The 288358-nt window shown below is 42.8% G+C and overlaps 1 protein-coding gene and 1 long non-coding RNA gene across 2 annotated transcripts; one reads left to right on the top strand and one right to left on the bottom strand.

The window, feature by feature from the left end:
- Positions 1-81672: 81672 nt before the first annotated feature.
- PCBD2 (pterin-4 alpha-carbinolamine dehydratase 2) lies at positions 81673-282003 on the bottom strand. The gene is made up of 4 exons (XM_077266092.1): positions 281678-282003; positions 275710-275841; positions 102444-102524; positions 81673-81869 (listed from the first exon to the last, which is right to left on the bottom strand). The coding sequence occupies exons 1-4, from the start codon at positions 281789-281791 to the stop codon at positions 81777-81779; spliced, it is 420 nt and encodes a 139-aa protein (XP_077122207.1). The 5' UTR covers positions 281792-282003; the 3' UTR covers positions 81673-81776.
- On the top strand, positions 101691-102397 carry LOC143773879 (uncharacterized). Its single transcript, XR_013215422.1, has 3 exons — positions 101691-101782; positions 101904-101988; positions 102077-102397. It is a non-coding gene; the product is annotated as an uncharacterized LOC143773879 (long non-coding RNA).
- Positions 282004-288358: the final 6355 nt, after the last annotated feature.

The raw sequence follows: 288358 nt of genomic DNA, 5'->3' as shown, positions 1-288358 counted from the left end.
TTCCTGAAATTCCTAAACTTAAATCGGTCTCCAGAGAACAGTTCAGGAATAGTTATTTTAGGTTCAGACATTGGACTACTGGTGGTAACAAAATCTTGTATGCCCTGCACACGAGCAGCAAGCTGATCCACACTTGTAATCAAAGTCTGGACATTCATGTCTGCAGCAAGCACAAGCCACTCAGAGGTAAAGGGGAGGAAAAAAGAGAGGAAAGAAAAAAAAAAAAAACTCAGACTTTCCTTTCTTGTAATCCCACTTCTGCAATGCATTAAACATTCAACCTTGGCCTGGCATACTGTTATGACCCCAATGGCAGAGGGTCTCAAAAGTACATACCAAGTCTGCAAACACAAAAAACCAGCTCATAGGGCAGTGGTAACTGGGCTGACCATATATCTAATCCTAGCACCACAAATAGCAGCAGCCGGGGAACGTGCCTACGTTGGTTCTAGACGTCTCGCGTCAGCCGGAGAACTAACTAACCCTAGAAGGGAAAAGATAGACCTTTCTTGCCTCCAGAGAAAAGACCCCAAAAGTTGGATACAAGCCCCCAACAAATAATAACGGTGAGGTAAGGAGAAAAGACAAACGTAAGAATGAACTAGATATTTAGCAAAGAGAGGCCCACTGACTAATAGCAGAATATAGTAAGATGACTTATATGGTCAGCAAAAACCCTATCAAAATTTCCACGCTGGATATTCAAGAACCCACGAACCGTCTAACGGCCCGGGGGGAGAACACCAGCCCCCTAGAGCTTCCAGCAAAATCAGGAATCACATTTAGTACAAGCTGGACAAAAAATAAGAGCAAAGCAAATAACCAAAAAACAAGGAAGCAGGACTTAGCTTAATTTTGCAAGATCCAAGACCAGCAGACAGGAGCAAACAGAAAGGAACTGATTACAACGATGCCAGGCACTGGACTGAGAAACCAGAAAGTTTATATAGCAACACCCCTGGACTAACGACCCAGGTGGGTGCCAAACTGAGGAAAGACAATCCCAGAGTCATATCACTAGTGACCACAAGAGGGAGCCAAAAAAGTCTAATTCACAACACTGGAGTACAAGGAAAACAGTAGAGACGTAGTAAGGGACCTATGGACTTAGAAACAGTGAAGTGCTGGAATTGTGGAGGAAATGGACACACAGACCAATCGTCCACCTCTTTCACCTTCAGAGTAGGAAACTAACAACCCAGTGACAAATGTGTGCCCTGTTCTTGTCCCCTCCGGACCTGGTGCTGCCTTGATGACCACCACACCAATGCCGGGAGGGAAGAAGACAGAAATTCTTGATTGACACTGGGGCAGCCGGGACTGTGGTACACAAAGACTTGATAATGCCAGACATGATTACTGACGAGACTGTGGAATGTGGGAGTGTAGAGGGACAAGCAACAGTTTTGGCACTCCGGTCGCAGCTGCGACCCTTGCGACCGCAGTTGTTATGCCCCTGCTCGGAGGTCACCCGAGCGTGTTCAGGAAAACCCAAGCAACGAGTACACTCGCTCATCACTAATTACCACTCATTTACCCCTGTCTTGCTACTCCTGCTCATAATGATACAGACACTATTTTTCATGCGCCATTTTGCTGGAAATACCTTTTTTGCATTTTTTCATGCACAGAGCCCTATTTGGACAGTGTGATTAGTTGCAATTGGGCATGTTTGCCCTTGTATAAATACTCTATGTCTCAGGGACTGTTTGGTTTCATGACGCAGGCTTACCTAGTATAATAACTATCTTTCAACCTATGTATTGATCCAACTGTGTCATTTAGATTATCTGGGTACACCTTTCTAGGTATAAGTGAACTTTAAAGTCCTCCATGACAGTCTCTGGGCTCTTATAGTGGGCTGTACTAGTATTGTCACATTCTTAAGAGAACATTGGACCTAGCTTAACTCTGTTTTCTTGGCATACATCTTTATACCTTTTTTCTGCCATGTTACGTTTAATAAGCTGACTAGTTATTAAAATTTATCCACACATGTTTTTGTACATTATTTGAAGTTCAGTTGCATTTATGCTGCGAGCTGTGCCTTGTCTCTATATTCATGTGTTATTTATGGAGCTATGATCTCTCGCTAGTCGGATTATTTTTATCTGTGTTCATGACAGTTATACTATTGTTGCCTATGCACTATTATATTTGTCCATCTATTTGCATATTGCTTTCCATCACTTCTATGTCCAGGGGGGTAGTTCCGCATGTGGAACCTATGATCCCATTTGGTTTTTAAGTTATTTTAATAGTGTGGTGTTTGTTCTTTGGGTGACAAATAAAAATAATTTGTATTATTGTGTAAATACTCTAGTGGTGGTCCCCCTTATATAGCCTGACGCTTCCTTTTTTGTACTTTGCTACTCCTGCTCATACCACACACCCAGATGCTTAATTGACCAAATGCATTAGCCAGCAAGTACACGGGGTCCAACCATTCTGTCAAATCAGCACCCAGCACTTTATTTTAGAGCTATCTGCTATCTGCATGCACCAGTGAGTATATTGCTTCCTTAATCAGTTGATAGTTCAATTACATTTCGATTTTTTTTTTATTATTATTTTATTTTATTTTTTTAAATACATTTATTTATTTATGCTTTTTTTCACCACTATTTTCATCAGCCTTACTACCCAAGCGAATGAACAATTACATTCATTACATTTCTCTGAGCACGCTCCATACAGACTCGTCTATTGTGTGAGTATACACAATTCAATTTATCTCAGTTATTGCGCGGTGATCCGTTATTATTTATTACTATTGGGTTCTCTAAAAGCAAAACAAAAGGATCGGATGCCTGACCCTTTTATACCCTCTTCCAACATCAACTGTCAGGGCGAGTAGGAAGGTCTCAATACACACGAGTCAGTGGGTTTGGCTGACATTGATGTATTGTGGATGAGGCATTAACATCCTTCCAATTGTTTATGTTGACTATTGTATTATGTAGATAATTTTTCCTACCTGCTAGTCAGTTCAGCGCTGTTAAATATAGCTAATTGGTGGGGATGCTGGGCATCATACCAAAGCCAATCCAATATTGACCACTCACACATACATGCTATCAATATCATCAGAGCACTCCTTTAAACGCTTAGCACTATACGATGGATGCAGTGACTTGCAAAAGGGTTCACCCTTTTTGCATTTTAGCTATTTTGTTACATTGCAACCTATGTTTAAATAATTTTGGAAATCGATTTGTGTGTGATGCATCAGTACTAAATAGTCTAAGTTGGTGAAGTGAAGTGAGAAAAATTAGGCAGAAATTAAATTTATGGGATCAAATAAATAAAAATTAGCATGTGCATATGTATTTAACACCAAGTCCATACAAATTTCTGGTACAAGCAATTACCTTTATAAGTCACATGCTTAGTGAAAGGATGCCACTTGCATGCAATCTAAGTGTCACATGGTCTGTCAGTATATATCGCACTGAAGAATAAAGTCGCGTAATCACTTGTATTACGCGACAAATGGCATGAAAAGAAAATAAACCCAATTTTTCATCTGCGTTTGATTTTTTCATTCTGCCTCCCAAAGATCACAGTAAGGCTCAGCTCACATTTATCCTGCACTCTACACTGAGCGCTTACACCAGGTTTTCTGTGTAAATCTTTGAAAATCCGTGATTCAGATGGAACCCCCGGCGGACGATTCCCTATAAAGAGGCTTATGATGGCACTGCAGGCGCAGTCAGACTTATGATCCAGTAGTGTCCATCCATTTAAGCATGCATAAAAATGCAGTTGACCACAGTTTTGTTCACTTTTGAAAAGAAGGACACCGCTGAGCAGAGGTCAGACAGACTACAGAGTAACTCTGTTGCCTTGTTACAGTGAGTGGATCCCTCAGGGGTTTCATGTGAATCACGTCACTCAGAGATTTGGATATGCAAATTGTCTCTTCAGAGAGTAAAGGTACCTTCACACTAAACGATATCGCTAGCGATCCGTGACGTTGCAGCGTCCTGGCTAGCGATATCGTTTAGTTTGACACGCAGCAGCGATCAGGATCCTGCTGTGATATCGCTGGTCATTGAACAAAGTTCAGAACTTTATTTGGTCGTCAGACCGGCGTGTATCGTCGTGTTTGACACCAAAAGCAACGATACCAGCGATGTTTTACACTGGTAACCAGGGTAAACATCGGGTTACTAATCGCAGGGCCGCGCTTAGTAACCCGATGTTTACCCTGGTTACCAGTGTAAATGTAAAAAAAAAAAAACAGTACATACTCACCTTCGCATCCCCCGGCGTCCGCTTCCCACACTGACTGAGCGCCGTAAAGTGAAAGTAAAAGCACAGCACAGCGGTGACGTCACCACTCTGCTGTTAGGGCCGGCGCTCAGTCAGTGCAGGAAGCGGATGCCGGGGGACGCGAATGTAAGTATGTACTGTTTTTTTTTTTTTACATTTTACGCTGGTAACCAGGGTAAACATCGGGTTACTAAGCGCGGCCCTGCGCTTAGCAACCCGATGTTTACCCTGGTTACCCGGGGACCTCGGCATCGTTGGTCGCTGGAGAGCAGTCTGTGTGACAGCTCTCCAGCGATCAAACAGCGACGCTGCAGCGATCGGCATCATTGTCGCTATCGCTGCAGCGTCGCTTAATGTGAAGGTACCTTAAGAGGACTAGTACTTTAGTGCCACCTTTTAGACGTAGCAATCCTAAAAGTCAATGTCGACCCTTTAACGAGCCTTTGAAATTATACTTCTTGGATCCCAGTCAGACTCCTCTCACACAGCCAAACCAGAACTCACACTTTGCACTGACGAGGGGCAGTACTCTGACACACAGTGTCTGAAAATTGAGAGTCTGGTTTGGCTTTTATCCTGAGTCATGTGACACGGCTCGTTAAAGGGTCAACATTGACTTTTAGGATTGCTACTTCCAATAGGTGGCAATAGAGTTCTAGCCCTCTTCCTTTCTGAAGAGACAATTTGCATATTTCCCAGAGGAGCATTGCAACTTTAAGTCTCCTCATCTTGGCATGCTTAACATGTCACTCTCCACAAGGAGAAATTATACTTCTTTGATCCCAGAGATTTGGATAGAAACCCCAAAGTAGAGAAAAGAGTTTGTTTTCAGCTTAACACGCTTGTAAGATTAGAGTCCATTGGAGGCAAAACCGGAAGGTGCCATGTTTCCAGCTGGGGAGGCACAGCAAAAACAGAAGGAAAAAAGAAGGGAGAGCGGCACTTCCAGTGGCTCAATAAAACAAGGATTTTATTTAACAAGCCATAAAAAATACATGCAGGGTTTAAAAACTAATGTGTTTCTGTCATCCTTAACTGTCTTCATCTTTATTCAGTACCCCTATTCTGGATTTTTGCTGATGAAACATGCCATTGTTTCCTTCCTGTCCCTCACCTTCCTCCTGCTCCATTATCACATCTTCAACTGGGCACTCTGAAGGACCATATTGAGATACAAGCAATCCTGTGCAACGATTATGGATTTACTATTATTGTGTGTTATTATAGTATGATGTTACGTCTCATGATTTGCTTCTGTAATCTCAGTTGCATATATTTTTCATGCTTGTTGTCTTTCCCCTGTCATTGGTCCTTCATACTTACTTATATGTTTACCAGTTGCTGCTCATACTCCTTCCCTCCAGCAAAATGTCCACCGCATTGCACGCATGCTTTGCATCACCGCGCTCCGCTCATGTCTCTGAAGACATCCATTTGGTCCAGTGTGGGTCACTGACATAACGGGAAGCTTTCCCTTTGACCTCCACTGGTTTCCTGGATTGCCGGAAGTGAAAATATCACGGCTGTGGATCTGCCTCATATGCGCTCTCTGGATTGCGGCATTTATTTGACACACCTGGAGAGGGGACATGTAATACATCAATCTACTGAATAGTCCACAAAGCCCCCTATGTTAAATGCGCATCGGGGCTATTACAATAATGCTCATCATTCCACATGAGTAAGCACTTTATGATCGCACTATCCACGGCACTTTATGCACAGCATGAGTATTTAGTCTAGATCACAGGCAGAGCTGTGCTGGAGGACTATTGTCTAATGAACTTTTCCCCTATACCTCGTAGGGGGACATCATAGTATGACACAGTGCTGCATTACTTATGTCCCCTCACAGCTCCTTAATACCTGGCCATTGAGCCTGTGGCTGAAATGTTATACAGGATTCAGGCTTATTCTTTATATGTGCTATCTATGATGTAGTGTTTTGTTGCCTTGTCTTCATAATTTAAATCCATCTTTTATTGTGATTGTATTTGTTTTTTTATATAAAAAGTTTCACTCTGTCATGCTAAAGCATGTAGACATGGAATATATGAAATATAAATAGCAATACTGCTCTGGATAATAAGAAAAAATTGAGACACTTAGCACATAATTTGGCCAATTCATGCATGCCCAGCAACCAATGACATGGTAGTTTCAAGCTGCTGCGACCCTACGTTTCTAGTGTGAATACCTCTCTTAGGTTGAAGTTTGAATTCCTGGGTAAATGTGAATACCTCTCTCTATATGATCTCTGTAGGATCCTGCTGTAATTAAAACCACCACATGTTGAAGGGCAGAGTGCGCGGTCAGAGAGCTTACATACAATTATAAGACTGACTGTGCTTAGCACATAATTTGGCCAATTCATTCATGCCCAGCAACCAACAACAAGGTGATCTCAAGCTGCTGGGACCCTACGTGTCTAGTGTGAATACCTCTCTTAGGCTGATCTCTGAATTCCTGGGTAAATGTGGATACATCTCTAAAAAGAGAACTGCGATGAACTCTCTGAGTTCAGCGCTGCACTGTGAGACTTTCTCACTGTGCTAGCAAGGATTTGACCGAGGGAGATCATTGCAGTTCAGGTGGCCTGGCTGAGATTGCAGTCTCAATGTCCAACAGTAACCTCAATGATGTCACCTCTTCTCATTAACGCTGCACTCGCAGCAGCTCATTCATCAGTGGTTTTCAGCCTGGACAGTCACAACTGGGCACCGTCCAAGTTGAAAACTATTTATCCCCAGACATGGATTACGGTGTGGGACAGAATGACGAACAGGTGGGGGATTTGGTTGTTTTTTATTTTGGTTTTATTAAAGGAGACAATGACACCTTTCTATGTTCTGGTGACATAAAGCCCACGGATTAGTAATGGAGAGGTGTCATTTGACAGCGTGAGATCGTGGCTGTCTGACCGTCGGTAATGATTTTACAGCCAACCAGAAGCAGTGTTTGCCATTCTGTCATACACATGACATGTGAAAAACACCCGGTGTTCAGGGGGCGAACAGCAAAATGGACTTCATGGTGAAGTCTGTGTTCGGTGTCCGTGCCAGATCCGATCCAAATATTGATATATTCGCTCATCTCTACTCTACAAATGCAACAGATTCCAGATATTTTTGCAATCAAGTAGAGTCCAACCAGGTGCCCAACCTTTAGCTTTCTTCCACATACAAAGTATCGGCATACTCAGGAGAAATTGCACAACAAATTTTGTGATCCATTTCTTCCTGTTACCCTTTTTAAATTAAAAAATTTGAGGCTAAAAAAACATTTTTGTGGGAAAAATTAGATTTTTTAAATTTTCACAGCTCTAAGTTCCTTGAGAGGTGTAGTTTCCTAAACAGGATCACTTGTGGTGGGTTCCCACTGTTTAGGCACTTCAAGGGCTCTTCAAACCTAAGGCTAGGTTCACATTGCATTAGGGCAATCCGTTTAGCTCTAGCGGATTGCGCTAACGCAATGTATTTGTAGGGGCCGCGTTTAGGGGTCGCGCTAACGTCCCCGCTCTCACAGATCCCCGATCTGCGAGAGCGGGGAACGGACCTCGGGCGCGCCATGGGCGCTGCAAGCAGCATGCGAGGCGCGCTACAAAAGAACGGCACATCGCTAGCGCGACCCTAAAAAGGCACGCGCTAGCGATGCGCTACAGGCGAAATTTACATTGCGATCAATGGACCCATTGCACGGCATTCATTGCGACATTTTCGCCGTGCAACGCTGTCCGTTAGCGACCACCCACTAACCGAATGTGAACCTAGCCTAACAGGGCATCCTCTAATGATTCCAGCCAATTATACCCTCCAAAAGTCAATTGGTGCTCCTTCTATTCTGAGCCCTGTCATCTGCCCAAACAGTAGTTTTTATCCACATAACGGGTGATGGCATACTCAGGAGAAATTGCACAAAAAATTGTATTATGCAATGTCTCCCGTTACCATTGTGAAAATAAAAAATTGGGGGGAAAAGAACATCTTTATTGGAATGTATTTTTTTTATTTTCACGGCTCTATGTTATAAATTTCTGTGAAGCACCTGGGAGTTAAAGGTGCTCACCTCACATCACAATACATACAAGATTTGTGAAAAAAAGTAAAATGTTCATTTTTTCCTTCCACATTGCATAAATTCAAGTGAAGCATTTGAAGGGTTTTTGACTATCCTGATCTGGCTGGACATCACTACAATGACACTCTTAGAAGCACCCTAGACCAAGTAGCTCCCCTCACCCTCAGAACCTCCAAACACAGAGTGAAACAGCCCTGGCTCACATCGCAAACCCGATTTCTCCAGCGATGCTCTAGGAGTGCTGAACGCTTATGGAGGAAAACTCGCACCCCAGAAGACTTCATACACTTCAAATTTATGTTGAGGACCTATAACTCTGCCCTTCACCTCGCCAAACAGTCCTACTACACCACCCTGATCTCCTCACTATCCAACAACCCCAAGAAACTTTTTAACACCTTTCACTCCCTCCTCAAGCCAAAAGCACAAGACCCTATCACAGACATTTGTGCTGATGACCTGGCCTCCCACTTTATAGAGAAAATAGACAATATCCGTCAGGAAATCCGCTCCCAGACACCAAGTGCAATGACTCCCATTCCTCCCTGCATCTCCCCTGGCTCACTCTCTGCATTCGATCCCATCACAGAAGAAGAAGTCTCCAAGCTCCTCTCCTCTTCTTGTCCGACTACATGCACCACCGACCCCATTCGCTCACACCTCCTCCAGTCTCTCTCTCCAGTCGTCACAACTCACCTAACTACAATTTTTAATCTCTCCCTTTCCTCTGGCATTTTTCCCTCCTCCTTCAAACACTCTATCATTACTCCATTACTATAAAAAACCCACCCTTGACCCATCATGCACAAACAACTACAGACCGGTCTCCAATCTCCCCTTCATCTCAAAACTCCTGGAGCGCCTAGTATACTCCCGCCTTACCCGTTACCTCTACACTCATTCCCTCCTAGACCCTTCACAGTCCGGGTTCCGCCCCCTACATTCAACAGAAACTGCACTCATCAAGGTGACCAATGACCTTCTGACAGCAAAATGTAATGATGACCACTCTCTGCTCATTCTCCTCGATCTTTCTGCAGCTTTTGACACGGTTGACCACCCTCTCCTACTCTCTAGGCTCCAGTCACAAGGCATTAAGGACACTGCTCTCTCCTGGTTCTCTTCCTATCTTTCTGAACGCTCCTTCAGTGTTCTGTTCTCCGGCTCCACTTCATCTCTTCTTCCTCTCACTGTCGGGGTACCTCAGGGCTCAGTCCTTGGCCCCTTCTCTTCTCCCTCTACATGGCCCCAATTGGACAGACCATCAGCAGATATGGCTTTCAGTACCATCTTTATGCCAACGACAAACAACTATACACGTCATCCCCTGACCTTACCCCTGCTGTACTACAGAATGCCACTGACTGTCTGTCCGCAGTCTCTGACATCATGTCCGCTCTCTATCTGAAACTCAACCTCTCCAAAACTGAACTTCTTCTGTTCCCGCCATCTACTAACCTCCCTAAATCTGACATTACCCTCTCCGTGGGTGGCACCATAATAACACCCCAGCAGCAGGTGCGCTGTCTGGGTGTTACCTTTGACTCTGATCTCTCCTTCACCTCCCACATACAATCTCTTGCCCGCTCGTGCCGCTTACACCTAAAGAACATCTCCATAATCCGCCCTTTTCTCACCATGGAGACAACAAAAACTCTCACTGTCGCCCTAATCCACTCCCGTCTGGACTACTGTAACGCTCTATTAATTGGCCTCCCCCTCACGCGACTTTCCCCTCTCCAGTCTATCCTTAATGCGGCAGCCAGGGTTGTCCATCTGGCTAATCGTTACTTGGACGTGTCCGCTCTTCGCCAGTCATTACACTGGCTGCCTATTCATTACAGGATACAATTCAAAGTACTTGTTCTCACCCACAAAGCTCTCCACGGTGCGGCACCCCCTTATATCTCCTCCCTCATTTCTGTCTATCGGCCTAGCCGACCACTGCGCTCTGCAAATGACTTTCGACTAACCTCTGCACTAATCCGTACCTCCCACTCCCAACTCCAAGACTTCTCCCGTGCTGTGCCAATCCTCTGGAATGCTCTACCCCAAGATATTAGAACCATCCACAACTTGCATAGTTTTAGGCGCTCGCTCAAAACTCATTTGTTCAGAGCGGCCTATCACATTCCCTAATCAAAGTCATTTTATGTTTGTGTGTGTGTGTAGCCCATTCACACACACACTATCTCCACCTACCCCCCACTCCCTGAAGATGGCTGGACCATCATTGTAAATACATCATTGTAAATACACACCTGTACTTTGTATCTCCCCACCTCATTGTAGATTGTAAGCTCTCACGAGCAGGGTCGTCTTATTTCGTCTTATTTTATCTTATTTTGCTTTATTACTGTATTGTTAACATTGTTAACCATGACTGTTGTGTTTGAAACTGTTAAACTGTAAAGCGCTGCGGAATATGTTGGCGCTATATAAATAAAGATTATTATTATTATTATTATTATTATTATTATTATTAAGGGTTCATAAACTTCTTGAATGTTTTTGAGGACTTTGAATAATGGTTTTTAAAATGGTGTCAGTTTTCAGTACCCTCTATCATATAGCGCCACCAAAGTCACTTCATATATGTTGTGGTCCCTTTTTAAAATGTAACCTTTTTTAACCAATGACACTTCCAAAAAAATAAAACTAGCTTTAACCCCTTAACCCCCAAGGGTGGTTTGCATGTTAATGACCGTGCCAATTTTTACAATTTTGACCACTGTACCTTTATGAGGTTATAACTCTGGAACACTTCCATATATCCCAGTGATTCTGACAATGTTTTCTTGTAACATATTTTACTTCACGCTAGTGGTAAACTTTCTTTGATATGACTTGCTTTTATTTGTGAAAAAAACGGAAAATTTTGAAAATTTCGCAATTTTCCAACTTTGAATTTTCATGCCCTTAAATCACAGAGATATGTCACACAAAATACTTAATAAGTAACATTTCCCACACGCCTAAAAAAAAATTTGTTAGGAAGTTATAAGGGTTAAAAGTTGACCAGCGATTTCTCATTTTTACAACCCCATTTTTTTTTTTAGGGACCACATCACATTTGAAGTCACTTTGAGGGGTCTATATGATAGAAAATTCCAAAAAGTGACACCATTCTAAAAACTGCACCCCTCAAGGTGCCCAAAACCACATTCAAGAAGTTTATTAACTCTTCAGGTGCTTCACAGGAATTTTTGGAATGTTTAAAAAAATGAACTTTTAACTTTTTTCACAAAAAATTTACTTCAGATCCAATTTGTTTTATTTTACCAAGGGTAACAGGAGAACTTGGACCCCAAACGTTGTTGTACAATTTGTCCTGAGTACGCCGATACCCCATTTGTGGGGATAAACCATTATTTGGGTGCATGGCAGAGCTCGGAAGGGAAGGAGCGCCGTTTGACTTTTCAATGCAAAATTGGCTGGAATTGAGATCGGACACCATGTCAAGTTTGGAGACCCCCTGATGTGCTTAAACAGTGGAATCTCCACAAGTGACATCATTTTGGAAAGTAGATCCCCTATGGAACTTTTCTAGATGTGTGGTGAGCACTTTGAACCCCCAAGTGCTGCACAGAAGTTTATAATGTAGAGCCGTAAAAATAAAAAATCATAATGTTTTCACAAAAATTATATTTTCTCCCCCAATTTTGTATTTTACCAAGGGTAACAGGAGAAATTGGACCCCACAGGTTGTTGTGAAATTTGTCCTGAGCATGCTGATACCCCAATTGTGAGGGGAACCACCATTTGGGTGCATGGCAGAGCTCGGAAGAGTGCCGTTTTGGAATGCAGACTTTGATGGAATGGTCTGTGGGCGTCACGTTGCGTTTGCAGAGCCCCTGATGTACCTAAACAGTAGAAACCCCTCAAAAGTGACCCCATAATGGAAACAAGACCCCCCAAGGAAGTAATCTAGATGTGTTGTGAGAATTTTGAACCCCAAGTGTTTCACTAAAGTTTATAACGCAGAGCCACAAAAATGATTTTTTAGCCCCAAAATTTTTATTTTTTAATTTCCCTAGGGTAACAGGAGAAATTGGACTGCAATCATTGTCCAATTTGTGCTGAGTATGCTGATACCCCATATGTGGGGGTAAACCACTGTTTGGGTGCACAGCAGAGCTCGGAAGAGAAGGAGCACCATTTTACTTTTTCAAAACAGAATTGGCTGGAATTGAGATCGGACGTGATGTCACGTTTGAAGAGCCCCTGATGTGCCTAAACAGTGGAAATCCTCCAATTCTAACTCCAAACCTAACCTGAACACACCCCTAACCCTAATCCACACCCCTAACCCCAACACACCTCTAACCTCAAAACACCCCTCACCCTAATTCCAACCCTAACCACACCCCTAACCCTGACACACCCCTAACCCTAATCCCAACCCTAACCCCAACCGTAAACATAATCAAAACGCTAACCCCAACTCTAGCCCCAACCCTAATCCTAACTTTAGCCTCAACCCTAACCCTAACTTTAGCACCAGCCCTAGCCCTAACCCTAATGGGAAAATGGAAATAAATACATTTTTTTACTTTATTATTTTTTGGTAACTAGGGGGGTGGTAAAGGGGGGTTTGATTTAATATTTATAGCGGGTTTTTATTTTGGAAGCTGTCACACACTAAAAGACGCTTTTTATTGCAAAAAACAGTTACCACATTTTGAGAGCTATAATTTTTCCATATTTTGGCCCACAGAGTCATGTCAAGTCTTGTTTTTTGCGGGACGAGTTGACGTTTTTATTGGTACCATTTTTAGCACATTACTTTTTTATCGCTTTTTATTGCGATTTTTCGGAGGCAGAATGAACAAAAAACAGCAATTCATGAAAATTCTTTTGGGTGGGGCATTGATAAAATTAATTGTAAAATTGATACAGCACACGCTTCTTCGGATTAGTACGATTACAGCGATACCTCATTTATATTTTTTTTTATTTTTGGGCGCTTTTATACAATAAAAACTATTTTATATAAAAAAAATATTATCTTTCCATCGCTTTATTCTGAGGCCTATAACTTTTTTATTTTTTCACTGATGATAGTGTATGGCGGCTTGTCTTTTTGAGGCCAAGATGATGTTTTCAGCGGTACCATGTTTATTTATATCCATCTTTTTGAACGCGTTATTCCACTTTTTTTGTTCAGCAGTATGATGATAAAGCATTGTTTTTTGCATTTTTTATGGTGTTCACTGAAGGGGTTAACTAGTGGGACGGTTTTATAGGTCGGGTCATTACGGATGCGGCAATACTAAATATGTGTACTTTTATTGTTTGTTTTTTATTTACATAAACATTTATTGGAACAATATTTTTTTTCTTTATTTAGGAATTTAAAAAAAAATATTTTTACACAGTATAATTTTTTAATTTTTTTTTTTACATTGTCCCAGGGTGGAACATCACTGTATAAAGTCAGATCGCTGATCTGACACTTTGCACAGCACTGTGTCAGATCAGCGATCTGACAGGCAGTGAAAGAGGCTTCAAAGGTCCTGCTCTTGGCAGACACTGACAGGCCACCTCCCTGCAGGACCTGGAAGGACCCCGCAGCCATCTTGGATCTGGGGGTCTGCAGGCAGCGAGAACCTCAGAACAACACGATCACATTGCGTTGTACGGAGAATCTCAGGAAAGCATGCAGGAGCCCCCTCCCTGTGCGATGCTTCTCTATGCCACCAGAACGCTGCTATCTTGTTTGATCGCAGTGTTCCGGGGGTTAAAGTGCCAGAAGCAATCTGTGACCACTCCTGGCACTTAGTCCCGGGTGTCAGCTGTGATAATCAGCTGACATCCAGCTGCGATCGGCCGCGCTCCCCCTCGTAAGTGCGGCTGATCGCATATGACATACTATACCATCCATGGGAATTAAGTCCCAGGTCTCATGGACAGGATAGTACGTCCGATAACAGAAAGGGGTTAAAAAAGATACAGATGTAAAGTAGACATATTGTAAATGTTTTTTATTAGTTATTTTGTGTGACATACAGTACAGACAAAACGTTTGGACACACCTTCTCATTTACAGATTTTTCTGCATTTTCATGACTATGAAAATTGTGTATTCACACTGAAGGCATCAAAACTATTAATTAACACATATGGAATTATATACTTAACAAAAAAGTGTGAAACTACTGAAATTATGTCTTATACTCTAGGTTCTTCAAAGTAGCTACCTTTTGCTTTGATGACTGCTTTGCACACTCTTTGCATTCTCTTGATGAGCTTCAAGAGGTAGTCACCGGGAATGGTCTTCCAACAATCTTGAAGGAGTTCCCAGAGATGCTTAGCACTTGTTGCCTTCACTCTGCAGTCCAGCTCACCCCAAACCATCTCGATTGGGTTCAGGTCTGGTGACTGTGGAGGCCAGGTCCGCTTGCGTAGCACCCCATCACTTTCCTTCTTGGTCAAATAGCCCTTACACAGCCTGAAGGTGTGTTTGGGGTCATTGTCCTGTTGAAAAATAAATGATGGTCCAACTAAATGCAAACCGGATGGAATAGCATGCCGCTGCAAGATGCTGGTTCAATATGCCTTCAATGTTGAATAAATCCCCAACAGTGTCACCAGCAAAGCACCCCCACACCTCCTCCTCCATGCTTCACGGTGGAAACCAGGCATGTAGAGTCCATCTGTTCGCCTTTTCTGCATCACACAAAGACACGGTGGTTGGAACCACATATCTCAAATTTGGACTCATCAGACCAAAGCACAGATTTCCACTGGTCTAATGTCCATTCCTTGTGTTCTTTAGCACAAACAAGTCTCTTCTGCTTGTTGCCTATCCTTAGCAGTGGTTTCCTAGCAGCTATTTTACCATGAAGGCCTGCTGCACAAAGTCTCCTCTTAACAGTTGTTGTAGAGATGTGTCTGCTGCTAGAACTCTGTGTGGCTTTGACCTGGTCTCTAAACTGAGCTGGTGTTAACCTGCAATTTCTGAGGCTGGTGATAAACTTATCCTCAGAAGCAGAGGTGACTCTTTGCCTTACTTTCCTGGGGCAGTCCTCATGTGAATCAGTTTCTTTGTAGCCCTTGATGGTTTTTGCAACTGCACTTGGGGACACTTTCAAAGTTTTCCCAATTTTTCCCAATTTTTCAGACTGACTGACCTTCATTTCTTAAAGTAATGAAGGTCACTCGTTTTTCTTTACTTAGAATTTGTATTATGGCAAGAAAAAAGCAGCTAACAGTCTATTCAGTAGGACTATCAGCTGTGTATTCCCCAGATTTCTGCACAACACAACTGATGGTCCCAAACCCATTTATAAGGCAAGAAATCCCAAGACACACCTGTGAAGTGAAAACCATTCCTGGTGACTACCTCTTGAAGATCATCAAGAGAATGTCAAGAGTGTGCAAAGCAGTCATCAAAGCAAAAGGTTGCTACTTTGAAGAACCTAGAATATAAGACATAATTTCAGTTGTTTCACACTTTTTTGTTAAGTATATAATTCCATATGTGTTAATTCATAGTTTTGATGCCTTCAGTGTGAATGTACAATTTCCAGTCATGAAAATACAGAAAAATCTTCAAATGAGCAGGTGTGTCCAAACGTTTGGTCTGTACTGTAAGTCTCTAGTTTAAGGGCATGAGAATTACAAGTTTGAAAATTTGACATTTTCCAAATTTTCACCAATATATTTTCACAAATAAACGCAAATCATATTGAGAAAAAACAGCAAAAAGGCAGAGATGCTTACCTGCCTAGGCCTCCAAACAAATGCACTATCAGGATGCAGTGAACCCATGTGGTTAAGATGGCGGCAACAAAAGTGCAGAATTACCGATGAGGGAACCACTTGCAACCTACCAAACTAATGGAGTGGGTGGCTGCTTGGCATATTACTGCACATAAAAGACTGGTATGTGGCACTGAAAGACTTGTATGTGGTGCTGTTCGCACAATGGAGAAGCACAGCATCCAGGTTAACAGCCTAGTAGTGACACCCTTCTATTAGATAAGTCGGGCTGCCCAGAGCTATCCAAATGCAAGTGTGAAAGATTCCTTAATGAGCGTTGAATTTAATAAAAAAAATAAAAACGGAAAAAAACATCGTGGGCTCCCGCGCAATTTTCTGCGCCAAAGGGGGAAAGCCGACGGCCGGGGGCCAATATTTGTAGCCTGCTATGAATATCAGCCCGCAGCTGTCTGCGTAGCCTTTACTGGCTATTAAAATAGGGGGACCCCCCCATAAAAATGACGTGGGGTCCCCCTATATTTTATAGCCAGAAAGGCTACGCAGACAGCTGCGGGCTGATATTCATAGCCTAGAGAGGGGCCATGGATATTGCCCCCCCCCCCCCCGGCTACAAATACCAGTCTGCAGCCACCCCAGAAATGGCACATCTGTAAGATGTGCCAATTCTGGCACTTAGCCCCTCTCTTCCCACTCCCGTGTAGCGGTGGGATATGGGGTAATAAGGGGTTAATGTCACCTTGCTATTGTAAGGTGACATTAAGCTGGGTTAATAACAGAGAGGCGTCAATAAGACGCCTATCCATTACTAATTCAATAGTAATAAAGGGTTAATAAAACACACATACACATTAGGAAAAAAGTATTTTAAAGGGACACTGTCACCCCCTCCAGCCGTTAGAAACTAAAAGAGCCACCTTGTGCAGCAGTAATGCTGCATTCTGACAAGGTGGCTCTTTTAGTTATTGGTGCAGTTAAAGCTAAAATAAAGCGTTTTATAATTTCGCCAAAATACCTGTCTTTAGCCAAGGAGGCAGGTCTTAACCCCCCCCTGCTGGAAACGCCACACTGCCATCATTCAATTCTTCTTCGGCGCCGGGCGCCGCCCCCTCCGTGCTGTTTTCTAGTTAAATCCGGCGCCTGCGCTGTTTAGTACTGGCTTGGGCAGGCGCAGTGAGCTCTGGCCGTCTGACCTCCGATGCAGTCTTGCAGACTGCGCCTGTGCGGCCGCCCTGCTTGTGAATCCCAGCCCCGCAGTGTGTTATGCATTATGCAGAGTGCAGGGCTGGGATTCACAAGCAGGGCGGCCGCACAGGCGCAGTCTGCAAGACTGCATCGGAGGTCAGACGGCCAGAGCTCACTGCACCTGCCCCAGCCAGTACTAAACAGCGCAGGCGCCGGATTTCGGTGAAAAATAGCGCGGAGGGGGCGGCGCCCGGCGCCGAAGAAGATTTGAATGACGGCAGTGTGGCGTTTCCAGCAGGGGGGTTAAGACTTGCCTCCCTGGCTAAAGACAGGTATTTTGGCGAAATTATAAAATGCTTTATTTTGGCTTTAACTGCACCAATAACTAAAAGAGCCACCTTGTCAGAATGCAGCATTACTGCTGCACAAGGGGGCTCTTTTAGTTTCTAATGACTGGAGGGGGTGACAGTGTCTCTTTAATATTCTTCATTTAACCATACTTACCACACTTCAGCGCCTGCAAAAACGTAAAATAATAAACCGTATACTACCTGTCCGCCGTAGTCCAATTAATAACGAGTGTCCCATGACGATCTCCCCTATAGAACAGTGACATCGGGTGATGTCACTGCTCTACAGGACCCTCAGTGACACACTGACAGGAGACAATGGCTCCTGCAGTGCATCACTGAGAGGTTACCTTAGGACAAAGTCTCACTTTATTGCAATTGCTGCGTGGGAAAATTTCTCACACAGCAATGCATAAAGTGGGACTAGGGACTATTTTTTTCAGCGGCGAAGGAATACAGTGCGGAAGGATACCTTCCTCCCCATCATTGTGTTCCTGAAGCCCCTAGAGAGCGGTCACATCAGCTGATGCTGCCGTTCTCCACAGGAGATCGTCGTAGGACACTCGTGGATTTCTGCGGACAGGGAGTATATTGTTTGTTTGTTATTTTAATCTTTTTTACAGATGACACTGGCTTCGGGGAACAAAGTGACAAGTAGTGGTGAGTAAGTAATCTATGTTTAATGTACTGTATGTCTGTATGTAATGTATGAATGAACTGTATGTAGTATGTATGTAGTATGTATGGTTTTTTTTTTTACATTCAACACATTAGCCGGATGATAGGACTACTACTGTCCCATCATTGGCTAATGTGTCAATCACTGTCACTGTTGCAGGCATCGTCCGATGGGACTTGTAGTTCCATCGAACGATGCCTGCACACACGCATAGTGCCCCGGCACGCCACACAGTGCCCTGGCACGCCGCACAGAGCCCCGGCATGCCGCACAGAGCCGCGCACAGCCCTGACACACCACACAGAGCCCTGCACGCCGCACAGAGCCCTGGCATGCCACACAGAGCCCCGCACAGAGCTCCGGCACGCCGCACAGAGCCCCGCACAGAGCCGCGTCACGCCGCACAGAGCCCCGGCACACCGCACAGAGCCCCGGCATGCCGTACAGAGCCCCGCACAGAGCCCCGGCACGCAGCAGAGAGCCCCGGCACGCCACACAGAGCCCCGGCACGCCGCACAGAGCCCCGGCACGCCGCACAGAGCCCCGGCACGCCGCACAGAGCCCCGGCAGGCACGCACAGAGCCCCAGAAGGCATGTACAGACCCCCGGCAGCCCGTACAGATCCCCGGCAGCCCGTACAGATCCCCGGCAGCCCGTACAGATCCCCGGCAGGCCCGCACAGACCCCGCCCGCACACCCAGACATGCACAGTGTCCGCCCACGCACCGCCCACACTCTTCCCCCTTCATGAACAGGATGTAGAAGCACAGAAAGGGCTTATTTACATTCCGATATTTGTGTCCCATTGACGTGCATTGGTATCAGGTATCGGCGATATCCGATATTTTTTGGATATCGGCTGATCCAATCCGATACCGATACTTATGGATATTGGAAGGTATCGCTCAACACTACTCACAACTACTACTACTACCAAACTAATGGAGGGGGTGGCTGCTTGGCTTATTACTGCACATAAAAGACTTGTATGTGGCGTTGTTCACACAGTGGAGATGCACAACATCCAGGTTAACAGCCTAGTAGTGACACCCTTCTATTAGATCAAGCGGGCTGCCCAGCACTATCCAAATGCACCCCATGTGAACAGACACCACAGTTTACAAGACAAAATGGGCCCAACTGCACCCCAAAAAAGTGCAAAAAACATATATATAAAATATATATATATGTGAGTTATTAGTTTATATTTTGGCCATGGGTCCCCACGCATATGAGTCCTAATTCTAAACAACAATAGCACAAAAAGAGAATTCAGAGATCCTCCAAAAATTCAGAAAAACAGCAGTAAGGCAGAGATGCTAACCTGCCTAGGCCTCCAAACAAATGCACTCTCAGGATGTGGTGGACCCATGCGGTTAAGATGGCGGCAACACAGGTGCAAATCATATTGAACAAATTTTACCACTATCATGAAGCATAAAATGTCACATAGTCATGAAGGTGAAAAGAGGCTTGTGAGGTAAAGGGATTAATAGACTTTTTGGTTTTGCTCATTCCAAATATGATAGAAAACAATATAGCATGTCCTACAAAAGTAAACTCTCATAAATCTGACTACTGAAAAACTGAAACACAGTTATCTTTCTCTGTGTAATTTTGGAAACTCCAGAAAAAAATATTTTTTCATAATTTCTTTGTTGATAAAAGTTGTAAAATTTAAAGACATCTATAAAAATTGGGTATTGTCATGATTGTATTGACCTGCATAAGAAACTTAATATGTCAAGTAAATTGAATATTATATTGCAAAATATTCCTGAATTGCTGTTTCTTTTGTAAAGTCAACCTTCCAAAAGTGTAATAAATAGTGATCAACAAGTCTCATGTACCAAAAAATGGTACCAATGAAAAGTAAATCTGGTCATAAAAGAAATACAGCTCTATCGACAGAAAACTGTAAAGTTTATAGAGCTCAGAATATGGCATAAAAAAATACAGCCCTGGCAAAAATTAAGAGACCACTGCAAAATTTTCAGTTTGTGAAATTTTTCTCTTTATAGGTATATTTTTGAGTAAAATGTAAATTGTTATTTTATTCTATAAACTACTGACAACATGTCTCCGAAGTTCCAAGCAATAAATTTTGTATTTATTTTCTGAAAATGAGAAATGGTCAAAATAGCAAAAAATGCATTGATTGCGGACCTCAAATAATGCAAAGAAAAAACAAGTTCATAATCATTTAGAAACAACAATACTAATGTTTTAACTCCGGAAGAGTTCAAAAATCAATATTTTGTGGAATAACCATGATTTTTAATCACAGCTTTCATGCGTCTTGGCAATGCTTTCCACCAGTCTTTCACACTGCTTTTGGGTGACCTTAAGCCACGTCTGGTACAAAAAATTAAGCAGTTCTTCTTTGTTTGATGGCTTGTGACTATACATCTTCCTCTCGATTATATTCTAGAGGTTTTCAATGGGGTTCAGGTCTGGAGATTGGCTGGCCATGACAGGAATTTGATGTGGTGGTCCTTCATCCACACCTTGATTGACCTAGCTGTGTGGCATGGCGCATTGTCCTGCTGGAAAAAACAATCCTCAGAGTTGGGAAACATTGCCTGAGCAGAAGGAATCAACTGTTTTTCCAGGATAACCTTGTATGCGGCTTGATTCATACATTCTTCGCAAAAATTAACCCACCGAATTCCAGGCTTGCTGAAGCATCCCCAGATCATCACCAATCCTCCACCAAATTTCACAGTGGGTGCAAGACACTGTGGCTTTAATGCCTCTTCATGTCTCCGTCTAACCATTAGACGACCAGGTGTTGATCTGGGAATGCTTCAGCAAGGCTTTCCAAGGCCATTTTACAAGGCCAGGTGACTGGAAGGTCACAACCTACCTTCTTCAAACGTATCCATGGGGCTCAGGTAACTGGTGGGTCCAAATCCTGACTTCTCAAAACATATCCATGGGTTCAGTGATGGTCAATGAAGCAGATCTGTTTTCTTTCAGCCGGGGCCATGGTTCCTTAAACTAAAATCCTGTGGAATGCAAAGTATGTGCCCTTTGTGATGGAACCATGATGTTGATGATGATGGTATCTATGTTTTTGTAAAGAGTCTCTGGTTCTTTGGGTCTTTGGATCTTATGTCACAGAGGCATATCCCCCTTATATAGTTCACAATTGTTGTTCTTCAAGCCATCATCCAGAGGTCAAGAGGAAGGTGTGGTGAGATTAACTCACATTGTTTGAGTATTTAATTAATTTGCATACTTTTTAATCATCAGTTTTGCAAGTCAACAAGCAACAGGACCCACACAATGGTCAATCAACATATTAAGCAAACATGCATTGTTCAATGACCCGGCATCACTTTCTTACAAATATAGCAGACAATAAGCCATAGAAGCTAATATAAGAAGCAAAGATCAGCCATTCAAAAATGTCAACGTTTAATGGTCATATGACATTTTATGGTACTTGACTAAATGAATAACAAACGCAGAAATTCAAAAGTCAAAATATATCTGTGCCTACTGGATTACTGAATTTACATCTGGAAAATTAAGATTAAATGCTGTGTCGTTACAATATGTATCCAAAAAAATGTGCCAGTGACAAATACAACTCATCTTAATCTGCTCCAGGATATCCTTCAAGACCAGTGGCATATGGGCAAAGGAACACTTGAAGCTGGACATCTGGCTCATAGCCCAATGTCTTGCAAATTCCTTCTGGTGGTTTGTGTAGAAACTGTTAGTAGCTTTAGGCTTGTCATGTGATGTCCAATTTATTTTGCAGTACAGAATGGATCAATCATGCAACTAGTGATACAGCCATTTCCAAAGTGTCCCAGGAGCCATTTTTGAAACACGACAATGTAAGGTGGAATGTGGCTCCTGCTACTGCGCTATCATGGCCTGCAGCATCTCTGGACTTGACCTTAACCCCTTTCTGACATCTGACGTACTATCCCGTCGAGGTGGGGTGGGCCCGTATGACCACCGACGGGATAGTACATCATACGCGATCGGCCGCGCTCACGGGGGGAGCGCGGCCGATCGCGGCCGGGTGTCAGCTGCATATCGCAGCTGACATCCGGCACTATGTGCCAGGAGTGGTCACGGACCGCCCCCGGCACATTAACCCTCGGCACACCGTGATCAAACATGATCCCGGTGTGCCGGCAGTATAGGGAAGCATCGCGCAGGGAGGGGGCTCCCTGCGGGCTTCCCTGAGACCCCCGGAGCAACGTGATGTGATCGCATTGCTCCGAGGGTCTCCTACCTCCCTCCTCGCCGCAGGTCCCGGATCCAAGATGGCCGCGGCATCAGGGTCCTGCAGGGAGGGAGGTGGCTTACTGAGTGCCTGCTCAGAGCAGGCGCTGGTAAGCCTGCAGCCCTGCACAGCGGATCGCAGATCTGACAGAGTGCTGTGCACACTGTGAGATCACTGTTCTGTAATGTCCCCCCTGGGACAAAGTAAAAAAGTTTAAAAAAAATTTTTCCACATGTGTAAAAAAATAAATAAAAAATAAATTCCTAAATAAAGAAAAAAATATATATTATTCCCATAAATACATTTCTTTATCTAAATAAAAAAAAAAACAATAAAAGTACACATATTTAGTATCACCGCGTCCGTAACGACCCAACCTATAAAACTGCCCCACTAGTTAACCCCTTCAGTAAACACCGTGAGAAAAAAAAAACGAGGCAAAAAACAACGCTTTATTACCATACCGCCGAACAAAAAGTGGAATAACACGCGATCAAAAAGACGAATATAAATAACCATGGTACCGCTGAAAATGTCATCTTGTCCCGCAAAAAACGAGCCACCATACAGCATCATCAGCAAAAAAATAAAAAAGTTATAGTCCTGAGAATAAAGCGATACCAAAATAATTATTTATTCTATAAAATAGCTTTTATCGTATAAAAGCGCCAAAACATAAAAAAATGATATAAATGAGATATCGCTGTAATCGTACTGACCCGAAGAATAAAACTGCTTTATCAATTTTACCAAACGCGGAACGGTAAAAACGCCTCAAAAAGAAATTCATGAATAGCTGGTTTTTGATCATTCTGCCTCACAAAAATCGGAATAAAAAGCGATCAAAAAATGTCATGTGCCCGAAAATGTTACCAATAAAAACGTCAACTCGTCCCGCAAAAAACAAGACCTCACATGACTCTGTGGACTCAAATATGGAAAAATTATAGCTCTCAAAATGTGGTAACGCAAAAAATATTTTTTGCAATAAAAAGCGTCTTTCAGTGTGTGACGGCTGCCAATCATAAAAATCTGCTAAATAACCCGCTATAAAAGTAAATCAAACCCCCCTTCATCACCCCCTTAGTTAGGGAAAAATAAAAAAAATTAAAAAAATGTATTTATTTCCATTTTCCCATTAGGGCTAGGGATAGGGCTAGGGTTAGGGCTAGGGTTAGGGCTAGGGTTAGGGCTAGGGTTAGGGTTAGGGTTAGGGTTAGGGCTAGGGTTATTGCTAGGGTTAGGGTTAGGGCCAGGGTTAGGGCTAGGGTTATTGCTAGGGTTAGGGCTAGGGTTAGGGCTAGGGTTAGGGTTATTGCTAGGGTTAGGGCTAGGGTTAGGGTTAGGGCTAGGGTTGGGGCTAGGGTTAAGGCTACAGTTAGGGTTGGGGCTAAAGTTAGGGTTAGGGTTTGGATTACATTTACGGTTGGGAATAGGGTTGGGATTAGGGTTAGGGGTGTGTCAGGGTTAGGGGTGTGGTTAGGGTTACCGTTGGGATTAGGGTAAGGGGTGTGTTTGGATTAGGGTTTCAGTTATAATTGGGGGGTTTCCACTGTTTAGGCACATCAGGGGCTCTCCAAACGGGACATGGCATCCGATCTCAATTCCAGACAATTCTGCGTTGAAAAAGTAAAACAGTGCTCCTTCCCTTCAGAGCTCTCCCGTGTACCCAAACAGGGGTTTACCCCAACATATGGGGTATCGGCGTACTCAGGACAAATTGGTCAACATCTTTTGGGGTCCAATTTCTCCTGTTACCCTTGGGAAAATACAAAACTGGGGGCTAAAAAATAAGTTTTGTGGGAAAAAAAGGATTTTTTATTTTCACGGCTCTGCATTGTAAACTGTAGTGAAACACTTGGGGGTTCAAAGTTTTCACAACACATCTAGATAAGTTCCTTGGGGGTCTAATTTCCAATATGGGGTCACTTGTGGGGGGTTTCTACTGTTTAGGTACATCAGGGGCTCTGCAAATGCAACGTGACGCCTGCAGACCAATCCATCTAAGTCTGCATTCCAAACGGCGCTCCTTCCCTTCCGAGCTCTGCCATGTGCCCAAACAGTGGTTCCCCTCCACATATGGGGTATCAGCGTACTCAGGACAAATTGGACAACAACTTTTGGAGTCCAATTTATTATGTTACCTTTGTAAAAATACAAAGCTGGGGGCTAAAAAATCATTTCTGTGAAAAAAAGAGGAATTTTTATTTTCACGGCTCTGCGTTATAAACTGCAGTGAAACACTTAGGGGTTCAAAGTTCTCACAACACATCTAGATAAGTTCCTTGGGAGGTCTAGTTTCCAATTTGGGGTCACTTGTGGGGGGTTTCTACTGTTTGGGTACATCAGGGGCTCTGCAAATGCAACGTGACGCCTGCAGACCAATCCATTTAAGTCTGAATTCCAAATGGCGCTCCTTCCCTTCCGAGCTCTGTCATGCGCCCAAACAGTGGTTCCCCCCCACATATGTGGTATCAGCGTACTCAGAACAAATTGGACAACAACTTTTGGGGTCCAATTTATTATGTTACCCTTGTAAAAATACGAAGCTGGAGGCTAAAAATCATTTCTGTGAAAAAAAAGAGGAATTTTTATTTTCACGGCTCTGCGTTATAAACTGTAGTGAAACACTTGGGGGTTCAAAGCTCTCAAAACACATCTAGATAAGTTCCTTAGGGAGTCTACTTTCCAAAATGGGGTCACTTGTTGGGGGTTTTAATGTTTAGGCACATCAGGGGTTCTCCAAACGCAACATGGCTTCTTATCTTAATTCCAGTCAATTTTGCATTGAAAAGTAAAATAGCGCTCCTTCCCTTCCGAGCTCTGCTATGCACCCAAACAGTGGTTTACCCCCACATATGGGGTATCGTCGTACTCAGGACAAATTGCACAACAACTTTTGTGGTCTAATTTCTTTTCTTACCCTTGGGAAAATAAAAAAATTGGGGCGAAAAGATAATTTTTGTGAAAAAATATGATTTTTTATTTTTACGGCTCTGCATTATAAACTTCTGTGAAGCACTTGTTGGGTCAAAGTGCTCACCACACATCTAGATAAGTTCCTTAAGGGGTCTACTTTCCAAAATGGTGTCACTTGTGGGGGGTTTCAATGTTTAGGCACATCAGGGGCTCTCCAAACGCAACATGGCGTCCCATGTCAATTCCAGTCAATTTTGCATTGAAAAGTCAAATGGCGCTCCTTTCCTTCCGAGCTCTGCCATGCGCCCAAACAGTGGTTTACCCCCACATATGGGGTATCAGCATACTCAGGACAAATTGTACAACAACTTTTTTGGTCCATTTTCTCCTGTTACCCTTGGTAAAATAAAACAAATTGGAGCTGAAATAAATTTTGTGTGAAAAAAAGTTAAATGTTCATTTTTATTTAAACATTCCAAAAATTCCTGTGAAACACCTGAAGGGTTAATAAATTTCTTGAATGTGGTTTTGAGCACCTTGAGGGGTGCAGTTTTTAGAATGGTGTCACACTTGGGTATTTTCTGTCATATAGACCCCTCAAAATGACTTCAAATGAGATGTGGTCCCTAAAAAAAATGGTGTTGTAAAAATGAGAAATTTCTGGTCAACTTTTAACCCTTATAACTCCCTAACAAAAAAAAATTTGGTTCCAAAATTGTGCTGATGTAAAGTAGACATGTGGCAAATGTTACTTATTAAGTATTTTGCGTGACATATGTCTGTGATTTAAGGGCATAAAAATTCAAAGTTGGAAAATTGCGAAATTTTCAAAATTTTCGCCAAATATCCGTTTTTTTCACAAATAAACGCAAGTTATATCGAAGAAATTTTACAACTATCATGAAGTACAATATGTCACAAGAAAACAATGTCAGAATCGCCAAGATCCGTTGAAGCGTTATAACCTCATAAAGGGACAGTGGTCAGAATTGTAAAAATTGGCCTGGTCATTAACGTGCAAACCACCCTTGGGGGTGAAGGGGTTAATCAATCACTTCTGGGACATTATTGGTCAACAATGGTAAAGGGTACAGCCATCTTGATCTTCATGGCCAAGTAGAGTAAAGGTGTCAGAACTTGTTGCAGACAAGTAATAATAACTTCATTATCAAGCATGTAAGTGCATGTATTTCTGTACATAGTGCTCATTAGAGTTGAGCGACTTTTACCTTTTTGGGATCGAGTCGGGTTTCGCGAAACCCGACTTTGTGAAAAGTCGGGTCGGGTGAAATCGGCCGAAACACGAAACCCAATGCAAGTCAATGGGGAATCAAAGTCGGCAGTGAGTGGAGGACAGGAAAACACCTACAGTGCCCATTTTAATGCCAAAAACATCAATTCTTATTACTAAAGCTTGTCAATCTTAATTTACTTTATAATAATAGTTAGGCATTAAAATCTGAGGGTCATTTGGCTAAAGTTGCAGGGGGTAGGGCTGGCTCAAGATTTTCGTGGGCCCAGGAAACGCGGAATTTGTCACGGCTGTGGAGCAGGGAGAGGTAAGTATTTCAACTTTGCAAGTGCTGTGATCCTGAGCAAGCAGGGGGGACCCACTCGTTGGCATTGGCACTGGCACAGGGCCCCTCATAGTACGGCAGTGTGTTTGACGGTGGGTGGCGCCTCCCACCGGCAGAGACACTTTTGCGTACTATGAGGGGCCCTGTGCCAGTGACATCGCCAACGAGTATGCCCCTCCACCTGATGAAGGAACCTGCACTTTCATCTGCACCTTCCTCTTTGTCCCCGTGTAAGGTTGTATAGTATGCGGTAAGGGGAACCTGACTTTCAGCAGGGTCAGATTCTGGCACTGTAGAGTGCAAGGGGAATATAGTGGTCTGGGTCAATGTACCAACAGACTCATCTAGCAGTGGCTGGGCAATGGGCAGGATGAGGAGGAAACACAGATATAGGCCCAAATAATAAAGTGGGCTAAATGCAGTTCAAAATTGGTAACAGGACTAAACAGGCGGCATTGCTTTGTTTAGCGGAGGACTACTGTAAGGAGTGGCAGACACAGTTAGTAGGCCAAAATAATAAAGTAGCCTAAATGCAGTTCAAAATTGGTAACAGGACTAAACTGGCGGCATTGCTTTGTTCAGCGGAGGACAACTGTAAGTAGTGGCAGACACAGTTAGTAGGCCCAAATAATAAAGTGGGCTAAATGCAGTTCAAAATTGATAACAGGACTAAACTGCCGGCATTGCTATGTTCAGAGGAGGACAACTGTAATGAGTAGCAGACTAAGTTAGTAGGCCCAAATAATAAAGTGGGCTAAATGTCTGCCAAAAAATTGTTCATAAATAAACAGGTGGCATAGCTAGGTACAGGGGTGGGCTCCTCTGCTGAGTAGCAGACAGTGGTAGTAGGCGCAAAGTATTAATTGGTCTAAATGGAGGCCAGGGCCCCTGTATATTTTAACTATCATCTATCATTTCAACAAATTTGTATTGGCAGTGCCATTGATGGATTTAACAGCACAGACTACACAGTGGTGGAGCAGGGAGAGGTAAGTATTGCAAGTGGTAGAGCACTGTTTGAGCTGGGGGGAACACTCTCTCGTGGGTGGTGGTACTGGCACAGGGCCCCTCATATTACAACGGTGTGTCTGACGTTGGTTGTGCACCACCACCATCAGACACACTTCATTGTACTATGAGGAACCCTGTGCCAGTGCCATCGCCCAAGAGTGGGCACACCCACCTGTCCAGGCAAACGGCACTCGCACGGGTGCTTGCGCTAGGTGGTGACCATGGCCCTGTGGGGGGAGTCAGCCCATTTAGGGAGGTATAAAAATGGCCTATGGTGGACATTCAGCAGCTGCAAATGGAGGAATTGGAGAAATCTGCATGAGGATGCCAAAAGCAAGACATTTTTCAGGCAAGCTAAGTGTCAGCAGGGGAAGGTGGGGCCAAATAATTTGAAATCCATGATTGGTTCATTTTAATGAAGGTTAGATCATCAACATTTCTGGGAGCCAGACATGTCCTTTTTTTGGTCAGTATTGAACCAGCAGCACTGAAGACTCTTTCTGATAGCACACTAGCAGCAGGGCAAGCGAACTCCTGTAATGCACATTCGGCCAATTCAGACAGGTGTCTATTTTAGATGCCCAGTAATCAAAGGGGAATGACCTGTGAGGGAGAACATCAATAAGGGAGGAAAAGTAGTTCGTAACCATACTGGACAAATGCTGTCTCCTGACACTTTGAATCGATGCAGCAGTACCTGTTGTGTCAGCGGTCATTGCGAAATCACTCCACAACCTGGTCATAAAACCCCTCTGTCCAACGCCACTTCGGATTTGTGCACCCGGCTCATGTGAGAACCATCACCGCCGCTGTGTGCTGGGAATGCCTGAACCAAATGGTCTACAAGAGTTGCTTGTTTGGTAGCCACTATTTGCTCAAGGTTCTCATGTGGCATGATATTTTGTAATTTTCCTTTATATCGTGGATCCAGGAGGCAGGCCAACCAGTAATCGTCATCGGTCATCATTTTGATAATGCGGGGGTCCCTTTTTAGGATACGCAAGGCATACTCAGCCATGTGGGCCAATGTTCCACGTGTCAATTTACTGCTTGTGCTGGGTTGAGGAGCACTTTCTTGCAAATAAACATCACTTGTGTCCCGCAAAAACCTTGTACCTGACCTTGCAACGCCACCAGTTTCTATTGCCCCCAGAGAAGCATCCTCCTCCCATAAATATTCATCCCCATCATCCTCCTCTTCATCCGCCACCTCATCCAGGAGAGTTCCCTGAGCAGACAATGGCTGACTGTCATCAAGGCTTCCCTCCTCCTCGGCTGCAGACGCCTGCTCCTTAATGTGCGTCAAACTTTGCATCAGCAGACGCATTAGTGGGTTGCTCATACTTATGATGGCGTCGTCTGCACTTATCAGCCGTGTGCATTCCTCAAAACACTGAAGGACTTGACAGAGGTCTTGTAGCTTTGACCACTACACACCAGACAACTCCATGTCTGCCATCCAAGTGCCTGTCCGTGTATGTGTATCCTCCCACAAATTAATTACAGCACGCCTCTGTTCGCACAGCCTCTGAACCATGTGCAGTGTGAAGTTCCACCTTGTTGCAATGTCGATTATTAGGCGGTGCTGGGGAGGATTCAGTGATCGCTGATGGTTCAGCTTACAGCTGGAGTGTACGGGTGACCGGCGGATGTGAGAGCAAAGTCTTCGCACCTTCAGGAGCAGGGTTGGTAACTCCGGATAATTTTTGAGGAAGTACTGCACCACCAGGTTCAAGGTGTGAGCCAGGCAAGGTATGTGTTTCAGTTCTGAAAGGGCTATGGCAGCCATAAAATTCCTTCCGTTATCACTGACTACCTTGCCTGCCTCAAGATGCACACTGCCCAGCCATGACTGCATTTGTTGCTGCAAGTACTCGGCCAGTACTACAGCGGTGTGTCTGTTGTCGCCCAAACACTTCATTTGTAACACAGCCTGCTGACGCTTACCACTAGCTGTTCGATAATGGGACACCTCGTGTGCAACACTGGCAGCTGCGGATGGAGTGGTCGTGCTACTGCGCTCTCTGGACGAGCTTTCACTTCTGTAGGAGGAGGAGGAGGAGGAGGGGTGGCGAACGCCTACAGCCAAATGTTTCCTAGACCGTGGGCTTGGCAGAACAGTCCCACTATGGCTGTCCCCTGTGGACCCTGCATCCACCACATTAACCCAGTGCGCTGTGATGGACACATAACGTCCCTGGCTATGCCTACTGGTCCATGCATCTGTTGTAAGGTGCACCTTTCCACTGACTGATTGCCTCAGTGCATGGACAATGCAATCTTTGACATGCTGGTGGAGGGCTGGGATGGCTTTTCTCACAAAGAAGTGCTGACTGGGTAGGTCATAGCGTGGTACTGCGTAGGCCATCAGGTCTTTGAAAGCTTCGCTTTCAACCAGCTGGTAGGGCATCATCTCTAATGAGATAAGTCTAGCAATGTGGGAATTCAAACTCTGTGTACGCGGATGAGAGGATGAGTACTTTCTTTTCCTAATGAGAGTCTCTTGTAGGGTGAGCTGGACTGGAGAGCTGCATATGGTGGAACTAGTGGTGGGGGTTTTGGACATGGCGGATTGAGAGAGGGTTGGTGATGGTATTCTTGATGTTGGCCTACATACAGTGTTTCCTACCAAGAACCTTGTGATTCCCTGACTGCTTTGGCCTTGCGACGATACCTCCACATTTGCTGCTGGTGGTGTCCTAACCGGTGGGCTTACAGTGAGGGAAGCAATGTAGCATTGCTGACTACCTTCATTCTGAGCAGGTGCACCAATGGTATGGGACGTTTGGTAGTTAGTCCAGGCTTGCAAGTGCATGCTGGTTAAATGTCTAAACATGCACGTTGTATTTAAATTTTGAAGATTCTTCCCTCTGCTAAAGGTCTTTGAGCATTTCCTTACAGATAACTTTTGACTGATCATTCGGATCTTGGTTAAAAAAATTGCCACACTGCACTCTTCCTACTATGGAATAACTTTTCAGGCATTGCACGCTGTGCTACTTTCACCGGATGGCCACGCTGTCCTAAAACTGTTTTTGTTTTTGACAAACGTTTTTGGCCTGATATGGGCCTACCAGATGACAGCTGTTGCCATGTAGATGGCTGCTCCGGATCATCCTCCTCCGCTTCTGAGCTACTGGCAGCGGCACCCTCTTCCCCCAATGGCTACCAATCTGGGTAGACAACTGGGTCATCTATCACCTCCTCTTCAATGTCAGGTGCACCTTCCTCTGTGTCACCGTGTAAGTAAGGTGCTATAGCGTTTGGGACGAGGCACCATAGTCTCATCAGGGTCAGATTCAGGCTCAGTACACTGCAAGGGCAATGTAGTGATCTGAGTCAATGGAACAGCCTAATAATCTAGCTGTGGCTGTGCATCAGTGCACTCCATGTCCGATTCATCTTTTGATGGGCAGTTAATTTCCCTTTCTAACCCAGGTACGGTATGTGTAAAGAGCTCCATGGAGTAACCTGTAGTGTCGCCTGACGCATCCCTCACTTTAGGTTTGGGTGAAGGACACAAGGAAATGTCTTGTTCCTGACTGGGAGCATCCACTGACGAGTCGCTGCTTTTATATTTTGAACTTTCTGAAGAGTAGGCAAAAGAGCTAGAGTCAGCAAGGAAAGCCAAAACTTTTTCTTGCTGCTCTGGCTTTAAAAGATGTTTTCCTACTCCCAGATAAGGGAGCCTTCGAGGCCTTGTGTAGCCAGACAATGACGCTGGCTCAACACCTCCAGCCTTAGGTGCTATTGTGCTTTTCCCACTACCACCAGATGCACCACCACCACCATCAGTACCAGCTGGCAACCTACGCCCACGACCTCTTCCACCAGACTTCCTCATTTTTTGGAAAATCTACCCAAAATAACAACCGTTATATGGTACTGTAAAACAAGGTAGAAGGTGTATATAAACTTGTTGAGAATTTAAATCTCCCTTTTTTTGGGGGGGAGACAGAACCAAAACTCAGGCCCTGTGCATAAAACAACACAATGTAAGTGGCAGCAGGTGGCTGGCTGATATCGACAAACTAACAGGACAGAAGTATATCCACTTTGTGAGAATTTGAATCTCCCTTTTTTCGGGGGGAGACTGAACCAAAACTCAGGTCCAGTGTATAAAACAGCGCAATGTGAGTGGCAGCAGGTGGCTGGCTGATATACGACAAACTAACAGGACTAAAATATATCCACTTTGTGAGAATTTGAATCTCCCTTTTTTTGGGGGGAGACTGAACCAAAACTCAGGCCCAGTGTATAAAACAGCGCAATGTGAGTGGCAGCAGGTGGCTGGCTGATATACGACAAATAACCAAAATCAATTATTTACCAATCACAAATAAATATATAGCAGCAAGGTAAATATATAGCTCAACAGTTAAAATTTAACCTTTAATGAATCCTAATAAAATACCGTAGGGTATGTGAACCCAGTCAGTTTAGAAAGAGGACAAAAATGAAAAAATAATAACAACACACCAAAAGTGAATACCATTAAAAATCCAAACACAGTCCCTTCCTTTTAGAAATAGGAGGAGCAGGTAGATGCATATCACAATATCAAAAGATTGTACTCTATAAAGAAAGCCACAAGGCCCAATCACCTTGCAGCCCAGAGGTCACAAAAATACCTCAATTTCATAGATTTAAATAAGTAACAGAACGATCTCACCCAGCGTTGCTGTTTTCATAAAGCATTCGTAGGGCACCAAATATCCGTGGATCCCGGGGGAGGCTTATCACACATCTATACAATACCCCGTTTAAGACAGACTCGGACAATGATCAATTCATCCCCAAAGACGTAGCTCCCGACGCGTTTCCCTCGGCTCTGTTCATCACGGGAGACAAGCCTTTTTACAATACTACGGGGAATAGATGCGCGGTGTCCATTACTCCTCTGACATGAGGAAGTGGGCCTTACCGCGTGTGCTTACACTGGTCTCAAATAGGACGCCAGATGGAAAAAGTTGAGACGTCATATCCGGTGCTCTCCCTTGTGGAGCGCATAGTTGACACGCACACGTCACTACCGCTGCGTCCCCATATGGAACGCATCAGTGAAGCGCTGACCAAGCTTCCAGTATGCAGAAAGTCACATGATCGCTGTTCTGTCATCACCACCCGGTACATATAAAGTATAATGCCTCATGACCCGTAGAAATAATCCACGGTCAGGAAAACAAATACTATGGTGGAATTCCGGTATGGCTACAAGTTATTACAACGCATGCTTTGCATGCTGGTCAAATGATTATTTTTGGGCAGTATAACCACCATCTATCAGTTCTTAACCCCAGGGTGGCAGGACCGTTTTCACCTACCATTTATTAACCCATATATGGGGGAGGGGGAATAAAGAATTAGAGTCCTACTACTTACAATCATAAAGGAGGACATTACTCTAAGGGCATTGGTAGTCTCCTAATTCCAGACAGCAAAAAGACAAATTAGTACTGCGACTCACAGGTTGCTATAAAATCATAAATCGAGCATAGTATGTGTCACAAATATATACATCTGACAGAGGATTGGACAAAGGAGAGATGGTGGGGAGGAGAGATCTAGCCGATTTCTATTTACACCTATATTATTCTGTCAAGTCCCTACCTAAACAGTGGGGGTTGGCACCCTAGATAGAGATGAGAATGTTGCCCCCACTCCACGGCGACTAGCCCTAGGGGCCCTACATATCCCTATCCCATCATAGGCTGTCTAAGTGCAAGAAAAAAGACAGGGGTTATTGATGGAAAGAAGGAATAAACAGAGAGGTGGTTTCCGCGGACTAGGGGATATATAACAATGCATGTCCTAAATACTTGTTCTACTCAATGTCCTACCTAGCAATGGGGGTTGGCACCCTAAATGAAGTGTAGATGGCGCCCCCATTCCATGGAGGCTGACCCTTTCATATAAAACAATTAAAAGTGAGGGTCTCATTGAGGCCCAAAGGGTGTTGGGTTTTAAGACGAAAGATCCATTTCGTCTCGCATTGTAAGATCCTCCTGTCCCAGTTGTCACCCCTTTTCGGTGCCTCCATCTTGTCAATTCCCATAAAACGCAAACCAGAAGTCTCTCCATTGTGGTCACTAGCCATATGTCTTGCTAGAGGTGTGTCCCTCTTAAGGGCAATGTCTCTTAGGTGCTCACCTACACGTCTCCTGAGTTCCCGTGTTGTCTTGCCCACATATTCTAATCCACAAGGGCAAGTGGCTTTATAGATTATTCCTCTGGAGCAACAATTAATAAAATGGTGTACTTTATATTCTTTATTTGTCACATTGCTCCTAAAGGTTTGTCCTGTAGCCATTACGGGGCATCCCACACATCCGCTACATCTGTAGCACCCCTTGATATTACTGGTAAGCCATGTTTCTCTTTTTGGAGGTAAATAGTGGCTGTGCCCCACTCTGTCCCCTATAGACCTACCCTTTTGATAGGTGATCTGAGGACAGGATCCCACCAAATCTCCAACGTCCACATCCATCTGTAAAATGGGCCAATGTTTCAGTAAAATGGATCTAGCCTGGTGTGTACCAGAATTAAAAGTCGTAATGAAACGACTTATACCAGTTTCATCCTTTCGCTGAGTTGGATTTAGCATTTGAGTTCTACTAAAATTCTTTGTGTCTCTATAGGCCTTTCGCAAAATCCCATCAGGGTAACCCCTACTCAAAAATCATTTTCGCAAATCCGCTGCCTGCTCCTGAAAATCATCCTCAGATGAGCAGTTACGGCGTACTCTCATGTATTGTCCCTTTGGGATGCCCTTCTTTAGTGGGACTGGATGGTGACTGTCCCACCTAAGAAGGGCATTTGTAGCAGTGGGTTTTCTATGGATTCTTGTCCTGATGTCACCACTCATGGTTTTTGAAATGTTAATGTCCAGGAATGGTAACTCTTCACTAGTGTTGAGCATTCCGATACCGCAAGTATCGGGTATCGGCCGATACTTGCGGTATCGGAATTCCGATACCGAGTTCCGATACTTTTGTGGTATCGGAAATCGGAATCGGAAGTTCCCAGTGTATGGTTCCCAGGGTCTGGAGGAGAGGAGACTCTCCTTCAGGCCCTGGGATCCATATTCATGTAAAAAATAAAGAATTAAAATAAAAAATATGGATATACTCACCCGTCCGATGGCCCCTGGACCTTACCGATTGTAACCGGCAGCCTACGTTCCTAAGAATGAGCAGTTTAGGACCTTCGATGATGTCGCGGTTTGTGATTGGTCGCGTGCCGCTCATGTGACCGCTCACGCGACCAATCACAGGCCGCGACGTCATCGCAGGCCCTAAACTCCTCAATGAGCAGTTTAGGACCTGCAATGACGTCGCGGCTTGTGATTGGTCACGTGAGCGGTCACATGAGCGGCACGCGACCAATCACAAACCGCGACATCATCGAAGGTCCTAAACTGCTCATTCTTAGGAACGTAGGCTGCCGGTTACAATCGGTAAGGTCCAGGGGCCATCGGACGGGTGAGTATATCCATATTTTTTATTTTAATTCTTTATTTTTTACATGAATATGGATCCCAGGGCCTGAAGGAGAGTTTCCTCTCCTTCAGACCCTGGGAACAATCCAGGATACCTTCCGATACTTGAGTCCCATTGACTTGTATTGGTATCGGGTATCGGTATCGGCGATATCCGATATTTTTCGGGTATCGATACTATCCGATACCGATACTTTCAAGTATCGGAAGGTATCGCTCAACACAACTCTTCACTGTTGTACTGAAAAGTGAATGTCAAACCCAAAGGGTTAACATTTAGTTTGGCCACGACAAACTAACAGGACAGAAGTATATCCACTTTGTGAGAATTTGAATCTCCCTTTTTTGGGGGGGGGAGACTGAACCAAAACTCAGGCCCAGTGTATAAAACAACGCAATGTAAGTGGCTGAAAGTGGCTGGCTGATATACGACAAACTAACACGACTGAAATATATCCACTTTGTGAGAATTTGAATCTCCCTTTTTTGGGGGGGAGACTGAACCAAAACTCAGGCCCAGTGTATAAAACAACACAATGTGAGTGGCAGCAAGTGGCTGGAAGATATATGAAAATATACAAGGACTGTAGTACAATTTCTATCTCCCTACAATGATCTCAGGACAAGTATGGCAGCAATAAAAAGGACTGCTGCACACAAAAGTGTGGACAAAGAAACAAGATAACTGTGCAGAAAGGAGCAACAGGATTTTTGCTTTTAAAAAAGTAGTTGGTTTGCACAGCAGCGTGCAAACAGCAATGCAGCTATCAGGGAGCCTTATAAGGCAGCCTAATAAGCTACAGAGCTGATGCACAAAAATATAGCCTCCGCTGTCCCTGCAAAACAAAGGTGGTGTTGGACAGTGGAAATCGCTACAGCACAAGCGGTTTGGGGGTTTATCTTCCCTCCCTAACTATATCCCTTCTTCTGATGAAGCTGCAGCAACCTCTCCCTATGCTCAGATCTGCAGAAGTAAGATTTCGGCCGGCGTGCACGCCCCTTTATAGCCCCTGTGACGCCGCAGAAAGCAAGCCAATCACTGTGATGACCTTCTCTAAGATGGTGGGGACCGAGACCTATGTCATCACGCTGCCCACACTCTGCGTCCTCCTTCATTGGCTGAAAAATGGCGCTGAATGCGTCATACGAAACACGACTTTGGCGCGCTGATCGCCGACCGCATGGCCGATCCCACACTAGGATCGGGTCGGGTTTCATGAAACCCAACTTTGCCGAAAGTCGGTGATTTTTGAATTTGTCCGATCCGTTTCGCTCAACCCTACTGCTCATATTTAATACTGAATAAGTCGAGATGTTTACTTCTTGGTGTTGCACTTTCAATGTTGAGAGGTGTATAAGCAGTGTGTGTGTGTGTGTGTGTGTTTTGAATGCCCTGATTCTTATTCTTGAATACACCTTTCTCACAAGATATACAGCTCATGTAATGTGCACAATGCCTCTGACTGAGCAGAAGGTGTTAATCTTTAGGCTTCAATTCTTATACATTTAAGCTCAGTCATTTCATAGATTAACACTTGTAGTAAGTGAAGGCCAGCAGCTTTATTACAATCCCTTTCGACATTTCTATACACAAATTTCAAAAGCTACTTAGTTCAAATTTCATGTTAAATAGCTATAAAGAACCCTGCCATCCACATATATTCCTCCCAACTACGTTACAGATCCAAAACTGCTATATGACACCATTACAAGTAATCACACGCTAGGTAACTATGTATTTTTGACTATTTGGTATTTTTAATAGGGTTTATTGGTTATGAATTAGGGCTGAAACATGAGTTTAACCTGGGGAATAATTGTTCATTAATAAAAAACAAAACAGGCACATTGAAGACATGTAAGTACAAAGTATATGAGGTCTCTGGAAGTTTAGGGAAAGAATATAACAATATTCTGGAAGGCCTTTCTTTAAAATAAAATGAGTAGAAAACTTCATTGCGCCAAATAAATTAGCATGGTAGCAATCAGTTGCATTATGATCAGGTAGCACAAACTAATGTACTTACTACAAATTATTGCTCTATGGTGTTCTGCCATAAATATGTATTTTTTTATCTTGTGTAAATGAAGCTGCTCTCCTAAATCTGGCATTATTTTTATCTCCATCCTTTACCTCCCCTATTCATTGTATGCAGAAGCATACAGTGGGGAAAATAAGTATTTGATGCACTAACGATTTTGCTAGTTTTCCCACCTACAAAGAATGGAGAGGTCTGTATTTTTTATCGTAGGTACACTTCAACTGTGAGAGGCAGAGCCTAAATATAAGAACCAGAAAAGTCACATTGTATTATTTTTAAATAATGAAATTGCATTTTATTACATGAAATAAGAATTTAATGACCTACCAACCAGCAAGAATTCTGACTCGCACAGACCCATTAGTATTTATTTAAGAAGCCCTCCTACTCTGCACTCATTACATGTATTAATTGTACCTGTTTGAACTTGTTACCTGTATAAAACATAACTGTCCACACACTCAATCAATCACACTATAACCCTTCCATCAAAACCAAAGAGCTGTCTAAGGACACCAGGGACAAAATTGTAGACTTGCAAAGGCTGGGATGGGCTACAGGATAATAGGCAAGCAGCTTGGGAATAAGGCAACAACTGTTGGCGCAATAATTAGAAAATTTAAGAAATACAAGGTGACTGTCAATCTTCCTCAGTTTGGGGCTCCATGAAAGATCTCGCCTCTTGAGGGAAGGATGATTCTGAGAAATGTCAGGAACCAGCCCAGAACTACACGGGAGCACCTGATCAATGACCTGAAGGGGGACCACAATCTCAAACATTATCATTAGTAACAGACTACGTCATCATGGATTAAAATCCTGTAGGGCATGCCAGCACATGTCCAGGCTTTTTTGAAGTTCATCAATGACCATCTGGATGACCCAGAGGAGGCATGAGAGAAGATCATTTGGTCAGATGAGACCAAAATAGAACTTTTTGGTATCATCTCCAGTCTCCGTGTTTGGAGGAAGTAGAAGGATGAATACAACCCTAAGAACACCATCCCAACCGTGGAGTATGGTGGGGGAAACATCATACTTTTTGGGTGCTTTTCTGCAAAGGGGAGAGGATGACTGCTCCGTATTGAAGGAAGGATGGATGGGGTCATGTATTGTGAGATTTTGGCCAAAAACCTCCTTACCTCAGTAAAAGAATTGAAGATCGATTGTGGCTGGGTCTTACAGCCTGACAATGACCCAAAACACACAGCCAGGGCAACTAAGAAATGTGTCCATAATAAGCATTTCAAGGTCCTGGAGTGGCCTAGCCAGTCTCCAAACCTGAACCCAATAGAAAATCTTTGGAGGGAATTGAAACTCAATGCTGCCCAGTGACAGCCTGGAAACCTGAAAGATCTGGAGAAGATCTGTATGGAGGAGTAGGCCAAAATCCATGCGGCAGGGTGCGCAAATGTGGTCAAGAACTACATGAAACGTCTGACCTCTGTAATTGCAAGCAAAGGTTTCTATACCAAATATTAAATTCTGTTTTTTTTATTGTATCAAATACTTATTTCATGCAATAAAATGGAAATGCATTACTTAAAAATCATACAATGTGATTTTCTGTTTTTTTACTTTTAGATTCTGTCTCTCTCAGTTGAAGTGTACCTATGATAAAAATTACAAACAAACTTGTACAATCAGCAGTGTATGAAATACTTATTTTCCCCACTGTATGTAAGGGTTCAGCACAAGTGGGGGGTGTCTAAGCATCTGAGTTTGATCCTAACCACTTTCAGGGATAATATCACTAATGTTTCAACATATCCCAGTGATTCTGAGATTATGTAATGGGATGGGAACCACTGTGCCGTGATCTAAGGAGAGCCTGGAGGGGCATGACTAGGAGGCTCACCAAGTCCAACCTCAGCTAATTGGCAGTCGGGCATAGCTGATAGACAGGCAGATGGGCTGGCATGGCTGATAGGCATGCGGGCACAGCTGATTGGCAGTCATGCATAGTTGATAGGAAGACGCTGTACAGGGGGAATCTCGAGCCATGTCCACTGCGGTCTCCCATTCTTCTCCAGCCACAGTGGAGCCTGCTCAGCGGAGATGTCAGTCCCAGTGTCTGGCTCAATCTGATACTGTGTGCTTGGATACTGCTGCCTTTCCAGGCTCTGCTTTTGTAGCCAGTACTGATCAGCAGCGAGCAGGCGTTTCAGGGACTAAGTCCTGCTTTTCCCATACTGAGCATGCCCACAGGACGACCTCCCATTGGAGGTTGGGGGTCACACACTCAGGTCCTGTAGCAGCTCCTATTGGACCACTAGGAAGGTCCTTGAGTGCTTAAGCTATAAAAGGTTCGCATGGCTGTGCGCTAGTATAAACCTATTATCATGCGTGTGTGGATGTGTGCTTGTTCTGGTGATTGCTCCTTAAAGGGACTCTGTCACCTGAATTTGGAGGGAACAATTTTCAGTCATATGGGCGGGGTTTTCGGGTGTTTGATTCACCCTTTCCTTACCCGCTGGCTGCATGCTGGCTGCAATATTGGATTGAAGTTCATTCTCTGTCCTCCATAGTACACGCCTGCGTAAGGCAAGATTGCCTTGTGCAGGCATGTACTATGGAGGACAGAGAATGAACTTCAATCCAATATTGCAGCCAGCATGCAGCCAGCGGGTAAGGAAAGGGTGAATCAAACACCCGAAAACCCCGCCCATATGAATGAAAATTGTTCCCTCCAAATTCAGGTGACAGAGTCCCTTTAATCATTCCCATTCCTTGTGTTGTTGAATGTTCGCTAATGTTGGAGCTACTAGCGCCTGACAGTGCTATCCTACACCAGAGCACGATCTGTACTGTGTCCAACCAGCAGTGTCCACCTGCACGGCACTGCACTCACTCTATGCTGTAATCTTAACTTATCCTGACAACTGGTCAGTGTAGGGTAGGAATTCCTGCTTGATCTCTGCATCTGACTCTGGGCATCTTCAGGCATGGGCTCAAAATCCACCAAGGGTCAGAGCGAGATCAATCACCAGCTTAGTGGGGGTGAGTCTCAGGGATCCTGCTGGGTCTGCTGCATCCTGTGTTCTCTAAGGCTACGTTCACATTTGCATTGCGTCGGGCGCAGCCGCGGCGACGCATGCATCATGCGCCCCTATATTTAACATGGGGGGCACATGGACATGCGTTGTGTTGCGTTTTGTGACGCATGCGTTTTTTTGGCGCAAGCGTCAGGGCGCAGAGGACGCTGCTTGTTGCATTTTTTGCGCTATAAAAATGAACGCATGTGTCACAAAACGTTGCGTTTTGCTGCGTTGTGCATGCATTTTTGCGTACTTTGTGCGTTGCGTCGCCGACGCAGCACACAACAACGCAAATGTGAACGTAGCCTAACAGGGCACAGCGTTTCATTTGTTTCACTGCGACTGTGAAGTAACAGAGTTCCCTTTAGTTCTTACCAGGTGTCTGAACCAGAGTTTACTCCGGCGAAGTACCGCTATATAGTGCCGCCATTACTTAACTACAGGTTCCATCTCTGCACGGTGGACCCTGGGCTGCGAACGCACCTTTACCATCTTTAGTCTATTCGGTGTGTTCTGCCAGCCATAACATTATACTAGCGCCAGGGACTGGCTAGTAATGGCGGATGAACATCCAGCAGCTGGAGGGCAGGTTGGCGGCTCTTGAGTGTACAACCTCAGCTGTGGATGTTACCGCAGTAGCTGTTCAGGCTGCTAGCGTGGCTGCAGCAAGTTTGTTCACTGCCACCCCTGTTCCGACCTTATCCCGCCTTCCGCTGCCAGAAAAATACTCTGGTGATAGCAAGTCATGTAAGGGATTCGTGAGCCAGTGCACTATACACCTCGAGCTCCTGGCTGCACATTTTCCCACAGAGCAGGCAAAGGTGGGATTCATTATATCCCTCCTGTCGGACAGGGCATTGGAGTGGGCTACGCCGCTGTGGGAGCACGACGATCATGTGGTGTAGAGTGCTCCGTTGTTTCTGAGCACTCTGAAACAGGTCTTTTTAGGACCTCAAGTCACCCATGATATGGCGCTCCAACTGCTGGCATTGACCCAGGGCTCGTCTGTGGTCAGCCATTTTGCCGTCCACTTCCGGACTTTAGCATCTGAACTGAAGTGGTCGGATAAAGCCCTCATCCCTGTATTTTGGAGGGGGATGGCTGACCATGTGAAGGACGCTTTGGCCACCAGGGAGATTCCCGCCACACTGGAGGAACTAATAGCTGTATCAACTCGCATCGACCTTCGATTTAACGAGTGAAGGTTAGAGCGAGTCCAGTGTAGGCAGAGGTTTCGGTAGGCTCCCACCTTCGCCAAACCACTGGAATCTCTGGTCCAGGTGTCCAAGTCACATGAACCCATGGAGATGTCACGAGCGGGATCTAAGTCCCGGACTGCTCGTGCACTCAAAGTCTGTCATGTTTGCTGGCAGTCAGGACACCTTGCCTCCAGATGTTCCCAGTGATAGGGAAAATGTCCCCTCACGACACCTCACCAGCACCTGCTGGCGCTATCACAGCTCCTGCTGCAGTCACACACCACCAGCACCTCCGTGTGCTGATCACAAGCTGCAGCTGAACCTCTTGCTGCAACTGCAACTACTCTCCACAAGGCTCTGCACTGCAGACTTCATGGACCCACCGATGCACAGCAAGATGCTCGTCAGCTTCGTGGACCTGCCGATCCACCGCAAGATGCTTGTCAACATCGTGGCCCTGCCGAGCCACAGCAATTACGTCCACACGTGCTTTCTGAACCGTTGCCTGCATTTTCCACCAAATGTGGTGAAATGCTACCTGAGTGGGTGGGAGAACACTCGCTTGGCACAGTATTTAAGCACTCAGGCACGATTTCTCCACTAAACAGTCTTATTCGGTTTATTACACATCATAAACCACATGACAAACAGTCTATTTCATTATACACAGATCAACGTAACACATTTATTATCGACAGTCTGTTCCAATGGCAGATCCGTGTCTGCCCATAACCCCTTGTTACCTGGAGTTACCTTTCAGCTCTGCCTCCACACACTGACTCCTACCAGTGCTGGTTCACAGGGGAAAGCTGCCTCACTGGGAGCACCGTCCTTGGGACCAGGGCACCTCGGATAGTCCAGACCCACAGTAGGAACTGTAGCTTCCCCAACACAGAAACCGTCTCAGGCTCCGTAGATGCAGCCTCTCCATGCGTTTCCAGGAAGTCCAATCACAAGCACTTCCAACACACAGGCCATCAGTCCATGGTCTCACCAGCTGCTTGCAGGACTCTAGTCCATCCCAGGACAATCCAACACCCTGACCATTCCAGGACTCACAATCTCACCAGGTGCTGGCAGAACTCCAGTCCATCCCAGGACAATCCAACACCCTGAGCATTCAGGTCCACAGTCACTCTAGGTGCTTCCAGGACATCTCTACTCACAGGAGACTCCAACACTGACCGTCCAGGTCCACGGTCTCTCAGGTGCTTCCAGGAGCTTCCAACAGCAACCTTCCAGGACCTTGCACATGGACCAAACAGATCCATACACTCTGACCATGTGACCAGACCTGTCACATTATATGGTTGTAACCACTCCCCTAGATGGGAGTATGTGTGGTTAGCCAGTCCCGCCCAGCTCACGAGCTAACCCTATAAGCCCATTCTTAAAGTAAACACAACAAACTCTTGTGGAACTATAAGTCCCAGCATAACCATATCATTTTGGGCTTACAGCGCAGAGCACCTCTGCGACACATACAGGCAAATCACAATCCTGCTGAACTTTGTCTCATCACCATAATTATGCCTCCAAGCGCATCCTGAAGCACACACACAGCGCCCCCTGGCTTTAACATGGGTCACCGCACCACAGTACCTTGAAACAGACATACTTAGACAGATAGCCAGACCTTGTCCCCAGGACAAAATAGAGGTGGAACCAGACGTCTCGTCTGAGTGTCTTTTCATCTGTACAGAGGACCTCAATGTGGACTTGGTGTCCTACCTGATCCTACAAAAACCCCTGAAGAGGGATTCAGCAGCAGGAATATCAGAGCTAGTGGAGAAAGGTAATGGGATATTGGAGTGTTGACCATACACTACAAAAAAATGAAGATTTAGCAAAAGATTGACTCATGTGATTGTTCTATGAGAATTTGGCCAATGGAAGCAGTTTGGACCAGTCACTGTAGTGGGTATTGACAAAGTGCAGCAGGAAGTTGGTCAGGATATGATTGACCAGCTCTACCTGACCATTGGATTGAGAGTAGTAGGCCAAAGAGAAATCCAGAGAGACATTAAGTAGTTTGCAGGTGGCCATCCAGAAACGGGGAGTAAACTGGAGACTCTATTCAAGACTATATGGAGCGGAAGACCATGGAGGTGGAAAATATGTAGAATGAAATTCTCTACCAGCCCTGGAGCAGATGGGATACCAGAGAGTGAAATGAAATGAGCCATCTTGGAAAAGCGATCCACAACCACCAGATAAGGGTACAACCGGATGATAGTGGAAGAACGGTGATGAAGTCCATTGCAATATGCTGCCAGGGAGTCCAAACGGCATAACACGATACTCGTAGTGGCCATCACGGATATTAAAGGCCATTTTCCATTCATCATCCTGGCGAATTCGGATCAGGTTATGCACCCTCCCCCGAAGGTCAAGTTTAGTGAAGACTCTGGAACCTTTTAGGCGATCAAACAGCTCAGACATGAAAGGCAGAGGATATTTATTTCTTACGGTTATCAGATTTAGTACCCTATAATCAATATAGGGTTGAAGTGAACCTTTTCTTCTTTACAAAAAAGAATCCTGTTCCAGCCGGGAGGACAATTTCAGGATAAATCCCCTAGCAAGATTCTCTTCAATATATTCTGACGTGACTCTGGTTTCAGCCTGTGACAAAGGATAGATTCGACCCCGAGGAGGTCGATAGGGCAGTCATATGGCCTATGAGGTGGTAGTGTCTCAATTAAAGTACATCCAATAGGGTATGGGCAAGCCAGGTAAGTTAGATGGAGAAGGTGGGGATTGAGCAGTATGAATGGGGACGAGGTAGGCTTTGTGGCATTCCTGTCCCCAATGGAGTACTACTCCAGATCTCCAGTCCAAGATAGACTTGTGTATCCGTAGCCATGGCAGACCCAATAGCAGAGGGTGACAGGTCTGACAGTACATAGAGAGGAATCTTTTCTGAGTGTAGCATCCCTTCCCAAAGTTCCATGGGCTCGGTAAAGAACTGGGTGGTCTCGGAAAGAGACTTTAAATCCACCGATTAAACCACTAACAAATCCGGTAGTTGTTAGGGTGGGATTTTACACCACATGACAATGACCTGTCACATGAAATTGCCTGCAGAACCCGGAGTCCAGGTAAGCCGACTCAACAAAGCGAATGTCGCCATTGGAGACCAAAACTGTCAGAGTCAGAAATGGAGCGAAGTGATTCTTGCCCAAAGTAGCCTTTCCTACAGACCCTAGGCACTGGTGTTTCCCTGTTTCTCAGGGAGAGATCGGATAAAATAAACTTCAACTGGTCACTCTGCACAGACTCAAGGAGAGGTGCCGCAGCAGGCGCTTGTTGGGTGATCGGCCTTTGGAAGGTGAGCACTAAGTGCACAGGTCTTCTCTCGCAGATCACCTCTTTAGTATGCTCCTGGAACCTGGTGTCTATTAAGGTTGCCATAGACACCAGGTCATCCAGTGAGGTGGGTAGATCATGATCGGCCAATTCGTCCTTCATTCACCCCAGACAGGCCCTCCCAAAATGAGCCTAATTATTTCAGTTGAGTTCAGATGACAGAGTGCAGAAATGTACAGTGTACTGGCCCACTGTGAAGTCTCCCTGGCACAGTCAGAGGAGAGAAGATGCTGCAGAGGAAATTCAGCTGGGATCATCAAAAACCTTACAGAAGGCCTCTAGAAAGGACTGAAGGTTTGATACTCATGGATCCCCTTTCTCCCAAAGGGGATTTAACCATGCCAAAGACTCGCCAGTGAGATGAGACATGATGAAGGCCACCTTGGCCTGATCTGAAACAAAGTCATGAGCCAGGAGTTCAAAGTGTAGCGTACACCGATTAATGAACCCACTACATACAGCAGTGTCACCACCATAGTGTGGAGGAGCAGACAGAAAGGGTCCAATACCTGGTATGTAACTGGCAGACGGTTGGGGCACATCCAATGGTGTTACAGCTTGGGTAGTTGTGGATGCAGTTGGAGTTGTCAGCGTGTCAAGACGGACATTTACTCTCTGCAAGTGGGACAGGATCTTGCCCTGTTGGTCTTTCTGGTGGGAGACCTCCTGGTACAACCAGAGATGGAAGAAGCCTGCGTATTCCATGGCCTGTGCCTACTGTAATGAGTTGGGTGGCGGAATTACTGTGCCGTGATCAGAGGAGAACCTGGAGGGGCATGGCTAGGAGGCTCACAAAGTCCGACCTCAGGTGCACGGAGGCAGATGATACTGTGTTCTGAGGATGAATGAGGGAAGCGGGACCAGGCGCTACACCAGGACTGACCTTGGGTGGATGGCAACTGACCACCAAGGGACAGGAGACAGTAACAACCCAGAAAGGTAGACAGGCAAGTTGCTCAGCTGAATGTCAGGATAGTAGGCATGGGTGAATGGCAGGCAGGTGGGCATGGCTAATAGGCAGGCAGGTGGACATGGTTGATAGACAGGTATACAGGAATAAGAGCACTGGGACCTGAGAGCTAGCAAACATGTTAAAGACAGTATACAATGTTGCACCGGCACCTCCCTCCTAGTGGAGGTGCATTAAATAATAAGTGTCTTGTGGTTATTGGCTGGGGACACTTTAGGATGGTATGCACTGTCCCTTTAAGAAGACAAGACAGCATACCCTAAGAAAAGTGCCCGGGCATCTGCAAACAGTGTTTAAACCCTGGGCAGCCACAGGAGGATGAGGAAAAAGCATGAGACAGCGGCAGTGAGTGTGTCGGCGTCTCTGCTGGGGGAGGGAGGCAGAATGCAGAGATGCCAGCAGCACCATAGCAGGAGAAGGAAAGGGAGGAGCAGGACCACTACAATGAGAGTGTCAGTGTCTATGGCAGGGGCTGCTGGCATTCCAGATTATTTTTTCATGACAAATTGATCTATATGTCAGTTTTAAATGAGGTTAATATGTTTTGCATTTTTTTTATAAAAATTTACAAAAATGTTGAAAAATTAGCAATTTTTGAACTTTCTATGTTTACCCCCTTATTACTAGATAGTCATACGACACAATTTATTTAAGAAAAAGATGTTGTTTCAGCTTCCTTAAAATCCAAATATTTATTAGAAAATCTTTAAAACCATAGCAAAAAAAACAGGTTCACATGGTGAGAAATGCAGTTACATATTTCAAATGCTCAAGGCGTTCTTTCTCAAACTGTTTGAGAAAGGACGCCTTGAGTGTTTGAAAAGCATTACTGCATTCCTCACCATGTGAAACAATTTTTTTGCCATGCTTTTAAAAATTTTCTAATAAATATTTGGATTTTAAAGAAGCTGAAACAACACTTTCTTCATCATTATTGCACGTGTGACAACACAAGTTCCGCTCTTCACCCAGCCGCATGCCGCTGTAGGTGAGCTGGTATCTTTTCTAGTTTGCATACATCTACTTAATGTTAGAAAAATTTAAACTTGGCAGCAATATTTCATGTGTATACATAAATCCTGTTTTCTTTTTATCTTTTTTATAAATTCAGCTTTGAAGAGATTAAGGGCCCAATTTTGTTGGAAAAACTCAAAATGTGATACCATTTTAAAAACTGCACTCATCAAACTGTTCAAAACTGCTTTCAGAAAATTTTACCCTTCAGGTGCTTCACAGGAAGTGCAATGAAAAATTAAAAAAACAAATTAGTTTTCCACCACATATAGGGTATGACCAATGTCCGGACTCATGACAGGGAAAGAAAAGAGCGCTATTTGATTTTTGGAGCTCAAATTTGGATGTAATAGATTACAGACATCATGTTGCATTTGTAAGGTGACAAAAAAGCAAAACCCCTCCACAAGTGACTCCATTTTGTAAACTAAACTCCTCAAGGAATTCATCTAGGGGTGTAATGAACATTAATTTAACCAACAGATTCTTCACAGAATTTTATAAGCTGGAAATGAAAAAATACTTTTTTTCACTATAACATTACTTTAAAGGGACTCTGTCAACTGAATTTGTAAATGCCCTGTGTCCGGTCCGATGGGCGGTGTTTCCTCTTTTTCATTCACCCCTTCCTTTCCCGCTGGCCGCAATATTTTCTTGAATGTCAGTAGGCTTCCTCCGTAGTTCACGCGTGCGCAATGCAATCTTGCCTTGCGCACACGCAGTATGCTTTGCCCAACTGCGGGCAAAGGCGAAAAGCATTAGTGCGCATGCGCCGGCCCACTATGTCCCGGAATTATTTCGCTGTGTTCAGTGCAAAGTGGAGGTCTGGTTTGGCTGAGTGAGAGGCATCTGAACGGGATCCAGGAAGTATTGTTTCTCCTTGTGGAGAGTGACATGTTAAGCATGTCGAGGTGAGGAGACTTAAAGCTGCAATGCTCCTCTGGGAAATATGCAAATTTTGTCTCTTCAGAGAGGAAGAGGACTAGAACACTAGTGCCACCAATTGGAAGTAGCAATCCTAACAGTCAATGTCAATCCTTTAACGAGCCTTGTCACATGACCCAGAATTTTAAAAAAAGCTGGTGAGTTTCTGATGTGTCACTTGCCCTTAGTTATAGTTATACAGAACAGATTCATGGGAGACCTGTTTTAAACTTGTACAAACCAATCAAATGGAGGAAAAAATAATTAACTAATAAACAAACACCACCTAAATATAACCATTGAAAAATACACAAATATTTCAGCAAGACAGTGATACATGACTAGTAAAAATAGAAAGGATAATTCCAGAAATTCATGACATTAGAATGTTTTATATTTAAAGTTAGTATCCAAAAAGCCTCACGCAGAGTGAGATGCCTCTGCCAGCTACCTCCTCTCTTTGGTCATTTAACCATTTTGACACTACAAAAAAAATCAGGTTAGTAGTATTACAATTATGCACGTTCACAAAATATTTCTCTTCACTGGAATAGGACTTATTCCTGCTACCAATATTAGATAAATGTTGTGCAACGAGTCTTTTTTTTTACATTTTCTGGTATTACAATCAGTATACTGCACAGCACAGGCACAACATTCAATATAATAGCTGACATGGTGTGAATCGCAGTTGATAAAATCATTGAGACTGTGATCCACACCATGCGGCAAGGAAAAATAAAATTTTTCATTAGCAGCAAAAATGCAGACATTACATATCTAAAAAAAACCTTTTGTGAAAGCAAAGTGGCAGTGGCTGGTTGCTCCAGAAAATAACTGGGGAATATTATCCAAATCGACCCTTTTTGGCCACAGATCTACAACCTTTTTCCAGAACCCTTTTCAAAATATTGTCCTGATTGAACACTGGCAGATTAACCAAATCAAGTGTAGTATTCTGATTTAACTGCAGACTAAAAGATTTACTGAAAGTAATAGGGGACACTGATACATTACATTGATATGTAGTATTTCAGTTATACAGAGCCATATTTCTGGTTTTGGAATTGACTGTTTAAGGTTGATTTCACTACCCTTCCGAAAGAAGGCGCTGTCATCAGGAAAGACCCGTTTTGCACATAAGAATTTGCCATAAGGAATAGCCTTGTTGTATGTTGGGGATGACAGCTGGATTATTGCAGGATAGTGCTACCTGAAATGTTTTTCCTATAGACGGAAATGTAGACTAGTTATGGGATCCAGGAAAGAAACTTGTGAGTTAGGGGAACAAGAAGTAAAACTCAAATTTCAATTATTGGTATTTAAATAAGTAACAAAATCATGAACTGCTTCTACACTAATTGCCAGATAAGAAAAGATCATCCACATAGCAGCCGTACCGGAAAATGTCACCAAAAAATGGATTGGTTGTATTGAAAATGCAACTCTCTTCCCACCAGGAGTATCACTGTAATTGTAAAAAATCTATCAAAAATAGAAAAGTCATTGAAAAGGCATAGTAAAACTAAACCTTTATTAATTAATAAAATAACCTCAACATAAATATACTACAGAAGTGCACTTTTGTATTAGAAATTCTGGTAATATACTCAGGAAGAGGTTAACACAAAACAAAACCCAGACCCATAGTCTCTTTCAAAGGTAATCTACCTCCTAAATAAAGCAGTTATTGTCTCGACGCATTTTGTCATCCCTTTATTGAACAACTTATAAATGAGGTCATGACAATATGACAATATAGTGTATGTGCCCATTCAACAATATTAAACACAAGCAGAGCACTAAGATATTATTAAACACCTTCAGATATAGTACTTGCTCCCATTATTCAAGTTTTATATTTTGCCAGTCCTAATGACCATAAAGATGAGCAGGTAAATGCCTCCTACAGCAGTATATAAATTAGTGCATTGACACATACATATATCATATAGGTGTTCCCCTTTTCCAAACATTACTTCTATTTTAATTATCCAGATATCTGCATTAGATTTTCATTGATAACAGCTAACCTCCATTTCCCAAACTGCACCGCACCCATGCTCAATAATTATGCTGACCTAGAAACTACTGACGACATCCTCAATATTGCACTGAAGCCCGTATTGAACTGTAATATATTCCCACATTCATCATGTGAGAGTAATTGTTAGATACATGTATCTGCCATGTATGATGACTATGGCCCTCATATGCATAAGCAAGAGCAGGACACTAATAGTTCATCCTGCATGCACAGCACAGTATAATAGGTGGTTCTGCTGAGATGCTGATCATTTAGCAACTTGGCCACACCCACTAAATGTTGTCAGAGCCAGGTCCATATCCGATTGGCTAGTACAGAAGTTCCTGTACACTATGTGTGTAGATGAAGCACAGTTTTACTTTCACTTTGCAAGCTGACAGACAAGATGCTAAGATTCTCAGCTATAAGAAATGCCAGTTGGAAGATTTGTTGTCTTTGTTCCTGAATAAACATATATTCACTGTTGAATGGCTGGACAGTACAGAGATTAATTTCTAGAGAGCGGTTATCATAGATCATAGACAAAAAACTGAAGGTCAATCAAGGGATATACTGCAGAAAGACTTTGTATAGAATACCATTTGTTTCAGCCTATAATGACCGAAGCAATATGTGGCATGCATTATGTGACTGCATTTCTTTACCCTGGGTAGGAGCCTAAAGGGAGTATCTTACTTTAGAAATCCACCCCTATTCTCATACCGATGGTCATATTCATATGGCAGGTATTCTCAGAAAATAGTGAGCAGATCAATTGATGATGCCTAGGGAAAAGATTGAAATGGCAACACAATTCTGTCAGCATTTATCAAAATGTACTATATTATTTTGAATTAAAACAAAATATTTAAAAAGTTAAAATGTTTTAAAAACTCCACTGCATACCACACTTAGCGTCTATGATTTTCCAATTTCCACTGAGTAATAACTAAGTGTTTTATTGTTAAGTCTCCATCCTACAGAATGGCGAAGTCTGGTAATGACTGAATACATTTTGATTACCTTTACATCTGTAATGCTTTACAATCTTTTCTATGAAAAGGACACATATCCTCTCAATTTTACATTTCTATAGGTAATGTGTTTCTTTGGGACATATTAAAAATATCCTGCATGGTGTATTTATAATGTTCTGGATAAAAGCCAATGGGAAAATGTACAGCTGACTTTTTATTGTGTGTATTTTTTCCTATCGATTAGTATAGAACATTATTAACACAAAGTACTAATACAGTTCTACCAAATGTTAACAGATTAATTGAAATTAAGATTCTACTTTTGTACATTTTTACATTTCTTAAAATGCTGAATAATACTGGAAATACGTATGAAAAACTGATTTCCATCTCCCTACATATTCAATAATTCCTTGGCAATTCTTATCAGAATACAGGGCATTGTGAGTGCTCCAATGGTTAATGGAAACTAAATCCAGCAGGGAAAAATTAATGGACATTGGGCTGTATCTGTTATTTGCTTAAGGTGGAAAATCATTGACAGACAAGGGTGACACTATTTCTGGAAAAAGGAGCAAACGCTTTTCCTGATGACACTGTAAATTTCTATTTTTCCCTCCTCTCTGTACAGTCAATCTTTGCTGCTTGTAGAAAAATAATTTAGATTGTTAAAGTTTCCCAAAATGTTTCAAATTGTTAAACTTTCTATCTCCTGATCAAATTTTTTTTATAAAATTTTAGAACATTGCAGTTTTACAAAATATAGGCAAAACAGTAATACGCAAAATATAATGTGTATGGATAAATTGAAGAAAAATACAACAATGATAGGCCTCAGTCAAAAGTGTAAGACCCCCACACAAATTAGACAACTGGAAGCCAAATGATTGCTTGACCAACAGCCATCTCTCCCAATTCCCACATACAATGGGACACTCATCCCCTGTTCTCTAGAAAAGAGCCATTACCAAACTTATCTTCTCCAGGGATAACAAAAGAATTGGTTATTGGAAACCTAACCGGTTGGTTACTTCTCTCCCCTGACATCATCTGTCAGGGGAGAGTTGGGAAGCCTTCATACACATTCATGCACAATCCTACCGATACTGGTGGGTTAGGCTGACTTTAGCCTATTGTCATTAGGGACCATTACTGGCAGCTCATCTATTGGCTGATGTCATCTATCAGATCACTCCTAGAAGACAAGGTGCATGAACTTTTCTAAACTTCTATAACAATGACTGCAGTTGGTTTACATAGTGTAGTACAAAGACCTCATCAATGTTCAGTACTATGCATATATCCGTTACTTCCCATATCTAATTTGTGAAGGTTCCCATACACCTTAGATAAGATATTAAACAGTTTACTCTTGCAGATTTGCATACAGATACTCCCTTGTTCATGTGTTGTCAATATGGAGAAGGGAGTAAAGCAGCTTCCAGACACCTCGAGGGAGAACAGAAGGATAAGGTGCTTGAATTCAAATTGGCAAATCAACCACTGCCCCAACATCATATGTGAGGGGGGAGTCATGATCGCCCCACACACTATAGATGTTTGGTTGATCTGTCTTTCCCACTAAAATCTTCAAGTTCAGCTGACTTATAGTGAACTGGACAGCAGGATTTTGCTAAGTAAACTACAGACACTGTCAGGTTGATGCTGTTAGACTGATTAAAATGATACCTGGGTTGAAGAAATCCGCCTCATGGTTCTTGTGTAATCAGTGTTAGAAGCTTTCAGTTAATGATATGCTCGTACTCCTGGGTGGGACTGTAGGCTGAGTCTTATCTTCCTGCTCTAAGCCAGAGAAACCAAGGAGAGATGCAAAAACATGTTCCTCATCATAGAGACAGACTGTGCTTAGGGGCAGCCTGTGGGCAAGTTTGGTTTCTCTGACATAGAGCAGGAATTTAAGACTCTGCCTATAGTACCACCCCAGAGCACGAGCATATCATCAACAAAAAACTTCTAACACTGATTACACAAGAACCACTAGGTGGATTTCTTCACCCCAGGTATCATTTTAATCAGTATAACAGTGGCAACCTGACAGTGTCTGTATTTAACTTAGCAAAATCTTGCTGACAGGTTCACTTCAAATTTGTGCATGCTATCACCCCAATTCATGAGAAACAAGCAATAGTAATGCAAGAATTCACTGGGAGCCAACTCACTCTAACCCCACAAATTCTATGTCTATCTCCCATGACATATTAGTAGTTATGTGGCCAGGATCTTCGATTGCAGCAGGAGAGACAGCTGGCATATAATATTTATAGAAAAAAATTATGTATAATATTATATTGAAGTCAATGTTTGCTGTGCAATATAATGTAAGAAACTCTGAACCCTTGTGTCAAGAATCTTTATCTTAAGAATCAGCAGAATGATATGTGCAAACATTGTCTTATCACACAGTTTACATAAAAAAGCTTTATACGTATCTATATTTTCTCAATCATGGAAGCTTAACTTTATTATCCACCTAATCGAACAGATAACAACTATAAAGATAACATAACTAGGTGACAATTCTAAAAATACAACCAAATGATTTACATAGTGTGAAAAAGGCTACAGCTGGGTTTATATACACAGATTTATAACCCATCAGACATATCTTAAGGCAAGTTTGCTGACAGCAGCTGTTAAAAGACCAATCATCGGCTATTTACAAGACGATCAGTAGTTGTTTAATGCCCTGTATTGACAAGTATCCAGAATTCTATATGTCCCAGGTAATTGTTTACACAGGATGATGTGCTGCCAATAACTATGATTTTAACCTCTTCCTGTCTGGGCTATTTCCCGTTTTTTCGTCTTTTTTCCCCTTCTTTCAAGAGCTATAACTTTTTTACTTTTCTGTCTACCTAGTGGTACCAGGGCTTGTTTTTTTGCAAGCTGGAGTTGTACTTTTGAATGACACAATTCATTTTATCAAGTAATCAAGTAATTCCAAATGCGTTGAAATTGCAAAAAATAATAATAATTCCACAAATGCTTTGGGGCATTTTTTATTTACTTTGTTCACAATATGGCAAAATTGACCTATCAATATGATTTTCCAGGTCAGTATGATTACGTAGATATCGAACATGTAAAAAAAATGATGTTGTTTTTTAAGTGGTGAAAAAAAATCAAATTCTAAAAATATTTTGGTAGACCAGACTTTTACAAATGCAGCAATATCAATATTAAAGCATTTTATTATGGTTTTATTTTTAATGGGGGTAATTTGAACTTTTTTTACTTCAAATATTAGCCTCTTTAGCGGATTTGAACTGCAATCATCTAATTACTTGGAATACTATACTATCTAGTGAAAATCACAATCTCCTATTTGCACCAGATGCAGACTGGCTTTCCCAGGAATATCGTGATGACTTGCATAGGGGACTTCAGCCAACTGACTGGGATGATAGGGGAATTCAGCCAACCCCTAGCTATCACAGAAACTCATGAGTGCCCCCGCGATCACATCACAGGCACGCTGACGGGAGCATGAATTAATGCACCCTTTGCTGGAATGTGTGAAATGCTCGTCAGAGATTGAAAGTGGCATTTAACAGGTTAAGATCTGCACTCCACACATGGCTGTTAGAGGCAGAGGATGGCTGGGTAGTTCAGCCATCATCTGCCTGGAAAAACGGGGAGTTGACTTGCGGGGTCACATCATATTTAGGGATTCGGAACATGAAAAACTAGTGCGTCACATCATTGGTAAGGGTTTAAAGGGGTCGTCCACTTTCAGGAAAGCGGACCGAAACTGTGTAATATATACAAAATAACTTCATTTTGACACAACAAAAAATTGGAGTTCTGAACACGATAGTAGTATAAAAATGTGAAATACTTTATTGATAATAGCAAGAATTAAATACCATACAAAAATTAAATAAGAGAAGGACAACACACCTAGTATGAAAACGAAAAAGTCCTCGGCAAAAAAAGATAAGTATTATTGATCTCACACCCAAATATGGGTATATACTGCCATATAATGATTAAAGTGCCAAATGCATAACATAGTAACCAGTATGTGCTCAACAAGTATGGCAGTGATAAATAGCACTCTATTTTTCGTCTTTGTGAACAAGCTTACGCGAAACGTGCGTTAAGGGGGGTTGACTGAGTACCTCGGCAATCTACTTATCTCCACCATGGGTAAGACAGCCATTGACTAAAATGTATTATCACTGCCATGCTTGTTGAGCACATGCTGGTTACTATGTTATGCATTTGGCACTTTAATCATTATATGGCAGTATATACCCATATTTGGGTGTGAGATCAATAATACTTATCTTTTTTTGCCGAGGACTTTTTCGTTTTCATACTAGGTGTGTTGTCCTTCTCTTATTTAATTTTTGTATGGTATTTAATTCTTGCTATTATCAATAAAGTATTTCACGTTTTTATACTACTATCGTGTTCAGAACTCCAATTTTTTGTTGTGTCAAAATGTATTTTGGGAGTTTACACTCATTAGTCCTTTTGGGCATGTACATTTAGTCAATTTGATATTTGGTTCACATGGGACCCATGCCTTTTCCTGTGAGTTTTTTCATATTACAAAATAACTTCAGCAGGTACTCACCTTCCCTGGGTTCAGTGGAGGCCACCATCCACTGTTCAAGCCCAGTGTTTTATTTGACTACAGCCAATAATTGGCTATATACAAGCCAATAGGCAGACATTTAATGGCCTATATAGATAGGAGAGCAGAATTTTATGTGTACCGAGCAATTGCTTATATAGGATAATGTTTACACAGGACAATATGCTGCCATTAACTACTATTTTAAAGGGGTTGTCCACTTTTAGGAAAGCAGGCCCAAACTGTGTAAAATGAACATAATACCATAATAACCTCAGCAAGTACTTAGGCAACCTTCCACTGCTCCAGGCCAAAATTTTGACTACAGTAGTGACGTCACATCAATAGTGTACTTCACCACTTTAGCGAGTCATTGAGCTCAGGTCTCATATGTATTGATTGGGAAGGCAAGCAACCCTAAATTCAGTGCACCACTGAGCTCAATAATTGGGTACTCCACTGATATTCTGTTGACATGATGTCATCTCTTTAGCCAGCCAGTCACTGAGCTCAGGAGCACATTCCCTGAGCTTAGCAATGCGTACTGTCAACCTCAGTGCACCAGCGCTGAGTGACTGGCTAGAGCAGTGACATGTGCTGTTGAGGTAACATCACCGCTGTAGTCAAAATACTGGAACCAGAGCAGGGGCAGAAAGCCAGTGCTGGAGTCAGGAAGGGCGAGTAAAAAGCCAGAAAGTAAGAGCACTGGGGAAAAAATGATGCCGGGCCAGCAGGAAGTATAACAAGCATAATCGGCACAACCAGGTGTTACTACATGTATCATTGCAAGTAGAGCATGAGGATTATGTCATTAAAGCAGTGGTCCAAAGGTAAAGTAATTTTCATTCTAAATCCTTAACTATTTAATGTCATAATCATAATGCCATTATTTTCTAATGTACTTGCTATAAATATTCTCTATTGTTCCCTAACTAAACTATCTTACTGCAATTTTATTTTTTTCCCTACTTACTTTCTGAGGACGCTTCATTTGAGAAACCAAGGGAATGCCCTGCAAGAGACATCACTGTTCACTGCATGCCTGGTATGAGATCGCTCTGTTGCCGGCTTACTACTACTATGAACCGACAACAGAGTATGCAGAGGGACAGAGCAGGGACTAGTTCCTCCCCTGAAACAAAATTCACTGATGGTGCTTCATTTCAGGCAAAGGACAGGAGATACGGCAGTGACAGCAGCCTCTGCCCCTTTATGATTCTTTGTTTGAGCATCCCAGCATGCTATGGGATTCTGAAACAGCATAATCAAAAAGGAAGTAGGCAAAACAATACTATAGCAATTAGATGGTGTAGATAGGGAAGGATAAGGAATTTTTTATGCAAGTATATTAGAAAATAGTTTACATGACATTAAATAGAGAGGGATTTAGAATGAAAATTACTTTGTCTTCGGACCATCCCTTCAACTTATCTGAAATGCTAATGGCCTACCAGTTGGAGGCTTTGTCTAAAGGACTTGGTTTTGTTACGCCCTCACATATTGACCTGTATTCAACACTATTAAATGTTAACAAGAGTAAATGTCAACAAGAGTAAAGTTTCCTTAACTTGTTTACATAACATCACACCTGAACGGATCCATAGGATTCATGTGGACAATATTGCTCCATTCCACATTAATAATCCAGAAATATCCAGAATCTTGTTGAAAAAGATCCTAAAGATTTTACTGATAAAATTAGATAAGAGTTACATACCATAAGGCAGAGCTGGGCAAACTGTGGCCTGCAGGACACATCCGGCCCTCTGGCAGTTCCAAACTAGCCCACGGACTAAGATAGCTGAATGACTGAAACAGTCATCATGGGCATGCTCGTGCCCGTCCGATGCCGCCGCCCACTGTCACCGTTATCTGCATCCTCGGGATGCAGACTGCGGTGAATACATTGGTGGAGGACCAAGGCAGCTCCTTCTTCCATCAATCAGCGTATGGGACCAATCCAGCAGACACAAGGACATCACTTCACTGTGTCTGTTGTGCCGACAGTCAGTGCACCGGAGACCAGAGCAGAGAGACAGGGTAACCAGAGCAAGATGATTATATGCTGTGCTTTTTTTTTATATGTGTATGGGATGTTTGCATCTGTATACAAGGGGCTATGTAGTGAGCTGTAGGGGGCTATGTGAGGTGACATACTGCATATGGGAGGATATGTGGGGGCTCATATTGCCCATAGGAGGTTGTGTGAGGACTCTCATGCTGTATATAAGAGGCTTTGTGGGGGCTCTCATACCTTATGTAGAGGCATTTTGTATTCTCTCATATTGTATATAGGAGGCTGTGTGGGGCTCTCATACTGTATATAGAAGGCAATGTAGGGGCTCATATTGTATATAAAGAGGATATGTGAGTAAGTTTTTGCTCTCAGAATAAAACAATGCAAAAATTATTTTTTATTATTAGTTTTTATTATGTAAAAGCACCAAAACATACAAAATATAAATGTGATATCACTGTAATCGTACTGACCAGAGGAATAAAGCTGCCTTATCAATTTTACCAAATGCGGAATGGCATAAAAAAAGACAATTCCTGAATTGCTGATTTTTGCTCATTCTGCCTCCCAAAAATCGGAATTGAAAGCGATAAAAAAATTGTATTTGCTCAAAAGTGGTACCAATTAAAACAACTTGTTCTGCAAAAAACAATCCTTCACATGACTATGTCTGACAAAATGTGGAAAAATTATAGCTATCAAAATATGGACATGCAAAACTTGTTTTGCAATAAAAAGCATCTTTTAGTGTGTGACAGCGGCCAAACATAAAAAAACAACATAAATCTGATATTGCTGTAATCACACAGACTGAAAGAATAAAGTCGTCTAAACACTTATACTGCATGAGGAAAAGCATAAAAAATAATTAAAACTAATTCTTCATCTGCTGTTGATTTTTTCATTCTGCCTCCCAAAGATCGCAGTAAGGGATGGCTCACATTTATCCTGCGCTCTACACTGAGCACTTACACCGGGGTTTCCGTGTAAATCTCTGAAATACACGATTCAGACGGAACTCCAGGCAGATGCTTCCCTATAAATGAGGCAGATGGAGACACTGTGGACACAGTCTGACCTATGATTTGGCAGTGTGTCTTTTTAGGCGTACATAAAAACGCGGTTGGCCACAGTTTTGGGCACTTCTGAAAAGAAGGACACCACTGAACAAAAGCCAGACAGAGTCCAGAGTCCATAGTAACTCTGCTGCCTCATTATAGTGATTTGATCCTCCTAGATATAATTGGAATCACGTCATTTGGAGTGTAAGTGCTCAGCATAGGGTGTCAGATAAATGTGATCCCAAACATTATGTAAAATGTTCCCAAGAAAAGCATCACCTCAATCCACAAAAAAATCCCCCACTCAAGTCCATCATCTGTTAATGGAAATATAGGGGGCTTCCACATTACTGGTAGTACAAAAAGCCTCTGGAAAACTGAAATAGCTCCTCACCTCCCAAAAGAAATTCAGCAAATCTGCTCTACCAAATCCAAACGCCCCTACCCTTCTGGGCCCCAGTGTGCCTGAATCACACTTGGTGTCCACATGATTGGTATTTCTGAAGTCATGAAAGCCCGCCTAATTTACAAGTGCATGTCTCCAGAAGAATGAGTACATAATGTACTGGGCACTACAAGGTATTGGTGGCTACAACGTACTATACACAAATTGCCCTAGGCAAATAAAGATCCCTCATTAAAGACACTTATAAAACATAACTTTTATTTTTGCAATTAAACAGAAATCAAAGTCTGTAGTCTCATTCCCCTGATGACAACTTCAGGTAAAACATGTTGGGAGGCTAATGGCTGCATAGTTTTAAACAACAGGTGCTAAGTACGGTAATATTGATAGACAAGGCAGGAAAACCAGATATGTAGTTAGAGAAATTACATCATTATATTAGTAAGTCAGTCTGAATTGGGACCTACTAATTAAGAGGGCAGTGAATCCTATGGAAAGAGAGATTTCAGTCAAACTGTCGCAAAAATATCAAGGTCTAGGCTTGTTCCTGATATAAGTGAACATAATAGTGACAACCTGCTGAATTGTAGACAATGGGCAATAAATGAATAAGCACTTTATAGATATACAGTATGTGAGGAGTCAGCATTAGTCAGACTGCACTGAAATAGGAAGTTAGTGGAAGCTAGGAACTTGAACATACAAATGATATATAGAAATACCAGTGCCCATCATTCCTTTCATTCATATATAGTGAGCTGTTATTCCTGTTCTAAGCAAGCACAAGCATTTTACATACTTACCAACAGGAATCACTTGGTTAATAATACCCTTCTATAGCATTATGTGTTATTAAAGACTTTGGTTTCCGTTTATGAAAATATAATCTATGTTTTATTAGGGTCTTTAATGAGGGATCTTTATTTGCCTATGGCAATTTGTTTGTATAATATAAACCGAATGCTGATCTATAAAGGTAAGTTCACACTAGGTGTTTTTTCATCTTTTTTTCTGAAGCAAAACCTGATCTCATGGCAGTAAAGAAGCTGCAGAAAAAAATCATGTTTTCCTTGGTTTTTCTTGCGTTTTTTATGCATTTTTTTAGGAGGTTTTGGCATGCTACATTTGTCTGTTGCACATGCTGATAAAGTTTAGTGTTGAAAAAAAGGCCTATTCCATAGAAACAGGTTTTGGCACAAAAATGCAGTTTTTTGTGCGTTTTTTTGTTCAAATTATTTTTATTAATTTTATAGAGAAAGGTTACAATGCACACAGAAGGGAATTTACATAGAAATAGTATATGTCAAGTCAAAAATAAATGGTATAGATTCCCACTATACATATCCTGATCATGTTTTATTTTCAAAGACTCCTATTTACGAGAATATATCAAGTTCCATATGCACTATTTCAAGTCGTAACTTGAAAATGAGTCATTTCTGATTGCATATTTACATTCAAACATATTATTGTTCATAATTCTGTCTATAACGTCTGTAATCGAGGGAATACATGTTTGTTTCCATTTAGACTACAATAACAGCTTTGTTACCAAGAAAATTTGTATTATTATAGATCTTTAAGTGGAAAATCATCTATTCCCAGAAATAGGATGGCTAATTGAGGAGTAGGAGGAAAATATCTATATTGCAAATTTTTGGGGTGTGTGGTTTTTCACCACCTATTCCAGTTAATGAGTAAAAAACACTGAAAACACGCTGATAGAAGGGACCTCTAGAGCAGTGTTGTTTTGGGCCTGTCGCTGGGCAACACGGACTTTCAACTCCCTCCAAAGGTTTTCTATGGGGTTGAGATCTGAAGACTGGCTAGGCCACTCCAGGACCTTCATATGCTTCTTAAGAAGCCACTCCTTCGTTGCCCTGGCAGTTTGCTTGGGATCATTATCATGCTGAAAGACCCATCCACGTTTCATCTTCAATGCCGTTGCTGATGGAAGGAGGTTTGCACTCAAAATCTCACTACACATGGCCCATTCATTCTTTCATGTACACGGATCAGTCGTCCTGGTCCCTTTGCAGTGAAACAGCCCCAAAGCATGATGTTGCCACCCCCATGCTTCACAGTGTTCTTTGGATGCAACTCAGCATTCTGTCTACTCCAAACACGACAAATTTTGTTTCTACCAAACAGTTCTACTTTGGTTTCATCAGACCATATGACATTCTCACAATACTCTTCTGGATAATTCAAGTGCTCTCTAACAAACTTCAGATGGTCCCGGACATGTACTGGCTTAAGCAGGGGGACACGTCTGGCACTGCAGGATCTGAGTCCCTGGCATCGTAGTGTGTTACTGATGGTAGCCTTTGTTACAATGGTCCCAGCTCTATGCAGGTTATTCACTTGGTTCCCCCATGTGGTTATGATATTTTTGCTCACTGTTATTATGATCATTTTGACCCCATGGGGTGAGATCTTGCGTGGAGTCCCAAATCAAGGAAGATTATCAGTGGTCTTGTATGTCTTCCATTTTCTTATTATTGCTCCCACAGTTGATTTCATCACACCAAGCTGCTTGCCTATTGTAGATTCAGTCTTCCCAGCCTGGTGCAGGGCTACAATTTTGTTTCTGGTGTCAGCTCTTTGGTCTTCACCATAGTGGAGTTTGGAGTGTGACTGTTTGAGGTTGTGGACAGGTGTCTTTTATACTGATAACTAGTGTTGAGCGATACCTTCCGATATGCATTGGTATCGGTATCGGATAGTATCGGCCGATACCGGCAAAATATCGGATCTCGCCGATACCGATACCCATGCATTTCAATGGGACGCAAAGTATCGGAATGGTTCCCAGGGTCTGAAGGAGAGGAAACTCTCCTTCAGGCCCTGGGATCCATATTCATGTGTAAAATAAAGAATTAAAATAAAAAATATGGATATACTCACCTCTCCGACGGCCCCTGGACTTTACCGATGTAACCGGGAGCCTCCGTTCCTAAGAATGAGCGCGTGAAGGGCCTTCGATGACGTCGCGGCTTCTGATTGGTTGCGTGAGCGCTCATGTGACCGCTCACGCGACCAATCACAAGCCGCGACGTCATCGCAGGACCTTCACGCGCTCATTCTTAGGAACGGAGGCTACCGGTTATGGCGGTAAGGTCCAGGGGGCCGCCGGAGAGGTGAGTATATGGATATATATATATATATATATATGGATATACTCACTTCTCCGGCGGCCCCTGGACCTTACCGCCGTAACCGGGAGCCTCCGTTCCTAAGAATGAGCGCGTGAAGGACCTGCGATGACGTCGCGGCTTGTGATTGGTCGCGTGAGCGGTCACATGAGCGCTCACGTGACCAATCAGAAGCCGCGACGTCATCGAAGGCCCTTCACGCGCTCATTCTTAGGAACGGAGGCTGCCGGTTACAGCGGTAAAGTCCAGGGGCCGCCGGAGAGGTGAGTATATCCATATTTTTTATTTTAATTCTTTATTTTACACATGAATATGGTTCCGATACCGATTCCCGATATCACAAAAGTATCAGAACTCGGTATCGGAATTCCGATACCGCAAGTATCGGCCGATACCCAATACTTGCGGTATCGGAATGCTCAACACTACCGATAACAAGTTCAAACATGTGCCATTACTACAGGTAATGAGCGGAAGACAGAGGAGACTCTAAAAGAAGAAGTTACAGGAATGTGAGAACCAGAAATCTTGCATGTTTTTAGGTGACCAAACACTTATTTCCACCATAATTTGCAAAATAAATCTTGCTAAATCAGACAAGGTGATTTTCTGGATTTGCTTTCTCATTTTGACTCTAATAGTTGTGGTCTACCTATGATGTCAATTACAGGCCTCTCTCATCTTTTTAAGTGGGAGAACTTGCACAATTGGTGGCTGACTAAATACTTTTTTCACGCCACTGTATACTCCAATGTTTTGAGTCAATTCCAGAGAAGCCCACGTGGATTTTTGTCAGGGTGTAAAATGTGGTTATGGTAGGTGCTATTGCTAACAGATATTTATATTTATTGTTCAAGACAGGGCCTTCTCCCATTAACCCCTTACCAACGTCTTGTTTGGTGGGTACTTACCGACGTTAGACGTACTGAGTATGTCCAGGCGATTGCCTCCAGGAGTCAACTGATTCGGACAGCTGACACCCATCGCTCAGTGCACCTATCCTGGCTCTTTAAGCTCCTAAATACTGTGATTGCAGCATTTAGCTGGAGTGCAGAGGGAGCCTCCTCTGCATTCCGATCAGCTCCCCTGCGACAGGGGCCCAATCGTTGCCATAGTGACTTGATGTAGTAGTGATGACATCTGGGTAACCAGGCTATGGCAAGCCCCACAGGACATGCTCAGAGAATGGTATCAGGGGCTTGTGTCAAAGCAGCACTGACTGTTCTAATTTGTTACAATGCTCATGCATTGCAATGGATTATAACAATGATCAGGCTGGTGAAAGTGAAAGTCCCATAGTAGGACAAAGTAAAAAAGTTTAAAAAAAATCGTAAACTTTTTTCTTTTTAAAAAAAAGAGAAAAATATGTATATTTTGTACTGATTTTGTTGTGACTAAAGTTGCTGTAGTGTTATATGCTGCTATGTGTTGATGTTAATAATATATTTCTTATGGTACATCCATGGAACTTTTTTTTAATAATGGATAAATAAATTTTATTTTTTATATGAGTACCTATATCCCGCTGGATTTTCTCCACATGTGCATTTCTAACCAGTTGCTCGGCTTCCTTCCTTCCGTGCGGGATCAGATGAGTAGTAGCCTGGACAGGTGAGCTGACTTGTTTTTCATATTTGTATTACTTCTGGAGATTTTATTTACGGTAGTGTTCAAAATAATAGCAGTCCAATATGTTTAACCAGATTAATCACTGTTTTTGGTATAAATTATATTACCACGTCAAACAATTTACCAGTTGGTGCAGTAGATTCTAAGAAAACCAACATACTCCACATTCATGATCTGCATGTTTTTGAGCCTGCATATTAGAATAATTAATTGAAAGAGGGTGTGTTCAAAATAATAGCAGTGTGAAGTTCAAATAGTGAGATCAATCACTCTGTAAAGAAACAGAGGTGAATCAGGTGGCACTTATTTAATGGTGAAGCCAGAACATGTTGTACAGGCATTTCTCATTGAAAGCCTGAGAAATATGGGGGTCATTCAAGACATTGTTCAGAAGAACAGCATACTTTGATTAAAAAGTTCATTAGAGAGGGTAAAACTGATAAAGAAGTGAAGACAATGATGCGCTGTTCAGCTAAAATGATCTCCAGTGTTTTAAAATGGAAAGCCAAAACAGAGAGACATGGAAGAAAATGGAGGACTACCATTCAAATGGATGGAAGATTAGCCAAAATGGCAAAGGCTCAGCTAAGGATCAGCTCCAGCTCAAGTTACCGATGAGTACTGTGACAGTTGGAAGATGCCTGTGTGAAGCTAATCTCTCAGCAAAGTCCCACAGTTAAAAAAAAAAAAAAAAAAAAAAAAAAAGACATATATCGAAGCGGATACAATTTGCCACAGAACAAATCAACTGGCCTAAAGAGAAATGTAGAAACACTTTGTGGACTGATGAAAAAAACATTGTTCTTTTTGGGTCTAAGGGCCACAAAAAGTTCGTCAGATGACCCCCAAACTCTGTATTCAAGCCACAGTACACTTTGAAGACCGTGAAGCATGGTGGTGCAAGCGTCATGATATGGGCATGTTTCTCTTACTATGGTGCTGGACCTATCTGCCGCATACCAGGGATCATGGACCAGTTTGCATATATTAAAATACTTGAGGAGGTCATGTTGCCTAACGCTGAAGGATATGCCCTTGAAATGAGTGTTTCAACAAGACACTGACCCTAAACACACCAGTAAACAAGCAAAATCTTGGATCGAGTCCAACAAAATTGAGGTTATGGAGTGGCCAACCCAATTCCCAGACCTTAATTCGATAGAACACTTGTGAGGTTACATCAAAAATTCCATTACTGAGGCAAAGCCAAAAAATGGCAAAAAAATTGTGTGATGTAGTCAAAGGATCCTGGGCTGGAATAACAGTTGACAGGTGACAGAATTTGGTTGACTCTACGCAACATACAGGTCCTTCTCAAAAAATTAGCATATAGTGTTAAATTTCATTATTTACCATAATGTAATGATTACAATTAAACTTTCATATATTATAGATTCATTATCCACCAACTGAAATTTGTCAGGTCTTTTATTGTTTTAATACTGATGATTTTGGCATACAACTCCTGATAACCCAAAAAACCTGTCTCAATTAATTAGCATATCAAGAAAAGGTTCTCTAAACGACCTATTACCCTAATCTTCTGAATCAACTAATTAACTCTAAACACATGCAAAAGATACCTGAGGCTTTTAAAAACTCCCTGCCTGGTTCATTACTCAAAACCCCCATCATGGGTAAGACTAGCGACCTGACAGATGTCAAGAAGGCCATCATTGACACCCTCAAGCAAGAGGGTAAGACCCAGAAAGAAATTTCTCAACAAATAGGCTGTTCCCAGAGTTCTGTATCAAGGCACCTCAATGGTAAGTCTGTTGGAAGGAAACAATGTGGCAGAAAACGCTGTACAACGAGAAGAGGTGACCGGACCCTGAGGAAGATTGTGGAGAAGGACCGATTCCAGACCTTGGGGAACCTGAGGAAGCAGTGGACTGAGTCTGGTGTGGAAACATCCAGAGCCACCGTGCACAGGCATGTGCAGGAAATGGGCTACAGGTGCCGCATTCCCCAGGTAAAGCCACTTTTGAACCATAAACAGCGGCAGAAGCGCCTGACCTGGGCTACAGAGAAGCAGCACTGGACTGTTGCTAAGTGGTCCCAAGTACTTTTTTCTGATGAAAGCAAATTTTGCATGTCATTCGGAAATCAAGGTGCCAGAGTCTGGAGGAAGACTGGGGAGAAGGAAATGCCAAAATGCCTGAAGTCCAGTGTCAAGTACCCACAGTCAGTGATGGTGTGGGGTGCCATGTCAGCTGCTGGTGTTGGTCCACTGTGTTTCATCAAGGGCAGGGTCAATGCAGCTAGCTATCAGGAGATTTTGGAGCACTTCATGCTTCCATCGGCTGAAATGCTTTATGGAGATGAAGATTTCATTTTTCAGCACGACCTGGCACCTGCTCACAGTGCCAAAACCACTGGTAAATGGTTTACTGACCATGGTATTACTGTTCTCAATTGGCCTGCCAACTCTCCTGACCTGAACCCCATAGAGAATCTGTGGGATATTGTGAAGAGAAAGTTGAGAGACACAAGACCCAACACTCTGGATGAGCTTAAGGCCGCTATTGAAGCATCCTGGGCCTCCATAACATCTCAGCAGTGTCACAGGCTGATTGCCTCCATGCCACGCTGCATTGAAGCAGTCATTTCTGCCAAAGGATTCCCGACCAAGTATTGAGTGCATAACTGAACATTATTATTTGATGGTTTTTTTGTTTGTTATTAAAAAACACTTTTATTTGATTGGACGGGTGAAATATGCTAATTTATTGAGACAGGTTTTTTGGGTTATCAGGAGTTGTATGACAAAATCATCAGTATTAAAACAATAAAAGACCTGACAAATTTCAGTTGGTGGATAATGAATCTATAATATATGAAAGTTTAATTGTAATCATTACATTATGGTAAATAATGAAATTTAACACTATATGCTAATTTTTTGAGAAGGACCTGTAGATGTGAAGCAGTTCTAAAAACTGAGTATACAACTAAATATTAGGTTAGTGATTCACTAACTCATTCTCCCTAATGCTCTTAGTGTTGAGTGAAAAACTGAGAAGCAGGAAGAGAAGCTCGTTGTCACAGGACAATAAGTATGAAAGTCGCATATGAGTGAAGTGTCCATGTGATGATTACTGGAACTTGCAGAGCTGAATCCTGACATTGCAGGCTTCACAACTAATGCACTGCACACTTTTTGGATTTTCCCTTGCCGGTGGACAGTCATGTCAGCACAAGCATGCGATTTGTATACTTCTGAACGAGGCCAGGCACGTCTAGTCGGAATGTTGTCAGTTCATTTTCATTGACTGAGGCCACACATGTCTAGGCAACACGTGACCATATGTATGTAAATTGCCAGCACGAGAGAATCCTGACAGCGTGCAGTGCACTCTGTGAGAATTCAGAAGTCTGCAATCACAAAGAATGACTGCAGACTCAGTACAAACCTGGACGTCCTCTTTAATGCTCCTAACATAAATAAAAACATGAGAATTAATTAGAATCACAAATAACATTTACATCGAGGTGCCTTATAGATGACATCATCTCTGAAGTCTGCTCTTTTGTAGAAAATCTCCACATGATGCCCTTAAAGATAGCGGTGTCATTATAATGCTCATGAATAAATAATTGCCCCTCACTATATTGTCTGCACAAAATATGACCCCCATGTAGTCCTTATAGTACATGCTCTTTACACTGACCTCTCCTTTCCATACCGGCCCCCTCTTCAAACTATCCTCTCATACTGTGTCCCCCCTATAGGGCCCAGTATTTTTATTGTACTCTCTCATCACACTCCCCCTCCTTGGTATACTGCCCCCTCCAGGCTGTGCCTTTACACTGTCCCTCCATGAAACGCTCCCACTACTCAGTTTCTATTCTGTGGCCACTCACTTTTCTCCCCCATACTGTATCCTCACACTATTCCCCTCCCTCCTCATACTGTCTCCTCTCACATCCCCTCTGTTCATCATACTGTCTCATATATTTACCCCCTCACTTTCTATACTGCCTGCTCACCTTACTCCCCATACTGTTTCTGCACACATCTCATCACCCTCACTCCCCATACTCTGTCCACATACATTTATCACATCGCTGCTCATACTGTGTCTGCATACATTCACCCATTAGCTTCCCATACTGTCTGCACCCATCCCCCATACTGTTTCCTCATATATGCCCCCATTCCCCCATACTGTTTCCTCATACATGCCCCATTCCCCAGTATTGTTTCCAAATACATGCCCTCATTCCCCCATACTGTTTCCTCGTACATGCCCCCATTCCCCCATACATGCCCACCATTCCCCCGTACTGTTTCCTCATATATGCCCCCATTTCCCTGCACCGTTTTCCTCATACATGCCCCCATCTCCCTCTTTGCTCTTCATTGTGTCCTCAAATCTCCCCCACACATTAAATCCCCCCATCCCCCCTACAAATCTCCCCACACACAATAAATCCCCCATCACCACTCCAATTCTCCCCACACACAATAAATCCCCCATCCACTTCAAAGAACCTATAACTCTGCCCTTCACCTCGCCAAACAGACCTAATACACCACCCTGATCTCTTCACTGTCCAACAACCCCAAGAAACTTTTTGACACCTTTCACTCCCTCCTCAGGCCGAAAACACAAGCCCCTATCACAGATATTTGTGCTGATGACCTGGCTTCCCACTTTATAGAGAAAATAGATAACATCTGTCAGGAAATCCGCTCCCAGCTACCAAGTGCTGGGACTCCCACTCCTCCATGTATTTCTCCTGGCTCCTCTCTTCTTCTTGTCCGACTACATGCATAACCGACCTCATTCCCTCACATCTCCTCCAGTCTCTCTCTCCAGTCACAACTCACCTAACTACAATCTTTAATCTCTCCCTCTGCTCGGGCATCTTCCCATCCTCCTTCAAACACTCTATCATTACTCCATTATTAAAGACACCCTTCTCAACCCATCCTGCACAAATAACTACAGACCAGTCTCCAATCTCCCCTTCATCTCTAAAGTCTTGGAGCACCTGGTCTACTCCCGCCTTACCCGTTACCTCTCTACTCACTACCTCCTAGATCCTTCACAGTCCGGCTTCCGCCCCCTACATTCGACAGAAACTGCACTCATCAAAGTGATCAACGACCTTCTGACAGCAAAATGTAAGGGTGACCACTCTCTGCTCATTCTTCTCAACCTGATACTGGATACTGCCCTCTTCTGGTTCTCCTATCATATTGACAGCTCCTTCAGTGTTTTGTTCGCTGGTTCCACTTCATCTCCTCTTCCTCTCACTGTTGGGGTACCTCAGGGCTCAGTGCTTGGCTGTTATGATCCCTAGTGGCGGAGGATCACAAATAGATCAGCAAGTGATTAAACTAAGGACGAGCTCTAGGGAGATGGTAACTGGACTGATCGCAAATCTGAACCTATCCAAAACAACTAGAGGTAGCCGGTGAATGTGCCTAAAAAATTCTTAGACGTCTCGAGCCAGCCCGAGGAACTAGCTACCCCTAAAGAGAAAGAAAGACCTTGCTTGCCTCCAGAGAAATAATCCCCAAAGATATAGAAGCCCCCAACAAATATTAACGGTGAAGTAAGAAGAAGGCACATACATAGGGATGAAATCAGATTCAGCAAAAGAGGCCCACTAGTACTAGAAAGCAGAAAATAGAGCAGGGGTCTATGCGATCAATAAAAAACCCTTACAAAATATCCATCCTGAGATTTCAAGAACCCACACACCAACTAACGGTGTGTGGGGAGAAACTCAGCCCACTAGAGCAACCAGCAAGCGAGGGAATTACATTTTAGCAAGCTGGAACAGAAAACATGATTAACACTGCTGATCAAAAAATGAGCAAACAAAACTTAGCTTATCCTGGATGGACTGGGAGCAAGGTAGTCAGAAGGAATCTGAGTAGCACTGATTACATCGACAGCTGGCCACAAGTGGAAGTAAAACAGAGCTATATAGGAACTTCCCAGAGGATAACGAACCAGCTGATAGCCAGAGACCAGCAGGATAACAAACAAAGCCACCAGGGGGAGCCCAAAGCAAAAGTCACACCATACCACCAGTGACCACAAGAGGGAGCCCGAAAACAGAGTTCACAACAGTACCCCCCTTAAGGAGGGGTCACCGAACCCTCATGAAAACCCCCAGGGCGATCAGGATGAGCCACATGGAAGGCACGAACCAAATCGGCCGCATGAACATCAGAGGCGACAACCCAAGAATTATCCTCCTGACCATATACCTTCCACTTGACCAAATATTGGAGCCTCCGTCTAGAAACTCGAGAATCCAAGATCTTCTCCACCATGTATTCCAATTCTCCCTCAACCAGCACCGGGGCAGGAGGCTCAACCAGAGGAACCACAGGTACCACATACCTCCGCAACAACGAGCGATGGAACACATTATGAATAGCAAATTATGCCGGGAGGTCCAGACGGAATGACACAGGGCCAAGGACTTCCAGAATCTTATAAGGACCGATAAACCGAGGCTTGAACTTAGGAGAGGAGACCTTCATAGGAACGAAGCGAGAAGACAACCACACCAAGTCCCCAACGCGAAGTCGGGGACCCACACAGCGACGGCGGTTGACAAAGAGCTGAGCCTTCTCTTGTGACAACTTCAAATTGTCCACCACATGATTCCAAATCTGATGCAACCTATCCACCACAACATCCACTCCAGGACAGTCAGAAGGCTCCACCTGACCCAAGGAAAAACGAGGATGAAACCCCGAATTATAAAAAAAAGGAGAAACCAAAGTAGCAGAACTAGCCCGATTATTAAGGGCAAACTCAGCCAACGGTAAAAAAGTAACCCAGTCGTCCTGGTCAGCAGAAACAAAACATCTTAAATAAGTCTCCAAGGTCTGATTAGTTCGCTCGGTTTGGCCATTCGTCTGAGGATGGAAGGCCGACGAAAAAGACAATTCAATGCCCAACTTAGCACAAAAGGTCCGCCAAAATCTAGACACAAACTGGGATCCTCTGTCAGAAACAATGTTCTCAGGAATCCCGTGCAAACGAACCACATTTTGAAAAAACAGTGGAACCAACTCGGAGGAGGAAGGCAACTTAGGCAAGGGCACCACATGGACCATCTTAGAAAAACGATCACACACCACCCAGATGACAGACATTCTCTGAGAGACAGGGAGATCTGAAATAAAATCCATGGAAATGTGCGTCCAAGGCCTCTTCGGGACAGGCAAAGGTAACAGCAAACCACTGGCACGAGAACAGCAAGGCTTCGCCCGAGCACAAATTCCACAAGACTGCACAAAGGAACGCACATCCCGCGACAAGGAAGGCCACCAAAAAGACCTGGCCACCAAGTCTCTGGTACCAAATATTCCAGGATGGCCCGCCAACACCGAAGAATGAACCTCGGAGATGACTCTGTTGGTCCATCTATCCGGGACAATCAGTCTCTCCGGTGGACAGCGGTCAGGTCTATCCGCCTGAAACTCTTGCAGCACACGTCGCAAATCTGGGGAGATGGCAGACAAAATCACCCCTTCTCTAAGGATACCAGCCGGCTCTGAATCTCCAGGAGAGTCAGGCACAAAACTCCTAGAAAGAGCATCAGCTTTCACATTCTTCGAACCCGGCAGGTACGAGACCATGAAATCAAAACGAGAGAAAAACAACGACCAACGAGCCTGTCTGGGATTCAGCCGCTTGGCCGACTCGAGATAAATCAAATTCTTGTGGTCAGTCAAGACCACCACACGATGTTTAGCTCCCTCGAGCCAATGTCGCCACTCCTCAAATGCCCACTTCATAGCCAACAGCTCCCGATTACCGACATCATAATTCCGCTCGGCAGGCGAAAACTTTCTTGAAAAGAAAGCACATGGCTTCATCACAGAGCCATCGGGGCTTCTCTGCGACAAAACAGCCCCCGCTCCAATCTCGGAAGCATCAACCTCCACCTGGAAGGGAAGTGAGACATCTGGCTGACATAAGACCGGAGCCGAAGAAAACCGACGCTTCAGCTCCCGAAAGGCCTCCACAGCCGCAGAAGACCAATTAGTCACATCAGAACCCTTCTTGGTCAAATCCGTCAAAGGCTTAACAACGCCAGAAAAATTAGCTATGAAGCGACGGTAAAAATTAGCAAAACCCAAGAACTTCTGAAGACTCTTAACAGATGTAGGCTGCGTCCAGTCATGAATAGCCTGAACCTTGACTGGGTCCATCTCAATAGTAGAAGGAGAAAAAATGAAACCCAAAAAAGAAATCTTCTGGACTCCAAAAAGACATTTTGAGCCCTTCACAAATAAAGCATTGTCACGTAGGACCTGAAAGACCATCCTGACCTGCTTAACATGAGACTCCCAATCATCCGAAAAAAACAGAATATCATCAAGATACACAATCATAAACTTATCCAGATATTCACGGAAGATGTCATGCATAAAGGACTGAAAGACTGAAGGAGCATTAGAAAGTCCAAAAGGCATCACCAAGTACTCAAAATGGCCTTCAGGCGTATTAAATGCAGTTTTCCATTCATCACCCTGTTTTATACGCACAAGGTTATACGCACCACGAAGATCTATCTTGGTGAACCAACTAGACCCCCTAATGCAAGCAAACAAATCAGTTAACAATGGCAAAGGATACTGAAATTTGACCGTGATTTTATTCAAAAGGCGATAATCAATACAGGGTCTCAGGGAACCATCCTTTTTAGCCACAAAAAAGAATCCTGCACCAAGAGGGGATGAGGACGGGCGAATATGTCCCTTCTCTAAAGACTCCTTTATATAACTCCGCATGGCAGCATGCTCCAGCACAGATAAATTGAAAAGTCGTCCCTTAGGAAACTTACTACCAGGAATCAAATTTATAGCACAATCACAGTCCCTATGAGGAGGTAGAGAATTGAGTTTGGGCTCCTCAAATACATCCTGGTAGTCCGACAAAAACGTAGGGACTTCAGAAGGAGTGGACGAAGCAATTGACACCACAGGAGCGTCACCATGAATTCCCTGACAACCCCAACTTGACACCGACATAGCTTTCCAATCCAGGACTGGATTATGAGTCTGCAACCATGGTAGACCCAACACGACGACATCATGCAAATTATGCAGTACAAGAAAGCGAATCACCTCCCGATGAACAGGAGTCATGCACATGGTCACTTGTGTCCAGTACTGAGGTCTATTCGTAGCCAATGGTGTAGAATCAATTCCCCTTAGTGGAATAGGGAATTTTAAAGGCTCCAAATCAAAACCACAGAGCCTGGCAAATGACCAATCCATCAGACTCAGGGCGGCACCTGAATCTACAAAAGCATTAACCGGGTAAGATGACAGGGAACAAATCAGGGTAACAGACAAAATGAACTTAGGCTGTAAAGTACCAATGGTGACAGATTTATCAACCTTTTTTTTGCGCTTAGAGCATGCTGAGATAACATGAGCTGAGTCACCACAGTAAAAGCACAACCCATTATGCCATCTATAATTTTGCCGTTCACTTCTGGTCAGAATTCTGTCACATTGCATAGATTCAGGTGTCTGTTCAGAAGACACCGCCAAATGGTGCACAGGTTTGCGCTCCCGCAAACGCCGATCAATCTGAATGGCCAGAGTCATTGACTCATTCAGACCTGCAGGCGTAGGGAACCCCACCATGACATTCTTAATGGCTTCAGAAAGACCTTCTCTGAAATTTGCAGCCAGGGCACACTCATTCCACTGAGTAAGCACCGACCATTTCCGAAATTTCTGGCAGTACACCTCTGCTTCATCTTGCCCCTGCGAGAGGGCCAATAACATTTTTTCAGCCTGGTTCTCAAGATTAGGTTCCTCATAGAGCAATCCAAGGGCTAGAAAAAACGCATCTACACTAAGCAATGCAGGATCCCCTGGCGCCAATGCGAAGGCCCAATCTTGGGGGTCACCACGCAAAAAGGAAATGATAATCTTAACTTGCTGAACGGCATCACCAGAGGAACGAGGTTTCAAAGAAAGAAACAACTTACAATTGTTCCTAAAATTCAGGAACCTAGATCTATCTCCAGAAAACAACTCCGGAATAGGTATTCTAGGCTCTGACATAGGACTGTGAACAACAAAATCCTGAATACTTTGAACCCTAGCAGCAAGATGATCCAGACTGGAAGCCAAGCTCTGGGCATCCATGTCAGCAGCTGAACTCAGAGCCACACCAAGATTAAGAGGAGGAGAGAAGCTAGCCACAGCAGCTAGACACACGGCAACAAAAAGAAAAAAAAAAATTTCTCAAGGCTTCTTTTCTCCTGCTTCTGCCATGCAATTAACACTTTCAGGGCCGGCTGTACTGTTATGATCCCTAGTGGCGGAGGATCACAAATAGATCAGCAAGTGATTAAACTAAGGACGAGCTCTAGGGAGATGGTAACTGGACTGATCGCAAATCTGAACCTATCCAAAACAACTAGAGGTAGCCGGTGAACGTGCCTAAAAAATTCTTAGACGTCTCGAGCCAGCCTGAGGAACTAGCTACCCCTAAAGAGAAAGAAAGACCTCGCTTGCCTCCAGAGAAATAATCCCCAAAGATATAGAAGCCCCCAACAAATATTAACGGTGAAGTAAGAAGAAGGCACATACATAGGGATGAAATCAGATTCAGCAAAAGAGGCCCACTAGTACTAGAAAGCAGAAAATAGAGCAGGGGTCTATGCGATCAATAAAAAACCCTTACAAAATATCCATCCTGAGATTTCAAGAACCCACACACCAACTAACAGTGTGTGGGGAGAAACTCAGCCCACTAGAGCAACCAGCAAGCGAGGGAATTACATTTTAGCAAGCTGGAACAGAAAACATGATTAACACTGCTGATCAAAAAATGAGCAAACAAAACTTAGCTTATCCTGGATGGACTGGGAGCAAGGTAGTCAGAAGGAATCTGAGTAGCACTGATTACATCGACAGCCGGCCACAAGTGGAAGTAAAACAGAGCTACATAGGAACCTCCCAGAGGATAACGAACCAGCTGATAGCCAGAGACCAGCAGGATAACAAACAAAGCCACCAGGGGGAGCCCAAAGCAAAAGTCACACCATACCACCAGTGACCACAAGAGGGAGCCCGAAAACAGAGTTCACAACACTTGGCCCACTTCTCTTCTCTCTCTACACGGCCCCAATTGGACAGACCATCAGCAGATTTGGCTTTCAGTACTTCAGTATCTTTATATCGATGACACACAACTATACACGTCATCCCCTGAACTTACCCCGCTGTACTACAGAAAATCAATAGAAAAATACAGGGTCCAAGGGCCCAGTCAGCTCACCAACAGACCACAGGAGCACGTGAACCCGTCCTGACTCAGACGTAGCAACAGCTGAAGACATAAAAAATGTGAAGATTGTTCCAGCTCCTTTCCAATTAAAAGTCCTTTATTGATCCATATCCTTAAAAATCATCCCTGCACAGAAGGGAATGTGAACAGCGACAAAAACCTGCTAATAGCTACGCATTTCGATCTAAAAGATCTTCATCATGGCTCAGCCATGCAGGGATGATTTTTAAGGATATGGATCAATAAAGGACTTTTAATTGTAAAGGAGCTGGAACAATCTTCACATTTTTTATGTCTTCAGCTGTACTACAGAAAGACAGTAATTCTCTGTCTGCAGTCTCCAACATCATGTCCGCTCTATATCTGAAACTCAACCTCTCCAAAACTGAACTTCTTCTGCTCCCACCGTCTACTAACCTCCCTAAATCTGACATTTCCATCACTGTGGGTGGCACCATAATAACACCCCGGCAGCAGAAGTGCTCTCTGGGTGTTACGCTTGACACCAATCTCTCCTTCACATCCCATATACAATCTCTTGCCCGCTCGTGCTGCTTACACTTAAAGAACATCTCTATAATATGCCCTTTTCTCACCATGGAAACAACAAAAACTCTCACTGTCGCCTTGATCCGCTCCCATCTGGATTACTGCAACGCTCTATTAATTGGCCTCCCCTCACTCGACTTTCCCCTCTCCAGTCTATCCTTAATGCAGCAGCCAGGGTCATCCATCTAGCTAATCGGTATTCAGACGCATCCGCTCTTCGCCAGTCGTTACACTGGCTGCCCATTCATTATAGGATCCAATTCAAAGTATTTGTTCTCACCCACAAAGCTCTACACTGTGCGGCACCCCTTTACATCTCCTCTCTTATATCTATTGGCCTAACCGACTGCTGCGCTCTGCAAATGACTTTCGACTAACCTCTGCACTGAACTGTACCTCCCACTCCTGAATCCAAGACTTATCCCACGTGGCGCCAATCCTCTGGAATGCTCTACCCCAAGAAATTAGGACCATCCACAATTTGCATAGTTGTAGGCGCTCCTTCAAAACACATTTGTTCAGAGCGGCCTATTACATTCCCTAATCAAAGTCATCTTATGTGTAAGTGTGCATGTGTAGCCCATTCGCTATCTCCATCTATCCCCCACTCCCTCAAAATGACTGGACCATCATTGTAAATACATCATTGTAAATACACATCTGTACTTTGTATCAACCCCACCTCAATGTAGATTGTAAGCTCTCACGAGCAGGGTCGTTTTATTTAGCTTTAATTATTGTATTGTTAACGCTGTTACTTATGACTTGCATTTGAAACTGTTAAACTGTAAAGCGCTGTGGAATATGTTGGCACTATATAAAGATTAATATTATTATTATCCCCTCTCCAGTTCTCCCCACACACATTAAACACCCCATCCCCACTCCAATTCTTCCCACATCACTCTGGTCCACGGAGTACTGTTCTCTTGACTTTTAGACCCCTGACGCCCTGCAGTGGACTGCCTCATATGGTGATATGATCGCTATCTCAGCCTTCTTGTTTAACTCCTTGGTACATGCTTTCCTCCTCACTGCTCTATATGGCAGCTCCCTCTCTAACTTCATGCCTTAAGGTTGATTTTTTTCTTCTTACTTCAATGAAATGTATATGTTAGTTTCCACACAGCATTAAATAGGCTTATTGTGGCCTTTCAGAAGGGGTTTTTTCCATTATCTGGCTTTCTGGGGACACCCAGAACAGGGTTTTGTCTATTTCATGTGCAACTATTGTATGTATATGGGGAGTCGTTTTAGGTATGTTTCTGTCATTTGAATATGATATTGTATAAGCTATAGTGTTATGGGACTACAAGTGATGTGTTTTGTCTTTTAAATGTTTTTATTGTGGGTTTGTCTACCAATAAACTTTTTAATCAAAACTCGGTCTGACCTAACCAGACAGCCGAAACAAATGCTTTGGGCATTTGTGCATGTGATATAAATTATATACAATAAAGCTTTAATTGGACTTTTTTTCTCTGGATCGCTTTGTTTCGGCTGTCTGGTTAGGTCAGATCGAGTTTTGATTAATATGTATTGAGAAGTGCCAGTTATTATAGTTGGACATTTGGTGATTACCAATAAACTTTGCATATATTTTCCTTCAATATCTTGGGTGTGCGCCTAATATGCATGGTTCTTTCCTTTTTTGATGCACTCCAATTCTCCCCACACATAATAAATCCCCCCATCTTCACTCCAATTCTCCCCCCGTGCACTTAATCTTTGGTGTCTTCAGCTCCACTGGAGCACTTACCACCAGTGTTCACCTCTGCAGCTTGCGCGAGTGATGTCAGCAGTGTGATCACATGATGATCTGACCACACTGCTGGTGTTGTTCTGACCCAACAGTCAGAGCCTCAATTGTACCCGCTTCTGTAAGATGCGAATACAATTGATCCCTGAGAGCTGACGCGCTGCAGCTTCTCTGTGCCGGCTGTCAGCTTGATAGTCGGCACAGAACAGCCGACTCTAAGTCCAGGGGGCGGCAGAATGCAGCCGACGGGGGAGACACTGCGGACCACCGCATTATGCGGCCCGACTGCACCCCCATGCCGGCTGCGCCTGGGGCACATGCCCCGGCTGCCCCCTTCTAGATACGCCTCTGGGAAGAACACTGAGTCAGGTACTTTGAGTGATCTAATAGGAAGAGTGTTCCTCTCCTTTAGCAGAGTATTTTATAATGATTTGTTCATCTCTGGTTCAGTAAGTGCTAGAGATTCATCCTCATAAGTTGGAACCATATTGGGGATTCCTTTTTGTGATTTTACATAGATCCTCTTCTAATAGTGTAATGAAGATGTCAACACTAGCAATAATTTCACTGTTTAGGGGAATTTTTGTGTTTTTTCTTTAGCCCTGTAAAAGAACACTTGCTTCAATCCCTCTCATTCTCCCAAAAGAGTCCCAAGGGGCCTGATAGTCCTCAATGTCCTCATCCGAAAGTCCTAATTGATGACATTGCTCTCTGTTGTGTTGTTGAAAGCAATATTCTTCACTTCAGATTGTGTCCAAAGATCCTTGACCCAATTGAAACAATTAAATTAATTTGTGAGTACAAAACATAGTCCTTTAGTAATACTCTGTACTCTTCCCATGTTAATCTATGGGGGGATAGGTTTATAATCTGTCCTTGGTTCATTATGGCTATTCCTGAAATTGTTATCCATAGGTGCCCTGATGATTCGGTAGATGGGGACATGAACCATGCAATAGGGTCTGAAGTTAAGGTCTCTGTGTCCCCACCCTATTTGGAATGATTTCTTGTTGTCGGACATCTAGTTTTAAAGGGTGTAACCCTACAACAAAAGTTACCTTTTACCACTTTCTGTCCTTTCTGTGTCTATTGTGCCAATGTTGGATGATGATACAGTGGGTACGGAAAGTATTCATACTCCTTTAAATTTTTCACTCTTTGTTTTATTGCAGCCATCTTGACTGAAAAAAACAAATGTAGTAGTAATTTTTGCAAATTTATTAAAAAAGAAAAACTGAAATATCACATGGTCATAAGTATTCAGATCCTTTGCTCAGTATTGAGTAGAAGCACCCTTTTGAGCTAGAACAGCCATTAATCTTCTTGGGAATGATGCAACAAGTTTTTCACACCTGGATTTGGTGATTCTCTCCAGTTTCGGCAGGTTGGATGGTGAACATTGGTGGACAGGCATTTTCAGGTCTCTCCAGAGATGCTCAATTGGGCTTACAGTAGGTCAGGGCTTTGGGTGGGTCAGTCAAGAATGGTCACCGAATTGTTCTGAAGCCACTCCTTTGCTATTTTAGCTTTGCGCTTAGGGTCATTGTATTGTTGGAAGGTGAACCTTTGGCCTAGTCTGAGGTCCAGAGCACTTTGGAAGAAGTTTTCTTCCAGGATATATCTGTTCATTCAATGACAACCAGTCGTCCTGTCCCTGCAGCTGAAAAACACCCGCATAGCATGATGCTGCCACCACCTTGTTTCACTGTTGGGATTGTATTGGGTAGGTGATGAGCAGTCCCTGGTTTTCTCCACACATATCGCATAGCATTATCTACAAAAAGGTCTATCTTCATCTCATCAGACCAGAGAATCTTATTTCTCATAGTCTGGGAGTCCTTCATGTGCTTTTTAGCAAACTTTATGCAGGCTTTCATACAGTATGTCTTGCACTGAGGATAGGCTTCAGTCAGGCCACTCTGCCATAAAGGCCTGACTCGTGGAGGGCTGCAGTGATAGTTGAGTTTGTGGCACTTTCTTCCATCTCCCTACTTCATGCCTGGAGTTCAGCCACAGTGATCTTGGGGTTCCTCTTTACCTCTTTCACCAAGGCTCTTCTCAATTGCTCAGTTTGGCTGGACGGGAAGGTCTAGGAACACTTCTGGTAGTCCCAAACTTCTGCCATTTAAGGATTATGGAGGCCACTGTGCTTTTAGGAACTTGAGTACTGCAGAAATTCTGTTGTAACCTTGGCCAGATCTGTGCCTTACCTCAATTCTGTCTCTGAGATAATTGGCCAGTTCCTTTGACCTCATGATTCTCATTTGGTCTGACATGTACGGTGAGCTGAGGTCTTATATAGACAGGTGTGTGCCTTTCCAAATCAAGTCCTGTTGTTTAATTAAACACAGCTGGACTCCAATGAAGGAGTAGAAACATCTCAATATATACAGTTAGGACCATATATATTTGGACAGAGACAACATTTTTCTAATTTTGGTTGTAGACATTACCACAATGAATTTTAAACAAAACAATTCAGATGCAGTTGAAGTTCAGACTTTCAGCTTTCATTTGAGTGTATCCACATTAAAATTGGATGAAGGGTTTAGGAGTTTCAGCTCCTTAACATGTGCCACCCTGTTTTTAAAGGGACCAAAAGTAATTGGACAATTGACTCCAAGGCTATTTCATGGACAGGTGTGGGCAATCCCTTCGTCATGTCATTCTCAATTAAGCAGATAAAAGGCCTGGAGTTGATTTGAGGTGTGGTGCTTGCATTTGGAAGGTTTTGCTGTGAAGTAAACATGCGGTCAAAGGAGCTCTCCATGCAGGTGAAACAAGCCACCCTTAAGCTGCGAAAACAGAAAAAACCCATCCGAGAAATTGCTACAATATTAGGAGTGGCAAAATCTACAGTTTGGTGCATCCTGAGAAAGAAAGAAAGCACTGGTGAACTCATCAATGCAAAAAGACCTGGGCGCCCACGGAAGACGACAGTGGTGGGTGATCGCAGAATAATCTCCATGGTGAAGAGAAACCCCTTCACAACAGCCAACCAAGTGAACAACACTCTCCAGGAGGTCGGCGTATCAATATCCAAATCTACCATAAAGAGAAGACTGCCTGAAAGTAAATACAGAGGGTTCACTGCACGGTGCAAGCCACTCATAAGCATCAAGAATAAAAAGGCTAGACTGGACTTTGCTAAAAAACATCTAAAAAAGCCAGCACCGTTCTGGAAGAACATTCTTTGGACAGATGAAACCAAGATCAACCTCTACCAGAATGATGGAAGGAGAAAAGTATGGTGAAGGCGTGGTACAGCTCATGATCCAAAGCATAGCACCTCATCTGTAAAACACGGTGGAGGCAGTGTGATGGCTTGGGCATGCATGGCTGTCAATGGCACTGGGTCACTAGTGTTTATTGATGATGTGACACAGGACAGAAGCAGCCAAATGAATTCTGAGGTATTCAGAGACATACTGTGTGCTCAGATCCGGCCAAATGCAGCAAAACTGATTGGTCGTCTTTTCATACTACAGATGGACAATGACCCAAAACATAAAGCCAAAGCAACCCAGGAGTTTATTAAAGCAAAGAAGTGGAATATTCTTGAATGGCCAAGTCAGTCACCTGATCTCAACCCAATTGAGCATGCATTTCACTTGTTAAAGACTAAACTTCAGACAGAAAGGCCCACAAACAAACAACAACTGAAAACCACCGCAGTGAAGGCCTGGCAGAGCATCAAAAAGGACGAAACACAGTGTCTGGTGATGTCCATGAGTTCAAGACTTCAGGCAGTCATTGCCAACAAAGGGTTTTCAACCAAGTACTAACAATGAACATTTTTTTTTAAATTATTGAATCTGTCCAATTACTTTTGGTCCCTTTAAAAACAGATTGGCACATGTTAAGGAGCTGAAACTCCTAAACCCTTTATCCAATTTTAATGTGGATACCCTCAAATGAAAGCTGAAAGTCTGAACTTCAACTGTGTCTGAATTGTTTTGTTTAAAATTCATTGTGGTAATGTCTATAACTAAAACTAGAAAAATGTTGTCTCTGTCCAAATATATATGGACCTAACTATCTCATATCTCTTATATATATATAAATAAAGGCATAAATTATAGTAGTAAATAGTAGTAAATGGTTGCAAGAGGCAATGATTTTTATTTTGCACTTGGACCACTTAGATATTTATATAACAGAGAGAAAAGTACTGTATTACACAAAACAAAAAGCTTGATAATTTATCAGGAAGTAGCAGCTTTTTCAATGAACTGAGCAAGTTTCACATCTTTTCTGGTCAATTTCCCACAATCATGTGTTGTCAGAGTTATTTGAACCTGTAAGGACAAAGCACACAATGTCAAAATGATTACAAAAATGGAAGAAAACACATGTGCAAACACATTTGTATAATATATTTTATATATATTATATATATATACTATATATATATATATGTGTATGTATATATATATATATATATATATATATATATATATATATATATATATATATATATATATATATACTGTATATATACAGACAAAAGTTTGGACACACCTTCTCATTTAAAGATTTTTCTGTATTTTCATGACTATGAAAATTGTACATTCACACTGAAGGCATCAAAACTATGAATTAACACATGTGGAATTATATACTTAACAAAAAAGTGTGGAACAACTGAAAATATGTCTTATATTCTAGGTTCTTCAAAGTAGCCACCTTTTGCTTTGATGACTGCTTTGCACACTCTTGGCATTCTCTTGATGAGCTTCAAGAGGTATTCACCGGAAATGGTCTTCCAACAGTCTTGAAGGAGTTCCCAGAGATGGTATATATAATGAATACACCGGCGCTCCACACGGTGTTTGAACGTGGAGGTGAGGGGAGCTGCTGGTGCCTAGACAGCTACTGTGCCAAGCCTGTCATAAAAAAGGGAAAAACTTGGTATAATAAAATATATGTCACCGCGCTGCCTTACTCCGAGATAGAAGGTTAAATATAGTGCCCCCAAAAGGAATAGAATAAGAGACTTACTTAGTCGCTGTAAATGCCGATAATATGTCTGTGGGAGCGGTTCCTAGGTCGAGGTGGAGCTAGAAGAGAATGGCTGCTCCTCCGTGCATCTGGAGATGAGGATTCGATCAGCGGTGTGGGATAGCAGGGCTGCGGGGAGCGTCCTCTGTTATGACCCCAATGGCGAGGGTCTCAGAGGAACGTGGAAGTCTGCAGAATACAAAAATCCAGCTCATAGGGCAGTGGTAGCTGGGTTGACCATATATCTACTCCTAACGCCAACACTAGAAGTAGCCGGGGATCATTCCTACGTTGATTCTAGATGACACGCTCCAGCCGGAGAATCTAGCTACCCCTAGTAGAGGAAAACAAAAGACCTTTCTTGCCTCCAGAGAAGGGGACCCCAAAGCTGGATAGAAGCCCCCCACAAATAATAACGGTGAGGTAAGAGGAAATGACAAACACAGAAATGAACCAGGTTTAGCACAGAGAGGCCCGCTTACTGATAGCAGAATAAAGAAAGGTAACTTATATGGTCAACAAAAACCCTATCAAAATCCACACTGGAAATTCAAGAACCCCCGAACCGTCTAACGGTCCGGGGGGAGAACACCAGCCCCCTAGAGCTTCCAGCAAAGGTCAGGATATATATTTGGAACAAGCTGGACAAAAATACAAAACCAAAACAAAATAGCAAAAAGCAAAAAGCGGACTTAGCTGATATAACTGGAACCAGGATCAGTAGACAAGAGCACAGCAGACTAGCTCTGATAACTACGTTGCCAGGCATTGAACTGAAGGTCCAGGGAGCTTAAATAGCAACACCCTTAACTAACGACCCAGGTGCGGATAAAAGGAATGACAGAAAAACCAGAGTCAAAAAACTAGTAACCACTAGAGGGAGCAAAAAGTAAATTCACAACAGTACCCCCCCCTTAGTGAGGGGTCACCAAACCCTCACCACGACCACCAGGGCGATCAGGATGAGCGGCATGAAAGGCACGAACTAAATCGGCCGCATGAACATCAGAGGCGACCACCCAGGAATTATCCTCCTGACCATAGCCCTTCCACTTGACCAGGTACTGAAGCCTCCGCCTGGAGAGGCGAGAATCCAAGATCTTCTCCACCACGTACTCCAACTCGCCCTCAACCAACACCGGAGCAGGAGGCTCAGCAGAAGGAACTATAGGCACAATGTACCGCCGCAACAAGGACCTATGAAATACATTGTGAATAGCAAACGACACAGGAAGATCCAGACGAAAAGATACAGGATTAAGGATTTCCAATATCTTGTAAGGCCCAATAAAACGAGGATTAAATTTGGGAGAGGAGACCTTCATAGGAACAAAGCGGGAAGAAAGCCATACCAAATCCCCAACGCGTAGTCGGGGACCCACACCGCGGCGGCGGTTGGCAAAGCGCTGAGCCCTCTCCTGTGACAACTTCAAGTTGTCCACCACATGATTCCAGATCCGCTGCAACCTATCCACCACAGAATCCACCCCAGGACAGTCAGAAGGCTCCACATGACCCGAAGAAAAGCGAGGATGGAAACCAGAGTTGCAGAAAAAAGGCGAAACCAAGGTGGCGGAACTAGCCCGATTATTAAGGGCAAACTCAGCCAACGGCAAGAATGTCACCCAATCGTCCTGATCAGCAGAGACAAAACACCTCAAATAAGCCTCCAAAGTCTGATTGGTTCGCTCCGTCTGTCCATTAGTCTGAGGATGGAAAGCAGACGAAAACGACAAATCAATGCCCATCCTACTACAAAAGGATCGCCAGAATCTGGAAACGAACTGGGATCCTCTGTCTGACACAATATTCTCAGGGATGCCGTGCAAACGAACCACGTTCTGGAAAAACACAGGAACCAGATCGGAAGAGGAAGGCAGCTTAGGCAAAGGAACCAAATGGACCATCTTTGAGAAGCGATCACATATCACCCAGATAACGGACATGCCCTGGGATAGCGGAAGATCAGAAATGAAATCCATGGAGATATGTGTCCAAGGTCTCTTCGGGACAGGCAAGGGCAAGAGCAAACCGCTGGCACGAGAACAGCAAGGCTTAGCTCGAGCACAAGTCCCACAGGACTGCACAAATGACCGCACATCCCTTGACAAGGAAGGCCACCAAAAGGACCTGGCCACCAGATCTCTGGTGCCAAAAATTCCCGGGTGACCTGCCAACACCGAGGAATGAACCTCGGAAATGACTCTGCTGGTCCACTTATCCGGGACAAACAGTCTGTCAGGTGGACAAGACTCAGGCCTATCAGCCTGAAATCTCTGCAACACACGTCGCAGATCCGGAGAAATAGCTGACAAGATAACTCCATCTTTAAGAATACCAACAGGATCAGCGACTCCAGGAGCATCAGGCACAAAGCTCCTAGAAAGAGCATCGGCCTTCACATTCTTTGAACCTGGTAAAAACGAGACAACAAAATCAAAGCGGGAGAAAAACAATGACCAGCGGGCCTGTCTCGGATTAAGGCGTTTAGCAGACTCGAGATACATCAGATTTTTGTGATCAGTCAAGACCACCACACGATGCTTAGCACCCTCGAGCCAATGACGCCACTCCTCAAATGCCCATTTCATGGCCAACAACTCCCGATTGCCCACATCATAATTTCGCTCGGCAGGCGAAAACTTCCTAGAGAAAAAGGCACAAGGTTTCATAACAGAGCAACCAGGGCCTCTCTGCGACAAAACGGCCCCTGCTCCAATCTCTGAAGCATCCACCTCAACCTGAAAGGGAAGTGAGACATCGGGCTGGCACAAAACAGGCGCCGAAGTAAACTGGCGTTTCAACTCCTGGAAAGCCTCCACGGCAGCAGGAGCCCAGTTAGCTACATCGGAGCCCTTCTTGGTCATATCCGTCAAAGGTTTCACAATGCTAGAAAAATTAGCGATAAAACGACGGTAGAAGTTAGCGAAACCCAAGAACTTCTGTAGACTCTTAACTGACGAGGGCTGAGTCCAATCAAGAATAGCTCGGACCTTGACTGGGTCCATCTCCACAGCAGAAGGGGAAAAAATGAACCCCAAAAAGGGAACCTTCTGTACACCAAAGAGACACTTTGAGCCCTTGACAAACAAAGAATTTTCACGCAAAATTTTAAAGACCAACCTGACCTGCTCCACATGCGAATCCCAATTATCAGAAAAAACCAAAATATCATCCAGATAAACAATCAAAAATGTATCCAGATACTTCCGGAAAATGTCATGCATAAAGGACTGAAAAACTGAAGGCGCATTGGAGAGCCCAAAAGGCATCACCAAGTACTCAAAATGACCTTCGGGCGTATTGAATGCGGTTTTCCATTCATCACCTTGCTTAATGCGCACAAGGTTGTACGCACCACGAAGATCTATCTTGGTGAACCACTTGGCACCTTTAATCCGGGCAAACAAGTCAGACAACAGCGGTAAAGGATACTGAAATTTGACAGTGATCTTATTTAAAAGCCGATAATCAATACAAGGTCTCAAAGATCCGTCCTTTTTTGCCACAAAAAAGAATCCCGCACCAAGAGGGGAAGAAGACGGACGAATATGTCCTTTCTCTAGAGACTCCTTGATATATGAACGCATAGCGGTATGTTCAGGTACCGACAGATTAAACAGTCTTCCCTTAGGAAATTTACTACCTGGGATCAAATCTATAGCACAGTCACAGTCCCTATGAGGAGGCAGTGCACTGGACTCAGACTCACTGAAGACATCCTGATAATCAGACAAATACTCCGGAACTTCCGAAGGCGTAGAAGAAGCAATAGACACAGGCAGGGAATCCCCATGAATACCACGACAGCCCCAACTTGAGACTGACATAGCCTTCCAGTCCAGGACTGGATTATGGGTCTGTAACCATGGCAGCCCTAAAACAACCAAATCATGCATTTTATGTAAAACCAGGAAACGTATCACCTCGCGGTGTTCAGGAGTCATGCACATGGTAACCTGTGTCCAATACTGCGGTTTATTTGCTGCCAATGGCGTAGCATCAATACCCCTAAGAGGAATAGGATTTTCTAATGGTTCAAGAGTAAAACCACAGTGCTTAGCAAATGACAGATCCATAAGACTCAGGGCAGCACCTGAATCTACAAACGCCATGACAGGAAAAGACGACAGTGAGCAAATCAAAGTTACAGACAGAATAAATTTAGGTTGCAAATTACCAACGGTGACAGGACTAACAACCTTAGCTATACGTTTAGAGCATGCTGAGATAATATGTGTAGAATCACCACAGTAGTAGCACAAGCCATTCCGGCGTCTATGAATTTTCCGCTCATTTCTAGTCAGGATTCTATCACATTGCATTAAATCAGGTGTCTGTTCAGACAACACCATGAGGGAATTTGCGATTTTTCTATCACATTGCACCGAATTAGGTGTCTGTTCAGACAACACCATGAGGGAATTTGCGGTTTTGCGCTCCCGCAACCGCCGGTCAATTTGAATAGCCAGTGCCATAGTATCATTCAGACCTGTGGGAATGGGAAAACCCACCATAACATTCTTAATGGCTTCAGAAAGGCCATTTCTAAAATTAGCGGCCAGTGCACACTCGTTCCAATGTGTCAGCACGGACCATTTCCGAAATTTTTGGCAGTACACTTCAGCCTCGTCCTGCCCCTGAGACATAGCCAGCAAGGCCTTTTCTGCCTGAATCTCAAGATTGGGTTCCTCATAAAGTAAACCGAGCGCCAGAAAAAACGCATTAATATCAGCCAATGCCGGATCTCCTGGCGCCAGCGAAAAAGCCCAATCCTGAGGGTCGCCCCGTAAGAACGAAATAACAATTTTTACTTGCTGAGCAGAGTCTCCAGATGAACAGGGTCTCAGGGACAAAAACAATTTACAATTATTCACAAAATTCCTAAACTTAAACCTGTCTCCGGAAAACAGTTCAGGAATCGGTATTTTAGGTTCTGACCTAGGATTACTGATAACATAGTCTTGTATGCCCTGCACACGAGTAGCCAGCTGGTCCACACTTGTAATCAAGGTCTGGACATTCATGTCTGCAGCAAGCATAGCCACTCTGAGGTAAAGGGGAAGAAGAAAAAAAAAAAAAAAACTCAGAATCTTCTTTCTTATAATCCCTCTTCTGCAATGCATTAAACATTTAATACTGGCCTGGCAAACTGTTATGACCCCAATGGCGAGGGTCTCAGAGGAACGTGGAAGTCTGCAGAATACAAAAATCCAGCTCATAGGGCAGTGGTAGCTGGGTTGACCATATATCTACTCCTAACGCCAACACTAGAAGTAGCCGGGGATCATTCCTACGTTGATTCTAGATGACACGCTCCAGCCGGAGAATCTAGCTACCCCTAGTAGAGGAAAACAAAAGACCTTTCTTGCCTCCAGAGAAGGGGACCCCAAAGCTGGATAGAAGCCCCCCACAAATAATAACGGTGAGGTAAGAGGAAATGACAAACACAGAAATGAACCAGGTTTAGCACAGAGAGGCCCGCTTACTGATAGCAGAATAAAGAAAGGTAACTTATATGGTCAACAAAAACCCTATCAAAATCCACACTGGAAATTCAAGAACCCCCGAACCGTCTAACGGTCCGGGGGGAGAACACCAGCCCCCTAGAGCTTCCAGCAAAGGTCAGGATATATATTTGGAACAAGCTGGACAAAAATACAAAACCAAAACAAAATAGCAAAAAGCAAAAAGCGGACTTAGCTGATATAACTGGAACCAGGATCAGTAGACAAGAGCACAGCAGACTAGCTCTGATAACTACGTTGCCAGGCATTGAACTGAAGGTCCAGGGAGCTTAAATAGCAACACCCTTAACTAACGACCCAGGTGCGGATAAAAGGAATGACAGAAAAACCAGAGTCAAAAAACTAGTAACCACTAGAGGGAGCAAAAAGTAAATTCACAACAGTCCTCCCCTGTTGGCGCCTAGCCACCACGCGCACCAGAGAAGTAAACAGGCGGCGTCTAAGCCAGAGAACGCCGCTACTCTGCAGCGGGGGATGAGGGGGCGTGGTCTGGGTGACGTCACCCGGAGCTGCAGGGAATGAGCAGGAGACGGATGCCGAGCGGGGCCTCAATTGCCCACGTGTTTCGAAGGTCTCCGGACCTTCTTCGTCAGGGCTAGAGGTCCCGGCGGTCTCTTGCTCAGTATATAAGGAAAAAGCCCCGCCCACTGCTGGTTGAAAAAAAGAGGGGGAATGTGCATGTGTCTGAAAGTACTTCAATGTGAGTGTGTCTGAAAGCCAAGAAGGAGAACGGCTAGAGGATGGTTTAAGAACTAGTTCTAAATAACCCATGCAGGACAGTTGGAAAATGGATTGCCCGTGCTCCTTTGAATCAAATATGAGCGCAATTATCTAACATTGTGCTATTGATAAAAATGTACTTTTTATTAAATTACATTAAAAGGGGAGTAAGTATTAGAATCAATTTTAATCACACTAACTAAAAATGCAGGTATTACTGCATACATGTATGTACCTATATACACACATATACCAATAAAAATATCTAAAAAATATATACGCACTAGAAAACGAAGAAAAGAAGAGAAATGGTGACCCTATAGTCCAAATGGCCACCCAAGGACAAATATGGGAGGAAGGGAACACTGGGAAGGATTAAGCAAGGAAAGAAAGGTTGCTAAAATTAGATACATGAATAAATAATTATTTAAAAGCATAAAGCTCTAGTTCATGGTTCAGACCCCTAAGGGCCATACTATCCAGCAAAAAGATCCACCTGGATTCGGTACGTGACATTAGTTTGATATAGTCACCTCCCCTCCAGTTTTTATGTACTAACTGGATGCCACAGAATATTAACCCCTTTGTGGACCTACCGTGATGCTCCCTAAAGTGCCTTGAGAGGGGATGGCCGACAAAGCCTTTTTCTATATTATTAAAATGTTCTTTCAGTCGGTCCCTTAATTTGCGCTTAGTACGGCCTACATACATTTTACCGCAGGGGCATTTAATCAAATAGATGACTCCCGACGACCAGCATGATATATAGTCCTTAATTACAAATTCCTGAGTGTCATTGGAGTTAAAAAATTTTAATTGTTTTGTTTTTTTAAAACTTGTGCGCACACAGCAGGAACAGGTGCCACAGGGTACAAAACCTGGACTCTGTGAGGCTCTACTCTTAATAGGGCCCCTGTTGGTTGTTGGGGCTATAATATTACCTATTGTTTGTGATTTTCTAAAAACAAAACTTTGGATGTTTAGGTAGCAGTTCCCCTATCACTTTATCCGACTGCAGAATTGACCAATGCTTATAGATAATTTTTATAAAATATTTATACCCGTGATGGAATTGCGTAATAATAGGTAACTGATAAATTTGTCTAGGAATGTCCGTTGGACTAGATTTATCCCTCATTGTTTTTTGTATCAAAGTGTCTCTTGGTATTTCATATATCTCTTGGTTAGCCACATCTAACGCATCTTTGGAATACCCTTTTTCTAAAAACTGTCCAGTTAGGTACTCTGCTTCTGTCATATAGTCCTGAATTTTGGTGCAATTGCGTCTTTCCCGGGTGAATTGACTTTTGGGGATATTAGTCAACCAAATGGGTAGATGACAGCTATTTATATCGATAAATCCATTAGAGTCCACTGTCTTACGGTGACACTTACTTAATACCCGATTGTTTTCAATGAAAATATTCAAGTCCAAAAAGTTAATTTCGGTTTTGCTAGTGGTGGCCGTAAATTCCAGCCCGAAGTCGTTAAAGTTAAGGTTGGTAATAAATACATCTAGTTCGCTTTGAGGGCCATTCCAGATGAATAGCACGTCATCAATAAATCTTCTCCACATAATCAGACCGGTGTGAGGGCTTTTGGTGAGCGTAATGTGTAGCTCCTCCCATTTGGCTACGTAAATATTTGCGTAGCTGGGAGCAAAGCGAGTGCCCATGGCCGTACCCCATGTTTGAAGGTGGAACTGGCCGTCATGAATAAAATAATTATATTCCAAAATGAACAAAATACTCTCCACAATAAACTGAATCTGTGTTTCTTTATAGATGGCTAGTTTATTTAAGTAGTGTTCCGCCGCTTGGCACCCTTTTATTATCCAATGTCCCCAAAATAAAGCCACTTTTCCATTGTATTTTTTCCAATATTTGCAGTACCTGACTGGTGTCTTTGAGGTAGGCTGGGATGATGGGCATACACTTTTGAAGATGTGTGTCGACATACCGTGATAGGTTAGATGTCAAGCAGTTAATGCCCGAAATAATCGGTCGCCCGGGTGGGCGCCTTACATCTTTGTGGATTTTCGGAAGGTAATAAAACACTGCTACACTAGGGGTTTTGTTCGTGATGAATAGGAATTCTTTTTTGTTTAAAATACCTAAAGCTTTGCCTCGTGACGCTAAAACGTTTAGGTTTTTTACATAACGTTCAGTGGGGTCATTGTTAAGTTTCCTATAGGTGATTTCGTCGTTTAGGAGTCTACCACATTCCTCCTGATATGCAGTCTGGTTGAGGATAACGATCCCACCCCCTTTGTCTGCTGGACGTATGATAATGTCGATATTTTCTTGGAGATCAAGCAGCGCCTTTCGTTCAAAATTATTTAGATTTTGAGAGATGTATTTTGGGTTTTTTTTTCTTCATTTTCCTAATATCTTGTGTGACTGCAGTTTCAAATGACCGAAAAGCACTTGAATATTCTTGTACGGGGTGAAATGCAGATGGGTTGGATAATGAGGTCTGTATATAGTCATGAGAAACAGAGTTAGGAATTTGTGGTCCTTTTTTGAGAAAATATTTCTTAATGGCCAAATTACGTAAGAACTGCTTCATACTAATGTATAGATTGAAGGGTTTTGCTAATGTGGTTGGTGCAAATTTGAGTCCCTTTTGTAAAAGGGATGTTTCACTATCTGAAAGTTCGTAAGAACTCAAATTGAATATCTTTTGGGTGGAGGGGTTTTTTTTTACTTTCTTTTTGGAGAGTTTCCCCCCCCCCCCCTCCTACCCCTTTTGGTTTTAAGGTATTTACCCGAAAAAAATCCCAAGTGATTTTTGTCTGTGATTTCAATCCTCTCCCCCTGTTCTGTGTGAGGCTGGAAGTTTTTCTGCTATTATTTTTATTATTATTATTAGTACCCACTCCTGTTCCTTTGGGGGGTGGTTTCTGTTTTTGAGTGATGGAAGTGTTTTTACCATACTTTATTTCCATCACTCTTCTGTTTTTGTCTGCGTAGTCATTGTTGATTACTGTGTTATGCACCGTGTTTATACTATGACTCGGTCCAGGTAATTCGTTGCTCCTAGTAGTATCATCCATATCCTCAATTAAATATGCAAATATGCCCAGTTATCTTTAATTTTTTTCCCAGCCTACCTCAAAGACACCAGTCAGGTACTGCAAATATTGGAAAAAATACAATGGGAAAGTGGCTTTATTTTGGGGACATTGGATATTAAAAGGGTGCCAAGCGGCGGAACACTACTTAAATAAACTAGCCATCTATAAAGAAACACAGATTCAGTTTATTGTGGAGAGTATTTTGTTCATTTTGGAACATAATTATTTTATTCATGACGGCCAGTTCCACCTTCAAACATGGGGTACGGCCATGGGCACTCGCTTTGCTCCCAGCTACGCAAATATTTACGTAGCCAAATGGGAGGAGCTACACATTACGCTCACCAAAAGCCCTCACACCGGTCTGATTATGTGGTGAAGATTTATTGATGACGTGCTATTCATCTGGAATGGCCCTCAAAGCGAACTAGATGTATTTATTACCAACCTTAACTTTAACGACTTCGGGCTGGAATTTACGGCCACCACTAGCAAAACCAAAATTAACTTTTTGGACTTGAATATTTTCATTGAAAACAATCGGGTATTAACTAAGTGTCACCATAAGACAGTGGACTCTAATGGATTTATCGATATAAATAGCTGTCATCTACCCATTTGGTTGACTAATATCCCCAAAAGTCAATTCACCCGGGTAAGACGCAATTGCACCAAAATTCAGGACTATATGACAGAAGCAGAGTACCTAACTGGACAGTTTTTAGAAAAAGGGTATTCCAAAGATGCGTTAGATGTGGCTAACCAAGAGATATATGAAATACCAAGAGACACTTTGATACAAAAAACAATGAGGGATAAATCTAGTCCAACGGAAATTCCTAGACAAATTTATCAGTTACCTATTATTACGCAATTCCATCACGGGTATAAATATTTTACAAAAATTATCTATAAGCATTGGTCAATTCTGCAGTCGGATAAAGTGATAGGGGAACTGCTACCTAAACATCCAAAGTTTGTTTTTAGAAAATCACAAACAATAGGTAATATTATAGCCCCAACAACCAACAGGGGCCCTATTAAGAGTAGAGCCTCACAGAGTCCAGGTTTTGTACCCTGTGGCACCTGTTCCTGCTATGTGCGCATAAGTTTTAAAAAAACAAAACAATTAAAATTTTTTAACTCCAATGACACTCAGGAATTTGTAATTAAGGACTATATATCATGCTGGTCGTCGGGAGTCATCTATTTGATTAAATGCCCCTGCGGTAAAATGTATGTAGGCCGTACTAAGCGCAAATTAAGGGACCGACTGAAAGAACATTTTAATAATATAGAAAAAGGCTTTGTCGGCCATCCCCTCTCAAGGCACTTTAGGGAGCATCACGGTAGGTCCACAAAGGGGTTAATATTCTGTGGCATCCAGTTAGTACATAAAAACTGGAGGGGAGGTGACTATATCAAACTAATGAACTAATGTCACGTACCGAATCCAGGTGGATCTTTTTGCTGGATAGTATGGCCCCTAGGGGTCTGAACCATGAACTAGAGCTTTATGCTTTTAAATAATTATTTATTCATGTATCTAATTTTAGCAACCTTTCTTTCCTTGCTTAATCCTTCCCAGTGTTCCCTTCCTCCCATATTTGTCCTTGGGTGGCCATTTCAACTATAGGGTCACCATTTCTCTTCTTTTCTTCGTTTTCTAGTGCGTATATATTTTTTAGATATTTTTATTGGTATATGTGTGTATATAGGTACATACATGTATGCAGTAATACCTGCATTTTTAGTTAGTGTGATTAAAATTGATTCTAATACTTACTCCTCTTTTAATGTAATTTAATAAAAAGTACATTTTTATCAATAGCACAATGTTAGATAATTGCGCTCATATTTGATTCAAAGGAGCACGGGCAATCCATTTTCCAACTGTCCTGCATGGGTTATTTAGAACTAGTTCTTAAACCATCCTCTAGCCGTTCTCCTTCTTGGCTTTCAGACACACTCACATTGAAGTACTTTCAGACACATGCACATTCCCCCTCTTTTTTTCAACCAGCAGTGGGCGGGGCTTTTTCCTTATATACTGAGCAAGAGACCGCCGGGACCTCTAGCCCTGACGAAGAAGGTCCGGAGACCTTCGAAACGCGTAGGCAATTGAGGCCCCGCTCGGCATCCGTCTCCTTCTCATTCCCTGCAGCTCCGGGTGACGTCACCCAGACCACGCCACCTCATCCCCCGCTGCAGAGTAGCGGTGTTCTCTGGCTGAGACACCGCCTGTTTACTTCTCTGGTGCGCGTGGTGGCTAGGCGCAAACAGGGGAGGACGCTCCCCGCAGCCCTGCCATCCCACACCGCTGATCGGATCCTCATCTCCAGATGCACGGAGGAGCAGCCATTTTCTTCTAGCTCCACCTCGACCTAGGAACCGCTCCCACAGACATATTATCGGCATTTACAGCGACTAAGTAAGTCTCTTATTCTATTCCTTTTGGGGGCACTATATTTAACCTTCTATCTCGGAGTAAGGCAGCGCGGTGACCTATATTTTATTATACCGAGTTCCCAGAGATGCTTAGCACTTGTTGGCCCTTTTGCCTTCAGTCTGCGGTCCAGCTCACCCCAAACCATCTCGATTGGGTTCTGGTCTGATGACTTTGGACTCCTTCTTGGTCAAATAGCCCTTACACAGCCTGGGTGTGTATTTGGGGTCATTGTCCTGTTGAAAAATAAATGATGGTCCAACTAAACGCAAACCGGATGGAATAGCATGCCGCTGCAAGATGCTGTAGTAGCCATGCTGGCTCAGTATGCCTTTAATTTTGAATAAATCCCCAATAGTATCACCAGCAAAGCACCCCCACACCATCACACCTCCTCCTCCATGCTTCACGGTGGGAACCAGGCATGTAGAGTCCATCCGTTCATCTTTTCAGCATCGCACAAAGACAGGGTGGTTGGAACCAAAGATCTCACATTTGGACTCATCAGACCAAAGCACAGATTTCCACTGGTCTAATGTCAATTCCTTGTGTTCTTTAGCCCAAACAAGTCTCTTCTGCTTGTTGCCTGTCCTTAGCAGTGTTTGCCAAGCAGCTATTTTACCATGAAGGCCTGCTGCACAAAGTCTCCTCTTAACAGTTGTTGGAGAGATGTGTCTGCTGCTAGAACTCTGTGTGGCATTGACCTGGTCTCTAATCTGAGCTGCTGTTAACATGCGATTTCTGAGGCTGGTGACTTGGATAAACTTATCCTCAGAAGCAGAGGTGACTCTTGGTCTTCCTTTCCTGGGGCGGTCCTCATGTGAGCCAGTTTCTTTGTAGCGCTTGATGGTTTTTGCCACTGCACTTGGGAACACTTTCAAAGTTTTCCCAATTTTTCAGACGGACTGACCTTCATTTCTTAAAGTAATGATGGCCACTTGTTTTTCTTTACTTAGCTGCTTTTTTCTTGCAATAATACAAATTCTAACAGTCTATTCAGTAGGACTATCAGCTGTGTATCCACCAGACTTCGGCACAACACAACTGATGGTCCCAACCCCTTTTATAAGGCAAGAAATCTCACTTAGTAAACCTGACAGGGCACACCTGTGAAATGAAAACCATTCCTGGTGACTACCTCTTGAAGCTCATCAAGAGAATGCCAAGAGTGTGCAAAGCAGTCATCAAAGCAAAAGGTGGCTACTTTGAAGATCCTAGAATATAAGACATAATTTCAGTAGTTTCACACTTTTTTGTTAAGTATATAACTCCACATGTGTTAATTCATGGTTTTGATGCCTTCAGTGTGAATTTACAATTTTCATAGACATGAAAACACAGAAAAAAAAGAAATATATATATATATATATATATATATATATATATATATCTAATAAATAAAGCTGAATGTGTGTATGTATGTATGTACGTACGTACGTACGTATGTACGTATGTACGGGATTGGCATCTGCAACGTCGCAGCTAAAGCCACAAAATTTTGCACAGTCACACGTCTGGACCCCAAGAGCGTCATAGGCTATGTTGTGAGGTGAAATTTTAACCGTCACGTCCCACGAGGTAATCCATCTGAAGGGATTAAAATATTTTACAGGCAGGAACCCTGCTAATGCAGCTGTGCTCGTGCCTGCAAGCCCCGGCGAATGAAGGAAATGTAGGTCAATGACCTATAGTTACCTTCAGTCGCGGTGATGCGCCCTCTGCTGGATGTCCTCATGAACTGCAGCCTGGGAACTTTTTCCCATGCTCCAGGTCATATGAGGACATCCAGCAGGGGGCGCATCACCGCGACTGAAGGTAACTATAGGTCATTGACCTATATTTCCTTCATTCGCCGGGGCTTACAGGCACGAGCACAGCTGCATTAGCAGGGCTCCTGCCTGTAAAATATTTTAACACCTTCAGATGGATTACCTCGTGGGACTTGACAGTTCATCAGAGGGTATGTATATTGTGGGTTTATCATTTTTCCAAGCGAGGGTCTTCAAATGGATTGAGAGAGCAATAAAATATTAAAACAACCGGTGTGTTTATTTCATTAAAATACTTTTTAATCATGTGTGTGTGTTTTTTAACCCTTTCAAACAATTGGATTAATAATGGATAGGTGTCATAATTGACGCCTCTCCATTATTAATCTGGCTTAATGTCACCTTACAATAGCAAGGTGGCATTAACCCTTCATTACCCCATATCCCACCGCTACACGAGAGTGGGAAGAGAGTGGCCAAGTGCCAGAATAGGCGCATCTTACAGATGTGCCTTTTCTGGGGTGGCTGGGGGCAGATGTTTTTAGCCACGGGGGGGCCAATAACCATGGACCCTCTCCTGGCTATTAATATCTGCCGTCAGTCACTGGCTTTACCGCTCTGGCGGAGAAAATTGCGCGGGAGCCCACGCCAATTTTTTCCGCGATTTAACCCTTAAATTCAATAGCTACAGCACCGAAATTTTGCACATACACACTACTAACATTAGTAGTGTGGAATATGCAAAAAAAAGGGGGATATGAGATGGTTTACTGTATGTAAACCATGTCTCATATCATGTCGGTTTTACGCAGGAGAAATGAAAAGCCGGCAATTGAATTACCGGCTTTTCAACATTATCACGCTGAAGTAAATATAAATAAATAAATATATATATATATATATATATATATATATATATATATATATACACACTCACCGGCCACTTTATTAGGTACACCTGTCCAACTTCTTGTTAACACTTAATTTCTAATCAGCCAATCACATGGCGGCAACTCAGTGCATTTAGGCATGTAGACATGGTCAAGACAATCTCCTGCAGTTCAAACCGAGCATCAGTATGGGGAAGAAAGGTGATTTGAGTGCCTTTGAACGTGGCATGGTTGTTGGTGCCAGAAGGGCTGGTCTGAGTATTTCAGAAACTGCTGATCTACTGGGATTTTCACGCACAACCATCTCTAGGGTTTACAGAGAATGGTCCGAAAAAGAAAAAAAATCCAGTGAGCGGCAGTTCTGTGGGCGGAAGTGCCTTGTTGATGCCAGAGGTCAGAGGAGAATGGGCAGACTGGTTCAAGCTGATAGAAAGGCAACAGTGACTCAAATCGCCACCCGTTACAACCAAGGTAGGCCTAAGAGCATCTCTGAACGCACAGTGCGTCGAACTTTGAGGCAGATGGGCTACAGCAGCAGAAGACCACACCGGGTACCACTCCTTTCAGCTAAGAACAGGAAACTGAGGCTACAATTTGTACAAGCTCATCGAAATTGGACAGTAGAAGATTGGAAAAACGTTGCTTGGTCTGATGAGTCTCGATTTCTGCTGCGACATTCGGATGGTAGGGTCAGAATTTGGCGTAAACAACATGAAAGCATGGATCCATCCTGCCTTGTATGGAGCATCTTTGGGATGTGCAGCCGACAAATCTGCGGCAACTGTGCGATGCCATCATGTCAATACGGACCAAAATCTCTGAGGAATGCTTCCAGCACCTTGTTGAATCTATGCCACGAACAATTGAGGCAGTTCTGAAGGCAAAAGGGGGTCCAACCCGTTACTACCATGGTGTACCTAATAAAGTGGCCGGTGAGTGTATATATATATATATATATATATATATATATATATATATATATATATATATATATATATATATATATATATATATAAAAAACGAAACCCGACATTGGATTACAGATTGTGTACCGCCGACCCGATCCCAGAGTGGGATCGGGTCGGGTTTCACGAAACCCGACTTTGCTAAAAGTCGGCGACTTTTGAAAAGTGCCGATCTGTTTCGCTCAACCCTACTGAGCACGATGTGTACCAAATTTCCTCTAGCGAAGCTAATATCAGCATGCAGGCAATAGCTTGGATGTAAAAAAAATACATATATTAGATTTGATTTTTTTCTATCTATATAATTATGGCCAAGATATATACAGTAATGGTTGTCGAAATAGGACTCTTATTAAAAAAACACTAATCACTTATGTTTGCACTAGACGGAGGCACGATGCTATCGCATTGATAGGGCGGTAATGTCACGATGGGGGCAGGCTTTGCAGCATTGAGAATCACTCCCACCCATGTGCTCACCCACCTATCCACTCTCTCTTTCCCCATTTGCTGACTTCTCCCTTCTGTGCTTTCTTCTTTAAGGCTACTTTCACATTAGCGTCGTGCACTGCACGTCGCAATGCGACGTTGCGGCGCACCTACGCATACTGTGGAAGCGCCGCACAACGGGGCAGCGGATGCTGTTTTTCAACGCATCCGCTGCCCCACTGTGAGGTGCGGGGAGGAGGGGGCGAAGTTCCGGCCGTGCATGCGCGGTCGGAAATGCTGGACACGACGCACCAAAAAAGTTACATGCAACGTTTTTTGGTGGCGGCGGTCCGACGCAACACGACGCAACCGTCGCACGATGGTTGCGACGTGTCGCACTGCGTCGCTAATACAAGTCAATGGAGAAAAAACGCATCCTGCAAGCACTTTTGCAGGATGCGTTTTTTCTACAAAACGATGCATAGCGACATGCAGTGCACGACGCTAGTGTGAAAGTAGCCTAACCTGTCTACCCCATGTGCTATATGCATTGTTTTTGTCCCAGGGATGCTGTTGCTCTTCAAGAGTCTCATTTGCCCGTTGTTGTCTTAGACGTTGTGCTTTTGCTGATTTCCTTTCATTTTCATTGGCATACTTTTTAGGAGGAGCCATGTTGGCGTTGATATTTGCTTTTAAAGGGGGTTTTCCCGTGAACAAGAGTTCATTTTAAAAATTGTCTGTGTCTGACCGTGTACCGAACATACCACAGCTCTCGGGCAGGGGAGGAAGCAAAATACAATACTGACATTACAGCAGGAGATCGCAGAGGATACATTTTGTGAGGTAAAATATTGTTTAAAAACAGTCAGTGAAATATTTTACCTGACAAAATGAATCCTCTGTGATCCCCTACTGTAATGTCAGGATTGTCTTTTGCTTCCTCCCCTGCCCAGGAGATGTGATATGCTCCGCACACGGTCAGACACAGACAATTTTTAAAATGAACTTTCATTTCAAACCCCTTTAATGTGACTGGCTTCCTCTGCTTGTAGACACATCGCACATCTACCACCGGGATCAGCCGAATGATTCACTGCGCCTGTGTGTGTGTGGTGCGTACGGCGTATACAGTGTGTGTGTGTTTGTTTGCGTGTATGTGTGCGTTGCAATAGTGTTCTGCTGGTGGTACCGCACAAGAGGCTGGTACCACCAGCAGTTTACATATTGAGACACCCATCACTTGGGTGTCCCAATATGGTGGTTGTTGGACTTCCACCGCTTGGAATTCTGGGATCCGGACACATCTGGACAGAACAGGATGTGAAGACATTGCAAGGTAAGCATATATTAAGAAGATTACCATTTTTCACTTAGAGCGCACTGTTCATTATCCTAATTCTATTCATTCAAACCATTCAGTTTTAAACATGTTCACATTTATTAAGGACACCTTAACTGTTTTGATATGTTTGATATGTTCATTCAGCATAATCTGGATTTTCGCCGCACACCTGCTTCTGCTCACGCTGCCGGACAAAAACTGTCACTTTGCGAGCTTTTTGCTCTGTTCACGGCTTAAACATGTCCCATCTTCCCAGGTCATGTGACCTGTCCGGTCCCCTATTCCTTCCCCCGGGCAACAAGGGGCGCAACCTTGACAGTTCCGGACCCGGCTCAATACAGGTACCCGCAGCCCGGTCTTCCTCCTTACAGTTCGATAGTCATTTTCTCAGGGTTTGTGTCACATGTCCTATATACACTGAACTACAAGTTGTTTTTAAATTCTTGAATAAACTGTACAAGTAGGAGAGCTGACAGACAGCAGGGAGCAATGTGCAGGATCACCATAACTACAGTTTTACAAACCAGATCACATAAGAGGCAGAGTGTATGCTTAGTTGTTTGGGCTCTTCTGGATGATTTTGGTGGAGGCATGAATCTGTAATTTGTTTTTCAAATGTTGGTAAGTATTTAGTAATAGTATAGCACAAAAGCAGATTCTCAATCTAATTTAAGGTCAATTATAAACTCTCTCTTTTACAGTCCTCCAAAAAATCCATCATTTTCCAGATGGAGCCTAGTTGACAGCAGAAAGCATGATTATTTCCCTTCTGTAATAGAAAGTCTAACATTATGTACAGATATAAAACCATCGGAATAATGGAAGTTGAAAATTTTCATATTAAGAATGATGTTATTTAGGGTTCATGCACATACCTATGTTATATCTCTGTACAACCGCTCAGGTTAGGAGAGTTATACTACATTAACGTCATAAGTATAGAGCTGCTTACTGCTGTAGACCTAGAAAAATATTTTTAGGTCTACCTAAGATTCTTTATCTCCATGCTAGGTAGCCACATCCCCAAAAGGGAGTTCAGTTGCAGGCTAATGTTAATGGCTAGATGTGCAGCACACATTAGAGTGTCATTCTTAAAGCACCACTCCAAGGTTTTCTTTTCTTTCAGCGCTGTAATGGTGCTTCTAATGTAATGTCCCTGCCCCCGGTCTTATACTCATACTCCGGTGTCTTCACATTTTTCCAGTGCCACTCCGATCCCATGGCGCCATCTTGTGAATGCAATTCTGACTGTCAGGAAGTCAGAAGTTACGTCACAAGCTCTAAATGCAAGTCTATGAACGAGGCTCTCATAGACTTCCATTGAAGAGTGATCTGGCTCGCTCAGCAAACACTAGTGCAATCCAGCATGTCACAAAATGCAGGAGTCCGACCGGTGTGGCAGTGATAGAAGATGAAGACAACAGAGAGTGCGTATAATTCTAAGGTCAAGAACCTTAAACTAGAAGCACCACTCCACCGTTCAGAAAAAACAAAGACTGGAGTGGTATTCTAAGGTAGACTCAGGTCCTACTAATGGGATCAACATCAATGCCATATTCTTGTTCAAGACCAGAATACTCCTTCAATGGGTGCCAAATATTAAAGATTTGCATTGACCCAAATGGGAAAACATTCAGTCGTTAAACTAGGGTCTTGTTGCACATAGCAACCAATTATGGAGCCGATTTCACTTCTCCATAGCAGTTTATAGATCTCAAGCAGAGCTAAGAATACTATAAGCAAAAACAACAGTTTTTTGGTTAAGCAATTTTGATAAGTGAGGTTAATTCAAGTATAAAGGCATACTTGTTAACTCCCTCAGGATGTCTAGGAAACTCCCAAAGAATAGTGAGGCCTCCTGGAATCTTAGAAGAGTTGTCAAATCTCAAGCTCCCATGAAAAGCCCAAACCCTCAGGAAATCAGTGATTTTGGCAGGTTTTCTTATACATTTTAGGAACGTAGATACTGAGGTGTGACGAAACGGGGAATGAACATGAAGGTTTGCACTCCCAAAATTTAAGAAGCATGATTCACTGCAAAGCAGGTAATATTTTGTATGCCAACTGGATAAAGGAGTCAAAGGTGCATAAATCTAAGTTGTCCCAATAAATATTTCGACAGTTGGGACTTCAATCCAAAAGCTCATTATTCTTCTCGTTGTCCAGATTATTCCGGTGTCTACAGATTTCAGCGCACAATGATGATCTTTAATTGTGTTAATTAACGATACAGAGGAAAAAGCAATTACCGGTACATAATAAGTGATTAAACTGGGGAAACGAGGAGAGAGGAGGAGAATACCCATTTTTACATGATACATTTTCTGTCATATTTCCAGGATACAGAAGTACGGCTTCTGTCTGACTATAGTAAAAGCCAAGGAGGCCGACGTTTCTGCTACTCCTACAGCGGAAACCAGCAGTGAACACTGTGCCAGTGTATGAACCGACGGACGCCGTTGCTACGCTGTGTCGGATTGAACATACCAGTAGTGCAGAGGTGACAAATTAATTCTGACATTTGACAACTATTCCTGTGTTGTAACTTTGCATGTGCCAGCACGGGATCTTGTAGGGCTGAGCAGAGAAAATCTTAGCAGGAAGCCCTATTCCCATCTGAGCAACAAAACCCAGTAAAGTGATATCCTGAAAAAAATGCACCAGTGGTTTATGCTCAGGTGATGGAATAAAAATGTAATGAATTACCTTGTTGTACACATTAAACCATTCTGGGTGGTGATTCATTTTCTCTGCTTGCAGGGCTACACGAGTCATAAATCCAAAGGCCTACAGGAAAAGAAGCAAAAATTATACAGACATTAGGCGAACATAGAATCACTGTTAATGGGAGGGTTTTCTCGTATAACTGATATGTATGCAGAGATTTTTTTTCTCTCTTTTCACTTAAACATTTTTTGGGAAATGTGAGGGCTATTTTGAACTCCCAGGTTGGAGTATGCAAGCGAATAAAACATAAATGGTTTTTACATGTAGTGCTGAAAGAGTTTAGTGCTGTAATATATATTTAAGTGCGTATTATAATCACCACTATATTATAACTCTGCTAAAATTTACAATATTGTCATTGAATTAAGGAGACACTCCACCTCTGTAAAAACAATATTTAAATGTGCATTTCTAGGAGAGGTTTGTTACTGCACACAAAACTGTATTAAGAAAAACATGTAAGGGTATGTGCACACGTTGCAGATTTGCCTGGGGAATTTTCTGCGCAGATTCTTCCTCTCTTGGCAGAAAACACACTTGAAAATCAGCATGGATTTGATGCATTTTTATGCAGATTTTCATGTGTTTTTTTCAAGCGGATTTGTATGCATTTTTGTAAGCTAAATAAAGATATATTATTTAACAAAAAAAAAACAGTGATGTAATTTTCTTGTCAAACCTCTTCTTGTACATACTCTATTGAAGAATTATGTTTACACATACAGATAGATAGATAGATAGATAGATAGATAGATAGATAGATATATCTATAGATAGATCGATAGATATATCAATCGATAGATCGATAGATTGATCGATATAGATCTACAGATCGATATAGGTCTATAGATCGATATAGATTGATCTATAGATAGATGGATATATCTATAGATAGTTAGATATATCTATAGAAAAATAGATAATACCAAGCCCGATGTTTAGTAATAAACATAATAAAATGGTACATAAAGAGTTAAATAAAAACACACAAAATCTGCGTTAGGCCATGGTCACACTTGCGAGAAACCCGCATGAGTTTTGCACCTCAATACCCAGCACTGCCGCGGCACTCGGACCGGAGCGTTCAGAGTTCATTTCATAGAAATACATGCAGCTGCACACTCTGGTCCCGAGTGCCGGCGACAATGCCAGGTATTGAGGTGCGAGACTCGTGCGAGTTTGTCGCAAGTGTGACCCCGGCTATAAACGCAATATGTTTATTTAAAAAAAAAAATGAAAAAAAAATTGCGTGGGCTCCCATGCAATTTTCTGCGCCAGAGAGGGAAAGCCAGTAACTGGGGGCCAATATTTATAGCCTAGGAAAGGGTTAATACCCATGGATCTGCCCAGGCTAGGAATATCAGTCAGCAGCTGTATATTTAGCCTTTACTGGCTATTAAAATAGGGGGACACCCCAAAAAAACGACGTTGGGTCACCGTATAATTAATAGCCAGAAAAGGCTATGCAGACAGCTGCGGGCTGATATTAATAGCCTGGGAAGATCCATGGGTATTAACCCTTTTCTAGGCTATAAATATTAAAAATGCTGCGGAAATGCATCAAAATCTGCAACGTGTGTACATAGTCTAAAACTACAGTTTTACTGCAAATTTACAGCACTTTTGTAATGCAGTAACTGACCACTTGGTTTTAATAGGTAAAACATCACCTTGCTTATAAAAAGTACACATAGCATCTTCACAAAGATAGACAATAGTGTCTCTGATGCTACCTACAAAATATAGTGATCCTAGAGGTCAATATTAACCTTTTAAATAGTCTTTTGGGAAATAAATCAGTCAGAATCTTCCCTTCCACCCAGCCAACCAGACTCCAATATTGCAGTGATGAGGGGCAAGAACCTTGAAACAGCTGTCTGCAATTGGAGCTCTTCTTTTTAGATAAGATCCTGGTTTGCCTTTATATCCTAAGGGTACTGTCACACAGTGGCACTTTGGTCGCTACGACGGTACGATCCGTGACGTTCCAGCGATATCCATACGATATCGCTGTGTCTGACACGCAGCAGCGATCAGGGACCCTGCTGAGAATCGTACGTCGTAGCAGATCGTTTGGAACTTTCTTTCGTCGCTGGATCTCCCGCTGTCATCGCTGGATTGTTGTGTGTGACAGCGATACAGCGATGCGTTCGCTTGTAACCAGGGTAAACATCGGGTTACTAAGCGCAGGGCCGCGCTTAGTAACCCGATGTTTACCGTGGTTACCAGCGTAAAATTAAAAAAAACAAACCGTACATACTCACATTCCGGTGTCCTTCAGGTCCCTTGCCGTCTGCTTCCCGCTCTGACTGACTGCCGGCCGGAAAGTGAGAGCAGATCACAGCGGCGACGTCACCGCTGTGATCTGCTTTCACTTTACGGCGGCACTCAGTCAGAGCGGGAAGCAGACGGCAAGGGACCTGAAGGACACCGGAATGTGAGTATGTACGTTTTTTTTTTTTTTACTTTTACGCTGGTAACCAGGGTAAACATCGGGTTACTAAGCGCGGCCCTGCGCTTAGTAACCCGATGTTTACCCTGGTTACCCGGGACCTCGGCATCGTTGGTCGCTGGACAGCGGTCTGTGTGACAGCTCTCCAGCGACCACACAACGACTTTCCAACGATCACGGCCAGGTCGTATCGCTGGTTGTGATCGTTGGAAAGTTACACTGTGTGACAGTACCCTTAGTCATGTGGTGAGGTTCTGTAATGGGTCAATACTGACTTCTGTGATTAGTGTGTTTGCATATTTTATTTCCCAGGAAAGGGCTAATACCTATTTGCGAGAAAAACAGACCAGTGCAATCCGATAAAAAAAAAAATCAGATTGCACTCTGACCAATGTTATTCAATGGGTTACATCTCATCTGCAATTTTTTTCACAGCTGAAAATCGTACTGAAAAAAAATCGTAGCATGCTGCGATTTGCTGCGTATCTCAGACGAGACTCGCCAATGCAAGTCAATGGGTGCGAGAAAAAAAATCGCATGGCATATGGACCATCTGTATGCCATCCGTTTTTTATGGATATCTTACCATTCTGTAGCATAGAAAACTGTAAATGGTCCTGTAAATGATTGTAGAAAAATAGTTGCTGGAAAAAAAAACGCACTGAATACGGATGTCATACGGATGCTATGTGAGAAAAACTGCATTGTACTTGCATTACACTTGCATGGCACTCGTCCGTTTTTGCGGTGCAGCTTACGGACCGTTTTTTTCCTCACATATGGGTATGAGCCAAATTATTTTAATTGAACTGAATTTGTGTGTAAATGATAGAAATTTGCTGAATCCTGCAAATTATAACACATTGCAATTCACTTTGCAATTGCTGCTGCCATTAAACAAATTGTAGAACATTGCATTGTCCAGAGAGGGCTCACATGACCTTAGTTTGGGGTTAGGCAGACTTTCCCATAATGCCTAATCAGCAAGGACTATCATAGCCTATATAAAAGCAGAAGTAGGGAATGAAGCAATCATTTTGTGGACTGATTTTACATGCTTTTTTGATGTGGTGTTGACCTACAGATAGAAACGTCTCATGTAAATGAACCCTAAAGCGTAACTGAATCATTGCTTCTACTTACACTTCAACATTATCTTTATGTATCATTAATAGGGAAAACAATGCATTCATACAATGCTGTGTCCAACACAGTGGCTCACCGCCAATGGCGGCGGCCAACGAGTCAGGGGCTCGGTGGTGGTGCCAGCGCCAGCAATGGACTCCCCCTGCATCATACTTTCAACTGTTTCAGCTTTTCATGGATGCAATTACAGTTGAAAACAATTATATGAGAAAAACCTGTCCGCTGACGCTCCCTCTTCCATCATTCCCTCTCTGCGTCTGAGCTCTGTGACATCTCAGTGCAGAGAGTGCGATGATCTCACTACAGCGCACTCTTTGTGCCAATCAGTGCATAAGGTCAGAAGACTGAAGAGACTGGAGCAGCGGGGGAGCAGGGAGACGTGAGTATTTGATCATTTAATATGTTTCATCATTGCAGGGCCTAGTAATCGTGAGGGGATTCAAGTGCTAGATGAAGAAGTTAGCATTGCCATAGTCCAAGTGCCATGGAGTATCAAAGTAGATGCCGAACCAGGATTTTGCAAATCCCTAAGCTGTATTGCTAAAGAAACAAATATATAGATTTTTTTTTAGAAAATCACCAGGGAACATATTAATCAATGACGTATACAAGATTTTTTAGAAAATCATCAGGGAACGTATTTATCAATGATGTATACAAGATTTAGCTAAAGCCACCTCTATTAACCATTTAGCTGCTTTAGTGAAATCCGGTATACATCATTGATTAATACGTTCCCTGATGATTTTCTCTTGAGCCATGGACTGCAGCCGTGGTGGTTAGGATGGTCTAGTACAAATAATGCATTTGGAATAACTAGCAGAATGATTCCTAGATTAACAAAACCTACCCATTCTGCCCACACATCAATGATGTATACATAATTTCACTAAAGCAACTAAAAGTGGTCCATATGGGAGGCTTTAGTGAAATCTTGTATAGATCATTGATTAATACTTTCCCTGATGATTTTCTGTTGAGCCATGGACTGCAGTGGTGGTGGTTAGGTTAGTCCAGTACCAATAATGTATTTAGAATAACTAGCAGAATGGGTAGTATTTGCTAATCTAGGAATTATTCTGCTACTTATTTCAAACACATTATTGGTACTAGATTATCCTAATCACCACGCCTACAGTTGAATAGGATTTGCTAATCTAGGAATCACAGCGCATATATAAAATTAACTAGATGGTAGCCCGATTCTAACGCATTGGGTATTCTAGAATATGTATGTAGTTAATTTATGAAGATTTTAGAATAATACATTGAATACACAGGATTCGGCCAGCTGCGACCAATTAGCGAAGCGTCGTTCAAATCCCGCGCCAATTCACAGCCGGACTGTGCCTGACGCTGATTGTTTGTGGCCAGCCACTTAGTATATAGCACAGCCACGTAGTATATAACAGCACAAGTAGTAAATAGCACAGCCACATAGTATATTGCACAGCCACGTAGTATATAGCACAGCCACGTAGTATATAGCACAGCCACGTAGTATATAGCATAGCCACGTAGTATATAACACAGTCTACAGAGTATATAGCACAGCCACATTGTATATAGCACAGCCCACGGAGAGTATAACAGCCCACATAGCATATAACACAGCCATGTAGTATATAACAGCCCACGCATGCAGTATATAACAGGCCACATAGTGTATAACACAGGCCACTGTTATGGACCTGGTGGTTAGGAGCACCCGGAATGACCTGATGAGTAAACTCAAAATCGGAACTAGCTCTGGGGAAGTGGGAACTCTGCTGACCGCAAACCCTACTCCTATCACACACACTAGAAATAGCTGTGGAGCGTACCTAACTCTCCCTAGACGCGTCTTCACAGCCTAAGAGCTAACTACACCTAAAGATAGAAATAGAAGCCTTACCTTGCCTCAGAGAAATTCCCCAAAGGTAAAGGCAGACCCCCACATATATTGACTGTGAGTTAAGAGGAAAGTCACAAACACAGGAATGAAACAGGTTTTAGCAAAGGAGGCCAGATATCACTAAATAGTCAGAGGAAAGAAAAGGGAACTATGCGGTCAGCACAAAGACTACAAAAAACCACGCAGAGTAAGCAAAAAGACTCCCCACACCGACTCACGGTGTGGAGGTGCCACTCTGCACCCCCAGAGCTTCCAGCTAGCAAGGGAATATCAGATAGCAAGCTGGACTAGAAATTAGCAGTACAAAGAAATATATTCAGGAAGCAGTAACAACAAATGAACTAGCAAAGACTTAGCTTCTGCTGGAGTAGACAGGTCCTCAGAGAAGTCCAAGAGAGATCTGAACCAATACTGAAACATTGACAGCTGGCATGAAGTAACGATCTGAGTGGAGTTAAATAGGGAAGCCAGCATAGCAATAAACGAGAGCAGCTGACAAAGCCAACCTCAGTGACCAGCAGTTCCGCTCAAAGCCACCAGAGGGAGTCCAAGAGCAGAACTAACCAAAGTACCATTCATGACCACAGGAGGGAGTCCGAGAACGGAATTCACAACAGTACCCCCCCTTGAGGAGGGGTCACCGAACCCTCACCAGGGCCCCCAGGCCGATCAGGATGAGCCAAATGAAAGGCACAAACTAAATCGGCAGCATGGACATCGGAGGCAACAACCCAGGAATTATCCTCCTGACCATAGCCCTTCCACTTAACCAGGTACTGAAGCTTCCGTCTCGAAATACGAGAATCCAAAATTTTTTCCACCACATACTCCAACTCCCCCTCAACCAACACCGGAGCAGGAGGATCAACGGAGGGAACCATAGGCGCCACATACCTCCGCAACAACGACCTATGGAACACATTATGGATGGCAAAAGAAGCTGGAAGGACCAAACGAAATGATACAGGGTTGAGAATTTCAGAAATCTTATAAGGACCAATGAAATGAGGCTTAAACTTAGGAGAAGAAACCTTCATAGGAACATAACGAGAAGACAACCAAACCAAATCCCCAACACGAAGTCGGGGACCAACACAACAATGGCGGTTAGCGAAACGTTGAGCCTTCTCCTCGGACAACGTCAGATTGTCCACTACGTGAGTCCAAATTTGCTGCAACCTGTCCACCACAGAATCCACACCAGGACAGTCAGAAGGCTAAACCTGCCCCAAAGAAAAACGAGGATGAAAACCAGAATTGCAAAAAAAAGGCGAAACCAAAGTAGCCGAACTAGCCCGATTATTAAGGGCGAACTCAGCCAATGGCAAGAAGGTCACCCAATCATCCTGATCAGCAGAAACAAAGCATCTCAGATAGGTTTCCAAAGTCTGGTTGGTTCGTTCGGTTTGGCCATTTGTTTGAGGATGGAAAGCCGAAGAAAAAGACAAATCAATGCCCATCTTAGCACAAAAGGACCGCCAAAACCTAGAGACAAACTGGGAACCTCTGTCCGACACAATGTTCTCCGGAATGCCATGCAAACGAACCACATGTTGAAAAAATAATGGCACCAAATCAGAGGAGGAAGGTAATTTAGGCAAGGGTACCAAATGGACCATCTTAGAAAAGCGATCACAAACTACCCAGATGACAGACATCCTTTGAGAGACAGGAAGATCAGAAATAAAATCCATGGAAACATGCGTCCAAGGCCTTTTCGGGACTGGCAAGGGCAAAAGCAACCCACTGGCACGAGAACAGCAGGGCTTAGCCCGAGCACAAGTCCCACAGGACTGCACAAAAGAACGCACATCCCGTGACAAGGAAGGCCACCAAAAGGACCTAGCCACCAAATCTCTGGTACCAAAAATCCCAGGATGACCAGCCAACACCGAGCAATGAACCTCAGAAATAACTCTGCTAGTCCATCTATCAGGGACAAACAGTTTCTCCGCTGGACAACGGTCAGGTCTATCAGCCTGAAACTCCTGCAGCACCCGCCACAAATCAGGGGAGATGGCAGACAGAATTACCCCCTCTTTGAGAATACCAGCCGGCTCAGGGACTCCCGGAGAATCAGGCACAAAACTCCTAGAAAGGGCGTCCGCCTTCACATTCTTAGAACCTGGAAGGTATGAGACCACAAAATCGAAACGGGAGAAAAACAGCGACCATCGAGCCTGTCTAGGATTCAACCGCTTGGCAGACTCGAGATAAGTCAGATTTTTGTGATCCGTCAAGACCACCACGCGGTGCTTGGCTCCCTCAAGCCAATGTCGCCACTCCTCGAATGCCCACTTCATAGCTAGCAGCTCCCGATTGCCAACATCATAATTACGCTCAGCAGGTGAAAATTTTCTAGAAAAGAAGGCACATGGCTTCATCACAGAGCCATCAGTACTTCTTTGAGACAAAACAGCCCCTGCTCCAATCTCAGAAGCATCCACCTCAACCTGAAAAGGGAGCAAAACATCTGGCTGACGCAACACCGGGGCCAAAGAAAAACGACGTTTCAGCTCCTGAAAAGCCTCAACGGCCGCAGAGGACCAATTCACCACATCAGCACCTTTCTTTGTCAAATCAGTCAAAGGTTTAACCACACTAGAAAAATTAGCGATGAAGCGACGGTAAAAATTAGCAAAGCCCAGGAATTTCTGGAGGCTCTTCACAGATGTAGGTTGAGTCCAATCATAAATGGCCTGAACTTTAACAGGATCCATCTCGATAGTAGAAGGGGAAAAAATGAAGCCCAAAAAGGAAACCTTCTGAACTCCGAAGAGACATTTAGACCCCTTCACAAACAAGGAATTAGCACGAAGGACCTGGAATACCATTCTGACCTGTTTCACATGAGACTCCCAATCATCCGAAAAGACCAAAATATCATCCAAATATACAATCATGAATCTATCCAGATACTTTCGGAAGATGTCATGCATAAAGGACTGAAACACAGATGGAGCATTTGAAAGCCCGAATGGCATCACCAGGTACTCAAAATGGCCCTCGGGCGTATTAAATGCTGTTTTCCATTCATCGCCCTGTTTAATACGCACAAGGTTATACGCCCCTCGAAGATCTATCTTGGTGAACCAACTAGCCCCCTTAATCCGAGCAAACAAATCAGACAGCAGAGGCAAAGGGTACTGAAATTTGACCGTGATTTTATTGAGAAGGCGGTAATCTATACAGGGTCTCAGAGAACCATCCTTCTTGGCCACAAAAAAGAACCCTGCTCCCAACGGTGATGAAGACGGGCGAATATGCCCTTTCTCCAAGGACTCCTTTATATAACTCCGCATAGCGGCGTGCTCTGGCACAGATAAATTGAAAAGTCGGCCCTTAGGAAACTTACTACCAGGAATCAAATTTATAGCACAATCACAATCCCTATGAGGGGGTAGGACACTGGATTTGGGCTCATCAAATACATCCTGGTAATCCGACAGAAACTCAGGGACTTCAGAAGGAGTGGAAGTAGAAATTGACACCAACGGAACATCGCTATGTACCCCTTGACAACCCCAACTAGACACAGACATTGATTTCCAATCCAATACTGGATTATGAACCTGTAGCCATGGCAAACCCAACACGACCACATCATGCAAATTATGCAACACCAAAAAGCGAATATCTTCCTGATGTGCAGGAGCCATGCACATAGTCAACTGAGTCCAGTACTGAGGTTTATTCCTGGTCAACGGCGTGGCATCAATTCCCCTTAATGGAATAGGATACTGCAAAGGCTCCAAGAAAAAACCACAGCGCCTGGCAAACTCCAAGTCCATCAAATTCAGGGCAGCACCTGAATCCACAAATGCCATAACCGAGTAGGATGACAAAGAGCAAATCAGAGTAACAGACAAAAGAAATTTAGGCTGTACAGTACCAATGGTGACAGACCTAGCGAACCGCTTAGTGCGCTTAGGTCAATCAGAGATAGCATGAGTGGGGTCACCACAGTAAAAACATAGCCCATTCTGACGTCTGTGTTCTTGCCGTTCAGTTCTGGTCAAAGTTCTATCACATTGCATAAGCTCAGGCCTCTGCTCAGAGGACACCGCCAAATGGTGCACAATTTTGCGCTCGCGCAAACACCGATCAATTTGGATGGCCAAGGACATTGATTCATTCAAACCAGCAGGTGTGGGGAATCCCACCATAACATCCTTAAGGGCTTCAGAAAGACCCTTTCTAAAAATTGCTGCCAGGGCACACTCATTCCATTGAGTAAGCACAGACCATTTTCTAAACTTCTGACAATATATCTCCGCTTCATCCTGACCCTGACACAAAGCTAGCAAGATTTTCTCTGCCTGATCCACTGAATTCGGTTCGTCATAAAGCAATCCAAGCGCCAGAAAAAACGCATCTACATTAAGCAATGCAGGATCTCCTGGCGCAAGGGAGAATGCCCAGTCTTGAGGGTCGCCACGCAACAAAGAAATAATAATTTTTACTTGCTGAATGGGGTCACCAGAGGAGCGGGGTTTCAAAGCAAGAAACAGTTTACAATTATTTTTGAAATTCAGATACTTAGATCTATCCCCAGAAAACAAATCAGGAATTGGAATTCTAGGCTCTAACATCGGATTCTGAACAACATAATCTTGAATGCTTTGTACCCTAGCAGTGAGATGATCCACACAAGAGGACAGACCTTGAATATCCATATCTACACCTGAGTCCTGAACCACCCAGAGGTTAAGGGGAAAAGAGAGACAAAACACACTGCAAAGAAAAAAAAATGGGTTCAGAACTTCTCTTATCCCTCTTTTGAGATGCATTAACACTTTATGGCCAGCTGTACAGTTATGGACCTGGTGGTTAGGAGCACCCGGAATGACCTGATGAGTAAACTCAAAATCGGAACTAGCTCTGGGGAAGTGGGAACTCTGCTGACCGCAAACACTACTCCTATCACACACACTAGAAATAGCCATGGAGCGTACCTAACTCTCCCTAGACGCCTCTTCACAGCCTAAGAGCTAACTACACCTAAAGATAGAAATAGAAGCCTTACCTTGCCTCAGAGAAATTCCCCAAAGGTAAAGGCAGACCCCCACATATATTGACTGTGAGTTAAGAGGAAAGTCACAAACACAGGAATGAAACAGGTTTTAGCAAAGGAGGCCAGATATCACTAAATAGTCAGAGGAAAGAAAAGGGAACTATGCGGTCAGCACAAAGACTACAAAAAACCACGCAGAGTAAGCAAAAAGACTCCCCACACCGACTCACAGTGTGGAGGTGCCACTCTGCACCCCAGAGCTTCCAGCTAGCAAGGGAATATCAGATAGCAAGCTGGACTAGAAATTAGCAGTACTAAGAAATATATTCAGGAAGCAGTAACAACAAATGAACTAGCAAAGACTTAGCTTCTGCTGGAGTAGACAGGTCCTCAGAGAAGTCCAAGAGAGATCTGAACCAATACTGAAACATTGACAGCTGGCATGAAGTAACAATCTGAGTGGAGTTAAATAGGGAAGCCAGCATAGCAATAAACGAGAGCAGCTGATAAAGCCAACCTCAGTGACCAGCAGTTCTGCTCGAAGCCACTAGAGGGAGTCCAAGAGCAGAACTAACCAAAGTACCATTCATGACCACAGGAGGGAGTCCGAGAACGGAATTCACAACAGGCCACATAGTGTATAACACAGGCCACATAGTGTATAACACAGGCCACATAGTGTATAACACAGGCCACATTGTGTATCACACAGGCCACGTAGTGTATAACACAGGCCATGTAGTATATAGCACAGCAATGTAGTATATTGCACAGCCCACGTAGTATATTGCACAGCCCACATAGTATACTGCACAGCCACATAGTATAGTGCACAGCCACATAGTATATAGCAATGTTGGCATCATATCCCTGTTAAAAAAAAAATTTAAATAAAAAATAGTTATATACTCACCTTCCGTTGACCCCCGGATCCAGGCGAAGCGGTTACCGATGCTCCTCGCGTGCTCCAGTCTCAAGAGTGCATTGCGGTCTTGCAAAATGATGACGTAGCGGTCTCGCGAGATCGCTACATCATCATCTCGCGAGATCGCAATGCATTGGAGCGGTCACCGGAGCGTCGCGAGGAGCGGGAAAGGCCTGTTCTGTATCCGAGGGGCCGACGGACGGTGAGTATATAACTATTTTTTATTTTTTGTATTATTTTTAACATTAGATCTTTTTACTATTGATGCTGCATACCAATCAGCGACCAATCAGCGACTTGGGATTTCCGTGACAGACAGACAGAAAGACAGACAGACAGGCGGAAGTGACCATTAGATAATTATATAGTAGACTCTGGATCACTTTAGCCATTTTTAAATCTTATAGGCCATTATTATTTTTAATTTGATTGAATAAAAGTCATGTTTTAGCATATCCCTTATAGATAGGGTTTATTTGCTTGCTTGGTGAGTTACTGTAAGGTAGCCAGAAGGTGTTGAGCATTGTCGCACACAACAACTTCGAGTTGCAGTCATAGGGAGACAGCCAGCTGGTAAGTTGCTGGTGGATGTACAACAACAACTTGTCATCTGTATGCTTTTATCTCCCAGCCTCTCAAGCTGTAATACTCCTTGCCAGCATTTTGCCTTGCAATAGCAAAAAAGACTGAGGGCAGTATGTGGAATCAATGGTGTGCTGTTATGACCCCAATGGCGAGGGTCTCAGAGGAACGTGGAAGTCTGCAGAATACAAAAATCCAGCTCATAGGGCAGTGGTAACTGGGTTGACCATATATCTACTCCTAACGCCAACACTAGAAGTAGCCGGGGATCATTCCTACGTTGATTCTAGATGACACGCGCCAGCCGGAGAATCTAGCTACCCCTAGTAGAGGAAAACAAAGACCTTTCTTGCCTCCAGAGAAGGGGACCCCAAAGCTGGATAGAAGTCCCCCACAAATAATGACGGTGAGGTAAGAGGAAATGACAAACACAGAAATGAACCAGGTTTAGCACAGAGAGGCCCGCTTACTGATAGCAGAATAAAGAAAGGTAACTTATATGGTCAACAAAAACCCTATCAAAATCCACACTGGAAATTCAAGAACCCCCGAACCGTCTAACGGTCCGGGGGGAGAACACCAGCCCCCTAAAGCTTCCAGCAAAGGTCAGGATATAGATTTGGAACAAGCTGGACAAAAATACAAAACCAAAACAAATAGCAAAAAGCAAAAGGCAGACTTAGCTGATATAACTGGAACCAGGATCAGTAGACAAGAGCACAGCAGACTAGCTCTGATAACTACGTTGCCAGGCATTGAACTGAAGGTCCAGGGAGCTTATATAGCAACACCCCTAACTAACGACCCAGGTGCGGATAAAAGGAATGACAGAAAAACCAGAGTCAAAAAACTAGTAACCACTAGAGGGAGCAAAAAGCAAATTCACAACAGTACCCCCCCCTTAGTGAGGGGTCACCGAACCCTCACCACGACCACCAGGGCGATCAGGACGAGCGGCATGAAAGGCACGAACTAAATCGGCCGCATGAACATCAGAGGCGACCACCCAGGAATTATCCTCCTGACCATAGCCCTTCCACTTGACCAGGTACTGAAGCCTCCGCCTGGAGAGGCGAGAATCCAAGATCTTCTCCACCACGTACTCCAACTCGCCCTCAACCAACACCGGAGCAGGAGGCTCAGCAGAAGGAACTACAGGCACAATGTACCGCCGCAACAAGGACCTATGAAATACATTGTGAATAGCAAACGACACAGGAAGATCCAGACGAAAAGATACAGGATTAAGGATTTCCAATATCTTGTAAGGCCCAATAAAACGAGGTTTAAATTTGGGAGAGGAGACCTTCATAGGAACAAAGCGGGAAGAAAGCCATACCAAATCCCCAACGCGTAGTCGGGGACCCACACCGCGGCGGCGGTTGGCAAAGCGCTGAGCCTTCTCCTGTGACAACTTCAAGTTGTCCACCACATGATTCCAGATCTGCTGCAACCTATCCACCACAGAATCCACCCCAGGACAGTCAGAAGGCTCCACATGACCCGAAGAAAAGCGAGGATGGAAACCAGAGTTGCAGAAAAAAGGCGAAACCAAGGTGGCGGAACTAGCCCGATTATTAAGGGCAAACTCAGCCAACGGCAAGAATGTCACCCAATCGTCCTGATCAGCAGAGACAAAACACCTCAAATAAGCCTCCAAAGTCTGATTGGTTCGCTCCGTCTGTCCATTAGTCTGAGGATGGAAAGCAGACGAAAAAGACAAATCAATGCCCATCCTACTACAAAAAGATCGCCAGAACCTGGAAACGAACTGGGATCCTCTGTCTGACACAATATTCTTAGGGATGCCGTGCAAACGAACCACGTTCTGGAAAAACACAGGAACCAGATCGGAAGAGGAAGGCAGCTTAGGCAAAGGAACCAAATGGACCATCTTGGAGAAGCGATCACATATCACCCAGATAACGGACATGCCCTGAGATAGCGGAAGATCAGAAATGAAATCCATGGAGATATGTGTCCAAGGTCTCTTCGGGACAGGCAAGGGCAAGAGCAAACCGCTGGCACGAGAACAGCAAGGCTTAGCTCGAGCACAAGTCCCACAGGACTGCACAAATGACCGCACATCCCTTGACAAGGAAGGCCACCAAAAGGACCTGGCCACCAGATCTCTGGTGCCAAAGATTCCCGGGTGACCTGCCAACACCGAGGAATGAACCTCGGAAATGACTCTGCTGGTCCACTTATCCGGGACAAACAGTCTGTCAGGTGGACAAGACTCAGGCCTATCAGCCTGAAATCTCTGCAACACACGTCGCAGATCCGGAGAAATAGCTGACAAGATAACTCCATCTTTAAGAATACCAACAGGATCCGCGACTCCAGGAGCATCAGGCACAAAGCTCCTAGAAAGAGCATCGGCCTTCACATTCTTTGAACCTGGTAAATACGAGACAACAAAATCAAAGCGGGAGAAAAACAATGACCAGCGGGCCTGTCTCGGATTAAGGCGTTTAGCAGACTCGAGATACATCAGATTTTTGTGATCAGTCAAGACCACCACACGATGCTTAGCACCCTCGAGCCAATGACGCCACTCCTCAAATGCCCATTTCATGGCCAACAACTCCCGATTGCCCACATCATAATTTCGCTCGGCAGGCGAAAACTTCCTAGAGAAAAAGGCACAAGGTTTCATAACAGAGCAACCAGGGCCTCTCTGCGACAAAACGGCCCCTGCCCCAATCTCCGAAGCATCCACCTCAACCTGAAAGGGAAGTGAGACGTCAGGCTGGCACAAAACAGGCGCCGAAGTAAACCGGCGTTTCAACTCCTGGAAAGCCTCCACGGCAGCAGGAGCCCAGTTAGCTACATCGGAGCCCTTCTTGGTCATATCCGTCAAAGGTTTCACAATGCTAGAAAAATTAGCGATAAAACGACGGTAGAAGTTAGCGAAGCCCAAGAACTTCTGAAGACTCTTAACTGACGAGGGCTGAGTCCAATCAAGAATAGCTCGGACCTTGACTGGGTCCATCTCCACAGCAGAAGGGGAAAAAATGAACCCCAAAAAGGGAACCTTCTGTACACCAAAGAGACACTTTGAGCCCTTGACAAACAAAGAATTTTCACGCAAAATTTTAAAGACCAACCTGACCTGCTCCACATGCGAATCCCAATTATCAGAAAAAACCAAAATATCATCCAGATAAACAATCAAAAATTTATCCAGATACTTCCGGAAAATGTCATGCATAAAGGACTGAAAAACTGAAGGCGCATTGGAGAGCCCAAAAGGCATCACCAAGTACTCAAAATGACCTTCGGGCGTATTGAATGCGGTTTTCCATTCATCACCTTGCTTAATGCGCACAAGGTTGTACGCACCACGAAGGTCTATCTTGGTGAACCACTTGGCACCCTTAATCCGGGCAAACAAGTCAGACAACAGCGGTAAAGGATACTGAAATTTGACAGTGATCTTATTTAAAAGCCGATAATCAATACAAGGTCTCAAAGATCCGTCCTTTTTTGCCACAAAAAAGAATCCCGCACCAAGAGGGGAAGAAGACGGACGAATATGTCCTTTCTCCAGAGACTCCTTGATATATGAACGCATAGCGGTATGTTCAGGTACCGACAGATTAAACAGTCTTCCCTTAGGAAATTTACTGCCTGGGATCAAATCTATAGCACAGTCACAGTCCCTATGAGGAGGCAGTGCACTGGACTCAGACTCACTGAAGACATCCTGATAATCAGACAAATACTCCGGAACTTCCGAAGGCGTAGAAGAAGCAATAGACACAGGCAGGGAATCCCCATGAATACCACGACAGCCCCAACTTGAGACTGACATAGCCTTCCAGTCCAGGACTGGATTATGGGTCTGTAACCATGGCAGCCCTAAAACAACCAAATCATGCATTTTATGTAAAACCAGGAAACGTATCACCTCGCGGTGTTCAGGAGTCATGCACATGGTAACCTGTGTCCAATACTGCGGTTTATTTGCTGCCAATGGTGTAGCATCAATACCCCTAAGAGGAATAGGATTTTCTAATGGTTCAAGAGTAAAACCACAGCGCTTAGCAAATGAGAGATCCATGAGACTCAGGGCAGCACCTGAATCTACAAACGCCATGACAGGATAAGATGACAGTGAGCAAATCAAAGTTACAGACAGAATAAATTTAGGTTGCAAATTACCAACGGTGACAGGACTAACAACCTTAGCTATACGTTTAGAGCATGCTGAGATAACATGTGTAGAATCACCACAGTAGTAGCACAAGCCATTCCGGCGTCTATGAATTTTCCGCTCATTTCTAGTCAGGATTCTATCACATTGCATTAAATCAGGTGTCTGTTCAGACAACACCATGAGGGAATTTGCGGTTTTTCTATCACATTGCACCGAATTAGGTGTCTGTTCAGACAACACCATGAGGGAATTTGCGGTTTTGCGCTCCCGCAACCGCCGGTCAATTTGAATAGCCAGTGCCATAGTATCATTCAGACCTGTGGGAATGGGAAAACCCACCATAACATTCTTAATGGCTTCAGAAAGGCCATTTCTAAAATTAGCGGCCAGTGCACACTCGTTCCAATGTGTCAGCACGGACCATTTCCGAAATTTTTGGCAATACACTTCAGCCTCGTCCTGCCCCTGAGACATAGCCAGCAAGGCCTTTTCTGCCTGAATCTCAAGATTGGGTTCCTCATAAAGTAAACCGAGCGCCAGAAAAAACGCATCAAGATCAGCCAATGCCGGATCTCCTGGCGCCAGCGAAAAAGCCCAATCCTGAGGGTCACCCCGTAAGAACGAAATAACAATTTTTACTTGCTGAGCAGAATCTCCAGATGAACAGGGTCTCAGGGACAAAAACAATTTACAATTATTCACGAAATTCCTAAACTTAAACCTGTCTCCGGAAAACAGTTCAGGAATCGGTATTTTAGGTTCTGACCTAGGATTTCTGATAACATAGTCTTGTATGCCCTGCACACGAGTAGCCAGCTGGTCCACACTTGATAACATAGTCTTGTATGCCCTGCACACGAGTAGCCAGCTGGTCCACACTTGTAATCAAGGTCTGGACATTCATGTCTGCAGCAAGCATAGCCACTCTGAGGTAAAGGGGAAAAAGAAAAAAAAAAAAAAAAAACTCAGAATCTTCTTTCTTATAATCCCTCTTCTGCAATGCATTAAACATTTAATACTGGCCTGGCAAACTGTTATGACCCCAATGGCGAGGGTCTCAGAGGAACGTGGAAGTCTGCAGAATACAAAAATCCAGCTCATAGGGCAGTGGTAACTGGGTTGACCATATATCTACTCCTAACGCCAACACTAGAAGTAGCCGGGGATCATTCCTACGTTGATTCTAGATGACACGCGCCAGCCGGAGAATCTAGCTACCCCTAGTAGAGGAAAACAAAGACCTTTCTTGCCTCCAGAGAAGGGGACCCCAAAGCTGGATAGAAGCCCCCCACAAATAATGACGGTGAGGTAAGAGGAAATGACAAACACAGAAATGAACCAGGTTTAGCACAGAGAGGCCCGCTTACTGATAGCAGAATAAAGAAAGGTAACTTATATGGTCAACAAAAACCCTATCAAAATCCACACTGGAAATTCAAGAACCCCCGAACCGTCTAACGGTCCGGGGGGAGAACACCAGCCCCCTAAAGCTTCCAGCAAAGGTCAGGATATAGATTTGGAACAAGCTGGACAAAAATACAAAACCAAAACAAATAGCAAAAAGCACAAGGCAGACTTAGCTGATATAACTGGAACCAGGATCAGTAGACAAGAGCACAGCAGACTAGCTCTGATAACTACGTTGCCAGGCATTGAACTGAAGGTCCAGGGAGCTTATATAGCAACACCCCTAACTAACGACCCAGGTGCGGATAAAAGGAATGACAGAAAAACCAGAGTCAAAAAACTAGTAACCACTAGAGGGAGCAAAAAGCAAATTCACAACAGTGTGCCCTGAGTCTATTGAGGATGGGGTCGTGTCAATTTAACAGGATCCGGAGGAGGTGAAAGAGGAAACAGAGGCAGGCACAGCTCCCAGTCACAGAGATTTCAACACCAGTCCCAAGGGTGATTGTGCATTACTGCCGCTAAAAAATAAAAAAATAAAATCACCCAGTGAGTTGTGAAATTCATATATTTCACTTGGCCATAGTTACTGCTCCAGGTGTTTACATTGCAATGCACTTTGGAGTTTAAAGACAAGTCAAAAGAGTGGCCTATATTCTCCAACATGTGAGAGAGTGCAGGCACACCTTTCCGTGAGAAATAATGACAACTGGGTTTCTTTAACCAAGGCTTATTGCACGCTGTTACTTCCTAAAAGACAGCAAACTCCACAAGGTGGTACGGCAGCGAGTGCACCACCAGTATTTTGAGCAGGTGAGTGTTTAGTTGGCAAACCAGTGGATGACTGGGAGCGTATACTTGATTCCTCAACACAATCAGGGATGGATATTTGCCTTTGAGCCAGAAAAGGAGAAGGCATCATTGGAATATTACCTTGACAAGCAGTAGTGGTGGATTACAATGATTATAGTGGTGAGGTGATGATTACACCGACAATGTACCACTTGAGTTTTCAGCTGGGTGGACATAAAGACGAGAATGGTAAGAGGGGAAGAAAGGCAATTTGAAGCTTACTCTAATTGCTGGCTAGCCTTTGCCAAATAAGCAGGTGACATCACATCATGTGCTGATTAAGAGTCATAGTTTTTAGTCTATAGGAGCCAGAACATCCACAACTTAATCATCTTCTTGCATCGCCTGCAAACTGCCAACGAATTGTCTGTCAACAATGCGCAAAAACATATAAGATGCCCACACATACGACCTGCCTCCATAGTGACCAGACCTTTCAGGTGCTTTTCAGCCTCCTCCACCAACAGTACATACAGCATCAACTGTTCCAGAGCTAACCGCAGAAAAAGCCGATTTTGCCCCATAACATCTTTTAGCCACAGATCACCTGCACTGTTCCTTTGATGCATAACAGAAGCAATTGTCATTGATATAATGAAAATTCTGTTATGTACAACTTGAAGTGTTATGGGGATAGCGGAGATGGGCTGAGCAGAACAATCACTCCAACTAATGGTGTCGTTGTCAAAGGCTACCTCATCCTCCTGTGATTAAGAAGTGGTTGACAGATATTTTATTACTTTCTCCCCACTAATACACCTGCCAGAGGCAAGGGTGGCCAAGAGTGACCTGTGTTTGGTACTACTACTGCTGGAACAGTTACTGCCAGCCGTGATGCTGGTGTTATTGCTGCTAGTAGCGCAAACCTTTTTATTGTGATAATGCTGGATGTTCAGGTCCAGCGGGTTTAGTCAACAGTTACAAAAAGTTCAGGTTCGGGTACTAAAACAGTACCCGAATCCCAATCACTTGAATGGGGGGCCTGAACATCCACTGTTTGCCACACTGTCATGTGCATCACAGCACGGTACACTCCGCTTCTGATCGGTGGTAAAATAATCACAGACGGCCAGACAGCCATGGTTTCCATGCCATCAAAAGGCAGCGTGAGCCCGCAGCTGTGATTGAAGATATAACTTTACCTTCTGTCACTGGTGTCGGCTGATGGGACTACTGCACCCATCAGCTGATGTCTGCTGCTGTAATAACAAGAGCAGGGGGTAGCTGATGGGAGTATTCATCAGCGGGCGCCTGTGCTGTAAATAATTTTTTTAAAAACCGGCTTGGGTTCTCCTGTATTTTCGATAACCAGCCAGACAAAACTCACAGCTGGGGGTTGCAACCCTCAGCTGTCAGCTTTAGCTTGGTTGGTTATCAAGAATAGTGGGGTCTCAACTCGGATTTGATTATTTAAATAATGTAAAAAAAAGTTTTGGATCCTCCCCATTTTTGACAACCAGCCAAGGTAGAGCAGACAGCAGGGGGCTTGTATTCTCATGCTAGTAAGAGGCCATGTATATTGGCCCCAGCCTAAAAATAGCAGCCCACAGCTGCCCAGAAAGGCGCATCTATTAGATGAGCCAATTCTGGTGCTTTGCCCAGCTCTTCCCACTTGACCTGTAGCGGTGGCAAGTGGGGTTCATATCTGTGGGGTTGATGTCACCTTTGTTTTGTCCTGTGACATCAAGCCCAAGAATTAGTAATGGAGTGGAGTCTATAAAACACTTATCCATTACTAATTCTATAGTTGTAAATAAAGACACATCCAGAATAAAATCTTTTATTAGAAATTTAAAAAAAAAAAAACTTTTCCCCTTTTTAAAAAAAAAAAAAAAAAATAAGAAAACACAGTAATACAGGAGCAAACATGCGACCGTCCAGGCTGAGAACCACTGGACACTGGAAGAAAGAGCTGCTGCGAGCGCAGCATCAGTGACTAGCAGTAATGTCATTGAGGTTACTGCCGGCGGTCTCTGAGGCTGCGTTACAGATGGGCTGAACTGCCGTGACCTTCGTGAGATCCCCGCTAACACAGTGAGAAAGTCTCACGGTGCAGCGCTGAACTCTTTGAGCTCGGCACTGCACCATGAGAATTTAAATAAATAATTTTAAAAAATGACATGGGTTCCCCTGTTTTTTTGATAACCAGCAAGGAAAAACTGTGGAAGCACAAGCGAAACACGCATTGGGGCTGACAGCATTTGGTCCCAGGTGGAGGTTATGGGTAAGCTCAAAGCTTAGCTTTATATCAGCAGCTTTCACTCCCTTAAAGTGGTATAGACCTTATTATTAAAGGAGTGACATACACTTCCCTTATTTTACATGTGTTTCTTAACATTTAATATATTTTCCGCATGTGGACAATAACTGAATGGGCACTGGCACTTTATGAGACTTGCTGCTATTTTTTTGATCTTCCCATCCACTCTACTAAGTGGGAACCCTCTGTTTTACTCCAGTGCAAATCAACTATCCACTTTGTCTTTTATGTGATTTGTGGTACTATTTTCTGTATTGTAATATTTTTTGAATAAACTTTTATATATCATTTTTGTGGTATAATTTTTGCTCTTTTTTCTTTGTGTGTTTTCATTAATTATGGTAGTATCCTGTGCTAACATAGCCCCCTTGGCATAGGGTTTGACTGACTATTAGAGATGAGCCACCTCCCCAGTGTTCGGGTTCAGGTCGGTTTGTCGAATAGGGACATGTCCGATGAACTGTTCGTCGAACGTTTGACGAACACCGTCGAACCCCATTGAATCCAATGGCGGGCAAACACAAACACATGGAAAACACATAGAAAACACCTTAAAAGGTGTCCAAAAGCTGAGAAACTGCTCAGAAGACACAACAAACACATGGAAAAGTCACAACTACACATAGTCATGCGAAAAGAAAAGAGGTGGAGGAGTAAAAGGAGGAGGAGACACAGATATAGGCATGTCATGCCCTTCTAAAGTTAAGAAAGGCTGGTGTAAAAATCTAAACTCACTCTACCAACACCCAGACGTCTTGACAAAAAAAATAAAAAAATAAATATCTTTAGGTAGAATGGCGGCGGGTCCATTCAGAGCACTTTCCTTAGAAGACGTAGTGGTACCCCCGTTGGGAGTTGTGCCAAAAAATGAACCCAATACATTCAGACTAATCCACCATTTGTCATATCCAAGGGGCAGGTCAGTAAACGACAACATTGACGTGGAACCAAGTACAGTACTATGTACTGTACCTCCTTTGACGAGGCAATCAGGCGGGTCAAGAAGTTGGGAAGGGGCACCCTAATTGCCAAAACAGACATTGAGGGGGCGTTCTGTTACTACCTGTGCCTCCGAATAGTGTCCTCCCATTGGGCTGCTTCTGTGAAGGAGCATACTACATAGATCGCTGTTTGCCCATGGGGTGCTCCATATCCTGCTCACTATTTGAGGCATTTAGTTGCTTCCTCGAATGTGTCGTCATGGACGTTTGTAAGGTGGCACATATTTTCCATTACCTCGACGACTTCTTATGCCTGGGCCCAAAAGATTCGCCACAGTGTGAAAACACATGGTAGTCCACCTGTGAGAAGGAGAGAGCTGGAGGGAGAGTGGACACCCCAGAGCCAAGGGGTTAGATTGAGAAAGAAAGAAGGCGGTGTAGCTTGCTTCATGGGTGGGGTACGCTGCTGAGTGGCACCAAATTCTACTAGGCCCAAAAGGATTTCCTGGGCTAGATGCTATTACAAAATAGTACTTAGGTAAACAGGCGGTGTAGCTTGCTTCATGGGTGGGGTACGCTGCTGAGTAGCACTAAATTCTACAAGGCCCAAAAGAATTTCCTGGGCTGGATGCCGTTACAAAATAGTACTTAGGTAAACAGGCGGTGTAGCTTGCTTCATGGGTGGGGTACGTTGCTGAGTAGCACCAAATTCTACTAGGCCCAAAAGAATTTCCTGGGCTAGATGCCGTTACAAAATAGTACTTAGGTAAACAGGTGGTGGGTGACTGGGCTACTCTGCTGACTAGCAGACACTGAAGCTTTGGAGCAGACCTCTGAATCCCAGGCCATAGTATGAGCAAACAACTCTGCAGACGACCCCACCCACCTGGTATTCACGATGGCAACGTCATGTAAAACTCAGCAAGGGGACTAAATAAAAGAGTCTCCATTTTTTCAAAAAATTCGCCCACAGACACCACTTAAGTGGCATCAATTTCGGCAGAGTTTTTTAAAACGGTTGGTGAGGTGATTTTCAAAAATCATCAAGCTTTTAGTCTCCCCAAGATGAGACAGGGGCAGAAAAGTCCTTGCGGATCCAGGATTTGTTCATCTTGATGAACGTTAGTCTGTCTACATTGTCACTGGACAGCCGCGTGACTTATCTGTCAGCACACCACCAGCAGCGCTGAACACACGTTCAGAGAGAACGTTGGCTGCGGGGCACGACAAGATCTCCAAGGTGTGAGTGGCGAGCTCAGGCCATTTTTCAAGCTTGGAAGCCCAAAATGATCAAGGGTCCAGTTCCATAGTCATGGCATCGATATTAACTTGGAGATACTCTTGTACCATCCTCTCTAGGCGTTGGCTGTGCATCAGACTTCTTGTCTCCTGTGGCCTTGCAAAGGATGGTCTAAAAAAATCTTGAAACGACTGGAAAAAATTGCTGTTACCACCAGATACGATGTTACTGTTATGGTTAGAGTGATGACTTGATAGTCCCACTGGTGTTTTGTGGAAAAGCAGATGTTAGATTCTGTAACAGTCTCTGCTGATACTCCTGCATGCGTGAATCCCTTTCCATGGCAGGAATTATTTCACCAAATTTGCTTTTGTCCCGGGGATCTAAGAGTGTGGTAACCCAGTAGTCGGCAATACTTTGGATTCTGACAATCCGAGGGTCATGTTGCAGGTAGTGCAGCAAGAAGGCACTCATGTGTCTTGCGCATCCAGGAGGACCAAGTCCTTGTTGTCTTGGTGGTGGCGAGGTGAGAATCATGCTTCCTTCATCTGCCCTCTCCCCCCAACCTCGCACAACAGAAATTTGATCAAGGTCTCCCTCATCTGATGAGTCTTTCATGCCCAGCTCCAGTTTGTCCTCCACTTCTTCCTTGCCTCCTGCACCTTCCTCAACAGTTTGGCTGCTACCATGCGCCCTCAGTAATCCCTCTCCCCCAGCCTCCAATGCCAGCTGCCTTGGTGCTGCCAACCTTCTTGACCTTGGAGATATGATCCCTTCCGCATACGACTCCTCCTGTTCCTCCTCCTCCTCTTGTTGCACCACCTGACTCCAAACACTATGTAAGGTGTGCTCCAGCATGTAAATCACCGGAATGGTCATGCTGATAATGGCTTCGTCAGCACTAAACATCTTCGTTGCTATTTCAAACTGTGCAGAAGGGTGCATAGGTCCCTGATCTGAGACCACTCTTGCAGCGTGATTTGCCTCACCTCTTGATCTCGTTGGCCCAGACTATACATCATAACACATTGCACCAGGGCTCGTCGGGGCTCGTCGGTGCTGCCACAGTCGCTGCAACATGTGCAGAGTTGAATTCCACCGTGTGGGCACATCGCATTTCAGCCGGTGAACTGGCAGGCCCAACGACTTCTGTAGAGATGCAAGTCGTCGAGCTGCGGGATGCGAACGGCGGAAGTGAGCACACAGCGACCGTGCCCTCTGCAGAAGCCCATGTAGTCCGGGATAGTGGGATAAAAATTGCTGGACAACCAGGTTCAAAACGTGAGCTATACAAGGCACGTGTGTGACATTGCCCCAGCGAAGGGCCGCACCCAGGTTTGCAGCATTGTCGCACACAGCCTTCCCTGGCTGCAGGTTGAGTGGAGACAACCATTGATAGAACTCGGTCTCCAGAGCTGACCACAACTCCTCAGCTGTGTGACTCACATTAACCAGACATTTCAATGTAAACACTGCCTGATGCCGTTGAGCCTTGGTGACAGCATAGTGAGGAGGTGTGCAGGATTCCTTCTGCACAGTTACAATGCGGGTGGCATTACCAGACAGGCTTTGGGTGCAGGTTGAGGACCGAGAGGAGGTTGAGGAGGCAGAAGCAGTGGAGGAACTTCTAGATGCAGAGGATCGACGAGCAACTCGGGGGACAGCAAGACTTGGACAGCAGCCCCTTCTCCTGATGTCGCCATAGTTACCGAGTGCCCTGATCTGAGACCACTCCTGCAGCCTGATTTGACCCACCTCTTGAGCTCGTTGGCCCAGGCTATATACGTCATAACATATTGCACCAGGGCTCGTCGGACAGTGCAGACACTGCTCCTAGGCCCAAAACTATTAACTAGATTAGATGCAGTGAAAGTAGAGATACACAGGCAGTGTAGTTAGTTTCACAGGTGGGCTACTCTGCTGACGTGCAGACACTGCTCCTAGGCCCTAAACTATTAAAACCCTGCTGTTCTGTTGGTCAAAAATGACCGTTTTTGAAATTCTATAATGTTATAAAAATTCAGCGTGTGATTCTGAGACTTGAGGGTCCCTGACTTTTCGTCATTAGGGGGGTACTCTCTGTGGGAATTTTTTTTTTTTTTAATTTTTGTTTACTTTATTTGGTACAATTTTTTTATGTGAAATCTAAACAGAACAGCAGGGTTAACTGGATTAGATGCAGTGAAAATAGAGATACACAGGCGGTGTAGTTCGTTTCACAGGCGGGCTACTTTGCTGACGTGCAGACACTGCTCCTAGGCCTAAAACTATTAACTGGATTAGATGCAGTAAAAATTGAGATACACAGGTGGTATAGTTTGTTTCACAGGCGGGCTACTCTGCTGATGTGCAGACACTGCTCCTAGGCCCAAAACTATTAACTGGATTAGATGCAGTAAAAATTGAGATACACAGGCGGTATAGTTTGTTTCACAGGCGGGCTACTCTGCTGACATGCAGACACTGCTCCTAGGCCCAAAACTATTAACTGGATTAGATGCAGTAAAAATTGAGATACACAGGCGGTATAGTTTGTTTCACAGGCGGGCTACTCTGCTGACATGCAGACACTGCTCCTAGGCCCAAAACTATTAACTGGATTAGATGCAGTAAAAATTGAGATACACAGGCGGTATAGTTTGTTTCACAGGCGGGCTACTCTGCTGACGTGCAGACACTGCTCCTAGGCAGAAAAACCCCAAATCGATTTACTGGGTTAGATGCAGTAAAAATTGAGATACACAGGCGGTGTAGCTAGCTTCACAGGCAGGCTACTCAGATGACTATCAGACAATGCTACTAGCCCAAAAGGATTGGCTGAGCTAGATTTCACCAAATGCTGTGACTAACACTTGCACAGCACTGGCTCAGACCTGCCTGGCAAACAGTGCTATGAACTGCTGTAACCTACCCTGAAAAGGGCTGATATTACAACTAGTCCTGACTCCTCCCGACTCCCTAAACCTATCTCTCTGACAATTCGCTTCAAAAAACACTCTTAGTCTGTATAGCGCCCACAGCAGTGCCGTCTAACACTAAGCTGCAGCAGTGAGGAAATGGTGGCGACGGGGCAAATGGCTGGTTCTTATAGGGCAAGGACATGTGACATACACAGCCAATGACACATGCCCTTGCTTGTGTGCATCACATGTACATTGCTGTATGTGTGTGCACTGCTAATAGGCTGAGAGACTGCACCGCCCCTCTGTAAATGCGTGAAAAAAAAAAAGGAGATCGGCGTTATTTCAGCACAGATCTATCCCCCGCCCACTATACACTGAGACCGTCCATTAACAATGATAAACAGTTTTAATGTGCAAATCAAGCTAGGCTTTTGGTGAACGAACAGTTATCTTACAGAAACTCGAACAGCCGAATTTTAAGCAAATTGTTCGGGTTCGTCGAACGACTCGAACACCGCCCAAAACAGCTTGAATTTGAAATTGGCGAACAGTTCAACTCGAACATCGCTCATCTCTACTGACTATTACTATGTGTTCTGTTACAAGGATTTTGTTAATATCCCTCACCTGTTTGTTGTCCTGTCCCACGCTGTAATCCATGTCTGGAGCATAAACGGTTTTCAACCTTGACGGTGCCAAGATGCGACCGTCCAGGCTGAGAACCACTGGGAGAATGAGCTGCTGCAAACGCAGCATCAGTGATATCATCAAGGTTACTGCCGGCGGTCACTGAGGCTGCATTCCAGGCAGGCTGAACTGCGGTGACCTTGGGGAGATCCTCGCTGTGAGGGACGAGGGAGACTCTATTTTGGATTTATTAATTCAGGCCCAATATATATTGTCCAGAGATCTTCCTCCAATCCTGAAGTGGCCCCCACCCTTGGGAAAAGTACACAAATCCCCAACAGAACAGAACTTCGCCATTTGGCCAGAGAATTAGAGGCCACGTGTTAATGAAGGCAAGGAGGAGCAAAGCTGGGACCCCCTGCTGTCTTTTGTGCAAGGTGGCCCACATCAAGGGACAGTTCTAGACTATAGTGTAAAAACTGCCGAAGTGCCGCTAAGGGCCCGGTTTAGCCTCTGCCCATCGGGCCCCATACGCCAGTCATGGCAATAATGCCCTGATGGCGGCCTGTCATGGTTCCCAATGGCAAGGGAACGTCAGAGAACATAAATAACAGAACAGCTCTTGGGTGATGGAATCTCGAGCTGACCGTGAGCTAAACCTACCACACAACTAACAGTGGCCGGGTGGCTCCTAAGGGAGATGAAGAAGGACGAATATGTCCCTTTTCCAGGGACTCCTTAATATATTCTCGCATAGCAGCATGTTCAGGTACAGATAGATTAAATAAACGACCCTTTGGAAATTTACTGCCCGGAATCAGATCTATGGTACAATCGCAATCTCTGTGAGGAGGTAGTGAACCAAGCTTAGGCTCCTCAAAAACATCGCGATAATCAGATAAAAATTCCGGAATCTCAGAGGGAATAGATGACGAAATGGAAACCAAAGGTACGTCCCCATGAGCCCCCTGACATCCCCAGCTTAACACAGACATTGCTTTCCAGTCAAGGACTGGGTTATGAGATTGTAACCATGGTAATCCGAGCACCAAAACGTCATGTAGATTGTACAACACAAGGAAGCGAATCATCTCCTGATGGTCTGGATTCATACGCATAGTCACTTGTGTCCAGTATTGTGGTTTATTACTAGCCAATGGTGTAGAGTCAATACCCTTCAGAGGTATAGGAACTTCCAGAGGCTCTAGATCAAACCCACAGCGCCTGGCAAAGGACCAATCCATTAGACTCAAAGCGGCGCCAGAGTCGACATAGGCATCCGCGGTAATTGACGATAATGAACAAATCAAGGTCACAGACAGAATAAACTTAGACTGTAAAGTGCCAATTGAAATAGACTTATCAACCTTTTTTGTACGTTTAGAGCATGCTGATATAACATGAGTTGAATCACCACAATAGAAGCACAACCCATTTTTTCGCCTAAAATTCTGCCGTTCGCTTCTGGACAGAATTCTATCACATTGCATATTTTCTGGAGCCTTCTCAGAAGACACCACCAAATGGTGCACAGGTTTGCGCTCCTGCAAACGCCGATCAATCTGAATAGCCATTGTCATGGACTCATTCAGACCTGTAGGTGCAGGGAACCCCACCATAACATCTTTAATGGCATCAGAGAGACCCTCTCTGAAATTCGCCGCCAGGGCGCACTCATTCCACTGAGTAAGCACAGACCATTTACGAAATTTTTGGCAGTATATTTCAGCTTCATCTTGCCCTTGAGATAGGGCCATCAAGGCTTTTTCAGCCTGAATCTCTAAGTTAGGTTCCTCATAAAGCAACCCCAAAGCCAGAAAAAACGCATCCACATTGAGCAACGCAGGATCCCCGGGTGCCAATGCAAATGCCCAGTCTTGAGGGTCACCCCGCAGCAAGGAAATTACTATCCTAACCTGCTGTGCGGGATCTCCAGCGGAGCGAGATCTCAGGGAAAGAAATAATTTACAATTATTTTTGAAATTCAGGAAACGAGATCTATCCCCGGAGAAAAATTCTGGTATAGGAATTCTAGGTTCAGATATAGGAGCATGAATAACAAAATCCTGTAAATTTTGAACCTTCGTAGCAAGATTATTCAAACCTGTAGCCAAACTCTGAGGATCCATTTTAATCAGGTGAGATCAGAGCCATTCAAGGATTAGAAGGAGAGAGAGAGACAAAGGCTGCAATTAGAGCAGAAATGCAACTAAGTCAACTATAGAGCAAGCTCAGAGGAAAAAAAAAAAATCTGCAGACTTCTTTTTCTCTCCTTTCTTCTGCCAACGGTTTTAACACTGGGCCGGCCATACTGTCATGGTTCCCAATGGCAAGGGAACGTCAGAGAACATAAATAACAGAACAGCTCTTGGGTGATGGAATCTCGAGCTGACCGTGAGCTAAACCTACCACACAACTAACAGTGGCCGGGTGGCGTACCTACGTTTTATCCCAAGACGCCTAGCGCCAGCCGGAGGACTAACTAACCCTAATAGAGGAAAAGACAGACCTGGCTTACCTCTAGGGAAATTCCCCCAAAAAGGAGACAGAAGCCCCCCATATATATTGACGGTGAGTTCAGAGGAAAAGACATACGCAGTATGAAGGTAGGTTCAGCAAAGCGAGGTCCGCTTACTAGATAGCAAGAAGATACAATAGGGAACTTCACGGTCAGCTGAAAACCCTATTAAAGTACCATCCCGAAATTACTTTAAGACTCATGTGTCAACTCATGACACCGGAGTGGCAATTTCGGCCCACAAGAGCTTCCAGCTACAGAAAAATAACATAACTGTGAACTGGAACAAAAATGCAAAACAAACTTAGGACTAAGAGTCCAACTTAGCTGATAGTAGTCTAGAAGCAGGAACATGCAACAGAAAGGCTCTGGTTACATTGATGGCCGGCACTAGAATAACTGAGCAGCAAGGCTAAATAGGATACACCCATATCCTGATGGAAACAGGTGAACAGAGAAAGTGAAGCACACAAGTCCAGTACCACCAGTGACCACCGGGGGAGCCCAAAAACCAAACTCACAACAACGGCCCTGCTCTCAGGGTTAAGTCCAATATGCCACCAGAACCCTGCGTCTAACCTCTCTCTAGCTGTCCCAAATACCGATCTATTGAGATGGTTCTCCAGAACCACTTAGCCGACTCAAGTTTGGACTCTCCATATCGGTTCAGCCCCAACGAATCCGTTGAGATGTCAGTAGTCCTGTTTGCACCCATCCTGGGAAGTTATGACCCATGCTAGATATTGGGAATTATTTCAGCTAGGATGTCAAGGGAGGAGAATTCAGTCCAACCCAGAGGGGCAGTGGCAAACATGGGAGGGGCAAGCTAGGGGTTAAAAGCTAGCTACACACCTATAGCCTTAGTCTTTGTTCTGCCATGGAAGCCATGTCATGTGTGGAGATGGACAAGAAACTAAGAAGGTGCCTGTTGATACGAGAGCTTCCCTTCAAGTGATAAGAAACAGTAATATGACACATACAGCTAACTACAATCCCAACCTGTACCCTACTTTTATCTGTACTTCTGGCTGTAAAATCTGTATATATTTGTAGTATCTAGGGCGCCTTTCCTCAATTAAAATATCAATTCATTTTGGGCTGCTCTTTTATCTCGAAACCCGATTTCCCACGTCCGTGAGTCCAGCTAGTACTTATACGCTACCTGGTGTTGGTTTCTGACCCGATATAATCTTGTTAATGGATCGGGCTTATATCCAACGAGGAATTGGTGGCAGCATACTGTTCTGATGTTATTGGGGAATCCTGGCAGTGATGGGCTGGAAGTATATATATATATATATATATATATATATATATATATATATATATATATATATACATACAGTACAGACCAAAAGTTTGGACACACCTTCTCATTCAAAGATTTTTCTGTATTTTCATGACTATGAAAATTGTACATTCACACTGAAGGCATCAAAACTATGAATTAACACATGTGGAATTATATACTTAACAAAAAAGTGTGAAGCAACTGAAAATATGTCTTATATTCTAGGTTCTTCAAAGTAGCCACCTTTTGCTTTGATTACTGCTTTGCACACTCTTGGCATTCTCTTGATGAGCTTCAAGAGGTAGTCACCGGAAATGGTTTTCACTTCACAGGTGTGCCCTGTCAGGTTTAATAAGTGTGATTTCTTGCCTTATAAATGGGGTTGGGACCATCAGTTGTGTTGTGCAGAAGTCTGGTGGATACACAGCTGATAGTCCTACTGAATAGACTGTTAGAATTTGTATTATGGCAAGAAAAAAGCAGCTAAGTAAAGAAAAACAAGTGGCCATCATTACTTTAAGAAATGAAGGTCAGTCTGTCCAAAAAACTGGGAAAACTTTGAAAGTGTCTCCAAGTGCAGTTGCGAAAACCATCAAGCGCTACAAAGAAACTGGCTCACATGAGGACCGCCCCAGGAAAGGAAGACCAAGAGTCACCTCTGCTTCTGAGAATAAGTGTATCTCAGTCACCAGCCTCAGAAATCACAGGTTAACAGCAGCTCAGATTAGAGACCAGGTCAATGCCACACAGAGTTCTAGCAGCAGACACATTTCTATAACAACTGTTAAGAAAAGACTTTGTGCAGCAGGCCTTCATGGTAAAATAGCTGCTAGGAAACCACTGCTAAGGACAGGCAACAAGCAGAAGAGACTTGTTTGGGCTAAAGAACACAAGGAATGGACATTAGACCATTGGAAATCTGTGCTTTTGTCTGATGAGTCCAAATTTGAGATCTTTGGTTCCAACCACCGTGTCTTTGTGCGATGCAGAAAAGGTGAATAGATGGACTCTACATGCCTGGTTCCCACCGTGAAGCATGGAGGAGGAGGTGTGATGGTGTGGGGGTGTTTTGCTTGTGACAGTGTTGGGGATTTAATTAGAGCAAAATATAGGGCGCACTGCCGTATGTAATTGAAGCAAATAATGGGTGCAAGGTCAGTAATATAAAATAGCATAAGGAACCCAAAAGAAAGTATTACTGCCTAAACTCGCACACCAAAAATACTATAAAGAATGTAAAAAAATACAAAGCTGATTTTATTGGACACTACAAACACATCATAGACAATAAAAACATGATTAAAAAATTACACCATCCAGAATATACAGGCCATAGAGATCAATAGCAATATACAATATGACTCCCACAAAATGCCAACCCCCAATCCTAGTGGCTCATGGAGAATAAGAATATATCAAGACCAGGCAGCATATAATGCAACTAATAACCACACAAACCATGTGGGGCATCTATGAAGCTGCTGCCCAAGAATAATATAAGAACATGCCAGGAAAGGGGAAGGGAGGGGAGAAAAAGAAGTTAATGATAAATCATGAGGCAGAACATGACGCTAGATCCCAGAGATATAGAAGGAGGAGACCCCCCCAAAGGGCATCACCCTATATCAGGTTGTATTTTGGTGGGGGGGGGTCTCCTCCTTCTATATCTCTGGGATCTAGCGTCATGTTCTGCCTCATGATTTATCATTAACTTCTTTTTCTCCCCTCCCTTCCCCTTTCCTGGCATGTTCTTATATTATTCTTGGGCAGCAGCTTCATAGATGCCCCACATGGTTTGTGTGGTTATTAGTTGCATTATATGCTGCCTGGTCTTGATATATTCTTATTCTCCATGAGCCACTAGGATTGGGGTTTGGCATTTTGTGGGAGTCATATTGTATATTGCTATTGATCTCTATGGCCTGTATATTCTGGATGGTGTAATTTTTTAATCATGTTTTTATTGTCTATGATGTGTTTGTAGTGTCCAATAAAATCAGCTTTGTATTTTTTTACATTCTTTATAGTATTTTTGGTGTGCGAGTTTAGGCAGTAATACTTTCTTTTGGGTTCCTAGTGTTGGGGATTTATTCAAAATTGAAGGCATACTGAACCAGCATGGCTACCACAGCATCTTGCAGCGGCATGCTATTCCATCCGGTTTGGGTTTAGTTGGACCATCATTTATTTTTCAACAGGACAATGACCCCAAACACCCCTCCAGGCTGTGTAAGGGCTATTTGACCAAGAAGGAGAGTGAAGGGGTGCTACGCCAGATGACCTGGCCTCCACAGTCACCAGACCTGAACCCAATCGAGATGGTTTGGGGTGAGCTGGACCGCAGACTGAAGGCAAAAGGGCCAACAAGTGCTAAGCATCTCTGGGAACTCCTTCAAGACTGTTGGAAGACCATTTCCGGTGACTACCTCTTGAAGCTCATCAAGAGAATGCCAAGAGTGTCCCCCTCACTTTTGATAACCAGCCAAGCTAAAGCAGACAGCTGGGGGCTGGTATTCTGAGGCTGGTAAGGGAACAGATATTGGCTTCGTCCAACCTTAAAATAGCAGCCCGCAGCCACCCAGAAAAGGCGCATCTATTAGATGCTCCAATTCTGCCATTTTGCCCAGCACTTTCCACATGCTTGTAGCAGTGGCAAGTGGGGTTCATATCTGTGGGGTTGATGTCACCCTTATATTGTCAGGTGACATCAAGCCCATGGCTTAGTAATGGAGAATGGTGCGACGAATGGAGAAAAAAATATATGTTGCTAACATACTGTTACTGCAGCAAGTTTCACATCAATCAATTCACTCACATTGAGTGACTATACAATCTCATAATCTCTATATATTACTTGAATTTTTGGATTAGTATTTACAGACTGAGACGGCTTCTTTTTCAATCCGCTTGAGCACGGATACTAGTACACCATACCCAGATTAGGCATTTCTTATTCCCTATGTGGAATGCGCGGTGCCCTCTGACCTCCTATCCGTACACTGTTCAAGAATGAAATGGCGCTACTTGTCCAGTAGGTGAGCTGATTGGATTCTTTTTTCACATAGTACTAAAAGATGTTTGGAGCAGGGACAGCACAGTGGCTCAGTGGTTAGCACTGCAGCCTTGCAGTGCTGGAGTCCTGGGTTCAAATTCCCCCAAGGACAACATCTGCAAGGAGTTTGTATGTTCTTCCCTTATTTGTGTGGGTTTCCTCCGGGTTCTCCAGTTTCCTCCCACATTCCAAAGACCTACTGATAGGGAATTTAGATTATGAGCCCCATCGGGGACAGCGATGATAATGTGTGCTAAAACTGTAAAGCGCTGTGGAATATGTTGGTGCTGTATAAATAAAGAGATTATTATTACATTATTATTAGCAACCTCTCTGCCGAGTTCCTACAAAAGCTGCGTGCAAGTGTACCCGGAAGAATTAATGCTGTTTTGCAGGCACAGGGTGATCATACCAAATATTGATTTGATTTAGATTTCTCTTTTGTTCATTCACTTCATATTTTGTGAATTCATAAAAATAAACTATTGACAAGCTTACTTTTTAAATCATTATTAATTTGAAGCCTTTTTCCCCACATCTGCCCTGTTTGATATGTATAATATATAATGTGTGCAAATATATACATGTATAATTGTTTGAAATGGTCACTCGACATTTCATTTTAAAAGAAAAAAAAAGCTAATATAAAAATAATGTTTGTACTCAAGCTGGAAAGCAACCTTCGAGGATCAGGTATAGGCTATTAAGTCTACCCCGGGCCTGAATGTTTGCTTACATTTGCACAGCTGCTCAATACAGCCGAGCACATTTAATTGGTTCTTTATTGAAAATGAGTCTTTTCCCACATGATCGCCACAAGCAAATAGTGTGTAATGGCAGATAATGATTTCATGCCTCTGCGTGTAGAGAACTCACAAACACTTTGTGCAGGAATGAATCAAGAGCCAATTTGCCAGGGAAGAGAAAGGGCGGGTCACCATTGATCCCAATGAAGTTTGTCATTTGTGTCAGCAATTAAAATGTTTTCCTCAATGAGACAAAACCGATCCATAGGCCACTAGGGAGTACAGGCTGCTCATTCACGGACATGACATTCAGATGCTGGCATGGATGCCTCCAAAGGACTAATCTCTTATTTTCCCACCAGACAAGAGTTTCTTCATGGACTTTAGTGAAGATGCAGACAAACAATTAAGTTGGACTATTACAAAATAATGCAAGTTTATATAAAATTAATTAAGTTGTTCGAGGGTATCTACGAATTCAAAAAGAGACTAGGGTTTTTCCCCTTCAGACACATTTATCACCAATCCACACTGCTCGTTATATAAGACTATATTTAAAAATAATATTTTAAAGTGTTTTACGGCTTTGGAATAGTTACAAAGAGTGTCACTGCTCAGTTGGACTGAAGTTTGTTTAAAAAAAAAAAAGTGCTTTGCTCATCTTCCCTGAGTCCAGCACCAAGTCTCTGCCACTGCCGCAATTACGGTCACCGTTAAGTGGTGGGATGGCTTTTGCATTTTTTTCATCAAAAAACATGTTAACTAAGTACCATATATTATTTTCAAGCACTATGCTGTTTATTTACTGCAGGGTATTTAATCATTATGTTTCTTTTCTTAACGCTGATGTCATGTAGACCGTGCTACAGACAATAACTGAGCTCAGCGGCTCTGCCCAAGTTGTCATTGTGAACTGCTATGCTCACTGATTGTTATTGTCTGCAGTGCTGATGTCATCTTGGTGGCTCAGCAGCTCATCAGTGAGCTCATCAGTGACCTCATCAGCTCATCAGTGAGCTCAGCAGCTCATCAGTGAGCTCAGCAGCTCCTCAGTGAGCTCATCAGTGAGCACAGTAGCTCATCAGTGAGCTCAGCATCTCATCAGTGAGCTCAGCAGTGACCTCAGCACCTCATCAGTGAGCTCAGCAGCTCATCAGTGACCTCAGCATCTCATCAGTGAGCTCAGCAGCTCATCAGTGAGCTCATCAGTGAGCACAGCAGCTCGTCAGTGAGCTCAGCATCTCATCAGTGAGCTCATCAGTGAGCACAGCAGCTAGTCAGTGAGCTCAGCAGTGAGCACAGCAGCACATCAGTGAGCTCAGCAGCTCATCAGTGAGCTCATCAGTGAGCACAGCAGCTCATCAGTGAGCTCAGCAGTGAGCACAGCAGCACATCAGTGAGCTCAGCAGCTCATCAGTGAGCTCATCAGTGAGCACAGCAGCACATCAGTGAGCTCAGCAGCTCATCAGTGAGCTCATCAGTGAACTGAGCAGCTCAGCAGTGAGCTCAGCAGCACATCAATGAACTCAGCAGCTCATCAGTGAGCTCAGCAGTGAGCTCAGCAGCTCATCAGTGAGCTCAGCAGCTCAGAGGAACTTATGCTGTAAAGTCAGAGCTGCTGAGCTTAGCTATTGTCTGCAGCACTGTCAACATAACATCGGCACTGCAGACAATAGCAGACACTCGAAGCAGCATCGAAGACTCAGTGCTTGACAAGGGGAAAGTGAGAAAAGAACAATTTATTTTTTAAAAAACAAACTGCTGCCAAAACCAAAAAAATTCTTTTAATCAATACAACATTTGAAAAGTAATATGGTTTGGCCACGAATTAGCTTTATGAAATGTAAATCTGGTGCAGACAAATAACCCGGAACGGGCAAACAAATCTGAGCAAGTAAGTTACATTAACCCCTTTACCACCTTAGATGTATAGATACGTCTAAGGTTGGCTCCCCATTAGCTGCAGGATTTGGCGTTGAGCCCAGAACTTTTCAGGCACATGTCATCAGCTGACATGTGCCTGTATCAGCCTCTGGTGGCGTCGCGATACACCCATGGCTGTTAACATGCTAAATGCCACTGTCAATCTCTGACAGCGGCATTTAACATGCTAGCACAGGAAGCGCGGCACTTATCCCACCCATCGGCAGCTGTGTCACATGACATCAGGTCGCCGATGGGTTGGCATGACAACCCGGGGTCTGTAGGAGACCCCTGTGGTTGTCATTGCTGGATAGCTATGAGCACCACCCACCCGATTCTCATAGCAAGTGAGCATTTCTGCTACAACCCTGCTTTATGTAGCACAAGCGATGGATGATCGCAGCTTCTAGTCTCCCATGGATACTATTGAAGCAAGGGAAAAGTAAGAAAAAAAGGTTTTAAAAATAATACATATAAAAAGTTCAAGTCACCCCAAATTTGCCCCATTTAAAATAAAAAGTTAAAAATACACATATTTGGTATTGCTGCGTTCAGAATCACCCAATCTATCAATATATAATAATTACGTTTTTTGGTTGCTGCAACATTGCATTAAAATGCAATAACGGGTGATGAAAAGATCATGTCCACACCAAAAGGGTATCAATAAAAACATCAGCCTGATTACGAAAAATGGAGATGCTACAGGTCTTGGAAAATGGCAACTTTTTTTTTTTTTTAGAAACTTTGGATTTTTTTCATCACTTCAATAAAAAAGAAAATATCTGTGAACTCGTAATGACCTGGAGAATCATCATGGTAGGTCAGTTTTAGCATTTAGTTTAAACGGTTAAAAAAAAAACAGCACAAAAAAAACAATTGTGGAATTGCACTTTTTTTTTGCAATTTCACCGCACTTTAAATTTTTTTCCCCGTTTTTTCCAGTACACCATATGGCAAAACCAATGGTGTCATTCAAAACTACAACTTGTCCTGCAAAAAACAAGCCCTCATATGGCCATATTCATGGACAAATAAAAAAAGTTATTGCTATGGGAAGAAGAGGACCAAAAAACAGAAACTCAAGAACGGAAAAACTCAAGGTGGTGAAAGGGTTAGAATCACCATATGACAAAAAAATTAGCCCAACAAAGTGTTTTTTTTCAGGACCAACTTACCATCCAATGGATAAGGGGGTCTTCAAACTTTCCTTGGACAGAAGAGGTAGGCAGAGAGGTTAAAGCAGTTTAGATTTTTTTTTTAAATGTTGTTCTTTGATATGCCGCCAGCAGAGGGGACCAACAATGGCTTTCCCCTTTGCCATATTCTCAACACAAACTCTCGACTGATGCAACTGTGTGTTGGGGAGTCGGCAAATAAAAGTTGCTAGCCAACAGCCATCATGTGTTTGGGCACCTGAAGTCATAGCATTGTCACTTCAAGAGAGTCACACCAATAATTAGTAAGTAATGCAGTCCACTGTCATCTACATATGTAGTCATCCATCTAAGTCTGAGAGGGACTTGTAGGTTCTTCCGACTGATGAACCATTTTCCATTTCCTGTGCTGTTCAATGCAAACAATAACAGGGGTGGTAACTTATAGGGTTATCCCAACCAGGAGAGATGTAGAAACCCTTTCCAAAATTGAAGGAACCCCATTACTATATTGAAGTCTCCATGCACTGGTGGTCATCTAGAACTGATGTGGAATCATATGGTGCAATTTCTGCGAAAAGTCTGATTGAGCCATTGAAACGCTTTGTAACCATTATCTGCTCCGGCTTATTAATTGGCCGATTTTGATAACAACTTGTACAGACTATCTATTTAGTATGTTTTTAAATATATATTTTATATATAAGTAGACTAACAAGTGTCTCTTCATTTCTAAAATTATCTGTTTAACACGTTAGGGCAGAAATAGTAGTAATAAAAACGCCTCTAAAAAAAATCAATAAAACTAATTCTGGATTAAAAAATTTGTTTTTGACTTCACGGTAACCGCTCATGCATATTTATATTGCAAATAGGAAAGGAACATCTTGTACAGTGCGAAAGCTTCATAGAAAACAGCAGCTCACAAAGTGAAGTTCAGCAACATTGGGTGTTCTGTGAAGTATTAAAAAAAATGTATTGCTCAAATATTAGAAAAAGAAAAAAAACAGACACGAGTCCAAATTCAGAAAAAAATACACTCAGCTTGGAAGTAATTTCTCCCATGCAATCTCCATTAAACTCCTAAATACTTCCCCTGTCATTACATTAATTGAAAAGTATTGTATCTGACCAACCTTATGTATTTAAAGGTCTGCAACCTTCTTACTTGCTATGATACAATTGGTGATAAAAGGAAATGATATTTATGTTACACTATGTAATCTTGTTTTTATTCCTCATCAGGCAGGGTATTTATTCACGTCTTGAAATCTGATCACTAATTTGGTCTAATTGGTGATCAGGGAAACTATCTTACTATCAATTAAAGTAATTTTGAGCTTCCGGCTGCAAAACCTATGTTAATTTTGGCAGACGTCTGTGCTTCTTCAAGTTTAATTAGCAATAATGAAAATTATCAAACAGTTTTGCAGAGTAATATTATTGTCAAACACATTTATGTCATACGGCATCAACCCAAGGTTTAGTAAGATCACGTTTGTTTGTGGGCTCGTATCCTAGTTAATTGCATTTTTTTTTTTTTAAATAAGGTAAGAACCTTCTGGAGAGATTTTTATTTCCAATTACTCCATAACTACATGTATGACAGAGAATATGATCATATTTGGTCATCAGTAATATTAAAATTAATTTAGAAAATAAAGAAAAATTACTTTCTCTTTTCTTTATACTCCTCAATATTGAAATTACTCCATGAAGGAAAAGTCATGCAATTATGGAAATCACAGGATCAATAGACATGTCAAATGATGTGTAAATAATGACAACATGATCATTTCAAAACATCTCAGTTTATTCTGTATTGAGTAGGAGATCCATGTGGAGATATGTGTGCACTTACATGCCTTGGCATGGTATCAATGAGGTTAATGGTTGTCTGAGGAATGATGAGCAATGCTAAATGCACTTGGGCACACAAATCGTCAAGATCCACTGCTGGCAGATCCTTTTGAAATTGCCGATCAATGACATCCCACATGCATAAAAAGGAGACAAGTTCAGAGATGCATATTTATGTCACACAAGGTGCTCCCAACAGTGTGGGCAAAATGCGGCCTAGCATTGTTGTTTTGAAAAGGGCTCCTGGGATACTTTGGATAATTGTCCATGCCCCTGAAACCAAGACCAAATCAATGTAATGCTGAGCTGTAAGGGTACTTGGAATGAAGACTAGATCGAGCCAGCAACCGTACCGTACCGTTTTGCCTCCCCCATACCATACGTTTGGGAGCAGGAGAAATGTAACATTCTCTCGTGAAGAACTTTTCTTGGCATTGCTCATGTGTTCTTCAGATCAATCTCTGGCTATCATTATGTCCAAGAAAAAAATCTGGATTTAAGAGAATATATCAACATTCCAGCCTCCAATGCAGTTTTACTCTCCAACATGATAGCTGATGAGGACAATGGACACCTGTAGCTGGACATCTGGCTTATAGCCCGGTGTTGTGCCATCTTCAGATGGTTTGTGTAAACACTGTTTAACGCTTTAGGCTTTGTATATGAAGTCCAAATTTACTTGCACTACAGAATGTATTAATTGTGGAACCAGTGATATGGCCATTTGGGACAGAACGCTCCTCCAGAAAGAGTGCAGGTGGATACATAGTTTGCGGTCTAGTCATCCTCTTGGCTTGAACAAATCATTGTCTTTTGCATCTGTTATTGATGAATAGTCTTTGCTTGTTTATTCCTACATTTTCTCTTTCTGTGAGCCCATATAAATGTTTAGTTTTGACTGACACGTTCTTCAATATTCCCTTTCCTGTGAGCTAACATATATAAACAGTATGGAATGTTAATGTATTGTATTTGTACCCTTCTCTATTATTCTCCCTGCTTCTAGTTGTATTATCAGTCGCATTATTTAATTGGGAAATTGATATATGCCAGTGATAATACATAAGCCATTTACCCTACTGATATTTTGATATTGTGGTACTATGAAGATGTATATCCCCATGGGTGTTGCTGAGCCTCGCGCGGATACAAGATAGATTTGGATTGGCTGAAGACGCCAGTGTTAGTAATAAATATATAAGCTATTTACCCTACTGATATTTTGATATTATGGTACTATTAAGATAAATACCCACATGGGTGTTACTGAGCCTCGAGTGGATACAAGAGAGCCCTGGATTGGCTGAAGATGTTGCTATGATGTGAATGCCTCTGATTGGCCGATTGCGACGAGCATCCTCTGGCAGATGGTTGTGAGGATGGAAACCCGTAACAATTGCCAATTCCCTGTGATTGGACAACGTCTCCGAAATGTTGATTGGGTGATCGAGATTAGCCTCTCCTCCCATGAAATCACTGCAATTCATTGTGATTGGATGATACGGGATGCCTCTATACTCTAACTTCCTGCGGGGTAGGGTGATGGTTTTTCCAGCCTTTATAAGGATACTAGATTTGTCGCCGAACACAGGCAGCAATCTTGACAATACCATGATATCACGTTTTATTGTTATCTCTATGTAAACACAATGCTAGCCCCTGATGATTCAATCAGTAAGCAATGAATGATGAATGAAGAAACGCATATGGCTATCTTTGCAGTCCTAGGACTATCATTTTAGGACTAAAATTAATGTGGTCAGTTTTTATACATATTAGGCAGTAGTGGTTGCTATCTCACAAACAATCATGAGGATACGCCTGCTGCTCTTTAAGTTATCGGTTTAGGATTACATTTATGAATGCTTGATAAAAACTAGTGGTCATCAATATCACAAAGGACAACTGCCATTTAGACTCTTATTGTATGAAATTGAAATCCTGAGTAGACATTTAAATATATGGATTTCTGGGTAATTTCTGGTCCTTAATGTGATATAGGTTATTGATTTAATACAATATTTAACCTATTATTCACAATAGTTATATATACTAATTGGCAAAATATTGCAAGATAGACGTCATATTCTAAGTACCTGGAGAGAAATTTTGATCAGTGATGTATTGTGTAAATATTGTTTTAAAATTAAATATTAAAAGCTAGGTTTTAAAAGGTTCTATATACAGTATTACTCCAATTGGATTAGGCAGTGAATTATCAGTGGTATGGCCATTTTGCCAAAATGTCCCAAGAGCCATTTTTTAACGCGACAATATCAGGCTGCATGCTGCTAATGCTGCTGCAAGCAGCTTACGGGACTCAAATATACTACCTCGGCCTGCAGCATCTAAAGACTTGTGTCCCATTGAGCACATCTTTGATGTTATTAGACAGTAATTGCAAAGGGAGCTGCCAGCAGCGAATCTTGATGGTTTATATAAACAAGTGGATTCCGCGTGGTAAAACTCTCCTTAGACAACCAATAATAACTTCATTGATTACATGCCATTGCATGTACCTGCGTGTAATTCTTCACATGGTGTTCATTAGTGATGAGCAAATATGCTCATTACTTGAGATTTCCCGAGCACGCTCAGGTGTCCTCCGAGTATTTTTTAGTGCTCGGAGATTTTGTTTTCATCGCCTCAGCTGAATGATTTACAGCTATTAGCCAGCTTGATTACATGTGGGGATTTCCTAGCAACCAGGCAACCCCCACATGTACTTAGCCTGGCTAATAGCTGTAAATCATTCAGCTGAGGCGATGAAAACTAAATATCCGAGCACTAAAAAATACTCGGAGGACACCCGAGCGTGCTCAGGAAATCTCGAGTAACGAGTATATTCGCTCATCACTAGTGTTCATACTATACAGCTCTGGCAAAAATTAAGGGACCACCACATCAAAACCCAAATCTCCAGAAATGAACCCCATTGAAAACCTCTGGAATGTAATCAAGAGGATGATGGATAGTCACAAGCCATCAAACAAAGAAGAACTGCTTACATTTTTGTGCCAGGAGCAGTGTGAAATACTGGTGGAAAGCATGCCAAGACGCATGAAAGCTGTGATTAAAAATCATGGTTATTCCACAAAATATTGATTTCTGTTCTCTACCTGAGTTAAAACATTAGTATTGTTGTTTCTAAATGATTATGAACTTGTTTTCTTTGAATTATTTGAGGTCTGAAAGCACTGGGTTTTGGGTTTTTTTGTTTGTTTTTTTAATTTTGACCATTTTTAATTTTGGAAATTCGGAGACATGTTGTTGTCAGAAGTTTATAGAATAAATGAACAATTTACATTTTACTGTATACTGAATAAATTAAGTGTCTTGAAAAGTTTGTTTGCATTTTTTCATCATTTGCATATCATTAACGTGTTTTCATCATGTGATTTTCATAATTATAAACACACTAAACATGTGTTTATGCTGCAGCAGAGATGCCATGGCTGGTGCCTGCCGGCAGAAGGTTTTTTTTGTCAGTATGCACTTATAAGGCCAGGGTAACCCTTGCGAGAAACTCGCATGAGTCTCAAGCTTCAATACCCGGCACTACCGCCGGCACTCGGACCGGAGCGCTCAGCTGCATAGAAATACATGCAGTCGCACACTCTGGTCCCGAGTGCCGGTGGCAGAGTCGGGCATTTAGACGTGAGTTTCTCGCAAGTGTGACCCCAGCCTAATATTTATTATGTAGACTAGTGGGCAGGTCACTGAGGAATCAATGACCTGTCAGCAGTGTTCATTATGAATAGCTAATCAGAGCACCATAATCTCTGCTAAACCAGAATAAATAATAATAATAATAATAATAATAATACAAATCAAAGATTTACAAAAACAGATACAAATTCTATGGTCCTTCAGCATCCACTGGATACAAGAGCAGCAGCATCCATATAGCGAGCTGTCAATATAAATCTGGCCTATGTTGTTCTACTGACACATCCTTCTTCGGGTTACAAGAAAAACATTATTAGTGTAAAAGCAAATTAAGGACCACTGACATGGCTGACATCTCCTGGCATTTACTCACACACGTCTCTGCTATGTACTGTATGGCTATTAGTTAGATTACTTCCTTCTCTTACTCATTTCCCTTTTTTGTGCGGAGTTCAATCTCCTTTCACTAACAGACATTTAATACGGTCAAATACCCATCTTTTCTTTCTTTTTTTCTTTTTTACGTTATTCACAGCTCAACGAATGAATAGAAATGGAATGTGATAAATTGATAACTAGGTAATCCCAGATTATGCACTACAATGTGTATAGTGTGGGAACAGGCAGGTGGAAGCGCTGTCAGAATTCATCAGAGCGTGGACTTACTTGAACTCACACTGCATAAATCAGAAGTATTTTATGGCTAGTTTATATTATGGAATCGCACCACAAATTTTATTATAGGCATGTAATATTTCTATATGTAATTTCTGTGTCTGATAAATCTATTGATTTGCTGATTATTTGGTATGGTTTAGTGATTGGGAAAATGCTATTGTATTTTTACTCAGTGGCGACACTTTGACAGCTTGCTGTGTGGCACATGTGTGCGGATCATGCTGTGAGTCAAACTGGTGATGAGTGATTTCAGCCTATGCTGACAGTACAGTCAACAGTGATTGCAACAGCTCCACGCACGCTCCTATGACTGAAAGCTCTCCGTGCACGGGTCTATGACTGAAAGCTCTCCACGCACGCTCCTATGACTGAAAGCTCTCCGTGCACGCATCTATGACTGAAAACGAGCACCTTTCAGGAAAACATGTTATCTCCCAGAAGTTATTTACCTGCACATTGACCCTACACCCGAAGGCAAATGGTGTATTTGAACATGACAGGTTTCTTTTAACAGTTGTCCAGGATTAGGAAAAAGAGGCTTTAAGTTTTCATTCACGGCTTCTAGATTGCAAAATTGGGAAATCTACAGTGAAAATTCACAACATAAATTGACATGCTGTAGAGTTCAAATCTGCTGCACAGGTTAAAATCCACTTTTTTTTTAATTGCAGCCTTTGGATGCCATTTCTTAACCCCTTCATGACACCAGCTTTTTTCGATTTTGCGTTTAAGTATTTCGCTCCTCTCCTTCATAGAGCCATAACTTTTTTATTTTCCCATCAATATGCCCATGTGAGGGCTTATTTTTTGAGGGACACGTGTTACTTTTGAAAAACATCATTGGATTTTGCATGTCATGTTCTAGAAAATGGTGAAAAAACTCCAAGTGCGGTGAAATTGCAAAAACAGTGTAATCCCACACTGGTTTTTTGTTTGTCTTTTTCCTAGGTTCACTTAATGCTAAAACTGACCTGCCATTATGATTCTCCAGGTCATTGTGAGTTCATAGACAACAAACATGTCTAGGTTATTTTTTATCTAAGTGGTAAACAAAATTCCAAATTGCGCAATTTTCTGTTACCCATGGCGTCTCAATTTTTCGTGATCTGTGGTTGGGTGAGGGCTTATTTTTTTGTGTGCCGAGCTGACGTTTTTAATTATACCATTTTGGTGCAGATTTGTTCTTTTGATCGCCTGTTATTGCATTTTAATGCAATGTTGCGGCAACCAAAAAAAGCGTAATTCTAGTGTTTTTTATTTTTTCCTCGCTACGCCATTTAGCGATCAGGTTAATCCTTTTTTATTATTATTGATAGATCTGGCGATTCTGAACACTTTTTTTTTTTTTTTTTACTTTTGCCATGCTTCAATAGCCTAGGCTAGAAGCTGGCACATCTCGATCGGCTCTGTTACATAGGAGCAATCCTCAGATCGCCCCTATGTAGCTGAATTGCTGCATTGCTATGAGCGCCAACCACAGGATGGTGCTCACAGCAATCCAGCACCGACAACCATAGAGGTCTTCAATAGACCTCTGGTTGTCATGCTGACGCATCGCTGACCCCCGATCACGTGACGGGGTCAGCGATGTGCTCATTTCCGGTCCGATGGCCGGAAGCGCTAGTTAAAGGTCGCTATCAGCGTTTCACAGCGGCATTTAACTAGATAATAGCGGCGGGAGGATCACGATTCCCCCTCCCCCTATTGCTGGCACATGTCAGCTGTTCAAAACAGCTGACATGTCCCGGCTTTGATGCGGGCTTACCACCGGAGCCCGCATCAAAGCGGGGGTTCTGACCTAGGACATACTATCCCGTCCGAGGTCAGAAAGGGGTTAAAAAGGAAAGTGTTATCATAAAATGACCTATTGTTTAAATCAGATTTATTTTAAATATGAAAGGTAAAATATTTGTGTTTAAAATAAGTATATTATCTAGAGTAAAGAATAAATTTAATACTGATCATTAAGAATATTAGACTCCTACTTCCTGTTGTGCACGTGGACACCAATTTGTATAAAAAGCATAAATTGGGCATGCTCTTATCTGCACATAGGTCAATAAAGTGAAAGGGAAAGGAAGACTGAGCCATCACCTATTGTGAATGGCAGATTCTGTCATCTACTGTATATATAAGTATTGTCATTGCAATCTTGTCTGTGATGATAATTAGACTGCACAGAGCAAGAAGCATGACTTTACTTTGAGGCCTAGTTGTTCATCCCTGTCCCTAACACTAGGGGTGCCCTAGCTCGCCCTGTTCCCCAGATTACTTCTGATGGTGACGATGCCGGGGCCATGTACCTTGCCTTAGGTCCTGAATCCACTATCACTCTGTACCCTTCCCCCACCCAAGCAAGAGGGGAGTAGTAATGTACCTTAATCCAAACAGACTAAAAAGGTAATATGAACAGGGATAAAGGAAAATAACGATCATTAAAATATACACATATAAACAACAGAGGTAAACCAAAGTAGGAGAAGAAAGGGAGTTATCACACACTCAAAACCTAGCAACAATCAGAGATAAATCAACCAAATGCCTTCTCCAATAACAACCAACAACAACCACCAGCTATGCAGTAAAAGCTATTTCTGACAATGACTGCTAGCCAGGGCCCAGATTAAATAGGAGATGGAGTGGTTATCAGTGCACAACTGAGAGCATTAATGCAGGAAAGCTTTCAGGAGCTCTCAACTGAGATTACCTCCTACACTGCTAAAAAAAACACCTTACAACATTTAATATGAAGGTGAAGTGCTTCTAATCAGTGCTGGAGTAAGAGAAATCAGACGAAGCGGGCTTCTGGCTCCTTTCTGTCATGGTAAACCCGTCATCATACTCTCCCCTTCTACAAGGGACCTCTGGAACTGGAACCTAAGAATCAGGTTCATCACGGTAGGCCAAATGAAAAGACCATATCTCTTCCAGTGTACCAGATACTGAAGCGACCGATGAACTAAGTAAGAATCAAAGATTTTGGCCATTTGAAATTCAAAATTTCCATCCACAATCAGTGGAGATGGCAATAGCGGTGATGGTACAGAGGGTGAACTTATTTTTTGAGTAGAGATCGATTAAACACATTATCGATCCTAAAAGTTGGTGGCAAGGTGGAATACTACGGGATTGACGATTATCACAATCTTATAAGGACAGATGAATCTGGGATAAAATGAGATTATACACCCCCTTGATATTTGGTTTAGAAAACCATTTTATTCCTACAATCTGACTAAAGAGGTCTGGGATGGGAGGGAGCGGATAAGGATCCTGGACCATGATCTAATTGAGTTCACGGAAATCTAAGCAGGGGCGTAACCTTCCGTCTTTCTTCTTTACAAAGAAAAACCTTGCAGCAATGGGAGATGAGGATGGTGTTATATGACTCTGTGCCAAACTTTCTGTGATATAATCTATCATGCCCTGCCTCTCTGGAGTGGACCAGAGATATTATATAGTTTGCTCTTTGACAGCTTGGCCCCAGGGACAAGATTAATGGTGCAATCATAACGATGATGGGGAGGAAGTCCTTGGCACCCCTGCTCCGAACACACATCACCAAAGTCAGACAGGTATTTACGCACAGACTCGGTATCCACCCCTGCAAGCCGGGTGCCCAAGCAGTGTCCTTGACAATACTCACTCCCCTTTACCACCTCCAAAGTCTGCCAATCTACCAAAGGGTTGTGCAAAGTGAGCTAAGGAAGTTCTAGGCAGAAAGGCAGAAACAACCACCTTAATTTTGCCTAGATGGATTTCAGCAGCCAGAAAAAAAAATTGTGTCCTACCCATGGAGAAGATATATACACCTGGGTTGCTAACCTCCCCTCAACCCGGGCTCCTTAGTTTTCTGGTGTCTTTTTACAGTAAGATAGGGAAGGACATGTGACCACGAAATGGCTTTTTCTACCCAGTAAAAGTACTCCCCTTTGTGCCAAACAACATAATGCTTTCCAGAACAAGTTGCCTCACCCAAATGCATAGGTTCCTCAGGTGAGTCAGACCAGGTTTCCCTTGACTTCGGACCTTTCACACATTAGGGTGTCTCCTTATGTTTCTGACGAAGATGGCCATCCACCTGGATAGCCAGAGACATGGCTGACTCAAGAGAAACTGGAGTTTCATACATGGCTAAGGCATTATTCACCCTAATAGCACTTCACAGAACTGGATATGGAGCGCAGGGTCGTTCCTGTTGTGAATTCCGTTCTCAGACTCCCTCCTGTGGTCATGAATGGTACTTTGGTTAGTTCTGCTCTTGGACTCCCTCTGGTGGCTTCGAGCGGAACTGCTGGTCACTGAGGTTGGCTTTATCAGCTGCTCTCGTTATTGCTATGCTGGCTTCCCTATTTAACTCCACTCAGATCGTTACTTCATGCCAGCTGTCAATGTTTCAGTATTGGTTCAGATCTCTCTTGGACTTCTCTGAGGACCTGTCTTCTCCAGCAGAAGCTAAGTCTTTGCTAGTTCATTTGTTGTTACTGCTTCCTGAATATATTTCTTAGTACTGCTAATTTCTAGTCCAGCTTGCTATCTGATATTCCCTTGCTAGCTGGAAGCTCTGGGGGTGCAGAGTGGCACCTCCACACCGTGAGTCGGTGTGGGGAGTCTTTTTGCTTACTCTGCGTGGTTTTTTGTAGTCTTTTGTGCTGACCGCATAGTTCCCTTTTCTATCCTCTGACTATTTAGTGAAATCTGGCCTCCTTTGCTAAAACCTGTTTCATTCCTGTGTTTGTGACTTTCCTCTTAACTCACAGTCAATATATGTGGAGGTCTGCCTTTACCTTTGGGGAATTTCTCTGAGGCAAGGTAAGGCTTCTATTTCTATCTTTAGGTGTAGTTAGCTCTTAGGCTGTGAAGAGGCGTCTAGGGAGAGTTAGGTACGCTCCACGGCTATTTCTAGTGTGTGTGATAGGAGTAGGGTATGCGGTCAGCAGAGTTCCCACTTCCCCAGAGCTAGTTCCGATTTTGAGTTTACTCATCAGGTCATTCCGGGTGCTCCTAACCACCAGGTCCATAACACGTTCCACTTAGTGTCAGTCAGCCACCTCCCAAACTCTGAGCAATACTCCTCCGCCAGTTGGTCTCCCTGCTGAAGCTGATATAGTGTGGATAGTGTGGAGGGAGATGTGGTTGGGGTCATCATACATATTGACCCAGTGCCAGAAAAAATTCCTCCATCCTCTGTAGGGACTGGGAGTCAGATGGGAGAAAGAATGCCTATGCTTGGGGGATCACTCTGAAAGAGAGATTATTATCCCCACCCGTTGCTGCTCAGTTGCTGAAGAACAAGGATGTAGCTTGTCACACCCCCAGAGAACCTGCCAGGCAAATCGATCTTCGGGTCCACTAAGGGTAGCCTGGGAGTCATGATCCCCAATCCTGATGTGTTTGGGTGCTGCAAAATGACAGTGTGTAGACCTGCAACCTCCAGCCAGAGCTGCTGCAATTGTACTGTCAGAGCAATAATGGATCAAATAATGGTTTTGGTCAGAGCTAATGTCACGACTCTGTTGCTGGGTGTCCCAGGACCAGGTGTTCCATCCCTGTGCCTTAGCTTGTCCTGTTCACTGGATTACTTCTGATGGTGAAGATGCCAGGGCCACATACTTTGCCTTAGCTCCTGAATCTGCCCTCAGTCTCCACTCAGGGAAGATGGGAGTAGTAGTGTCAATAATACACCAGACTAACAAGGTAATATGAACATTCATAAAGGAAAATACCAATCATACAAATATACTTACATAAACATCAGAGGTAAACACTGGTTAGTGGAGGATGGGGTTAAACCAAAAGTAGGAGAAGAAAGGGAATTATCACACACTCAAAACCTAGCAACAGTCACAGATAAATCCACCAAACACCTTCTCCAATAACAACCAACAACAACCTCAAGCCATGCAGCAAAAGCTACTCTGACAATAAGTGCTAGCCAGGGCCCAGATTATATAAGAGATGGGAGTGGCTAACAGTGCACAGCTGAGTCTTAATGCAAAAAAGCTTCCAGGAGCTCTGAACTGAGTAAATTAACCACTGCTAAAATAAACTTGTGTGTGAAGTGTGAAGAATATTGGAAATATAATTGTATGCCAATGATTTGTATCTTATTTGGGATTATCAAACCCCCTTTCCTTTGTCCAGCAGGGACTCAGCAGGAAGGTCAATATTCTCAAAGCCTCAAGAAGAAAGGTGGCACCTAGCTTAGCAAGGGGGGTCAAGCCTCCAAAGGCTGTGAGTGACAGATCTCACACCTTGAGCCAACTCAGAGCAGAAAAAAGGTTTGCTTGCAATATAGAGCCATGCTGAACCTGCCATAGAACATTCTAGAAACATAAGTCCATAAGGAGATACTATACATCCTAGCCGTACAACGTGTATATTTCCGTGATCTCCAGAACTTGGCAAATTCCTTCCATGGTCTTAATCCATTCTAGCACCTAGCGAGGGGAGATAGGTAGAATGGCCAGTAGGAACCAGATAGCAAGGATGTTTTCAGTCTTAGCACGATGCAGCGGCCCATCTGGATCCAATGGCACCAAAACCACCTCCCTAGGAATGGCTATTAAAGAGTTCATGACTCATCTTAAGTTTTGGAGTTTTTAGCTGCTAGAGGCAAGGGAAGGGGATTTGGGTTCAGTTCCAAGGCCAGGAGGAGAGTGACTCAAATTTGATAAAGGTTAGTGTAAGGCCATATGGTCTAGGTCTCTGTTATGCATGCAGTTCACTTCAAAAGGGGGGTCTTGTCAAGTAATGTGCTGCGAAGGACTTAGTAGCCAGCTGGCAGCTCATGCCCCCTATGGCCCAGCGCTCACATGGCCGAATATCTACCCAGTAATTGACATGATCCATCTGCTTTTATCTTTTGTCCTACCTCTATTGTATTTTTAAAACCATAGTGTATCTTATAGTGTTTTGTCTAGTGTGCCTTTAAGGTGAATATACAAATTGTCTCTTCAGAGAGGAAGAGGACTAGAACTCTAGTGCCACCTATTGGAAGTAGCAATCCTAAATGTCAATGCCAACCCTTTAACAAGCTTTGTCACATGACTTAGGATAAAAGCCAAACCAGAATCTCAATTTGCAGACACTGTTTCGGCGTACTGCTCCTCGTCAGTGCAAAGTGGAGATCTGGTTTGGCTGAGTGAGAGACGTCTGACCGATATCCAAGAAGTATAATTTCTCCTTGCGGAGACTGACATGTTAAAGGGAACCTGTCACCACGTTTTTGGAAGATGGGATAAAAATAGCGTTAAATAGGGGCAGAGGTGGGCGTTACATTAGTGTGTTTGTTATGCGTTTATTACCCACCTAAGTTGCCGAAATACCTTTGCAAAGTCTCCGTTTTCGCCTGTCAATCAGGCTGGTCTGGTCAAAAGGGCGTGTTGTCTTCCCCCAGATTTTGCGTAGTTTTCCGTTGGTGGCGTAGTGGTGTGCGCATGCCCAAGGTCCCGAATCCTCTGCCAGGGGATTTAAAAGAGCGCGCTGTTCGTTATTTCATTGGTGATCAGTGGGTGCGGCCATCTTCCTTTGGCCGCGCGTGCGCAGAAGCGGCGCTCTGCTGGCCGCGGCTTCAGGAAAATGGCCGCGGGATGCCGCGCGTGCGCAGATGGAGATCACGGCGGCCATTTTCCTGAAGCCGCGGCCAGCAGAGCGCCGCTTCTGCGCACGCGCGGCCAAAGGAAGATGGCCGCGCCCACCGATCACCAATGAAATAACGAACAGCGCGCTCTTTTAAATCCCCTGGCAGAGGATTCGGGACCTTGGGCATGCGCACACCACTACGCCACCAACGGAAAACTACGCAAAATCTGGGGGAAGACAACACGCCCTTTTGACCAGACCAGCCTGATTGACAGGCGAAAACGGAGACTTTGCAAAGGTATTTCGGCAACTTAGGTGGGTAATAAACGCATAACAAACACACTAATGTAATGCCCACCTCTGCCCCTATTTAACGCTATTTTTATCCCATCTTCCAAAAACGTGGTGACAGGTTCCCTTTAAGCATGCCGAGATGAGGAGACTTAAAGCCGCAATGCTCCTCTGGGAAATATGCAAATAGTTCTAGTCCTCTTCCTCTCTGAAGAGACAATTTGCATATTTCAATCTCTGCAAGGAGAAACGATACTTCTTGGATGGTGAATAAATATATAATTTAACCTTGGGCTGATTTTTTTTATCTTTGTCCACGAATCTACACATCCATTTCTCGGTTTAACTTTCCATGCTACTGGGATGGTTTCTGACTTAATATAATCCCAAGCCAGCATGGTGGCTCAGTGGTTAGCACTGGGTCCTGGGTTCAAATCCCACCAAGGACAACATCTGCAAGGAATTTGTATGTTCTCCCTGTGTTTGCATGGGTTTCCTCCGGGTACTCCGGTTTCCTTCCACATTCCAAAGACATAATGATAGAGATTCTAGGTTGTGAGCCCCAATGGGGACAGTGCCAATAATGTTTGTAAAGCGCTGTGGAATTAATGGCGCTATATAAATGAGTAAAATGAATAAATAAACAGACCAGGCTTCTATTGAACAAGGAACTGGTGGCAGTCCTACTGAGCTGACAGTGCTCGGTTTCACTGATGCTAGTGAATGTGACCTCATAGCCTGTCAGGGTTGTGAGTGGAGTGTGGACCACATTCTCTCACTCCCTGTGCCTTTCTAGGCCGTATGGACAGAGGGTGTTTGGGTAAAACTGTATAAAGTTGACCTTACATAACCCCGGGGGTGTGGAACGTCACGCTGGTGAAAGTGGGGAGACCGCACATTACGTGATCCATCTGATTTCATAGTAACGTCAGGCGGGTGGCGAGGTATGGGTTCATCACAGGAAAAAAGGATTCAATGTGTAAGAAAAAGAGAATAGGGAGGTGAAGAAACTGGAACAACAATACGTGCAATACGGTTTTTATCCAAGTTACAGTGGGGTGACCAAAGGTACTCACAATGGCAATGGTACTCACCACAACCACTGAAAAGCCTCAAGGCCGCTACAGACCCATGACTAAAAAACAACGGAGATGGAATGATCGGGTTAATTCTGCGCCGTCTGTATATCAAGGTTTGAGAATAAGAGCAGTATTCAGTTTGTCAACGAATTTCGAATTCATTTACCAAAGCTAACTTTGAAATGTGTTGACAAATAAACCATGTTCCTGGATACTGCTCTTATTGTCAATCTTTGATATACTGGCAGCGCAGAATTAACCCGATCATTCCATTTCAGAAGAGATAAGAGTGTCATACACGTTTGTCCGCAAAAAAATTAAGAATTTGCAGTTGTTTTAAATTGCCACAAATCGAATTTCAGAGATTCACTCAGCTCTAGTTGTAACTAATTACTATAACTTATACATCTGATATACACAGACAGTAAACAGATTGTGATACACAAAGCTGACAATCTAACAGGAAAGCCACAATGTGGTGTTACAGAAGCATAAGAGAGCTTGCAGTTTTCTGTGAACTTAGATGGGATTTCCAGTTATGTCTCCCACATGCTTCAGTACAATGATGCTTCACAGATTCTCTATTACTTGGTTGACTGAGGATAGCTGGATTTAGCCAGCCACTAAAAGATGGGAGATGTGTTTCCCTGCTGGCAGGCAAGTGTTCAATTTGATCATCTTGCGGTATCCCACAGGTTTCTTTTATAGTGTTTGCAGGGTCTAATGGACAACAAAAGTTATTTTAATGCCACAAGAAACCAAGTAGAAACTTGTCTGGGATGAAAATTCTGTTACAGGCAACTATGTAACATCTGTCAGCGGGCATAATATCCCCATAAAAGGCTCATGTTCACTCCCTGATAATAATATAATCATGCCTGAGGGGCTTAACAGTTACATAAGCTTTGTGTCAGACCTTCCAAATACTTAGAGGGGTTATTCACCTTTAGGGACAATTTTCTTCTTTGCATCTAATGCCCATATCATACTCACTAGTTGTCTTCTGTTGTTCCCGGGACTGCACCAGTCCCATACCTCCATCTTGAGACCTCAGCTTTTGGCTGACCAGAGGTCAAAGATAATGGTCACAAGCTCTCAATGCAGGTTTAGTAGAGCCTCATTCACAGAGAATTTTAGCCTATTCTCCATCTAAAAAAAATGTGTAAGTTCAGAAACTGATGTTGGCGAAAGAGCCTGTCTCACAATCACAGTTCTTGTTCTTCCCAAAGGTGTTGAGGTCAAGGCTATATGCGGCTAGTCAAGTTCTTCAGCACTCAACCAACCATGCCTTTTCTGACCTTTCTTTGCACACTGAGGGACAGTCATGAGAAACAGAAGGGGGCCTTCACCAAACTACTGCCACAAAGTTGGAAGCGTACAATTGTCCAAAAATGCCTTGGTCAGCTGAAACATTTAAAACTCTTTACTGGAATTAAGGGGACTAGGCCAAACCAACCCCATAGCATTATCCATTCTCCAAACTGTACATGCCCATCTGCATTATGGAAACTGTAATGTTTTCTTAGCATTTTTTCAAACCCAGACTCATCCATTACAATGTCAGACAGAGAAGTGCGATTAGTCACTCCACCGGTCCAAAGTTAACATATTTTACACTTCTCACTTGTGTTGCTACCCCCTCCCCAAACCCATTTAATTCCTTTCATTAAAAAAAAAAGTTTTTCCGTACTTACGTTTCATACGATCCCCTGCAGACGCAGCTCCACTTCTGCTATCCTGGAGAGACTCGCACGTACATGCTGACATGCACGTAATAATTTCATTGTGTAGGCACCATCATCAGCTCTTCACAGAAAAGGTAGAGGGAGCCCTGGCACAACAGCTATGCAGCACCAGGTAAGCTCCCTGAGAAGAGATGTGCGCCGCCGATGGCGACATGCCAGCGCATAGTGCCTTATCATACCCTGGGGCCCAGTCAGCAGAAGGGGGTGATGGGTGTGCCCGGATTGTCTGAGCCCCCGCTCTTTGCTTCTGCTCTCCAGGCCCCATACAGCAACAAGGGCAGTAATGTCCTGATGGTGGGTCTGAGCACAAAGCCAACTTTCTAAAAATGCTTGTTAGGCTCCTAGATAAAGGTGAGACCTCATGGACTTCAAAACAGTTACACAAATTTCCCAGTTGCAAAACTTTCTAAAGCCTTCGGCAAATCTATACTGCTGGAAGTTTTTTTCTGTAAAGGAACGAAACATGGAGTGGGCAGCGTGAGAGGTATAAAGAGGTTTGTGCAGGGGAAGAGGGTTTGAAGAAGCAATGCACAGAGCTGCTGACATTGGAGTGCTGACTGAGGAAATTCACACTTCCGCAAGTCCAGCTGCCATTGCGAACAGTTGTGGAGGCAGACCCATGGTCCTGCAAATCTTTTTGCATATACACATTATACTTTATATTTAAAATTATAAAACAATGCATCATTTTATGGCCTAGTAAGGGGGGGAAGAATAAAGACTTTCATTCCCCTGCAGAGCAGTATTCACACAGCTATTTGGAAAGGGACATAGATGCAGCAGATATCATGGACAGGTACTTTCCATAATACAGGAGGGCTGTTGACTGACTGGACTGTCTTCCCATTCTGCTGCATGTATACCTTCTTCATGGGGGGGGTAGTCTGCATTCTGACATGTCTTGTCAGATTTGGTTATGCCAGAGTCTATTTCATGCACAGTGTACTTGGGTCATTCTTATGTATTTCCATATTAATAGATGGATATTGTTAGATCACGCTTGTGTACTGCTTATTGACTAGGAGACTGACTACCTTTGCTGTCTAGCTTGTAAGCACTGCACTGAAGCTGAACCAGCGGTGTTGGTAGGCTTCAAAATAGCACTTACGAGCTCAACAAAAAAGAGTTTGTATGCAATGCATGCATGTTCTGCTGTTTAGCAGGTGTTTGGTGGTTGACGTCCAAGGCAATGCACAGAAAACAAAAGATGATTTTACATTTCTCAAGTGCTTTAATAAGCAACAAATTGTAAACATGCTTGTTCTTAATAGCAATAGCTGATAATACCCATTTATAAAGATATGACATCATACTTAAAGGAAATCTGCAGGTTTTTGCTATTTAATCTGAGGGCAACATAATATAGAGCAAGACAGTCACTTATTAGGCTGTGTGTTGTAGTTTCAATACAGTGCTTTAGTCAGCAGGAGATTAACACTAGAGGACTACATCTCAAGTGCAGACCAGTCAGGCTAATCTGTGTAAACCCGCCCCCACTATTGATTGGCAGCTTGCTGACAATTCACAGTGTACATAGGAAGCTGCCAGTCAGGGGTGTGGGCGAGATTATACACAGAGCAATAAGACTTGGCTGTACTACATCTACATCAGACAAAACAGGGATTCTATCAAAACTGCAAGAAGCAGCCCAGTAAGTGATACATCCCTGGAATCAGGCTTTCTTGCTCTATATTAATCGGCTCTCAAATTATACAGAAAAATCCTGCTGACAGATTCATTTGGCATTACACTTTGCCACAACACCGCATTCCAGGTTAAGGGGTTGAACATGGGGCACCCGGTAGCTCTTATTTTAACTCGTCACAAGGATTTAATGTGTGCCCTTAGGTTAAGTACCTACAATCTTTTCTTCAATGAATATAGTTTAGCTTCAGGAAATTTGTTTTTTTATTTGGGATATAGACCAATAACATTTAGCCATAATGCTGAACGTTTTCAGTCTCCCGGCAGCCATGTGCACACCGACTATTGCTAATCTCTTTCCCTCATTACCATATTTTAAACCATTAACCCTAGGCTGGCTTTAACTCAATCCTAAATGGTATGGTAACTTCAGAAATTGACCATGCTCTGCTGAAGCTCTGCATTTTTCCAGGACTAGGTGTGACAAACCGCACACTACCCCTCAGATCAAATGTCTAGGAAAAGCTTAAGTCAACTTGCAAAGTCTTTTAACTAATCTCATAATATATCTGGTCTCACACTTTCTTAAATCACTGAGCCAAAAAAACTATTCCTTGCCCAGTAAAAGATATGATGCTTGTAGCACACGCCGAGGCCAGAAATGTCTTATTAAGTAATGCAACCGAATAATAATCCTATTGAAAGGCATTGAGTGAAATGGGAATTTCCACCAGAAAGCCAAATATAATCAGTAACGTCCAATTTTTATGAGGCCAAGTCTTAATAGGATAGGCCGTTCACTTTATGGTAACGCTGAAAGAATGATTTTCTATAAACAAAAAAAAAATGGCTTCCAAGAGCCATACCTTTTTAATCACTATAGACATAACCAAACAAGTTGTCGTTTTGATTGACATTATTCATTTTACAATATAATGTACTGAAAACTGGGAAAAATATGTGAAATTAGGTAATATTGTAAAAAAAATAATGCGCAATTCTACCATTTCTTTTCGGGTTTTGTTCTTAAAGCACTTCTTGCATAGTAACATTGCCATTGCAACATAATTTTCCAAATCAGTTGGATGACAGCAAAACCAAACATCTAGTTTTTTATTATTATTATTATTATTATTATTATTATTATTATTATTATTTTAGTGGCTTAAAAAAATGAATACAAAAAACATGTATGTACTGTCATTTTTCAAGACCTATAATTTATTTTTTCCCACTGATTGGGTTGTATAGAAGCTTATTTTTTGCATGATCAGCTTTAGCTTATAATGGTACCAATATGGAGTACATATATTATGTATTTATCATTGTTTACTTGCATTTTGTGGCTAGTCTGGCAACCAAAAATGGCAATTCAAACTTTTTTTTTTTTCTTTATGACTTTTACTGTATGGGTCGATCGATTTTAGATTTTCACAGACCAGATGCTGATGGAAGTGACAAGCCCAAATATACTCTTTTTTTTTCAATATTTTTAAACTTTTATTTTTAAATGTTACACTTTATATCTTAGATGTCATGGTGGACTTCAACCTACAATTGGTTAATCACTTGTACTATAAACTACTTAAATGCCACTGTCAATGACTGACAGCGTTATTTAACCTGCGCAAACATGCTAAGACATCCATTCCAGGTGACCATTGGTACACCACGCGATGTGACCAAACGGTACTGATGAGATGAAATGTCAGCCACAGTCCCATGGCACTGCCATGTTTATACTCCTATGAAGCACAGCTAAAGACAAAGCTTTATAGGAGACCATGATTGACCCATCTACTGAAATACCAGAGTATTGTAGGTCAGGGTGTGTGGAGCAGAGCTTTCTTCATGCAAGACAGGTGTCAGCAGTGTTATACAGTCACCATCTGCCTCTAATCGGCCCAGCTATCAAAGCTAGATCCAATCGCTGCAATTAACCCCTACACAGTGACCCTGGCAATCATTGACTGTCAATTCAGTGGGAAATTTACCCACGGCGCCAGTTAGGTGAACTGAGTTCATTGACTGTGAACTTCCGGGACCTTTCTGATGGCACCACAAGCATGTCAACTTGCTCACGCTCGTGGTGCCATCAGACAGGTAATAGGAGCTCACAAAGACACTGGGCTGTGGTAACAGATGCTGCTCAGTGTCCCTGCTGGATGGCAGGCTGTATGGTCACATCATGCAACCATGCAGCCTGCTGTCTAGATGTAGCAGAGCTAGACCAGTTGTGGGACAAATAGATTATCTTCTCTGTGGAAAGGTGAGGAATATTGTTGTTTCTTATTTTAACTTTTGCAAGAGACAATGGGCAATGAGCGATGTCATAACTATGGTTTAATTAAGATTTATTAAAGGAGTTTGTGTCAATATTTCAATTAAAGAACTTTATTCTGTGGGTGTGTTTTCATACAATATGACTATGGGGTTAGTAATGGGGGCATCTTAGTGATGCCTCTCCATAACTAACCTCAGGCTTGATGTCTCCTGACAATACAAAGGTGACATCAACAACCCCCAACTATCATCGCCACTACAGGGCAAGTGGGAATACGCCTGAGAAAAAAAAACGCTGATGTGAGCTGCCCCATAGAGTAATAAGGGGCCGAGCGCTGTGCAATGTTTTCTGGCATAGTACTCGATGGCATTCTACAGTGGTGTGACTCCGGCCTTAGTGGAATCAACTGACAATCTAATGTTCATGGGAACCTCCCAACAAAATGTTGGGGGGGGGGAGAAAGATTTGATCTTTTGGATTTCCAATGATCACTTCTTTTTGTTCTCTGGGAACAGACTACCAGAGGAGTCATACTGCTTTTATCTCATATAAAAACGCAGGAACAGTTGGCCAAGCAGAGCATTCCTATGAAGTGGGAAATTGGGGAAAATGGCGAAAAAAATCTTTCCGTCGACAGTTTAAAGCTATTTAATGTGTTTTCATGTCATAAAAGGAAAATGTACTTTCAACTAACTTTGTTTAAAATCAATAGTACCTGCAAATGTAAGAAACTTGGAACAAAACATGTTATCAGAAAAATCGACTTCTTTCTCCACTTATGAGACACTTCTTTCCCTGCTCACTTTCTCCTACACTTGTCATCCACTTTATAAAACAAAACAGCTACATTCAGTATTGCTGAACACAACATGGACTGGCAGCATAATGAAGTGTCAGGTTACACAACCAATTATAATCTATGGAAAAGAGGAAAAGAAGTGAGGAGCAGAGAGGAAAAACTGATAGAAGTAGACAAAGATTGTGCTGAATATTTTCACCTGCAGATTATCGAGAACAAATGTCTTAGGAATTTACGGTTCCAAATAACACTGGCCAACAGTGAAAATGTTTCTGAAATGAAAATAGCTGGTTTGTAATAATTTTAGCATCCTAAAAACGAATATGTTACTTAAAAATCATTATTAGCTCTTGTTGCTGAGATACAGGTCATTTAAGATTATTATGCAGGAAAATAGGGAAATTTTGAATTTTCAACAAATGTGTATTGGTAAACCTGATTACAGACCTGTTGAACCAATGTCAGCCATTTTATAAATTGTGTCTGCATAGTTTGTACTAATTGAAGTCTCTTTCTCTTGTTGCAGTAATTTTGTGGAGAGAATTTACACTTTGAAAATGCCTCGTAAATGTGCAAATATTGTTAACAATTTTTGTTACGTGTGTGGTTATGTGACATTTGCCAACCAAAGAAGACCAATTACTCCACTTGTGAAGACTGCTTACCATCATTACTTTGCTTATACGTGGCACTTAAATACGTGGCACTTATACGTGGCACTTAAATACGTGGCACTTATATACGTGGCATTTTGAGACCTATAATTTTTCCACATTTTGGTCCACAGAGTCATGTGAGGTCTTGTTTTTTGCGGGACGAGTTGACGTTTTTATTGGTAACATTTTCGGACACGTGACCATTTTTTATCACTTTTTATTCCGTTTTTTGTGAGGCAGAATAACCAAAAACCAGCTATTCATGAATTTCTTTATACCGTTCTGCGTTTGGTAAAATTGATAAAGCAGTTTTATTCGTCGGGTCAGTACGATTACAGCGATACCTCATTTATATCATTTTTTAATGTTTTGGCGCTTTTATACGATAAAAACTATTTTATAGAAAAAATAATTATTTTGGCATCGCTTTATTCTGAGGACTATAACTTTTTTATTTTTTTGCTGATGATGCTGTATGGCGGCTTGTTTTTTGCGGGACAAGATGACGTTTTCAGCGGTACCATGGTTATTTATATCCATCTTTTTGATCGCGTGTTATTCCACTTTTTGTTCGGCGGTATGGTAATAAAGCGTTGTTTTTTGCCTCGTTTTTTTTTTTTTTTTCTTACGGTGTTTACTGAAGGGGTTAACTAGTGGGACAGTTTTATAGGTTGGGTCGTTACGGACGCGGCGATACTAAATATGTGTACTGTACTGTGCAATTTATACTCTTGTAATGAATTCTTCTCGCTACCTACAGCACATACTTCCATGGCGTGTATCTAAAAAACGAGAGCTAATTAAACAATTCTGTGGGTATATTTGAGTTTCTCGACCCAAAATTAGTAATATTTGCCTATTTTCATCAAAGAAACATAAAAAAAGTTGTTTTTTGTTGGCCTGTGAATCAGCCAGCATAAACCGGCAGAAAATCACCTGAAAAGCTCATTAATTTGGGTGAAATGGCAGTCAATGCATACAGAACAATCATTATCATACTGTACATACGGGAAGTGCGATTAGCCTCTAGAAACTGGCTATTAACCCCTTCACCCCCAAGGGTGGTTTGCACGTTAATGACCAGGCCAATTTTTACAATTCTGACCACTGTCCCTTTATGAGGTTATAACTCTGGAACGCTTCAACAGATCCTGGTAATTCTGACACTGTTTTCTCGTGACATATTGTACTTCATGATAGTGGTAAAATTTCTTTGATATTACCTGCGTTTATTTGTGAAAAAAACGGAAATTTGGCGAAAATTTAGAAAATTTTGCAATATTGCAAATTTTAATTTTTATGCAATTAAATCACAGTGATATGTCACACAAAATACTTAATAAGTAACATTTCCCACATGTCTACTTTACATCAGCACAATTTTGGAAGCAACATTTTTTTTTTGTTAGGGAGTTATAAGGGTTAAAAGTTGACCAGCAATTTCTCATTTTTACAACACCATTTTTTTTAGGGACCACATCTCATTTGAAGTCATTTTGAGGGGTCTATATGATAGAAAATACACAAGTGTGACACCATTCTAAAAACTGCACCCCTCAAGGTGCTAAAAACCACATTCAAGAAGTTTATTAACCCTTCAGGTGTTTCACAGGAATTTTTGGAATGTTTAAATAAAAATGAACATTTAACTTTTTTTCACAAAAAATTTACTTCAGTTCCAATTTGTTTTATTTTACCAAGGGTAACAGGAGAAAATGGACACCAAAAGATGTTGTACAATTTGTTCTGAGTACGCAGATAGCCCATATGTGGGGGTAAACCACTGTTTGGGCGCATGACAGAGCTCGGAAGCAAAGGAGCGCCATTTGACTTTTCAATGCAAAATTGACTGGAATTGAGATGGGACGCCATGTTGCGTTTGGAGAGCCCCTGATGTGCCTAAACATTGAAACCCCCCACAAGTGACACCATTTTGGAAAGTAGACCCCCTAAGGAACTTATCTAGAGGTATGGTGAGCACTTTGACCCTCCAAGTGCTTGACAGAAGTTTATAATGCAGAACCGTAAAAATAAAAAATCATATTTTTTCACAAAAATTATCTTTTCGCCCCCAATTTTTTATTTTCCCAAGGGTAAGAGAAAAAAATTGTACCCCAACATTTGTTGTACAATTTGTCCTGAGTACGCTGATACCCCATATGTGGAGGTAAACCACTGTTTGGGCGCATGGGAGAGCTCGGAAGGGAAGGAGCGCCGTTTGACTTTTCAATGCAAAATTTACAGGAATTGAGATGGGACGCCATGTTGCGTTTGGAGAGCCACTGATGTGCCTAACCATTGAAACCCCCCACAAGTGACACCATTTTGGAAAGTAGACCTCCTAACGAACTTATCTAGAAGTGTGGTGAGCACTTTGATCCACCAAGTGCTTCACAGAAGTTTTTAATGCAGAGCCGTAAAAATAAAACAAAAATTTTTTCTCACAAAAATTATTTTTTAGCCCCCAGTTTTGTATTTTTCCAAGGGTAACAGGAGAAATTGGACCCTAAATATTATTGTCCAATTTGTCCTGAGTACGCTGATACCTGATATGTGGGGGGGACCACCGTTTCAGCGCATGGCAGAGCTCGGAAGGGAAGGAGCATCATTTGGAATGCAGACTTAGATGGATTGGTCTGCAGGCGTCACATTGCGTTTGCAGAGCCCCTAATGTACCTAAACAGTAGAAACCCCCCACAAGTGTCCCAATATTGGAAACTAGACCCCCCACGGAACTTATCTAGTTGTGTTGTGAGAACTTTGAACCCCCAAGTGTTTCACTACAGTTTATAACGCAGAGCCATGAAAATAAAAATAAAACATTTTCCCCAAAAAATTGTTTTTTAGCCCGCAGTTTTGTATTTTCCCAAGGGTAACAGGAGAAATTGGACCCCAAAAGTTGTTGTCCAATTTGTCTTGAGTACGCTGATACCCCATATGTGGGGGGGGGACCACCGTTTGGGCGCATGGGAGGGCTTGGAAGGGAAGGAGCGCCATTTGGAATGCAGACTTAGATGGAATGGTCTGCAGGCGTCACATTGCATTTGCAGAGCCCCTAATGTACCTAAACAATAGAAACCCCCCACAAGTGACACTATTTTGGAAAGTAGACCCCCTAAGGAACTCATCTAGATGTGTTGTGAGAGCTTTGAACCTCAAAGTGTTTCACTACAGTGTATAACGCAGATCCGTGCAAATAAAAAATATTTTTTTCCACAAAAATTATTTTTTAGCCCCCAGTTTTGTATTTTCCCAAGGGTAACAGGAGAAATTGGACCCCAAAAGTTGTTCTTCAATGTTTTCCGAGTACACTGATACCCCATATGTTGGGGTAAACCCCTGTTTGGGCACACGGGAGAGCTCGGAAGGGAAGGAGCAGTTTTACTTTTTCAACGCAGAATTGGCTGCAATTGAGATCGGACGCCATGTCGCATTTGGAGAGCCCCTGATGTGCCTAAACAGTGGAAACCCCCCAATTATAACTGAAACCCTAATCCAAACACACATTTCTAACCCTAATCCCAACGGTAACCCTAACCACACCTCTAACCCAGACACACCCCTAACCCTAATCCCAACCCTATTCCCAACCGTAAATGTAATCCAAACCCTAACCCTAACTTTAGCCCCAACCCTAACCCTAACTTTAACCCCAACCCTAACTGTAGCCTTAACCGTAGCCCTAACCCTAGCCCTAACCCTAGCCCTAACCCTAACCTTAATGGGAAAATGGAAATAAATACATTTTTTAAATTTTTTAATTTTTCCCTAACTAAGCGGGTGATGAAGGGGGGTTTGATTTACTTTTATAGCAGGTTTTTTAGCGGATTTTTATGATTGGCAGCCGTCACACACTGAAAGACGCTTTTTATTGCAAAAAATATTTTTGGCGTTACCACATTTTGAGAGCAATAATTTTTCCATATTTGAGTCCACAGAGTCATGTGAGGTCTTGTTTTCTGCAAGACGAGATGACGTTTTTATTGGTAACATGTTCGGGCACGGGAGATTTTTTGATCGCTTTTTATTCTGATTTTTGTGAGGCAGAATGACCAAAAACCAGCTATTCATGAATTTCTTTTGGGGGAGGCGTTTATACCATTCCGCGTTTGGTAAAATTGATAAAGCAGTTTTATTCTTCGGGTCAGTACGATTACAGCGATACCTCATTTATATCATATATTTATATTTTGCCGCTTTTATACGATAAAAACTTTTATAGAAAAAATTATTATTTTGGCATCGCTTTATTCTGAGGACTATAACTTTTTTATTTTTTCGCTGATTATGCTGTATGGCAGCTCGTTTTTTGCGGGACAAGATGACGTTTTCAGCGGTACCATGGTTATTTATATCCGTCTTTTTGATCGCGTGTTATTCCACTTTTTGTTTGGTGGTTTGAGAATAAAGCATTGTTTTTTGCCTCGTTTTTTTTTTTTTACGGTGTTCACTGAAGGGGTTAATTAGTGATATAGTTTTATAGGTTGGGTCATTACGGACGTGGCGATACTAAATATGTGTACTTTTATTGTTTGATTTTTTTTTATTTAGATAAAGAAATTTATTTATGGGAATAATTTTTTTTTTCTTTATTTAGGAATTTTTTTTTTATTTTTTTTTTACAGATGTGGAAATTTTTTTTTTTACTGTTTTACTTTGTCCCGGGGGGGACATCACAGATCGCTGATCTGACAGTTTGCACAGCACTCTGTCAGATCGGCGATCTGACTCACAGTGCTGCAGGCTTACCAGCGCCTGCTCTGAGCAGGCACTCGGAAAGCCACCTCCCTCCCTGCAGGACCCGGATGCCGCGGCCATTTTGGATCCGGGCCTGCTGCAGGGAGGAGAGGTAAGAGACCCTCGCAGCAACGCGATCACATCGCGTTGCTCCGGGGGTCTCAGGGAAGCCCGCAGGGAGCCCCCTCCCTGCACGATGCTTCCCTGTACCTCCGGCCGCGCTTTCCCCGTGAGCGCGGCCGATCGCGCTGGACGTACTATTCCATCCTTGGGAATTAGGGCCCACCCCACATGGACGGAATAGTAGGTCCAATGGCAGAAAGGGGTTAAAATGACCAAGATTCAACTTCTATGCAGCCAGTGTAAACACATCCCAAAAAGTCTTACCTTACCCCAGAGCTGGGTTCACATCTGCACAGTTCAGGACTGCTGTTTAATTTACTCCATGGCCATTGCACCTTCGCTGTGTATGATAAGTAAGGAATTAAGAGTATGTGCTATGAGATAGAAGGGAGACATCATAGCAGCTAGTCTCCTCCCACCAGCTCAGAGTGAATTGCAAATTAAGACATAGAGAATACAGAGGGGAAAATTGATGAAATGACAGATATAAGTCATATAATGACCCATATGTGGTTTTTGCACAGAGAAAAATTATTCAGATTGTAGAAAACCCATCAATCCCCGATAGGTTACTATGACTTCCGAAGGTCTGCTGAAGACGTCTGTCGTTGTCATCTTGATACTCATATGAAGCTCAGCTGTAGACTAAGCTCCATGGCAATCAAACTATCCCAGGTTGAAGACTAAACAATGATTTAAAACAATTATAGAAAAACGTTCAAAGTTTTTAAAAATAAAAAACATTCCAAGTCTTCCCTCTGTTCCCTTGTCAAAATAAAGTTACAGTAAAAAAAAATAATAAAAAAAAGTGAAGTTTTGCGGCATTCATAAAGGTCAGGTCTATTAATTCAAATATGTACATTATTACAAATAGAATTAACCCAATTGGTAAATGCCATAAAAAAAAAAAATAGTCAAAAAACGCCAGGTTGTTTTGGTCACCCCAAAAATGTATTAAGCAATAAAAAGCATTATATGTACTGTACACTAAATTAAATTGGCAAAAATAAAAATGGCAGCTCACCATTGAAAAAAAAAAAAGCAAGAACTCAATTAGCACCATAGGTCTTGAAAAATGGCAGCACAAAGCAAAAATACAGTCGAACTGACCTGGACAATCATGTTTCCAGGTCATTTTTACCATACAATGAGAGCCATAAAAACAAAACCCAAAAAAGGGTAAAATTGCATCTTTTTCAGTACAATATATGGTAACATGAATGGTGCTAATTAAAACTACAACTTGTCCTGCAAAAATTAAACCCACATAAATCTATGTCTGGTGAAAAATAAAAAGTTATGGGTTTGGGAGAAGGCGCAGAAAAAACTAAATCACAAACAAGGGAGTGTTCCTTATAAGAGTTAATTTACTGTCCAGCAGGCAAGGTCCTTTAGGAGGTCATCAATCTTGGCTGATGAGTAGCTTTATGACAAGCGTAGTGTTTCACCTACGAGTGTCAGTAAGATAGTCAGTCTTCATTTTGTTTTGGACCCCTCTGGACCACTTGTGTCCTCAACAGCTAAAAAAATACATCAAGTAATACAGTGAAGAGTCCACAGCACTCCGACAAGTGCTGGAGCCCCTTTCCATATGCTGATGCATGGAGTATGAAGTTGTCAGGCACCGATAGACAAAAATTGATGGTCAATCCTATTGACACAGATAAGTCATCAGCTCTAGTGACACATCCTCTGGATCAGTGGAGGTCCTTACAGTATATATCCCAGGGATCATAAATTAAATAATAGGCTTAAATGCTGCCAACTATAACTTCTTCTACCATTACGATGTGATGACATGACAGTTGAAGGCCATGACTACAAGACATTTATAGATTTCAGCACTCGGCCAATCCGGTGGCCGATCTCCTTCTACATACTCTGCGTGATTCATTCCTTTCATTGAAACAAACAGATCTTGGGCCAAACTGTTTTGATTTTACAACTGGCTGTATGCAAATAGCAGTGTGTGTATTAAGGAATAACATATGAGCCATAGCTCGTGTTAAATATAATGCTGCACAGATCTCTGCCAAAATGCTGCGATATGCCAGTAAAAAATATTCCAATTTGTTGTTTCTACATTGGATGAAACATACTGTAGCAATCTTCATAATTTATGTCCTGCTGGGACGCAATGATTTAAAGTAACATAATACAGACCAGCATCACGGCTAATCTAAACCACCTGACCAGATAAACAAAAGTTTCCCTTTTTCTTTCTGCAGACGGTATTTCTGTTTATTGTCGTGTCATTTGTTAATTTGAAGAAACTTGCCAATAATTGCTGTCAAACCGCCGGTCGATAGGCTCAGGGCTTGTACTCTCCTTGTGTATTGGATGTGCTCAGCTACCAGCGAGTCTGCCCAGCGAGTCTACCCACAGCCAATCTCTTCTCCAAAATTCTTTGCGGTTGAGGGTAAATCTTAAGTTCATCCTCTGCAATTTAGACCAGGTGCAGTGTCATAAACTACATATTTCTGCTGACACTATGGCAGCCGCTTTTGAAAAGAAGTTATGAAGTCTCAAACTGACATGCATATAAATATTTAATGTACGTGGCAAACAAATGTTGAATGGGGAGCAGCTATCCCGAAATGTGTTAAAAAGGGATTTCATCCGCGTATAGATTTGACCCTCGCTCATCACGAAGCAGTTTAACAGAACTTCTTTTTATCCCATGTCCTTCAAGGAAATTTACATTGACGTCCTTTGAATTCAGAACAGAAAATAGTCATTCTATGCAAAAAAAAAAAAAATCTGTCAAGGCATTGCAAGTCTGCGGCCAGGAAATAATTTCCATGGACATAAGCTCCCAAAAGATTGTTGAGTGTGCTTTCCTCTGAAACATACACAAGTGACTCGCACATGTATACAACGATCATATAGAATACATTGTTCTATCAAGCAAGTATTTATTACATCACCTATGTCAGGAAGACATGAACGTCCATCCGAAATAAATACATTCTATCATTCTATCAACAGCCTCGCATGACGACACAAACAGCTTTTCTCAATGAAATGCATAGGGGACGATACATCAAGACCGGGGATTCTCTTGCTGGCCTAAATGAGGAGGCATTTTGGAGCGGACTCTCCTGATCCACAAAGAGGCACATTTGCTTTTGCACAATCACACCATTTTTTATTTTTTTTTACCAGAAGGCTAGCGACAAAGCTTTGATAAAATCGACCCCATAAGGTTTGTAAATCCAAGAACAGTATATAATATGGTACGGACTGTAGTTTTCCTATAATTTATGGCCTTTATAGTCCATATACCAAAGTAATGGACTGTGCAATGCTCTATGACTGTGTGGTTTCTGTACCACTATTCATATATGGATTTTTAAAAGATATGGATTTATAATAAAGGTTCAAGGGTTTTTTTTTTTTTTTAATCTTTGGATGTCCATATCCACTTTTTTCTCACATATGGCCTTTATAATATGCTCTATTTTTAGGCGAAATGATGGTCAAATTTGCAAAATAAGGCGATTTGCCTTTAGCAAAATAAAAATATTTTTATAATAAATAATTTCATAGTACAGTAAATGAACTAACAGTGACAATAGTACAGAGGGCCCTGTCCTCACGGGCTTACAATCTACAAATATGGAGGAAGGAGGCAGTAGGTGGGGGTGATGGAAGGTTGGAATGGATTTTGTGGCAGTGAGTTTATTGGGTTTTCTGAAGACAGAAGTTTTCAGGTTATATCTGAAGACTTTGATCATGGAAGACAATCGGATATGTTAAAATACTGTACTCCAGACAATAGGTGACAATATTAATATATAGTGCCAACATATTCCACACAGGAGGAGTAAGGGCCATAATCGCAAGCTTACAATCTATAAGCAAATTGTGAGAAACAATGGGTAGAACGTGCTTGTTATATATGGTCCAGCCATCATTATAATAAATAAAGGTTTTCAAATAAGCTGCATGAACCGGTCATCAGCCAGTATGAAAAATGAGAAAATAGAAATAGGAAGAGCCAGATTCTGAAGAAAATTTAGAAAAGGAGGAACAGGAAAGAGTAAGATTAGGGAAGTGAGTGGATGGGCCTCTCTGAAAAGGTGTTTTGAGAGCACAGTTAAAAATGTGGATCCTAGGTAGTAATCAGATTGTCCAGGGTAGTGCGCATTCCAGAAAACTGGCGCAGCACGAGAGAAGTCTTAGGGTATGTGTCCACGTTCAGGAAACGCTGCGTTTTTGACGCAGCGCTGAGCCGCAGCGTCAAAAACGCAGCGTCCAGATGTTACAGCATAGTGGAGGGGATTTAATGAAATCCCGACTCCACTATGCGTTAAAAAACGCATGCGTTTTTGCCACAAAAACGCACATGCGGTGCATTTTTTCAAAACGCAGCATGTTGCTACAATGAGCAAAACACGCAGGCACACCGCAGGTGACCTGCCAGTGACCTCAGGTGCAGTTTTGGTCAGGATTTTACCTGCATAAAATCCTGACCAAAGCCTGAAGCAATCCTGAACGTGGACACATACCCTTAGAGACAGAAGTGGGAGGTTCAAATTATGGGGGATATTCATCTTATATCAGTTGCAGAACACAGAGTATAGGTATGGATACAGAGATGAAGGAGGAGATGTAGGGTGGTACAGGACTGTGGAGAAATTTGCAGGTGAGAGAGAAGTTTATATTGTACTCTGTAGTAAATGCAACCAGTGCAATGACAGGCACGGGGTGGAGGCATTAGTGTAAGGCTGGGGTCACACTTGGCGTAAGACAATACGCCACGTATTATACGTCCATACTACGGCCGTAATACGGAGAAATGTTCCCAAAATATTGATCCGTAGTCAGGGTGTGTCAGCGTATTTTGCGCATGGCATCCTCCGTATGTAATCCGTATGGCATCCGTACTGCGAGATTTTCGCGCAGGCTTGCAAAACCGACATCTAATGGATTTATGTGCTCAAATGTTCGGGAAAACATATATACAGTATATATATATATATATATACAGTATATATATATATATATATATATATATATATATATATATATATATATATATATATATATATATATATATACATATATATATATATACATATATATATATATACATATATATATATATATATATATGTCATTGAGACACATATATATATATATTCTGTATTTAGATTTCATTCAGCGCGATATCTGTGAAAAGCCGGTAATTCAATTGCCGGCTTCTCATTTCTCCTGCACAAACCCGACAGGATATGAGACATGGTTTACATACAGTAAACCATCTCATATCCCCTTTTTTTTGCATATTCCACACTACTAATGTTAGGAGTGTGTATGTGCAAAATTTCAGCGCTGTAGCTGCTAAAATAAAGGGTTAAATGGCGGAAAAAATTGACGTGGGCTCCTGCGCAATTTTCTCCACCAGAATGGTAAAGCCAGTGACTGAGGGCAGATATTAATAGCCAGGAGAGGGTCCATGGTTATTGGCCCCCCCGTGGCTAAAAACATCTGCCCCCAGCCACCCCAGAAAAGGCACATCTGGAAGATGCGCCTATTCTGGCACTTGGCCACTCTCTTCCCACTCCCTGTAGCGGTGGGATATGGGGTAATGAAGGGTTAATGCCACCTTGCTATTGTAAGGTGACATTAAACCAGATTAATAATGGAGAGGCGTCAATTATGACACCTATCCATTATTAATCCAATTGTTTGAAAGGGTTAAAAAAACACACACACACATCATTTAAAAGTATTTTAATGAAATAAACACAGCGGTTGTTTTAATAATTTATTGCTCTCTCAATCCATTTCCAGGCCCTCGCTTGGCAAAATAATAAACGCACAAGATACATACCTTCTGCTGAAACGTCACGTCCCACGAAGTAATCCATCTGAAGGGGTTAACTAATATTACAGGCACGAGCTGCGATAAACCACTCGCTCGTGCCTGTAATCCCCCGGGTGCTGAAAGGAAAGCTGGATCTGTACTTACATTGAGTCGCGGTGATGCGCCCCTGCTGGATGTTCTCATGAACTGCAGCCTGGGAACTTTTTCCCACGCTCCAGGTCATATGAGGACATCCACCAGGGGGCGCATCACCGCGACTGAAGGAAATGTAGGTCAATGACCTACATTTCATTCATTCGCCGGGGAATTACAAGCAGGAGCACACCGCTGCATTAGCAGGGCTCCTGCCTGTAATATTAGTTAACCCCTTCAGATGGATTACTTCGTGGGACGAGACGGTTCACCAGAAGGTATGTATCTTGTGCGTTTATTGTTTTGCCAAGCGAGGGCCTGGAAATGGATTGAGAGAGCAACAAAATATTAAAACAACCGCTGTGTTTATTTCATTAAAATACTTTTAAATCATGTGTGTGTGTGTGTTTTAACCCTTTCAAACAATTGGATTAATAATGGATAGGTGTCATAATTGACGCCTCTCCATTATTAATCTGGCTTAATGTCACCTTACAATAGCAAGGTGGCATTAACCCTTCATTACCCCATATCCCACCTCTACAGGGAGTGGGAAGAGAGTGGCCAAGTGCCAGAATAGGCGCATCTTCCAGATGTGCCTTTTCTGGGGTGGCTGGGGGCAGATGTTTTTAGCCAGGGGCGGCCAATAACCATGGACCCTCTCCTGGCTATTAATATCTGCCCTCAGTCACTGGCTTTACCATTCTGGCGGAGAAAATTGCGCGGGAGCCCACGCCAATTTTTTCCGCCATTTAACCCTTTATTTCAGCAGCTACAGCGCTGAAATTTTGCACATACACACTACTGACATTAGTAGTGTGGAATATGCAAAAAAAATGGGGATATGAGATGGTTTACTATATGTAAACCATGTCTCATATCATGTCGGGTTTGTGCAGGAGAAATGAGAAGCCGGCAATTGAATTACCGACTTTTCACTAACACCGCTGCGTATTTCTCGCAAGTCACACTGCTGGTCCGTGTGGAATCCGTATTTTTCTCGCCCCCATAGACTTTCATTGGTGATTTTTTTGCGCAATACGCTGACAAACGCAGCATGCTGCGATTTTGTACGGCCGTAGAAAGCCGTATAATACTGAACCGTAATATACGGCTAATAGGAACAGCCCCATTGAGAATAATTGTGCCGTATGTAATGCGAGTTTTACGGACGTAGTTTCTGCGCTCTTACGTCCGTAAAACACGCATGTGTGACCCCGGCCTAAAGGCTGGGCAGAAATTCAAACCGGGCCATTGTAGTCAGGATTGATGGACATGAAGAGAATTTAGTAACAGGGAGGCAGATCAGTACAGAGTTGCACTAGTCCAGAAGAGAATGAATAAGAGCAATAAAAAGAGTGTTTGAGGTTTCAAAGGTGATAAAAGGTCAGAATCTGGAGATATTTTTTAAATTTTTAAATTACAGGTGAAATGAAAGAGTGACTGAGTGAGTGAATATAGGGAAGAAACAAAAAGTTGTGTGTCAAATATGACACCAAGCATGCTGCTTGAGGTTATGGTTGAACCACCCAAGAAAATTGCTATTTTTTGAAAGACTCAGTTACAGATAGAGGAAAGACATGTTGTTCAAGACAGCAGACAGACATTCCCTGGTGTTTTGTATTATGGTGGGGTGTGAGGTCAGTAGAAGAGTAGTATAATTGGATGTAATCCATGTATAGATGATACTGAAAACCAAATCTGCTGATGGTTGGGCCAATAGAGGCAGTGTACAGAGAGAAAAGGAGGGGACCCAGAAATGAACATTAAGGAACCCCAACAGTATAGGGAAAAGGAGAGGAAGAAGAGCAATTGATTCAGTAAAAGAGTAGGTTTTTTGAGGCCAAGAAAGTGGAGCACAGTGAGGAGGAGCTGGTGATCTACAGCGTCATATGCAGTACGGAGATCCATGAAAATCAACAGGGAGCAGCGTCCATTACATTTATCTGTTAGAGACTTTAGTAAGGGCAATTTTCAGTAGAGTGTAAAGAGCAGATACTGGATTGCAAAGGATCAAGAAGAGAGTTATATTAGAGATAGCAGATTAGATAAGGGTTGAGTAAGCATTCTAGGAGATAATAGATGCATAGTTAATTTGTGGTTGAAGAAAAAGTGAATTCTGGATATTTTTTTAGTTCGAGGTGAAAAGGACTTGGTTGTGTGCTTTTAAGAACAGGGCAGAGTCATGGGTTATGCCCAGGCTTTAGACTTGTCATATAGGTGCAATGTTATTTACTGTGGTGGATAGATCTGGCAGAAGGGTTAAGTGAGATGGAGAAAACATGAGGAGTTCAGTGTTGTTCACATTGAGTTTTTGAGGGAGTGATAAAAAAAGGAGAATATGGCTAATAGACACTCCAGATGTCACTTCTCTCCTGTCCAGAATCTCAGAGAGGTAGACTTGAGTGCTTGGATATGGATAAGTGAATGAGTGAATTGGATCTGTTGCAAACAAATCAGCTGGAGACATTGGGACCAATTCAACTAAGCTTTTATGCTAGAAAACTGGATAAAAAGCTTTAAAAAGTTGCAAAATGTTTGCATAATGTGGAATTTTTGGCGGTTTTACGTTAGTTTGAATTTGCTTTGACAAAATACGTAGAGCCAGGGCAGGATGGTGGCTTGGTCACAGCCCTTTTCAAGTTCATCAAAAATGCCAAAGTTTGGTACGCCAGAAATGCTACTCCATCTTTGAATTTGGCACATTCCCTTCTGTGGCATGTTCCACGCCAGAAAACTTACTCCAGTCATTGAGTTGTGTGCAAACCGCTCATGAGGATCTGTCATAAGTCCATAAGGATGCATATGTAAGCAGAGCAACACAAAGACCCCCTTCCCCGGGCCCGCCCTAGAGAACGAGAATCTCATTAACTTAAAACTGCAAATACAGATTAAACAACCACCACCATGAGGTGGATTTCTTTAACCAATGTATCATTTTAATCAATGCATTTTAATCAGAGTAACGGCAACAACCTGACAGTGCCTGTAGTTTACTAAGCAAAATCCTGATGACCGGTTCGCTTTCATTGATTTGGTGCCATGTACTCCTGCAAGACTGGTGCAGTGCGAGTGAGCACTATGAAAGTCTTCATTTCTTCACCATCTGTCTTTTTTTATTTGGCTAACAGTAACACAATTACACATATGAGGTGGTTTCATAGAACAAAACTTGATTAGCCCAATGAACTAGACTATTGTTGCAGCCATGACCATACACAACCTCACACTGATTAGCATTCTGGATAAAAAAAAAAAAAAAGGAGGCTGCATCTTCCCCCAACATTTTTGACTACGTTGCATAGCACAGCATTTTCCAAAATTTAAAAAAATGTAAAATTTTGTAATTTCCCTGTGAATTGGTGTAAAGGCCTCAAATCTAGAAAACGGTCCAGGAAGTGCTTATTCTTATGAAACAAAACTCATTAAAATATGATTAAAATGGAGTAAATGTAAAAATTAAAATTCAATATTAGCATCTGTGAAAAAACATGAAGGAGCCACACCTCGCCACCCCATCTGACATCAACATTATGTCAGCGGGATCATGTAGTAAGGTCCTCCCACTTGTACCAACGTGACTTTCTGCACCCCAAAGGGACACAAAGCCAGCTTGGCACAGTTTTACATAGAACCCCCAACCCTGTCCACACGGGCCCAGGGAGGTACAGGAAGTGAGATAAGTTGGCCCACACAGTCACTGACAAGGCACCACACTCACCCAAAACCCTGACAGGCTGAGAGGCCCCTTTCACTATTCCCAGTGAAGCAGAACCTTATCAGACCAGTAGGACTGCCACCAGTTCCTCCTTCAATATACATCTGGTCTATTAACAGGGTTATATTGGACCAGAAACCAGCCCCAGTAGCCGGAGATTAGGCTGAGAAACAGACATGTAGATTCATGGATCAAGATAAAAGAGCAGCCCAAGGTTAAATTATATATCGAGTTGCCTTAAGAGCACAGTAGACAATACACTTTATAGACACACAATGGCTATACATATATAATGGTCAGATATGCAAATACTATAGGGGTAGGATAAAGGGTATAAACAGAAAGTATAGTCAGTTACCAGTTAGATCAAAGGCCTGGCTTGTGGGGGAGGGGCTGCGACATGTGAGGCTTGTGGTGCCCCCCGAGTATGACCTGTCCTCATGCGACCTACCAGATAAAAAGCATAGGAAATGATGCACAGAAGCATTTAATCCTCTGGGTCATTCCCCTCCTGCCCTCTGGGCTGAACCGAAATCTTCTTCCCTGGAAGTTTGGATATAAATCTCCCAAAACCTATGAAAGACCATAACTCTTTTCTGTGCAGTCCTAAGGCAGCGGTTCTAGCGCCATCCGATCTGGCCAGGCCCCTGCTACTCAGAGACTAAACACAATTTTGCTACCTAGCTGCTTTTTGCTGTTTTATGTATCTCCCTTCCTGTGCATGTTAGAATGACTAGAGATGCAGGCAGGTACTTGCCCTGGTCTGGGGATCTTGGAAATATATAATATGTACAGTACAGACCAAAAGTTTGGACACACCTTCTCATTTAAAGATTTTTCTGTATTTTCAGGACTATGAAAATTGTAAATTCACACTGAAGGCATCAAAACTATGAATTAACACATGTGGAATTATATACTTAAAAAAGTGTGAAACAACTGAAAATATGTCTTATATTCTAGGTTCTTCAAAGTAGCCACCTTTTGCTTTGATGACTGCTTTGCACACTCTTGGCATTCTCTTGATGAGCTTCAAGAGGTAGTCACCGGGAATGGTCTTCCAACAATCTTGAAGGAGTTCAAAGAGATGCTTAGCACTTGTTGGTCCTTTTGCCTTCACTCTTCGGTCCAGCTCCCCACAAACCATCTCGATTGGGTTCAGGTCTGGTGATGTCCATGAGTTCAAGACTTCAGGCAGTCATTGCCAACAAAGGGTTTTCAACCAAGTACTAAAAATGAACATTTTATTTAAAATTATTGAATCTGTCCAATTACTTTTGGTCCCTTTAAATACAGAGTGGCACATGTTAACCCCTTCACCCCCGGAGCTTTTTCCGTTTTTCCGTTTTCGTTTTTCGCTCCCCTCCTTCCCAGAGCCATAACTTTTTTATTTTTCCGTCAATTTGGCCATGTGAGGGCTTATTTTTTGCGGGACGAGTTGTACTTTTGAACGACATCATTGGTTTTACCATGTCGTGTACTAGAAAACGGGAAAAAAATTCCAAGTGCAGTGAAATTGCAAAAAAAGTGCAATCCCACACTTGTTTTTTGCTTGCCTATTTTGCTAGGTTCACTAAATGCTAAAACTGACCTGCCATTATGATTCTCCAGGTCAGTACGAGTTCATAGACACCTAACATGACTAGGTTATTTTTCACCTAAGTGGTGAAAAAAAATTCCAAACTTTGCAAAAAACAAAACAAAACTGCGCCATTTTCCGATACTCGTAGCGTCTCCATTTTTCGTGATCTGGGGTCAGGTGAGGGCTTATTTTTTGCGTGCCGAGCTGGCATTTTTAATGATAGCATTTTGGTGCAGATACGTTCTTTTGATCGCCCGTTATTGCATTTTAATGCAAAGTCGTGGCGACCAAAAAAACGTAAATCTGGCGTTTCAATTTTTTTTCTCATTACGCCGTTTAGCGATCAGGTTAATGCTTTTTTTTATTGATAGATCGGGCGATTCTGAACGCGGCGATACCAAATATGTGTAGGTTGGTGTTTTTTTTATTGATTTATTTTGATTGGGGCGAAAGGGGGGTGATTTAAACTTTTATATTTTTTCACATTTTTTTCACATCGCTGTTATGTAGCTAAAATGCAGGTGTGCTGTGAGCGCCGACCACAGGGTGGCGCTCACAGCCACCGGCGATCAGTAACCATAGAGGTCTCCAGGACCTCTATGGTTACAATGTACAAGCATCGCCGACCCCCGATCATGTGACGGGGGTCGGCGATGCGCTCATATCCGGCCGCACGGCCGGATGCGGTAGTTAAATGCCGCTGTCTGCGTTTGACAGCGGCATTTAACTAGTTAATAGCGGCGGGTGATCGCGATTTCACCCGCCGCTATTGCGCGCACATGTCAGCTGTAAAAAACAGCTGACATGTCGCGACTTTGATGTGCGCTCACCGCCGGAGCGCACATCAAAGCGGGGGTCCCGACATGTGACGTACTATACCGTCACATGTCGGGAAGGGGTTAAGGATCTGAAACTCCTAAACCCTTCATCCAATTTTAATGTGGATACCCTCAAATGAAAGCTGAAAGTCTGAACTTCAACTGCATCTGAATTGTTTTGTTTAAAATTCATTGTGGTAATGTCTATAACCAAAATTTTGAAAAATGTTGTCTCTGTCCAAATATATATGGACCTAACTGTATATATATATATATATATATATATATATATATATATATATATATATATATATATATATATATATATATATATATATATATATATATATATATATATATACTAGATTGTGGCCCGATTCTAACGCATCGGGTATTCTAGAATATGCATGTCCCCGTAGTATATGGACAATGATGATTCCAGAATTCGCGGCAGACTGTGCCCGTCGCTGATTGGTCGAGGCAACCTTTATGACATCATCGTCGCCATGGCAACCATTATGACATCTACGTCGATACTGTGCCTGTCGCTGATTGGTCGAGGCCTGGCGGCCTCGACCAATCAGAGACGCGGGATTTCCATTATGACATCATCGTCGCCATGCTGTGCTCATCGCTGATTGGTCGAGGCCTGGCGGCCTTGACCAATCAGAGACGCGGGATTTCCAGGACAGACAGACAGAAAGACAGACAGACAGACAGACGGAAAAACCCTTAGACAATTATATATATAGATATATATATATATATATATATATATATATATATACACACACACACACACACACACACACACACACACACACACACACACTACACACACATCAGAGGAGATAGAAATTAAAAGACAAATCGGCCTTTTTTTGCGGTTGCCGTTAAATGGTTAATAATGGCGATCACAACACCAGGGTTGATGAAAACCGACCAGAATCATGTTCTGTGGGGTCTCAGCTACCCCCGGTAGCCGAGACCTGGCGAATATCTAACTCTGGGGGGCGCTATACACTTTTTCCAAAGCGCTGTTAATTAACGGTGCTGTGGTTTAAGTACCCTTAACTACCACCGTTAAAAGGCGTATCAGCAGTCGTTAAGGGGGTAAGATAGTAATGTAACAAATGTGCCTGTCCACTGTATTGGGTGATGAAGCAGACACATTTATTCGGCTTTGGTGTTCTAGGGGGATAAAGTGCATCTCGTCTCGTGTTATGCTTAGCTCTGTTTTAGGCTCTTTTAATTGAGCATTTGCTAGAACCACGATCAATAAATCTGGATCTAAGATCCTCCGCTTGTCTCTCAAAACCACGGTCATCAGAACAAATTTGTCGTAGATGTAGGAATTTACCTATTGGGATTGAGTGTATCAAGGCCGGTGAGTGTGAGGAAGAGGCTTGTAGGAGGGCAATGATCACTGTCAATTTCCTGAAGAGATCTGTCTGAAGACAGTCACGTCCATCCCTCTTATCCTTGACATCCAAAAAGTCCATAGAGTCCTTGTGGTATTGATACGTCAGGTGCATGTTGATATTATTTAAATATAGAGAATCCATCAAAATATAAAGGGCTTTTATGGAGTCCTCCCAAATCATAAAGATGTCGTTAATGCAGCGACAATGTGCGCATGTGTGGCTTGCGTTCCGTGAGCTGTCATCGCGGGCGTCTCTATGGGTCTGACGCACCGGGTCACCTGACTGATGCATCAGTCACATGACACTGTGCGCCAGTGGCTTATGGATTCTTCCTGGCCACGCATGCGCCAACCTCTGCTGGGTCTTTGTTCCTCGGCCGCCATTCACTATTTAAACTTCTCCTGTTCAAAAGTGCGTCACCCCTGCCGAAGGACCGAGTTCTGAAATGCGCATCGTGGTGTGCGCAACACCACGAACCGGGGACCACCACTAGACCATATCCAGGTAAGAGCCTCAGGTCAATGCATTATCTCTATTTACAACTTTTATTATTATTATTCTATTCTCCTGGCATTGTGGCTGATCCTGTGTTGCATGGGTGCTTATAGGGCAGCATTTTCCCGCATCTCCTGGTGCTATGCTTACAATGTTGGATAAATTGCCATTTGATTGTCAAAAAAATGTGTTTCTTATTTATATTGCATTCTTTATGCCCAGGAACCTATTTGCATAAATGACTCCTCAGTGTATTGAATTATCTAGAGAGTTTCTTATTTTTATGAAAGTGCTTTGTGCACCTATATACGCAAAGAAATTCTCGTTCGTACTAAGTATATGTTGTATGTTGTATATATTTGTCTCCTTTTTATGATTCATTTTTTATCACAGTGTGCGGGCATTCTTGCATTCAGTGCCTATTGTTGCCATTCACTGTTTAATAAAGGCATTCTTTTATTGTCCTTATCCATTCTCTGTTTTGACCCATGTTCTCAAGTTTTTTTCTTGTGTAATTTATAATAATGTACATAGGAAAGAAAGGTGGCACTCACCATCCCTTTAAAAAGTTTCTTTTATTGGTTCAACCTGTAAAACATGCCAGCAGGAAGGTACTCATGTTGAACACAGCGGACGACCGCAGTTTTGCGCCTCATGTGCTTCAATAGGTCCTATACTGCGGGGGAAGTGAGGGGGAGCTTATACAAGGTAACAAAGAACAACTTGTCATAGTATTACTATTGGCACACCCTCAACAAGCATACAAACAATTACAGTGTTACAATTTAACAAAAAAACTACTAAAATACAGACAAAAAAGTTGAACTTATTTTACTAATCACAGAAATACTGTCATATCATTTTTTTCATTGAATCCTGTTGCACCCCGTGTTTGGGTGCACAGGGTCCACCTGGCCTCTTTTCTCAAGAGTAGCTTATGGAGATCACCTCCCTGGGCTAGTAGGTTAACTCTTGATTCCTGCAAATCGCAAGGCATCATCATTGTCTCCATGACATTCTGTCATGCGTTTTATCATGTAGATCGAACCTTACCCTGTCTCTATGGATTTATAATATTCTCTAAACTGAATGAAAATCATCCGAATGGTCTTTCCTATATAAAAAAAAAAAAGAGGCTATGGGCAGAATATGACAGACTACATAATTGATTCTGCAGCAAATGAAATCTTGTACCTTAGGGTACCGTCACACAGTACCATTTTGATCGCTACGACGGTACGATTCGTGACGTTCTAGCGATATCGTTACGATATCACAGTGTCTGACACGCAGCAGCGATCAGGGATCCTGCTGAGAATCGTACGTCGTAGCAGATCGTATGGAACTTTATTTCGTCGCTTTATCACCCGCTGACATCGCTGGATTGTTGTGTGTGACAGCGATCCAGCGATGTGTTCGCTTGTAACCAGGGTAAACATCGGGTAACTAAGCGCAGGGCCGCGCTTAGTAACCCGATGTTTACCGTGGTTACCAGCGTAAACGTAAAAAAAACAAACAGTACATACTCACATTCCGGTGTCTGTCCTCCGGCGTCTCAGCTTCTCTGCAGTGTGAGCGCTGGCCAGCCAGAAAGCGAGCACAGCGGTGACGTCTGACGTCACCGCTGTGCTTTCCGGCTATGGCGCTTACACAGTGGAGAGAAGCAGAACGCCGGGGACAGACACCGGAATGTAAGTATGTACTGTTTTTTTTTTTTACGTTTACGCTGGTAACCACGGTAAACATCGGGTTACTAAGCGCGGCCCTGCGCTTAGTTACCCGATGTTTACCCTGGTTACCGGGGACTTCGGCATCGCTCCAGCGCCGTGATTGCAACGTGTGACCGCAGTCTACGACGCTGGAGCGATAATCATATGATCGCTGCGACGTCACGGATCGTGCCGTCGTAGCGATTAAAATGGTACTGTGTGACGGTACCCTTAGGCCTGAGTCACACTACCGTAGAATACAGCCGAGTAATATGCGTGAAAACATCACATAGCACTCGGCCCAGTGTTAATCTATGGGGCAGCTCACATCATCGTTTATTTTCTCAGGCATATTCGGTGTGCATGTTAAATCACAGCATGCTGCAATTGGCACCAAGCCAATGCAAGCCTATGGGTGCGAGAAAAAAAAAAAATCACACAGGACTCAGACCATGCGAGTGCTGTCCGATTTTTATGCACCAGTTGTCCTTTGAAAATACATACAGTAAAATACAGAGTGACAGGATAGAATAGATAAAATAGATGTATACACATATAATACCTAGATATATAGATGTCAGTGACACACATACACACGCAATTATATATATTTGGCAATTCAGCAGCTGTGTACTGTAAAATCACAGCAGGAGTCGATAGGATAGAAGAGATGGATTACATACAGTAAATAAACTTAGAATAGGTAGATGTACAGATGTCAATGATAAATACAATTAGTGCAGTGTGTGCAGCTTACTGTACATATATTTAATTAAATATTTATTTCTGAAAAAAGTGGCGTGGGCTCCTGTGCAATTTTTGTAACTAGCAGAGGGAAAGAAGACTGTTTATAACCTGGGAAGGGGGGTAATATCCATGGAGCTTCCTGGGCTATTAATACATAGTAACATAGTTATTAAGGTTGAAGGAAGACTAAGTCCATCTAGTTCAGCCCATAGCCTAACCTAACATGCCCTAACATGTTGATCCAGAGGAAGGCAACATATATCAGCTCACAGCTGTATACTTAGCCTTTACTGGCTATTAAAATGAGGGATCCTAAAAAAGTGACATTGGGTCCCCCTATAATTAATAACCAGCAAAGGCTATGCTGACAGCTGTGGGTTGATATTAATAGCCTGGGGAGGGGGCCATGGATACTGGCCCCCGGCTAAAACATCAGCTCTCAGCCACCCCAAAAAAGGCTCAAATCTAAGAGGTGCCAATTCTGGAACTTAGCCTTGCTCTTCCCACCTGCCCTGTTGCGGTGGCAAGTGGGGTGATAGTTGGGGAAGTTGATGTCACCGTTTTATTGCCAGGTGACAACAAGCCCCGAAATTAGTAATGGAGAGGCGTCAATAAGACAACCCAATAAGTCATATCGTATAAAAACACAGACACTCAGAATAAAGTCCTTTAATTGAAACAATGGCACAGACTCCTTTAATAAATCTTCATTAAACCATACTTACGACCTCGCCCATTCCATGCTATTGTCGTCTGCAAAAGAGTTAAATAAAAATACAACAATATTCCTCACCTTTTCGCAGAGGTGATGATAATCCATTTGTCCCACGACTGGTCTAGCTCTGAAACATCTAGATGGCAGGCTGAATGTTTGCACAATGTGACCATACAGCCTGCTGTCCAGAGACACTAAGCAGTGTGTGCTCAGTGTCTCCCTGTGAACTCCTATTACCTGCCTGAGGTTACCGCAAGCATGAGAAAGCTCTCCTGCTCGCGGTGCCCGTCAGACAAGTCCTGCGAGTTCACAGCCAATGAACTCACTTCACCTATGTGATGTCAGCGCAAGCATGGCGGGCAATCAGATAGCAATCGCACTGAATTTGGATGTAAATCTGATGGTAGGTATATAAAAAAAAAAAAAAAAAAAAAAAAGAATCAGACTGTACGCAAATGACACTGGCATGACACTTGCATTACACTCGTGCAACCCTCGGCAAGGAGGCTTGGACAGATTTTTCATATGTTTAGTGTGACTCCAGCCTTATACAATATATCTGTAGGCATTTAGAAGTGAAATGTAGACTTGTGGTTCTCCTACAAGAAACAAAAGTACCCCTAGACACCATATCTGCTATGTCTGGGTCCTTTTCTAGGATATGCCAGTTTCTGTTTAGGGTAGCTCTAATCTGTCTGTCCGTTGGACCATGCTTAAAGCTAAAAATTAATTTTTTTCTTTTTGTTAGTTTTTTTTTTTTTTTTAATAACCCTGCTGAGAACTGGAACCGGATCTACTCAAAACTGTATTCACCAGTGGTTCTGGAAAGTCTCTCTGTAAGAACCATTTTTTTCAGTTCAGCAGCGTGATCTTTAAACCGGTTGTCATTACTGTTAATCTTCCTTAGGATGGTGTCACACTTGCAACTGCAATGTGAGAAACTTGCGCGTCTCTCGCTTCAATACCCGGCACTGCCGCTGGCACTCAGTACCGGAGTGTGCGGCTGCATGTATTTCTATGCAGCTGAACACTCGGGTCCAAACTGCCAGCAGCAGTGTCGGGTATTGAGGCGAGTTTCTCGCATTGCAGTTGCAAGTGTGACATCGGCCTTAGGGCTCATTTCCACTGGCGAGGAAAACGGACGAGTGCAATCCGATAAAAAAATCGGATTGCACTCGGACCAATGTTATTCAATAGGTGTCTTTTCATTTGCGATTTTTTTTCTCAGCCGAAATCGGACTGAGAAAAAAATCGCAGCATGCTGCGATTTGCTGCGAGTCTCGGACGAGACTCGCCAATGCAAGTCAATGGGTGCGAGAAAAAAATCGCACAGCACTCGCACCATGCGAGTTCTGTCCGATTTTTACGCACCGGTGTCCTTTGAAAAGCAGGTAATTCAGCGCGGTGTACAGTAAAATCACACTGACAGGTTAGAATAGAGTAGATATATACACATAGAATAGGTATATATACATATATATATACAGGTCCTTCTCAAAAAATTAGCATATAGTGTTAAATTTCATTATTTACCATAATGTAATGATTACAATTAAACTTTCATATATTATAGATTCATTATCCACCAACTGAAATTTGTCAGGTCTTTTATTGTTTTAATACTGATGATTTTGGCCTACAACTCCTGATAACCCAAAAAACCTGTCTCAATAAATTAGCATATTTCAACCGTCCAATCAAATAAAAGTGTTTTTTAATAACAAACAAAAAAACCATCAAATAATAATGTTCAGTTATGCACTCAATACTTGGTCGGGAATCCTTTGGCAGAAATGACTGCTTCAATGCGGCGTGGCATGGAGGCAATCAGCCTGTGACACTGCTGAGATGTTATGGAGGCCCAGGATACTTCAATAGCGGCCTTAAGCTCATCCAGAGTGTTGGGTCTTGCTTCTCTCAACTTTCTCTTCACAATATCCCACAGATTCTCTATGGGGTTCAGGTCAGGAGAGTTGGCAGGCCAATTGAGCACAGTAATACCATGGTCAGTAAACCATTTACCAGTGGTTTTGGCACTGTGAGCAGGTGCCAGGAAGCATGAAGTGCTCCAAAATCTCCTGATAGCTAGCTGCATTGACCCTGCCCTTGATGAAACACAGTGGACCAACACCAGCAGCTGACATGGCACCCCACACCATCACTGACTGGGTACTTGACACTGGACTTCAGGCATTTTGGCATTTCCTTCTCCCCAGTCTTCCTCCAGACTCTGGCACCTTGATTTCCGAATGACATGCAAAATTTGCTTTCATCAGAAAAAAGTACTTGGGACCACTTAGCAACAGTCCAGTGCTGCTTCTCTGTAGCCCAGGTCAGGCGCTTCTGCCGCTGTTTATGGTTCAAAAGTGGCTTTACCTGGGGAATGCGGCACCTGTAGCCCATTTCCTGCACACGCCTGTGCACGGTGGCTCTGGATGTTTCCACACCAGACTCAGTCCACTGCTTCCTCAGGTTCCCCAAGGTCTGGAATCGGTCCTTCTCCACAATCTTCCTCAGGGTCCGGTCACCTCTTCTCGTTGTACAGCGTTTTCTGCCACATTGTTTCCTTCCAACAGACTTACCATTGAGGTGCCTTGATACAGCACTCTGGGAACAGCCTATTTGTTGAGAAATTTCTTTCTGGGTCTTACCCTCTTGCTTGAGGGTGTCAATGATGGCCTTCTTGACATCTGTCAGGTCGCTAGTCTTACCCATGATGGGGGTTTTGAGTAATGAACCAGGCAGGGAGTTTTTAAAAGCCTCAGGTATCTTTTGCATGTGTTTAGAGTTAATTAGTTGATTCAGAAGATTAGGGTAATAGGTCGTTTAGAGAACCTTTTCTTGATATGCTAATTTATTGAGACAAGTTTTTTGAGTTATCAGGAGTTGTAGGCCAAAATCATCAGTATTAAAACAATAAAAGACCTGACAAATTTCAGTTGGTGGATAATGAATCTATAATATATGAAAGTTTAATTGTAATCATTACATTATGGTAAATAATGAAATTTAACACTATATGCTAATTTTTTGAGAAGGACCTGTATGTCAGTGAGACACCTATATATGTATATTTATATTTAATGCAGCGCAAGATAGCATTAAAGCCGCTAATTCAATTGCCGGCTTTACATTTCTCCTTCCCAAACCTGACATGATATGAGACATGGTTTTCATACAGTAAATCATATCCCCCTTTTTTTTGCATATTCCACACTACTAATGTTAGTAGTGTGTATGTGCAAAATTTGGCCGCTGTAGCTGCTCAAATAAAGGGTTAAATGGCGGAAAAAATTGGCGTGGTCTCCCGCGCAATTTTCTCCGCCAGAATGGTAAAGCCAGTGACTGAGGGCAGATATTAATAGCCAGGAGAGGGTCCATGGTTATTGGCCCCCCCCGTGGCTAAAAACATCTGCCCCCAGCCACCCCAGAAAAGGCACATCTGGAAGATGCGCCTATTCTGGCACTTGGCCACTCTCTTCCCACTCCCTGTAGCGGTGGGATATGGGGTAATGAAGGGTTAATGCCACCTTGCTATTGGAAGGTGACATTAAGCCAGATTAATAATGGAGAGGCGTCAATTATGTCACCTATCCATTATTAATCCAATTGTTTGAAAGTGTTAAAAAACACACACACACGATTTAAAAGTATTTTAATGAAATAAACACAGCGGTTGTTTTAATATTTTATTGCTCTCTCAATCCATTTTCAGACCCTCGCTTGGCAAAACAATAAACACACAATATGCATACCTTCTGCTGACCAGTCACGTCCCACAAGGTAATCCATCTGTAGGGGTTAAAATAATTTACAAGCAGGAGCCCTGCAAAAGCAGCTATGCTCCTGCTTGTAATTCCCCGGCGAATGAAGGAAATGTAGGTCATTGACCTACATTTCCTTCAGTCGCGGTGATGCGCCCCCTGGTGGATGTCCTCATATGACCTGGAGCGTGGGAAAAAGTTCCCAGGCTGCAGTTCATGAGAACATCCAGCAGGGGCGCATCACCGCGACTGAATGTAAGTATAGATCACTGCTTTCCTTTCAGCACCCGGGGATTACAGGCACGAGCGAGTGGTTTATCGCAGCTCATGCCTGTAATATTAGTTAACCCCTTTAGATGGATTACCTCGTGGGACGTGACAGTTCATCAGAGAGGGTATGTATATTGTGTGTTTATTGTTTTGCCAAGCGAGGGTCATCACATGGATTGAGAGAGCAATAAAATATTAAAACAACCGCTGTGTTTATTTCATTAAAATACTTTTTAATCATGTGTGTGTGTTTTTTAACACTTTCAAACAATTGGATTAATAATGGATAGGTGACATTAGGGTTGAGCGACCTTTACTTTTATAAGATCGGGTCGGGTTTCACGAAACCCGACTTTTTAAAAAGTCGGGTCGAGTGAAATCGGCCGATCCTATAAAAAAGTCGGGGTCGGCCGAAACTCGAAACCCAATGCAGTGCATTGGGTTTCCAATGGTTCCCAGGGTCTGAAGGAGCGGAAACTCTCCTTCAGGCCCTGGGATCCATATTTAAGTGTAAAATAAAGAATTAAAATAAAAAATATCGCTATACTTACCCTCTGACGGGCCCTGGTACTAACCGGGAACCTTCCTTCCTTAGAATCAGCCTTCCAGGACCTTGCGGTGACGTCGCGGTGATGTCGCGGCTTGTGATTGGTCGAGCGGCCGCCCATGTGACCGCTGCGCGACCAATCACAAGCCGCGACGTCACCGAAGGTCCTGGAAGGGCTGATTCTTAGGAAGGAAGGCTGCCGGAAAGAAGCAGGGCGTGTCCGAGGGTGAGTATATACCTAATAGGAATATACTCACCCTCGGCTTCATTCCGGCAGCCTTCCTTCCTAAGAATCAGCCCTTCCAGGACCTACGGTGACGTCACGGTGACGTCGCGGCTTGTGATTGGTCGCGCAGCGGTCACATGGGCGGCCGCGACGTCACCGCGACGTCACCGCAAGGTCCTGGAAGGCTGATTCTAAGAAAGGAAGGTTCCCGGTTAGTACCAGGGCGCATCAGAGCATAAGTATAGCGATATTTTTTATTTTAATTCTTTATTTTACACTTAAATCTGAATTCCGATACCAATTCCCGATATCTTAAACATATCGGGAATCGGTATCGGAATTCCGATTCCAGATTCAGAAGATCGCCGACTTCATGGCCGACCCCACATAGGGGTCGGGTCGGGTTTCATGAAACCCGACTTTGCCAAAAGTCGGCGACTTCTGAAAATTGCCGACCCGTTTCGCTCAACCCTAGGTGACATAATTGACGCCTCTCCATTATTAATCTGGCTTAATGTCACCTTACAATAGCAAGGTGGCATTAGCCCTTCATTACCCCATATCCCACCGCTACACGGGAGTGGGAAGAGAGAGGCCAAGTGCCAGAATAGGCGCATCTTCCAGATGTGCCTTTTCTGGGGTGGCTGGGGGCAGATGTTTTTAGCCACGGGGGGGCCAATAACCATGGACCCTCTCCTGGCTATTAATATCTGCCCTCAGTCACTGGCTTTACCACTCTGGCGGAGAAAATTGCGCGGGAGCCCACGCCAATTTTTTCCGCAATTTAACCCTTTAATTTCATAGATAGAGACCCCAAATTTGACACACAGACACTTGTTACATTAGTGAAGAGGAATATGTAATAAAAGACGGGATATGAGATGGTTTACTGTGTGTAAACCATGTCTCATATCCTGTCGGGTTTGTGAAGGAGAAGGAAAAAGCCGGCAATTCAATTAGTGGCTTTTATGCTATCTAGCGCTGCATTAAAAATAAATATACATATATAGGTGTCTCACTGACATATATATATGTATATTTACCTATTCTATGTGTATATATCTTCTCTATTCTAACCTGTCAGTGTGATTTTACTGTACACAGCGCTGATTTGCCGGCTTTTCAAAGGACACCGGTGCGTAAAAATCGGACAGCAATACGGATGTCATACGGATGTCAGACGGATGTTGCGATAAAAAATCGCATGACACTCACATGACACTCGCATGACACTCGCATGATTTTCCTCCGTTTTTTCGGTCCGTTAATCGGACCGATTTGTCTCTCGCCAGTGGAAATGAGCCCTTAGTCTGAGAAATTGGCTGTAAGAAAGATTTTTTGACATGGAAAAACTTTGGTGGTCAGGTTCATGTTGTTTGTTCGTCCACATATCTGACAAAGTCTTATATATCTGATGAATGGATTGCTTGCATCATATATGGAGCGCTCGCTAGAGACGTGGGGTACTTGGGCTGGGTTCGATGGTTCTTAAGGGGGTGGTCATGGCAGCAGTGACCCAGTCCATGGCCCTGGGCGTCCAATAAAATTAATGAAATGTAGGGGAGATAGAGTCTATAAGGAGTTAGTTCATGACGCCACCTGTGGTGTTCGGCAATGGTTGGCTGACGCTGCTTAAGGGTACCGCTGGGGCCGATAGTGACGCAGCTGGGATGGTTCTGCTCCCCACAGTTGGTAAGGGATCGTAGATGATGGGGTACAGGACTGAGGGTACAGGAAATGACTGGAGGACACAAGGATTTAGGTTTCCTTTACCTTTACTTGTTAGGTGCAGGTGCAGTCCGGGGCATGGATGACAGGTGATGATGGGGTCCGGGCAGCCTGGAAGCAACTTAGGGTCCACCTAGCCAGGTGGGTTTGGAGGCCATCCTTCTGCGCTATTCTTTTAGGTCCTTGCTGCTTTAAGCTCTGTTCAAGTTCCTCTCTTGCGTGTTGCTTCTAACCTGTATGGCAGACAGCGTGAACCTATCACGGGCACTGCCTTTTCACTGGCAGCTCTGGCTCTTGGTCTGCAGCAGTAGCTCCATGAGTTCAGTGTGGCCAGGGAGCTTGCAGTTCCCTCCCCTCCAGATTTGACTGTCGGGGCGTACAGCACCCACACAGCCAGGGACTCTGGTGTCCTCCTTGTCAGCGCTCTGTTCTGGGGTGAGTCTGGCTACAGCTCCACTCCCTAGGTTCTCCTCAACTTGCCTGCTCTCCTCTCCCTCTCAGACTCTGACTCCGCCTCCAGACCAGAACTTATAGGGAAGCTCCCCTGAAACCGGATGTTAGAGCTCCCCATTCTGGTCTGGAGTCAGAAAGGTGTTGGATGCTGGTATTACCTGGTAAGGGGACCCCCTCCTTGCTTCTAAGCATGACATCACCCGCTGTGGCAACAGGACTCCTGGGGTGCCACATATACGGTATACATATTTTTTTCAAAGGTGGCAAGAAATAAATTAGCGAAAGTACAAGCTACGGGAGAGCCCATCACTGTAACAATGTTTTGTAAGTACCAACTTCCATGAATTTAAATGCATCGTGTTTTAAATTAAGTTAACCCATTCACACATGAAGTTGACAAAACCCTCACCTTTGTCCGTATTAGTCAAAACTGAAGTTTAAAGAGTTAACCTACCATCTCAGGGAGGTGATCTCCATAAGCTATTCTTGAGAAGAAAGGCCAGGTGGAACCTCAACATCCGAGCACAGGGGGCGACAGGATTCAATGAAAAATTAGACTATTTCTGTGATTAGTAAAATAAGTATATAATTTTTTGTCTGTATTTTAGTTTTTTTTTTTTTTTAAACTGTAACACTGTAATTGTTTGTATCCTTTGGGGGTGTGCCCATAGTAATACTATGACGTGTTGGATGGTGTGGGTTCTTTGTTACCTGTATAACCTCCCCACCACTTCCCCCGTAGTATAGGACCCACTGAAGCACAGGAGGCATGAAACAGCCATCATCCGCTGTGTTTCACATGACTACCTTCCTGCTGGCATGTTTTACAGGCTCAACCAATAAAATGAACTTTTTAAAGGAACGGTGAGTGAAACCTTTCTTATCTATGGATATTATCTGAATTTTTTTTTTCTACGGTGTGCACCCGAGATTCCAGGGGCAAGGTGCTAAATATATTCAGCAGCAAGCAGGCTTCAGGTATCATAGCGGTGCTGGTCTTTCTTTCCTTTTCTCTATATCAGGACATTTTAAACTTACAGTAATGTAAGTACTGTTTGACAATGAATTTCACATGCTGTTGTGCAAATGGAATAGACAACAGATGGAAATTATTGCCAACTATCAAAACACTCAAAGAAGGAGTGGTTCTGCAGGTGGGGACCACAGACCACATCTCAGTACCAATGCTTTCTGGCTGATGATTTGGTCACTTTTGAATGTTGGTTGTGCTTTCACACTCATGGTAGAAAGAGACGGACTCTACAACCCACACAAGTGGCTCAGGTAGTGTTCATCCAGGATGGCACATCAATGTGAGCTGTGGCAAGAAGGTGTGCTGTGTCTGTCAGCGTAGAGTCCAGAGGCTGAAGGCGCTACCAGGAAACAGGCCAGTACACCAGGAGATATGGAGGGGGCCATAGGAGGGCAACTACCCAGCAGCAGGACCGCTACCTCAGCCTTTGTGCAAGGAGGAACAGGAGGAGCACTGCCAGAGCCCTGCAAAATGACCTCCAGCAGGAGACAAATGTGCATGTGTCTGCACAAACTGTTAGAAACCGACTCCATGGGGATGGTCTGAGTGTCCGACGTCCACAGATGGGGGCTGTGCTCACAGCCGAACATTGTGCAGGATGCTTGGCATTGGCCACAGAACACCAGGATTGGCAAATTCGCCACTGCCACCCTGTGCTCTCCACAGTTGAAAGCAGGTTCACACTGACCACATGTGACAGACTCTGGAGACGCCGTGGAGAGCGATCTGCTGCCTGCAACATCCTTCAGCATGACCGGTTTGGCAGTAGATCAGTAATAGTGTGGGGTGGCATTTCTTTGGAGGGCCGCACTGCCCTCAATGTGCTTGTAAGAGGTAGCCTGACTGCCATTAGGTACTGAGATGAGATCCTCAGACCCTTTGTGAGACCATATGCTGGTGCGGTTGGACCTGGGTTCCTCCTAATGCAGGACAATGCCAGTCTTCATGTGGCTGGAGTGTGTCAGCAGTTCCTGCAAGTTGAAGGCATTGACTGGCCCGCCCATTCCCTAGACCAGAATCCGATTGAACACATCTGGGACATCATGTCTCACACCATCCACCAACGTCACATTGCACCACAGACTGTCCAGGAGTTGGCGGATGCTTAAGACCAGGTCTGGGAGAAGATCCCTTAGGAGACCATCCGCCGCCTCATCAGGAGCATGCCCAGGCATTGTAGGGAGGTCATACAGGCACGTGGAGGCCACACACACTACTGAGCATTATTTCCTTGTCTTGAGGCATCTCCACTGAAGTTGGATCAGCCTGTAACTTCATTTTCCACTTTGATTTTGAGCATCATTCCAACCTCCAGACCTCCATGGGATATTAGTTGTGATTTACATTGATAATTTTTAGGTTTTATTGTTCTCAACACATTCCACTATGTAATAAATGAAGATTTACAACTGGAATATTTAATTCAGTGATATCTAGGATGTGAGATTTTAGTGTTCCCTTTATTTTTTGATATATGTAGGTATGTATGTGTGTATATATATATATATATACACACACACACACACACACACACACACACACACATACATACATACATACATATATATATATATATATATATATATACATACACATACATATATATATATATATGCATACATATACGTATATATATATATATATACATACATATACATACATATACACACACACTTACGGAAATTAGTAGGGATCTGCATATACATTTGCGTGTGTATATTTGTAGAATTGTGCATGTGTCGTTGTGCATGGAAAGAGAGATATATACCTGTCCAGTTGCCATGCCCTCTGGTCCTCTGCGCAGCGCTCTCCAGCTTCTTCTTTCATAACTGCACACACAATGTCCTCTTCTAGCATCTTCACTCAGCATGGGGAGGAGAAGACTACTAGGACTTGGGTGAAGAGCATGCTGTGATGCAAGAGGCCTCAGTACTGGAATCAACAGTGTAGTGTGAGGATACAGGAAGAGGACATCGTAAGCAATGATCACAGAATGGAGAGGTTGTAGTGGAAGCTGCACAGAAGAGTGGACAAGATATTTTTTTTCACCCTACATTTATTATGCTCTGGAGAAACTCCCAGAGCATAACAATGAACATTCACTTCACAATTTTGATGCAAAAGAGTTTCCTAGCTAAATTTGAGCTGAATCAGATACATACAAAGAACACACGCATACATGTATACACATGCAGATGCATGGATAGTATATACACACACTGCATACATAAGTGTCACGAGACAGCTGTCAGGTGACCAGGGACCAGGGGTTCCTTCCCTGTCCCTAACACTAGGGGCACCCTAGCTCTCCCTGCTCCCCTGGGACACCAGATGGCAAAGATGCAGGGGCCTCCGCCCTTGCCTTATCTCCTTAGTTAACCCTCCGTCTGTTCTCTTCCCCCCACTCAAGGAAGAGGGGGGAGTTACTGTGCACCGTAGTACACCAACCTGACAAACAAGGCAACACAGACAAGGGTTAAGAGAAAACTCCAGGGATACAAAATATTCACTCACATATAACAGAGGAATGCACCAGGGTATGGAGGTAGGAGAATAAACGAAAATAGAGAAAGATAGGGAGTTACGACACATACAAACCAAGCAACCGTCAAAGATTACTCCTACAGCTCTCCTCATATGAACTCCTCTCCCTCCATTAGCCATTCAGCAAATGCTAGTTCTGACAAGGATTTGTAACAGGGCCCAGATTATAAAGGGGAAAGGAGTGGCTAACCGAGCTCAGCTGTGAGCACAGGGATTTCCAACATGGCCTATTAACCATGTTCTGCCAGAAGAAATAAACACATTTAAAATTAAAGTAGAAGTGCTTCTTCTCAGCGCTGGAGTAGGAGCAATCAGACGCTGCGGTCTTCTGGCTCCACACATAGCAGTAACCCCTTGACACTAAGCATAACTTGCAATCCATGTCATGTCCACGTTGGATAACCCAGATTCCCCCCCACGTACTAGAAGATGGGAGTAGTACCATGAAAAAACCTGGATACAGTTAAATGATTTATTACTACGGAAACAACTCATGTCAATTACATATTTTGGACCTGCATCTGAATAATATAGCGTGTTGCAGATTTTCTCATTTTGGTGTCATCGTTTATCCAACTCACATAATTCTCAGGATATTCCATATTATTTTTTTTTATATATACAGCACTCTACGCCAGATAAGAGTTGGTCTCTGGTCTTAAGTTTCAATGATGCAGACTGATCGGCAGCATTAAACAACTACCAATCGGCGGTCACTTAATAGCCCATTTACACATGCAAACAGCTCTTACTAATGTGCGGTCAGCAATTTGCAATAGATCTTAGGTTGCTGTTAATATCCCCAGTCAGAATCGTGTTTACACAGGACATTGTGCTGCCGAGAACAAGAACGAAAAACTTTTGTGCTGCACAAAAGATCATCTTTCTGTAGACTAGAAGATTATCGTGAAACATCGTTCATGATGATCTCTGTGAAAATGCACCTTTACTTATATATTGTAATTTACCAATTGGTTTCAGAGGCTAAACAACTTTTCATGTTACAATGGGAGGAGGACATTCAACTGCTGAAAACTGGCCTACATGTTGTGATGCTCTTCGCATCTGCAGCCGGCAGGTCTTGCTCGTAGACCTAGCTTTTAATATACTATATAGGGCATATTTAGTTCTAAGCAAACCTACTGCCATAATATATATATATATATATATTGCAAACCTAATGCCATTGAGGCTGTTCAATTGGTTGTCTCCCTAAGGGTTTATCGATGGATGTTAGCAAGTATATTAATAACTTTACCATGCCTCAGAGCAAGTCGTCCCCAGACTGTACTACCAGCTTTATTGGCTTGAATGAAACTCATTCTCATTAACCTCGGCTCCTTCAGAAAGTATGAAATAATGAAATAAGCAAGATCTTCTTGTTCAAATCCACAAGTTAACCTCAAACGAATAGCAACGACACTGGCCCACGGAAAAAGAGATGTTTTACGGAGCAGCGTGACCAGGGGCTTGTGGAAATTTCCTGATGAAATGTGCTGGTTCTAATATTTTTAGCTCCTGTTAACAATACCGCCTGTCATTACATGGAGAACCTGTGACTATCCTTCCAATAGCTTGCTCGGAGAATTTTAATAGAAGCAGCGAGTGAGGTTTTCAACCACTGGTTTGAGGCCTGTCAGTACCAGGGATGCAAAAATATGGAACGCTACAATTTAGAAACCAATTTGTCTGGAATATGGGCAGCTCTGTGAAATAAATTATGATGTAACTATATTTTCTATGCCCAACTAACAGCATTCCTCCTTTTTTGGATAACATGGCTGGGTATAGGCTTATTCTATAAATGCTTTCCATATATATCAACATCATTTTCTTAAGAAGCTTTGCAGGCTGAATACCGTTTATCCTTAGACAGATTTATATTGCCATTTTTCTGGATGTGGCTATAAAACCTAATCAAGGACTATTGAATATTTGCCTTTTTAACCTTCAGCTTTTATGGCAATTGTTAAATTGACAACCCTGTGTATTATATACATATTTAATACCAAAATAAAAACCAGGCAGCATGGTCGAGCAGACCATCAGTTGTGTTCATTTTATGGTACTTAGAAGGAAAAATTCTACGCACAAAATGTATTAATACACAGACGCCTCCGAGTATAAGTGCAGTATTAGGAACAATGCGAAGATCATAAACTGCCCCTCTTTGCCTTTTTTATGGTCCCTCTTCAGAACAATAATTTATTGGTTAAAGCATCATACACCAGTTTGCTACAGCAGATCTTTTCTTCATCCAGATTTCCATATAATACAGCAGAAAACTGCAGCGTAAACGGTCATTTTATGGGAAATTTGCCTTAGTTTTCCCCAATTACTTTAATGCTTCTAGAGGCTTTGAGAAACCAGTTGGTCTGGAATGTTTTACATAGGAATATTTTCCTTCAAAAGGGAAGGTCTCATTTATTTTATTTAACCCCTTATTGACCAGCCATGTTTTGGGGAGGGGGGGTTGTTTTTACCTCTCCACTTTTCAATAGCCATAACTTTTTTATTTTTACTGACGTGTCTGCATGAGGTTTTGTTTAATGCTGGACAAATTTTATTTTCTTTAGCACTGCTTCGAGATTGATATAAAACTACTGTGTAATTGAAATCATTTTTTTCCACACAAATATTAAAAAAGTAACTTTGATTAGTTAATTTGTGTTTATATTTTTGCTCTTTATGTTGCACACCAAACAAACTATTGAATGAACTTTATAGGTTATTTTGGCTGTGTAGATAGCCAACGTGTTATTTTTTTTCCCTTTCAACATGTAAGTACTAAAGTGTATTTGAAATATATAGATAGATATCTCAAACTATCTATCTATCTATCTATCTATCTATATATTACATGGTGGCCTGATTCTAACGCATCGGGTATTCTAGAATATGCATGTCCACGTAGTATATTGCCCAGCCACGAAGTATATTGCCCAGCCATGTAGTATATTGCTCAGCCACGTAGTACATTGCCCAGCAACGTAGTATATTGCCCAGCCACGTAGTATATTGCCCAGCCACGTAGTATATTGCCCAGCCATGTAGTATATTGCCCAACCACGTAGTATATTGCCCAGCCATGTAGTATATTGCCCAGCCATGTAGAATATTGCCCAGCCACGAAGTATATTGCCCAGCCACGTAGTATATTGTCCAGCCACGTAGTATATTGCCCAGCCACATAGTATATTGCCCAGCCATGTAGTATATTGCCCAACCACGTAGTATATTGCCCAGCCATGTAGTATATTTCCCAGTCACGTAGTATATTGCCCAGCCACGTAGTATATTGCCCAGCCACGTAGAATATTGCCCAGCCACGTAGTATATTGCCCAGCTATGTAGTATATTGCCCAGCCACGTAGTATATTGCACAGCGACGGAGTATACAGCACAGAGCCACGTAGTATACAGACTTAAAATAAAAAATAAACATATACTCACCTTCCGAAGGCCCGTTGAAGTCCTGGCCCTGTGTGCGGTGCACGCGGCAGCTTCCGGTCCCAGGGTTGGTATGAGCGCAGGACCTGTGATGACGTCGCAGTCACATGACCGTGACGTCATGGAAGGACCTGTGATGACGACGTCGCGGTGACATGACTGTGACGTCATGGCAGGTCCTTGTCGCATACCATCCTTAGCACCAGAACCTACCGCTTGCATGGAGCAGTCACCGGAGTGTCGCAAGGTGCGGGAAAGGCGGCGGAAGGTGAGTATATAATGATTTTTTATTTTTTAATTACTTTTACCATTAGATCTTTTTATTATTGATGTTGCCTAGGCAGCATCAATAGTAAAAATTTGGTCACACAGGGTTAATAGCAGCGTAAATGGAGTGTTTTACACCGCGGCATAACGCGGTCCATTAGCGCTGCCATTAACCCTGTGTGAGCACTGACAGGAGGGGATAATGGAGCGGGCACTGACTGCGGGGAGGAAGGAGTGGCCATTTTGGTGCCAGATTGTGCCAGTCGCTGATTGGTCGTGGCTGTTTTGCCACGACCAATCAGCGAGTTGGATTTCTGTGACAGACAGAGGCCACGACCAATGAATACCTGAGACAGACAGACAGAAGTACCCCTTAGATAATTATATAGTAGATACACACCCACACACACACACACACACACCATGTTTGCATCAAGAATTTGTTGAAATTTGATTGAATCCATTTTTCCCTCTGCCCGTGAAATGTTCTCCGTGTCATTGACTGCAACACAAACCCAAAGCATGATTGATCCACCCCCATACTTAATGGTTGGCGAGATGTTTTCCTGAAATTCTGTGCCCTTTTTACTCAACACATATCTTTGATTATTGTGGCCAAAGGAGTTCTGTTTTAACGTTATCGGCCCACAGGACTTTGTTTACAAAATACACCAGCCTTGTTTAGACATTATTTTGCATACTTCTGATGCTGAATTTTATAGTGAGGATGCAGGAGAGGTTTTCTTCTTGTGACTTTTCTATGAAGACCATATTTGTGCAGGTGTCTCTGAACAGTAGAACAATGTACCACATCTCCAGAGTCTGCTAAATCTTTCTGAATGTCTTTTCCAGTCAAGCAGTGTTTCTGATTTGCCTCTCTAGCAATACTACGAGCAGCTCTCACTGAAATTTTGCTTTGTCTTCCAGACCATGTCTTGACCTCCACTGTTCCTCAATTCAAAATGTACTTAAGAAATGGCAGTTATTAGGAATGACAACTTGAAAACACTTTGCCATCTTCTTATAGCCTTCTCTTGCTTTGTGTGCCTCCACCATTTTCATTTTCAGAGGGCATAGAAGAACCCATGGCTGCTGGTTTTTGGCAAAAGGTTAGAGGAGGCTGTGTTTTTATAAAGCTGGAAAATTTGCATCACATGGCTTTTCCTAAGCATGATCGTGAACAAACCAGAACCACAACAGGCTAATTAAGGTCTGAAACCTTGGTCAAAGTTATCTGAGCACACAAATCTCCAAGGGTGCCCAAAATCTCCAAGGGTGCCCAAACGTTTGTATCCATTCATTTTCTTTTCCTTTTTGTCAATTTTTAAAATGGAAAAAATATCTATTTTCTTGCCTAAAATACAAAGGAAATGTGTCATCTTTAACTTTAGCACTTTTAGAGATCATTACATTTTCAACTTGTTTGCTCACAATAACAGCAATTTTGACAATGGATGACCAAACCTTAACATGCCACTGTGTATGTGTATAACTACACACACATATTATATATATATATATTTCAACCTTTTCACACATATCATGCTTTGAGCATAAAGATACCAAATGTAAATTTCTGGTGAAGAATCAACAAGTGGAGCACAATTGTGAAGTTGAACGAAATTTATAGCTTATTTTAAATTTTTGTGGAAATTCAAAAACTGAAAAGTGGGGCATGCAATATTATTCGGCCCCTTTACTTTCAGTGCAGCAAACGCACTCCAGAAGTTCATTGTGGATCTCTGAATGATCCAATGTTCAATGTTATCCTAAATGCCTAATGATGATAAATATAATCCACCTGTGTGTAATCAAGTCTCCGTATAAATGCACCTGCTCTGTGATAGTCTCAGGGTTCTGTTTGAAGTACAGAGAGAATCATAAAGACCAAGGAACACAAGAGGCAGGTCCGTGATACTGTTGTGGAGAAGTTTAAAGCCGGATTTGGATACAAAATGATTTCCAAAACTTTAAACATCCCAAGGAGCACTGTGCAAGCAATCATATTGAAATGGAAGGAGTATCATACCACTGGTAATCTACCAAGAGCCGTCCCTCTAAACTTTCATCTCAAACAAGGAGAAGACTGATCAGAGATGCAGCCAAGAGGCCCATGATCACTCTGGATGAACTGCAGAGATCTACAGCTGAGGTGTGACAGTCTGTCTATAGGACAACAATCAGTCGTACAATGCACAAATCTGGCCTTTATGGAAGAGTGGCAAGAAAGCCATTTCTCAAAGATATCCATAAAAAGTGTTGTTTACAGTTTGCAACAAGCCACCTGGGAAACACCAAACATGGGGAAGAAGGTGCTCTGGTCAGATGAAACCAAAATCGAACTTTTTGGCAACAATGCCAAACGATATGTTTGGCGTAAAGGCAACACAGCTCATCGCTCTGAACACACCATCCCCACTGTCAAACATGGTGGTGGCAGCATCATGGTTTGGGCCTGATTTTCTTCAGCAGGGACAGGGGAGATGGTTAAAATTGATGGTAAAATGGATGGAGCCAAATATAGGACCATTCTTGAAGAAAACCTGTTGGAGTCTGCAAAAGACCTGAAACTGGGACGGAGATTTGTTTTCCAACAAGATAATGATCCCAAACAAAGTTAATTCTACAATGGAATATTTAAAAAATAAACATATCCAGGTGTTAGAATGGCCAAGTCAAAGTCCAGACCTCAATCCAATCGAGAATCTGTGGAAAGAGCTGAAAACTGCTGTTCACAAACGATCTCCATCAAACCTCACTGAGCTCGACCTGTTTGCCAAGGAAGAATGGGCAAGAATTTCAGTCTCTCAATGTACAAAACTGATAGAGACATACCCCAAGCGACTTGCAGCTGTAATCGCAGCAAAAGGTGGCGCAACAAAGTATTAAGTTAAAGGGGCCAAATAATATTGCACGCCCTACTTTTCAGTTTTTGAATTTCCACAAAAATGTAAAACAAGCAATAAATTTAGTTCATCTTCACAATTGTGTTCCACTTGTTGTGGATTCTTCACCAAAAATTAACATTTGGTATCCTTATTAGTGATTAGCGAATATACTCGTTACTCGAGATTTCCCGAGCACGCTCGGGTGTCCTCAGAGTATTTTTTAGTGCTCGGAAATTAAGTTTTCATTGCCTCAGCTGAATGATTTACAGCTATTAGCCAGGCTAAGTGTGGGGGTTGCCTGGTTGCTAGGAAATCTCCACATGTAATCAAGCTGGCTAATAGCTGTAAATCATTCAGCTGCGGTGAAGAAAACTAAATCTCCGAGCACTAAAAAATACTCGGATGACACCCAAGCGTGCTTGGGAAATTTCAAGTAACGAGTATATTTGATCATCACTAATCTTTATGTGTAAAGCATGATATGTGGGAAAAGGTTGAAAAGTTCCAGGGAGCCGAATACTTTTGCAAGGCACTGTATACACTGCTCAAAAAAATAAAGGGAACACTTAAACAACAGAATATAACTCCAAGTAAATCAAACTTCTGTGAAATCAAACTGTCCACTTAGGAAGCAACACTGTTTAACAATCAATTTCACACGCTGGTGTGCAAATGGAATAGACAACAGATGGAAATTCTTGGCAATTATCATGACACACTCAATAAAGGAGTGATTCCGCAGGTGGGGACCACAGATCACATCTCAGTAACAATGCTTTCTGGCTAATGTTTTGGTCACTTTTGAATGTTGGTTGTGCTTTCACACTTGTGGTAGCATGAGATGGACTCTAAAACCCACACAAGTGGCTCAGATAGTGCAGCTTATCCAGGATGGCACATCAATGCGAGCCGTGGCAAGAAGGTTTGTCATGTCTGTCAGCGTAGTGTCCAGAGGCTGGAGGTGCTACCAGGAAACAGGCCAGTACACCAGGAGACGTGGAGGGGGTCATAGGAGGGCAACAACCCAGCAGCAGGACCACTACCTCCGCCTTTGTGCAAGGAGGAACTGGAGGAGCACTGCCAGAGCCCTGCAAAATGACCTCCAGCATGCCACAAATGTGCATGTGTCCGCACAAATGGTTAGAAACCGACTCGGATGGTCTGAGTGCCCAATGTCCACAGATGGGGGTTGTGCTCACAGACCAACACCGTGCAGGACGCTTGGCATTTGCCACAGAACACCAGCATTGGCAAATTCACCACTGGTGACCTGTGCTCTTCACAGATGACAGCAGGTTCACACTGACCACGTGACAGACATGACAGTCTGGAGATGCCGTGGAGAGGGATCTGCTGCCTGCAACATCCTTCAGCATGACTGGTTTTGGCAGTGGGTCAGTAATGGTGTGGGGTGGCATTTACAGCCCTCCATGTGCTCGCCAGAGGTAGTCTGACTGCCATTAGCTACCGAGATGAAATCCTCAGACCCCTTGTGAGACCATATGCTGATGCGGTTGGCACTGGGTTCCTCCTAATGCAGGACAATGCCAGACTTCATATGGCTGAAGTGTGTCAGCAGTTCCTGCAAGATGAAGGCACTGAAGCTATGGACTGGCCTGCCCATTCCCTAGACCTGAATCCGATTGAACACATCTGGGACATCATGTCTCACATCATCCACCAACGTCACATTGCACCACAGACCATCCAGGAGGTGCCGGATCCTTTAGTCCAGGTCTGGGAGGAGAACCCTCAGGAGACCATCCGTCGCCCCATCAGGAGCATGCCAAAGCATTGTAGGGAGGTCATACAGGCACGTGGAAGCCACACACACTACTGATCATCATTTCCTTGTCTTGAGGCACTTCCACTGAAGTTGGATCAGCCTGTAACTAAATTTTCCACTTTGATTTTGAGCATCATTCCAAGTCCAGACCTCAGTGGGATATTAGTTGTGATTTATGTTGATCATTTTTAGGTTTTATTGTTCTCAACACATTCCACTATGTAATGAATAAAGATTTACAACTGGAATATTTTATACAGTCATATCTAGGATGTGGGATTTTAGTGTTCACTTTATTTTTTGAGCAGCGTAAAATTTTTGTGGAAATTTTTTATTTTTTTATTTTCACGGCTCTACATTATAAACTTCTGTGAAGCACCTGGGGGTTCAAGATGCTTACCACACATCAAGATAAGTTCATTGAGGGGTCTAGTTTCCAAAATGGGGTCACTTGTGGCAGGTTTCCACTGTTTAAGCACATCTGGAGCTCTGAATGGCGTCCGCTCTCAATTTCAGTCAATGTCGCGTTTAAAAAGAAACTGTGCCCCTTCACTGCTAGGCCCTGCCATGTGCCCAAACATTGGATTTCTCCCAGATTTGGAGTATCAGAGTACTCAGGAGAAATTGTACAACAAATTTTGGGGTCAATTTTCTCCTGTTACTCTTGTGAAATTAAAAAAATTGGTGTGACGACACTGCATTTAATCTCAATTACCCAGACATCTATTTTCAGTAAGCCAGGATGCATAGGCTGTTATCTTTATATTGACTTTTGCATTTATGTGTTTATTCTTAGGTTGCTCAAGAAACACATTATTGTTTGCACGAACCTTTAACATAACATTGACCTTCATTGTAACTTATTGACTGCTATCTTTGCTAAACAGGGATGCAGGGTCATTGAACAATCAATGTTTGATAATATGTTGATTGACCATTGTGCGTGCCACAGGTGGGGGTAGTTGGACCTAGAAGTCCCAACTGCTTTAATCCCATTGAGTCAGCGGAAAGGTGAGACTCTAAAAAAATGGCTTTGTAAATGTTGTTTGTTGTATATTTTGTTGTAAAAATTTGAAAATTGCTTGTCACATTTTAGCCCTTCTAACTTCCAAACAAAATAAACAATTATGTTTGAAAAATTGTGCTAATGTAAAGTAGACACGTGGGAAATGATATATATTAACTATTTTGTGTGGGATAACTATCTGATTTAAGGGCATAAAAATTAAAAGTTTGAAAATTGCAAAACTTTAGCCAAATTTCCCTTTCTTACTATAAATAAACGCAAGTCATATTGAAGAAATCTTACCACTATCATGAAGTACAATATCACGGAAAAACAATCTCAAAATCAGTGGGATTCCTTGAAGCGTTCCAAAGTTATTACTTCTAAGTGACAGTTGTCAGAATGGTAAAATTTGTCATGGTCAGGAAGGTGAAAATAGGCTTGGGGAGGTAAAGAAGTTAAAAGTAAATAAGTGCAGTATTGGAGCTGTGTTGATACATGACAGCAAGTGAAGACAGCAGCTCCCTGGATAAAAAGATGTCACATTCTGCTCGCATTGCTAGAAGAGATACTTCCACAACAGAAAAATCTGAAATTTGGATCAGGCTGCAAATCAGGGGTTCTGAAAGTTAATTTAAGAAATGAAAATTGCAGACTGAAACTGTAATTTTATGAAAGTGACTTAAGATCTAAAAAAATATTTTTCCATGTCAAAGCTGCCCAAAGCAGAGGACCTTTCACACAATTTTTCATGTTGAACTGAGCATAATAGTGGCTGCAGAGAGGAATAAAACTTATGCTTCCTTTGTATTTTTTTCACCTCTACTGCATAGATGTTAGCAATCAAAATATTTGTCACCTAATGAGTAAACTTTCTTTAATCTAAGTGGGTGACATCAATGTTTTCATTGGGGACTTAGGATTAGTCAAGCATCATAACCAGAAGCAGGTAGCAACACTCAAATGAAAGAATACCCTCACAACAGCTTAGAGCAGGTTTCTCAGTGTGTAAAATGTAATGATACAGTTCTACTCTCCTGGTCTAAACTTCCTACATGAATCAGAGTGGAAGAGGGCAGCGCAGCTGAGTTTAGCCGAGTCATATTCCAAACCATTTTATCAGCTCTCCTGTTTACTGAGTGTGTCAGTAATCATACCTACATCTGCTCTGCTCAACTTGTAATCGCCCTGCAGTGATATCAGGGCTTTTATTACATCACACAGGAAAAGTTTGTTCTGGACTACTCCTGAGTAAGAATGACACCCTGCTCTGATCTCAGTGCAGTGCAATTACAAATTAAGCACAGCAGGCATAGGTGTGAATACTGACACAGCTCTTGACAGGCAGGGTGGCGGTAATTGCAGCATAACATGGTGACCATACTAGGAAAGGTAAAGAGCTGATAGAACAGTTTGTACTGTGAAACAGTTAAACTCAGCTGCACTACTCCTCCCCCATAGGGACTTTATATGAAAGGTGTTAGTCATCTGTGCTTTGTAATCATGCAGGAGGTCAGTCTGTCTATCATACATCTCATACAGTGGGTACGGAAAGTATTCAGACCCCTTTAAATTTTTCACAGCTGGACTCCAATGAAAAAGTAAAACCATCTCAAGGAGGATCACAAGGAAATGGACAGCATTTGACTAAAATATGAGTGTCTGAGCAAAGAATACTTATATCCATGTGATATTTCAGTTTTTCTTTTTTAATAAATATGCAAAAATTTCAACATTTGTTTTTTTTCCAGTCAAGATGGGGTGCAGAGTGTACATAAATGAGGAAAAAAATGAATTTTTTTGAATTTACCAAATGGCTGCAATGAAACAAAGAGTGAAAAATTTAAATAGGTCAGAATACTTTCTGTACCCACTGTATACTGGAAAACCTGCTATGATGGGGCCATGCTCTTTCCTTTGAATACTGGTGCCTGCTTATGATTGGTCAACATTAGGGAGAAGCAGTACAGGATTCCAGTTAAAAGTGTCCTATAACACCCACTTGGACAGTTAAAAGAGTTAACACATTAAATGCCAACTACTTTGATTGATAATATCGCTGCAACAGAGGCCAAAAAAAGTTTTTATTTCGCTTTGCAGCCACTATTACATTGTGAATCCAGTTCATCATGAAAAATTTGGTGGAAGGTCCTCATGAAAAAGAATATGTCAGCAGGATTTTGCTATGTAATCTGATGACAGCATGATGTTGGGGCGGAGACAAAGATTTCAGCAATGTGTCAGAAAAAGGTACAACTAGCTCATCTTTAATAATAAATGCTAATAGCAGTATCCCACCTCTACCTGTGGTTGGCGCTCATAGTGAGCATTTTTGCTATACAAAGCAGGGCTGAAGCCATGCTATATGCAGCAGAGGCCATCGGATGATCACAGCTTCTAATCTCCCATGGAGAGTATTGAAGCCAGTAAAAAAAAAAAATGTTTTTAAATATTTTAAGAATAAAAATCTAAAATTTCAAATTAACCCCCTTTTAACCCATTCAAAATAAAACAATTGAAAAAAAATAAAAACTACACACATTTGGTATCGCCGTTCAGAATCGCCCGATCTATCAATATATTAAAAGACTTAATACAATTGGTAAACGGCGTAATGAGAAAAAAAAAAAAATGCCAGAATTACTATTTTGGTCACCGCAACATTGCATTAAAATGCAACAACAGGTGATCAAAACATCGTATCTACACCAAAATGGTATCCATAAAAACATCAGCTCAGGGCGCAAAAAATAAGCCCTCATCCAGCCCCAAATCCTGAAAAATGGAGATTCTATGGTTCTTAAAAAAAAACCGTATATTTAAAAAAAAAAAAAAATCTTTGGATTTTTTTTTTTCACCACAAATAAAAAAGAACCTATACGTGTTTGGCATCTACAACCTTGCAATGACCTTGAAAATCATAATGGCAGGTCAGTTTTAGTATTTGGTGAACATGGTAAAAAAACTAAAAAAATAATTGTGGAATTGCACTTTTTTTTTTTGCAATTTCACTGCATTTGGAAAAATTTTTCCCAGTTTTCCAGAACAGTATATGGTAAAACCAATGGTGTAATTCAAAAGTACAACTCGTCCCCCAAAAAACAAGCCTTCACGAGGCCATATTTACAGAAAAATAAAAAAAACTTATGGCTCTGGGAAGAAGATGAGCAAACAACGGATATGGAAAAATGAAAATGGGCTGCGGTGTGAAGGGTTTAAGGAAGGATTTTTTTGCATGCGTTTGTCTTTTTGTTTTTTGCTTTTTTAAACAAGCTGCAGCTGGGCCTGTGGGGTTTTAAAAACTGGAAAACCACCAATATATAAAAAGATTTGTTTTTCAGAACCATAAATTTCAGCGTATATTCACACACCGTTTTACAATGATTTTTATGCTACAGAAACCATTCGTAAGTGTGCAGAGTGGGCACATTTTCCAGGCTAAATCATTCAAAGAATATGTTGGCTTTTCCTGTGTGAAAAAAATAAAAAAAATTCAATTAAATAAATTACAGTATCATGATCACTATTTTGGAGCTTTCCATTAAAACTGAATAGAAATCATATTTACATGGATTTTATAACTAGATCTTCTCTGACATCCTTGTCAAAAATTGTTGACTTTTTTAATGTTATTCACAGTAGGAAGTTCCATTATAAACACGCCAAGTATGTGTATATTCCATGTTAAGACTTTATAAAGGATTGATAGCAAGATAAGAGGCCTGGGGACCACTCACAACTTCTATAGCAACCCACCAGCACCTTACAATTTGTAGTTGGCCAAGAGGTGACAAGAGGGCAACGTGTTTTCATGTCAACCATGTAGATGCTCACCACCATACTAAATAGTCGGACCTTCAAGTGTTGGTGCTGTATATATAAATAGGAGAAAATAAGGAGCATATAGTATTAATGTAAACGAATATCCTTTATTGGTACAAAATATTAGATATTAAAACAGTAATACATTTCAAATAATTGGTGTTTTCCCAGTCAAGCACAAGAAGGGGAGTTCCCCCCTAAAAATTGCCCCCGTATATAGGTACATAAGTAAACGTAAGAAACAAGTCCCCTACAATAAAAAGGTGGAGCTAAATACACCAGGGTATAGTTTCTGCTAGTGCAGCAACCCAAAAGAGTTGTACCAAAAGTGCATAGTGCATAGTAATAATGATAGATACCACCGATGAACTTACCAATGGAGAGGGCAATAAAGGGGGTCCCACCGGAAAAAAAAAACACCCCAACGCGCGTTTCGCGGCTAGACCACGCCGTTTTCTCAAGTGTTGGTGCTGGTATCGTTCCTGTATCTGGGGCATCATTTCGATGTACCATTAGGAATTATCATAACATAATAGAACGTCACAGAGAGGGAAGGGGTTAAGGTCCCTTTTAAAATCATAAGGTAGATTTGTTTGCCGATGAGTCTTTTAATCCAAAGATCTCACAATAGAGAGATGAAACCTTTGCTTATATTCCCTTAGGGCTCATTCACACATCCGATTTTTCCACGTACAAGAAAATCAGACCAATTATTCTGATCAGAATGTTGTGCAAGTGTCAACTTGTATGTGGAGAAGTTAAAAAAAAAAAAAAAAAAAAGTTTTCTTCACTTTTTCCATTCTCTGACAGTCCATGAAAAATCAGAACAATTTACTTCCAATGCCAATTTTGACCTGACCCTTGGATTAAAATCAGACAGGTCTCCGATATTTTCAACCTATCACTTGGTCACAGGAAAAAAAAAATCTGATACGTGCACAGACCAATAGAATATCAAAGGTACGAGTGCCATCAGTGAAAAACACGGATATGACCGGTATGCAAAAATCGGAAGTGTGGCTGAGTCCTTAGAGTGTTTCAACTCTCCTCTGTGCCAATTCTTCCTTTGATTAGTAAGGATGTTCAGGAGAATGAATTTCCTGAATGTAATCTGCTTTACAGGGGTAATTATTACTATTATAATAGGCATAGATTACCCATTTACAAGTATGAGAAGGCATTAGGAAAGGAAATGCTCGAAATACAGCACTCAAAAAACAAAAAATTTTTACCCTTTCGATACCATATTTATGAATGAGTAAAAAAACTCCATCTGAAATAAGAGCCACAGAGAAACACTAAGGGGCCCATAGACTTCCATAGATGCCAAATAACGGCACTGTATAAATCAGAACTTGTATTACGCCATATTGCAGCCATGTGCCTGAGGTCTTAAGTTTGTTACTTGCTAAATTTTTTATTTTTTTTTTATATGCCGCCTTTATTATATAATATTTCATGACTTTTTTCCCTCTTATAAAAGAGTAAAAGAATAACCGGTACAATCTTAAAATGGACTGTCCACATTGAATTTTTGCAAATTCCGAAAGCATCTTGTGATGAAATAACATTAACAAGGGTTGTCAGATCTGCAGTGTACAAGCTGAAATGGTGCCAAATTCCATGTTAATGGGAATACCTGGTGTTAGCATAGTGTTTGACCCATGGCTATATTTATTTAATAGACCTATAAAGGGCATGCCGGTAAATTCCTAACACTTCATTATCAGTGCTCCGACAGCAGCTATGTGTACCCCGAGAAACTCACAGAAAAGCAGGGCATCAGTGAGTTATTGTATTACAGTCAAAATATGGTTAATACGCAACATCACTTGATTGACCCATTGCTAAAAATATAGGTCCACCATTGTTTCACAATAGAACAAATAATTGTCAGTCGCAGCTTTAGGCTACGTGCTCACGATGAGGAATAGTAGCGTTTTTGGATGCGGAGTATTTTTGCTGCGTTCTACATAAACACTTGTCTTTTTAGAGCTATGCAGATTTACCACATCTAATGACTGTCTAATCAGGGAAAGAAAGCAGAGGAGACAAGCTACAGAAATTGACATGCTGCGCTAGGAAACCCATATCGGGAGTGAGTTTACGCAGCATTAAAAAGAAGAACAGTGGGCATGGGATTTCTATCAATCCCATCCATTGTGCTTGTAATGTAGAGCGGAGCGTTTTGGAGTCAGCGAAAATACGCTTCATCCTAAACGCTACTATTCCTGATCATGGGAACTTACTCGAATACGATTGTTGAAAGTTTGATGGAAAAAAAAAGCATACACAGTAAATAAACATTCCTCTTTTGCCTAATGCTACACTTACAAATTGATAATTAGGAACTTTTCATAGGATATTTATGGAGTTGTATACTTTTGCCATTGACAGCCATTTAATATTCCATAAGACCCAGGAACTACTGCATTAATCATATGAGCAGGATGGGAGCACAGAGCGCAATAACTCTGACCACAAAGAACATAATGCAACAATGCATTCCGGCACAGCGTTTGGTAGTGAATAGTGATGAGCGAGTGTACTCGTTGCTTGGGTTTTCCAGAGCACGCTCAGGTGTCCTCCGAGTATTTGTTAGTGTTCAGAGATTACGTTTTCATCGCCTCAGCTGAATGATTTACAGCTATTAGCCAGGCTGAGTACATGTGGGAGTTGCCTGGTTGCTAGGGAATCCCCACATGTAATCAAGCTGGTTAATAGCTGTAAATCACGCTCGGGTGACCTCCGAGTATTTATCACCGCTCGGAGATTTCGTTTTCATCCCGGCAGCTGAATGATTTACAGCTACTAGCCTTCTTGATTACATGTGGGGATTCCCTAGCAACCAGGCAACCCCCACATGTACTTAGGCTGGCTACTAGCGGTAAATCATTCAGCTGCTGTGATAAAAACTAAATCTCAGAGCAGTCATAAATACTCAGAGGTCACCCGAGCAACGAGTACACTCACTCATCACTAGTAGTGAACGTTGCAGGCTTGCCATCTAAAGAAGAATTAAAGGTCTGGCGGACAAAGAATAATTGGAGAGTGGCCCAAATATTGTGATCCCTGGAAATCTGCCTGGGGCCTGATTTATGGGCATGTTAGCCTATGCATGGGTAGATTTCACAGAAACTTACCGTATTCCATAGGTTGAATTTGGTCTAGGTGGAAGCACAACCTTACAAAAGTGGTTTCAACCAAGTAGACAAAAGCAAGTTTCTCTAGTCCCCTAAAAGTGTTCTGGCCACTACTTAACAGCAAACAACAAAGCCAAATCTCCAAGAAGTTTTGGAGGAAAGATTTAATGACTTCTGGATGGAAAGGAGCATTTCCATTCAGTACAGGTTACAATGTTCTCTCTTTCAAAAAACAAAACATTGCCTTCATTAAGTTTGTGAAATACAGAAACAAAGATGTAAAACAATGACATTTTAAATAACACTGTATACAAATAAAAAGCAAGAATAGGGGGTGCACTCACTACTTTACCAGAAAATATTGCTGTAACTTCTAAAAGAGACGATCTATCGTACTGACATTTTGACTGCATATACTTTGGTTCATGAGCAACTGAGGTTTTAAAGCAGATGTTGAAAATGCTCAGGATTCGCATCCACACATGTTTCCATCCACAAGTCTGTATTGTTGGATGTATTCCGCAGGATGTCTGGGGTCGTAGCCTGAATTTCTCTCTGTATGTTCTGTCGGTGGGCCGCTAATGTTCGTGGCTTGTTACTGTACCCTCAACTCTTCAAAAGGCCACAAAGGAAAATATCCAGCAATCACAAAATAATTTCTCTTGATGGGGCCCCTTCTATTCCTAAATGACAGTGACTCTGTACAAGCGAACACGACATTTCTTGGCCGATCGCTGACATGTGGAATACGACATGCCTGTCTCCTGGGAAAGCCTGTGCAACGATTTATGTGGAGATGACGACGCCTCTGTTTCACATCTTGCCACTATGTTAAAACCGCACTTTGCTTTGAGCTGGATATTATGCTTATATAGCTCCCCATGGCTGGGTGTCCATTAGATGGGGTCTTGGCCCTGCTCGGCCCTAGTTTCAATACTAGAAGTTAGGACCAGGGTCATCTTAACGTGGTGGGATGGCTTTTACGTTTTTTTTATAAAAATGTTAACCAATGTTACTTTCAGGCACAGTTGCTATTTATTTACTGCTGGGTATTTGCTCACTCATTTTTATATGTTAGGTTTTCACTATGTTATATAAGAGGAGGAATAAAAAAAAAAAAAGCCATTATCTCCAAGAAAATGTCTGGACAAGAATAAAAGTTACGTGAAAGGTGAAATGCAACCTCTAATATTTCAGATTCGTCAAAAGAAAGACTTGGATGATTCAGAATTTTGCTTACATCAACATTTTGTCAGTAGGCTGAAGTGTAATTGGATTATGTCACACAATGAACGGCACACAAAATCTGAATGGTTGAGGAAGTTTTGTCCTGAAATAAGCTTTCATTCACTGAAGGTTGGCTTTGGACTCGTGTATGTAAACCATGGTAGTTATTGGTGATGTTATTGTATACTATCCATTTTACAAATGGACAGCACACGCACATTTCAGTGCCAACAACTTCTCATATGTCAATCTATAGAAAGTGGAATAACGCATTATTTTCACAATGTAAAGACGGTGTTGCTTTGGACGTTGAACACATAGTATACTGTAGTTGTTAAATATACGTTCCTTTCCTGACATTACTGTAACATTTATTATTAGATTTAACAATTAACATCTGTTTAAGCACACATTGTTTCATTAAGAGGAAACGAAACCAGTAAAACACAAGCTCCATATGCACCACTAGATTATATGGCTAGCACTCCATTAATATTTGATTATTAACCAAGTCAGATTTTCACATTTCAACTAATGGCCTAATATTTTTTTTCCTTTCCAGAACAAATGGTGAGACACATATGATCAATAAATATAAACAAGGCCTTTTCGTTATGCTCTGAAAGACTTTGGACACCATTAAATTCCAATTTATGATGCACTGCACTGCCCATTTGAGTTATCATTTGCAGGTTGTTATTCACGTTACGCTATGCAGCAATTAATAAAAGTGTACAGACTTTGCTGCCATAAACAATAGATTTTCTCACTAATGCCAAAACAAAAAAATAACACTTGGACAATGAAAATAACTAAAGAGATGACAACGATCGACACGGAAATGGTCAAAACAATCTGTACAGTATTTGCTGGCATAAATCCCCAAAGGATGCTCTTTTCTAATTATTGGCCCATGTCAACATGGCAGCAATCAGCAGCTGACCAAGAAATCAATCGGCTGATTGTGTCTTCTATGTGGTCTAACAAAAAATAAGTGTGTTATTCGCAGCATAGCTCTCTGTGGAAACAGAATTGGATTAATCTTCCCAATACCGATTATATAGACCCTTGTTAGATCATCCAACAGTTCCCATCATAAGCAGAAATCTGCACAATCAAAGAGGTTGTCCACTAATTTATCATTGATGACTTATCCATAGGATAGTTCATTAATGCCGATCGGTCAGGGTCAGACACCCAGCACCCAAGCCGATCAAGAGTTATTGGGGTCGGGGACATTCAACTGACACCTCTCAACTGTGGAGCTGCTCCGTTTTCTGACAGTGGCCTTGGCAGGGTACTCCACATCCACCTGATATTAATTTGAATATGAGGTGGATGTGCAGTATGTAGCGCCAGCGCCCGTATCTCCGCAGGGGTCCCGGTGGGATCCCAGCTCTCAGTCCACTCCCCGGCTTTGGTCCCTGGCTCTCCTCCTGCTGTTGCTTCCTGGCGCACAGTTAGCAGGTCTCCGGGTGTGACTCAGAGCACACGCGCACTTCCAATCTCTTAAAAGAGACAGCGCGCATTTATCAAATATGCTCCAAACCAATGATTGAATAGTGTGTACTATTCCTGGTTCCTCTGCTATGGAGGAGGTGCCGGAGCAACAAGTGCTTCCTGTTGCTAGCTTCCAGTTCCTTGTACTGTCGTGCCTGCGTACTGTCTGTGTACCGTTAGTGTCCAGCCAGTATCCTGCTAATACTGCTTGTCTTCTCAGACTGTTGTTGGCTTGTTACTCTGCTACCCAGAAGGATACCTGTGCTGCCTGTGCCAGTCCCATCTAGCTCGACTGCTCGTCACTGTCGCATCCAGGACGGAATCTGTACTGCCAGTGCCAGCTCCATTTTATTCAGCTACTTGTCGGTCAAGTCACCGCTACCTGCTATCTCAGCCAGTCCATCTGTCCTGTTGGGCCAGCTGCCACATGTCCGGGGTCTAACTGGAGGTAGCACCTGTGTCCCCCGGACATTCCACACCCCCTTCAGAGCCCCCCCGGGCCGTGGTCTAGTGGTTCCACTAAAATAGCAATAAACAAATGTACACTGCAACATCTGTGCCTCCGTTTCCATTCGATACAAAGTATCCTACCAAGGTTACTATCAGAAGATGGAGCAGCTCCACAAATGAGCCATTGTGGCCTGTGGCCGCAGTCTCGAGAAAAAGCAGATTGGCGGTGGTGCCGGGTGTCTGATCATGACCTGATTGATGTTATCAATGTTAAAGTAGTGGACAACCTCTTTTATACACAAATTGTATGTTCTACATTGAAATTGCAACACCAAGAAGGGATAGTTGTGGAATTCTAAAAATCACATAATGTATAGACATGCTAAAGACAGACAAAATGATGAAAAATGGAAACAAACTTTGCATTTATTCAGTATCCAATATGAGCGCCATTCACAGAAATCCCAGCACCTGCACACTGTGGTATGTCATCAATGAGGTTATTATCTCTGGAATGTTCTACCATGCTAAATGTACTTGGATAAATCATCAAGATCTGCTGCTGGCAGCTTCATTTGCAATTTATGACTAATGAAATCCCAGATGTGCTTGATGAGAGGCAAGTTCAGACGCTGCAGGCCAGGGGCGCATGTTTAGGCCACAGAAGCGGCACACAGTAGTATTAGCAACATGCGGCCTGGCAAGGTGATGGTAAAAACCATCTCCGGGAACACACTGGAAAAATGGTCATTTTACTGATTCAAATAACCACCTGGAAGCATTCAAAGGCATACAAGTGTGTGTATGTCTGCAGGTGGTGCGGATACTTGATATTAAGTCAAAATGTTTTGAAAATTATTTCCACTTCATCATTTGCATATCATTAACATATCTAGGATTGCATGACTGTTCTATTTATAGTGATCATCAGATCACGGAACTTTGGACATATAAAAAACTAGTTGAATAGCTGAGTGCAGCAATGGACTTCTCTACCTTATGTCTGCACAATCTCAGGCACTTAGCCATGTATGTGTACCAAGTGATCACACAGCGTGTTTAGAGCTTACAGAACATGGTGCTCAACAATAAAACATCTGGTGAACACCAGTTCTTAGGGTCACAGCAAAGCTTATTAGAGCAGAGGAGGAGAGGCCCCAATGCTTTGGTATACTGAGTTCTACCACTGAATTCATTAATCTGTTTTAATTATCTATAATGTAATAATGTAACTGCTATAATGCAAAGTGTTCACAGCAAAAACAATAAAAACCTCTTAAAATGCTTCTATTTTACAAGAGATGTAAAACCCAAAAATACACATATCTGTGTTATCCCCCCAATTGTAAGGGCTCATATAATACCGTTAAAAACATTGCTATTTTCCACATCTTCACTCAGATAAATATAACATTGAACGTTCATCAACAATTAATATGTGAGCCAAAATGGCCCCATTAAATAAGAATAAAAAAAAAATGTTATGGTGGCTACATAGAAATTAGTTTTTTTCCCCATGAAATGTTAGAATTTTGTGTAAAAGCAATTAAAGAAAGGATAAAGAAACCAGACCTGGCATTTAGGCCACACATTGAACAGTAAAATGCAAAAATGAATGTGGAATTGTTAATTTTAGTTGTTTTTTTTTTTTTTTGAGGGAATAAAACAAGAGCAATCAATGAGGTTTTATGTGCCCCAACCTGTTACAAATACAAGTAGCTCTGGGGAAAAAAAAAACTATTCTAATGTACTAGCGGATCCACTTCTCCCACTTGGGAAATATCATTATAGCACAATTTTATATTTCACTGTTGTAATACTTGTGCTTTAGGAATGGGGCTTATTGCAGAATGCCTTAGTGTGTCCTGCGTCAGTTTGTACCTGAAATACTGCCACCATGTGGTTGGATGAACACATCATGCTCAAAGACATTTATATTGTACTAGATTGTGGCCCGATTCTAACGCATCGGGTATTCTAGAATATGCATGTCCCCGTAGTATATGGACAATGATGATTCCAGAATTCGCGGCAGACTGTGCCCGTCGCTGATTGGTCGAGGCAACCTTTATGACATCATCGTCGCCATGGCAACCATTATGACATCTACGTCGATACTGTGCCCGTCGCTGATTGGTCGAGGCGAATTCGCGGCAGACTGTGCCCGTCGCTGATTGGTCGAGGCAAACTTTATGACATCATCGTCGCCATGCTCTGCCCGTCGCTGATTGGTCGAGGCCTGGCGGCCTTGACCAATCAGAGACGCGGGATTTCCAGGACAGACAGACAGACAGAAAGACAGACAGACAGACAGAGACAGTCAGACAGACGGAAAAACCCTTAGACAATTATATATATAGATAGATGGTGGCCCGATTCTAACGCATCGGGTATTCTAGAATATGTATGTATGTATGTAGATAGCAGCCACATAGTATATAGCACAGGCCACATAGTATATAGGAGGCATGTAGTATATAGTAGACAAATAGTACGTGGCCTGTGCTATATACTATGTGGCTGCTATATACATACATACATATTGTAGAATACCCAATGCGTTAATACAGGCCACGCAGTACATAACACAGCCCACGTACTATATAACACAGCCCACGCAGTATATAGCAGCCACGGAGTATATAATACAGGCGACGTAGTATATAACACAGGCCATGCAGTATATAACACAGGGCACGTAGTATATAGCACAGCCCATGCAGTATATAGCACAGCCCACGCAGTATATCACATAGCCCACGTAGTATATATCACAGCCCACGCAGTATATAGCACAGCCCCGCAGTATATCACACAGCTCACGCAGTATATCCCACTGCCCATGTAGAATATAGCAGAGCCCTCGCAATAGCAAAAAAACAATCACCAAACCAAAGGATACACCAAGAAGACCAGACTGGATCAAATATATAACTATTAATTCATTATCCAGCAGTGATACAATATATAAAATCACTAATTACTGTTAAAATGATACAAATAATTATTCCAAAAAGTGTGCTGCACGGGACGGCGTATAAAGATAAATAAATGGAAACCCAAAAGCACAATTGTAATAATCACATATATCTGTGCAAGGTAAGTATTCCCCCGACATCGGGGTATATTAATTTCCCTGGAAATAAGGTGCAAAAATGTGGAAAAATTAATATAAAAAATTATAAAAAATTCCCAAAATATTGTGCAATATATGCAAAAAGTGCTAAAGTGCAATTAAACATTAGGGAACTAAATTTTTATACATAAAAGGGTTTCTTCCCCACAGCCCCTACACAGTGCCAGTAAGAACAAAGTGCCAAGTGTTAAATTTAAAAAAAATCCAGGGATAAAAATAGTAAACATTACCTGAGGGTACCATGCCGTCCTGAGTACACGCACACACCCAAGCAGAGCCCCCGCAGTATATCACAAAGCCCACGTAGTATATAACACTGCCCATGTAGTATATAGCACAGCCCACACAGTATTTAGCAGTGTGAGCACCATATCCCTGTTAAAAAAAATTAAAATAAAAAATAGTTCTATACTCACCCACCGGGATCCACCGAAGCTCCGCCGAGCCGCGCACGGCTGCCTCCATCTTCCGTTCCCAGGATGAGAAATTACCCAGAAGACTTAGCAGTCTCGTGAGACCACTAAGTCTTCTGGGTAATTTCGCAATGCATCTCTGGGAACGGAAGATGGTGGCAGCCGCGTGCGGCTCGGCGGACTACGGAGGGTGAGAATAGCAGGTTTTTTGTTTTTTTTAATTATTTTTAACATTACATTTTTTACTATTGATGCCGCATAGGCAGCATCAATAGTAAAAAGTTGGGGACACACAGGGTTAATAGCAACGGTAACGAAGTGAGTTACCCGCGGCATAACGCAGTCTGTTACTGCTGCCATTAACCCTGTGTGAGCGGTGACCGGAGGGGACTCGGGAGTATGGAGCGGGCACCGGGCACTGACTGTGGGGAGTAAGGAGTGGCCATTTTGCCACCGGACTGTGCCCATCGCTGATTGGTTGTGGCCGTTTTGCCGCGACCAATCAGCAACTTGGATTTCCGTGACAGACAGACAGAAGGACAGACAGACGGATGTGACCCTTAGACAATTATATAGTAGATATGGGCCAATATAGGGAAGGATAGACAATTATAACTATATACTGGAGAGGACACTACGGTCACGCTTACAGGCTGGGAAATATGGGGGAAGCTCCCAGGGGGAACGAAGTCGCCTTCCACCCGCACATCTTTACAGATACTTAGTGTCTATTATTATTATTTATTATTATAACGCCATTTATTCCATGGAGCTTTACATGTGAGGAGGGGTATACATAATAAAAACAAGTACAGTACAATACAAGTCACGACTGGTACAATAGGAGAGAGGACCCTGCCCGCGAGAGCTCACAATCTACAAGTGTGGGGTGAGGATACAATAGGCGAGGATAGAGCTGGGCATGCTGTGGCTTGGTCGAGCGGTGGTTACTGAAGGTTGTCAGCTTGTCAGAAGAGGTAGGTCTTCAGGTTCTTTTTGAAGGTTTCGATGGTAGGCAAGAGTTTAATATGTTGTGGTATCATCTTTCTACCCCACCCCTTATTTAACACCATGTTGGTGTTATTTATACGTCTTATTTCTTTTAGGCCTCAATTACATTTGTTTAAACACGAATGTGAAAAATGGTACCGGTGTAATCAGTGTGTCCGTTCTTACCTTCAGTGTTTTCCATGATGGATAAATAAATGACAACACATCTCCTATACTTTGCAATGTTAAATACGGACAGCACCTGAATTATACACAGATGCCAAAAATTTGCTATATATGTTTTTCCTCATGGACCCATAGACTTGTATTCATCAGTGATACCAGAAAAAAATAGACATGTTTCGATGAGTTTTGCACAGACACCAGGTCCATGAAGAAACACAGATATGTGACTACTAGCCCATAGCTTACAGGCATTTCCCCCCTCCCCATACCTAAGGGACCATATGCACGCAAGTACATAAGTAATAGAATAATGATCTGGTTCTTAGTGGCACTACATGTTGGAATAGATAACATAAAATACAGTCCATATCTGACATTTCAGATCAAACAAATGTTCTTCACTCATAAAGAGCTATCTATAATGACCATGTCTAGGTCTAAAACCTCGGATTTCACCCATTGTCTAATTCAGACATTTCTTTTTTTATGAAATAAAAGAAAAAATATATATATTTTATTGATAGACCAAAAAAATGTAAACACCTAGTAGAATCTACGGCATGATAAATGGCAGTTCTGAAGGCCAAAGGAGGTTCTATCCGCTAATGTGTATATACAGCTCTGGCAAAAATTAAGAGACCCCTGCAAAATTTTCAGTTTGTCTGATTTTTCTCTTTATATGTATATTTTTGAGTAAAATGTAAATTGTTCTTTTATTCTATAAACTACTGACAACATGGCTCTGAAGTTCCAAGCAATAAATTTTGTATTTATTTTCTGAAAAAGAGAAATGGTCAAATTAACAAAAAAAAATGCATTGCTTGCAGACTCAAGTAATTCAAAGAAAAACAAGTTCATAATCATTTAGAAACAACAATACAAATCTTTTAAATCAGGAAGAGTTCAGAAATCAATATTTTGTGGAATAACCATGAGTTTTATTCACTGCTTTCATGCGTCTTGGCATGCTTTCCACCAGTCTTTCACACTGCTTTTGGGTGACCTTATGCCACTTCTGGTACAAAAGTTAAAGCAGTTCTTCTTTGTATGATGGCTTGTGACTATCCATCTTCCTCTTGGTTACATTCCAGAGGTTTTCAATGGGGTTCAGGTCTGGAGATTGGGCTGGCCATGACAGGAATTTGATGTTGTGGTCCTTCATCCATACCTTGATTGACCTAGGTGTGTGGCATGACACATTGTCCTGCTGGAAAAAAAACAGTCCTCCGAGTTGGGGAACATTGCCTGAGCAGAAGGAATCAACTGTTTTTCCAGGATAACCTTGTATGCGGCTTGATTAATTTGTCCTTCGCAAAGAACAACCTGCCCAATTCTAGCCTTGCTGAAGCATCCACAGATCATCACTAGTGTTGAGCGATACCGTCCAATACTTGAAAGTATCGGTATCGGAAAGTATCGGCCGATACCGGCAAAGTATCGGATTTAATCCGATACCGATACCCGATACCAATACAAGTCAATGGGACTCAAGTATCGGACGGTATCCCTGATGGTTCCCAGGGTCTGAAGGAAACTCTCCTTCAGGCCCTGGGATCCATATTAATGTGTAAAAGACAGAATTAAAATAAAAAATATTGCTATACTCACCTCTCCGACGCAGCCTGGACCTTACCGAGGGAACCGGCAGCGTTCTTTGCTTAAAATGCGCGCGTTTACTGCCTTCCGTGACGTCACGGCTTGTGATTGGTCGCGTGCCGCCCATGTGGCCGCGACGCGACAAATCACAGCAAGCCGTGACGTAATTTTCAGGTCTTGAATGCCTAATTCTGCATTCAGGACCTGAAAATTACTTCACAGGGCATATGTACTGATTTTTAATCTTCCTATTGAGCTGGCTCCTCAGGAACTGTCTTATCCTTTGATGGTATTTGGATGTTGCAGCTTTCCTTGCTTCCTCATCATGGTTACCATATCCCTGTGGGATGCTAAGGTACTTGTAGCATGTCTGTACATCTGCTATGTGGTGCTTCCATTCTTTCACTTGTATACACAGTCAGACTCTAATTATCTGACTGAGGGGGTATATGCCACATTTGATGGTCAGTGACAGTTGTCTTGAGTTGACTTCCAATGTTGTTCTCTATAGCCCCATTAAGTTTCTGAGGAAGGTTCTTAATTTCCTGTTGACATTGAAGAGAGCCAAGCATTCACAGATCCATGTATGTGGCATTGAGTCATAGGGTTTCCTGTAGTCAATCCAGGCTGTGATGAGATTGGTCTGTCTGGATCTTAAGTCTTAAGCGACTGCTCTATCTACTAGGAGCTGGTGCTTACAGACTCTGGTGTTGGTCCCAATGCCTTTCTGAGCTGGATTCATGTACTGGTTCATATGGTTCTGTAGGTTGGTATCTATGATGCCTGACAGGTAGTGTTGAGCATTCCGATATCGCAAGTATCGGGTATCGGCCGATACTTGCGGTATCAGAATTCCGATACCGAGATCCGATACTTTTGTGGTATCGGGAATCGGAATCGGAAGTTTCCAGTGTATGGTTCCCAGGGTCTGAAGGAGAGGAAACTCTCCTTCAGGCCCTGGGATCCATATGAATGTGTAAAATAAAGAATTAAAATAAAAAATATTGATATACTCACCGGTCCGGAGGCCCCTGGACATCACCGCTGGTAACCGGCAGCCTTCTTTGTTTAAAATGAGCGCGTTCAGCACCTTCCATGACGTCACGGCTTCTGATTGGTGGCATGCCGCTCATGTGACCGCCACGCGACCAATCACAAGCCGCGACGTCATCCCTCAGGTCCTAAATTCCCTTCTAGGAATTTAGGACCTGAGGGATGACGTCACGGCTTCTGATTGGTCGCGTGGCAGTCACATGAGCGGCACGCGACCAATCAGAAGCCGTGACGTCATGGAAGGTGCTGAACGCGCTCATTTTAAGCAAAGAAGGCTGCCGGTTCACAGCGGTAAGGTCCAGGCTGCGTCGGAGAGGTGAGTATATCAATATTTTTTATTTTAATTCTTTATTTTACACATTCATATGGATCCCAGGGCCTGAAGGAGAGTTTCCTCTCCTTCAGACCCTGGGAACCATCAGGGATACCTTCCGATACTTGAGTCCCATTGACTTGTATTGGTATCGGGTATCGGTATCGGATCAGATCCGATACTTTGCCGGTATCGGCCGATACTTTCCGATACCGATACTTTCAAGTATCGGACGGTATCGCTCAACACTACTGACAGGTGTTTCCATGTTTTTGTAAGGCAGGTTATTGGGTGGTAGTTGGATGGAACTGTTCCTTTGTGAGGATCCTTCATGATCAACACTGTTCTTCCTTGTGTTAGCCAATCTTGGTGGTGGCCTGCTTCTAGCAGTTAGTTCATCTGCTTTGCTATGCGTTCATGTACCGCTGTTAATTTCTTTAGCCAGTAGGTGTGGATCATGTCTGGGCTAGGTGCTGTTCAGCTCTTCATGTTCTTGACCCGCTCGTTGGATGTCTCCTTCTGTAATGGTGACTGGTATGATATCCACAACAACCCAACATAGTATGGCACCACCATAGACCCACCCATAGTATGATGTCCACCAAAGCCCCTCATACATAGTATAATGACCCCCACAGTGCCCTATGCAGTAAGGGCACCATAGCCACTCATATACTATGATGTCTACAACAGCCCCTCATGTGATGGCCCACAGTCGATGACCCCACACTAAGAATTTAAAAAAAAACACTTTATACTCATATAATCCAGGCTCTCTATACACTGTGGCTGCCGTCTCCTCTTCAGTTTTAAATAGCAGTGGGCACTTGACTGCGTGATGTAGTGACGTCATTGCACCGCCCAACATCCTCTGCGTGCGCAGTCTCCACCAGGGCTCAGGCAGGAAGTGGTCTGTCTGTTCTGATTAAGTTTCCAATTACGGCTTCTTTGCTCCTATCCTGTGAGGAAACACAGCAATTGTGTTTGCGTATTCCAGGCTGACCTGTGCACAGGTAGGGAGAGAGGTAAGCGATGTCAGTGACCAACACGCTTACCTCTGTGCCCTGCCATCAGTGTGCTGAATTATTTTCAAAATGCGCCCACTCGGGTAAGCAAGAGGTAGCACCCTAGGCCGGTGCTTATCCCTAATCCTGGCCCTGTTATTAGCATCCACAGGAAAGGAGTTCAAAACATTAAAATCAGGTGAACAATGTGCTACCCATGCCTCCCACCAGCTTCATTTGCATGTAAGTAGACAAGTTGGGTAGAAAGTGGGCATTATTGTTTTCTAAGGGGGCAAAATATTGGGTATAATTGCCATGTGGGGCACTAAGAGTAAAGTCTAAGTTACTTATCGGTAACTGAATTTTTTGGAGCCCATGACAGTATCACGAGAGAGGGGATCTGCCCTTCAGGGACAGGAAACCTACAGACATAAAAAGGCAGCACCTCTTCCAAGTATCAGTTGGATTACACAGCAAAAGAGGACCTCCCATGGTTAATGGCAGAAATATACAATACACCTAAATACCCAATGATTTCACAATCATGAATACTTACAAGTGGAAGAAGTGATCACCCACAGGGAGGGAATATAAGGGTGCTGTCATAGGCTCAGAAAATACCAAGGATCGGTGACAGATAAATACTCTAACTGGCACTTCCTGACATCTAGAGTATGAAGCTTCAACTCTTTCTGGTTTTTAGGATTAGGAAGGAAGGAAGGAAGAGAGAACCATTTCCTGCAGTCTATGTAATTTGGAGGCTACTTTTGGCAATTAAGATGGATCTGGCTTAAGTATCGCCCTATCCTCCAGGAATTGGGTAAATGGAAGGAGCCTAGAAAGAGCATGGATATCACTCACCCTCTGGGCTGATGTTAATGCAACCAAGAGAGCAACTTTAAGGGAGAGCACCTTTACAGGGGCTCACTCAATGGGTTCAAACGGGGGATCAGTCACAGTTGAGAGAACCAAGTTCAGGTCCTACAGCATAATTCTCTGTTTAAGTATGGGCCTAGATCTACTTGATGCTTTAATAAATGGGCTGACACCTGGACCCCAAGGGTACTCGTGGAAAGACCCAATTCAAATCCTTTTTGAAAGAATTCCAGGACCTGACGTATTGAGACCTCCCCCAACCCTAAAATCTGAGGTAGCCAAAAACTTTTTCCAGGTTCTGTAGTAAATCTTGATCGTGACCACCATCCTACTCTTTAGAAGATTGGCTATCAATTTAGAGTAAAAACCTTCATCCCTCCACAATGACCTTTTAAATTCCACGACATCAGGTGAAGCCTGGCCACTCGTGAATGGTAGACAGGACCCTGGGAGAGGAGATGCGGGAGTTCCGGTAGTACCCACGGCTGTGACTGACATGTTAATTAGCCATGAGTACCATGCTCTTCTGGGCCAAAAGGGGGCAATCACAACAATTCTTGCCCAGTCTTCTCTGCTCTTCCTCACCATTAGAGGTAATAGGGCTAAGGGGGAAAGGCATAAGCCAAGGTGAAGTCGACCTGATTAGGAAGGAATCCACCACCAGTGGTTTTTCTCTGGGGTTGAAAGAACAGAACTGCCTCACTTTTCTGTTCATCCTGGTGGCGAAGAGGTCTATATCTGGATGACCCCATATCCGCACAATCTGGTCGAAGATGGAATCTTTCAGTATCCATTCTACCTGCCTGAGTAGGCTGCAGCTTAAAAAGTCTGTTCTGATGTTGTATTTTCCTATTATGTGTAGAGCTGTCAGTGACAGAAGATGTTCCTCTGCTACTTGGAGTAGCTGCACTGTAACTTCCATTAGGGGTCTGGACTGAGTTCCCCTTGATGGTTGATGTAGGCAACCGCAACCTGATTGTCGGAGAGGATACTGACATAATGGCCCTGTAGGGATATAATGAGCCTTCTTACAGCTAGCTTCACTACCATCAGCTCCTTGAGGTTAGAAGAACTATCTAACTGTTCTCCCCATAATCCCTGGACTAAGACCTCTCCCAGATGCGCCTCCCATCCTGTAGGACTAGCGTCTGTGTTGACCACCCGAGTTATGTGATTTTTCCAGGGAACCCCCCCCCGGACAGATTATCATGGTCTAACCAACACTTCAGTGAATGAATAGAAGAAGGGGATAAGGTCATCAGTCCCTGCAGGACCCCCTAAGGGATCTGTAATTAAACAAAATGTCCCACTGCAAGGTTCTCATATGAAACTGAGCCCACCGGACAGCTGGGGTGCAGGAGGCCAGCGACCCTAACAGGGACATCGCCTTCATAAGGGACATAGTGGGATTGTTCAACACTTTCATTACTTGATGTCGAAGGTTAACTAATTTATCAGGTGGCAGATGACACTCCGGCATCTCTGAGTCTAGAATAAGCACCAAGAACTGCTGATCCCTTAAGGGCTGTAGCTACGATTTCTTAATGTTTAGTAGCCACCCAAAGCACTCCAGTGTGGCCATCATCTCCCTTACTTGTTCTGAGCAATGATCTGCTGACCTGCCTACAATAAGAAAATCGTTCAGGTAGGGAATAATCAAGACATGGGTTAATAGTCCTAAAGGAGCCATCTGGCTTTCGAATCAGAAAGAAGGGGGGATAAAACCCCTTTCCCCTTTCTGGCCAGCGAACCTCCACCAGGACTGACCTAGTCTTCCATCCTTTCCCCTTCCTCTTAGTGCACTCTCCTTAGGATAGGGACATCATGGACTTCTTCACTTCAGCCCTAATCATTTCTTTAAGGCTTGTGGGCAAGTTAGGGGTCTCCTCAGCTACTGTCTGCTGGATACAAGACTGACACAATCTTTTTGGATAGGAGTCCAGCAAGGGAGACCTGCATAGGGCACACTCCTTATGTCTCAACTTCCTTGTGCACTTCTTTTCCTGGCAGGATCAGAAGAAAATAATGGGAAGACTACATCACTGAGTGAACTTTCACGATGATCACTTATCAGTGTGGAAAACGAATAGGTACCGGATTACGAGGGGGGCGCATCTCAGCCGAGGGATCCCTGGAGGCTGCTGACTCATCCACTCTGCTGGAGCTCCTGTAGCTGGACCTCTCTGCAGAACCCAGATTATCGCTTGCAAGGCTATTTTCTGCACTTTCACGGGGTTTTCATCAGGATGCATGGGGCTTCTGACTGAGCTGCTGATGTTGCTGCTGTGCATGGTATACCTGCTCCTGCTGCTCGCATGGCTCTATCCTCTGAACAAGGATTAAGCCCAGAAGCCATGAGGTTTGCGCTTGTGCCCCTTTTAAACTCTGGGCACGCCCCCCTGGATATCCAGGTGAGCAGGTTCCTGGTCCTCAGTGCCATCTTCCTCCCCCAGAGATGATCGTCATGCCCACGGACGTGATGCGACCCACCCCAAGCACCCAGCCCCCTCTGCAGGCCCGCAACTGGACCACCATTCGCCATCCTGCAAATGGACATGGATGCCCCTCCAGACCCTGGCCACAGCACAGATCCCCCAGATACGTTACCGCGGCGCACACTGGTTGCGTCATCAGACGCGCCCCCAGGCCCTGCCACCGATGTGTAACCATGGCATCCCCGACCGCATCACCAGGGTCCACCAGCCGTGTCATCAGGGCCCGCCCAGGATGCGTCACCTGTCGAGCCCCTGGCTGGCCTCCAGGACCACCCTGGCTGCGTCAAGCGGTATGCCCCCGGGTGTCTCCAGACAAGTTACCAGAGCCCTAGGTCACACTCCTAGCCCTCAGGCCGAATGCTCCAGGTGGTGCCATGCTGGAGACCACGCTAGCTAGCTCCAGGGGTATACTTACCTGTCTTCTGGCGCTGACCTTAAGAGCTGGTAATCCTCCCCGGACACGACACGGCTCTACCTGCTCTGTTCATTATTGTCTGGTCCACCCTGGACCCACTGTGGCACTTCCAGAGAGTGGAAATCCATTGAATCTTCTTACAGGTATGTCTGACAAGGTTTCCCCATCAGGGACAGGAAACCAACTGATGGGTGGAAGAGGTGCCGCTCTTTTATGTCTGTAGGTTTCCTGTCCCTGATGGGCAGAACCCCTCTCTCGTGGTGCTGTCATGGGAGATTAAGTAAACAAACACTTTTACTAGTTTTGGGCAGTAAGAAGATTGCTCTTACTTACTGAATGATAAAGCCTACCCATGCATTGTGTTCTGAAAATTATGATGCACACCCTATTTGGTAATCCCCCCCAAAAATTATGCAGTTTCCCTTTTCACTAATTATAATATACCCTGTGTGCCCAATAGGAGTATAGATTCAGGATCCCTTTTCTCCCTGTTTCCACAAATCAAACAGACTGTGATAAAACTGGTTCTGAAGTACCAGAAAATACTGCCCAGATTCCCCTCCTGTGCTGTCTTTTAGGTGATTCAATCTCCTATCATTTTTTCACAAAAATACAGTACTGAAGCAAAGCACCAAAGGAAAATGGAACAGATCTTAAGAAATATTTGAGAATTTTTCACTTTTGCTTGAAATCGATTGCTTTCTTAGGACAGGGGACAGGAATATTAAACTCCAAAACACCATGTCAATAAGGCCTCAGGTCAGGACTCTGTAGGACCTGAAATCATAGTTTTCTAAAACTGTCTGACCAATCACTGCAAAAAAAATTAAAAAAATTGTACAGAAAATGCTGTCTATAAAAAAAATGCATTGAAAAAGGCTTCACAGCCAGAACACACGTCGGGGAGGACGCTCCTGGACCTGCTCCTGGCCTTTAAACAGGTAATAGCATTAGCTGATGCACCTTGGTATTCATACATGTATTACAGTAGTTGTAACATTGACCTATTGGGCCACATGGGGAGTGTGCAATATAGATGACAATACTATGCAACAATAGACATATTCTCCTGGTCATTTTAATACAGTATATTATGTTTTGAGAGTGTCCTACTTTTTGCATGTGCTATATTGGGTGTAATCCTTCCCCCTCCTGTACCCGTTTATCTAATAAAATTATTTTTGCATATTTAAACAGTCTCTTGGATTTTTTGATCGCGGCTTTTTTTTCTGTATATTAAAAAAATGCATTGAGTAGCTTGAAAATCTCTTAAAAACCATTCAAATCAGTGAAATTATAAAAAAAAAAAGTCAAAGCTACATTTTCCATTATAGAATAAGCCTCTTCTTATTACTCTGTAAAAAAAAAAAAACATATATATATATATATATATATATATATATATATATATATATATACAGTATATCTTACAACAAAGTTAGTGTATAGCCTTAGCCAAAGAATGCTTGATGTCAGAAATTAACTAGGGATTTGTTCTGATTGCAATATCCGCTTTTTCCCCCCTTGCATATAAAAGCATCCACTGTACAGAACTTTTTCTCTCTTTCTCTGGATCTATACAGCATGAAAATAACAGAATACATTTTCTAAAGGTCAACATAAAAGTACGCAAGCACCGTAGATGTCCATGGATGGTGTGTGCAAGACGACAAGCTCAAAATGTTTCCATCTGCACACGTCTACACTGTAAGAATAGCGCACACTAAGGCAGTAGTGCTGTGAAAAATATTGCTAATGGATCAGTACATAATAAAAAAAATTCTTGCCAAAGTGGTGTAATTTAGAAAGAGAATAAGAATAACATGCCGAAAGGATTAATATCGTAACAGTGACAAATGTAGGAATGTGGCAAAATATCGGCAAGTTCCGATTATACTCAACAATTAACTTGTGCATACTACCTTTAGCTTTATGCACGCATCAGATTTCTAAATATGTACATTTATTTTGGTTCAGTCGATTCCCATTTTGTATTGTCCTGAATAAAAAATTTAAATAAAAAAATATGAAAAAAATAATTTAAATAAAATTGGGAACTATAAACAGGTCATGGATTGGACCCAACTTTTTATACAATTTTTTTTCTCTTTTAAAAAGTATTACAGAAACTTTTTTGGAGGACAATGTGGATCCACAATCATTAAAAAAAAAAAAGTAAGACTTCCCAGACTAGATGAAAAATCTAAAATATATCTACAGTAATTAGATTTTTATGAATTGCAAAATAAAAAAATTACATGTGCCTTCACTGATGAACAGCGGCTCTGCCAACATTTTTTTTTTCTCCTGACGAGCAGATGTAACATTTTAGCCAATGTGATTGTTTGTGGAAGGAATAATTCTGATCAAGAAGTAAAATGCAGCCAATGCAGGCCCTGCGTTATATCACTGGTAATCTGTTCTGACAGGTCACAGTAAGTGGAGATTCCTACTGTGAAGAGCGCAGATGTGAAGGGTCAGCGGCAGACTCATGGATCAAAACTCAAAGTGTAAAACAATGTATCAAGGGTTAAAAGAGCCATTGGATAGATTAACGGATGACCATTACAGTGATTAATGAGCTTTGTAATATAAGTAGTGGATGCGTTAGATAAAAATGTCCCCTTTCAATCATATGTGAGAAGACATTTTTTATTTTTTTCCCAATTGGCACTTGCCGTGGCAATCTACCTAAATCCGAATTAGGCTGCAATATCGAGAGTTAAAAAAAATTGTATTAATATTTGGGCTTTTTTTAATAATTTTTTTTTCTATTTTTTTGAATAATAAAGGCATTACTACGGATCAGTCTTTCCAGAAAATACAGATGAAATAGCATCATATAGGAAGCAGCTCGGTACTTTGTAGATCAGTATGCCAAAAATACCTTACAGACCTCAAGGATGTCATAGCTGATTACAGAAACCTAACAACCACCCCTAAATTGCTTGAAAGGCAAGAGTGTTCCTTAAAATGGTTCTAAATTGCTGCAAATCAAGATATTTTGGGAAGACAGACTGCAGATTAGACTCATTTCCCTCCCCAAATCGGCAATGCAGACCAGTCAGATTACTGCAGCAAGAGGAGGCCTTCTGGTTGGTGGCGCTGATTACAGACAGGGCAGATGAGCCTCAACAACTCCTAATTACATTGTAATCGGATGAAGCAAAAACATTCCAGTTCCTTTTTAAGAAAGACGACCGCAGTCTTACTGGAAGTCAGATGCACAAAATAAAGGTTAGGTGCCCTGACATTGACCACAGCATAGAGACAACTATTGCTTGGGGAAGTATTGATTTGCCATGAGCCCTGGTTACGGTACATTTTCTACATTGCCCACTTTTTACGTTTTTCATCTTTCTGCAGAAAATTGGGGCGATGGTACAAAATAAAAAATGTACAAATTGATGCTAATGATTTTTTCCCCGCTCTAGAGAAATATAAAGGCATGATATCAAATGTTAGAGGCATTACACAGAAAAACTTAATTACGTTAAGGTATGTTTACCGTATCCTATTTCTTTTATAGAGACCTCCCTTGCTAAAAAAAAAGTGAGGCAACTGGATAAAAAAAATGTATAATAGCACGTTACCATTGAAGACACACTTTAAAATCCAGAATAATAATAATAATTTTATTTCTATAGTAATGACATAGTCCACAGCACTTTACATTTTAGAGGGGAATTGTACATACAATAGACATTACAGCATAACAATAAACATATAGATCAAAACAGATACCAAGCGGAATGAGGACCCTGCTCGCAAGCTTACAATCTATGAGGAAAAGAGGAGACACAAAAGGTGGATGGTAACAATTGGTTTAGTTGTTTAGACTAGCCAAAGTAAGAATCGGGTGATCATGTAATGCTACATGAACCAGTTACCAGACCAAGTATGTAATAATACAGACAGTACAGACACAGATATTAAATGCATAAAGCATGTGAGAACATGATTCGAGGAACCTGGTTATGATAAAAATTTTGAATGGGCAACACAGGGATAGTTAGGATAATGCATTGAGATGGTAGGCCGGTCTGAACAAATGCGTTTTTACATCACGCTTAAAACTGTGGAGATTGGGGATTAATCATATTAACCTGGCTAGTCTATTCCAAAGAATTGGCGCAGCACATGAAAACTCTTGGAGACAGGAGTGGGAGGTTCTGATTATTGAGAATGCTAACCTCAGGTCATTAGCAGAACGGAGGGCACGGGTAGGGTGGTAGATTGAGTCGAGGGAGGAGGTGTAGGGTGGTGCTGAGCCATGGAGTGCTTTGTGGGTGAGGGTAATAAGTTTGTACTGGATTCTGGAGTAGATGGGTAACCAGTGTATTGACTGAGACAAGGTAGAGGCATCGGTGTAACGATTGGTGAGGAATATGATCCTGGCGGCAGCATTCAAGACAGATTGGAGAGGGGAGAGTTTGGTAAGAGGGAGGCCGATTAGTAGAGAGTTACAATAGTCCAGACAAGAATAAATAAGAGAAACAGTGAGAGTTTTTGCAGAATCGAAAGTAAGAAAGGATCAAATTCTAGAAATGTTTTTGAGGTGCAGATAACAAGAGCGAGACAGTGATCAGATGTGGGGGGTGAATGAAAGCTCGGAATCAAGTATAACCCCAAGACAGCGGGTGTGTTGCTGGAGAGTAATGGAGGAACCACAAATGGAAATGGTAATGTCGGGGATAGGCACATTTGTAGAGGGAGGAAACACAAGGAGTTCAGTTTTTGACAGGTTCACTTTCAGATAGATGGAGGACATGATGTTAGAGACAGCGGTAAGAAAATTACTGGTGTTTTCTAAAGAGGCAGGTGTGATATCAGGAGAAGAAGTGTATAACTGGGTGTCATCAGCATTGAGATGGTACTGGAAACCAAAATCTATTGATTGTTTGAACAATATGGGCAGTATACAAAGAGAAGAGGAGGGGGCCTAGAAGCGATCCTTGTGGTACTCCAACAGTAAAGAGAAGATGAGAGGAGGAGGAGCCAGGAAAAGATACAGTGAAGGAGCGATCAGAGAGATAGGAGGCAAACCAGGAGAGAACGGTTTCCTTGAGGTCGATGGAGCAGAGCATAGTGAGGAGGAGCTGATGATCCACACTGTCGAATGCTGCATAGAGATCCAAGAGAATTAGCATGGAATAGTGACCATTAGATTTAGCTGTTAGTAGATCATTAGAGACTTTAGTAAGGGCAGTTTAAGCAGAGTGTAAAGAGCAGAAACTGGATTGTAGAGGGTCGAGAAGAATGTTATCTGAGAGATAGCTGAGAGAAGTTGAATATTGTTAAGTGAGTGGTGACAGCAAAGGAAAGTGACTGGAGGAGATGTGACGGAATGGGGTCACTGGTGCAAGTGGTCAGGTGAAAAGATGCAAGGAGCCTGATCACTTCTTCTGTGACTGGTTCAAAGTCAGAGAGTGAGCTAAATGCAGTGGGGGAGGGAGGATGGTGCATGGTATGAGCTGATTGGGAGATAGTTTCCTGTCGGATACGGTCAATTTTTTTTCTTTGAAATAATTGGCTAGATCATCAGCATGGAGATTCGTGGTTGGGGCCTGCTCTCTTGGGTTGAGTAGGGAATGAAACGTGTCAAAGAGACATTTCAGGTTGTTGAATAGTAAGGTGATGAGGGTATTGAAATAGGTTTGTTTGGAGAGGTGAAGGGCAGTGTTGTATGTTTTAAGCATAAACTTATAAAGGATGAAATCTTGGGGTAAATTGGATTTTCTCCACAGACGTTTGGTGCACCTGGAGCACCGTTGTAGGAAACATGTTTGCAGCATGTGCCAGGGTTGCTGCCATCTGTGCCATGTTGTTCTATGTATAGGAGGTGCAGCTTCATCCAGGGCACGATGCAGTGTTTCATCATAATGTTTCAGTGCAGAATCAGGGCATGAGAGGGAGGAGATAGGGGCCAATGATAACTGCAAGTTCATCATAAGTTTCTGGGTGTTAATGGCCTCTATATTTCTATATGTGTAGAAAGTATGGGTGACCTGAGCGGGATGGCAGTTCTTGATAGAGAATGAAAGAGGTTGTGGTCAGAGAGCTGGAGAGGGGAGTTTCTGAAATCATCAACTGAGCAAAGCCGGGAGAAGACCAAGTCGAGGGAGTTTCTTTCTTCATGTATTGGAGAGTTAGTAATCTGTGAAAGGCCGAAAGAGGAGGTTAGAGATAAAAGGTGAGCAGCAGATGGGGAGAGGGGAAAAGCAATGGGGATGTTGAAATCACCCATGATGAGGGTGGGCAGTTTTCCTCCACATATGTGGTATCATCGTACTTAGGAGAACTTGCACAATAAATTTAGGGGTCCATTATTTTCCTACCCTTGTGAAAATAAAAGAAATAAATCTAAAATAACATTTTTGTGAAAAAAAAAGTTAAAATGTTTATTATTTCCTTTCACATTCCATTAATTCCTGTGAAGCACCTGTAGGGTTAAGAAACATCTAGAATGTGGTTTTAAGCACCTTGAGGGGTGCAGTTTTTAGAATTTGGGTATTTTCTGTCAAATGGGCCCCTCAAAGTCACTTGTGATGTGATCCCTAAAAAATGGTTTTTTAAGTTTTATGGGAAAATGAGAAATTGCTGATCAGCTTTTAACCCTTATAACTTCGCTATAAAAAAACATTGTGTTTCAAAATTTGTGCTGATGTACAGTAGACATATGGGAAATGTTATGTATTAACTATTTTGTGTGACATAACTTTATGGTTTAAGGGCATAAAGATTAAAAATTTGAAAATTGAGAAATTTTAAAAAGGTCTCGCCAAATTTCCAATATTTTCAGAAATAAACAAAAGTTATATAGAACAAATTTTACCACTGTCATAAAGGACAATATGTCACACAAAAAAACAATTCTCAGAATCACTGGGATATGTTGAAGCGTTCCAGAGTCCAGAGTTATTACCTCAAAGGGACGCTGGTCAGAATTGTAAAAATTGGTCGGGTCACGAAGGCGAAAATAGGCTCTGGTGTGAAAGGGTTAAAGTAGCTATGTATTTGAGAACAATTTGATTATTCTGGAATTTCTAACATCTAAAGGACAATAACTATTTTGGATCACGGTCTTGTTTTAACTACTGTATGTGGAAATTACAGGAATTATCTAAAAAAAATTAAATTGAAACCTAAAAATGTGTCTATGTTGTGTTATCAAACTTAATAATATCCTAACAGAAGTTAAAAATATTCTTTGGGATAAATATTAAATTCTCTATCGAATATACAAGAGGAAATTCTCTCTAGGGAAACAATATATATTCAAAAGACCTCTTGTAAGTGGAAAACGCCATTAATCTCTCCTGCTACTAGAGAAGTTTGTGAAAATCACCATTTATAGCATACTCTACATAACATGCTATAACATCCTTTACTGTGCAAGGCCTTTCTATCAAAAGTAGGGATCAATTCCTCAGTCAATAAATAACATAAGTCAAGATCTTGGCCAATTTAATAAACAAATTAGAAAGGTTCAATATATTGCGGCGCTAGAATCACATTTTGATACTTTCTAAACCAGATATTCTGCAGACACTTACTGAGCTTACTGTACATATTTATATACATCTCAAGCAGACAGTAATGAGTTTTAGACAGGCAAATATCACTCACAGATCACATTACCTGTTCTTGGAAAAAAAATTACCGTATATACTCGAGTATAAGCCGAGATTTTCAGCCCAAATTTTTGGGCTGAAATTGCCCCTCTCGGCTTATACTCGAGTCACAGTCGGCGGCAGGGTCGGCGGGTGAGGGGGAGAGGGCGCTGAGGCATACTTACCTGCCTCCGGGGCTCCTGGCACTGTCCCTGCAGTCCCACTGTCTCCGGGTGCTGCAGCTCTTCCCCTGTTCAGCGGTCACGTGGGACCGCTCATTAGAGAAATGAATATGGACTCCACTCCCATAGGGGTGGAGCCGCATATTCATTCCTCTATTCAGCGGTAACGGTGACCGCTGATAGAGGAAGAGGCTGCAGCATCCGGAGACCAGCTGTCCGGGGGAAGGAGCGGGATGCCGGGAGCAGGTAAGTATTACATATTCACCTGTCCGCGTTCCACACGCCGGGCGCCGCTCCATCTTCCCGGCGTCTCTCCGCACTGACTGTGCAGGTCAGAGGGCACGATGACGCATATAGTGTGCGCGCCGCCCTCTGCCTGATCAGTCAGTGCGGAGAGACGCCGGGACGGGACGCTGAGGAGCTGCAAGCAAGAGAGGTGAGTATGTCGTTTTTTTTTTATTGCAGCAGCAGCAATGGCACAGCTTTCTATGGGGCAATAATGAACGGTGCAGAGCACTATATGGCACAGCTATGGGGCAATAATGAACGGTGCAGAGCACTATATGGCACAACTTTCTATGGAGCAATAATGAACGGTGCAGAGCACTATATGGCACAGCTATGGGGCAATTATGAATGGTGCAGAGCACTATATGGCACAGCTATGGGGCAATAATGAACGGTGTAGAGCACTATATGGCACAGCTTTCTATGGTACAGCTATGGGGCAATAATGAACGGTGCAGAGCACTATATGGCACAGCTATGGGGCAATAATGAATTGTGCAGAGCACTATGTGGCACAGCTATGGGGCAATAATGAACGGTGTAGAGCACTATATGGCACAGCTATGGGGCAATAATGAACAGTGCAGAGCACTATATGGCACAGCTTTCTATGGTACAGCTATGGGGCAATAATGAACGGTGCAGAGCACTATATGGCACAGCTATGGGGCAATAATGAACGGTGCAGAGCACTATATGGCACAGCTATGGGGCAATAATGAACAGTGCAGAGCACTATATGGCACAGCTTTCTATGGTACAGCTATGGGGCAATAATGAACGGTGCAGAGCACTATATGGCACAGCTATGGGCCATAATGAACGGTATGGAGCATCTATTTTTATTTTTGAAATTCACCGGTAGCTGCTGCATTTTCCACCCTAGGCTTATACTCGAGTCAATAAGTTTTCCCAGTTTTTTGTGGCAAAATTAGGGGGGTCGGCTTATACTCGAGTATATACGGTACCTTGATTTACAGATTTGGAATCACCAGGAACAGACAGCTTGCCATTTGAAATGCATAAAGTCATGGCCAAAAGTTTTGTCAACCTTGAACTTGCTCTACAAAATGAAGTATTTTTCCAATAAAATTATTGCAATTACATAGGAAATAAATGTTTATAACAAAACCTTTGTGTGTATTGGAACAAAAAAACAACAGAAAAAAAGGCAAACTGGACATAATTTCACACAAAACCCTCAATATGGGCCAGACAAAGTTTTTGGCACCCTTAATTTAATATTTGGTTGCACACCCTTAGGAATAAATAACTGCAGTCAATCGCTTTGTTTAACCATAAATAAGTTTCTTGCATATCTCAACTGGAATTGTGGACCACTCTTTTGCAAACTGCTCCAGGTCTCATATTTCAAAGGTGCCTTTTCCCAAAAGCAATTTTAAGATCTCGCCGCAGGTGTTTAATGGGATTTAGATTTGGACTCATTGCTGGCCACTTCAGAACTCTCCAGTGCTTTGTTCTCATCCATTTGTGGATGCTTCTTGAAGAATGTTTGAAGTTATTGTCCTGCTGGTAGACCCATGACCTTGGACGCAAACCCAGCTGACAATGAGCGCTGTATTTTGTGACCCAAAATCCTTTGGTAATCTTCAAATTTCATGATGTCTTGCACAGTGTCAAGGCACCCAATGCCAGAGGCAGCAAAGCCACTCCAAAACATCTTTGAATCTCCACCATATTTGACTGTAGGCACTGCATACTTTTTTTGTTGGCCTCATTCTGTTTTTTGGTTAACAGTAGAATAATGTACTTTACCAAAAAGCTATATTTTGGTCTCATTTGTCCACAAGATGCTTTCCCAGAAGGATTTTGGCTTACGTACATTTTGGCAACCTGCAGTCTAGCTTTTTTGGTTTCTGTGTCAGCAATGAGGTCCTCCTTGGTCTCCTGCCATAGCGTTTCATTTCATTCAAATGTTGATGGATAGTTTGTCTGACTAATGCACCCTGAGCCTGCAAGACAGCTTGAATTTTTTGGGGAACTAGTCTGAGTCCATCCGGACTGTCCTGCTTTGCAACCTTTCATCAATTTTTGTCTGCAATCTTCTTGATTATGTTGCACACTGTGGACAAAGGAACATCAAAATCTCTCAAGATGGACTTGTAATCTTGAGATTGTTGACATTATTCAACAATTTTAGTTCTCAAGTCCTCAGACTGTGGCACACACAGACACACAATGCAATGATTGAGTCAACTACTCCCCTTTTTATCTGGTTTCAGGTGTGATTTTCCTATTGCCCACACCTATTGCTTGCCTCAGGCAAGTTTGAATGAGTATCACATGTTTGTTTTGTCTGGCCCAGTTTTGGGGGTTGTGTGAAAATGTGTCCAATTTAACATTCTTTTTTTGCATTGCTCCAATACACACAAAGGAAATAAACATGTGTAACAAAACAGGTGTAATTGCAATACATTTCTGGGAGAAATGTTCATTTTCTGAGACAATTTCAAGAGTGCCACCACTTTTGGCCACAAATGTAAGCAATACTCAGAAGAAACATTACAATATACTCAAAAACCTATAATATTGCAAACACAAAAGGATCAGGCAATTAAATTCAAACTGACTGAACCTTATGAAATGTCAGGACACCCCCAAACACTTTAGTTGGGGGGCCGATGTTGCTAAAATCGGAGTGTTTGACCAACTTTTAATCTAATGTGTATGGGGTCCTTAGTGTCTGAAGTATCCGAACAAAGCCAAATCTGATATATCTATATTGAGGAGCTCCAGAACTGCACTGACAAACTTACAAACTAGAGGGCAATTCTTTCTTAAAGGGCACAAGTTGCAGAATAAAATAAAAAATTGCAATACTTAACTCTCAGACAGTACCATTTCTCCAATGACAGCAACTGGCATCCCCGGCAGTCAAGTAATAGCTGCTGGGTTGAGTGAAACGGATCGGACAAATTCAAAAATCGCCAACTTTCAGCAAAGTCGGGGTTTCGTGAAACCCGACCCGATCCCACTGTGGGATCGGCCATGCGGTCGGCGATCTGCGCCCCAAAGTCGCGTTTCGTATGACGCTTTCACCGCCATTTTTCAGCCAATGAAGGAGGACGCAGAGTGTGGGCAGCGTGATGACATAGGTCTCGGTCCCCACCATCTTAGAGAAGGGCATGACAGTGATTGGCTTGCTTTCTGCGGCGTCACAGGGGCTATAAAGGAGCGTGCACGCCGAACGCCATCTTACTTCTGCCGATCTGAGCATAGGGAGAGGTTGCTGCAGCTCCGTCAGAAGCAGGAATATAATTAGGGAGGGAAGATTAACCCCCAAACCGCTTGTGCTGTAGCGATTTCCACTGTCCAACACCACCTTTGTTTTGCAGGGACAGTGGAGGCTATATCTTTGTGCATCAGCTCTGTAGCTTATTAGGCTGCCTTATAAGGCTCCCTGATAGCTGCATTGCTGTTTGCACCGCTGCTGTGCAAATCAACTGCTTTTTTAAAAGCAAAAATCCTGTTGCTCCTTTCTGCAGTTATCTTGTGTATTTGTCCACACTTTTCTGTGCAGCAGTCCTTTTTGTTGCTGCCATACTTGTCCTGAGATCATTGTAGGGAGATAGAAATTGTACTACAGTCCTTGGATTTTTTCAGATATCTTCCAGCCACTTGCTGCCACTTACATTGCGTTGTGTTACACACTGGGCCTGAGTTGTGGTGCTGTCTCCCCCCAAAAAAGTGAGATTGAAATTCTCACAAAGTGGATATACGTCAGTTCTGTTAGTTTGTGGTATATCAGCCAGCCACTTGCTGCCACTCACATTGCGTTATAAAATACACTGAGCCACAGTTTGGGTTCTGTACCCCCCAAAAAAAAGTGAGATTGAAATTCTCACAAAGTGGATATACGTCAGTTCTGTTAGTTTGTCGTATATTAGCCAGCCACTTGCTGCCACTCACATTGCGTTATAAAATACACTGAGCCACAGTTTGGGTTCTGTACCCCCAAAAAAAAAGTGAGATTGAAATTCTCACAAAGTGGATATACGTCAGTTCTGTTAGTTTGTCGTATATCAACCAGCCACGTTCTGCCACTTACATTGTGTAGTGTAATACACTGGGCCTGAGTTTGGGTGCAGTCTCACCCCCCAAAAAGGGAGATTTAAATTGCCACTAAGTGGATCTACGTCAGTTCTGATTGTCGTATATCTGCCAGCCACGTTCTGGCACTTACATTGTGTAGTGTAATAAACTGGGCCTGAGATTGGGTGCAGTCTCACCCCCAAAAAAGGGAAATTTAAATTCTCAACAAGTTTAGATACACCTTCTACCTTGTTTTACAGTACCATATAACAGTTGTTATTTTGGTTACATTTTCCCAAAAATGAGGAAGTCTGGTGGAAGAGGCCGTGGGCGGTCGTTGGCAGCTGGTAATGATGGTGGTGGTGGTGGAGCATCTGGTGGTAGTGGGAAAAGCAAAATAGCACCTAAGGCTGGAGGTGTTGAGCCAGCGTCATTGTCTGGCTACACAAGACCTTGAAGGCTCCCTTATCTGGGAGTAGGAAAACCGCTTTTAAAGCCGTAGCAGCAGGAAAAAGTTTTGTCTTTCCTTGCTGACTCAGCCTCTAGCTCTTTCGCCTCCTCTTCAGAAAGTTCAAAATATAAAAGCAGCGAGTCATCAGTGGATGCTCCCGGTCAGGAACAAGTCGCTTCCTTGTGTCCTTCACCCAAACCAAAAGTGAAGGATGCGTCAGGCGACACTACAGGTTTCTCCATGGAGCTCTTTATACATACCGTGCCTGGGTTAGAAAGGGAAATTGTTAACAGCCCATTACAAGATGAATCGGACATGGAGTGCACTGAAGCACAGCCACAGCTAGATTATTATGCTGTTCCATTGACTCAGATCACTAACGTAGTGCCCTCACAGTGTACTGAGCCAGAAACTGACCCTGATGAGACTATGGTGCCCCGTCCCGAACGCTATAGCACCTTACACGGTGACACAGAGGAAGGTGCACATGACATTGAAGAGGAGGTCATAGATGACCCAGTTGTTGACCCAGATTTGCAGCCATTGGGGGAAGAGGGTGCCACTGACAGTAGCTCAGAGGCGGAGGAGGATGATCCGCAGCAGCCATCAACAACACAACAGCTTTCATCTGGCAGGCCCGTCTCAGGCCAAAAATGTTTGTCAACCAAAAAAACAGTTTTAGGATAGCGTGGCCATCTGGTGAAAGTAGCACAGCGTGCAATGCCTGAAAAGGTATTGCATAGTAGGAAGAGTGGAGTGTGGCAATTTTTTAACCAAGATCTGAATGATCAGTGCAAAGTTATCTGTAAGAAATGCTCAAAGACCTTAAGCAGAGGGAAGAATCTCCTAAATTTAAATACAACATGCATGCGTAGACATTTAACCAGCATGCACTTGCAAGCCTGGACTAACTACCAAACGTCCCGTACCGTTGGTGCACCTGCTCAAAATGAAGGTAGTCAGCAACGCTACATTGCTTCCCTCACTGTAAGCCCACCAGTCAGGACACCACCAGCAGCAAATGTGGAGGTATCGTCGCAAGGCCAAAGCAGTCAGGGAATCACAAGGTTTTTGGTAGGAAACACTGTATGTAGGTCAACATCAAGAATAGCCTCACCAACCCTCTCTTAATCCGCCATGTCTACCACCACAACCACCACCGCTAGTTCCACCATATGCACCTCTCCAGTGCAGCTCACCCTACAAGAGACTCTCGTTAGGAAAAGAAACTACTCATCCTCTCATCCGCGTACACAGGGTTTGAACGCCCACATTGCTAGACTAATCTCGTTAGAGATGATGCCCTACTGGTTGGTTGAAAGCGAAGATTTCAAAGCCCTGATGGCCTATGCAGTACCACGCTATGACCTACCCAGTCGACACTTCTTTGCGAGAAAAGCCATCACAGCCCTCCACCAGCATGTCAAAGACCGCATTGTCCATGCACTGAGGCAATCAGTCAGTAGAAAGGCGCACCTCCCAACAGATGCATTGGCCAGTAGGCATGGCCAGGGACATTACGTGTCCATCACGGCACACTGGGTCAATGTGGTGGATGCAGGGTCCACAGGGGAGAGCCATAGTGGGACAGTTCTGCCTAGCCCACGGTCTAGGAAACAGTTGGCAGTAGGCGTTCACCACCCCTCCTCCTCCTCCAGCAGAAGCGAAAGCTCGTCCACAGAGAGCAGTCGCACGACTACTCCATCCGCAGCTGCCAGTGTTGCACACGAGGTGTCCCATTATGGAACAGCTAGTGGTAAGCGTCAGCAGGCTGTGTTGGAAATGAAGTGTTTGGGCGACAACAGACACACCGCGGAAGTTCTAGCCGAGTTCTTGCAGCAAGAAACTCAGTCATGGCTGTGCAGTGTACATCTTGAGGCAGGCAAGGTAGTCAGTGATAACGGAAGGAATTTTATGGCTGCCATAGCCCTTTCAGAACTGAAACACATACCTTGCCTGGCTCACACCTTGAACCTGGTGGTGCAGTGCTTCCAGAAAAATTATCCGGGGTTACCAGCCCTGCTCCTGAAGGTGCGAAGACTTTGTTCGCACATCCGCCGGTCACCCGTACACTCCAGCCGTATGCTGAACCATCAGCGATCGCGGAATCTTCCCCAGCACAGCCTAATAATCGACGTTGCAACAAGGTGGAACTCCACACTGCACATGCTTCAGAGGCTTTGCAAACAGAGGCGTGCTGTAATGTATTTGTGGGAGGATACACATACACGGGCAGGCAGTTGGATGGCAGACATGGAGTTGTCAGGTGTGCAGTGGTCGAAGCTACAAGAACTCTGTCAAGTCCTTCAGTGTTTTGAGGAATGCACACGGCTGGTAAGTGCAGACGACGCCATCATAAGCATGAGCATCCCACTAATGCGTCTGCTGATGCAAAGTTTGATTCACATTAAGGAGCAGGCGTCTGCAGCCGAGGAGGAGGGAAGCCTTGATGACAGTCAGCCATTGTCTGCTAAGGGAACTCTCCTGGACGAGGTGGTGGACGAAGAGGAGGAGGAGGAGGATGATGGGGATGAATATTTATGGGAGGAGGATGCTTCTCAGGGGGCAATAGAAACTGATGGCGTTACAAGGTCAGGTACAGGTTTTTTGCGGGAGACAAGTGATGTTGATTTGCAAGACAGTGCTCCTCAACCCAGCACAAGCAGTGAATTGACACCTGGAACATTTGCCCACATGGCTGAGTATGCCTTGCGTATCCTAAAAAGGGACCCCCGCATTATAAACATGATGACCGATTACTGGTTGGCCTGCCTCCTGGATCCATGCTATAAAGGGAAATTACAAAATATCATGCCACATGAGAACCTTGAGCAAATATTGGCTACCAAGCAATCAACTCTTGTAGACTGTTTGGTTCAGGCATTCCCAGCACACAGCGGCGGTGATGGTTCTCACACGAGCTGTAGGGGGCAACATGGCAGAGGTGTTAGAGGTGCACAAATCAGAAGTGGCGTTGGACAGAGGGGTTTTATGACCAGGTTGTGGAGTGATTTCGCAATGACCGCAGACACGACAGGTACTGCTGCATGAATTCAAAGCGACAGGAGACTGCATTTGTCCAGTATGGTTACGAACTATTTTTCCTCCCTTATCGATGTTCTCCCTCACAGGTCATTCCCCTTTGATTACTGGGCATCTAAAATAGACACCTGGCCTGAATTGGCTGAATATGCATTACAGGAGCTCGCTTGCCCTGCTGCTAGTGTGCTATCAGAAAGATTCTTCAGTGCTGCTGGTTCAATACTGACCGAAAAAAGGACTCGTCTGGCTACCCAAAATGTTGATGATCTAACCTTCATTAAAATGAACCAATCATGGATTTCAAATTATTTTGCCCCACCTTCCCCTACTGACACGTAGCTTGCCTGAAAAATGTCTTGCTTTTGGCCTCCTCTTACCGACTGCTCCAATTCCTCCATTTGCAGCTGCTGAATGTCCACCATAGGCCATTTTTATATCTCCCTAAATGGGCTGACTCCCCCCCACAGGGCCGTGGTCACCACTTGGCGCAAGCACCCGTGCGAGTGCCGTTTGCCTGGACAGGTGGGTGTGCCCACTCTTGGGCGATGGCACTGGCACAGGGTCCCTCATAGTACAAAGAAGTGTCTCTGACAGTGGTGGTGCACAACCAAAGTCAGACACACCGTCGGTATATGAGGGGCCCTGTGCCAGTACCGCCGCCCACGAGAGAGTGTTCCCCCCTGCTCAAACAGTGCTCTACCACTTGCAATGCTTACCTGTCCCTGCTCCACCACTGTGTAGTCTGTGCTGATAAATCCTTCAATGGCACTGCCAATACAAATTTGTTGAATTGACAGATTATAGTTAAAATATACAGGGGCCCTGGCCTCCAGTTAGACCAGTTAATACTTTGTGCCTACTACCACTGTCTGCTACTCAGCAGAGGAGCCCACCCCTATACCTAGCTATGCCACCATTTTACTTATGAACAATTTTTTGACAGACATTTAACCCACTTTATTATTTGGGCCTACTAACTTTGTCTGCTACTCATTACAATTTTCCGACACTGAACAAAGCAATGCCGCCAGTTTATTCCAGTTACCAATTTTGAACTGCATTTAGCCTACTTTTTTTATTTTAGGCCTACTACCTGTGTGTCTACACCACTCAATACAGCTGTCCTCCGCTGAACAAAGCTATGCTGCCTGTGTACTCCTGTAACCAATTTTGAACTGCATTGAGCCTACTTTTTTATTTTAGGCCTACTAAGTCTGTCTGCGCCACTCCTTACAATTGTCCTCCACTGAACAAAGCTGAGCCGCCAGTTTCATCCTGTATCGAATATTAAACTGCATTTGGCCTACTTGATTGGTTGGGCCTACTAACGGTGTCTGCCGCTCTTTGCTTTTCTCCTCCACTGAACAAAGCTGAGCCTCAATTTTCATCCTGTGTCGAATATTAAACTGCATTTGGCCTACTTGTTTGGTTGGGCCTATTAATGGTGTCTGCCACTGCTTGTTGTTCTCCTCCACTGAACAAAGCAGTGCCACCTGTTTACTCCTGTTACCAATTTTGAACTGCATTTAGCCTACTTTATTATTTGGGCCTCTATCTCTGTTTTTCCTCCTCATCCTGCCCATTGCCCAGCCACTGCTAGATGAGTCTGCTGGTACATTGACCCAGACCACTACATTCCCTTTGCACTCTACACAGCCAGAATCTGACCCTGCTGAAAGTCAGGTTCCCCTTCCCGCATAATATACCACCTTAGACGGGGACAAAGAGGAAGGTGCAGATGAAAGTGGAGGTTCCTTCATCAGGTGAGGGGGCATACTCGTTGCCGACGTCACTGGCACAGGGCCCCTCATAGTACGCAAAAGTGTCTCTGCCGGTGGGAGGCGCCACCACCATCAAACACACCGCCATACTTTGAGGGTCCCTGTGCCAGTGCCAATGCGAATGAGTGGGCCCCCCCATGCTTCCTCAGGATCACAGCACTTGCAAAGTTGAAATACTCACCTCTCCCTGCTCCACCGCCGTGACGTAGTCCGCGTTTCCTGGGCCCACGAAAAACTTGAGCCAGCCCTACCCCCCCCCCACAACTTTAGCCAAATGACCCCCAATTTTCAATGCCTAACTATTATTATAAAGTAAATTAAGATTGACAAGCTTAAGTAACAAGAATATATGTTTTTGGCATTAAAATGGGCACCGTAGATGTTTTCCTGTCCTCCACTCACTGCCGACTTTGCTTCCCCATTGACTTGCATTGGGTTTCGTGTTTCAGTCGGCCCCCGACTTTTCGCAATAGTCGGCCGATTTCACCCGACCCGTCTTTTGAGAAAGTCGGGTTTCGCGAAACCCGACTCGATCCTAAAAAAGTAAAAGTCACTCAACTCTAGCTGCAGCCAATCAGGAGCTGCTCAGACAAAACAGTAATGACTGCTGCCGATCAGTGGCTGATTGGTTGCAGTGGCCAAACAATATAATATCACATGACCACCGGGGTGACATAGGAGAGAACCAAAGTAAAGGGCGCTCATATGGCTAGTGCGTAAAGACAATTGGAGTAGTAGTGTAGAGGAAAAAAAAATAGATGATCACCTTACGGTATTGTGCTGAGGTGTTGTACAGCTCTATTGTAGGCAGAAGTCAAGCTACCCTTTGTTTATAAATAAATTCATACTGGATATTAAAAAAACAAAAACAAAAAAAAAAAATCAGGAAATGGAATCCATCAAATTCTTGGCCAGATATTGTTCTAGTAAAATCAACCAAGATAAGTAAGATGTAAATCCCCGAGCTATGAAGGGGTCTTCTGAACCTTTAAATGTGTTGTATATTTAAAGTTATTGATATAAAGAAAAATCTGCATCTTTCATTGTGCCAATACTTAAAAATTTGAAGGACAATATTTCCCGATGGTATAGTCTGTAAACATCAGAAGAACGCGCCGGTCTGGGAGTGAAGAATTACATGCGGTAACTTAGGGCCCATTCCAAAATGGCTGTCCTTTATAGTATTCTACACCCAGCCACAGCTTGTATTTTATATCTAATCTACACACAAACATGAAAGACTGGATGACACGCCTTTGAAATACTTGAACATTAAGGCCATGTTCACACCTTGTGGAAAATTTACATTGTGGATTGGGCTACAAATCCGCATAGAATCTTCAGACAGAATGTGCATGTGTTCCTTTTTATTTTCTCGCGGATTTGGCAATGAGCACGAAGCGGACATGAAATCTGCGTCTGGCTTTCAGTTTCGTGCAGATTTTTTTTTCCACATGTGACTGGAATTTTGAAAAATCCATTAACTGAAATTGTACTTTAAATTGCTGGGAACTTGCAGTGCAAGATCCGCGACAGGTGACCTCGGCTTTAGTCACTAGAATGCATCAGCCAGTCGATTTTATTTATGTGCGGATTTTAATGGATATAAACTAAAAGCTGTGGTTTTACAACAAAATGTGGATGTGCCGTAACACTCTACAGACATTCCTGTATGGATTTTGTTAACCTGCAAATAGGTTTAAGCTTTGACCAATTGTTGCATCCAGTTACAAAACATATTCCCAACATGGTGTTAATTAGTTGTCCACTAGGTGGCGATCCCTACTATATGAATTATGCATTGCATTTTATTGAAACCTAGCATGTTAAACACCACGCCAACTCATGTTAATACTTATAAATTAAAAATGCTAGAAAATAAGGTCATCTGTGAGGAATAACTGAAGACCATATGTTTTATTGCAAATTTATGAAATATACTTAAAATACAATTTCCTTTAGTGATTGTCATAATTAACCACATTTCTGTAATAGGTTCTGTTACATATAAAAGATGATAGGATGGTGACGTTACAGTGTAGACTTATTAAGCCGATCAAAGCCCTTTGGGGTTTAAATAAGGACGATGGTAAAAAAAAGATGGCCTGCATGAAAGGTCAGAGGAGACCCTTCAGCAGTAAAATATTCTGCAGATTTAGGCTTTAACCCAATCCATTTTTATGTCTCCTGACATGTAATTGCAGTGCTGGACTATAATATGTGCTGAACTCTGACCTGTAAATAGCCAACATGCGGATATCTTCATGACAACCACATTGTATAATATGGATGCCTTTATGTTTGTTGGCAAATGGTAGTATCTACATTACACGGATATGACTAGGAAATGGGGTGATAGATAGGCAATAGGATAGATAAATAATTCATCCAAAAAATGAAAGGTAGTGGGACCATGTAGGGCAACAGTGATTGAAAACAGATCTAGATTTCTGCATAGTTTAAAAAAAAAAAAGATATTCTCAAGCTTGAAAGTTATCCCCTAACTTCCCCCCACTGATGCCAGACCACTGAAGCATCCTGTGTGAATGGAGCAGAGGTGGACCATGTGCACTGCAGCTCCATTCATTCTACTGGAAGTGCCAAAACTCACCAGGCGCATCACTCTGCAATCATCGACGGTCCCATTAAGAGCGAATGTAGGGGCAGTGCGCATGATTAACCGTGACTACAGTAACAAGGAACTCTTCTTGAGATCAGTGGGGACCTCAGCATTCAATGCCCCACCGATCAGGAAACGATCCTTCATCACACTGGACATGGGAAAACTTTCAATATAAAAAGTGAGTAAATTAAACAAAAAATAAGTACCGTATAATACATTATTTATAATTCTATATATATTATATACACACACATATTGTGGTAGATGGGCTCAGCTGGACACAGAGGTAGAAACAGAACACTGTCTCTAAGAACTTGCTTGGTTTATTAACTGCAGCATGCAGTGGGACTTCTCTAATGGAGAACAGTAATTGTAATTATAGCAGCAGGCAATCCCAATTGCGGCCATCATAAGCCACAACTTTCTTCAACATAGATTTTAAGGTTTTGTTGAACGTCTCCACCAGGCCGTCTATCTGCAGATAATACACCGACATCCTAAGTTGGGTAATCTGGAGGGCCTTACACAACTTCATTACATTGGACATGAACGGTGTCCCTTGGTCTGTCAGGATCTCCTTCGGAGGCCCATTCAGGAGAAAATATGAACTAGCTCCCGTGCTCTACTCTTGGCGGAGGAGTTTCTCAGTGGTACCGTCTCCAGGTACCACGTAAAATAATCCATTACCAACAGGATGTATTGATGGCCCCTGGCGGACTTAACTAAAGGCCCAACCAGGTCCATGGCAATCCGGACAAATGGGACTTTGACTATGGGTAACAAAACTAGGGGATTGCGGAAGTGAGATATAGGAGTAGTTAGCTGACAGGTAGGGTAGGATCAGCAGAAATTAATGTCCCTGTGACACCTAGATCAGTAAAACCTCTGAAGGACTCATGTCTTGGGGGGCATCTAGGCATAGATAAAACCCAAGAGCATGGACCAGATCTACTACCCTACATCTATAGGGTCCCAGGACTAACAGCTGCTCTAAAATTTTCCCTCGCTGTTTAGTGACCCAATATAGCAACTCCTCATTGACTGCAAAGTACAGGAACCTGGTGTCAGCCCCCAGCTATTGGGCAACCCCATTAATCACAGTCACATTTTCCCACCAGAAAGCCCCAGTTCAGGAATTTCAGCCTCACTGGCAGCCATCTCGTCCTCGTCACCTGCCAGGGCACATAAGGGGAACTCATCCACCTCCGCCTGCAATGGGGTTTCATCAGGGTTGAGCTGGCTCCTGTCTGCATCATGTGGTATCCCTGCCTTTCCCCACAAGTTCCAGAAAAGACTGAAGCCCCATCCGATTATCACGGGGTGTAGCAAACCTTTGACTACCCCGACCTCATTGGACTCTGTACCCGGCTTGTTTTTATCTACACTCTGGCGATGGGATAGTCCTTAGCATTCCCATGGATACAGCGGACGTCCATGTGTTTCCCTGGGATCAACTGGTGAGGAAGTGTGGCCCTTATCAGGGTCACCAAGGTCCTGACACAGAACCCCATTTATGGACACCGGACATGCCTGCGGACCCTCACCAGGCTGATAGTCCACACTGCAGGCAGTAAAGGCATAGTAGGAGCAGTGCCTCACTAGGCTGCAGTCCATCTCTTCAGAGAGCAAGGGACAATGGGTGGTTTTATGTCCTGGACCAAGATATCTCCAGCAAAGCAAGTCTTTAGCCATGGCCTTTGACAACTCCTCAGTGACCCCTTGGGATCTAGGACTCCCCCATGTTTTTCATGGCTCTTCTTACAGCATTCTGGATGCAATTATCGTCACCTGAACTTGGGGGAGGGTCTGCCGGGCTTCCATGAACTGCCTCTTCAATCAAGTCAATCTGCTGCTGGTGCATCGGCTGTATAAGCAGCTTACTGGTCTCTTGTTGCTTCTGTAATTGCTGCTGGTGCTGCTGTACTTGTACCAGATGTTTGAGCAGGCTCTTCATTTTGCCTGACATTGTATGATGGCTTATGGTCGCCTTCATCTAGGACATGCAGTACCTCTTGTAACCGTCACAAGTGTTCACTGGGAATGCTGCCCACACTTCTAACATCACCTGTGGTAGATCATCTCTCTCAGCTTGGTTTATTTAATGCAGCATAACCAAGCTGGAAAAGTAAAAAAACAAGGCCCTCTGGGTAAAAAAGGAAAACAAAATAAAACACATTTTGGGACAAAGTCACTGGTAAGGTGCTGGAGGGGAGAAAGGAAAACAAAATAAAACATATTTTGGGACAAAGTCACTGGTAAGGTGCTGGAGGGGAGATGCGTTTCACTACGCTTAATGACATCAGTGATATAAAACCTAGAGTTTTTCCTACAGCACACTAAGTGAGAGGTTAAGCGAAGTTGCATAACCGCATGGCCCATGGCTCATCCCACCGAACTCCCGCTCTCCCTTTAATGTGGGTGTAACTTTACTCAGACAACACAAGGTGAGGGTAAAACAGTATGGCAATACTTTAGTGAACCACAAAACAGGCAGATAATGCATAGAACAGTCCCAGCACAGTACCCAAGATGGTGCACATTACAGAGTCTCACCCTTCTGCTGACTCACCGGGATAATGGCAGAGGTTACTTCAGAGCTCCCAGGGCTGCTACCCCACCTGTGGCATGCACACAGAGAGGAGTTAAAGGGACTCTGTCACCTGAATTTGGAGGGAACAATATTCAGCCATAGGGGCGGGGTTTTCGGGTGTTTGATTCACCCTTTCCTTACCCGCTGGCTGCAATATTGGATTGAAGTTCATTCTCTGTCCTCCGTAGTACATGCCTGCACAAGGCAATCTTGCCTTACGCAGGCGTGTACTATGGAGGACAGAGAATGAACTTCAATCCAATATTGCAGCCAGCATGCAGCCAGTGGGTAAGGAAAGGGTGAATCAAACACCCTAAAACCCCGCCCCTATGGCTGAAAATTGTTCCCTCGAAATTCAGGTGACAGAGTCCCTTTAACAACAAGCGTAGGAAGAGGACAGTCAATTCAGTCCATACAAGGCCAGTTGATCCAAGGATCATAACCTGGCTTAATCTTCCAAGCGTATCCATGGTTCAGTGATGGTCAATGGAGCAGATCTGTATTCTTCCAATAGGGGCCAAAAACCCCTAGGTTGTTTACTGTAGAATGATAGATAGGTTTCCCTCGTGATGAAACTATGATGTAAAATGGCTCTTGTCCTGTCTCTGGTGCTTTGGAAGTATGAATGTCTTGGCAGAATCTCTCTGGCTGTTTCTCTTTCTCAGTCTCTCTGTCTCAGTCTCCTTATTCAGAGGCATGTAACCTATTTTTAGATTTCACAAGTGTCCTTCAGTCCAGCACCACAGATAAGGGGAAGAATAGTGATGAGATCAAGTAGCATTACTTGATTAAATAATCTATTTGCATAGTTTTTCCCTCTCTTCTTTGAAAGTCAACAAACTGGCGCCATAACACAATGCATAATTAGCATAGCAGCAAACATCACTAGTCAAAGATAAGAGCACAAGCAAAAGTATAGATAGAGAACAGCCTATTATTCTGGGTTTGCTAAAAAATAGTCTTGGTAATTAAGATAAAATGCCGTGTCTTCACAGTCCCTATACAAATAACATTAATTGTCAAACATGTTTTAAAATTTTAAAATTATGTCAACCATGATCCCCTCCCCCACAAATAATCAACAACCAACAGATCCTATTACTTATAATGGCATTTAGTAGGGTTTCAGTAACGTTCTGGAGTCATAGAAAGATTGTTAGTGGGCACCTACCATGGATTTTTACCGTAACAGGAATCAGTACACTGGCTGCCTGTCAGCCTCTTTGTCCTCAATGGCAAATGTTTGATAATGGGTAGGTGAATGGAGAGGAGTAGATTCTCATGTGAACTAGCAGGTATAGCTCAGGAATGGATAGGACAGAATGCACAAGTTGTTTTTTTATTATTTTTGGAGTAAAATGCTCCACTTAGTAGCCATTTGAATAGGGTAAAATATTTACAAGAAACCATTTATATACTGAACTACTTTCTCATAAAAAATTTGCAGTAAATGACATAGAATAGCAACCTGCTCATAAAAGAAAGAAATTTGAAAGCGCTAAACAATGTTGTACCCCTCACTTCAGTGCCACTGATAGGTTTATGGCTATTCAGAGGATCATAAAACACAATAAAGTCGGGGTTTTTTTAACTTTCAACTTCATAGTCACCCGGCGCAGGACTGGATGCCTCTCGGAAAACTGGAAATCAAATTAAACATAGACTTTTTTTGAACAGTCATGACAAGCATAATCCTCCTTACCATGTAAATTTATGGTAAACGGCTGCAATATCAGCCACAGGTGTTGCTTTTAATATATGGAGTGCAGCTGGCTGGGAATATCAGTTCTCACAAGACTGAAAATGACATCACTATCAGACATGAAAGATAGAAAAATAATAATCAAAAATTTTGTATTATACACTCTGTGTATACATAATTTTATTTTTATTTTTTTTCTTTATACACATACATACACAATAGATATCCAGAATAAAAATTTAATAAAATGAGACGTTGGTTGGCAAAAGGTGACAGTTTCCAAAATAATATTAATATTTTGTGTGCTTCTCATAGTCAAGTCTGAAAACATTTGGGAGTAACTCTACAACTGAAGCTACTTTATATCATTAACCCCTTTCTGATATCCGACGTACTATCCCGTCCATATGGGCTGGGCTCATATGACCATGGACGGGATAGAACGTTGAGGCCGATCGGCCGCGCACACATGTGGTGTGCAGCGCATCAGGGCCGGGTGTCAGCTGATTCTCACAGCTGACACCCGGCACCCAGTGCCAGGAGCGGTCCGTGATTTTAACTCCCAAAACACTGTGATCAAACAAGATCGCAGCGTTCCAGTCGCATAGAGAAGCATCGCACAGGGAGGGGGCTCCCTGTGTGCATCCCTAAGACCCTCAGAACAATGTGATATGATAGCGTTGTTCCAAGGGTCTCCTCCCTGCAGGCACTCGGATCCAAGATGGCCGCAGGTCATTCCGGGTCCTGCACGGAGGTGGCTTGTCAGTGCCTGATGAGAGCTGGACCTGAGAAGCCTCCTTCACTGCCTATCAGATCGCTGATCTGACAGTGCTTTTTTAAAAAATTCCTAAATAAAGAAAAAAATATATATATTGTCCCAATAAATACATTTCTTTATGTAAATTTAAGAAAGAACAATACAAGTACACATATTTAGTATTGCCATGTCCGTAACAACCCGACCTATAAAACTGTCCCACTAGTTAACCCCTTCCGTGAACACCATAAAAAAATAAATAAAAAACAAGGCAAAAAACAATGCTTTATCATCATACCGCCGAACAAAAAGTGGAATAACACACGATCAAAAATACGGATATAAATAAACATGGTACCAATGAAAACGTCATCTTGTCTTGCAAAAAACGAGCCACCATACAGCATCACCAACAAAAAAATAAAAAAGTTATAGCGCTCAGAATAAAGTGATGCAAAAATAATAATTATTTATATAAAATAGTTTTTATTGTATAAAAGCGACGAAACATAAAAAAATGAGGTATCGCTGCAATCGTACTAACCCGAAGAATGAAACTTCCACAGGTGGAACGGTATAAATGCCCCAACCAAAAGAAATTCATGAATTGGTAAAATAAAACAAATTGGACCTGGAGTAATTTTTTTGTGAAAAAAAGTTAATTTTTCTTTTAAACATTCCAAAAATTCCTGTGAAGCACATGAAGGGTTAATAAACTTCTTGAATGTGATTTTGAGCCCCTTGTGGGGTGCAGTTTTTAGAATGGTGTCACTTTTGGGTATTTTCTATCATATAGACGCCTCAAAGTGACTTCACATGTAATATGGTCCCTAAAAAAAAAAAAAAAAAAAAAGATGGTGTAAAAAGGAGAGAAAAAAAAAAAAAAAAAAAAAAAATCGCTGGTCAACTTTTAACCCTTATAACATCAAACAAACAAAAAAAAAACAATTGGTTCCAAAAGTGTGCTGATTAGTGATGAGCGAATATACTCGTTACTCGAGATTTCTCGAGCATGCTCGGGGGTCCTCCGGGTATTTTTTAGTGCTCGGAGATTTAGTTATTCTTGTCGCAGCTCAATGATTTACATTTGATAGCCAGCATAAGTACATGTAGGGGTTGCCTGGTTGCTATGTGGGAAATGTTACTTATTAAGTATTTTGTGTGACATACAGTATCTCTGTGATTTAGGGGCATGAAAATTCAAAGTTGGAAAATTGCGAAATTTTCAAAATTTTAGCCAAATTTCCATTTTTTCACAAATAAAGGCAAGTCATATCAAATAAATTTTACCACTACTATGAAGTACAATATGTCATGAGAAAACAATGTCAGAATCACCGGGATCCGTTGAAGCGCTCCAGAGTTATTACCTCATAAAGGGACAGTGGTCAGAATTGTAAAAATTGGCCCGGTCATTAACGTGCAAACATCCCTTGGGGATTAAGGGGTTAAATAATGATTCACTTTTCATGATCTGTCTGTCGACTTTCATTTGATCAGCTTAAATTTAGAAAACCCACTTTTTTATAGGTACAATGCTTCCAAAATGAAACAATGTGTTTTGTGTTTCCATGGTAACAGACTACAAATAAACTCTGCGTGGTTTGAGTCTTTAACCATATTGCCATCTCTCTCCTACATTTTGCTACCCTACCAAAAGTAGAATAAATGGAGTTTTATGAATCTTGACCTACAATCTGGAGTCTGCAGCTATACTCCAAGGACTTTGTAATCACACACTCATCTGCCTAGAAGCTGTAGACCATTTGAGATTATTAGTGAAGTCTATTTGCAAACTTGCTAAAACTTGCTAAATTTTAATTTTACTTTAACAAAACCCTTTTCAATCCGTATGTTTGCCAACAGTAAAATAGTAACACTAGGACACCCCTCAGCAGTCACTTCACTATCCCAGCGCTCACTTCCTTCGGATGTATGTGATTTGTCCAAAGGCAAGTAAAGTGGAGCTGATTGAGGTAACAATGTCACATGATTGCCAGTAGAGCCATTGCGGACACAGCTGGAACAGTGCCGGTACCGGAGGTGAATATAAGTGTTATTATTTCACTGGGGACTAACATATGGATTGAGATGTGACTGTCCGAGGAGAGGTCAAATGCTGTAACATTTTAATAATGAATAACGGAGTGGTCTTCCAGGTGGAACATAACAGTGGAATCAAGGCTTGCCACCAAATTTTCCCTTCCTCTAGAAAGTTGCCTCATTTACAAGGCACACACCTTCCCCAAAGCCTCTCAGATGACCCAAATTGTATGTATGGATATCTGGGCTATGATTGTTGGTAGAGCATCCCAACATTCCACACAAGAAACCTCACATAACTGAAAAATGTTTGTTTCTTTGCCAATCTGCTTTCCTGGACATTTGCTTGCTCTTTCAAGAGTTAAGGAGGTCCTTGCTGTTCCGGGAAAGTTGGCAAGTGTGCCAAAGCTGCTCTTCCCTATTCATTGAATAATCCAACTTGAGGGGCTTAAGTAGTATACTGTACATAATTTTTCCTACTAGTGTAACCCTTTTTTAATTGAGAAAATATATCAAAGTAGTTACAACCAATCATTCTCTAATTTCCAAAGGACTATCCTGTTTTAGAGGATTTTCCTGTGGAACTTATTTAAATTTTTGAACAAGACCTAATAAAAGTATAATCCGCCATACAATATAAGCTGGTAATCGGAGAGAGTGCTTCCAGTGACACAGGACCATATTACTGGAACAGCAAGATGCCAAATTCTTCATTCATGAAGCCCAGATATACACAACTGTGCCGTGAACTTCTCTTCAGATGTAACGTGTATATTTATTGAACTGCTAGAAGGCCACCATGTAAAACGCTTTGCGTTGATATAATAAGACCAAAAAAGTGATGCCTTGAATAAAAGGTTTAATAATATAGTGATTCAGAATGGGTTTCTTTTTTTTGGCAAGCAGACCAGTAGTCGGTTCATTTTATAGATTTACCACTGCTTTGGAAAGTATATATTTTTAACACATCTTATGCATCTTACTTATAAGAATATGTTATATTACATAATAATGATCATAATAAAAGTAGCAATTAATACCAGGGCATAATAAACTCGTCCACTGAAAATATTATCTGAAAAGCCGGAAACATGTGGCACATGACTACCTTAAAGAGACAACAAAGTAATATTGTATATTATATTTATAGTACATTTACAGTTTTCTGACTCTTGATATTTCATCACAATCCACTGGAAAATAAAAAGGCAACTTCCATCTATCATTCATATGACCACCCTTAAGAAACGGAAATGTATCTGCCCGAGTAGAAAGACCATACAGGCCACTTTTAGAAATTGCAGTATTTTGGGTCTACTTGGTCTTAGAAACATTGATGCAAAATAACAGACCGAACATTCAGTGTCTCCCTCTCCCACACCATCTCTTCACCTCACCCCCTGTCTGTAGGTGTTCTCCAAGGCTCAGTCCTAGGGCCCCTGCTCTTCTTCATCTACACCCTCGGCCTGGGACAGCTCATAGAATAGAATAGTTTGCAGTATCATCTCTACGTCGAAGACACGCAGATCTACCTATCTGAACCCGACCTCACGTCCTTACTGACCAAAATCCCACAATGTCTGTCTGCTACTCCAGCTTTGTTTTCTGCTCGCTTTCTAAGACTGAACATGGACAAAACAGAATTCATAATCATCTTTCCCCCATCTCACTCTACCCCTCCACGAGACCTATCCATCAATGTCAATGGCTGCTCACTTTCCCCAGTCTCGCATGCTCGGCTAACCTCGAATCTGCCCTCTCTTTCACGTCACGTATCCAAATTATATATATATATATATATATATATATATATATATATATATATATATATATATATATATATATATATATAATTTATTTTTATTTTTTTTCACGAATATTTGAGCCCATGGATCCATTATATGTCCATTTTGCAAGCCAGCGAGAAAATCTCGCCATACGGATGCCATTCGGATGACACACGGATACCTTTTGGAGAAAAAAAAAAATCGCATCCTCGCATTGAATACGGATCACTTTTCATGAACATTTCTGCATATCTCGGCCGTAAAACACAGACCCTATTTATACGTTAGGTGTGACGCCGGCCTAACTATGACATACAAAGCCATCCACAACCTATCTCCTCCATACATCTGTGACATGGTCTCCCGGTACTTACCCACACGCAACCTTTGCTCCTCTTAAGAACTCCTTCTCTACTCCCCTCTTATCTCTTCTTCCCACAACTGCATACAAGACTTCTCCTGTGCTACCCCTATGCCCTGGAACGCTCTACCCCAACACATCAGACTTTCGCCTACCAGAGAAACCTTCAAAAAGAACCTGGAGACCCACCTCTTCAGACAAGCCTACAACCTGCAGTGATCCTTAGTCAGCTGAACCGCCGCACGACCAGCTCTAACCTCTCCTAGTTTATCTTCACCCATCCCCTGTAGACTGATCCCTCATGGGCAGGGTCCTCTCATTCTGTACTTGTGTGCCTTGTATTGCTCATGTTTATTGTGCTTGTCTATATTTGCCCCTTTCACATGTAAAAGTGCCATGGAATAAATGGCTATATAAATGAATAATAATAATAATAATAATAATAATATATAAGGCAATATTGTACTATGTGAATGTGGCTTTAAGTTCAGTTATACACAAAAGTATCAGTAAAAGCTTGCCATTCAGATCTGTAATTACTTACTGTTCCCGTTCTCTCCTCATGTACCATATTTTTCAGACCATAAAATGCACTTTTTGTCATCTAAATTTGGGAGGAAAGTGTGGGGTGCGTCTTATGGTCCAAATGAAACGTGGGGAGGGGCAGAGGCGGAGTGGGATCGTACTCGCAGGAGGCAGGAAAATGTTGCCACTGCACGAATCCAGCACTGGGGAAACCACGTGGTCCCGTTGCTTAAAGTGAAGGAATATTCATTAGCTGCATCCCTGCCCACCTGTCAGCACCGAGCAGTGGGCAGGGAGTAGCAAATGAATATTCGTTCACTTAAACAGAGGCGGCAGGAGCAGGGTGCCATAGGAGGGATCGCCGCATACCTAACAGCACAGCTGTTGTGAATTAGACTTTTTGGCTCCCTCTTGTGGTTACTAGTGATATGACTCTGGGATTGTCTTTCCTCAGTTTGGCACCCACCTGGGTCGTTAGTCCAGGGGAGTTGCTATATAAGCTTCCTGGATCCTTAGTCCAGTGCCTGGCATCGTTGTAATCAGATCCTTTCTGTTTGCTCCTGTCTGCTGGTCCGGGTTCGTGCAAAATTAAGCTAAGTCCTGCTTCTTTGTTTTTTGGTTATTTGCTTGCTCTCATTTTTGTCCAGCTTGTACTAAATGTGATTCTTGACCTTGCTGGAAGCTCTAGGGGGCTGGTGTTCTCCCCCCGGGCCGTTAGACGGTTCGGGGGTTCTTGAATATCCAGCGTGGATATTTTGATAGGGTTTTTGCTGACCATATAAGTCATCTTACTATATTCTGCTATTAGCTAGTGGGCCTCTCTTTGCTAAATACCTAGCTCATTCTTACGTTTGTCTTTTCCGCTTACCTCACCGTTATTATTTGTTGGGGGCTTGTATCCAACTTTTGGGGTCTTTTCTCTGGAGGCAAGAAAGGTCTTTCTTTTCCCTTCTAGGGTTAGTTAGTTCTCCGGCTGGCGCGAGACGTCTAGAACCAACGTAGGCACGTTCCCCGGCTGCTGCTATTTGTGGTGCTAGGATTAGATATATGGTCAGCTCAGTTACCACTGCCCTATGAGCTGGTTTTTTGTGTTTGCAGACTTAGTAATTATTTCTGAGACCCTCTGCCATTGGGGTCATAACAGTATGCCAGGCCCACATTGAATGTTTATGCATTGCTGAAGTGGGATTATAAGAAAGGAAATTCTGAGTTTTTTTTTTTTTCCTCTCTTCCTCCCCTTTACCTCTGAGTGGCTTGTGTGTTGTGAATTTGGATTCTGGGCTCCCCCGGTGGCTACTGGTGGAATTGAACTTGTGACATCATCTTCCCTGTTCACCTGTTCTGATTAGATCTGGGTGTCGCTATATAACCTGGCTTCTCTGTTAGATGCTTGCCGGTCAACAATGTTATCAGAAGCCTCTCTGTGCTTGTTCCTGCTCCCAGACATCTACTAGATAAGTTGGACATTCGTCCATGTTTTGTTTTTGTATTTTGGTTCCAGTTCACAGCTGCAGTTTCGTTACTGTGTCTGGAAAGCTCTTGTTGATCAGGAATTGCCACTCTGGTATTATGAGTTAATGCCAGAGTCCTAAAGTAATTTCTGGATGTGTTTTGTTAGGGTTTTCTACTGACCATGAAAGTATGCTTTCTGTCTTCTGCTATCTAGAAAGCGGACCTCAAATTTGCTAAAACTATTTTCCTGCTGCGTTTGTTGTTTCATCTCATATCACCGCCAATATATGTGGGGGGCTTCTGTCTCCTTTTTTTTGGGCATTTCTCTAGAGGTGAGTCAGGTCTTATATTTCCCTCTGCTAGCATTATTTAGTTCTCCGGCCGGCGCTGGGCATATAGGGATAAAAAGTAGGACATGCTACCTGGCTACTTCTAGATGATGCGGTAGGTTTAGTTCATGGTCAGTATAGTTACATCTTCCAAGAGCTTGTTCCTATAGAGGCTTATGCTAGTTCTCTGGCCATGGAGATCATGACACTTGTGCTTGCTGCAGACATGAATGTCCAGACCTTGATTACAAGTGTAGACCAGCTTGCTGCTCGTGTGCAGGGCATACAAGATTTTGTTACCAGTAGTCCAATGTCTGAACCTAAAATACCTATTCCTGAACTGTTTTCTGGAGACCGATTTAAGTTTAGGAATTTCAGGAATAATTGTAAATTGTTTCTATCTCTGAGACCCCGTTCATCTGGAGATTCAGCACAGCAAGTTAAAATTGTTATCTCTTTTTTACGGGGCGACCCTCAGGATTGGGCTTTCTCGCTAGCGCCAGGAGATCCGGCATTGGCAAATATTGATGCGTTTTTTCTGGCGCTCGGATTGCTTTACGAGGAACCCAATCTTGAAGTTCAGGCAGAAAAAGCCTTGCTGGCTATTTCTCAGGGCCAGGATGAAGCTGAAGTGTATTGCCAAAAATTTCGGAAATGGTCCGTGCTTACTCAGAATGAGTGTGCTCTGGCCGCAAATTTCAGAAATGGCCTTTCTGAAGCCATTAAGAATGTGATGGTGGGTTTCTCCATTCCTACAAGTCTGAATGATTCCATGGCGCTGGCTATTCAAATTGACCGGCGTTTGCGGGAGCGCAAAACCGCTAATCCTCTGATGGTGTTGTCTGAACAAACACCTGATTTAATGCAATGTGATAGAATTCAGACTAGAAATGAGCGGAAAAATCATAGACGTCAGAATGGGTTGTGTTTTTACTGTGGTGATTCTACACATGTTATATCAGCATGCTCTAAACGCCTTACAAGGGTTGTTAGTCCTGTCGCCATTGGTAATTTGCAACCTAAATTTATTTTGTCTGTGACTTTAATTTGCTCATTGTCTTCTTACCCTGTTATGGCGTTTGTGGATTCAGGTGCTGCCCTGAGTCTTATGGATCTGTCATTTGCCAAGCACTGTGGTTTTGTTCTTGAACCGTTGGTAAATCCTATTCCTCTTAGAGGTATTGATGCTACGCCATTGGCGGAAAATAAACCGCAGTTTTGGATGCAGGTAACCATGTGCATGACTCCTGAACATCGGGAGGTGATTCGTTTTCTTGTTCTGCATAAAATGCATGATTTGGTCGTTTTGGGTCTGCCATGGTTACAGACCCACAATCCAGTCTTGGATTGGAAGGCAATGTCTGTGTCAAGTTGGGGCTGTCAGGGAATTCATGCTGATTCCCCGCCGGTGTCTATTGCTTCCTCTACTCCTTCGGAAGTTCCTGAGTATTTGTCTGATTATCAGGATGTATTCAGCGAGTCCAGGTCCAGTGCTCTGCCTCCTCATAGGGACTGTGACTGCGCCATAAATTTGATTCCAGGTAGTAAATTTCCTAAGGGAAGACTATTTAATCTGTCTGTACCTGAGCATGCCGCAATGTGTTCGTATATCAAGGAGTCTCTGGAGAAGGGGCATATCCGTCCATCCTCTTCCCCTCTTGGTGCGGGATTCTTTTTTGTGGCCAAGAAGGATGGATCTTTGAGACCTTGTATTGACTATCGGCTTCTGAATAAAATCACTGTTAAATTTCAGTATCCTTTGTCTCTGTTGTCGGACTTGTTTGCCCGGATTAAAGGTGCCAAGTGGTTCACCAAGATAGATCTTCGTGGTGCGCACAACCTTGTGCGCATTAAGCAAGGAGATGAATGGAAGACAGCATTTAATATGCCCGAAGGTCATTTTGAGTACTTGGTGATGCCTTTTGGGCTCTCTAATGCTCCCTCAGTGTTTCAGTCCTTTATGCATGATATTTTCCGGAAGTATCTGGATAAATTTATGATTGTTTATCTGGATGATATTCTGGTTTTTTCTGATGATTGGGACTCGCATGTAGAGCAGGTCAGGATGGTGTTTCAGGTTTTGCGTGAGAATGCTTTGTTTGTTAAGGGCTCAAAGTGTCTCTTTGGAGTACAGAAGGTTCCCTTTTTGGGGTTTATTTTTTCCCCTTCTGCTGTGGAGATGGCCCCAGTCAAGGTCCGAGCTATTCATGACTGGACTCAACCCACGTCAGTTAAGAGTCTTCAGAAGTTCTTGGGTTTTGCTAACTTCTACCGTCGTTTTATCGCTAATTTTTCTAGCGTTGTTAAACCTTTGACGGATATGACCAAGAAAGGTTCTGATGTTGCTAACTGGGCTCCTGCAGCCGTGGAGGCGTTCCAAGAGTTGAAGCGCCGGTTTACTTCGGCGCCTGTTTTGTGCCAGCCTGATGTCTCAATTCCCTTTCAGGTCGAAGTGGATGCTTCTGAGATTGGGGCAGGGGCCGTTTTGTCGCAGAGAGGCCCTGGTTGCTCGGTAATGAGACCATGTGCTTTCTTCTCTAGGAAGTTTTCGCCTGCTGAGCGGAATTATGATGTTGGCAATCGGGAGTTGCTGGCCATGAAGTGGGCATTTGAGGAGTGGCGTCATTGGCTCGAGGGTGCTAAGCATCGTGTGGTGGTCTTGACTGATCACAAAAATTTGATGTATCTCGAGTCTGCTAAACGCCTGAATCCTAGACAGGCCCGCTGGTCATTGTTTTTCTCCCGTTTTGACTTTGTGGTCTCGTATTTACCAGGTTCAAAGAATGTGAAGGCTGATGCTCTTTCAAGGAGCTTTGTGCCTGACTCTCCTGGAGTCGCAGAGCCAGTTGGTATTCTTAAAGAGGGAGTTATCTTGTCGGCCATTTCTCCCGATTTGCGACGTGTGTTGCAGAGATTTCAGGCTGGTAGACCTGACTCTTGTCCACCTGACAGACTGTTTGTTCCTGATAAGTGGACCAGCAGAGTCATTTCCGAGGTTCATTCCTCGGTGTTGGCAGGGCATCCGGGAATTTTTGGCACCAGAGATCTGGTGGCTAGGTCCTTTTGGTGGCCTTCCTTGTCACGGGATGTGCGGTCATTTGTGCAGTCCTGTGGGACTTGTGCTCGAGCTAAGCCTTGCTGTTCTCGTGCCAGCGGGTTGCTCTTGCCCTTGCCTGTCCCGAAGAGGCCTTGGACACACATTTCCATGGATTTCATTTCAGATCTCCCGGTGTCTCAGGGCATGTCTGTCATCTGGGTGGTGTGTGATCGCTTTTCTAAAATGGTCCATTTGGTGCCTTTGCCTAAGCTGCCTTCCTCTTCCGATCTGGTTCCTGTGTTCTTTCAGAATGTGGTTCGTTTACATGGCATTCCTGAGAATATTGTGTCTGACAGAGGATCCCAGTTTGTTTCCAGGTTCTGGCGATCCTTTTGTGCTAGGATGGGCATTGATTTGTCGTTTTCGTCTGCCTTTCATCCTCAGACTAATGGACAAACGGAGCGAACTAATCAGACTCTGGAGGCTTATTTGAGGTGTTTTGTTTCTGCAGATCAGGATGATTGGGTGACCTTCTTGCCGTTGGCTGAGTTTGCCCTTAATAATCGGGCTAGTTCCGCTACTTTGGTTTCGCCATTTTTCTGCAACTCTGGTTTCCACCCACGTTTTTCCTCGGGACATGTGGGGCCTTCTGACTGTCCTGGGGTAGATTCTGTGGTGGATAGGTTGCAGCAGATCTGGAATCATGTGGTGGACAACTTAAAGTTGTCACAGGAGAAGGCTCAGCGTTTTGCCAACCGCCGCCGCGGTGTGCGTCCCCGACTTCGTGTTGGGGATTTGGTATGGCTGTCTTCTCGATTTGTTCCGATGAAGGTCTCCTCTCCTAAATTTAAGCCTCGCTTCATCGGTCCTTACAAGATATTGGAAATCCTTAATCCTGTGTCCTTTCGCTTGGATCTTCCGGTGTCGTTTGCCATTCACAACGTGTTCCATAGGTCTTTGTTGCGGCGGTACGTTGTGCCTGTGGTTCCTTCTGTTGAGCCTCCTGCTCCGGTGTTGGTTGAGGGCGAGTTGGAGTACGTGGTGGAGAAGATCTTGGATTCTCGTCTCTCCAGACGGAGACTTCAGTATCTGGTCAAGTGGAAGGGCTATGGTCAGGAGGATAATTCCTGGGTGGTTGCCTCTGATGTGCATGCGGCCGATTTAGTTCGTGCCTTTCACGCTGCTCATCCTGATCGCCCTGGTGGTCTTGGTGAGGGTTCGGTGACCCCTCCTTAAGGGGGGGTACTGTTGTGAATTAGACTTTTTGGCTCCCTCTTGTGGTTACTAGTGATATGACTCTGGGATTGTCTTTCCTCAGTTTGGCACCCACCTGGGTCGTTAGTCCTGGGGAGTTGCTATATAAGCTTCCTGGATCCTTAGTCCAGTGCCTGGCATCGTTGTAATCAGATCCTTTCTGTTTGCTCCTGTCGGCTGGTCCGGGTTCGTGCAAAATTAAGCTAAGTCCTGCTTCTTTGTTTTTTGGTTATTTGCTTGCTCTCATTTTTGTCCAGCTTGTACTAAATGTGATTCTTGACCTTGCTGGAAGCTCTAGGGGGCTGGTGTTCTCCCCCCGGGCCGTTAGACGGTTTGGGGGTTCTTGAATATCCAGCGTGGATATTTTGATAGGGTTTTTGCTGACCATATAAGTCATCTTACTATATTCTGCTATTAGCTAGTGGGCCTCTCTTTGCTAAATACCTAGCTCATTCTTACGTTTGTCTTTTCCTCTTACCTCACCGTTATTATTTGTTGGGGGCTTGTATCCAACTTTTGGGGTCTTTTCTCTGGAGGCAAGAAAGGTCTTTCTTTTCCCTTCTAGGGTTAGTTAGTTCTCCGGCTGGCGCGAGACGTCTAGAACCAACGTAGGCACGTTCCCCGGCTGCTGCTATTTGTGGTGCTAGGATTAGATATATGGTCAGCTCAGTTACCACTGCCCTATGAGCTGGTTTTTTGTGATTGCAGACTTAGTAATTATTTCTGAGACCCTCTGCCATTGGGGTCATAACAACAGCCCGGGCTGTGCTGAAGCTGAATGCACCAGTATAAGACCTGTGGTGAGGAAGAGCGGGCTGGAGCATCACATGACAGCACAGAGCCTTCCCTCTTCATGATGTCATCACAGGTACTTCAGACACTGCACTATAAACAATGCAACTTCCTCTTACATGACCTGTGGTGAGGCAATAAGAGGGAGGGCTCTGTGCGGTCATGTGATGCTCCAGCCCTTTATTACCTGTCACCACAGCATGGTTGGCTGGCTGCAGGACCTGCACTGCCTGTACAAGTAAAAATTAATTAAAAGGTTAATAATTACAACACATAAAAAAGCACTCTGTCACTCCTGTGGTGAACTATAACTCCCAGCATGCCATAGGATCTGCAGGACATGCTGGGAGTTATAGTTCTCCCATGGGATCTTAAAGCAGCACTCCAGTGTTATTTTTCAGTGCTGGAGTGGTGCTTTAAATATAAGCCCTGTGCCCCCATTCTTATACTCACCCTTCAGCTTCTTCATATAGTACTTTACAGACACTACACTGGTCCCCAGCACCATCTTCTACCCGTAGCATCTAACATAATAACATACTATTACATATAATAACACCACATATAATAGTATGTTATTTATGTTGTTAAACATTTTACCACATTTGCTTCAAATATTTTTTTCCACCTTTAAAACCTGTGTGCGTCTTATAGTCCGGTGCGTCTTATGGTCCGAAAAATACCGTAATGAAATCTTTTACTGCAATAGCAATACTGGGAAATATCTGCATATGCACTACAGTTGTGCTCAAAAGTTTACAGAATTTTTGCTTTCTTGGCCTTTTTTCAGAGAATATGAATGATAACACCAAAACTTTTTCTCCACTCATGGTTAGTGGTTGGGTGAAGCCATTTATTGTCAAACTACTGTGTTTTCTCTTTTTTAAATCATAATGACAACCCAAAACATCCAAATGACCCTGATAAAAAGTCTACATATCCCATTTCTTAATGCCGTTTAACATCAATGACAGCTTGAAGTCTTTTGTAGTAGTTGTGGATGAGGTTCTTTATTTTCTCAGATGGTAAAGCTGCCCACTCTTCTTGGCAAAAAGCCTCCAGTTCCTGTAAATTCCTGGGCTGTCTAGCATGAACTGTGCACTTGAGATCTCCCCAGAGTGGCTCAATGATACGGAGGTCAGGAGACTAAGATGGCCACTAAAGAACCTTCACTTTGTTCTTCTGTAGCCAATGACAGGTCAACTTGGCTTTATGTTTTGAATCGTTGTCATGTTGTAACGTTCAAGAATGACCCATGCGCAGCTTCTGGGCTGATGAGTGCAAATTTGCCTCCAGTATTTGCTGATAATGCATTTATCTTTTCTTCCACTTTGACCAAGTTTCCTGTGCCTTTGTAGCTCACATATCCCAAAACATCAACGATCCACCTCCATTGCTATACAGTAGGAAAGGTGTTCATTTCATCATAGGCCTTGTTGACCTCTCTCCAAATGTAATGTTTAAGGTTATGGCCAAAAAGTTCAATTTTGGTCTCATCACTCCAAATTACCTTGTTCCAGAAGTTTTGAGGCTTGTCTCTGCGCTGTATACATTTGCTCAGTAATGGCTTTCTTCTGGCGATTCGACCATGCAGCCCCTTTTTCTTCAAGTGACTCCTTATGACAGCAGAAATGAGCCAGAAGTGAACAGGAGGTAAGACTAACCACAGTTAATAAATGTACTAAATTTCTTTCCCTTTCCACCACACTTACTCTCATAATGCTGACACACACTCTAACAGTTTTGGCTCCATTACTCCTCAGCCTTCTTCGCTATCCCCAAACCCCAGCACCCTCTAACCAAGTAATAATCTCTCCTTCCCTCTTACCTCCCCACCTGTCCTCCTCTGCTGACCTGCTCCTCAACCTCAGATCTCTCCTAATAAAACACAAAACAAGCCGCCCACTCTCCTTCTTCCACCTGCTCTCTCTCTCTCTCTCTGCTGCTCCTCACTGCTGGTGACATATCTCCCAATCCTGGATCCCCACAGCTCATACCTCCCATTACTACCCCCTCCTATTGATCACAACCCAATATAAACACCCAAATTCTTGCCCACCTCAAATCCGTGCCCATGACGCCCACCCCCCCTGCACCCTCTCTGGATCACTATGGAATGCCCGCTCCATCTGCAATAAACTCCATGTGATTTACAGCCCCTTTACCTCTCGTAATCTTTTCTTTCTGGGCATCACCAAAACATGGCTGACATCCTCTGACACAGCCTCCCCTGCTGCACTATATTACGTCGGCCTCCACTTCACCCACACTCCTCGCACTGGCAACAAACATCGTGGAGGAGTGGGCCTTCTCCTTTCTTCCAACTGTACCTTTAACCCAATCCCACTTCTACCCTCCCTTATCCTCCCTCCCTTCTATTGAACTCCACTCTGTCTGCATCTACTACCCCTACTACCTCCAAATGGCCGTCATATACTGACCTCTGGGCCCAACCACTGCCTTTATTGACAAATTCTCCACCTTGCTCCTTCACTTTCTGTCTGCTGACATTCCCACCATCATCGTGGGTGACTTCAACATCCCCATTGACACCCACCAGTCAGCAGCCTCCAAACTCCTGTCCCTTACTTCATCCTTTGGACTTCCTCAGTGGTCCTCCTCAGCCACCCACACATTAAACCTGGTCTTCACCCATTTCTGCTCCCTATTTAACGTCACAACCTCCCCTCTATCTGACCACCATCTACTCACTTTCTCATCCCTGTCCTCCTCATCTGTCACCCATGTCCAGCAACATGCGCACCCACGCAGGAACCTCGCACACTTAGACACCTACACACTCTCTGACTCTACCCTACTACTAGCATCCATATCCTCACTTCACAACACAGACAATATAAGAAGAAAAAAGTGGACAAGCCAGCTCACCGGTTGTTGGAAGCACGGAACTCCGTCTTGAAAGGCAATGGATTCACAGCAGGAAAAAACACATGTTCCAGCTTCTTAAAAATAAAATTGCAGATTTATTGAAAAATTCTTAAAAAGTGCATACTCCACGGATCTCACAATAGCCTCCTGGGGCCATTGTGAGATCCGTGGAGTATGCACTTTTTAAGAATTTTTCAATAAATCTGCAATTTTATTTTTAAGAAGCTGGAACATGTGTTTTTTTCTGTCACAACACAGACACTGACACTGCTTTCTACAATGCCACTCTTGCATCAGCTATTGACATGGTTGCCCCTGTCATGCATAGCAGAGTGCGACGAACCAATAGACAACCCTGGCACAATAATATCACTAAAAAGCTTCGGCAAGTATCCAGAATTGCAGAACGGCATTGGAAGAAAACACATTTGCAAGATGTTTTCACTGCACTCAAACAAGCAACACTTGCATTCAAATCAGCTCTCACCTCTGCAGAGCAGGACTATTTTACATCCCTCGTATCTTCCTTATCCCACAACCCCAAACAGTTGTTCAACACTTAACTCCCTCCTCCGCCCACCACTGCCCCCTCAGAGTTCCCTAATTGTTGCCGAGGACTTTGCCACGCACTTCAAAAATAACATAGGCCAAGCAAGGCAAGTCTTTGTTGTCAAACCACCACAACCCCTTTGTATACCAGACCAATGCCCAAACCCCATAACTTCCCTCTCCAAAATCACTGAAGGGTAGCTTACTCATCTTCTCTCCAAATCACACCTCACCACTTGTGCACTTGACCCCATCCCACCTCCTCCCCAACCTCACCACCACACTAATCCCATCCCTAACCCATCTCTTCAACCAATCACTAACTTCTGGTACCTTCCCCACTGCTTTCAAACATGCCACAATCACACCTATCCTCAAAAAGCCATCCCTTGACCCAAGCGCTATGTCCAGCTATCGCCCCATATCTTTGCTCCCATTTGCTTCCAAACTCCTTGAGCAGCATGTCCATACTGAACTTTCCTCTCACTTTGCATCCAACTCTCTTCGACAACCTACAATCTGGCTTCCATCCCCACCATTCCACTGAGACTGCAATGACCAAAATGACTAACGACTTACAGCCAAAGCTAACAGACAATTCTCTATACTCCTCCTTCTAGACCTGTCCTCTGCCTTTGACACAGTTGACCACTGCCTCCTACTACAGATCCTTTCTTCCTTTAGTGTCAAAGACCTTGCCCTATCTTGGATCTCCTCATACCTTACCAACCGCACATTTAACATTTCCTACTCCCATACTACTTCTTCACCTCGCCCCCTCTCTGTTGGTGTCCCTCAAGGCTATGTCCTTGTGCCCTTACTCTTCTCAATCTATACACTCGGCCTGGGACAACTCATAAGACTTCTCTCATGCTGCGCCAGCTCTCTAGAATGCACTTCCCCAGACGATCAGGCTGATACCTAGCCCCGACCTATTAAAGCGTGCTTTAAAAACCCATCTATTCAAACAGGCCTACCACATCAACTACTCAGTAAACTAACTTTGCCCTTTCCCTCCTTCCAAATATTATTCTGAATCTGCACCCTACTATTCATCTGTCTCCACACCCTCCATGCACATGGTAACTGCACTTGATACTTGACTATTGCACTTAAACACACGGGCTGATGACCGGATTATGCAGCTTTATATGAAAATCCCTATTGATTATAATTGCCAGATCTGAAATAAGAAGCACTTTTCACCTATTGTATCCCACCATTTCCTTGTAGATTGTAAGCTTGCGAGCAGGGACCTCACTCCTAATGTCACTGTTTAAAGTGTCTTAACTTCTATTGAATTTATTGTCTGTACATGTCCCCACTTAATTGTAAAGTGCTGCGGAATATGTTGCCGCTATATAAATAAAAATTATTATTACTATTATTATTATTATTATAAGGCCCTATGGCTTCCAGTGCCATCTATATGCTGATGACACTCAGATCTACCGCTCTGGCCCAGATGTCACCTCTCGGCTCTCCAGAATCCCAGAGAGTCTAACTGCCATATCCTCCTTCTTCTCCTCTGGCTTCCTCAAGCTAAATGTGGACAAATCTGAACTAATTATCTTTCCTCTATCTCGCATATCTTCCCTACCTGGTCTATCTATGAAAATAAATGAAATCACCCTTTCCCCTGTCCCCATAATCTGCTGCCTCAGAGTAACCCTTGACTCTGCCCTGTCCTTCAAACTGCACATCCAAGCTCTCACCACCTCCTGTCGCCTCCAGCTCAAAAATATTTCCAGAATCCGTCCTTTCCTCAACCCTCACTCTAAAAAAAGGCTCGTACATGCCCTAATCATCTCCCGACTCGACTACTGCAACATCCTCCTCTGTGGCCTACCTCCTAACACTCTTGAACCCCTCCAGTCCATCCTTAACTCTGCTGCCCGACTAATTAATCTCTCTCCTCGCTACACTCCTGCTTACCCTCATTGCAAATCCCTTCACTGGCTCCCAATTTCCCATCCAGTTTAAACTACTAACGCTGACCTACAAAGCCATCCATAACCTTTCTCCTCCATATGTTTCCAAACTAGTCTCTCAATATATTCCCTCACGTAATCTCCGGTCCTCCCAAGACCTCCTCTCCTCCACGCTTATTCGTTCCTCACCCAATCGCCTCCAAGACTTCTCCCGAGTATCCCCCATCCTCTGGATTTCTGTGCCCCAACACATCATGTTATCCACCATATTTGGATCCTTCAAAAGAAACCTGAAAACCCACCTCTTCAAAGAAGCTTACAGCCTGTAATGACCACACGGCCACCTCAACGCCATCGAAGCTACTGTAACCCTCGACCTACTGTCTTCTTCCCCATAATCTTGTAGAATGTAAGCCCGCAAGGGCAGGGTCCTCTTCCCTCTGTACCAGTCTGTCATTGTTAGTTTTGTTTACTGTAAGCGATATTTGTATTTTGATGTAACCCCTTATCATGTACAGCACCATGGAATTAATGGTGCTATATAAATAAATAATATGCATCTTGAAACAGCCACACCGCTAGTTTTCAAAGAGTCCAGTACTTCAGCTGATGTTATTTGTGGGGGTTTTTTTGCATCCCGAACAATTTTCCCGGCAGTTGTGGATGACATTTTTGTTGGTCAACATGAACGTGGTTTTGTTTTTACAGAGCCACTGATTTCCCATTTGTTAATCACAGTTTGAATGCTGCTGACTGTCATTATCAATTCCCTGTATATCTTTTTGTATCCCTTTCCTGTTTTATGCAGTCCTTTTCCATAGAACCATTGACAATTCTTTTGCTTTCCCCATGACTTACAATCCAGAAATATACGTGGCTGGATGAAAGATGCAAGAGTCTGTCTGGATCCCCGAAACTCACTCAGCTTTTATGCACACACTGATTACAAGCAAACAGGTCACAGGTTACCTTTAGTAGCCATTTAAACCCATTTTTGTTGACTTCTGTGCATGTTTTCAGGCCAAAATCACCCAGGTATGTAAACTTTTGATCAGGGTCATTTGGATGTTTTGGGTTGTCATTATGATTTAAAAAGAAAAAACACAGCAGTTTGACAATAAATGGCTTCACCCAACCACTAACCATGAGTGGAGAAAAAGTTTTGGTGTTATTCCTATTCTCTGAAAAAAGGCCAAGAAAGCAAAAATTCTGCTGGGGTATGTAAACTTTTGAGCACAACTGTATATAGACAAAATATTTGTACACACAATCACAGGAATACCGTGACAGAGAGGGGCCAGAAGACTGCGAAGTCTGATTACATGTACGCCTGCACTGATAAGAGCGGTTTCATCTTCCTATTAGCAGTGAATGTTTCCCTTTCTCTGTCATTGTAAAGGTTAATCAATTCTGTTTATCTCCTGGATCTCTCCATACTGAGTGGTCTCAGCATTTCTGTGTTTGCCACTCCCCTCTGGTATATATGCTCACCTCTTCCACTTGAGAGTTGGAAGAGATTGCTTACTACTTCCTGATTTGGAGTTGTAGGAGTGTGCCGATGTGTGGAGCAGGCATTTGGAGTTGTATCAGGAGAAATCTGCGTCAAGTTGGTTTGGGTGTTTGTCTCTTTCTCCTGATTCCCATTTGGTTTACCTCTAGGGTTGATCGAATAGCTTTGGATAAGTGCTTATCCGAACAGCTATAGCACTTCTCAAATAGCTGCCTCGATAACCCTGATACCTGGAGCACTCCCGATAACCAGCTGTTTGGCGCCGCAGCTGCATGTGTCACGGCTGTGTGACAGTCACAACAAACAGGCTCTCAATGCACAAGTTGTGAGACTGTCACACAGCCGCAACACATGCAGCTGCGGCGCCGAACAGCTGATTATCGGGAGCGCCGCAGGTATCCAGGTTACCGAGGCAGCTATTCGGGAAGCACTATAGCTATTCGCATAAGCACTTTTCCAAAGCTATTCGCTCAACCCTATTTACCTCCCTTTCTCATTCCTTTTGTTTGTTTGTAATTTTGCATGAATGCGGTTTTCTTCTATCCCTCTCAGTTTTCCCTCAGTGTTTTTACGTTAGCGCAGGACTAGCGATTCTGCTATCCTACTCACTAGTAATAGTGAAACTCATGGTAAAATGGGGATAGGAACGTGATCAACTAAGGTGTTAAAAAACCAGGCTAGGGACTCCAGAGGAGCTCAGGGTGGAGCAGGGCAAGAATAGGGGTAGGCACAAGCAGCAAAGTGCTTAGTCAAATAGGAAGATTTATTTAACTTCATAAATCTTCAAACGAAAACAAACTGTCTTTCACTGGCAACACAGTATAACATAAAATAAAAAACAGTCTTTCAGATGTACGGGCTCACCTGCTAACAATGGTTAATAATATTAGTCAGTCTTAGCTACAACTGACAATAACAGAGGCAGTCTTAATCTGCCTTAAATAATCCCTCTAATTCTGGAGGTGGAGATTAGAGATGAGCGAATTTGATCGGGTCAGGGCTTATTTGGCAAACTATAGCGCTTACCGAATAAGCTGCAGAGGGAACCCAGATACATAGAGTGCACTGGCTGATCAGCTGTTCTGAGCATGTGTCGTGGCTGTGTGACAGTCACAACAAACAGGTTCTCCATGCATGTGTTGTGACTGTGCCACAGCTGCGATACATGCAGCTGCGGCGCCGATCAGCCTGTGTGCTCCATGTATCCAGGTTCCCTCTGCAGCTTATTCAGTAAGCGCTATAGCTTGCCGAATAAGCAGGGACTTGATCAAATTCGCTCATCTCTAGTGGAGATATGCGAACAGGCAGTCCCCACCCAGTTGTTGTGGTTGTTCCTAAAACCCTGACCCAAAATCCAGACCCATAAAAAAAAAAAAAAAGCTATCAGCGCTAATGGTGCCGAGCCAGCTCTTGGGGGCTCACACCAACTCAGTGACATCTCCCATCCAGGACCTGTCCAGCTACCACCTTACAATAGGTTTTTCATTCAGTCCCATTGCCACAGGTCTATGAAATCCAGCCCCTCACCGTGCAGTCTGCCTTTAGCAACATTAATGAAAGAATGTTTTTTTTCTAAAGAGCTTACAGATACCAGAGCGGTCATGTAACTGGATATCAATTTTGTAATAAGTCAGTTTATGAAATTATTTCCCTCCTAAATATTCCATGAACCCTATTGAAAAGTGGAAGCATTTAGGAACCATAGCAACTCAGTCAAAGTAGAGACCACGTAAAGTTACAGAGTGGGGACGCCAAGTGGTGTTAGTGTATGAAAGTCACCCACACTCTACTGACTCAATAACTGCAGAGTCCAAACCTCCTATAACATTAACACAAAAACTGTGTGCTCGGAGTTTCATTACATGAGCTCTTATGGCTGAACAGCTGCATACAAGCCTTATATCACCAAGCACAATGCCAAGTACCAGAAGAAATACTGTAAAGCACGCTGGCACTGGACTACGGAGCAGTGGAAGCTTGTTGTGTGGAGTGACCAATCAGGCTTCTCTGCCCTGCAGTCTAATGGATGAGTCTGAGTTTGGTGAATGCCAGAAGAATGTTACCTGCCCAAATTGCATTGAGCGAATTGTACAATTTGGTGGAGGTGGGATAATGCTATGTGGTTGTTTTACAGAAGTTTGCCTAGGCTCTTTACCTCCAGTTAAGACAAATTTTAAAGAAAATCTGTCATCAAGTTTTTACCAATTAATTTAAGAGCAGCATAACGTAGAGGCAGAGATCCTGATTCCAGCAATATATCACCTACTGGGCTGCTTATCTGTTTTATCAGCAGGACATTATCACTAAAGGACCAGCAAAACTGCGCCATGTAGTCCTCCATATTCATGAGCTTTGTTTAAGTCCACCCCCACCACTGATTTGCAGCTTTCTGCCTATGCACAGTGTACACAGAAAGCTGCCAGTCAGAGGTGTGGGCGGCATTACACAGAGCTCAGCATTCAGAGAGGTGGTAGATCTAGAGCAGATAAGAATGATTTTATCATAACTACAATAAGTTGCCTAGTAAGGGACACATTGCTGAAATCAAGGTCTGTGTTGTCTCAGAGAAAAGGGAGGCCACTCCTTTATTTGCACAGAATGCAAATGGCCTCACTTTTTATTTGAGTTGGCCATTACATTCATGTAGTTCCTCAAGACTTAGTGTCCATTATCCAGGCTCAGTCATTCTCGGCCCTTATCCAAATGTTAGGTTAGGACCCTCCCAAATAGGGTCACCATGACATGGTGGGATAAATCTTACTTTTTTTTTTTTTTTTAAATCAAAATTATGCTAAGCACCCTATATTATTTTCATGCACTATTACTGTTTATTTATATATTGAAGTGTATTTGCTTTTTATGCTTTTATCTTGGGTTTTGTCTGTTTAGTGGCCATTGTGAACATGCGCCTACACGCTGCATGCACATTAAGCTGGATTCCAGTTCATAACTTCAGATGTTTGGTAAATAAGTTGGTTGACTATGCCCACAATATCCCAGACTATGCTTATGTAACACCCCAGGTTCCTGGTTGTTACAGTGGCATTGCTTTCCTCACGGGGAGAATGATGTAACGCTTGGAAGCGAGGAAGGATTCCTATTATCAGGTAATGACAAACATGCAACATGTTCCTACTCCAGACCAGAAGGGGGAGCTCTGATCCAGCTTGTGGGTGGCTCACCTATATATATTCTGGCTGGAGGGAAAGTAGTCAGTTGGTGAGAGAAGTCAGTCTGTGAGAGAGGAAGGAGATAAGGGGCCGTGCAGCCACTTGAGGTGCTGCAGCTCCTGAAAGAGATAGAAAGGAAAGCAGAACAAGCTGTAGAGAGCATGAAGGAAGAAATGGAGCAAAAGAGAGTGAGGAACAGGGGGTTAGCTGTGACTGTGCTACTTTCACGCTGAAGCGCAGATACGGTAGCTAGAAGACAGAGGTTGTGGGGGGTAACTCTATGCCCCATGACAGAAACCAGCGGGACTGCCAATTGCAAGTCACCTGTCCACCTTAGACACCTGAAGACACATTAGCACAGAGAGCCCGGGTCGTGATAGACATCCTGTAAAAAGGCTTGCGCTACCTGTCCTGCGGGTTAGTGTCCTACCTGCAAGGAGGACAGAGAGAAAACATGAGGACCTTGTGAGAGGACAAAGGCAGCAAGGGACTATACCACAGCACTAGAAAGAAGAGTTCCAACCCTACCTGGTAAGGGGGACTCCCAACTCGCTTCCAAGCTGGCCGGACCACAACTGCATCTGTGATCTGGTACCCTGGACTGTGGCTGCCTGAATTCGACAGTAAAAAGGTAAAGAGATTGCAACCCTGTGTCCTCCGTTTCTTGCTACATCATTTGCCATATTTATCAATACACCAGGAGCCCTGGGGACCCAGCTTCACCTGTGGGAAGCCATACCATCCCTGCTGCCACAACATCACTCCAGAGGACCCCTTTAAGCAGCGTCGGTCATCCCTGACTGAATACCACAGGTGGCGTCATGAACAAACTTTCCTTCACAAACCCCTTTAAAGACCGTCAGTTTTACATGGGTGCCCAGGGCCACAGACCGGGTCACCACCGCCGTGACACATCCCTTTAAGTACCGGACCCGGTACAGAGTACCCCACAGCCCTGGTGGGCGTTTCACTTACATTTCTTATAGAGTTCAAGTCTTCTTTTTCTCTGAAGAGGCAATTTGCATATTGCTTTCTGGAAGGAAAAGTAACTCTGCAGCACAAACAGCTGCTCTAACAACTGAAAATAAAAAATACATTTATGAGCATGGTTTGAGATGGAGATTTTTCAACAGTACTCCCTTTTGTATATTTTTGTACCTTAACCCCATTTATCTCGGCTGCAAAACCAATCAGCCATCATACCTGAGTGGCGTCATTTCTATAAAAACTATTTCCACTTTTAATACATTTTTTATAAGATCTTCGATGCTGATCCTATCAGTTTCAGCTCCTGTTTATAGTCCTAATCTATCAGACAATATTATCGGGGGTCAAAACTATGAAATAATGTAATTTGTAGCTTCCAAACTTTCAACAGACATCAGCAGAAAGAGGGATGATATCCTGTGAAGATCCTATTCTCTTTCTGACATTCATTCATTACATCCAGTCCTAGAAGCGCCTACACCAAAACACAATCATACCTCAATTTACAATTCCCCTCCATTGAGGAGAACGGCCCTGCTTACATCTGAAAGTGTTTTCCTACAAATACCTCCCAATGTCCATGATCTCAAGGCCCTGATCTTCTCCATGATTCCCATCTGCTCATGGAGCGTACAGAGCTTCTGAGTCTGGCAGGCATTTCAATAACGACACAATTTTCCATGCGTGTTATCAATGAGCGGTCAGAAATGAGCAAAATGCAGTCATTTAATTGGCATCACATGTGGATCACAAATGAAGAACACCCTACTGTATGATCACTATCATGGAGTCATGTATCGCTGATTGTAACTGATACCGCGTGTCCTAAGTGGAACCAGCGACTGACGAGAAGCCACATGGCATTGCTGTACACATACACAGGTCAATGTGGAGGCACCAAACACTAGTTTTACCTTTTATTTGCCCTTTTTCAGCATTCTGTGTTATTGAGAATACACAATATACCAAGACGTAAATGTATTGACATATATCTAGTAATAAAATCGATATTGAAATTATTCGTCCCATTAAGGACGAGAAATGGCAAAAAAAACCCTAAAGTGAAGCACGACTATGGTTATATGACTCTCATACTGCATTTTAAAAAGTTTTCCGCTCAGCATGTTCTGTCGCTAAATTTCAGTTGTTTCGGAGCTAATGAGAGGAGACCAGCTGTTAAAATATATAGGATATCCATCATTCACAGAGATATGAGGGATTCCTGCTCTTCTATCCTATTTTAGCATTTGTTCCTAAGCAGTAACAGCAGCATGGAGGACATAAGAGCAGTACTAAAAAGTGTAGCTGTGAATCCACCTCTGGGACTCTTACTAGAAAACAGCAGTGTTGTCTTAATATGTTTCTCTGTACACTTCCCTCCTGCCATGCATCTCTCCACTCCATCCAAGATGGGACTCTGCAGAACCCTGTTCTTGGGATCTACAGTCCCATTCTTGGAATCGCTAGGTGCCCAGTGATCAGTAGGTTACTCCTTACCCTATGCACACGGAATAAACTTTTCATTGTTGAAATAGCCATTTAACAAGGTCACCTGGTTAAACGTCTTGAAGACAAACTCTTTGTAAATGGCATCCCTGGCAGCGATTTCTGCCCATCCTAAAGCCTGGAGATCCTGGACTGCTTGTGTTCTTTCTTCTGGAGTCAGTAAGTGAGCCTCTGATGTCTGCCAAAAAAATAATCAATTAATAAAGTGATTGACCTACTGAGGGTGTGTTCACACATGCAGGTTTTGTTGCTTTTTTTTTTTTATTTCCTGCAGATATCCTAACATCACAACTGACAAAATGCAGAATTAGAGCAAATTTTACTTTTCCTTAACATAAATAGAGCGACTCCTGTCCATGGGCCAAGGTCCTATTCTGCACCACTGGCGCTTTATGGAAAAAAAAGCTCTAAACATAAAGGGGTTCTCACAGATACTGCTCAACATCTGTCATCGGGGAAGGTGAAAAATGTCTGATCACTGGGGACCCCGAGCTGGACCCCACTGATGACTAGAACACGAGTCCCAAGCCCCGGCATTACCGCGAGGAGTGCATGCTGTGCTCTGCTCGGGTGGCACAGGGTGGAGATGCTGCCGATTATCTGGGCGGAAAATCCAGAGTGTGCTTGAGTGGATTCACAGGAGCCATGACGGACAAATCTGGAAGTTTCTCTACTAATTAGGGTATGTGCACACGTTAAGTATTGGTGTAATATGAGCAGATTTGCTGCAGTTTTTTGGTACAGTTTTTTCCCCACTTATTAGGCTAAGTTCACACAGGGCATTTTGAAGCTTTTTTTGAATGCTTTTTAATGCAATTTTTCAGCTGCTTTTTACAGTACCAACAAAGCTTATGCGATTTCAGAAATATCAAGCACACACATTGTTTTTTTGTCATCAAGATTTTGTGCTTTGCATGTTTTTTGGAACAATGGAGCATTTCACTTTTCAGTATTTTTTTTTTTGCGTTTTTCACCCATTGAAATGAATGGGTGGTGAAAAAAAATGCAGGTATCAAGTTTTGCTGAATTTTTTGTGCCAAAACCTGATTTCATAGAATGGGACTTTTTTTTCAACACTAAACTTCATCATCATGATCAAGAGACAAATCTGACATGCTTTTTTTTTCTCCAGCGTTTTCCTGTCAAGAGGTCAGGTTTTGCTGCAGAAAAAAAAAACACTGAAAAAACACCCAGTGTGAATGTTCTCTAAGCATCAGTGAAATCTGCAGCAAAAACGCTGAAAGAATGGATATGCTGCAGAATTACATCCGCAAGTCACAAATAAGCAAAGTGTGCATGAGACTTCAGGAATCTCATTCACGTGATGGTATCAGGAAACCCTGCAGGTTCTGTGAAAAATCTGAGCAGAAAAGAGACAAATATGCAACAATGTAGGCTTCATTATTGCTGCAAATCCAAATAAACACCCATGGCACTTATCACTCACCCATGATTTGCAGAGAAATATCATGTGCTTTACGGGTAATAATCTGCGCGGAAAACTGCTGGGAATGCAAACACGAAGATGGTGCTCCTCTGGTGGTTCCTGCAGGTACCAAAAGAGAGGACCTCCCGACTGTCACCACATGACCCCCCCGAGGGGAGGAAGCAAGCGGGTGATATTTGCATGTAAGGTATATGACCAATAAAGCAAGTGATTGGCTGCAGTGGTCTTGTAAATGATGATGGGATGTGTTTACTTTTTCTAATGACCGAGACCACAGTGGAGGATTCAAGGGGGTAAGTAATGCCCATTTATTTTTGCAATTTATTTTTCAACATTCCCCACTAATTACACAATTTTGAAAAATCTTATAGAACTTAAACTATTCCTGATATGGGACAAAACAACCCAAATAATGCCCCATGGTGGGTGCTGGTGTATGGAGCAGGCCCAGGAACTGAACCCACTTCATCTATGGGGGATGCTAGTACCTCTCTCCTATGGCAGCCAACTGAGCAAGTTCTGATCACTGCTGCTTGGGGAGATTGTATGTATATATATATATATATATATATATATATATATATATATATATATATATATATACATATATATACATATATATATATATACACATATATATATATATATATATACATATACATATATATATATATATATATATATATATATATATATATATATATATCAAAGTTGCCTGATCAGACAAGTTTTTAGCCATCTCGCAGCCCCCCCAAAAATGGATAAAACGTGATCAACTAGTGTTATGTAACCCACCAATATAAACTACAGCTCACCATGTACATTTAACACAAATTGAAAAGGAAAAAAAAAAACAACAAAAAAAACAAAACAAAAAAAAAAAAAAAAACTTATGGCTCTTGGAAGATGTGAGAAAAAAAAAAAAACTGGCCATGGCAGTAATGGGTTAAACTGAAAGGGGTTCATACCCAATACACCTATCCAGGAATCTAAAATGTCTGTTTATCAAGTAGAAAAGGCTTCAGGAACTGCTCCGTTTTTTTCTGGTGTGCTCTCAGCATTTTGAAAGCCTCAGCACTTTTTTTCCCCCCAATGTATTTTTTCCACCCGTATTTTTGGTTAATGGTTTTGTTTTTTTTCAGTGTTTTCCTTATTGCCATTTTTCTAATTTTGCTTTCCTTATATATATTAAACTAAGAATCATTATTGCTATTTTTGTGGCAAAAACATTTCTAAAAAGGCACCCAGGCCTCTTCTGGACATATTTTTAGAATTCGATTGTATAGTGTGAGCGAGGCTGGACAGGTAACTTACGTCAAACGCTTCTTTTAACCCCTTCACGACCTTGGGATTTTCCGTTATTTTTTGCTCCCCTACTTCCCACAGCCATAACTTTTTTATTTTTCCATCATGGCCATATGAAGGCTTGTTTTTTGTGGGATGAATTGTACTTTTGAATGACACCGTTAACCATACCATAATAGTGTACTGGAAAAATATATATATATTCAAAGTGTGGTGAAATTGCAAAAAAAAAGTGCAAATCCACAATTGTTTTTTTTTTTTTACTAGGTTCACTAAATACTAAAACTGACCTGAAGTTAAGACTCTCCAGGTCATTACAAGTTCACAGACACCAAATTTGTATATGTTTTAATTTAAGTGGTGAAAAAAAAAAGAGCGCAATTTTCCGAGACCAATAGTGTCTCCGTTTTTCGGGATCTGGGGCTGAGTGAGGGCTAATGTTTTGTGGGCCGAGCTGACAGGGATTTTTTATACCATTTTGGGGTAGATATGATGTTTTGATCATTTGTTATTGCTTTTTATTGCAATGTTGCGGTGACCAAAAATAGTAATTCAGAAGTTTCGATTTTTTTTTCTCAGAACGCCATTTACTGATCAGATTAATTCTTTTTATATTTTGATAGATCGGGTGTTTCAAAACACAATAATACCAAATAGGTGTATTTTTTATGGTCTTATTTTGAATGGGGCAAAAAGGGGGCGGTTTTAACTTTTATATTTTTAAAAACATTTTTTTTTTTTTTTAACTTACTTCAATAGTCCCCTTATATTCATAAATATTAATATTTGTGTTAATCTGATTAGTTTCACTTCTAGTTTGGAAGAGGAAAAAAGCTGAATACTTCTTGTGATCAATATAGTTGGTGGACTACTAAGAGTATGTGCACATGTTGCAGATTTCCTGCAGAACTGCAGCTTTTTTTTCCGCGTAGAAAAGCTGCAGATCTGCAAGTGATTTACAGTACAATGTAAATCAATGGCAAAAAAAAAAAAAGCTGTGCTGATGGTTCGGAAAAATCTGCATGGGAAACGCAGCAGATTCAAAAAAGGAAAATGTCACTTCTTTGTGCAGATCTGCTGCGTTTCTGCACCTATTCCATAATAGAAATCTGCAGGGGTAAAAAAAGGAAGAAATCCGCACAAAAATTTGCAACGTGTGCACATACCAAAAAAAGGCGTTTTCTGCCAAGAAATGCAGAATCTGCACAGAAAATTCCACAGTCAAATCTGCAACGTGTGCATATAGCCTAAAAGGTTTTTTTCTCAGCTCCTGCACTTCCTTGTAATATTATGCAGAGGATCTAAACATCTTTGTCATTTTTGCCACTGATACATAACAGTATTTTGATATTTTGTATTAATATTTTTAAGTGAAAACCTGTAGTGGCCCATAGCCAGATAAAGGGTACAATGGAAAGCGGTTTATTTCCATGCTTTGGGTAGTCTCATGTTTTTTTGTCTTTTTCCTTCTGTAGAGTGTTGTTCTTAACTATGACCACTAGATGGTGGTATATTACCACCAATGCATTTCTCTAACCCCTACCTGAGTATTGAGCAGGTTTTTATATAAAGAATGAGGATCTTTTATGCAGAAGAAAAAAAACTGCACCAATTTCCTCCTCAATGTATTCAAGAGACTATAATGGAGAAGCAGGTAATACAGTTTTGTATAAAATGTGAAAATATGCATGTAAACACCTTTTATTTTAAAAAAAGAACAACACTAAGAAGGGGGGGGGGAAACTTTAGCACCAAACTTCATCCATGGGCTGCATAATCGGCAGAACAATTTTTTTTAATTCACAGCATTTCAATCTGCTGTGAATTTCACCCTTTGCAATTCATAAAGTGGAATCTGCAGCGGATTCACAACATTTCTGCAACTTAATCAGCCCCAATTGGGGTGTAGTGCCCGGGAAGGCATGTTTTCATCTACAGAGCAGTCACGTCTTCTGCAGCCAATTTTCAAGTGCCTGTTCAGATTGCAACCGAGCCTCAATAACCACAAATGATTGCCAATTGTCATGCTGCACATGTACTAGCAACTTTAAGGCCCTGTTTACACGTTCAGTATTTATAAGCCAAAACCAGGAGAGGGAGAAAAATACAGAAGTGGTGACGTGTTTCTATTATACTTTTCCTTTACAGTAAAGTTTCATCCAATATAGGGAAGAGACTATTGCGCTCAACAATTTTTGTCACGCATTCAATAAATAAAAAAAACAAAAAAAAAACAGCCCTATTGAATAACATTGATCTAAGCGCCATCATTTTTTTTCCCACGGACGGCGCTCAGACTGAAAACATGGTTGTGTGAACATAGACCTGGACCATGCATTGCAGGTTTTTTCTTTTGTTTTTTTTTTTGCAGTGATCAAAACAGAATCTCAACATTTTGAACAATTTGACAAAACAATGCATTTATTTGCCATAATGGCAGAAAACAGACAGAACATGGCAATTGGATGTGACTCGCAGCAATTGGCAGTAATTCACAAAAGCTTACCATGACTCGGCTGCGATGTGTATGCACACCCCAGGGTTAGGTTTAGTGATGAGCGAGTATACTCGTTGCTCGGGTGATCTCCGAGTATTTGTTAGTGTTCGGAGGTTAAGTTTTCATCTCCACAGTTGAATGATTTACAGCTATTAGCCAGGCTGAGTACATGTGGGGGTTGCCTGGTTGCTAGGGAATCCCCACATGTAATCAAGCTGTCTAGCAGCTGTAAATCATTCAGCTGCGGCGATGAAAACGTAATCTCCGAACACTATCAAATACTCGGAGATCACCCGAGCAACGAGTATACTCGCTCATCACTAGTTAAGTTCACACGTCGCAGATCTGGTATGGATTTCTAGTCTGCAATATTTCTCCACCCATGTATATTTGCCAGGCCAGAGTTTTAGGCTGCAGATTTAGGGTTCCCATTGAAATGAATGGGCATAGCTATCGGGGTGCAGATGGTACACTGCCATCCACTGGATTCTACGGAGCTCAGAGACCCCGCTTTCTCAGGATGCTTTGTGGCCATGGGTATGCCTACAAGTTCCTCTACCTATGAGCATTTACCTGACTCAGGTTACAATGGGCGATTTCATTACGGTTTTATTACTTCAGTTGACACCAGCACAATAAATGAATGTCTTGCACTTGTCCAGTGACATCAGATCAGCTGAGGGTGATCTTTTTCAGCTCATACATTGGGGTCCATTAGCTCACAGTTGTGTAGCAGAGGCGGGAGTGCAGCCTAGCCATACTCACCATCCTGGAGTAATGTTTAATCAGGGCTGATGAGATCACTTCGTGGCTGCACACAGGCTGGAGGAGCCGGGCTACAAGTCTGCCAGTGTCTCTTATAAACAGGAAGCTGCCCATGGCTGAGCCTGATCCCCTCCTCTCTGTACTGACAGCCTGATCCTGGGCCTTCACACTGCACTCACAGCCCCTGCCAAGCACTGTGCTTGTGCCCACACATGTATTCAATGCACAAGGATCTGTACGGAGCAGGAGGTGTGGCAGAGGCTGCAGGAAGTACCTGCCCCCTCCTCTCTGCTCGGAAGCAGCAACCCTTCTACGACAAGCCAAAAGAATGCAGGATCTACAATACACAGCTTGTGTTTTCAATCCATCTCAAGAGTAAAGACATACGACACGTTTACTGTAAGCAGTATACAAGGAAAGGTTGCACTGTATCGTGCTAAAGCATGTCAATGTGAAATATATGAAGTATGAATAGCAATACGGCTTTTGAATATTAGAAAAAAATGAATGAGACGCTTTGCACAAAAATTTGGCCAAATAATGTCTGCCCATCAACCAACGTCAAGGCGGTCCCGTAAGACTGATGGGTCCCTATCCAGTGTGAATACCTCTCCTAGGCTGATGTCTGAATTCCTGGGTGAATGTGGAGCTCTCTCTCAGAAAAGCCTATATTTATGGGTAGAAAGGAATCTGCAGTAACTAAAATCATCACATGCTGGAGGGCGGAGTGCTCGGTCAGTAAGCTAACAGAAATAACAAAAAACTGACTGGCACATCCAAACTAGTGTGAATAGGTGCATACCAGGAAGAGCTACCTCCATATACAAAACACAGTTGCACTCTCGTGGGACCACCTCGACGCTGGTTGATGGGCAGACATTATTTGGCCAAATTTTCTGCAAAGCATCTCATTCATTTTTTTTAGAATATTCAAAAGCCATATTGCTATTCATATTTTCATATATTTCACATTGACATGCATTAGCAGAATGGGCAAAACAAAAATTGGAACAGGTCCCTCAGTTTACAAAGAACGTTATATTCAGTGATGAGGCAAACTTTTTTGGGTGGGCTATTTATATGGATACACATAACTAACATGGGAATGGTGACAGTTTTCTAGTGTAGGGTGTAACACCCCAGGTAAACGGTTGTTACAGTGGCATTGTTTTCCTCACGGGGAGAGTGATGTCACGCTTGGAAGCAGGGAAGGATCCATTTAACAGGTAATCAGTACACACAACACCATTCTGACTTCAGGCCAGAAGGGGGAGCTCTACACCCGACTTCAGGGGAGCTGCTCTCTCTGGTCAGTAGGAGGAGTCAGTTGCTAGGCAGTTAGGAAGAGTTAGTAGTTGGTGAGAGGAGAGCGACTGTGAGGAAGGAAAGCTGGAGCCGTGCAGCTCCAGGGAAGGAAAGACAAAGCAGAGCAACTGATAAAGAGACTGAAAGGGAAAAGAGGCAAATGCGAAGTTAAGACCAGAGGAGAATAGCTGCAATTGAGCTACCTCTTGACAGAGCGCAGACACCGGTGGCCGGGAAAACTGAGGTTGTGAGGGGCTCTAAGACTCACAGCAGAAACCGGCAGGACAACTGAACTACAGGACACTTGCCCGCCCTAACACCTGAAGACACAGTGGCGTATAGAGCCCAGGTCGTGATAGAGACCCTGTGAAAAGGCTCGAGCCACCTGTCATACAGGTTAGTGTCCCACTTACCCAAAAGGACAGAAACCTCGTGAGGACCTGGTTGGACAGCTATAGGCAGCAAGGAACTACACCACAGCACTAGAGGGAAGGCTTCTAACCCCAGCTAGTAAGGGGAAAATCCCAACTTACTTCCAAGCCGGCCGGACCAACACCAGCACCTGTGATCCGGTACCCTGGACTGTGGCTGCCTTTATTGCTTCAGTAAAGAGTTAAAGAGACTGCAACCTTGTGTCCTCTGTTTCTTATTACACCATCTTCATCTATATACAATACAGGAGCCCTGGGGACCTACTTCACCTGTGGGAAGTTATACCATCTAGCTGCCATAACATCACCCCAGAGGAACCCTTTAAGCAGAATCGGTCCCTACTGACCGAGTACCACAGGTGGCGTCACAAACTTTCCTTATTTCTACAAATCCCTTTAAAGACTATCCCTTTGACATGGGTGCCCAGAGACACATCCCTTTAAGTATCGGACCCGGTACCGAGTACTCCACGGCCCTGTTGGGAGTTCCAAGAGTGTCTTGCATTGAAATCTGCTGCAATGACCCAGGTACTGCGTTCAACAGGCATCAACACAATTTCTATCTGCTCAAGTGTTAACCTCTGCGACATGTCAATGGCTGTAAACAAAGAGAAACTTGTAAATAACTCATGAAAGAATAAAGTTACGTTAAAACCAAGCATACCATTGTTTTTCTTGTGAAATTCGCAATAAGTGATGTGTCACATGACCCTCTTCCCATTGGAAACAAAGTTGGATCCAAAATAGCCGACTTCAAAATGGCCGCCATGGTCACCACCCATCTTGGAAAGTTTTCCCCCTCCCATATACTAATGTGCCACAAACAGGAAGTTGATATCACCAACCATTCCCATTTTATTTAGGTGTATCCATATACATGGCCCACCCTGTACAGTGATATCCCAGGATTGGACAATGTAAAAAAACTTTAAAAAAAAAAAAAATAATGTACATTTTTTTAAAAATTTCCCCAAATAAAGAACAAAAAAAAACATTTTTCCAATAAATACATTTATGTAAATAAAAAATAAAATAAACAATAAAAGTACACATATTTGGTACTGCCACGTCCGTAATGACCCGCTCTATAAAACTGTCCCACTAGTTAACCCCTTCAGTGAACACTGTTAAATAAAAAACAAGCCAAAAAACAATGCTTTATCATCATATCGCCAAACAAAAAGTGCAATAAAACACGATCAAAAAGACGAATGTAAATAAAAATGGTACTGCTGAAAACGTCATCTTATCCTGCAAAAAACAAGACACCACACAGCTCCATCAGCAGAAAAATAAAAAAGTTATAGCTCTCAGAATAAAGCGATGCAAAAGTTATTTTCTAGTTTTTATTGTGTAAAAGCGCCAAAACATTAAAAAAAACCTGTATAAATGTGGTATCGCTGTAATCGTGCTGACTCGAATAAAGTGGTCTTACAAATTTTATGACATGGGGAACGGTATTAAAAAATAAATAAATAAATAAAATAAAGTAATTGCTGGTTTTTGTTCATTCATTCCAAAAATCGGAATAGAAAGCGATCACAAAATGTCAAGTGACCAAAAATGGTACCAATAAAAACATCAGCTCATCCCGCAAAAACAAGCCATAAGATAACTCTGGAAAATCTGGAAAAATTATAGCTCTCAAAATATGATGATGCAAATTGTAATAAAAAGCGTCTTTTAGTGTGTAACGTCAGCCAAACGTAAAAACCCGATATAAATCTGGTATTGCTGTAATCGCATGGACTAGAAGAATAAAGTCGCCTAATCACTTATACCACACGAGGAATGGCAAAAAAATAAAAGAAACCAATTCTTCACATGCTGTTGATTTTTTTAATTCTGCCTCCCAAAGATCGCAGTAAGGCTTGGCACACATTTATCCTGCGCTCTATGCTGAGCACTTACACCAAGGTTTCCGTGTAAATCTCTGAAATACTTGATTCAGACAGAACCCCCGGCGGAAGATTCCCTATAGTGAGGCAGATGGACACTGTGGACGCCATAGGACCTGTGATCTGGCAGTGTCAGTCTTTTTAGGATTGCCTAAATGTGCCGTAGGCCACAGTTTTGTGCGTTTCTGAAAAGGACGACACTGTGAAGAGAGGCCAGACGGGAGTCCAGAGTAACTTTGCTGCTTCATTATAGTGAATGGATCTCTTGGGGGTTTCATCTGTTACGTCACTCTGAGATTTAGATGGAAAACCCGACGTAAGTGTTCAGCGTAGAATGCTGGATAAATGTGATCATAAATGTTATGTAAAATGTTCCCAATAAAAGCTTCAACTAATCCACAAAAAAAGTAAGTCCTCACTGAGGTCCGTCATCTGTTAACGGAAATATAGGGGCTTCCACGTCACTGGTAGCACAAAGGCTCTGGAAAAGCGAAATGGCTCCTCACCCACCAAGAGAAATTCAGCAAATTCTCCGCTCCTAAATCCAAATGCCCCCCTCTCCCTTCTGAGCCCCAGTGTGCCTAAACCACATTTAGTGCCCACGTTTGGCATTTCTGTAGTGATGAGAGCCTGTCTAATTTACAGGTGCCAGTCTGCAGAAGCATGAGCTGGGCATAATGTACTGGTCACTACAAAGACAGTTTGCAATTTTCACTCAGCAACATCCACTGCTGCCTGTTTCTGGAAAACACCCATGGAGTCAAAATCGTCATTACATCTGTAGATAAATTCCCAAAGGGTTATATTTTCGAAAATGTGGTCACTTGAGGGGGGGGATTCTGTTTTTCTATCACTTAGGGGCTCTTTATATGGAATCCGCAAACTGTTCTAGGAAAACCTGTGTTCCAGGAGCCAAATAGCGCTCTGTTCCTCCCGAGTCTCTCCGTATGGCTAAGCAGTACTGTACAGCCACATATGGGGTATTGCCATGTTCAGTAGAAATTGTGGGACAAATTTGGGTGCCATTTTTACCCACTTCCCATTATGAAAATGTAAAACTTGGGGCTAACACAATCTTGGTGGTAAAAATGTAAATTACTTTATCTTCACTACCCAATGGTATAAAAGTCTGTGACACACCTGTGGTATCAGTATGATCACTGCACCCCTAGATGAATTCATTGGGAGGTTTAGTTTGTAAAATGGGGTCACTTATGGGGGGAGGTTCTGCTGTGTTGGCACCTCAAGGGCTCTGCCAAGGTAACATGACACCCCCAAACAAGTGCAGCAAAATCTGCACTATTAGGCCGATGTCCCACTTGCAACTGCAATGTGAGAATCTCAGGCGAGTCTATCGCCTCAATACCCGGCACTGCCGCCGATGATTCAGACTGGAGCGTTCAGCTGCATAGAAATACATGCAACCGCACACTCCGGTCTAGAGTGCCAGCAGCAGTGTTGGGTATTGAGGCGATGCAACTGCAATGCGAGAAACTCAGGCGAGTGTAAGTGGGACACTGGCCTAATATGGCGTTTCTTCCCTTCTGAGGTTTGTACTGTGCCTTAAAAGTAGTTTTCAATGACATATGGGGTATTGATAAACTCAGGAGACGTCGCACAACAAATTTTGGGGTCCAATTTCTCATTGCCATTGTTAAAAATACAAAATTTGGAGCTAATAAAGGTTTTTGCGGAAAAAATGTGATTTTTTATTTTTTTATTTTCACAGCTCTACGGTATAAACTTCTGTGAAGCATCTGTGGGTTCTAGGCGCTCAATATACAGCTAGATGGATTCCCTAAAGGGTCTAGTTACCAAAATGGTGTCACTTGTGAGGGGTTTCCACTGTTTAGACACATCAGGGGCTCTCCAAACGGGACATGGCGTCTGTTAATTATGCCAGCAAATTTTACATTCAAAAAGTGAAATGGCGTGCTCCTTCCCTTCTGAGCCCTGCATTGTGCCCAAATAGTAGATTTCCCCCAATATATGGGGTATCGGCATGCTTGGGAGAAATTGCACAACAAATTGTATGGTCCCATTTTCTCCTGTTACCCTTTTGAAAGTTAAAAGAAAAAAAAAAGGTCTAAAGAAAAAAATTTGTGAAAGAAAAGAAAATGTTTATTTTTTTCCTTCCACATTCCAAAAAGTCCTGTGAAGCACCTGAAAGGTTAATAAACTTCTTGAATGTGGTTTTGAGTACCTTGAGGGGTGCAGTATTTAGAATGGAGTCACTTTTGGGTGTTTTATGTAAAATATGAGGTTTATAGCGTAACAAAAAAAAGTTTCCAAAATTGTGCTGATTTAAAGTTGACATGTGAAAAAAGTTATTTATTAACTATTTTGTGCAATATGACTGATTTAAGGGCATAAAAAAAAAAAAGTTTGATAATTGCGAAATTTTCAACATTTTTGCCAAATTTCCGTTTTTTCCCCACAAATTAACGTAAATGATATCAAAGAACTTTTACCAATATTATGAAGTACAGTATGTCACGAAAAAACAATGTCAGAGTCAGATCCATTGAGGCGTTCCAGAGTTATAACCTCAATGTGACAGTGGTCAAAATTGTAAAAATTGGCCTAGTCAGGAAGGTGAAAAGAGGCCCAAGGCGTTAAACGATGGATTTCTCTAAAATTCGCAAAACTGAATTCTACAAGAAAAAAAAGGATGTGAGCAGCATTAAAGGGAACCTGTCACTATGAAAATGTTGTCTAATCTGCAAACAGCATTTTATAGAGCAGGTCAGCGGAGATTGAGTTTCAGTTGTCAGAAAAGATTCAGCATAACCTGAGTTTTCATCATTTATACCTCTGCACTTTGTGATTTGTGCTCCAGTGGGCGGTCCTATCAGTGACTGACAGCTATCTCTGTATGTGTCCTTATATAAAGGAAGCTGTCAGTCACTGATAGGACCGACCACTGGAGCAAAAATCCCATAAAACAAAGAAGTTTATATGATGAAAACTCAGGCTACACTGAATCTTTTCTTAAAAAAAACTATATAACAATCTACTCCGCTCCTACTGCATTATAATATACTAAC

The sequence above is a fragment of the Ranitomeya variabilis genome, chromosome 5, assembly GCF_051348905.1.
Source record: "Ranitomeya variabilis isolate aRanVar5 chromosome 5, aRanVar5.hap1, whole genome shotgun sequence".
In the NCBI taxonomy this organism is placed as follows: Eukaryota; Metazoa; Chordata; class Amphibia; order Anura; family Dendrobatidae; genus Ranitomeya; species Ranitomeya variabilis.
Note: the sequence above shows the minus strand (reverse complement) of the source record. Positions and strands in the feature narration are given on the sequence as shown.

Coding starts and splice junctions, on each gene's coding strand:
- PCBD2 (XM_077266092.1), bottom strand. CDS start 281,791: ATGGGCAGCTTCCTGTTTATAAGAGACACTGGCAGACTTGTAGCCCGG. Junction 275,842..281,677: donor TTAAACATTACTCCAGGATG/GTGAGTATGGCT, acceptor TTTTTTTGGCAG/ACATCAGAGGCTCACTTACT. Junction 81,870..102,443: donor GGTTTAATGTGTACAACAAG/GTAATTCATTAC, acceptor TTGTCCTTACAG/GTTCAAATAACTCTGACAAC.